The 288,358-nt window shown below is 44.1% G+C and overlaps 1 protein-coding gene, 1 non-coding gene and 1 pseudogene across 3 annotated transcripts; 1 reads left to right on the forward strand and 2 right to left on the reverse strand.

Moving 5' to 3' along the window:
- Positions 1-23,700: 23,700 nt before the first annotated feature.
- On the forward strand, positions 23,701-84,861 carry LOC144729309 (ubiquitin-conjugating enzyme E2 E1-like). Its single transcript, XM_078609475.1, has 6 exons — positions 23,701-23,939; positions 58,221-58,395; positions 61,021-61,071; positions 77,188-77,320; positions 79,575-79,722; positions 83,427-84,861. Exons 2-6 carry the CDS (start codon positions 58,223-58,225, stop codon positions 83,522-83,524), a joined length of 603 nt encoding a protein of 200 aa, XP_078465601.1. The 5' UTR covers positions 23,701-23,939; positions 58,221-58,222; the 3' UTR covers positions 83,525-84,861.
- Positions 84,862-96,373: 11,512 nt separating this feature from the next.
- On the reverse strand, positions 96,374-96,445 carry TRNAA-CGC (transfer RNA alanine (anticodon CGC)). The gene has a single exon. It is a non-coding gene; the product is annotated as a tRNA-Ala (tRNA).
- Positions 96,446-102,052: 5,607 nt separating this feature from the next.
- Positions 102,053-180,044, reverse strand: LOC144729314 (retinoic acid receptor alpha-A-like; annotated as a pseudogene). The gene is made up of 8 exons (XR_013587689.1): positions 178,933-180,044; positions 155,951-156,099; positions 145,853-145,994; positions 134,339-134,499; positions 112,646-112,822; positions 107,698-107,902; positions 106,683-106,841; positions 102,053-104,737 (listed from the first exon to the last, which is right to left on the reverse strand). The product of XR_013587689.1 is annotated as a retinoic acid receptor alpha-A-like (transcript).
- Between the last annotated feature and the right edge of the window lie 108,314 nt (positions 180,045-288,358).

The raw sequence follows: 288,358 nt of genomic DNA on the forward strand, positions 1-288,358 counted from the left end.
CAACACGTGCGTTCTCTGTCTGGAGATCACTGGTCAAATCACCTGATGATGCCTTTGAGTGAACCACATTCCTTCCGATATTAAGATGACACTGGAGCTGTGCACTTTCAAATCATCTAGATTGAAAACTCATTTCTTTAGAACTGTTGTTTGTGTTTCGTTTGTTTTCCTTCCCCCGCACATCCGATTAGCGCGGTTGGCTACGTACGGTGCGCAAGAAGTTCAACACACATTCAAATTATCTTGTTTTAGACTCAAAGCACCAACGTGTGTAACGGTTAGAGACATCAACTAGCCTGTAAAGGGAAATCCATAACTGTAGTTTCATTAAATTTCGATTTAAAGCTTTCGTGACTGCAGGGATTCATCTTCTTGCTTCTTTCGGTAAAGTCACGTAGAAGGGAAATAATAAAATAATAAATATAAAACATTTATTCCCCACACACACCACTATTTGTATTATTTTATTTATTTTTATAATTTTATTTAGTTGTAATTTTATTATTTCCCTTCTACGTGACTTTACCGAATGAACCAAGAAGATGTAGTTTCATTATGGAGAATTATCGGTGGTGAACATCCTCACTTTCTCTGGACCCACACACACACGTATTCACCAAATAACGATGTGGTCATTTATTGAAATGGCATGGTGGGTGGTTGAGTGGTTCAGCGTGTCCTGATGTGGCACACCCTACAATTCCTGCCGAGGCAGTGGCTGTGGGTGGGTGTGTGTGTGGGGGGAATTTCCCCTGACCAAGGCTGTCAGGTTCCCCAGCAACGGCGATGGCACGCAGCGAAGGCTGCCCGGCAGCAAAGATTCCGCTGCCTCTGACCAGCTGCACGTACGTGCAAACAAAGGTAGAGGGGTGACCCGTGAGAGGGCTTAGCTGATTCTAGATTTGAAGCTTTCGTGACTGCAAGGATTCATACTCTTAGTTTTTTCGGTAAAATTAAAATTAATTAAAAAAAATATAATAATTTTTATTAATTTTAATTTAATACAATTTATTTTTATTAATTTCATTTTTTTACCTACGTGACTTTACCGAAAAAACTAAGAGTATAGGGCTTAGCTGACTTTTCGGGGCAAGTGAGTAGCACCTATGAAGGCCGGCAACGGAGCACGGGCGGATGGGTTGGTCAGCACCACGCCCGCCCGCCTGCCCCCCTGTGGCGATGTTTAGACACCGCACCAGGCGCTCATTATTTGAGGCTGAGTCGACCTAGGGGAGGCAAGCGGACCGGTTCAGGTTAATAGTCACCGGTGCTGGCCGTGAGTGGGAATCGAAAAGCAGGTCGCTGGGTTCCGCAACGCACGTACGTCCACAACAAAGACAAAGGTCCCCCGTATAGCCTTAACAGACGAATGGGGCAAGTGCTGTTAGAGAACACCTCCGAAGGTCGACGCGGCTCACGAGCAGGATGGGTGCCCGGCACAACGCCCGGCCGCCTTTGTCTCCCCTGTTGGCGATGTTTAGACACCGCACCAGGCACTCATTAGAGGCTGAGTCGAACACACACACACACGTGTGCTTTCAGGGCTCACCCCTTGGCTTGGCCTTGTGTTGAATCTCACCTCGCCTGATGCTTCCTCTGGGCTGGCCTCAGAGGCTTTGCAACCAACGTTTTCCATTGACGGTGGAAATTCGCTGAGGAGTACATTTGTATTGAGCATAGCAAGCTGCTGTAAATGTGTCACAGTTTTTTTTCAGTTTTTCATTTATTTTGGTATAGCCCTGTGAGCCATTCGGCTCTTGAATCGGGCGCAACCGCGACAAACAAAAAACTAAAACATGAATAAGAAAACATCTTAAAGTGACTATGCGCAAACAGAAAAATCCAGAAAAAAACTGCAAAGTCTTCCAGAAAAAAAGCACCGTACACCAACGCTGTGTGCAAAAATCCCAGTGGGATGCAAGTCAAACAACAACAACAACCACAAGACAACTTAGATTACACACTGACCATGGAGCCATGGGCGGAGTTAGTTGGGGGGGAGGAAATTCCCCCCTCCCTCCCCAAAACTGAACACCTTTATTAATTTAGTTTCAGTAGTTTACAATTGAGATGACAAATTAACTATATGCACCCGCTATTCCTAATGTAAGGGTCAAAGCGAACCCCTGACCCCCCAAATATAAAAGTCAAACACCGCCTATGCATGGAGCCCATTGTGGTACGTTATATTGCGTGTTGTGAATGTGAAGGGCCGTTGCCTGAAACATCGCCTCTTGTACACCATTTCTTGTTTCAAGTGTATTGACGAATGTTTTGCGGGTTTTTTGTTGTTTTGATATTTGCATTCGGGTGTAGAGAAATTGTGTTTTCCCAAAGGAATTCGAAAAGGGAAAGATTAGGAGGCTCTGCACAATCCTGCACTCTGCTTGCCATGCGATTATGAAAATTGTTAACGAGCGCAAATTTAACACGTAGAATTTCTCGACCAATATCATCCATAATATAGTTATTTTTGGGTTAGATCGTATAAATATAAAAACGTGTCGTTAAATCCGCCCTCACCCGACACAGCCAATTAGTAAGGTTTGTCACGTCAACAAAACATGCCAATTCGTTACTAGTACAGCACTAACCGGTGTGTTGGAGAGAGCCAAGCCGCAACATTTACAATCTGAGTACGACGTTTCGCCAGTAATTACAACTGGCATCGTCAGGCAGACAGCCAAATCTGGCGTCCTCTGGTCTAACACCGTTTGAGACGAAGCTCAAAAGAAAGCTGTCTCTGGTGTGGACCAATCAGTTTCAAAGACAATGCATATATTATCAGAGTATGTTTTTTTTCATTCTGACCACAAGTGTTGTGGTTAATGCAGACATGATTTATTGTAAAAGGTTTCAGTTTGGTGTTTTAACATCTAAACACCAGTTTTGTTGCCAGAAAAAAGGGGAAAACCTATTCTCAAATTTTGGTTCTGGCAAAGGAGGTCCCATGATGACACATTTATATTTACGTGATCTAACCCAAATAATCCTATATTATGAGCTCAAGTTCAGAGCACCACTGTGATTTTGCGAGGAGCGGTAATTGAATGTATTGGTCATTTAAAGCCACTGTAAGTGCACAGTCGAGTAATAATGAGACAAAATAGTAAAACAAATAAAGCGATACTGTAATGGCCATTATGTTGACAGCAAGGCGAACATTAAGCTTAATTGCCATATATAACATCATACTAAACGTTTAGTACTTTAACAATATTGCAATATAATAGCGTTACTTGATATTTACGTAGAGTGTCATTAATGTAGCTAATAAAAGGAGACGTATCACCAAAGGCCAAGATAAAGACAAACACATGAAACCAGGTGAGGACAAACGTAAAATGAACTAAAAGGGCATGAGCGGGTGATGATACTCCATTCACAGGTCGCAGGAGAGAGAGAGAGAGACAGAGGAGTGGGTAGTGGTGCCGTTGCTTCACCCTGTCCTCATCGCTGAGATGCCCTGATAGTGAGGCTTGCAAACGCAGGGTGAGTAGCCTGCGTTCAGCTGGTGTTCTGCATGTGCAACGGTCTTCAGGGTTTACTGTCCCCGCTCTAATTTCACTCGCGTGGATACTGGGCTTTCCACTACAGTACCCCCACCTCTTCTTGGTTCTTTCGGTAAAGTCACGTAGAATGGAAATAATAAAATAATAAAAATTAAATATAATAAAATCATTCTCACGACGTTTCGGCCACAACGCAAGCAGCCGTCCTCAGGTGGAGAACAGGTCTGTCGAAAAGACAGAGTCATTCATACTCTCGACAGACCTGTTCTCCACCTGAGGACGGCTGTTTGCGTTGTGGCCGAAACGTCGTGAGAATTATTTTATTATGTTTTATTTTTATTATTTTATTATTTCCATTCTACGTGACTTTACCGAAAGAACCAAGAAGATGAATCCCTGCAGTCACGAAAGCTTTAAATCGAAAAGTACCACCACCATCACCTAGTCCAATCCTCATTATCACCACATCGGCTGTGAACGCAAAAGCTATCTCATGAAAGTTAGACGTTCCTAGGGCACTCATGCACTTTTCAGTCGGAATATATCTATCACTTCTGACATCATAGCCTGGATAACTGCTTGCTCAATTACACTTATTCCCCTGCACAAACTTCGAAGTATATTAATGGAGTTTTGTCCCAGCTCCTCTACTCTGCCGAGTTTCACATCCATGGTCTTGACCTATCCCACTCCAGCCATGACTTGCCCTAAGATCACTGACACTTCTGAAAGACTGGCCGAAATCACCTTTTTCTCTTCAACTTTCCCAGTTTTTGTATTATTTAAGTTCACCTTCAGGGTTTATATGACTCCAGGATGTACGTGACTTTAGTGTGAATCCAGTGTGTTTTGTGTTTTCAATGCGGTGTTAGTGATTTGATTGTATGATCACGGTAGTTGGGTTATGCTGATCTCTGTTTATTTTCCCATCTTTGAGTCACGTTTATGTTTCCTTTTACTTGTTTTCACACCATTAACGTTTGCCTTTTACAACTTTATCACGTTGCAGTTAGGTTTTAGCATTGTGGTCACAGATCCCGTCTCGTATCTCTCATTAATTGAGTCATTCTTGAGTGCACTCTGAGGATGCTGTAATTTTTCACACCCTCACCACCGGCTTTTTCGCCACGAGCTCACACTTTCGGCCTGACCACCAATTGTCCCCAGAGTTCCTTTGGTGCCCCCTTTAGGATAGTTGGGGTAGGCCCCTAGGGAAGTGGGTGAGATTTAGAAAGCTTCATGATGGAGTGTTCTTTTGCTTCCGGACGTTTCTGGGGGTTGGGGAGGGGTGCTTCACATTGACCAGCGAGCTCTGCTATTGCTCCCCTTGAGGGCAAGCGTGAGGGAGGGGTCAGAAGGGGTTTGTTTGAGGTTTTTCGGGTGGGTGATCAGAATGGGCTGCCTCGTGTCTTTTAGATTGTGGATTGTGTGAATGGGGTTTCATTGAGTTCTAAACATGAGATGATAAATGTAGGAAAACATAAGAAATATATATTTTTAAAACTGTATCGCTGTGTTTTAAATACTGGCCACCTCCGTGCAACTACATTATTTGTCGGTGCGCATCTAAAATAGGATGCTTTTGCCAACACTTATGAATCACTCGTATAAATGTAGTTCCAGCAACAAGAACAGGACTACATTAATGAACACATAATCGCGTGCAACGCTCATGTATGGGGAATAACAATGATTTGGTATACTTTTAAGAAGTACTTTTTGGAAAATATCTTTAGGATAAGTACATTTCAGGTTTCAGGTGCCATACACCACCCATAAGCAAAATAATAAAGTAATTCACTCCTGCGTCCTCAGATCACTTTGTTGTTGTCTGTGTAGAGCACAATGCGTTATTTAGAATGCTTATGCAATGCCGCATATGCTGTACAGCAAGACATTAGACGAGTTTAACACGGAGGCTTTCGCGACCAATATTATTCATAATAAAAGTTGTTGAGATAGATCGCATAAAAAAAAAACGTGTCGTTAACCCACTATCACCAGCCAGTTAGTAAGGGTTGTCACGTGAATAAAAGTGCCAATTAGTTACTACTTAAGCACGCCGGTGTGTTGGAGAGTAAATCCACGACATTTTGCTTATTGTTAATGTTGTGGGTTTAGTTGTGGTGGGTTAATGACCTTAGACCAGTAAGGCTGAAAATCAAGAATTTTTCTTTTTCACTGGGTACACTATTGCTCAAGAGTACGTTTGTTTGAAATGTGCATGAAGTTATCAATAATGCACATCTACTCATGCATTACCATTGAAATTGAATAAGCTAGTGAGAAGGCTGGGTGATCCACAACTGGACAATGGATACATCTGTATCAAACCGTCTCCTCTCTCTAGATCCACCCATCTTCCATCCCCCCTCAAATTCCCTCAACATATACAGTGTATAGTGAAAGACCCAACCCAGAATATACCTGGGTTTTATCCTCCACGAAGCTCATGGACCACCCTTAATTGCATCCACAAAAAAACCGTGGCAGATGCGGATACCTGATGATGCACAAATGGGAAATTAAAAACTCTCCAATGTGCGACTGTGGTCATCTAGAACAGACCGTGCAACATATAACGACGCAATGCTCGATCCACAAATACGAATGAGACATCACAGCAATACACTCTGGTGCGCCTGACACTGTTATCTGGCTTGACCACCCGAATGTGAAATTGTAGTTGTTGCTCTGCATCAACATCAGCCACACGGAAGAAGAAGACTGGATATGAAAGCCTTGTAAAACTGTACTGCCATGTACAACTGTACATAAGTGGGATGCATGATAAAATGTAACGTACATTTTAGTGCGTAGATTATACGTAACATTGGACCACGTGCAGGACTTTGATGTAAAGCGCAACTTATATGTAGATATTAAATAATCCAGATAACCGGAAAGGCTGAATTGAAAGGATGTTTGAATCAAGGCTGCGTTATGGACCGGGCCAGTGGGGTCAGTGCCCCGGGACCTCGGACTGCCAGGGGGCATCCAAGCCTCTGGCGTGGCCCAAGGCCTCCGAATGAAGTTGAACGCCAGGGCCCTCAGTGCGCACAGCGCAAGCTGACCACGAGGCCCCTGGGTGCTTAGAGCGTGAGCTCGCCACCAGGGCCCGCCACACCCCTCAGCGCTTACAATGTGAGGGCCCCCAGACCCCTTGGCGTTTAAAGAGTGAGCTGACCACTAGGGCTCCGGGCCCCTGGGTGCATTCAGTGTGAGCTGACCACTCGGGCCCCCAGACCCCTCGGTGCATACATCGAGCGTAACACCTGGGCCTCTTGGTACATACAGTGCATGCTTAAAACGAGAGCCTCTTGCTTGGCACACCACAGTAATATAGTATTATATTCAGATAATTTTTTCATCTTTTCTAAACCAACAGCCTTTTTAAAGGCTATATCAACAATCCCTCCTAAGGGCTATATTCTAACAGCCTTTTTTAAGGGTTAGGGTTATTTTATTTTATGTGCTTTTTTCTTTTTTTCTTTTATCTACTCAAAGCTGCCTTTAGGTACAAGTAGACTATAAAATACTACCACTTGATTGTATTTTCCAACAACAGTATTTGAAGGGTGTTGTCATTATTAATATATATTAATTCAATTATTATGTAATAAGTATTGAGATATGCTATAAATATATTCATATAAATAGCAAACTCGTTCTGAAATATGGACCACAAACGTTGGAATTGTGGTGCTTCCAAAAGGATTGCCAAAAAAGAAAAGGAGGCAAGAGGGGCAGTTTTGCTTCAAAGTGTTCCACTCATTGCCAATTTCTTTCAAAAACCCTCTCATAGAGTATGTGCCTTACGCAGCGCGTTCACTTAACTTAGTTACCTTAGATGGCAGTAGCCCAGATGCTGACGAGTTTTTTCACATGTTGCAGTCACTGTATACATTTTGCTCTTCATCCACACACAGGTGGAGGAAAGTCTTTCGGAAGACAGATACCAGACTGACATTAAAATCGCTGTCCAGTACTCAATGGAGTGTTCGGGCAGAGTCAACCAAGGCACTGTGGAGAAATTACACCCTCATTAGAGAGGCCTTCAGTGTTATGTGCAATGATGATAATGAGAAAAGAGATACTCAAATTGAGGCCGCTGGACTATGTGTTAAATTGGACACCTGAGAGATGGTGTTCATGACACATTTCTGGGACATCACACTTGACCGGTTCCACGCAACAAGCATGCACCTACAGAAAAGTGACATTTACATCTCTGTAGCAGCACAGCGTTTTTCTTCGTTGAGGGTTTTTGTGGCAGGACAGCGAGACCAGTTTGAGGCTTTTGAAAGGGCAGCCTTAAATGTGACAGGTTTCTCTCAGTCATATAAGCACGATCTTCAGCGAAAGAGGAAGCGCAAAACATTTGCAGATGAGAACTCAGAGCCAGGTGTGACACTTGAGGGGAGGGAGAAGTTCAAAATATAAACATTTTATGTCCGCGAGCACAAGTCAGATCTGAAACACGGCAGAACTGATTCTTCTGCCGTGGCCGATCATTGCTACAACTCGGTGGGCTCTCATGAAATTGTCTTTTCCGAGACCAAGGTTCTATGCAAACCTCCCGGCTACCATCAAAGGTTTGTACACGAAGCCATACAAATATACAAACACAGACATAATTTCAACCGTGATGATGGGTACAAACTTAGTAATCATTGGAAAGATGTTATCAACCACGCAAAAAAGACTTAATCACAAATTTTTTGGACCATCTTATCTGACAGGCACTATTTTACTGTACTTTACCGAGTGTTAACATCCCCAGTTATTTTAACAGTACTCTCTTCATTGTTCAGCCAGCATTGGTATAAACATGGGCATTTTCGTTCTTTTGTCTATCATGTGTATCAGACCCCCCTCCCCCTCTCTCTCCATTGTGTTGGCGTGTGCAGTAATTGGCCGCTTGCGCACAAGCGCTTCCACGTCCGTCGCCCACCCTTTTGGCCTCGCCCCCCCCGCCCCCCCCCCTCCCTCCCGATACGTTCCATTCATTGGCTACCATAGTCTGATGAGCTCCCCCTAAGTTTGTACCCATCATCATTTTCGTTCTTTTGTCTATCATGTGTATTAGACCTCCCCTCCTCCTCTCTGCCCATTGTGTTGGCGGGTGCAGTGGCTGGCCGCTTGCGCACAATCGCTCCATTGTGTTGGCGTGTGCAGTAATTGGCCGCTTGCGCACAAGCGCTTCCACGTCCATCGCCCACCCTTTTGGCCTCGCCCCCCCCCTCCCTCCCGATACGTTCCTTTCATTGGCTACCATAGTCTGATGAGCTCCCCCCTCCCTCTCCCTCCCCCCTCAACTCGCTTTTAAGGGATTACATCTTGAATCATTGCCTCACTTGATACAGCTAATCTGGCTGTGACGGTCCCACCTGATGACGGAGACTTGTGTTGCCTCCGAAACGTCGTGATTTTTGTTTTTATTTTATTTTACTTTCTACGTGACTTTACCGAAAAAAAACCTAAGAAGATGATTCCTTGCAGTCACGAAAGCTTCAAATCTAGAGTCATTGATAAGTTAGTGGCATGCCTTGAACATCGCTTGGATGTTTACAAGCGTTTGAGCAGTCTCTTTGGAGTTCTATTTCTGTCAGATCAGGTGTCTAACAGTGATGTCATAATGGAAAAGGTAAATGCACTCTCCGCTGCATATCCATCAGACCTGGACATGGATTTTGCCAACGAATTCATCCAATTCAAGACTATCATGTCTGACTCTGAGGATGAGAAGTTCCCAACTAAATTGCTTGAGACGTTGCAGGCACTTAATCTCCAGTCAGTGTTCCCCAATGTTTTCGTGGCATTTCGGATTTTTCTAACTTTACCAGTGACAAACTGCCAGGGTGAGCGGACATTCCCCTTTTAGGCAAAATAAAAAATTAGCTGCGGAGTAGCATGTGCCAAACACGTCTCAGCTCATTGTCACTTATGTCAACAGAGTCAGACCTTGTCAGACAGCTAGATTTTTTCGGTCTAGTGAACGATTTTGCGAGGAGGAAGGCAAGAAAGACACCCATATAGGAAAGCGGAGGGGGGGGGGCTCCAAACGACATGTGCTCAGGGGCCTAACGGGACCGTGATCCGGCCCTGGACTTTGAAGGTTTGCTCACAAGATATGCTTTAGAGTGGGGGAAATGCCTTGACAAAAATAAACATTCTTCACAACCTGATCTATATACACTACAATCCCTTTGATAATATATATTTTAATGGCCTCGTAGCTTTGGGGACGCCATCAGGAAGCCCCCCACTGGGCTCAACCCAATATTGCTGCGTGGGGACACGGAGTGTATATACTTACAGTATGTACGATGAAAAAAAACGTATTCATAGACACAATGGGACGATGCATACACACACACATTCAGACACTGACTCTATCTTCACCGTGTAATGTGAGCAATACCCATCCCTGCGTTTTCCATATCAAGAGTTCAACAATAGTCATGTAAATGAGATTCCTCAAGAGCGCCATGGATATTGAATAACCAATCCCACAACCAAGTGATTCTCCCTCTGTTACAATTTAAGGACTGGGAATTGTGTGCATAATATACATGGTAAAAGGAGTGGATATGTTTAAGTAACTCATTGGAAAGACAGATACAGTAATAAAGAGTGAAATGGAATTTTTTTTTTATGAACCCAGACAATTTGTATTAGTGGCTGGAAAACCAAAGCGGCCAATCTCTCCTCAAACAACGCAAGGTGACTGCTCACATATGTTGGGGGACCTTGGGGCAACGGTGGAAATGTCAGAATTGACGATCATCACCTCACGCTTGCTTAAACTTTTATAAATTTGAATTTACCAGCCTCCGTTCTTCCCAACCAATCAACGTGGGTAATTTTTTTTTTACGAGAGTTTATTTAGTGTTATCTCGGCCTCGCTGTGCGCTGCGTTGCACTGCTAGTCGAGTAGATAACCATGTGTTCAATAAACCCTCGGAGCCAGGATGACCGTCCAACTCCGATCGTCATTTATTGATTGTAACAGATAAAACTGGTGAGAAAACACAGATACAGCATCTGTTATAATTCGGAAACACCCACACAATGAACACCACAGCATCAGAACATTGTCTCAGATAACAATAGATCCTGGAAGGACCAGGCCCCCACATTACCCCTGAACAACTAGACAAAGGCACAAGCTGGTGCGTTGCATACAGGCACATAGTGTATTCATCCCACTGCACCCCAAATGTACAGCATTACACTTAACACTAAACTGTGGATGAGATACTTCGTCATCACTCTCAGGATCGCAACATAGGCACAAGTCTGACTCGACCTACTAAATCACAAGTAACATCCACAATAAGGAAAGTCACAGGCTTCGTTACTAACTAGGCCTCGTATTTACTACAACAACTTAACGGCACCATAAAGGCATTTACATTGCTATAACGGTCATTCCAACATTACAACAGCATTTCCAATATTATAGGAATATAAACAACTTACAGATAATGCTTCTTAAGCTCCCACAATGGACAAGTGCGGCTGTGGTTTCACTGAGATGCGATGCGTGCCGCCATCTTGACTTATCTGTGCAATGGCTGACGCCCGCGTGGTACAGTGGAAATCTAACATCGTCACTTCCTGGTCACGTGACCAACATTAGCATAAAAAAACAGGAACTTCCTGTGAACGCACGCTCCACATCTGCCGTGAGGCAAGACACTCCCCGTCTGGTATCTAGGAGATACCACCATTTATTTCCTATCTCATAAACAAGTGTATAACAACTTCAACAGGTCGACTTATTTGTCCATATCTTTGCGAGAGAGAAGTAGTACTATCTAGACTATGGGCCTGATGAAAGTTCTTGCGACACCTTGCTTCGCAATCATAACCTCGACCTTTCGAACTTTTCCATCGGCACTTGGAATCGACTTGAGGATGCGGCCCATTGGCCACTCATTCCGTTTGGCTTGGTTGTCCTTCAGTAGGACGAGGTCGCCTTCTTGGATGTCTGGTCTATTAGACTGCCACTTGTTGCGCACTTGGAGTGTCGTAAGGTACTCGTTTTTCCAGCGACGCCAGAACGTGTTCGCGAAGCTCTGCACTTGTCTTCATTGACGTCTGTAGAGGTCTGCAGTGCTGGCCTCCTCGGTAGGTGCTGTGAGCACATCTGTCTTCTGGGTAAGAAGTGTAGCAGGAGTCAAGATGAATGGTGACTCCGGGTCGGTTGAGACGGGGATCAGGGGTCTTCAGTTAATTATGGCTGAGACCTCGGCCATGAGAGTGGTCAAGACCTCGTGAGAGAGCCGTGTGGACCCGACATCACATAGCATGGAGTCGAGAATGCGTCGAGCAATCCCGATCATGCGTTCCCAGGCTCCACCCATGTGCGAAGAGTGGGGAGGATTGAAGATCCATGTGCAGCCTTAGTCACTAAGCTATTTCCTGACAGAATAATCTTCGACATTCTCCGTATTGATCTTAAGCTCTTTACATGCTCCTATGAAATTGGTTCCACAATCAGAACGGAGTTGCTTGGCTGGCCCTCTGATGGCGAAGAACCTCCGGAGTGCATTTATAAAGCTCGAAGAGTCCATTGACTCGATGACTTCGATGTGCACTGCTCGTGTACTCATACAGGTGAACAGCACTGCCCAACGTTTGCTGTTCGCGAGCCCTCCTCTGGTGCGGCGGGAGATGACTGTCCACGGTCCGAACACGTCAATCCCTACAGAGGTGAAGGGAGGTTCCACACTGAGTCGATCGACTGGGAGGTCTGCCATTTTCTGTTCTTCCTGTTTCCACGTAGGTTGCGACACCGGATACAGTTGTGGATTGTGCTGGCGATGCACCTCTTTGCTCCATCGATCCACAGCCCTGCAGATCGGATTGCTCCTTCTGTGAAGTGCCGACCTTGGTGCTTGACCTTCTCGTGGTAGTGGCGCACGAGTAAGATTGCGATGTGGCTCTGGCTTGGGATTATGAGGGGGTTTCGTTCATTCTCATCTAATTTTGCATTCCCTAGCCGACCACCGATCCTGAGCAAGTCGTCTTTGTCCATCCCGGGGTTTAGCGTCCTGAGGGTGCTGACCCTAGGAAGGTCTTCTCCCTTGTTAATGGCCTTGATCTCACTTGCATAAGCTGCCTGTTGCACACAGCGGAAGATTGATTTCCTTGCTCTGGAAAGCTCGTCTTCAGTGCGTGGCACTGTGCAGTAATGCCATCCATTGCAGCTACCAGTGGTGCCTCTCATCGGGCGATGGAAGCAGTCTGCGATATGCGTTAAATGTGCTATCGCTCGCACGAGCGTCGTCCATTTCGAGAAATGTTCAAAATGGTGTGGACTCAGTGGACTTCTTGGTCGCACATTTGTTACGAAAGTTGTCACTAGAGGACGAATCTCTTTGTCGGACTCGGGCTCTAAGAGTCCAAAGGTCTCCTTGGTAGTACATGGGCCAACGTCACGTCGTAACAGGAAGCTGGACCCGTCAGCCAGATGGTTTGATTCAGCAGAGATGCAGGGACGGACCTAGTTGCGAGATCTGCTGGATTCTGGTCAGTTGGAACGTAATTCCATTGCTCCGGCTGCATTGATCTCCTGATGCGCTCCACCCGGTTGCTGATGTAGGTGTATAACCTTCTGGTTTGGTTGTTTATGTAGCCTAGTACGACCTTACTATCCGTGTAGAACTTGACCGCGTCCAGTTTGACGTCAAATTCGTCTAAGATCAGTTCCGCCACCTCTGTAGCAAGAACCGCTCCACACAGCTCAAGCCTTGGGATGGTATGGTCCGGTTGTGGGGCCTTGCCATGGAACTCCTTCCAGGATTCCCACTCGGACGACAGCTCCGGGTCTAGGAACGAAGAGGTCACGGCCGCAGCAACCACCGCCACGACCACCAGCAGAGCGACGAGCAGCGGCTTCGTCTTTGGCTTCCTCTTGTCAGTGAGGACTGGCTTGGAGAAACGTGGAGGAACAAAATCCAGCAAAGATGGTGGATGTACGTGCAAAGTTGTGGTGGTTTCTTTGTAAGTCTGCACGGTACAGCCTTGACTTCTCTCTTTGAGTTTCTCTTCCAGCGTGAAGTGGTTGGGGCACGGTTTGAAGAGTGACGTGCGTCCATTCGTGAGCACACTCGTTCTGAATGTGCTAATGTGGTCTTGTTTGTGGGTCCCATCGAGACAAACGTCACCCACGATGACCCATCCTAGATCGCGTCTCTGGGCGTAGGGAGCGTCGTGAGGTCCATTGCGTTGGTCGCGAACCTTGTGGACTCTCAGCATGTCCCTGCCGAGCAGAAGTAAAATCTGTGCCGCGTGATCCAATGGCGGGATGAACTCTACTATGGGTTTCAGGTGTGGGTGGTGACGTGCAACTTCGGGCGTGGGAATCTCACTCCTGTCGTCCGGTATCTCGTTGCACTCTGTCACCGTAGGAAGGGCTAGCTTCATGGTGCTATCTATGGTTTCCACCATGAGGCCGCTCGCTCTTCTTCCCGCTGTCTCCATCAGTCCTGAGCATGTTCTGAGCGTGTATGGAAAGGAATTCCCACCTACACTTAGCTGATCAAAGAACTCTGACCTTGCCAAAGACCTGTTGCTCTGGTCGTCCATTATAGCGTACATCCTTACTGCCCTTTCAGGATGTCCTTTGGGATAGACTCGGACGAGGCATATCTTTGAGCAAGATCTTCCTTTGAAGCCTTCTCCACAGACTTCCGTGCATTTGGTTGTGATTGACGAAGTGAGTGCGGCGGTCTCGCCTTGCTCCCCGCCGTGCTCTGCTTCGAGATCGGAAGCCTTAGTGCTACTGGGTTTCGAGTAAAATGTGTGCAGAGCAGTTGCGTGTTTGTCGCTGCCACATTCCTCGCACTTGATATCTGCCTTGCAATTCCTTGCAAGGTGGTTAGTAGAAGCACAGCATTTGAAGCACACTCCAAATTATTTCAGCATGTTCTACCGCTCTTCCAATGGCTTCCTCCTGAACTCACGGCATTTCTGGAGGGAGTGAGGTTTATCATGCAATGGGCATTTCTTCTCTGGATCCTCTATCTTTTTCTTTGTGGTGGTTGCCTGGACGGAGTTTGCAAATGCCGCAGGAGAGACCTCAGTCTTGTGTAAGGAAATTGGCACTCTCGCTGTTCCTCGTTTCGCCGTTGTCCTTTCCATTTTTGGGAGATCTGGACTGGAAATCCCCGTGGTGCCAAACATGAAACTCGGGTCATTTCTAGTCTTAGCCAGGTTGCGGATAAACTTTGAGAAAAAAGAGAATGGGAGGAATGCAACCTGATGCTCTGACTTGTATCTTGAACCCGCTGTTCTCCATTTTTCCTGCACGTCAAATGGCAATTTCTCTACGATGGGGTTCACGCCATGGTAGGTATTCAAGAAAATGAGACCTGGTAAGTAGGGATCAGCCTGGGCTGATTCAAGCTCCATCAAAAGATCTCCAAGCTCCCGTAACCTTTTATTGTCTCGACCAGAGATTTTTGGAAAGTTCTGCAACTTCTTGAAGAGAGCCTTCTCAATGGTTTCTGGGCTACCATAGCACTCCTCGAGCCTCTCCCACACCGCATGCAGGCTTGAGGCGGGGTCGTGAATGTTTGCTGACCGGATCCTCTTTGCGTACTCTGCAGATTCATTTCCTAACCATTTCACCAACAGGTCGAGTTCTTCACTTGCAGAGATGTCTGCATTTCGGATTGCATTCCTGAAGGTAGATCTCCAAGCTCGATAGTTCTCAGAGTGGTCATCAAACTTAACGAGTCCTGTGTTGATTAGTTCGCGGTGAGCCAGGTACCTAGCAAAGTCTCCTAGTCCTGCTGATCCAGGGTGTGTCCATACTGGCGCTTGTGAGGCGGCATTATTGGCTGTATTGCCTAGCATGCCGTCATTTGCGATGGCGTTGGACTGTGGGCCCAAAGGGTTTCGATCACGTTGGTTGGATCCCCTTATGTGACTGTCTGGAATGTGGGTCTGACTTGGTACATCCACGTCTGACCCCACGTGCGCGACGCTGAGTTGGCGACTAACTGCCAGAGCGGGATATGCATTTCCACCATTCCTGTAGACAGCATTCATGTTCATTCGGAGTGGAGATGGCAATGCCTGAACGTCCACCCTTTCTTCAGTATGGTTTGGTGGAGGAGCATTGATGCATTGTTCCGACCAGTCCAAAATATTTTTTCTGGTGAGTTGATCACGGTCCTTGACAGGTATCTGAGTGCCAAACTCACTCCAATTCTCTTCCTTATCCATGTTGGCTGCTGCCTCGAGCACCTCTGCCTGGGCCCTTGCAGCAGCTGCTTCTTTTTTGAGTTGTAGGGTGCTTAACTTAGCATCCAGCTCAATTTTCTTCCGTGTGGCGGTAGCCACTAATGTACTCTCTGCTATGCTTGCTTCTTCTTGTATGTGAGCCTTTTCATTTAGCATGGCTTCCTCTTCAGCCATGTAGGCGATACGGGCGTTTGCTGCTTCTGCTGCGGCGCGTGCCTGAGCTGCTGCCATACCAGTAGATTATATATGTTAGTGTGCGGTGGCTTTAGATCTTGTGGTGGACCTGGATGAGACAGAGTGCTGAGATCGTGTCTCTCTTAAGCCCTCCACACGGTCCATTGCATCTTGTATCACTGCCTGCACATTATCATCGAGCAGTTCGAGGAAGTGCTCTTGTCTGCGCACTCCCTCAATGCCCTCATCTGTTTTCACCTTCATCAGGAGGGAGATGTATCTATTTGCCAGGAGCTTGTAGCTTGAGCTGCTCACATTCACTCGCTGGATGGCCCGCTGAATTGAGGCCACTGTGTCTGAGGCATTTGAAGCTTCAGATAAATCTGCTTCAACTCGGTTCCATGCCCGTTGTATCCTGGCATCAAGGTCCTGTTTCTCAGCCTCATAGCTTTCCAAGACCCGTTGCGTCAACCTGACCTCCCTCTGGGGCCTTGAACTCCCTTGGTCCTCTTGAGGCAGGATGGGAGATCCTGGATTGCTTGGTTCACCTTCTTCAGCATCTCTCCCTGCTGAACTGTGGCTTTCCATGCTGCGATGCTTGCAGCACGATTTTAATGTAGACTCGTTGCAGGGCTCCTTGCTTGTTGCAGGCTGACTGCAGGGCTGGCTGCAGGGCTGGCTGCAGAGCTGGCTGCAGGGCTGGCTGCAGAGCTGGCTGCAGGGCTGGCTGCAGAGCTGACTGCAGAGCTGGCTGCAGAGCTGGCTGCAGAGCTGGCTGCAGGACTTCTTGGGAGCTTTAAGAAGAGTATCTTTTTACTATCTCGGCCTCGCTGTGCGCTGCGTTGCACCGCTAGTCGAGTAGATAACCATGTGTTCAATAAACCCTCAGAGCCAGGATGACCGTCCAACTCCGATCGCCATTTATTGATTGTAACAGGTAAAACTGGTGAGAAAACACAGATACAGCATCTGTTATAATTCGGAAACACCCACACAATGAACACCACAGCATCAGAACATTGTCTCAGATAACAATAGATCCTGGAAGGACCAGGCCCCCACATTACCCCTGAACAACTAGACAAAGGCACAAGCTGGTGCGTTGCATACAGGCACATAGTGTATTCATCCCACTGCACCCCAAATGTACAGCATTACACTTAACACTCAACTGTGGATGAGATACTTCGTCATCACTCTCAGGATCGCAACATAGGCACAAGGCTGACTCGACCTACTAAATCACAAGTAACATCCACAATAAGGAAAGTCACAGGCTTCGTTACTAACTAGGCCTCGTATTTACTACAACAACTTAACGGCACCATAAAGGCATTTACATTGCTATAACGGTCATTCCAACATTACAACAGCATTTCAAATATTATAGGAATATAAACAACTTACAGATAATGCTTCTTAAGCTCCCACAATGGACAAGTGCGGCTGTGGTCTCACTGAGATGCGATGCGTGCCGCCATCTTGACTTATCTGTGTAATGGCTGACGCCCGCGTGGTACAGTGGAAATCTAACATCGTCACTTCCTGGTCACGTGACCAACATTAGCATAAAAAACAGGAACTTCCTGTGAACGCACGCTCCACATCTGCCGTGAGGCAAGACAAGTGTCTATAAGCAGGGTTTTCCAAAACTGCAGTCTTCGCGACCCACCACGCTACTACGTCTTTCCGCATTTACCAATTTACTTCCCAATTGTAAATGTTGTGGATTTACTCTCCAACACACCGGTGGGCAGAAGTAGCAACTAATTTGAAGGGTTTGTTTATCGTGACAAATCTTACCGGCTGTGTCGGGTGGTGGAGGGTTAGGCCACATTTATACTTGTGACTGTAGGTGTGCACATATCAACAACTCGTCATATGATTTTTAGGTGAGGAGGAATGTAACAAAGGCACATGAGTAAACGTGGGTTATTCTCGAAATAAGTGCACGATACTGTCAAAGCACAAAGCACGCGATAAAGCACTGCGTGGGTGTGGACTTCTGGCACGTGGTCGAGGTGGAAAGCACCTCGTGGGTATGGACTGCTGGCACGTGGTCTAGGTGGCAGCACGAGGCTTTGTGTAATTGTTTAACAATTCAGCTGGTATCGACCCAGCTCAATGAAAAATTCGGTTGGCTGGGGTTTTAACTCTGTTGAAATATATTTTTTAGACACAGAGTATCAGCATTTCCAGTGCTCGTTGCTTTTATGGCCAGCAAATCCTGGAATCCAAGGCAAAAAAGCAATACCCAAAATCGTATTGTGACACCGTTGTAACAACATTTTCACACGTTTATAATGATCTCATTGAAATACAATTATATATTTTTCTTCCCCCCCCGTCAATTTATTTTCCAGAACTTTAATTGTTCATGTAACATGCAAATTGAATATTATCGTGCAGTTCATTTCCTGTATATACATGGTGCTGTACGTGTGCAATATAACGGAATGGATAAATGATGCAATTATAAATGATGCAATTATCCATTCATTTGTATATCCAAATATACTTGTCCGGCATTTCCTACTCGCTATACTAAGTACATTTTATGACTGAATACGTGAGGAGTTGTACGTAATGTTTTTACAAAATAATGTAAGCTGATTATGATTACTTTTCTGATCGTTTTTTTTTCTAAATCAACATCGTTTAGATTGATTTTTATATTGATTTAACCTCGACCAACAGTACTGTGATTGTAGGCTATATACAAATTAACGATATTAATTTCCTACCATATGGTCCTTGCATTGTTCTGAGCTTCTGCCATGATCTTTTGTCCTGTTGCAGTTACTTTTGAACAACAATAATAATGTATCGTGCTGCTATAAACAAAACAAAAACACCATTGATATGTGCTTAAGTCACGATTGTCTGAATACACATATCAAAAAGTATGAACATATAAGAAAAAAAATAGTGGTATCTTTTTGTAGTAATTACAGTACAGTCAAGCTAGTGCAAAACAGTACACGTTCATTAAACGTGTTTTTTAACATTTTAATAAAATAGCGTACGATTATTATTTCCGTTGAGGTTATTCGATTTGCTCCCCCCCCCCACATCCCTTTTTCTTCCTAGTTGCCTGTAACCTCTGTTACATTTCCTGTTATTTTTTTAGATTTTCTTCCACAATGTCTCCTTTTGATATCATAACACATTCCCACTGCTCTGTGGTTGACACACACGAGCAGGGGAAAGGGAAGAAGCTTATCTTGCAACTAAAATGGGCTGAGCAATCCATGTTCCGGATTTGCTGCACAGTTCAGCATTGACTACACAATGGTCCAGGACTGCTTACTGCAAAATATTGTTGGCAATTACACGTACGAAATAAGTCTAGCGAAAATTGAACAACTCGTGCCTTCTAATGTTTGATACTTTGATATATACTGTACTGTAATCACGTGATGCTACATCAGTCATCCATGCCTCAGTCATTCACTGGCTATTACATTTGTAATGGATTAACTACTGGCAACCGAAATAAAAACTTTAAAACAAATTAATTACAGAACACGGCACCAATGGTGACAATTAAGGAGACAGAATCCGTTATTTGAATGAGGCAGGTACTCAAGATATTCAAACTTGTACGGTATTTTAATAAGCTGGGTTATTGCTCCTTCCTACTGGAAACTCAGTGAGAATTTCTGATCCTTCTCATAGCTGTTAGTGGGCAGTTCCACATTATAGACAAACCTCGGTCATAATTTCAATCACCATAATGATCGATCTGTAGAATCCGAATCTGGATTGATACCGGAGGAATCCGATGAGCCATAAAGCTCTTTTTCACAGGTGTCCAGTAGGGGCGGATCAGAAAGTTTTACCAGGCCTTAACTGGTAAAATAACTTACCAGGCTTTACCTGTTAAAATAAAATTTTTTTTTGAGTTTTTAGCTTAGTTTATCACAAATGCAATCACCATTTTTCTCATCAAATGTGGGAAGTTCATTTACATCTGAATTAGTCCCAAATAATTAATATACAGTACTCTGCCTCGGTAAAAAATAATAATGAATGATTATGCTGAAAACGATTATCCACATCTTGAATGCGTTGGAATTTACTCCTGAAATCGTTGAACTGCCCTAATATGCAACGAGAACGTCTTTCACAGTCAGCAATGGTTTAAAGACTGAGTCATCCCATTCTGCACGCTGTGTTTTTGGCTCCAGACCGCATTGCTCACGCTGATTATGAAGGGGCGAGTACCATTTATCAGAGGGCACCTGCCCAGGCTGAAAGTATTGGTTCCAAAGCTTACCAATACAAAGACAAAGTTGCCCCTCATAGCCTTGAAAGGCTGTTGGGGAAAGCGCTGTTTCTGAGCACCGATGAAGGCCGGCACGGTAAACGACGGGGTGGGTGGCCGACACCACGCCCGACCGCCTTTGTCTCCCCAGTGGAGATGTTTTTACACACCGCAACAGGTACTCATTTGAGGCTGAGTTGACTTAGGGGAGGCCCCGGACCGGTTCAGATAATCGTCACTAGTGTTGGCCGTGAGCAGGAATTGAACTAGGGTTCGTAGCGCAGCAATACAAAGATCCTCCATATAGCTTGAACAGACTGTAGGGGCAAGTGCTGTTAGCGAGCACCTATGAAGACAATACATTACACATATACACGCACAGTACAGCCCTTTTGTCAACGCTTTTCTGGATGAGGGCCATGCCACGCCATGCGGGCTGTGGTCTATTTCTGGCCATACTTCACCACACTGGCCAGTGTGAGTTGGTGAAGGCGAGAGCACAGACCTTGCGGCATAGTTCAGTACAACGATGTGTTTTTCTGGCAACGTGGCCCCTATCAACCTCTGCCACACATGGTCCCTCACCCAAGCAATATCCAGGCTGAACTTGCTTAGCTTCAGAGCTCTGACAAGTCCGGGTGCATCCCAGGTGATTTGGCTCATGAGATCCACAAATACCAAGCACACTCATGCAAGTCAATCCCCTAACTCTCCACAAACAGCCAGAGTTGTTGCTGCAGAGGTTCACGGTTCAAATCCAGTGGCTGCCCAGGTTATGGGGAGGGGGGGTGTCACGGTGGCAATGTTAACTACCTCGCCTGATATACAGGAGGTCGTGGGTTCGATCCCAACCCCGACGCCTGCTGTATATTTGGAGTTTGAATGTCTCTCTCCCCGTGGTCACGTGGATTTTTCTCCAGGGCCTCCGGTTTTTCCTTCCACATTCAGAGTATTTGGCTGTTATACTTTTCCACATAAGCCACTTCGTTGAGCTATCATTTGTGGCCAGGTCACTTCTGAAAAAGAACTATATAGCTCAGCGGGTCTTTCCCGGTAACATAAGGAATACAGATAGTTACTGCCGATGTATTAGCCGTAAGTATACTGTCCGTGCCGTCCGCTCATGTGGACATTTAGGATACCGTGACGTCGTTTTTAAGAGTAGGTCATTGTGTGCTGGGCTCATGTCATGGTGCAAATTTGAAAAAAATAATAATTTCAAATATATAGCATTTATTGTACCCAGTGGCGTCACTAGGGGGGTGCGGGGGGTGCGGACCGCACCGGGTGACACCATCAGAAGGGGTGACACCAAAACGACTGTCTATAGCATTTTTTGTGCAGTGTTTCAGCAGAAATGTATTATTTTTAATTAAAAAAAAATCCCCGTAGTTAGTTATAACAACAAAAACCTTTTTCGTAAGCCCAGCTTACATGGACTGTATCACTATACCTACAAGGCTAACACTCTATGCTAATTTACTTTTTGAACCTTCTAATGTGCTCCGGTCAGAGCTGTCATTGTTACCCAACTACAGTGACGATTCCAGTCACGTGGTTTCGTCTGCCACGCGCTATAAGCGCGCGCTGTTGTTTTCGTCGGTGCTCGTGAATTTTCGTCGCTGATTTTGTCAAATTTTCTGCTGTTTTAGCTACAATATGGTGGTAATTCGTATTGGTGAATAGGTCTGTCAGACGCTGTCTTTCCGACAGACCTGTTCTTCACCTGAGGACGGCTGCTTGCGTTGTGGCCGAAACGTCGTGAGAATTGTATTTTATTATGTTGTATTTTTATTATTTTATTATTTCCCTTCTACGTGACTTTACCGAAAGAACCAAGAAGATGAATCCCTGCAGTCACGAAAGATTTAAATCGGAACCGCTATCAATAACTTTTTTGAGAATGAAGTAGTAATTAATGGAAATATTGCAATTGAAAGGTGTAATTTTAATGTTGCTAGTTGTTTACGTCACTACTATTGCCATTACATTCGGTGATATACGAGAATTACGATTTACGAGTAACATTAGTACAACAAAAACATTACTAAAGGATTCTGTACGGTCTGGTACAGGCGGAGGTCCATGAGGGGTGACACCACGAGTCACCGCACTGGGTGACACCAACCAAAGTGACGCCACAGGGTACACCCGATTGCGAAAGTCTGACAGGACCCTGCTGAATAAGAATCTTAAGACCCAGTGAGGCTTTCCTGGGTAAAATACGAGTTTTTCTTCTTTTTAACACATTCCTGCGGAGGGAGCTGGTAGGAACGTTGGGTTGCTCGGTCAATGGCCAGGGTCAACGGCGGCGTGGTGTATTCCGCAAATATGGCCGACTGTGAGGGCGGGCACAAGCCGGCGTGAGTAGGTTAAACGTTGAGTTTTATAAGGGCACCACGGGGTGACCAGCCCCTCCCCACCCAGCCCCACCCTCCCCACCCAGCCCCTCCCCACCCAGCCCCTCCCCACCCAGCCCCTCCCCACCCAGCCCCTCCCTCCCCACCCAGCCCCACCCCACCCAGCCCCACCCTCCCCACCCAGCCCCACCCTCCCCACCCAGCCCCACCCCTCACATTTTTGGATGTACGACGGACGGACACAATAATCCCCTGTGGGCTGGTGTAACCAGGAGGTTCCTACCAGTACCAATATAATTGCTTCATAGCTATACTCTTTCTTCGTTTTGTTTTTGTGACATTGATGACCCAGGTTATTCTTGTAAATTAGGGGCCGTCCATAAATGACGTCACGCACCTGGGAGGAGGGGGGGGGTCAGACATTTGTGACGATGTGTGACGATGGGGGGGTTGAGAAATGTGACGTCACATGAAAATGCACAACTTTAAATAAATATAAACAACACGTTCTACTTAATTAAATAGACTTTTTAATAAATGTTTTCTCCTACAACATCAGAGTTCAGCGCCACATTAAATACGCAATACAATGACAATAGTTTAAAGCGATTTGAAGCATTTTTTTTCTTGGGGAGGGGGGGGGGCAGAGCTTTGTGACGTCATATTTGAGGGGGGTCTGACTTTATGTGACGCCGTGTGACAAGGGGGGGGGGGGGTAAAAAATCGTCCAAAATCGCGTGACGTCATTTATGGACGGCCCCTAAAGACGATCCTGGCATCGTGTGTTCCTCACCTGGTTAAACAAAATACACTTGCAACTCCGGTCTACACATGCCACACGGACTAAAACACAAATAAATGAGTTATCGGTGTCGATTTAAAGCGTGCAAACATGGAACGTTGACACCAACGTTGGGTCAACGTTGGCATGTTGACTGGGCAGGGCCCCTCCCTGCATGCTCCCTCTCCCCCACCCCCACAACGGCGTGCTGGTGGTGGTGATGGTATGACGTCATGTCACCACGGCACTGCGTGACGTCACGCCGTGGTGGGTGGGTGGGGTGGGGGCTTGGAGGGGATGACGTAAACTGTCCGCACGAGCACGAGGGAAGGCGGGGGGAGAGACACACACACAGTGGAGAGTCATAGGCAGGCGGACACACACACACACGGACCCACACACACACACGAGGGAGACATCGTCGGTACGGCAGAGCGGACAGGGAGGCACGAGGCTCCCGGTTACGTCCATTAGAGAGTCGCCCTTCGCCTCGGCGCATCGCCTCCCCGAGCCATCTCGGTGGGTCCCTTCCTCCTCCTCCATCTCCTCGTCCTCACCGACTGCAGCGTAGCTCGACTCAGCAGGTGAGCGGCCGCGTGTCTGGTTCGACTCCGGCCCGGGTCCCACGGTATTTCGTGGGGTGGTGGTGGCGAGAGAGAGGGAGACGGGGGTTTAGTGGCGGTGATGGTGGTGATGGTGGTGGTGATGGTGGGCGCTACGGGAGGGTGCTGCTGTGCTTGAGGGGGGGGGGGTTGGAGTGTGTGCCGCTGGGTGCCTTTGTTTGCCTCTGCCATTAGGAGCCTTAACCCGTGCCTGTGCGTGGCTTTGGCAGGACGAGCCCTGGGCTCTCTCTGTTCACTCATCGGAGATTTCAACCCCTAACCCACCCACCCCTCCACCTCCATTCCTTCTCGTGGCTCCCGTGAAATCGTCCATCACCTCGCTCCCTCTCGCACTCGAGTACTTGGCATGCGATGGGAAATCCATCCGTCCATGGGCATCATCATCCTCATCACGACGCTCCACCTCGCGCGAGCCACCGAATACTCAAAGCCAGCCATGATCGTTCCCCCTTAAACCCACCACATACGTCCCAACGTCCATCGAATACTTTCCTTGAGCACTAACTCCATCCGTACCTATCGATATCTGTCAATCGAGATATCATTCACACAGCCAGCCACTCAGCGGGTGACAGATCTGAGCAAATGTCTCTCAACCGTCCGTCCCCAATTCACTGCTGAAATGATGAACCCATTTGCATCGCTACGTTTGTATTGAAAACCATCAATGCCACTATCACGAAATGCCTCCTAACGCTCATTGCAACTACCCCTATTCCCTATTTCGCGCCTTAAACCCGACTATCCCTTTACATTAATTAAATCCCATGAATAAAACTTGGATCTAGACCAAAATCCGTACATTTATCTGTCGTACTTATATCTGTTCACCCCTCTTATGATTAATTCAAACCTTAGACCATCCTTACCCCCCCGCTCCTACATCTCGTTGTTCCAATGCATTCATCCAATCCCACAAGTACTGTACTGTCAAAATCCATACTGGAATCAGTCCATCCCCTCTTGTCACACTGCACATGTACTCAACAGCTATCTCACTACCATATTACCAAGTCCATAAACTCCATCATCAACCCTTCTACCATTCTCTCTGGCTCATAAACATCATGCAACCTTCCTTATCTCCTTAAATCCAGTCCTCGTAACCACAACATATTTTGACCAATTTTTATACAGCCATGAAAACAGGCATTTATCTATTCATCAAGTACTTTCATTCTTTGCGAAATCCACCCTTTCCTCTTATCACTCTATCCATGCACCAAGTCATGACACAATCACTAAAATCGATAACACAGCCAATTCTGCTATCATTATAAATACTTCAATACCTCAAGTAGCCTATACCTATATATCCAGTACAGTCACTCTATGTACACAAAACCCAGACAGCCGTTTGTTGGTCGATACATACATCATTCAATTCCTCTATCATTAAACACAGGCTTTTCTGTAACTATCTCCACATTTTTCAGCGATCCCTCAAGCACTACGCATGACCAAACTCTACATTTCTCATTAATCTGATCCATCATTGCTGGGCTATTCCTAAAGCCACTCTTATTATTATGGGCACAAAAACAGCCATCGTCTGATTGAAGGTGGTCTATGGGTCTATCACACATCCCTAAACAAAGCCATCTCTCTTTAAATCCCTAAACCAATCCAACCCTCCGCTCCTTAAAAAATTCCATCCCTCTCGTACCTTTTTCATTCACCCATTATCATAATTCCAAAAGTACATTTATCCAACCATCCACCCCTCCACCATCCTTTAACATGTCAATATTTATTCTATTCCGTCCATAAACCATGTCGACCCTACATAACACCCTTTTTCAATCTATCCATGCATATTTAAATCCACAGCTGGATTAAAGCCACCTCCATGCCGTGTCAGCAATGGGGGTTGCTTGAATCTACTTAACCATACTAATGAAGGGTGTGGTGGTGGTGGGAAAGCAGGCAGGGTCAGTTCAGATATCACCTGCCACTGATCTTAGCCATCAATGTACATCCATCCTGAACCCGTCGTGACAAAAGCCACCCATTCTAAGTATACATATCCCCAAACACATACTTGCATCCATTCTTCCATTCTCTGTCAGCGACACATGTATCCATCCATAAGTCTGCCGCCTCATTCATTAAACCCTAAGTCATACATGTCAACTCCATTCCTTGCAAAATCTTCCTTCTGAGCTAATACATTAATGCAACTCTCTCCCATCCATCCATAAAATCAAGTATCCAAGCATCCCACCGTGTAACTGTCTCTCACAAATTCCATGTCTCTTTACGTGTTTGTCCCTCGCCAAATAAATCAATGGCATTCTCCATCCTTTACCACGATTCATCAGCAACAACACCTCCACGCATATTATCATTCTCGATATGAAACTCCATGACAACAAAATCACATTTGCATACGTGGGCTGTAAGATTCATTACGTATGAATACATACAATTGCAAATCAACTAGCGTTAAACGTCCGGTCGTTGGTTAAATGTGCATGCAGAGGATGTTGGGAATTTTATGGCACAAAAAGGTTAAGCATCTTGGATGTTTGGAAAGGATCATGGTAAGAAAGTGTTTTCGATGTAATCAAGAATATTTAGTTGTGGTGGGTAGGTCCTATGCACAGCATGGAGAAAGCAATGGACCACCGTAAATCGTATCTGAACTGGCCACTGCAGTTGTAATTACCTTTTCCACAAATGGAAGAGGTAATAGCATCGTTGAAATATGACTGCAGTGCATAGCAACAACAAACAGTGGAACATCGTTGAGCCTGGAAGCCATCGGCTGCATTTACAAATTAAACAAGGTCGTGCAGTTGCCACTCAATACATATCTATACATATCCAAACAAAAGGAGGAGACGGCATTGAGAAGAGACACGCTACTGAGACAAGCATTGCACTGGTAATCCAGAGTTTGGCAACCAATGGGGAATATTTGAAGCCAAATGGTGGAATAATGTATGAGTAGCCAACTGCGACAGGATGTGGTCAAGAAACTCTGGTTGCAGCCATATCATTTTTCATTATGTGCTACTAAATGTCACGGTATGGTGATTATTGCAATATCAGTTTACCGTACCTTTAACTGTATTTCACACTCTATATTCTTGTTGTCCTTCGATGTTCTTCACATGTGACTAAAGATGACCTCGCCGTTATTCAACCGCATTTCGCTCAACGCAAGCATTTTTTATTTACTGACGCTAATAAAAAATAATGCACAAGCTTTCATAAAATGGTGACGTTTTAGAATCGAAGTATCGGTTACCCCCCCCCCCCCCCCGAAATTTTACAAAGCGCCAATTTACCAGATAATAGCAATGTCATAATTCGAATTTTTGTCGTTAACTTTAACCACCGTTACGTCAAAAATACATTCTTTTTTGTCGGCAAATGAAATATTTAAAGGACAAATTTAAACCAGCGACCATAATCTCCATTTCATGATGATTTTCAAAACGGGGACGGTAAGGTTATTGTGTGTAAGGTTATTGTACCGTATTGCCATATCGCAGCAACCTTAACAGGAACTGGGCGATTGTGGGTCTGATGTGGCATCGGTTGGATCAGCAGTGGCATTGGCCGTGGTGCCGTTTGGAGCTTCAATGCCTTCCAAAAGCCACCGTGATGAGCTGTGGTGCGGCGGAATGAGTGTGGGTGGAAATTGGGCGCTTACACAAAAGGCTTTCCTCCTCCACCACCCCCAGCCCATGCCATCGAATCGTCATCGCCTCGACACCAGGCTTGCCATGTTGTGTCATCGGTGTCATCAGGAGGACAAAACAAAAAGCTGGGGAATTTAAAAGGGCTCTGATTGCCTTTTCACGTGTGGGAGTGAGAGAGAGGGGGAAGGGCATTTAGCCGAGTAGGGGGGGGGGTGGGCAGCTGTTGGGCTAAGTGTTAGTGAGGTTGTGCACATTACCACCGCTTCCCATCTCGCTGTCTCTGGGCTGCCCGTCGCCAGCCAATCCGTAATGTCATACACCCCTACCTATGTGTATATGTCTGATGAGGAAATGGAAGAGCTGCGCCTATATATGCTGTGTTTACAAATACAAACGTCAATGGATTGCCCAAAGGAGAGATTAGCCCCCCCCCTCCTCGACTTTTCAAATGTAGACTTATTCACCATTGTCTCAATCGCCAATAGGGATGCGTTACCCTCCCTATGATCAAGTCAGTAGTGGGGAGACACTGGTGTGTGTGTATATACACTGCTTAGCTTTCCAAAGTAAGACTAACCCATTGGTTGTCATCTGTACGAATGCAATTACTGTCATTGTTTATATGCGCAGTGTGTGTGTGTTTTATATAAATATGACATACAGCATCACACAAATTAGCATTCGCCTTAGAGAACACCAATGTAGAGGCATCTGCTCATATTTTAAAGTCTAATTCACACGGTTGTGGAGAGGAAGTATGATAAAAAAATAGTAAGAATTTAATGTAGATTCAATAACGGCTAAAACACGATGACTGTTTTTAAAACATCAGTTTAGGGAAGGTCCAAACTAAATCAAACATGTGGAATGGGAAGAAGAGGTTCACTGTAGGTGTTCACTTTGCATTGAAATTTAGTGAGAGCCTTTGAGCACAGACGGCAAAGAAGATTGGTTCAGACTGGGGGTGGGGGGGTGACATCAGAGGGCTCCCCCACCACCTCCCATTACACAGAGATGAACCCAGAGACCTGCAGAAGGAGATAGTGGGTGGAAGGGAGCACAGGTAGCTGGAATTGGGTTACAAAGGTAAGTAGGAGGCAAGGCCATGAATGAATGTCACGACACGTTAAGCTCTGTAAAGGCACACACTCTAATCGATTATACAAATTTGTCTTGCAACGCATTTTTAAAGCCTCTTAATAGCCCCTTTTTGTACCATGTGTCCCTACGTACAACGTATTCACAGGTGATAAATGTATATATGATATGCACTGTTGATGTGTGTGTGTGATTAAAGTAGAACTGATGATTTAAAGTAAGTATCTTGCTGTCCGGATTGATGTAATTATTCATTTCACTTTACTCTCCCAACCCGGATGCTGATGTCAGCAAGAATGGGGTAAAGACACTGTCTCTGATGCTTGCATAAATCTTCAAGATAAATAGGTCCTGCTGTGCGTGACGAGCATGGTTCACCAAACCCATCTTAACAAGGTTATATTTAAAGATATTTGCTTTGAAAATCCTCCTTTAATGTGTTTATATTTAGCGGTAAATGTTTGTATTCGCATGAAATGAGCTATTAACCTTCGTCATATATGTTTGGTTAGGATAAAAACACGCGGTATCCACTACCGTTGTTGGCTCGGGGTTGGATTTATTGATATATTTATTGGTTAGAGGCAAGCATCATTAATGATTTGTGTCAGGCAAGTGAATAAAACCATGAGTCGGTTTAGACAAAGACAAATACAAAGATCCCCCGTATAGCCTGAACAGACTATTGGGGCAAGTGCTGTTAGTGAGTCACTTTACACACACACACGCCACTAAATGCCATTATACTTGAGTGTGCACTTAGTGAAACGGAGCCGTCCAGAGAAGATGGGCGCTTCATGCGGAAATATATCAGAGGAGAAGATTTATTTTAATGAGCGTCAGCGTTACTACCCTAGCTGCACCGTTTCCTGCCAAGCGGCACTTGGACGCCACAATTACAAAGGGTAGCGTCCGGGGCTGATCATTGCATCTCAGAGGTCGCAAACGGGTTTTGATTCCTTACCCGTACCCGGCCGCACCAGGGTCGCAAACGGCTACCCGTACCCGGCCGGGTACGGGTAGCCGTACGGGTACGGGTATTGGGTACCCGGTTGCGACCTCTGTTGCATCTTAAAACTCGTCGCTGAAGTAACGTTTTAAATTATCGCGTCATGGATCTCCCCCCCCCCCACGATATGTAGAACATGCAGAGAAACAATGATTACTGCGGGAATACACATCTGCACATGTGGGTTCGTTCTACATGTACAAAAAAAACGTAATTTGGCTGAAAATTAAAACCCAATGCAGGAGCCTCCTGAAATTGAGTCTTTGATTTCAGTGTGGCTTTCCTGGATAAGTAATGATTTGTTGTTGTTGTGTGTTGTTGTGCATTTGTGGTCATACTTGAACATATAGTTTATATTTTTTCACTGTTATGCTTTTATGTGTTCCTAGTTTACGCGTGTAAATGCAAACAACCCCCTATTTATGATGCCATAACACGAAGGCTTTGGGGCCATCAATGAGGTGTTGTTTTAAGCTTTGGCCGTTACATATCACGTTGTTTAGTACTGCACAGACTGATTTCCTAAATTGATGTTCATGAGCAGGAGATTGATTCCTCGTTAGGGTCCCTTATGATCAGATGTCGTTAAGCTGCAGCATAAATAACGTAAGCGTGCGTCTCACCTTGTCGTGTGACGCTGTTTGTTGGAATTAAACAAACGCACGTTGCTTTAATTTTGCTGTGGAAATTTGTTTTCAGTATGCAGCGTTTTTGGGAAATAGAGTGCTGATTTACGGATTGACTCTGGTGGGTGGTTAAGCTGACAACAATATAAGTAATGCAATAAGCAGTTGTCTCAAATGGTGATGTGGGCTCTTCACAAGCAAGTGTATGGTTTGACCACTACTACCCCACTTCACATACCATACATCGGATTTCGGTACGGGCTACCTTGACATTTAATTCGGTTGGCATTCCAGGTCAAATTCTTTAATTGAATTGCCAATTATTTGACTGTAGTGGTGTCATGCGCATGCCTTGCTGCGGCATTGTTCAACAACTGAATAGAGTGGTTCAGGAACCCGTGTCAGAAGGGCGATCCCTCTCAAAGGAGCCGTTTACTTAGCTGCAAGACAATGTCTGCATGCCGTCTTTGTTCGTGGCATAGATAATGAATGTGCATCTGTGGTCTTTGGCTCGTGTTCTCAGTGTATTTAAAATGGGCCGCGATTCAATTGATTATTCTGTGTTGTTAGCACAGTAGTAGAATTTGTACCGTCACATTTGCACATTGTCTTGTGTACGTTGCCTTGACAAAACGTAATTTGGCTGGAATTTAATAATCTGTCTGTGATAGTGGAGCATATGCATTGACTTACTCGCGCAGCGTCAGTGCTCATGGCAGATTTCCATTTTATAATTTTTTTCATGCCTCGGCCGAATGTTGGGGTTACTCAATGGCGATATGGTACAATTTCAAAATTACATCCTTCAATAATCCGCAAACCCTAAAGTTCGAGGTGCCTCTGCTATTTACCACAACTCACTTGCCCCGTACATAATCCACCTGTGCAAATTTCCTAAAACCTGTGAGTTTTGTCGATTTTTTTAAAAATCTTTGTGGAGCCGTTGAGTAACCTCAACATTCGGCCGAGGCAGTATACTGTGGAGGAGTCCCATGGCGAAAAATACATAAAACCTGTGAAAAAAAACAAATTTTTTTCGTACAAATGTCTTGATTAATATCGCAGTGCATCGCGGATTACAGGGGCCATGAAACCCTCTCCCCATGTCACCACGGACGAATGGGGTTTCACTGCTGTGAAAATGTGGCTTGGTTTTAATGGCTTCAAGCTCGTGGGGCGGCGTTACGTTAGACAACCCCATAACTGAAAAGCATGGTGGGGGGGCGGGGGGTGGGACTATAATCCAGCAGTGGATTGACAAAGGGGTCTGTGTGTGGAACCGTATTATGAAAAGTATAAAGAGCTACCTGCGAGTCAAAACTATGGCACGAAACAGGCTTAGTTTTGCCAATTACATCTCTTAACCACAACACTCATGAACTGCTGATATATGCGTTCAGCAGAGGTGAGTGTATTTGCCACATGTCTATATTGAACAGTATATGAAGATTGAATGTGCCTTCATGTCGCCACTGTTGAATTTTTATTTATAAATTGCAGGCCACAATTTCTCTTATTTGCAATGTCTGCCTTGCATGCTAATAGCCTCTTGAATTCTGATTTGCTACCATATTAATGTGAACTCCCAACATCCTTTTGTCCTAAACCCAGTCTCCCACAGAGTACTTCACTTCCTGCAGGTGACTGTGGTGAGGAAATCGATACAAACAAAGGCCACAGTGATATAAGTTCGTTTGCAAGCAAAGTGCAAGCCGATTAAAAATTCATGCTGGAAAAAGAGTTTCCCCAATGTGGTTTTGGATCCGAAATTGATTGGCATAAACACCAGTGTGAACTTTGAGCGATATTGCTCGTTCGTTTTGTATGCCTCTGACATTCAATAAATGATACAACAAATTATACGTCATAGGTACACGTCTGTGCACATTTTGGAATCTTAGTCGGTTCCTCTGATGCGTTGTTGCATTATCATAAAATAATAGGATGTTTGGCATTCACAACGTTTTCTGTCAGTTTAAATAGTTTACACTAGCTATAGGCTCACCCCTTAGTGAGTTGTTACATGTGATTCCCAATGGGTGAATGCATTAGTCTTCAAAGGGTTACACAATAAATACACACTCGTTATTGTTAAAATGCTTTGTTATTATGAACGAGGTTATTACAGCATTGCACCAATATCACATTGTGATGTCTGCAATGTACATGACAACCGTGATACCTGTGGCTTGCCAAATGTTTCTTGCTGCATTTCATGAAGTTGCACAGGTGCACTTTGGAATGGAGATAAAATGTGTCCATAATTTCCATGCTGAGCTTGCGATGGAGAAAGTGATTTCCAGTGCACTCTCGATTATCCGCGCTAATGACAGGGAGGACGCCCGCGGATAATCCAAAAATATCCGTTTTCTGCGGATCTCTGTGTCAAAAAACACTAATATAGGCATAAATTAAAACTCACAAAATAAAGAATCGGATAAATCACTCAAAATAAAGCACAACGGACGATTTTAATTGTTACTATTTCGATTTAATACTAATCCTAATGATCGACTGATCGATGCGTGTGCTCAGTAATAACACTTTATTGCTCCCGCGCGGAAGACTCCACGCAACGAGTGGATATAAAATCCACTCCAATCAAAATCAATCAAATTCTACCCACTGTTGTAAAGATAGGCAACTACTGTACTGTAGAGGCAATCATGTGGATTTCGGATTAACCGGAGCACATATTTGTTCGGTTTAAGCACGTGACTTTTAATAAACATTTCCAATAATAACAGTCTATAACTGTTTTTAGATGATTAATTTGGGCTTTAAAAAAATCCATGAGTTATTTATGTCAATCTGGATAAACCGCACACAGATAATCGAGAGTACTGTGTATATAAAGTACGGTGGCACATATCTGTAATCCAACACTTTGGAGGATTATTCAGAGCTCGACATGCACTCTGTGACAATTAACCTCAGTCGACTGGGTGGCTTGGAGATATCGGTACAGCAGTTGGATTTTAGCCATATCTCTATTAATTGTTGAGCATTCAACAGCCAGTCCAGTTGCCGCCTAATGGCAAATATGTAAATGTTACAAATGAACTGGTCACGTGTGTCTAAGAAGGACTATCCTTTGAAACAGTCTTGAGGCTTTGCAAGACTTTCCTGAATGATGACATTATTGTTGTGATTTATTGCTTTTCATGTGAAGTCGAATCGTTGACCTGGGGTTTGGTGAGCACATGACATACAAGAGGAGGAGGAATTCACTTAAAGCCTTTGCTGTATGAGGGCTAATGCTGTTGTAATCTAAAGTTGTGGCTGTAGAATCCTTACTGAAAGTACCCTTCTTAAAATGAAGGCTTCTTTTCTGCGCTATAATCATTTCTTCATACTGTATAGGTTTCAAAATAAGAACCTCAATGCCATTGATTGCATCTGCTGTTTGTTGAGCCTTGATATTGCTTACTTATCTTTGAGGTTTAAAACGTGTGGTTGTGTATCCTTTAATGTTTGTTAAATACATGATAAAACTCAACGTGTTTGTCAAGGAATAAAAAATATATTATAGGTGATATCTTTAGCAATGGCACTTCTGAATGGCACCACTGCCAATGCAGTATCACATGAAAAGAATACCAATTGTTGATAGTTATTTGCTGATGTGTTTGTGCCTGGATCGACAAGTCATGTTGTCTTGATTAGAGTTCGAAATTTCTTAGGATTCCTGTTCTGGAAATGCAATTTTGATTCTTACAATCGAATATGATTCCTCATGACATGCAGGCAAGAAGGGGGAGGGCCCATGGGGCTTTGGACGAATTGCCAATTAAAATGACGGGTCCACGCTTAGGTGTAAATATGTTTTAATGGAGATTCTGGGTGTTTTTCTTACTAGGTAAGGCCCACTGACCTTATATATACACAGCTTTTTTTTCAGAAGCGACCTCGCCACAAATGATAGCTCAACAAAGTGGCTCATCACGTGGAAATATATTGCAGCCAAATACTATAATCGCATGTTGATTAGAAACGTGGAGGGAAAAACTGGAGTACACAGAAAAATCCAAGCGAACACGGCGAGAACATGCCAACTCCAAATATACAGGTGTGAGGGATGGGAGCAAACCCACGACCTCTTGTATATCAGGCGATGTAATTAATATCTTGCCACCATGGCATGCTAGAATCCACCATAATACCAGCTGGTTGATACAGACCAGATTTGCCATTGGATGGCAAATGCTCAGTAATTGAAATGTTGCATTAAAAGTGAAGAGTTGTGAATGTGAACCCATATACTGTATTGTAGTGGGAAATGTGCAACATAGGTCCCTTTTTAGGGGTAAATTATTCAAGATTCAATCTGTATCAAAGTAGGTTATGCTTGTTAGATAATTAATCTACGTGTAAACATGCAAATAATGTTATCAATTGCCTTACTTGTCTTGAATATTTTAATGGCTCACAAAGCATATATTTCTTATTGTGCAGTGTGATTACTTTTAGAATAATTATCCTAATGTTGCACACTTCCACAGGATGGCCAGAAATGATTAAACTGGGAAAATAAGTATTTTTTTCCTCGGCTTACACGGCATATCAGATTTCCTGGGTACATCTGGGGAGCATAGCCGTAAACGCAGGGGTCACTGGCGACCTCCTGTGTAGAATCCCATCCGTAATGGAGCCAATCGGGTACTTGCTCTATCCGGGAAATAGTGACGTTAAGACGTTATGCCGTATACCGACACAATTAGTGTCTGCGTTAGGAATGCGCATGAGAGGTTGTAAGCTCGTGCATCTCACATTCCTGCGGAGGGAGCTGGTAGGAACGTTGGGTCAATGGCGGCGTGGTGTATTCCGCAAATATGCCCGACTGTGAGGGCGGGCACAAGCCGGCGTGAGTAGGTTAAACGTTGACTATAGCCCCACCCTCCCCACCCAGCCCCTCCGCACCAACCCCCTCCACCCTCCTCTCCCCACCCAGCCCCTCCCCACCCTCTCCTCCCCACCCAGCCCCTCCTTCCCCACCCAGCCCCTCCCTGCACGACGGACGGACACAATGATCCCCTGTGGGCTGGTGTAACCAGGAGGGTTCCTACCAGTAATACGTGTGTGTCTGATCGTTTGTGTGTACCTTTTCCTGTTTTCCTACAGTACTTGGCATTGCAAAATAATTTTGCGATAACTTCACTTGCAATTACATTTGATATCTACCCTTGTCTGTTTGAATATTAGTTACTCTAATCACCCTAAATCTTTTCAATGGTTATGTAAATTAATTTGTAATTGTGCTGTGATCAGTCTAACAATAATCTGCTGAGCTGACTTTGCGCTACAGGGAATTTATTATTTAACATTGGTTTGTCTTTTGTGTGATATATTTGGATTTTCTCATTTGATATCGTTGTGTTAGCAGTGTTATCTATGTGCTTCATTTGCTATACTTTTCATTTTTTTGCTTTTATCATTTTGGGTGTCCCAAATTCGGCTATATCCTGATCTCCTGAGTTCTTACCTGGTGGAACATAATACACCTGAAATTTGAGCTCCGCAAATTGACCGTCTTTCCAGGCTTGTTTCCTCTAGCCACTCACCGTGTCCGCTTGCAGTGATTTATGCTAGCAGGTAATTTGCTGGGGTGCATGATGCATGTGCTATTAAAGCACATCTATTCTGAGCAAGTCATCCATCGCAACACTAGACTTTGGATTTACAGAGCGTCTGAATACACATGTATCTCAACGTGCTGCATGACAAACGAAGGGAAAGAAAATGGGTCAAGGAAAACTATCCGCTTTTTAAAACCAGCAAAAGAGGCAGCCACTCGTCTTTGGCAAGCTTTGAGCCAGTCACGGAAATTCCTTGTTTCCAAAACCATGGTCATGCTATATATGTAGGGTGATCACGGTTGAGAAGAGAGCACGTACATAAGTAAAATGCACAACAAATACGTTATGGACAAGGGTAATTTCACGAGGATGAGAGTATGCAATGCATTGAAGAATAAGGATTTGACCATGAGTAATGGGGATTTGGTAACTTTTACGTTTGGAATGAAAGCTGAATTACAGTTAGAGGTGAAGGGCTTTGAGGCTTATCATAGCAGAGGAAAGAGTGACCATCACGAGAGGTTGAAATTAAGGGTAACTGTTTTAGTGTTTGGTTAAAATGTACATATTATTGGTTCTTTCGGTAAAGTCACGTAGAAGGGAAATAATATATTTGTATTTTATTATTTCCCTTTTACGTGACTTTACCGAAAGAACCAAGAATATGAATCCCTGCAGTCACGAAAGCTTTAAATAAAATTTTTAAATGTACATGTTTACAGTCGATCGACATTTATATCAACAATATAACTGTAATGCACAGCAGAATTCTAGTTATAACATCTAGGCATATAGCGTGTATGACGTCTGGACAAATATACATTTGCAATGTCTAAATGCCACATTTAAGTGGACGTATGAATGGCATCAACTCGGCAATGCTGCTCAACACGAGTAAATTAAACATGTTTCGATACAATTGTAGCCGTGAGGTTGACCGCTTAACTTTTGTTATGATAGTTAGCTAATCCATTTTTTATTTTACAGCAATGCGTGTCATCCTTAATGCAAATTATAACTCAAGATCATTCTAATTAAGCAAGTGATATACTGCAGTCACACGATTCTAAGTTTTCTAAACTCTCATGGTTTGCCATTAATCCTGTGATCACATTGAATTGTCTATCTTTTTATTATTAAGTAACAAACTAGAATAACTAGCTTTTTGTTGTTAAATTCTACAGCATTTACTTTTCTTCGAAGTTGACTGGAAAAGTTGGAGCTGTTTATGTTAATCACCCCTGTGGTCTTCCAGGAAGAAAATAGTTTAACAAGAATAATTGTATATAATTTATTTACTACGTGAACTGTAGATGAGCCTACAATTCCAAATTAGGATTTCTTAATTGAACATTGGGACATCTGATCCAACCTTGGTTTTTCCCCCCATCCCAAAATGAAAAAAAATGTATTTATATATATGCAAGCATTAAGAAATAAAAACAATTTCGATGAATATTCATGAAACCTTAAACGCTCATGGAGATAGTTAAGTGACCCTTATCCGTGGTACAAATGCATTTAGGATTTATACATTCTCTAAATTAGACCACATCTCAAGATACTCTACAGACACGGTGTGCATATTTATTTTAGAGGGAGGAATTCGGTCATAGGCAGAGGAAAAAGGGAAAGTCTTGAGCCTGGACTCGAACAAGAGCACGGATGTTGATGAAGGATCTGCCTACAAAATATTGAAACTATTTTTTTTATTTAACCAGGCAAGGCCCACTGAGCTATATAGCTCTTTTTCAGAAGCGATTTGGCCACAAAAGGTACCTCAACGAAGTGGCTTATCACGTGGAAATGTATTGCAGCCAAATACTCTTAAACGCATGTTTCGAAATGTGGAGGGAAAAACCAGAGGACCTGGACAAAAATCCACTTGACCACAGGAGAAACATGCAAACTTCAAATATGCAGACGTCAGATTGGGGATCGAACCCACGACCTCCTGTATACCAGGCGAGGCAGTTAACATTTCGCGCACTGCGGTTCTCCACACAAACATGTATCTGTATTTGGCTCCATATTTGACTACAATTCTGTTGAACCAACTGCATCTTTCTCAATTTATCTCTGTCAATTACAAAATGTGCGTTTGTATAAAAAAAAAAAATCAACAAGTAAATCAATTATGATCAGTTTGCCACAAGAATGAATATGGAAGGAAAAGTAGCTGGAAAGGAAAATCTGGGGACCAACACCTTGGGTGGCTGGCAATATCATCAGGACACTTGCCGAGCACCGCTTTGGCAAACGCACCAAGAATAGCACGAGATTGGGATTCCTGGCAAAAAAAACTGTCAATGGCTTGAAAGATCAGTATTGATTTTAGGACGAATAGGATATATTACGGCACATAAAGGGACTGGTGTCGACAGCGTCGTCACTGCTGGTTTCCCCAGTGCCGATGTTCGCATTACACAGCAGATTCCCTCGGGGGCGAGTCGAGGCCGGTGTATACAGACGCCACTTGTCACTGCTTTCCATTGCCAGGAATCGAACCCACCACGTGATTGGGGTTCATAGTGCAGTGCACACACACACGCGCAAGACAAATAAACCCCATAAAACACGTTTGGTGCAAGAGCACTTGTGAAGAAAGGCCGGCACAGCACATGAGGGGGTGGAGGTGTCCAGCACCACGCCCTACTGCCTTTGTGACCCCAGTGGCGTTGTTTACACATCGCACCAGGTACTCATTTGAGGCTGGGTCGACCTAGGGGACACACAAATGTGCACACTCACATGGTGCATTGCGTTGCTGCTCTCAATCTCCTCCACCACTGCTGTCTCCCCCACACTGCCATTGTATGTCTGCACTGTGCTCTCTCCTACGCCGTGTGCTGCTCAGTCCTCGCTTCACTAACCCAACACTCCTTCCCCTCCACCCCCAATGCCGCACTCCCCTACCCCTCTGTGCTGCCCCCCTTCGCCCCTGTCTCAATGTCCCTCCGCTTCTTCACCCCCACTCATCGTTTTTTTTAAAGCACGGAATGAGAGTTGGTTAAACGGCGTTCGTTTATTTAAGTGCAAAATGGCATTCCCAATTACATACGCGGGATCGCAATCGGCTGATCTCAATGAACTCGGACTCGTATCTTACAGAGATTTGGTGCTTGTTGCGTGTGACATTTGGCAGTTCACCATCAAGCCTGACCGCTTGATGATGCACTGTGTCGACACCAGTCCACAGTTTTGCTTGTACTGAATCGATGCTGCGGAAATGATGCGCTCCCAGAAGGTTGGGTGGCTTGATGGGTTGGCTTCAAAAAAATACTTAAATCTTTTACGTGGAGAGACCAGTGGTGTCTTATTATCTACTCAATGTTCCATGCTCAACTCTATTATTAATCGTGTTCGTTTATTGAATGAAGTTTCTAACGACTGTACAATTAAGTACAATGCAACTCGAAGGGCTCTTGTATACTTGTATTTACTGTACTTTTGCTAACTTACATGAATATCCATATTTACCTTGTGTAAAACAGCATTGCTGCGATGCCACAATTTTCTGGGAATATCTACCATTACCGCTGCTCGTATGCTGGAATCTACTTGTAATTGCCATCCGCGTGTGGCCCTGCATAACAACATAAACTGTACAACAGCGGTGGCTAGCTCGATGCAATTCACTGAGGTCATTTTAAAATACATTTATAGATGTGAGGTTTGTAGTCTAAACGTCCTGACTTTGCAGCCGGGCGATTGTGAGCGTGTTGTGATTAATGCAGTTGTTGCAGATTTAACACACAGATGCTTCTGCGCAGTTCATGCATGGCAGGCGCAATAATAAGCCCCTAGCATATACTCATTCTAGCAGCTGGCTGTGTTCTCACTAGATGCGTGCAGGCACATACATTCGAAGACAAAGATTCCCCGTATAGCATTAACAGGCTTTGGGGGAAAGTGCTGTTCGCATCTAGCACCTATTGAGGCCGGCACGAGCAGTGGGTGGCCAGCATCACGCCCGATCGCCTTTGTCTGTCCTGTGGCGATGTGTTTACACACCACACACGTTACTCATTTGAGGCCGAGCGACCTAGGGGAGGCCCAGGACCGGTTCAGATAATCTTCACTGGTGTTGGCCATGAGTGGGACTTGATCTTGGCTTGCAGCATTCGTGGCGCAGCGCCTTAACCATTGCACTACCGCTCCCTGCTACATACATCGTACACACACAAAATATGGTAATTGTATTTCCTTTGTGTCGTCTCACATGACCAGGTTCCAAAGTCCTGCCCTGAAAACGTGTAAGCCTATAGCGTTGCAGTCATCTGCATAGGCTTGCACTCTTAAAAGGCAGCAGGTGCAATTGTGTGTTCAAATTCATCGTACAAACATGATGGAGCAGAACATTATTTTTACTGCGAGGTTTAATCACGTGACTTCTGCCTTAATCCTGCTCCTCCCTGAATGCTCTTAACTCGCCTCTTTGGCTTGTTGCCAAAATTCTACTCATTTGCCTTGAACTCTTCACATTGCATGCAGTGGGGATGGGCAATTGGCACGTGAATTAACGCTACGAAAATTATTGGGATTTTTTGAAAACGGAAACAACGTTGCCGTAAATAATCGCACTGCTTTTTCTTTAATCTCCATTGGCAGCCATGAGACCAATAGTGGGAATTCCTTATTTTATCGCCCCCAGACGGGTGTTGGGCAGGACAGTCTGTTCTCATGTCACGTTTATTTTAATAACGCGATTTGGATATAACGCGATGGATGTATTTGGGAACACATTTTTTATGGCGCCGATGCGAATTGGCTATAATGCGATTGAGTGAACAGAAGTACGTCACAGCGCGAGTAGGGAATACGCGGTTGTACGTCTGCCTCGGCGTAGCATCACACGAGGCGGGATGCTACTGGATGCTTCTAGATGCTACCCACACGCCACAGTCTTTGTTCAGCCTGCATACGCATCTCACGTCTTATTGCGGACTGTATTTTAGCCTATATTTTTTCATAACGCTGTGTTGTTCAGGAACGCAACTACCGCAATATAGCGGAACAGACTACTTTACAGTGATGTCAAATTAGCTACAATGAAAAACGTATTTTTTACAATAATTGGTTTGAAATCCAAATATGATGAAGAACAACGTATACAGTTACAAAGGAATGCCAGATATCCATGCCCATCTTGTCCCCAACTTGTATTATCGATTAACCAGGGCTGATTTGTGAAACCTATTATCTACAATAAGATGTATCCTTTCCTCCAGTTTGCTGTTCGCAGTCGACGACACGCTCCACTCTTGACTGACGAACCCCGTGTCCGTGTACCGGCACTGTCGTAAAAATGCGCTAAAATGTGAGCGCTTTGATTTGATCGCACCTTCCTTTGCGAGGTTTCTTTCACAGCCTTTTCCCATCCCGTGTCCATCCACCAAAGTAAAACGTCCTTTCGGTGGCTTAGAGCACATCCCCAGCGTGCGCAGCTTTCTTGCTGCAAGGTTTATGCGTAGTGCAGTGGGGGGGCCCTCCCCTCCCCTCCCTTGAGCAGTGGGCAGAGCCAGAGGCGTCACATTGTTGGCCTCTCACCACAGCAGCCTCTGATTGTGTGGAGCTCCGCCATGTGGCTCGGATGACCCTTGACCTGCCGACTCGGGTACGAACCCTGTTGGGAGCTGTCCACGTGGTCCACCGCGCTATTGCTCCCGTGGGGAGCTGTCCGCTCGTCTCGTCGCCCATTGCTGATCTCGGCACCAAGGCGTCCCACATCGCTCCCGCCACATCTCACCGCGTTGTCGCAGGTGTGGGGAGCGGTGGTGCAGCGGTTAGCGCGCTGCTCTAAGAACCCGGCGACCCGAGTTCGATTCCCGCTCACGGCCAACACCAGTGATGATTATCTCAACCGGTGCTGAGCTTCCCCTAGGTCGCCTCAACCTCAAATGATACCTGGTGTGGTGTGTAAATATCACCACTTGGGAGACAAAGGCGGCCGGGCGTGGTGTTGGCCACCCCCCCTCGTGTGCGTGCCGACCTTGATAGGTGCTCGCTAACAGCACTTGCCCCAACAGTCTGTTCAGGCTATACGTGTGATCTTTGTCTTTGGCGTTTAGTGCCTGTGTTGTTGTGAGGAAGCTCCTACGTGTCTTGAGGCGTTTGACTGCAGCAGTGCGGTTGTACAGTAACGATAACATTTACCTCCTACACTTTCACGCTTCTTGCAGATGTTGCTCCAACGTGCGATTACATATTCATAACAATCTTTCCTTTTCCCCCTCCCCATTTTGCTAAACGTTTGTTGTTTTCATTTGTGTGCATGTTTAAGTTGGCGTTGAAAATTAAAATGACACCCAGTAAGTGTCACGGATTATTTTCATTCTAAACTCAATAGGTAGTTAGTACTACTCAGTACGAGCTCAATAGCGTGGTGCTCCAGCCATACGCATGGGGTGGGTTAGGAACAGAGATTCACGATAGACCAACAGCCCCAAGGGCGTCCTTCATCTCTTGTGATAATGGTGGGGGGGGGGGGTTTGAGTCTGATGAAGATTATACAATCACCTTAATTCTTGAGCAAGAAAGGTTAGCTTCCCACAACTTTCTATTAATCATACAAGTGTAGTATTATGGTAGCCATTTTCTAGCTAGGATTGGTTTAAATGCAGTCACTGCTGTGCGAGAGTCAGTTCATGTAATTTTCTTCAGGTTATTGCCAATAATTAAAGCTCAAGGTTACGCGAACAATTTTTGATGCAGCAGGAATTGTGCTTCACTTGGTTTTTCTGTAAACCATTTGCATGAAGACTGAAACGGCTTACACAATAGCGGTGCTGAGATCACCACTGTATTATTCACAGTGTATATTGGCCTGGCGAATGAATATTCAAGTGGACAACTGTGAGATTTCATTATAAAAGAAACTAATTGCAAAATGTTCAAATGTATGATGGTCACAAAAGTGCCAAGTTGTGTAAAATTGAAAGGCTGTAAATGGCTTTGTAAAGATGGCTAAGTTAAACAAGACACAGTTGGGTAAAACGCAGTCCTGTTGATGAATAAAGATGTACATTTCTGGATAAGTAGGGTACACAGGAATTGTTCATTGCAGTAAGGGATAATATGTGATGCATCGCTGAACATGAGGTGACGTGCTCTTTACAAAGCTCAGTCAAGCACTACTGTTGTTGATAGAGACACTGGTTGAAGTAACTCCAAAAGCATTATATTGGTGTTTTCCTCCAAGGCCATTTTCGTACATGACGTGATGCTTTTCTAAGAGATCAAGAATCCCGTGTTTGCATCCTGACATGACCACAGTCATCGAAATAAGAATGTAACAGTTGATGCTAGACATGCATTAGTGGCATTGAGAGGCGATCAAGAGGGAAGAGGGTTGGATATGTTACTTTGCAACAATTTTGGAATGCAGCAGAAGGAATTAAGTGATGGTGACGTACGTTCCCAGCAGTGGCATTGTCCATGATTATCTCTTGATCTAATCTACAATATGAAAGCAACGTGATGTTTTATTTGAGCAGGGTGTACAGAGTTAAGACAACTGATGAACAAAACGAATGGCAACCGTATAACGAAACCAAGGTGATTACATAACACTGTGTAACACATTTTTTTTGTTCCTGGGTAGTAAGTGTTATTTTCTAATGGCTTATGCCTCAAAAGTACAGAAAATGGCTATTACTCCCCACAAACTTCGTTTTTGTGACCAGGACAGTGACATTTAGAAAGTTACATTTTCCAGAACAATGCAGATAGATTCAGTGCTGAGTAAACTTGGAGTAACTTCTAGAACATTCTAGAACTTTCCAGTAATATAAATAGTATGAATACAGGGGCCTTAAGTCCACCAGTTTTTTTGAGATGGCATCAAGAGGCTGCGAGCATCCGGCAGACACATTTTGCTATGTCTGCGGCCAATTTATCAAGACGAGCGAAAAAGTACTCTGTGGAAGCATCTGCTAAGATGCGTGAGGCCTACAAGGCATATTTCAGCATGCCTGTCGGAGATCAAGACAAACCCTCGGCACCTAATTTCACCTGCAATCAATGCAAAAAAACTGTGGAACGTAGGATTGACAATTGTTGCTCGGAATTTAATGTTATAAAATTTGTTTTAAAAAATGTAATTGTGAAAGTTTTAAATTTTAATGTTTTACAATGTTATTGAAAAAATATATCACGTATGAAAAATGTTGCGAGAATCTCTTACACATTAGTCATGGGTGAAATAAATGTATTTTTGTAGAATGGTACAGAGGGGAAAAGAGAACATGAAGTTCGCTATCCCAAGAATTTGGCGGGAACACACTGACCACTCAAGCAACTGCTACCTCTGTATGGTGGACCCTTCCAAATGTCGGACTGGCAAGAATGCACTTGCTGTCACATATCCGGACCTTCCTTCATCCATCGCCCCGGTGCCACACTGCCATGAGCTCCCACATACCCACTCCTCCGGAGAGAACAGCCGTCTTTAGAAGAGAGCAGCAAGTCAGAGAGCGAGGAAGACGTTGTAGATCCAGATGACAATTTCAGAGGTGGAGCTGAGGAGAGAAACCCATACTACCCCAACCAAAAAGACCTCAACGACTTGATCAGAGATCTTGGTCTCACCAAGTCCAATGCCGAGCTTTTGACGTCTAAGTGGAACTTGTTGGATAAAAGTGTGCAAGTCGCAGATCAGAGGAAGTGTCACCAACCTTTTTGCAGCTTCTTCACCCGTCAACATGGGCTCTGCTTCTGCCACAATGTGACCAGTTTGTTTCGAGGCAATCGGAATCGCCTGTAACCAGAATAAGTGGCGCCTCTTCATTGACAGCTCATCCAGGAGCCTCAAAGCCGTGCTGCTCCATAATGGTAATAAGTACCCGTCTCTTCCCCTGGCACTCGGTGCACCTCAAAGAGGATTACAACAGCATCAAGACCTTGCTGTGGACACCCTTGAAGTATGATGAGTGTGACTGGGAGGTCATTGGAGACTTCAAAATGGTGTCATTCCTGATGGGTCTCCAAGGCGGTTTTACCAAGTTTCCCTGCTATCTTTGCCTTTGGGACAGCAGGGACACCAAGGCGTACTACCACAGGCAGGACTGCCCACAGCGGACCGAGTTCTCTGTGGGGAGGAACAACGTCAAGTGGGAGCCACTGGTGGACCCCCGGAAGATGCTGATGCCACCACTGCACATCAAATTGGGCCTCATGAAACAATTTGTCAGAGCTGTAGATAAGGAGTCAGCAGCCTTCAAGTACCTTCAAGACTTCTTCCCTAAGCTGTCTGAGGCAAAGGTCAAAGCCGGTGTCTTCGTCGGACCACAGATAAAGAAGATCCTGGAGTGCAATGAATTCCCAAATAAAGTGGCTTGGAACAGCTTTGTCGCAGTGGTTCGTGGCTTCCTGGGCAATCACAAGGTCGAAAACTATGTGGAGCTGGTTGCGACTCTGGTGAAGAACTACGGCACAATGGGCTGTAGGATGTCCTTCAAAGTCCATATCCTTGATGCTCATCTTGATAAATTCAAGGAGAACATGGGAGTGTACTCGGATGAGCAAAGCGTGCACTTCCAGCAGGATATACTGGACTTTGAACGCTGCTATCAAGGACAGTATAACGATAACATGATGGGAGACTACATTTGGGGGCTGATTCGTGAAAGAAATTTGCAGTTTAATCGTAAATCTCGAAAACCTACTCCTATATCTTTTGTAGTAATTTTTTTATTACTTTAGTATAAATACATGTTAATTTTGATTAGTATGTTTTTTTCTGACTTTATGTGAACGTAAATACTCAAATTTGCCCGTGTTTTTCATAGAAAATGGGTAACTTTAAAAATATTGCTGTCTTGGTCACAAAAGCAAAGTTTTTGTGGAATAATAGCCATTTTATATATTTTTTAGGCATAGGCAATTTCGAAATAACACTTAATACCTGGGAACAAAATTTGTGTCACAGTGTAATCGAATAATGCATAAGCAATGCTCGAATAATTGACAGTTGTATGAAATGGTGGCGATGAAGTACTCTAAATGCTCTGGCTACATAGATTAAATTAGTGTCCAATGTTCACTCTCTTTTACAATTATGGCGTTGAAACGTTCTAGTTGGTGGCGTATCGCCGCTTGTGCAAGCTGGTCGCAGTTCGAATCTAGACGCCTCCCCGGGTTAACGCTGCGGGTGTGCTAACCGCGAATATACGTGCAGTCTGCCTCACGGTCGATGTTAAGAGATCCCATGACGTCATTCGCAAGAGTAGCCATCGTATGTCAGCAGCATCCAAATTGACCAAATTTGAAAGATTACCTGCAAATTACGCGATTGGAATATGCAAAGCAGTCATCGCCCCCCCCTCCCATTTCAATCAGTGTAATAAATCAATCTTAAAATATACATGTAAATACTTGTAAAATAATGATGAAATTAATAAATTAATGCAATGCAGGGAGCTTCAAACGATATTTCTCTTGTCCGTTTGCCAACATAACAAGAAAATGGAGTGCTCGATTTAAAGCTTTCGTGACTGCAGGGATTCATCTTCTTGGTTCTTTCGGTAAAGTCACGTCGAATAGAAATAATAAAATAATAAAAATAAAACATAATAAAATACAATTCTCACGACGTTTCGGCCACAACGCAAGCAACCAAGAAGAAAAATGGAGTGCTTTTTGTAATTGTAAATGTTCTTGGGTAATTCACTGATAAATTACAAGAAACATTACATTGCTTGGAAATTATCTACCAATGCATTTCAAAGTTGTGACATCCTTCCACTTCTGCCAATATAGCAATTCTATTCTATGGGTCTTTCGGTAAAGCCACGGTAATAGAAGAGTTATATAAAGATCACGACGTTTCAATCGCACCACAAGCAATTGTCTACGTGGCTTTACCGAAAGACCCATAGAATATGTATTCCTGCAGTCACGAAAGCTTTAAGTCAATGTAGCAATGTTATAGACACATGTCCATAACCCTTGCGTGTAATAACACTCCTAAGAATACGGTAATTTCATTGGATTTTTACAGCTTCATTTAATAATTTACCCACTTAACAAAAGCATTAATTCATTAAGCCTTTTTTTCCCAGTAACATTCACGGAATCAAAGCAATATACTCGGTGCATCTCCATGTTGCGGTTTCGTGTATAAGTAGTTTTGATGAATTATACATTCATCACATTTGGACCTTGGTTTGAGAGCTTGTACGTCTGCTTCATTTTTTTGCTGAATCAAATGCCTTTTTATAGTCTATGTAAGCCAAGCATAATGACATTTGTGATCTCATTGATAGCTAGTACATAGACGGTCAGTGGTAAAAATAAACTATTCGTGAAAAAGCACAGTGTAGAAATCAAAAGAGTAAGTCAAGGGCATGTGCTCTCACCAAGGCTATTGACGGAGCAAAATTAGATAATATATCCTTTGGGGAAATAGAGGCATGAACGCAAATGGAGAAAGATTTAACCTACTCTTAGTTCTGACTTTACCGAAAGAACTAAGAGTATGAATCTTTGCAGTCACGAAAGCTTCAAATCTAGAAAGATTTAACCATCTCAGTTTTGCATGATGGCCTGTGAATATGACCTGCAGGAAATTGTTGAAGAGTTTAAGAAAGAAAGTGGAAAAGTTGAGCTTGTGATAAATGTGGGCAAAACAAAAGTGACAATCCTACAAGTTTGTTGAACAGAAGGAAATAATTCTTAAGCGGAACACTTGTGAAAAATACAAAAGGATATTTATACCTAGATCAATTACACTGGTCAACAAAAAAAACATTTTTTTCTGGCCTGGACTTTTGCAGCTGTTTTAGACTAATTTCAGGGTGCTGATTCCAAATCTGATCTCAGATTTACTCTATCACATCTCATTTTTATGCTATCGGCATACCCCATTTTCATTGATTTTACCTGAAATTAACTCTGTCACTTATGATTGCAAGTTGTTGCGAGTCAGTGACTGCTTTAGTGTTAAAATATGGTGCTGTATTTTTAGGATAGTGTGTTTATAATATCATTTTATGTAGATATCCACATTTATTTAATATTTTTCTTCTGCAGTTTTTTATTGAAAATGCAATATTTGATATCTCAAACAGCTGATGTGATAGACAAAAACTGATGTCAGATTTGGAATCAACACCCCAAAATTACATTAAAACCGTTGGAATACCTTATGCCAGCGATAGTGTGTTGACCAGTGTTATTTAAGGCAGATTGTGGCGAAAATTCTGAAATAAAGAGGTGAACGAGAGCGTGATGGAGACATTTTGGGAAGTTGAATTTGATGATGAGAAGTGACAAACTATATTGTGCCTGAATAGCTCGTTTCTATCAGTGCTCATTTGCTGTGTGGCATGTTGGTAATTCCCATTGTTCTTTATGAAGACCGTCTCATCAGAGCTGGTTAACACTATCACCACTTACCTTTACGCAATAATTTCACCAATTCTAAATGTTGTCAAACTTCTAGAACACTATGAATAGCCATGATGAGAGCACATCATCTTGCCTGACTCCTTTTGATTGTATGACTTTATTCAGTCTCAATGTAATTGTTCCATCTCGATAAATGGTTTTGACAATGTCTATATATTTGTTGTAAGGCCTTGGTTCATGAGGGCTTTGGTGAATGCATCGGATGCCACTAAATCAAATGCCTTTTCATCGTACAATATACAAGAGCCAGACCTAACGGTATTTGCTTTGGTTTAGTCTTTGCTAGACTGACACTGACAGTATCTAATATAGTTAATAGTAGGAAAACTTTTAGAAAACTCCCTCATGCTTGTGGTTGATTGGCCTTTAAATTGACCATTATCCAGCTCTGTGGTCTTCGTAAAAGAACAGTTTATATGCGTGTAATAAGAAGATGATTTGTGTATTATTCTTAAAATGTTCGATTTGGATATGAATGTTTTGTATTTTCTCTTGTGGGCTTTTTCATTGTGTTGTGTTTCTATGGCCTGACTTGTATCACGTGTAGGCAACACTTTTCCTCATTTTGTGTTGTGTGGGTTTAACACTCTTCATGAGTTATGGTTCATTAGTTGTGGAGATATTCCGAGGCTAATCTCATGCATGCACTATGTAGAATTACCGACACTCACCAGTATCATTTCTGGGTCTCGTAAAAATTTCTGAATTTTATTTTGTAAAGGTCAGGGAAAGACGCAGCATGTTAGCCGTGTTTTTGTCGTTTGGTATTTCTCTCGCACTGAAATTTTAAAAATACATTAAATTATAATGCAATAAGTTGTAATAGTAGTGCTAAGCCATGCGTGTGGTGGTGTATTTCTTACAAAGGACTTTTTTACGTATGTGATACTGTATATTGCTTTACTTTGATACATTATTTTAAATATTGCATTGTGCATTATTTATATGAATAATAACATGGCATATTTGACATATGCGTTTCAGTGTTACAATAAACAATGGCAATCAGTTTATAGATATTCAGAACAGGTGTGCTGTTGTCAGAGAAGAAGAATCGCTATCATTCCCAAGGATGTGAATTAAAATCACGGTTTGAGAGTGACTCGTCCCATCGTCCCTGCAGTGTTTATAAAAATGTGTATCGCTTTTGGGAAGACAATAGTGATTGTCCTTGGCCCAAGACTTGCCACCACCCTAAGAATGTGGAATTTCCAGCACGACTTCTGGAGAGCAAACGTGTCATGAGCGCCTCCCCAAACTGCTTGGAAATCACTTTAATATGAAATCACTTTTATTTGAATTTAGACACAAGTGCAACTGTTGCAGTAAAGGTGATCAATTATACAGTATCAATAAACCATTTGGCAGTACTCCGCATGTTAATGAGAAATGACGACAAATATCAATATCCATTCCTATAGGACTGTAAAATAATTTTCTTAATTAATAATCAATAGTCAATTTTATACGCTCAATGGAGAGATCCTCCTTCAGACTTGCCTTTAAACAAGTGCAAGTGCTTTTAGTCAAGTAACTGGGCGTACATTTGACCGATTTCATCGGGCAGCACATGCATGGTTCGCAGTATTTGTCGACACAAAGCACCGTAAATAAAGCTCCTTGTGAGCTGCTTTGGCATTAGAAGTTTCACGAAAAAAAACATGAAGCCAAGCCTCCTTGCCAGACCTAATATTGCATAGATCGTAATCTTCAACTTAATGCATGACCTAACTGGCAAGGTGCCCATTTGTTTGAATGCGAAACTACAAAGGAATCTTTTTAAAAAGCAATCTCGTACCCAGTCGAGCTTTGACGGGGACTTGAGGGGCATCAAGGCTCAGTGAACTCTCTATACTTGGCGGCAAAGGCGTTGAACCCATAGTCGTCATATGATGTCAGATCATTGATCAGCGCACTCACACCAGCATTCGTAGTCTGCAGATCTAGGTTTGATATTCGCAGTATTTTTGCAACAACAACAAAACGCACAACACATTGATGCACACGATCATTGTGTACATTCAATTTCGATTTAAAGCTTTCGTGACTGCAGGGCTTCATCTTCTTGGTTCTTTCGGTAAAGTCACGTAGAAGGGAAACAATAAAATAATAAAAATAAAACATAATAAAATACAATTCTCACAACGTTTTGGCCACAATGCAAGCAGCCGTCCTCAGGTGACGAACAGGTCTGTCGGAAAGACTCATTTAGACGCTGTCTTTCCGACAGACCTGTTCGTCACCTGAGGACGGCTGCTTGCGTTGTGGCCGAAACGTCGTGAGGATTCTATTTTATTATTTTGTGTACATTATTACATATATGCATGGTCCGTTTAGGAACACTCCACCAGTCACATGACCAAGAAAATAACACATTCTCACGTTCTTCGGTTTGTGGGACCCTGTTCAGATACGCTTTCTACTAGCTGTCATGCATGACACTATTGCATTGGTGATATAAGTGTAGCTTGGCTAACAGCGGTGCAATTAAAATTTTATTCAAGAATTCATAGATAATTGTATGGGAATTGAACTTGCAGCCTGCCAACTGTCAGTCGATAACTCTAACCACAGCACCACCCAGCTGGATACATACGAAACGGTTTAATATATTGCCTGCAGGTGTTCGTGGATACAAGGTATGGCATTCATGTATGTCATAAACAGATTTTTTTTTGATAGGCCGATTAGACTGGTCAGAGCACACTTACTGCAGGGCACAAGGGGAGATGTTGGGACTTGAATTGCACCTGGCCATCTGGGATCCACCAGCTACGGTGTGGCTACATCAAGTACTCCTATCAGGGCAACATTGATGTAGAGACATTCCGATCGTGGATGGAGAGATACAATTTCCCTCCCTTGCATTTGCCATTTAAGAAAATGAATAGCTTAAGTGCCAATATTCTCAGCAGAGCATTTGTATACAATGAGATTGCGCAACCGATGTCTAAACGTGTATGGCAAAATGGGCGGCTGCAAGGAAGTAATTCCTTTCTCTGAAACGTCTCGTAAGGCAAACAGTCTTGGTTGGTTTCATTTTTTCTCCACGCAATAAAATGGTATCCTGTTGTGTACATTCGGAATGAGTTTATCATGTTTTGTTAATCTACTGCTGGATAAAGGCCTCCCAAGCCATGTCGGTCATAGCGTTTTGTGCCACCATACTTTACCATGCTGGTTGGTGTGCATTTTTGAAAGGGAGTGGGTGGGAAAACCCAGAAACTTGCACATGCACCGGACACAACTCACTCGCCACTCCCTCTCATCACACACCTGACTCAAACCACCACTCAGACACCCACCAAACTCTCCAAACACCCCTCGCTCACGTTGACCGCTCGGCAGACACCGCTCACCAACGCATGCGTCCCTCGCGCCTGACACGAGACACTCAACCAGCGCCACTTGCACTCAACCACCCACCAGATGCACTCGCCACACACTCCTCATCCGGCACTCACTGCTCAGACAATTACCACTCGCGCACGGCAAACGCAGCAGACACTCATTGTGTACTTACTCCTGAAAACCCAAGTATCTGTTGAACAGGCTGCGCCATAGCCCTGTATAGGCAGCGTTAGTGCAGAGTAACAGCGCGCTTATGCAGCGGGGTGCACACATCTTTGTGATTAGGAGGCAGACACTGTTTTTTTACCTAGACCAAAGATCATACATTTTACATAGGCCAGTTCCATCCCCATCGGTGTCTGGGTATTGACGGTCAGAATGAGCCCATGTTGGTTGCTGTATGAACTTATTTACAGAAGTAACTGCTGTGGCCAAATGTCAGACCTGCAACATATTAACCGTGAGGAGTAAGGCTTTAGCTGTAGCACTGCCGGTACGTATGTTTTCCTTGTATTTTGAATACCAAAAGCAATACATTGCACTCAGAGTGTGCTGTTTACACCATCTGGACACTTATGAGGGGTTAAGCAATCTCGGGTACAATGTTCACTTTTTTCTTCTAAATTATTAAAGCCGTTATTAAAATGTTGGTGTGAGCATTACGACGTTGACATGTAGCATCGTGCCTTGATCGAAACAGCAGAGTGCTTGTGCGCCGCTCAGTATTGGAACAGATGGAATTGTTTAACACCATCCGCTGGGGATACTGAGCCAGAAATAACATAATTGAGGGGATTGTTTTTTTAGGTTTTGGAAAGGCGGTCACAGTGCCCGAGATGGCGACACTGGAGGCTGATATACATTTTTGGGCAGTGGCAGTGAAGGGATGATGGGGGGGGGCAAGTCGGAGGGGGGTGTGGGTTTGGAAGTAGATTCATATGCACTGCATCACGTGGATCAGAACCGTGGACGATAGTAAGGACATTTGGAACAAAAGCTGAACAATGTGCAGGGAAGGGTGGAGAGGTGCGCACCTGGAATTACACTGAGGCAGGAACACATTCCTGCGGAGGGAGCTGGTAGGAACGTTGGGTTGCTCGGTCAATGGCCAGGGTCAACGGGGGCCGTGGTGTATTCCGCAAATATGCCCGACTGTGAGGGCGGGCACAAGCCGGCGTGAGTAGGTTAAACGTTGAGTTTTATAAGGGCACCACTGGGTGATCAGCCCCACCCCTCCCACCCCCCATCCAGCCCCTCCTCACCCTCCCCACCCAGCCCCTCCCAGCCCTTCCCCACCCTCCCCTCCCCACCTAGCCCCACCCTTCCCACCCTCCCCTCCCCACCCAGCCCCTCCCACCCTCCCCACCCAGCCCCTCCCCACCCAGCCCCTCCCCACCCTCCCCTCCCCACCCAGCCCCTCCCTGCACGACGGACACAATAATCTCCTGTGGGCTGGTGTAACCAGGAGGTGCCTACCAGTAAAAGGAAACAACGTGGATTGAGATCACATTCAGGTTATAGGCATCACATTGACCGCAAAGGAAAGTAAGTTGTTTTGGTCTGGGTGAACCCAAACTCAAAGAACCTATTTGGAACAGGCAAGGGTTATGGTAAAGAAATAGGTTTTAGAAATAAAATAAAAACGTGAAGGTATCGATTCATCCAGTTTTTTTTTATCTGCACACCTTCACTCGTGAACACGTTTTGACATGTTCATCTTTTCCAATCCCATGCGACCTCCGAAAGCAATAACCATATAATGTTGCATGTGTTACAGACAACACAATAAAATGTGTAAATAGTACTTGGCCTCTATCAGCAGTTCTTGAAGCTGTGCATTGTGGTCCTCTCGTCTTGGGTCATTGTGCAAATAAATTCGACCAAATGTAACCGAATGGGAGCAGCACTGATAGAGAGACACAACTAGACCGGGTTCGTTCTTATTAAGACTCATCAGTCGAGTAATAGTCACCAATGCTCACTGCTGCTGCAAAGTTTACCTCTGGGAGCCATTGATGTCGAGTCCCCACCTTCATGCTACGGTTCCCCGAGGCAGGTTTTATTGCTGTTGTATGTGCCACGTGAAATAATTAAATGTTATTTTGAATTCAACTTTATTTCCCCAGTGTTGCATTTCATAGCAAATGCAGCAACATGGCATACATGTTATTGCAGAAGTGCCGCACCATTTAACCTCAACTTTACACATTGCTCCGTCTCATTGTCCGACATAATAGGCCAAATATACCATTCATTATAATTTAGAATCTGTGTGGAGAGCCGGTCATGTTTAAAAACCATACTCTACAAGCAATTCATTGATGTGAACATAATCCAGAAGTTGCATTCCATGTATAACACACTACGCGACTTGAATCTGTGTAAGCGTGACCCTTGACTTATATTAATATAATATGTAAACAATAACGTGGACTGAAACATGAACAAAATAGGGTGTGTACCAGCTAAGTCAACAAAGAGAATATATCGGAACTGTGCGAGTAAAAGGTTTAATGCTTGGGACGATTGACAAAAGCGGTATCAATAACCGGCTAGGTGGCAATGTGGTTAGGGCACCGTATTCTCAGATCGGAACATTTGAGAGTTAAAATGCCAGCTTGAAGGCTTGACTCATCCCCTCATCTCGCCAGCACTGGGACACTGAGCATTGTCCACTTGGTGGGGAGTCCACAGTAGTTGTCTCTTGGAGGCGCACTGAGAATTTAATTTGGACTGCTCGCCCAGGGCCATGAACAGATAAGAGCTCCTCTCTCCTCCGTGCTTCCTTGAGCAGGCAAATACAGTTTATGAATATTTACAATTGTTTTGTAGTTGATGGTTAATAATTGATGCATTTCTCACATGAATTCCTCAAAAGGTCCTGGGGCCTGGTGTGCATTTATACTTCTAAATTTGGCAAAGACGGTAAACAGGACATGAGCGCATGTGATGCAGCGTGGCATTTTTGTATCGCGTGTTGTTGCTTTTGATGCTGGAATTAATATCTGGTTGAAATCTGAAAGAAAAAGGTGCAAGAGACTGAGCACTTCCAAAATTTAAAATATCTGGAATAACTGTGCTGTTGTTTTTTTACTATGTTTTTGAGTTATTGCATTTCTATAGTTTAACTTATGAAGTGACTTCACACTTGGCTTATGAACACTGTGTCTCTGTTAGCCTTTAGAAATAAATCATCAATACATCTGCTTTAAATCTGTTCCTGAGCACATTTTTTCGTCATTTAAAACGGTCCATTCTCATTTCAGGGACACGCCTGTCCACAGTGCAACCTCGTAGAATATTCGTGTCAGTCAAATTGCATTCCTGATTGCACAAGCTTGCAAGCAGTGCTCACCCTCCACTGGCTATCTGAAGGACAACTGTTAAGATCTGCATAAAGAGATGCGGAATGTATTCATTCCTGTGGGAGGACGAGTTTAGGGTGACCTCCGTCCAGGATTTGAACTCTCAAGCCCATCTGAGATTGTAAGGTGTGTGCTTTGCCATACCCACCACACATCCACGTATTTACAACTGTCCAAAAGCCAGGAAAGGGCCGACTAACTCTGATTCCAGGTGTGCATTATTCATGCCCTCTCCGACATGCAATCCATTGGGGAATCTTGCAGAGCAGCAGTGCATGACCGTGTCGGAGAAGAACCTTTGGAAGACGATGTCAGAACTACTTCTTTAAAGTGACATCTGTATATATGTGCAATATATCACTCTGTATGTGATACCAATTTACCAATACTTTTAGAATGATTCAGACAGATGATAAAATCCAGTCTTGTCGTTTTATATTTCATTTTAAAATGTACACTGGATATTTCTAACGCTAAATTACACAATCGAGTCAGGTGCTTGACATCACATTGGAAGGTTGCAAGTTCAAATTCCAGGTTCATGTCACGTCAGCCCATCATTTCTCGAGTATCTGTGAAATGAGGACAACTCCCTGGGAAGTCAATATTTGTTATTGTTGTTTTATGTGAATGACCCAAAACAGCACGGTAAAACATGACTGCATCCAAGACCACTGTCGTCTTTACTTGATCGATTCAGCACATCCACTCAACATTGGAATGTCATTGGCAAAGGCATAACAGAGGGATGATACAAACATTGAATCTTGCCTATAAAGTTATTCCAGCAACCACCATAAACTAATAAACGGTTCCTTATAAAACATCACTTTGGCGGTTGACCGCTGTAGAATTTAGACAACGTGTGTTAAGTTTACAATATAGTAAAGCATGAGGCATCGGGTCAATACCGTGCTCGAGGTCAATGATGTTTGCTCGCCTGCGTTTACTGTCATCCACCGAGGTCTGTTGTTATATGATGGCTTCAGGAAGGCTTGAATTTTGTGCCGTGATTTGATGCGACACATGAGCCCTGGCTGCTAAGGAGAAGCACTCCTCTTTTTGGAAATGGCAAGTTACTCAACTTCGAGGAATGCGTTTTTACTCAAACTAAGCCTTTTATTTCTCCCCACTTCTTTGTGCCAACTCAGTGCGTGATGGAGCTTACTGTCCTTAATGGGTTAACTTTCCTGACTCAATAATTATGGATGACCTACAACAGGACAGAGGTCGCAATCGGGTACCCGATACCCCTACCCTACCCGATACCCGGCTACCCGTACCCGGCCGGGTACGGGTACCCGTTTGCGACCCTGGTGCGGCCGGGTACGGGTAAGGAATCAAAACCCGTTTGCGACCTCTGCAACAGGATGATATTTGATGGGATGATATTTGATGATCATTTTCGACTCGAAATACTTTTGAGATGACTGACATAATGCATAACCATGGCCTACGTCAAGTAACACGAATTGTTGGTGCTGCTCATGGGTAATTTGCCGGAAAGGCGTGAACAATATCCGGAGATTAAAAACAAATGGATGATGCACATTATCTCGTGTAACGCAGAAACCGTGCAGATGACGGTGTAGATGTATAGCAGGTAAGCAATGGAAGGTCAATCCGTGTGCATTTTCACGTGACCATTACATGGTTGCTGATCTATCAGCAACTACGATCTATCGGCAACCCCGTGAGGCAATGATAAAATGTCCACATTCCTATGGAAGATAACACATTCCTGCGGAGGGAGCTGGTAGGAACGTTGGGTTGCTCGGTCAATGGCTACGGCCAACGGCGGCGTGGTGTATTAAGCAAATATGCCCGACTGTGAGGGCGGGCACAAGCCGGTGTGAGTAGGTTAAACGTTGAGTTTAATAAGGGCACCACGGGGTGACCAGCCCCTCCCCACCCCACCCAGCCCCTCCCCACCCAGCCCCTCCCTGCGCGACGGACACAATAATCCCCTGTGGGCTGGTGTAACCAGGAGATTCCTACCAGTATCAGTCTCTCCGTAGGTCTATCACCGTTGATCCATCAGTCAGGATGTGAACTCACAAGCCTGACTGTGAGCTGGGCCACTCTGCTACTGTGCCTCCCAGGGAGAAAATAAATAGTTGCTACATCAATATATTCTGCGCCTGTAATTGGCTTGTCAACATCAGAGGGGCGTTTATTGCTAAATCCCTATTTGCCAGTTGCATATAGATTTTTCCTTTAAGTTTTACATCTATAAAATAACACATTAAATGAAATTACCATGTGTGGCGTTTTTTTTACGTGCAACAAGTGACTGTTTTGTGACTTAACCCTTTCCCGTTCCGAGAAATCTGCAAGTTGCAGGGTCGGTGTCCCGTTCACTGCTGAATCTCGGAACGCGCAAGCGGTTAGCTCAAATTTTATTTAAGGAGGCATTAGCATAATTGTTTTTAAAGACATTGTATTCACCGCAGAGAACTGTAGCGACACAACCACACTCTATATGATAGCTGGCACCAAACTGCCACACACCCTCCCACATGGCATTGTGGGAGCCTCGTTATGTCTTCCGATGTATTTTGATTTGGTGTGCTGATCTTAAAGGTGCATTGAAAAATTATAATACTCCGATTGATGCTCCTGCTGTTGTGGAGTGACTCATGCAGCCAGCTATGGCTGCAGGGTTTTGGTAGTACATGTTGTTTATGTCATTTATTGTGAAAATTCCGTCACATTTCCTATTATCACTGTTTCATTGAGTTCATGGCTTTATTTTGGTGATTTCGAAAAGTGTATTGGTTTAGCCATGTTTGTTTGTTGTAGTACAGAGTTAATCTAAGTTGTCTTGTTGTTGTTGTTGTTTGACTTGCATCCCACTGGGATTTTTGCACGCAGTGTTGGTGTACTGTGTTTTTTCTGCAATATTTTGCTGTCTTTTCTTGGATTTTCTGTTTGCACTCAGTCACATATTCACTTTAAGATGTTTTTTAGTTCATGTTTTTTGTTTGTTGCGGTTGCACCCGATTCAAGAGCCGAATGGCTCACAGGGCTATACCTAATAAATGAACTTGAACTTGAACCTCATTGGATGGGAAAGGAATAACAAGCAAGCGGAAAACTCCTCGAAACGCTGGAAAGTAACCGCCGAAGCGTCTTGTTTTTGCCGTGCAATGTGTGCAGCCATGTCGAGTGGGCGCGAGCCTCGCAGCGCAGACAGCCCCAGCACCAGCAGCGGCAGCTCGGACGCTGACCAACTGGACGCCCCCCCACCAGAGACCGAGACCCCCCAGCCCAAGAAGAAAGAGGCCAAGATCTCGGGCAAAACAGCTGCCAAGCTGTCTACCAGCGCCAAGCGGTACGAGATGATGAAGCCGTGCGCTCCCTTGGGAATGCACCGAGCTTGGCGTCGCAGTTGCGTACAAACGTGCGCTTGTACCGCTGTTGAAATGTGTAAAGTGTTTTTTCATGCGAGCACATCAACACAGTCAAAGGGGTCTTCTCCCGGCTCAAGTGAGTGTGGGGCAGTGTTATTCTCCTTTGGCGGCCGCGAGCCGAGGTGGAAATGACACAATCCTATTTTAACATCTAATCTCTTGGTAGCATAACGCTTGTCGACTCCACAAAGTGGGGATTGCTGTGTGGACCCCAGTGCAATGATGGAGGCCCGAGTTATCACCGATCGCGGTTTAAACTCGCTCCCCTCCAACTGCGAGTCAAGCGCTCTGCCATATCGCCACCCAACCGGTTTATATAAAGCGTCGGCATTAAATTAACTTTTTACTCTTTGAAGGTGTGATTGCTGTTGACGTTTTGTTTGTACGTGTACAGCTATTTATGTCAATCAACTTCTGCATTTGAGATGCTATGCGGGTCATGGGAGTTACTTGACCACATGTTTCCACGTCTGGTCAGCGCAGATATGGTGAAGGCATGGAGCATACCATGAGATTATAGTGCAGAAAAACAGTAGCCTTGACTGTCCTCCCCTTTGTTGCCCAGAACGTAGCCCCCCCGCACCCTTTGCGTTTGGCATTCACCTAACCAAGCACTTTCCAGGTTAAAATCTGCTTGGATTTCAAGATCTGCCAAGATCTGGGCGTTTTGTTAGTTTTTTTTTTCTAAACTGTGGACCCAAAACAAACTCGTAGATGCCAATGTTTATGGTGTGGTGTCAGACTAATGAAATAATCCCATGCAGCCTTCCCCCACCCTCTATCTTTTCATTACCAGCGACATGAATGCATGCTGCTGACCCTGCCATCCTAATGAAAGCCACACTGGTCTCCCAACATTCCTGAAAATGTCCATCGGATTTCAAATCTCTCTTCTTGGAAAGTCCTAGAAATGGGTCATCTCTTCCACCATTACCAAATGCCTATCCCAGTACAGGCTGGTTTCCACCAAGGTCATTCCACAGAGACCACTGTATGGGGTCAATGAACCTCCTCGTCACATTTCGATTTAAAGCTTTCGTGACTGCAGGGATTCATCTTCTTAGTTCTTTCGGTAAAGTCACGTAGAAGGGAAATAATAAAATAATAAAAATAAAACATAATAAAATAATTCTCACGACGTTTCGGCCACAACGCAAGCAGCCGTCCTCAGGCGAAGAACAGGTCTGTCGGAAAGACAGCGTCTGAACACCACCAGGCTTGGCAGCGTATATTTAAGCTGGGTTGGAGGCGGAAGAGCGCCTTGACAAAAGAATTTGCATATCAAGAGGACGGCTGCTTGCGTTGTGGCTGAAACGTCGTGAGAATTATTGTATTATGTTTTATTTGTATTATTTGATTATTTCCCTTCTACGTGACTTTACCGAAAGAACCAAGAAGATGAACTCCTCGTCAAAGTTGAATCTATCGCCTAGTTCTCCGAGACCTCACTGCTGCTTGCAACACCACTGGCCGCTCCATGCTCATTGAGCATCTCCATAACTATGTCATTGTCTCTGGCACGCCTCTTTCCCTGGTACTGTTGTTGCCTCTCAAAATACTCCCTTTGTTTCCACACGAGGCCAATATCTGTCCGAAAATTCCCATGTTCATGTGCCACGGGCTCCATCGCTGACCCCCACAAAGTCTTCCCGTGTCGCTTGTCAATTTTGCCAAAGTGCTGGTGATGCCCAGCTCTACGTTGTCATTGACTCCACAAGAGCACACCTCTTGTGTGTCCTGCCTTGTTGCCGTCTCATCGTGGGATTTTTTCAAACTCCTTCTCAAGCGGAACGATGCCAAAACCAATGTCCACCTCACCAGCAACAAAACAGTCCACCGTCAGCACACCACTCCAGTTCGAGCATGCACCTCTGAAAACTCCCAACATTATGCTGGCAAAGAGCATGCATGATCTTGCTTCTGTTCCTGTTGATCCCAAGCTGCTTTGTATATTATTTCGTTATTTTAAATAAAGTGTACGTAACAAAATGTTTTTTTCAGGCAAGATTTACTATGCGAAATCTGACATCGTCTTCAATGGGTGTACCCACTAGTGCTTTGACCATTCCAATCGCTTATGACATTAATGCATTTACATCTGATGGAAAGTTATATGGTTCATACATTACCATTTATATCATTCACTTAACTATGGATATCAGATTCGTCTTCATCCAACTACGCAAGGATTGGTCTTATCAATGTTCTATTTAATCAGCTAACGAACGTGTGTGCAGGAGCGATAGTGGAGCGGTTAACGCTCTGCGCTACGAACCCGGCGACCCGGGTTCGATTCCCGCTCACAGTCAACTCCAGTGACGATTATCTGAACTGGTCCTGGGTCTCTCCTAGGCTGACTCGGCCTCAAATGAGTACTTGGTGCGGTGTCTAAACATTGCAGCTAGGGAGACAAAGGCAACAGTGCATGGTGCTGGCCTGGCCACCCACCCCCTCGTGTGCCGTCTCGGCCTTCATCAGTGCACCTGGCTAACAGCACTTGCCCCAAAAGTCTGTTAAGGCTATACTGGCGATTTTTGTCTTTGCAGGATTCAGAAGGAGCTTGCGGAGATAACACTGGACCCCCCTCCTAACTGCAGGTAAGCCCCCCCCCCCAGCCCCCTACCCCCTTCCCCTGCTCCCCCCACAGGGAGTCTCAGCAGAACACCTCAATGCCAGTTCCATTTGCCGCCAAGCACAATGTTGCAACAGCGCGCTCTGGTAGCGACGCAGCCATTGTGGACGTGTGCGTCTGTTGTGTCTATTTAATTAAAGCCAAGACCACTGCAATACACAGGCAGTAGATGGTGATAAGATATATTTTTTAAATGGTAGTCCCGCACAGCACTGTCACGCAAATGCTATACCCCCTGTCCCCGAGCAGCAGCAGGGAGATGCGAGCCGGAGAAAGCAAGCGATAGTACGTTTACATGAGGATCCTTAGATTTATTGTAATTAAAAAGTAAATGTTCTCGTTCAGATGGCCAAGTGGAAATTCACACTGGCTTGACCTAAATGACTACTTCTCCTCTAGCTTCAATAGCCTTCTTACCTTTACAAGTTTCACGTTTTTGTTTAGCCAGGTGCAAACTTGAGAGATACCAGGATTATCTAATTTGCAAGAGAGAGAGCACTTTGATGCACACCTTTTGATCAATGTCCTGCACTTATCATTTGTCACTTGGCAACCCAATCAGTAAGAGCTTGAATGTTATAATGGCAAATCACATTTAATATGACCTCTTATGTGTGGTCATTGGCGGCCAAGTTAAGCCATCACTGACGTGTTTTCTGAGACCCCATTAATAGACTTGTAGCTGCCAGATTTTGAATGTGTAATCTCACAGATCGTTGTTCTTGCTAAGTCCATCATCTAACAATGGAGACACTGACCCTTTGACCTGCTTTGAAAAAGAACACGAAGAAAAAAAACTTCACTGGTGCCCATAAACTCAATCCCGCTGTTTTGCGGAAACTTTAAATAGTACTCCCTACTGCTAATGAGGTCGGCAAGAAATTCAACGGCAGATTTTCTGAAGTCCAGAATACCCTGCGAGTTGCACTGCAGTACGGCATCACCCCTTTCCACCCCACCACGTACCGCGGTTATCAAACTTGACCGTGAAAGTGGGCACTGGAAGGCCATATCTCCAACCAAAGTAAATATTCTTCACACCATCTGTACTTGGCTCTCTTAGCTAATGAGCCATTACATCCTTTCTATTGGACTCCAGTGAACTACACGTAAAGGACTAAACATTTAATTGCATTGTGTAGTGTAAATTTCACACCCGTGATGAATTGGCGAAGAATGAGGAGTGGAAAGCAGAGCTTTCCGCTGCTATTCCCTGTCGGCTTGCCATCCGGGTCTCGCTTGAGTGTATTGGCAGCTATCTCTGTTGTATTTTACTGCAACTTCCATCCCTACCATCTCCGTACACTACACTAACCACGTCTCGACATTATTCGAAGGCATCCATGCTGACAAATGAATCCCTATGAACAATCGTTACATTAACAATTCGGTTGTCACATATTCTTAGGTTTTTTCGGTAAAGTCACGTAGGTAAAAATAAATAAATAATAAAAGTACCATTTTTATAAAATAAAAAATCACGACGTTTCAGTTGTCACAGTTTGGGGTTGCAAATCAGTTTTATTTATTTTTGCTCTCCTCTTTGTTTGATTTGTAAATAAGCCACTTGTACGTGCATGATTTGATGCACACATCGGGAGTGTACCAGTTTATTTTAATTAATCAATTGAGGTTTTTAATGCTTTAAATGTCAACCAAGGTTGGCTCGGCCCCACCACCCCTCCTGAATTGCTAAATAAAATAGCAGCAACTGAAAAACACATTGGTAGACAATCTACGGAAAACTCAATTCACTAGAAATGTGGATTTCGTCTCCACGTTAGCACTTGAGTCCAAACGCGATCGTTTTCTGTCTGCAGATCTCAACATGGGACTGGCTGCTCATCTTGTTTTGGCAGCTTTGAGCCATTGGTAGAAAATACGTATTTTAATAGCAGAGATGAGTATCTCTTTAGAACGATGAATGTTGACGAACCGACAAAGCGGTACTTATTTTGGTGACCCCAGAAAGAGACGAATGTACTGTCAGCCGCCGACTACGATTTGAACTTTTGCAGCCATTCGATTGTGGTCCAAGAGCTCTCATCATAGCACCGCCTGCTTGGAGATAGAGCCCACAATTAATCCCAATTGAACATGTGCCTTCTAAGCTCTTTATCTATTAAGAATGGTCATTTACTGTGCCTATTCAGCGAATCCTACACTCTTGTTTATGGAAAACAAGCGCATGAGAAAAATATATTTGCACTCAAGAGGCAGTAAACAATCCCAGATGTACATCTGCTGTGCATATCATTGCATCCGTCGACGAGGCAGCGTTCCAAAAGCGATATTCAAAGCGCACGGAACCAGAGGTGGTGCACCATGTACAAGCAAGGCTGTGAAAGTGGTGGCACAGAGCGCCTTGTCACTTTTTTTTTGTATTCAAACACAACACTCCTTGTTGGCTGCAGAATAAAAAAACAAATCATTAGCTAAGTGTGGAGGCTTCTGACCTTTTCCACCAGTGCCCCGTGAATAGTTTCCACTCGGTTGTGTTGCACTCCGAGCCTCGGGGAGAAAGCGTTATTTTTAGGCCCTGCTGGTGGGATTAGTCCTTATATGACATAGATTGTAAAGCAAAACTCTTAAGATGGTGGATTAGGTAAAACATGTTTAGCAGCGATTTATCAAATGGGTGACATAAGGTCGGCATGATTATATAATTGATTGGGGCGCTACGGTGGCGAGATGTTAACGACCTCGCCTAATATACAGGAGGGTGTGGGTTCAATCCTGACATTTGCTGTATACTTGGTGTTTGCTCGTCTCTCTCCCCGTGGTCGCGTTGATTTTTCTCCGGGTCCTATTTTCCCCTCCACATTTAGAAACATGCATTTCGAGTATTTGGCTGCTATAAATGTCCACACGATAAACCACTTCCTTAAGCTATCATTTGTGGCCAGGTCGCTTCTGAAAAAGTGCTGTATAGCTCAGTGGGCTTAACCTGGTAAAATAAAAAGTAAAGTGTCAGTTACACGCGAGTGTAAGAAATGCATCTTGCGTGAAGAGAGTGCGGTTATTAGTGATATTGGCAAATGTGACGCGTGTTGTGCGGGGTGCGGGGGAGTGTTGCGGTGATGTGGTTTGGTGAGTTATGACGGGTGTGTCTAGAATTAGGTAGTCAGATGAGCGGGAAGGGGGTGGCGTGGTAGTGGGGGGGGTGATGTAGAAAGGGGGGGTGGAAAGTCTGGGAGAAGGTGAATTGCATTGTAGGAGAGAGCAGATGTTCTCAGGGAGGCGGATTTAAATATTTGTTGCCGGTCCCAAGCTCTTAGAGTTTTTACGCGATCTTTAAAACGGTTTCAAATGTTACAGTCGCGTCTCCGATTAGCACGGTTGGCTACGTACGGTGCGAAAGAAGTTCAACACACACACACACTTGCGTACATGCGTTAGTGGTTGTGCGGTAACTGTGAGGTGTAGGGTGTGTTGAAGTATTGCGAGTCCTAGGTGTGACGCGAGGCGGAGAGGGCCAGCCTCTAGGGAGAGCGAGAGCGCTGTGGTGGTGGGGCAGACTCAGGGGGGGTGTCGTGTTGCGGAGCGGTCGGAGACGGCTACCCCAGTATATCAGGGCATGTCCAGAGAGAGCGCGTCGGCTTGCTTGGGGAAGGGGGTGAGTTCACCTGGCCACAAAGGTTGATTGAGTGCAATTTGGCGCAATACCAGCTTGTTGTTGTGATAGATGCATTTGGCAAATCTGCTGGCTGATTGAGCCTTTCTGTGTTTGAACCAAGCTACAGCCTATTTTGTCAAATATGAATCCATTTAAACAGTTAACATGATCCAGGCGGTTTCGAGAGAAATGGCATTCCTTGACCAACGGTACAAAGTTCAACCTTATCACGCTGTCAGCAACTGCTTTATCAATCTATGGTTCTCAGTCAAATGTATTTTTATCGCACCAAGCTCAGCCCCAAGCCACCATCAGCAAGTCCCGTCGGAAATTTCACCAACCATTTGAAATTACACACAATAGAATGATGACCTTCATTAAAATCGTCATGCTGACAGAAACTCTATTATTCTTTCTGTTATCACTGCACCCACCTGAAAGTAATCGACTCGGGGTCAATTGGTGGCTCCACAGTCTATTTATGGCACCCCCGTGGCAAAATGTGAACTCCCTCGCCTGGCATTCAGGAAATCGTGGGTTCAATCCCGACCCTGACAACGACATTTGGAGTTTGTATTTACTCGCTGTGGTCGTGTGCATTTTTCTCCGGGTCCTCCGGGTTTTCCTTCCCAAATTCGAATCATGTGTTTTAGAGTATTTGGCTGCTATAAATGTCTACGTGATAAGCCACTTTGTTGAGCTGTCATTTGCGGCCGGGTCACTTCTGAAACAAAGCTATGTAGCTCAGTGTCGGCCTTACCGGGTAAAAAAAAAATATTTGTATTGAGTTGCAGGGCTAAGGAAAATGCAATGCAGTGCCTATCTTCACACTTTCCTGGGTTGTGCTAATTGATGTCTGGCGACTTGTATGTATGTGCGTACTTAGCCAACCATGCAAAATCGGTGGTGCGGTGGGGAATGACAACAAACTAAACAGAAAAAGTAGTTGCTGAATGGCCCAATGCCCATTATACTCGTACTGTACCTGGGAATCCAAATAAACCGGTGTACTCAAGAAATCTGCCTCGAGCCTGCGCATTAGCAAAAATTTACACCGACACTATCCATCAGCCTCATTAGCAACGTTCCCTTGCCGCCAGCACCATACCAAGGGAACGGTTGCTCCGAGGTTGAAGAACAGCGAATAATACAATTACGTCAATGGGATGCATTGCCACAGCCACTCCTTGTGCCACGTGTTTATTCTTCTCTCATTGGTGTCCTTGAGGCTTCGAGGTGACATTCCCCTGTGCAAGTCCTCAGCAGTGAGCAACCATGCCGAGACCCTGGGCAGGGTTGTGCTTTTCCGTTTTATGAATTAAGTGTTACAGGTTTGAATCATTGTTTTCGTTATTTTGCGTTTGGATATACAACACACGTTAATTGGTTTCTGATTTACAAACATTTTTTATACAATACAGGAACTCCATTTGGATATACGGCCAAAGCTCATTATGGGAAAGCAAGGTGAAATGAAAAGCACTAAACGAATAATGTACGCACGAAATACTTTTTTTCAACCGGGCATTGCAGCCGGGCTTCAGTGACGTATAAATGTTTTAATAAAAAATAAAATAACCCTATTAGGTTTTCTTTGTGTGTGCTCAGCAGGGAGTTGGCAAGCAAATACGTGGAGTGAATGTCGAGAATTCCTAACCCTTGGATACATTTCAAAGAGGAGATGCAAGAGCATACGCGAGCCGCTTGCGATTTATTTGGCGATTAACACATCTATGTAATTAACGCTTATATATTCTTGGTTCTTTAGGTAAAGTCACGTAGAAGGGAAATAATAAAATAATATTAATATTAAACAATAAAAATTCTCACGACGTTTCGACTGCAACACAAGCAATCATCATCAGGTGTGAAATCCACAGAAAGAAAATTAGAAAAAAGTGGCGGTTTGTCCTAACGTCAGCACCACAGACAGCGATTTGGCAGTTTACAGTCGAAACGTCGTGAGAATTTGTATTGTTTTATATTTATATTATTTTATTATTTCCCTTCTACGTGACTTTTACGGAAAGAACCAAGAATATGAATCCCCGCAGTCACGAAAGCTTTAAATAAAAATTTAACGCTTATATAGTTTGAAGATTATATACGTTTTTTGGGGGGGTTTTCTAGGTTTCGTTCAGAATCCTTTCTGAACATGTTTTTGAAACGTGGCACAAGGGTAATGTTTTGCTGTGTTTAAGACGTGGTATCATCCAGCTGACAACTAACATGATACATTTGGGCAAGCTGTGTGGACAAATGTTTATGTACTTTTATCTTGCGCGTACCGATGAACACCGAGTACGCTGGATTACAAACTCCGCTCACATTCGTGTCGTGGTGGATTGTTGGTCACCATCGTGGAGACGACTGATTGATATCTCTAAATGAACGAAATTAACAGGATGGCAACAGCATCATTAATACATTAAAATCACATTGTACTTAGCAGCAATAAAAAAAAACCATGGGGACAAGGAAACGTTTTAACACAGAATATATATCCCTAGAGCTTCAACCTCGGATTTCACAGGTACGGAATCATTGCCAAATCATGTCGCACAGACCAACGAGATGGACAGGACCAAGCACTTGGGTGTTCATGCTGCAATGAGTCCTGTAAGCCACCTGTCCAACAATAGGTGTGGTAGCTTTTGTTGGCAAAACAGCTTGATGGGTAGAGCCAGGAGTACAGGTTGGAGCATCGAAGGCAATGCAGACCACCATTGAAGTGTACACCGAGTGGATAGGGATCAAGGGAAGACGAAGCCAAATGTTGGGAAACTTTGAGGGCAAACCTTGGAGGTTGGGTGTCTGCTGTTCAACGCTTGTGGGATCTGGCAGTCAGCTGACATGTTGGCTGAGACGACATTTTACAAAATGCTAGTCCCTTGTATGCTTCTTCCTCAGATAACAGTGCCAATGTTAATGTCGGTGAGTTGGTTTTGGTATACACGTATACAACACAGCCAAAGCTAATCCTATATTGTAAATGTTCCTAATTCAAACTAAAAAAATACAATACCGTCATTGTGCCCGGGGGGGGGGGGTGAACACAGAAGTACGGTACAGCAATGGATTTGGCTGCACTGCCCTCTGCTGCCCACCACGTTGTTCCACTGCAGCCCTACAACAACCCCTTAGTAGTGCAAGGGGCTCACATATCCAAACGCCATCCATTGCTCAAGCCGGCCAATCTTCCCGAGTTCGAAAGAGATGGGGTGCAGTCAAACGCGATCTGATAGGTGTTCATTACGGTGAATTAGGGTATCACTGCGTTGAGTGCAATAATTGCTATGCACGCTGCAAAGCGACTGATTACAACCAAATGGAAGCCTTTGTGAATTTGCAAGGGTTATCCGGTGCACTTGGGTATTAAAGTGTTGTGCTCTAGAGAGTTAAGTGCAAGTTGGAAAGTCCCATAAATAATGCAGGAACATCATTTGTTATTATTTTAAAAAATAAATGTAATTAAAGCCTCGTTTCATTGCGCTGTGGTGCGGTGGTTACTCTCGGCGCACGCAAACTCGCACTGAATGCAATGAGAACGCCGCAGCCCATCGTGCCTGTGGTGTGTGCCACAGCAAGGCTGAGCCATTGTCATGGATTGTGCTCTCTTATGCTCTATCTGTTACGTGTAATTAACCTTTTCATTCGTGTCTGTTGCCCATATCTTCATTCAATTATTCCATGAAAGCAAGTTAGATGCCATTTGAATTGCAGTGTAGCGTAGAGATCCGTGTTTAAGCCTCGCTGGAGGAATGCGAGGCAAAGCGAGACACGCACGCACACATAATAACGATCACCTTCACACGGTTATCACTCATGCATTACTCCATTCACTAGAAATGCTCGTGATTAGTGCATTGTTTATAACGTTTTTAAGGTATTGGCAAATCAATGTATCACCCGCAATGTGTCCGTGCGAAACGTTGTGTTTGTAAGGATTGATTCACATATAGTTACACTTTAATACTACTACTACTTATTATATATTCATACCGTTATAAATTCAACTTGCCCACCAGGGATACGAATAATGGATTCTCGAATTGAACCGTGACCCCCAAACCGTGAAAGATGTTCTAATCGTAGCGTGGATAAATCGTTATATCCCTTCTTAAAAACTAGCACAAGACCTCTGAAGAAAACAGCAGTTGTTTTACGGTTTACATGAGCTCTGATAGCCTGCATGGCGGCAATATGGGAAGTTATAACATAATTTGCGTGAAAGCCTCATACTTGAAGCGTGGATTGTGTGTGCTTTCAAGAATATATAAGACAATGTTATTGCCAGCTTCCAATTACCTCGAAATTTGTTGTAGGTAGTTTTGTGTGATGTGTATACATGTCATGCAATTTCCCGCATTTGAATTATCCTCGAATTAGATTGTCCATGAGTCAAATTAATCTGAAAAGAACCTGCCTTCTACTGAAACCTCTTATTGGTGTAACTGACATTGGTACATAAAGTACTTGGAGGATATCAGTGATTGTTAATGACCCAGATGATGTTTGACGCTTCCTCTACCAGACCGACGCATATCCATGTACTCATGAGTGTGCGTGCACTCACAATCGGGTGTTCTGGGTGGCCTAATCGGGACGCATGGGGTTTAATTTATTTCAACACTGGCATTAAAAAAAGTGTATTCTTCGAGGTTTCGGAGGCAACACAAGTCTCCGGAGACTTGTGTTGCCTCCGAAACGTCGTGATTTTTGTTTTTATTTTATTTTATTTTCATTAATTTTGATGTTTTACCTACGTGACTTTACGGAAAGAACCTAAGAATATGATTCCTTGCAGTCACGAAAGCTTCAAATCTAGAATTATATCTATTATCATTATGAACATCATCTTCTTGGTTCTTTCGGTAAAGTCACGTGGAAGGGAAATAATCAAAATAAAACATAATAAAATACAATTCTCACGACGTTTCGGCCACAACGCAAGCAGCCGTCCTCAGGTGAAGAACAGGTCTGTCGGAAAGACAGCGTCTGAATGACAGACCTGTTCTTCACCTGAGGATAGGTGCTTGCGTTGTGGCCGAAACGTCGTGAGAATTGTATTTTATTATGTTTTATTTATATTATTTATTATTTCCCTTCTACGTGACTTTACCAAAAGAACCAAGAAGATGAATCCCTGCAGTCACGAAAGCTTTAAATCGAAAATTATGAACATACATTTTTTTTCCTGTGGGGGTCACCTCAAATCTGTTGTATACAAAACTCGATTAAGAGCCCTGAATGAATTGGGATGAAATATAATTGATACATTTTCAAAGATTACATTAGTAATCTTAAAAAATATTCTCAAATTCGTACAATAAAAAATTATGCGCACATGAATGTTAATGGGAGTCAATTTGAACATTTGTTAAAATAAAATAAATTACCCTATGCGATTTGTTCATAGAAGTATAATAATAACCTTATGCGGGCTGACTGTTGGGCCCACTTTAAAATACTCATCAAGGCACGTAATTGTAAGAATAAAACTAATGTCCAGTTATTACATACTTAAACGCAATTGTTATATACCAACCAAAATTGCTACAATCATGAACCCTTTCCCATTCTAAGACATCTGCAACTGCAGGGTGGGTGTCCCGTTCACCCCTGAATCTCAGAACGCATCAGCGGCTCGGCGTTTATTTGATCTCGAGAGGCGTAGCGCCGTTGTTTTTAATCACAGTGTACTGTACTCACCTCGGAGAACTGCAGCGACACGACCGCACTCGATGATAGCTGGTGCCAAACTGTGACGCCCTCCCGCATGGCCTTTTCCTTCCGATATATTTTTCTTTTGCATGTGGTAATGTCGGAACTGTAGCAATGGCTTATAACGCAACAGCAAAGATCCACTCTTGGTCGATTCATTTAGATTATATAACGGTGTGTGTTAGCGTTGTCGTCAATTTGGCTCTCGTCCCTTTCGCGCTTTGCAAAAGCGGTCTCTCAACAATTTCTGCAAGACTCCCATTTCCACGAACCGCTGGTGACTGCTGTTGCAGTTTATGCAAAGTGATTGCGGTAATGCTTTCAACATCGTTTGCTCATTATTTCAACTCCTTGACTTGACGCATCGGTGCTACCTGCAATTATGGCCTTGCCACGTTTGTAGTAATAGAGTGGGAAATGGAAAAAGGCCATAAACTCACATAGGCCCGTTTCGCAATAAAATATAATCGTCATTGTCACATTTGCCATTGACAGTTGGGCCCAGACTAAAACACATGTTGTGCATGCAATGAATTGAGCCACAGGCCAGACAATATGATTGTTCACGATAGCCACTTACTTGGTTTATGGTTGCTGTATACACAAGCTTAGTGGCTGAATTTCAGTGGTTCAGTGGAATGGGATGTTGTGCAGCATGGCCATTTCAAATTGGTTGCCAGTCGTTTTAAGTGGCTGGGTGAGTGCTCTCGGCAGGAGTTGTGAGCCCCTTCGGGGACGTATTTACCCGATGGTGGACAAAATTATCACTCTTCTCTTGGCATTGTTTGCGTGACAACATGTGCTAAAGAATGCGGGGAGTCATTTGAACGCGATAGCTTTTTAAACGTATATTGTGTATTTGGAAGCGTAATGTGACCTCCTCCGAAGGTCTTAGATATTACATGAAAATGTCTCCCTACCTATTCTGCCACATGGTCGTTTAGATCTAAGGGGTCTTTTAATAGAAAGTCTTCCAAGGACTGAATGTCTCCCTACCTATTCTGCCACATGGTCGTTTAGATCTAAGGGGTCTTTTAATAGACAGTCTTCCAAGGACTCATCGTGTCCCAGAAACACATTTTCAAAGCAATGGACTTGGTGGGTCTTGTTCATTCATCGCTGCTTCCCAAGGCTGTGAACTGTCTGCGCGGTTACTTGTGGTGTGAACGTAACCCTGTTCAAGCGGCGCGAGAGTGTGTTCGTTCCTGGAACATTGTATTTTATTTAAACCGATGTATGTATTGGACCAGTACAAACATGTCCAACAATATAGTGCTGTATGCAAAGAGGAAACCTTCAGGATTTAGTCATTGCTAAATACCTGTCTGGTTTCTGGTGAATCAGACCTCGTAGAAAATAGAATGGAGAAAACTACATTAATTGGGACTTCGTTGACTCAGGTGAGGAAACCAGGAGAGAACTCCACTTATTTAAACAGTGGCAACCTTTATGTGTTTTTTTATCAGAGGGAGAAGTGCCTATAATCACTTAAGAGTGAGTTTATTAGTCCCTAGGGAATCGAATTGTAGAGTGTTAGGATTCGAAAGAACATTGAATAGAGTTGTCCAGATAACCATAAGGCTCTTGAACCACTACTAAGCTCAAGGTAATTAATACTTAAAAACAGCAAGACATGCGGAGATAAAAGTAAACCCAGTGTGTAAATGGAATTGAACGACTTAAAAAAAATTGTATAAAGAAACAAATGAACGGATGATTGATGAACATTGGATTGAGCTTGGGTGAACTTTACTCAAGTTAAGCCGTGATATTGTATGCTTAAAAATGACGCCTAGAGAATGGATACGGAGAGTCCCATACATGGCAATTTAATCATGAAATATATGTAATTCTTACAGACAAACCTCAGATCTAAGAATAGGTTTTTCCCCTTTTTTCTGGCAGCAAAACTGAAACCTTTTTACAAGGAATCATGTCTGCATTAACCACAATACTTGTGGTCAGAATGCAAACAAAAAACGTACTCTGATAATATATGCATTGTGCTTGATACGGATTGGTCCACACCAGAGACAGCTTTCTTTTGAGCCTCGTCTCAAACGGTGTTAGACCAGAGGACGCCAAAAGGTGCAGAGATGGGTGTCAGATGTACTTCAGCATTGCCCAAGAGATGACAAACTATTGCCTGACAGCCCTGAACACGATGATTGCAAACTTGGATACATGCTGGTACGCTGCTTATCTTTACAATCGCTGGGTGTAGGTGCACGAGGAAAATGTTAAGAATTTCACAGCAGCATAGAGTTAAGTAACTTACCAATGTTATTGCAGATAAGAGCAAGGTTGAGATTGCAAGTTTCTTCTTCAAGGGGGAGACCTATGTTACAATACAGAATCCAAGAGGAGTTTGCGATGAGCGGGGAGAGAGTTGTCTGCAAAATGTAAGAGGCGCCAGGTTCTTATTACAGGCAGTGAGCGCCCAGTGCTCTTGACACGGATCAGAGAGGAGCCGCCCAGCACACGAACCACTCGCAGGCGCCTCGCGCACTCTTCTGAACAGACTGTTGGTAGAAGGTGCACACGCACACCCCAACAAATACACTTCGTATATAACACACATGAATACGAATGTCAATACATGTTCTGTTATATTCTTGGTTCTTTCGGTAAAGTCACGTAGAAGGGAAATAATAAAATAATAAAAACATAAACAATAAGAATTCTCACGACGTTTCGACTGCAACACAAGTAATCATCATCAGGTGTGAAATCCACAGCAAGAAAATTTGACGTCGTGAGAATTTTTATTGTTTTATATTTTTATTATTTTATTACTTCCCTTCTACGCGACTTTACCGAAAGAACCAAGAATATGGATCCCTGCAGTCACGAAAGCTTCAAATCAAAACATGTTTTGTTGTCCAAATATTGAATTCAGATACCAACGTACAAATTAATCAGAATATGTATTTATACCAATCATGCTCCTTGGTTCTTTCGGGGAAGTCGCGTAGTTGGAGATAAAATATTTTGTTTTTTTTTGTTTCTGGCTGCGTGGCTTTGCCGAGAGAACCAAGGACTATGGATTCCTGCAGTCACAAAAGCTTCCAATCAAGATTACCAATACATCACTCACAAAACCACCTGCCCACCCTCTCAAGCTCTCGCACACACAATAAATCATTCGCCAAGCCGTGCTGGCCTTCACAGGTCCTCGCTAACAGCACCTGCCCCAACAGTCTGTTAAGGCTGTCGGGGCAGGTGCTGCGGGATATTTGTCTTTGCGTGAGCGTGTAAATGTGGGAAGCGGTAGTGTCGTGATGAACACACTTCGCCACGAAGTCGGCCAACCAGTTAGATTCCCGCTCACGGCAAAGACCAGGTGACTATTGTCTGAATTGGTTATGGCCTCGCCTCAGTCGATCACTGTTTTTATAGCTTTATTTGGTGATTTTGAAAAGTTTTTTGTTTAGCCATGTTAGTTTGTTGTAGTGCAGAGTTAGCCTGATAACTTTAATCTGCATTGTCTTATGGTTGTTATTGCTTGACTTGAATCCCACTGGGATTTTTGCACATAACGTTGAAATACGGTGTTTTTTCTGGAAGACTTTGCAGTTTTTTCCTGGATTTTTCTGTTACGTGTAGTCACTTTAAGATGTTTCTGGTTCATGTTTTTGTTTGTTGCGGTTGCACCCGAGTCAAAAGCCGCATGGCTCACAGGGTTATATTTACCTAATAAATTAAACTGAAAACTGAAACTGAAAAGACAATGGAGGGGAAAACCTGAAACCAGATGATGGATGGGCTTTTAGAGCAGACCTTCGAGGACTGCAATCATTTGTGGATCTGGCAGAAGGAAAGAAGCAATGGCTGGATGTGGAAGCATCCCCATTAACCTTCATGCTGCACTGCAGTATGCGGTGAATCTACAATGGGGTGCTCGCACGAGCACACAATTAAAGTGGACCTTGAAACTCGGCAATATATATGATTTGCAGACACATTGAGGCACATCGTTCCATCATCAATGGGGGGCAGAGATATATTCACCATAAAATCACCGAATGTACACACTGGAACAATTCACGGAATGGAAACGCCGATGCAACACGCACAGATGACTCAAGGGCAAGCGTTGACAACACAGCCATGCATGTTAGCGGGCCCACATTGACAGGAAACGCCATTCAGCGCCATGAGCCGCATCTGTGTTTAGATGCTGTATGAATCCAAATTGTATTGTACATTGTATTCACACACAGAGGTGTAGTACATAAACAGTAGTACGCACAGACGTGTGGCACTCAGCCTTGGCCCTATGACCTGCGTGCAAGAGCAACCGGCGCCTTAAAGAGCTTGAGCGTAGAAATTGAAGGTTTTCCCACCATGCATTATCTTCCCGTGACTCTTCCACGTTGTGGAATGTATTATACGCCAGATTCTCCAGATATGTTATGTCAATCGAGAGACATTTTAGGAATGTATTAAGCTCAAATTTTTTTTTCAGTTAACACAAACAAGGTGATGTCAGTAAATTATTTGCCATGACATTTGGTGGGATGGATCGGTGGAACAGTGTTCTGCACACTACGCTATTAACGCAGCGGCTTGAGTTTGATCTCATCAGAGCTGGCACAATTTGTAAGCGATATCTGAACTGATCCTGGGCCCCCCTTAACCAACCCACAATAAACAGTGTGGTGAAGTATCGTCTTAAAAACACTCTCAACGAGACGTGAAATGGGGAGGCCTTCATCCAGCAGCAGATTGAATAAGGGCTGACATTTATTGGCTGTCCCTTCTTAAAGTGGGCATTAATCCAAACTTTCACCCTCTGTTATAGCACTACTCCGATGTCAGCCAGACATCTAGATCTTTTGTTACGTCATCATTTAGAAAGATAACATACATAGGGTGTTCAGAGGCTGTGCTGTGCGAGGCAAGACAGGAATGAAAAAAAATGCTGTTTTGCCATCAGTCTGTTGCATGGACGGCAGGAGTCGGTCAAGCAAATAGAACAAATTCTAGAAATTGTAGGCAGAATCGTGGCTTGAATCTCTTGAGAGAAATGGCCATGATGGTAGCAGTAGGAGAGAACAAGGAGGCAATCGACTTATGTACGGCACGTGGTAATTACTAACCTGCGAGTGCAAATCGGCAATATGGACCCGCCGATCAAACACTGCTTTGTCTATGCCTTCAGGAGCATTGTGGTAAAAACACCGTCAAAAAGGTCACTTTCATTGCCACACCTATTAACATCATGGGGGTGGGGGGGGGGAGTGCCAATCCCATCATATCTAGCCTGCTTGGGTCTGCAGAATTGCAGAATATTTTATATGAGGTCTTGAGGAAGGGGGTTGGGGGGCTCTTAAGTGAACATGTTGTAAACTAAACAGTTTTTTTTATTTACCAGGCAAGACCCACTCTGAGCTGGAAATCTCTTTTGCAGAAGCGACCTGTCCACGTATGATAGCTCAGCGAAGTGGCTTATTGTGTGGAAATTTATAGCAGCCAAATAATCTAAACGCATGTTTCTCAATGTGGAGGGAAAAACCGAGGGCCCGGAAAAAAATTCAGGCGACCACGGGGAGAGAGACATGTAAACTCCAAATATACAGGCGTCCAGGGTCGGGATCGAACCAACGACCTAAAAACCAGGCAAGGTAGTGAACATTTCGTCACCGTGGGCCCCCCCCCATGTTGTGGTTGTATAGATGATGGATGTGGCTTCTGCTGAAGTCAACTGATTGCTTCGCATTGGTTAACCATGTCGTGTATGCGATTTACCTGGTGAATGCTGGCTATTCCGAAGAGTTAAAAACCTTAATGTGTCACCTGGAGTTTGCTGTAAAGATTAAGTTTAGCCCCATTAAAAACGAAGCACCTGCCGGCGCACTTTGCATCGTCAAGCAATCCTCTTGTTAGCGACACATTGCAGGCTAGATGAGTTCAGGGAAGGTTAGAGAGAAGGGTCGATCTTGTGCAGGAGAAGCTGGTGCCGAGCGGACTTGCATATGGCTGGTGCCAGCAGTGTTAAGATAATGGGCCTTTGTGGAGGAGGCTTGTGAAAGATGATACTGGTTGGCTGGCGACAGCGCCGTTCCACAGCGAAGGCAGGTAGAGGTCCAATGCTCATTGAAGAAAGGACAAGGTGGCTGAAACACAATGAGCTGACCTAGTGGGCGAGGTGACGAGCTGTCATCATGGTGCATCTTCCAGTCTCCCTGGTCTCGTAACTCATAAGAATAATGTTTTAGTTTTATATTGCGTCGTTGGTGCAAATGACATCTCATAATCGCCGTGGAACCATGGAAATTCTGGAAGGCAGCCAGGTAGTGAGCAGGTGCCATCTACTGCCAATGGCTTTGCAGTCCTTTAAGTATTAAGACATTTTCATCCATTAATGAGCGTTTATACACAATGATTGTGCCTGTCCTCTGACTTGTGGCCAGCATGTTGTTTTTCCACGCAAGATATGGTACACACTGGCGTGCAATGACTGCCACTGAGTTGCAAATGGCAGCTTGTTGTGTCTGTGTGTGCGTGCAGTGTTAGATAATGGCAGAGGGGGGGGGTGTGGTAATGGTGGTTAGCACACTTCCGTGACCCTGCTAGTCCTGGGATACGCAGTGGCAGCCGACCATGATACCAACCACACTACCTGCTCGTGTGCCTTGCCTCCTTTGTGAGTTCTCGCTCGTAGCGATTGCTCCCTGCTGTCCGCAATTCTAATTGGGGAGCTATTTGTCTTGTACCTGGTGTGTGTGCCACGTGCAGTGCTGGCCCGAAGGGAGACAACATCTACGAGTGGAGGTCCACCATCCTGGGGCCGCCAGGCTCGGTGTACGAGGGGGGCGTCTTCTTTCTGGACATCACCTTCACCCCCGAGTACCCCTTTAAGCCCCCCAAGGTATGTACGTATATTCTTAGGTTTTTTCGGTAAAGTTACATAGGTAAAATGTTTTAATTAAAATTAATAAAAGTTAAATAAAAATAAAATAAAAATCACGACGTTTCGGAGGCAACACAAGCCTCCGTCTTCAGGTGGAACCGTCACAGCACGATAGCTGTATCAAGTACTTGATACAGCTATCGTGCCTCCAAAACATCGTGATTTTAATTTTATTTTTATTTTACTTTTATTAATTTAAATTTTTTACCTACGTGACTTTACCGAAAAAACCTAAGAATATGAATCCTTGCAGTCACGAAAGCTTCAAATCTAGAGGTATGTACGTATGTACATATGCATGTTGAACTTCTTTGGCACCGTACATAACAACCCGTGCTCATCGGAGGTACAGGGGAAGGACAACAAACTAGACTCACAAAGGTATTGTACCTTTGTCACACGCACACACACTTTACTGCTGGGATTTCTGGAGACTATACATGACCCTGTATTTAAAATACACATGTATCCAAGGTAATCCTTTGATACACGCCAGACATGTTTGCACTGGCTCAAGCATACATGGTCGTGGGCATTTAGAAATGTGGAACAAGACAAACAAAATATGGAAGATATTATAGTTTTTCTAATTTAAACACATAGATTAATACATTAAATACCCACTTGACATTTTAATATCTATCTTAAGTTTCATGGTAAAATTACAAAACATGCCCATACATGGTGTCTGTGTCAGGTGAGTGATTTCTGGTGAATGTCTGGTGAGGAGTGCTGAGTGAGTATCTGGTGAGTGTGAGTTGTGAGTGTTTGCAGAATGATGTCTGAAAAGTGTTGGATGTCTGATGTCTGTCAGGTGAGGGTGGTGAGTGTCTATGAGGAGTGTTGAGTGTCTGGTGAGTGCGAGTTGTGAGTTTTTGCGGAATGATGTCTGGCGAGTGTCAAACGATATGGTGAGGATGAGCTGCCCCCTAGTAATGTGCATTAAAAAATATACACGTGATACATTTATACCGTAGACATTCACAATGATTAATTACGTACAATTATTAACATTTTATCATGTGCTAGTAAAATTGATACGCAAAATTACTCATTAACAGCAGAAAGGCTGTCATAATGCCACATTATTTGTACAATTCTCAAATACAAAACATTGACACACAGACCGCAAAGAAGCTCACTGGTGTCCTAAAGCTAACTATTCTTGAATGGACATGTATTAACCTTCAGGCTCTGAATTGTTGGAATATTAAACAACCTCGGTGTACGCCCCACTTAATGGTAATATAATACAATTAATCTCAGAGATTAATAACTCCATGATACTGCGTCGCATTTTATAAGATGTATAAATGTAACTAATTTGCTTGAAGTGTTTGCAAAGGGGTAAGGGGACACTGGCTCATATTACATGAGCAGTCTATAAACTATCATCACATTTCTCAGATATTTGAAGGAACTTTTTGAAAATGTTCAATATATAGAGCAGCTTTCTCTCTGAAGGTCATTTGAGTTTACATTCAAATGCATTCCTACGTCACACGTGTCGTGAGCAACATGCTGTACACGTTTATATCAATGAGTTATTTTGGTCATATTTGAACAGGGACAACTTCATCTTCTTGGTTCATTCGGTAAAGTCACATAAAAGGGAAATAATGAAAATAAAACATAATAAAATACAATTCTCACGACGTTTCGGCCACAACGCAAGCAGCCGTCCTCAGGTGAAGAACAGGTCTGTCAGAAAGACAGCGTCTGAATGAACACCACCAAGCTTGGCAGCTCATATTTCATTATTTATTATGGGTTTACTTATTTATTATGTTTAATTTTATTTGTATTATTTTATTATTTCCCTTCTACGTGACTTTACTGAAAGAACCAAGAAGATGAATCCCTGCAGTCACGAAAGCTTTAAATCGAAAGGGACAACTTCTTTAAGCCAGACTAATTGGGAGAAGAGCCTTTCCAATGTTAGGGGATGGCCGGCATTCTGCCTTATAATCCCGAGTCAAGGGCGCTAAACATAATGCCCCACCCAGCTTAGAAGTGGTCTTCAACTTACTGTCACTGCCAGACACCCTTCCATGCCAGGCCCCTCGGCATTGCTCAACCTCCAGGTAAAAACGAGGCCTTGTTCATATCAAGCAAATATGGGTCCTGTCTGAGAATCCGAAAGGACATTACAGACGCTGCGGGACTTGTCGTAACGAGCTGTGACTCTTGTCTGCATACCCTTCTTCTGCAGGTGACTTTCCGTACACGGATTTACCACTGCAACATCAACAGCCAGGGTGTCATCTGTTTGGACATCCTGAAAGACAACTGGAGCCCGGCACTCACCATCTCCAAGGTGCTGCTTTCCATCTGCTCCCTGCTCACCGACTGCAACCCTGGTGAGTTAAGGGCACTGCAGCGTGTCCGTGGTGCCTGCTGGACCCAACCTTGCCCCATGGTTGCTGACCTTTGGTAGTTTTGCTGAGTCACTGTAGCAGTTGTTGCTGTAGTGTTGGGTGAATCCAGTGAGGTGGCAGGGTGGGCTTGGGAGAGGCCGTCACGTGGGAGCCAGGCTGGGCAGGAGGGAGATTGTGGAACCACCAGGGGCCTTAGTGGATGGGATGAGATTTCTGGTATGATTTTATTTTTCCTCCCATAGCTGTAATTTCGTGATAAGTGCAGAGCCAAATGTGATGGGGTTTGCAAAAATAAAAAAATCACGTTTGCCGAGCACAGGGTTCGAGGCTCAAAAACGCCAAGTGATGAGTATCGCACGTCCGATAGGCACGTTTGGCTACACACGGTGTGAAAGACGTTCCGCATGCATACATGCATAGGTATTGAACAGCACTACAAGTTTCTATTAATTTATAGCCAATGCAACAAAAAATATAGGTCATTATTTAATAACTTAATTTGCCAGAGGCTGCAAAATTGGGCTCAATATAAATGTGAAAAAAATGTCACGTCTAGCAAGTTTGTGTGTTGGAGGGACACAACTGCAACACACGTGACCAAAGTTTAAGACGGTTATTATGGTGGACTGGGAGCAAAATGATGACATGAAGAAGTGAACGAGGGTGGGTAGAAGCACTTTTTGAAAATCTGAACTTGGTGGTGAAAGCAGGCGGAGCGATGAAATCCCTTTGCGAGCAGGCCCTGGGGCAGTGGTTGCATCGTGAGACCGCGAGGGTTTTGGGAGGCCTTCATCCTGCAGTAGATAGGTCATGGTAGCTAGTGATGTGTCATAGATATATCATTTACCTGATCTCTGCATTCGGTGGAGGCATTAAATGAACCTCATGGCGGTATCCCGGGGTACCATAGCACCCTGGCTGTCGCACAATGTCCGTGATGCAGTCGTTTTTAGTCTGTTGATGGTCGGCGATGCGGCAATAGACTCGTCTCGACGAGCTGTACTCACGATGCACCACCACGGTGCGTACGCGAGCGTTCAGGGTTTCAGCGCAATCGTTCTGGCTGCGTTTCGACATTGCGGAGTAGCACTGATGTGGATTGATTGGTGTACCCCAGTCGCGGAGTTAAGTACACCCCTGGAAAAATATCGTGTCCCAGAAATACAAATATTTAATTGCCTCGGCCCATTTAGTATTATTTGGTATCCCGGGGTACCGCCATAAGGATCAAATCAACCCCACTGATTGTAAATAATTAACTTGAATCAAATCGTGATTACAAATTGCGACAATTTGAGGTGGATGACATAAGAAAAACTTAATAATTAGTCAGTATATTGTGGTACCAGTCTGTCATTGGATGCAGCAAAAACTAATTCCTTATGCATTTCTTAGTATCTTGATGTTTTTAAATGGAATTTTCTTTTGTTTTTTTTAGTAATGTGCTCCAGCTAAGCTAACTAATTAAAGCGCGCCTGCTCCGTTTTGCCAAACAAAGGATGCACTCCTAATCATCGCCCGCGGTCGCGTAGCACAAAAGTAGTTTTCTGCAGCGACCACCTCGTGGCACGACAGGTGTTGTCACGTATTCAGAACATCCCACTGGGCGATCCTTGGAGATGAAAGTCTAATTGCATTGAGCCCCCAAAGAATCTTACAATTTACATTAATTGTCTGTCGGCATCCTAGGGATTATCCCTAGAATGACGTTCACGTGCACTATGCGAATGTGGAGCGTTTGTTTTTCTACGTTTGTTGCTTTGCTCTGAACCCAGCGGCAAACGTGTGCAGACCCTGTTTGTCCCGAGTAGATGTCTTGTGCTGCACAAGCCACTTTGACAGCGGCACTGTGATTTGCACAAACTATTGAAGACATTCATTGTCACACACTTAGCAGGGTGCAGCTTGGAATATTTGACCAGTGTCCTATTAAATACAGTTACAATAGGTCGGACAAAGGAGTACCTGATCATCTACATAATAAAAAAATCATTCATTATTAACATAGTTTAACATTGCAAACAAATTAACGGTATCAGCTAATGAAGTATAACAATGTTATGCAGGAGGTCGTTGTCGGTTCCATCCTGACCCTGACAATACCTTGATATTTGTAGATGGCGTGTTCTCTCCTCTCCCCTTGGTCGCGTGGCTTTCTCTTCGGGTCCTCCGGGTTTTCCCTCCACATTTATAAACATGCGTTCACATTATTTGGATGAATTCCTACATTGTGATAAGAAGACACTTTGACCTATCATTTGTGGCCAGGTCACCTCTGCAAAAGATAGCGAATAGCTCACTGGGCTTTACCTGGCAAATAAAATAGTAGGATATTTCGATTTAAAGCTTTCGTGACTGCAGGGATTCATCTTCTTGGTTTTTTATTACTTCCCTTCTACGTGACTTTACCGAAAAAACCAAGAAGATAGTAGGATATTGTTAAGAAATGCACAATTTCAAGACAAAATAGCATTTCATGTCGTGATACATTGGAATTGAGAGCTTCACCACAAATGGCACGGAGGGGGGGGGGTTCAATCTGAGCACGCTGCTGCTGCTTCTGCTGCTGCGTCCAACAGCCTGGCCCTGCGGCCCCCACCACTCCAGCACAGCACGTGCGTGTGCACAGCGAGCGTGTGGGCAGTGCGTGCGTGTGCACAGCGCGTGCGTGTGCACAGCGCGTGCGTGTGCACAGCGCGTGCGTGTGCACAGCGCGTGCGTGTGCACAGCGCGTGCGTGTGCACAGCGCGTGGGGGAGGAAGTCCACCGTGTCATGTGCTGGGCAGGCACAGGTCTTGCTCATAGGTGCTCATCCGGCTGCTGCTGCTGCTGTACCAAGCCCGTGTGCACGGGCACGGTGTGTTCCAAAACTGGGCAGATATCGGTCTGTCAACCACACACGTCCCATGATTTCTTACCCAAGCGGTACAATTCACACGGCATAAACAGTCTAACTGCACAGTAGAATAGATGCTCACCTGTTTTCTGGAATGTTTACCTTTTACCCCATCATCAATAAGCTTGGATAATCTGCAAGTATTCTGTTTTCCTACATATTTCCAAAATCATCATTAAAGACCTGGACTAATATCCTAATCAATGAATCTACTGAAAAGGTCCTGTGACCCAGTAAAGCATGTAGATAATGGATGGGAAACTCAAAAAACACTTGGTGCATTAATCATTATCGCTGCCTTTTAACGGGAAAAAATATCGAGTAGGCTTGACACTTTGGCCGGCAGCCCTTCAGAGCAGCAGAGAAGGCAGGAAAATTGCCGTATAGGTGGAGATTGCATTTTACACTGTGGAGCTTGAGAGCTGGGAAATATTCGTTGAGTTGACAAATGACAGTCAGGTGGTTTACTCTGAGTGGACATTAAGTGGTCAAACCTTTTAAATCAACGAGTCTTGAACGGCGTGTTTTTTTTGCAAATGTATTTCTCGCTTGTAAGGTACTGCATTCATCAAATGATTGGAAACAGAAATGTGTTGATAATATATTTTATGGTCTATGTTTGTAAGTTGAATCATTCAGAATTGTAAATGGAGATGAGTATGCACCGTGCTTGGTCATATACAGTATGATTTGACTTTTTTTGACTCGATCAAGATGCACTTCCCTCCCCAAATGTTATCTCTCTGTCTGCCCCCCTCCCCACCACCAAAATCCCAACCCCCTTCTCCAGCTGATCCGTTGGTGGGAAGCATCGCCACACAGTACCTGACAAACAGGGCCGAGCATGATCGGATGGCTCGCCAGTGGACCATGCGCTACGCCACGTAAGCTGGTTGCTGCCAAAAAGAGTATTTTCTACGAGGGGTGATCGAAAAGTTTATGGCCCGATGTAGAACTTTCATCGTACTCACCTTGATGAAACTGTGCTATTGCCCGACCTGGCCCCCCCATGCAGTTCAAAGTGCTTAGTTCCATTGATTTTCCAACCCTTCGACTATGCTCATGAAATATCCATTATCTTCTTACGACTCAAACCACTCAATTACACCATTTTTTGTTGTCATCGGTCAAAAAATATCTTTCTCTGAAGGAGATCTTTTTTACTTTGGAAACATGCAGGAGTCACTAGAAGGCCCAGATCTGATGATTGTGTGGAATGAGCGACCAATTCAAATGCGACATCACAAGTGGCAGCCGTGGCAACTTGGAACTTGTGAGCTGGATCATTGTTCTGTTAAAACAGCACAATGTATCGTGACGTTTAGAATCTTTTTGATAATTTGTAATGTTTTTCTTTTCAATTGGGATCTTTGCAATGCTGCCGTTTGAAGGTGGCTTAAAATAAGAATGTTGTGACTTGATCTGCCTCCCATAAAACCAACACTTTGCCTCGCCTTCAAGGCTACACTTTAGTGATAGTGATTCTGTTTCCAATTAATTATCTGAGCTTTGGTCTCTGAATCAAAGTGACGGATGCATGTTTTATCTTTAGTCCCTTGTCTTTTAGGTAACTTTTTTTAATGGAATTTGATTTATGGTCCAGGTGAACATGACTGCCTGAGTCTAGTTCGCTTTTACTGGACGTTCAACATTTCTGAGGCCCCATGTCGTAGACACTTGCTTGTCCATATATTGTTGGTCAATCTCTGCCTTTTGCGATACTATGTGATAAGCCACAAGTCTGAAAAATATCTATTACGATCAGACAGCGGTGGTGTTGATTAGCTCATGAAATGTTTATTATTTTCAATGTTAGTAGTTGGGCGGACATACCCATGGCACATCAGGGTCACAAGTCCTCTTCCACATTAAATCCCTGCACACTGCTCACCATGAGATATGATGAGGCAGTCTGCTTTGTCAGTGTTGGGTCGTTACTGTGTGACTGTTCTCAGCTCGGATTTCATTATTTCTCAACTAACACAGACAATTCAAACTCCTATTCTGCATGAAAGCACGGTAATCATTATGAAATCAATTGAATCTGTTAATGGAACATTTACACTTTGCGTTGTAGCACTAATAGTTCTGTGTTGGGCCGTGGGTCATTGATCACCCCTTGTCAAACCTTTCATGGAAAAAAAGGGGGAACCGAGATGTATATGGTGTAAAGTCACTCAAACTGTAAAGTGATTTTCTATTATAAAAAGGAAAAAAAACAAAAAGCAACTAATGATTTCTAGAGCCTTTGCAGGTGAGCTTTGAGGTAGCAACGTAGGCCAATTTTGTCTCGTTTCCATTAGGGACGTAGTGCGCGTTTTGAATATAACCTCCAAGAGTTCCTAGATTAACGTGGGCAGTGCCAGATTTTTGCATGTGTCAGTGCGTGTGGTCCAGTTGGTTCCTGATTGCAGTGTTACATTGTATTTTCAGTATCTTGACATGTTGGAGTAGTGTTTCAGCAGTAAACTATTATTCAGGAAATGCAGTCTTTCAAAGGTGGAAATCTGTGTGCGTGTGTGGTGTAGAAGAGGGCAAATGTCTCCCTGAATGTCCTTATCAGTTTCTCTTTCGTTACAGTCTCCAAAGGGCGCAGCAGGTTGAATGTTTCCCCCTTTGCTCTTGTACAAGCTTGTCCATATGTATCATCATCCAGTAAATGAATGGTGTAGTTCAGTTAATTGTTTAATGCTTTTAGATTAATGTTTTTATTGAAATGCCTGATAACTAATTTTTAGGTTGTTGCAACCACAACATATTTCAATGTATGTTGAACTTCTTTCGCATCGTTCGTAGCCAGCCGTGCTAATTGGAGGTGCGGGGGGAGGGCAACCAACTAAACGCAAAAAGCAGTTCTAAAGAAAAGAGTTTTCAATCTAGCTGATTTAAAAGTGCATAGCTCCAGTGGCTTCCTAATATCGGAATGAAGAGCGTTCCAGACGGCCACAGAAGCGCATCTGAAAGCGCCGCGCGATGCGGTGACCGTCTTTGTTTGACGGTGCACACAAGCACGGATTAAGTGGCTCGGCAAATGTTAAAGGATAATATTATAAGAAACAGCCTTTGTCAGAAAGGGAAAAATATGTTACTTTGACCAGTCAAGCCTTCTTGAGCTTAATAAAGTAGGGATATGCATGAGTTGTTGGATGTTTAAAAGCTTGTGCAATCTCTTGTTATTGTAAATGTACATAATGTTTACATTTTATTGGAATTTTCCCAACACTAAATTCGGGGGTTTCAGCCATTTCCAAAACATGTGATTAAGACCCTAATTCCTAATCCTTGGCAACTGTGCACTGTTAGATTTCCCAGGAAATGTTAGGCCTGGCAAATGTTACAAATTCATAGCCATGGTTTTCTCTCACCGTTACCAGTAATACATTTGAAATTTAAATCTTTAACCTGTACATTTTGCTGACGTAAGGCATAATGAATGCAATAAGACGATTTACTGTAACTGTTTAACACGTAGTAGGCTTTCGCGACCAATATCATCCATAATAGAGTTTTTTTTGGATTAGATCACGTAAATATATAAATGTGTCGTTAAAACCCACCACCACCCGACACAGCCAACTAGTAAGGGTTGTCACGTAAACAGAACATGCCAATTCGTCACTAGTACAGCACACCGGTGTGTTGGAGAGCCAAGCCACAACATTTACAATCTGAGTACGACGTTTCGTCAGTAATTACAACTAGCTTCATCAGGCGATAGCCAGATTTGTGGAGAAGTCTAACTGTTTCGTTCTTTATATAGAGGCGTAGATGTGGTGATCACGCTTCTATGCTCTTGCACCACGTGGGGGGGGGGGGGGATTCTAAAGGAAATGTACATTATGCATTAACCTGATGTTCCATTAAGACCCATAGTTAGTACAATAGGCTCTGCCATGTACAAATTAGCACAATAAGTAACGAAACAAATACAGCCCGACATCGGTAGGACCTCTTCGTTCATCAAAAACTCTGAACATCTCGGAAAAATATAATCAAGGATAATAAGCTTCACCCTAATGATATTCTCGTAAGTTTTGATGTGACCTCTCTGTTCACGAGGGTTCCAGTCAACGAGTCAATTAAATTACTCGACACTCTGGTAACGAACAAAGGTTTAGCCAAAGATATCCCAAGACTAGCTGAACACTGTCTAAAGAACACCGACTTCTTGTGGCAAGGTGACTTCTATAAACAAAGGAAGTAGCAGCAATGGGCTCTCATTTGTCTCCTGTGATAGCGAATTTGTACGTGGAAGATTTTGAAACAAAAGCAATAGCTTCAAGCACTCTAAAACCATCTGCTTGGTTTAGATATGTGGATGACACATGGTGGTCTGGCCACACGGCAAATATACACTAAACGCATTTCTAAATCATCTCAACTTGCAAAACCCATCCATCCAGTTCACCATGGAAGTGGAAGCTGACAGAACTCTACCATTTCTGGATATTCTGCTCGGACGGGGCCGGAGTGGTAAAATAACAACACAGTGTTTACCGAAAGAAAACGCATACTGACGCCTATCTAAAAGCAGTCACACCATCATCCCACGCAGAAATCTGCTCTTATCAAGACGCTCATTCATCGAGCTAAGAAAGTGTCTGATGGTGACAGTCTGAGAAGTTAAATTCAACATGTTAAAGAAGCTCCGCAAATGAACGGTTACAATGGTGCACAAATCAACAGGGCAAATAATGCCAAAACCAAATCAAATAACACGACCATTGAAATTGCCCAAGTAATTAAAACGCTCAAATACCGTACATTGCGGGAGTAACTCATAAACTAGCCAGATGTTTGGAAAAACAAACATCCAAGTCAGATTTGGCACAGTACATAAAATACAGAAATTAATATCTGGTACAAAGATGTATTACCGATGATGAAGCTAGTTGTAATTACTGGCGAAACGTCGTACTCAGATTGTAAATATGGCTTGGCTCTCCAACACGCCGGTGTGCTATACTAGTGACGAATTGGCCACGTTCTGTTTACGCGACAACCCTTACTAGTTGGCTGTGTCGGGTGGTGGTGGATTTTAACGACACATTTATATATTTACGCGATCTAACCCAAAACAACTCTTATGGATTACTGTAACTGTTTTATTTGTGTGCTGAAGCTGTACCGTGTACTGTCCAGTTCCCCCTGAACATGACTGTAGTTTATACGATTTACAAATTACATTTATTATGCAAACTACTCATTGGGTTTTTGTTTATTTTATTTGACTGCACCAGCAAGGAAACTCAAGGCCTCGTGTACCATTTAGTGCAATGGAAATGCCCCGTTGTTGCCCGAAAACTCTGCCCCGCAGAGCAAATAGGCACTTGACTTGCGTTATACTTAACATTGGTTTCAGTGACTGAAATGGCAGTGCCACGAGTTCTTTTGTGTACACGTTAGTGGGCAAGCCTGAAAGGTGAACCAGTGTTTGAGATGATTACGAGGCCATGTCAGCGCACCACTTAAGAGAAGAAAAAACACACCACCTCCGTCCAATTTAAACAATTCTGTACCTGCACAAAGGCACAAAGAGATGGCAGCAATTGCGTGTCGAAGAAGGTTAGCCACTGGGCGAAGAGTCACATTTAGTGTTGGGGGGGGGGTATAGTGTCCGATGTGGTCGGCATCATTCATGGCATCGCACTGGTCAGAACTGCAGTACAACAAGCAGACAACGGAAGATGTCTGGCTCTTGAATGCAGATTACGAGCAGCATAAGTTCCTCGCATGATGAGGTGCTCAACTTGAAAGTTTTTTTTTATTAAAACTTCACAAATACAAGAGAGTAGATATCATCATGAAGAGGGAGAGACACATGCCAGTACAGATGGGTTTGAGGCTTGTCAGTAAACAGAGCTCCTGTTTTCTGTGCAATGTTCATCAGCAGATGTTGTTCTCAAAACAAACTGGATCCTTTCTCAGTTCTGCAATGCGACACTCTGTTTCACTCGTGCACAGGACCATTTCATCACTTCATCCTCCTTTAGGTCACTTCTAATTAATTGGGTCACAATCTGCTTTCGAGATGCTCCCCCGGATAGAGTAATCTGCTGCATTAATGACATTACTCTGAAAACACGACTTGTTTTGCCCACGTTACCTTTCGTAAAACGTTGCAGCCATTCTCCATTCTTGCCATGCACGGCAACCTTTGGGGGAGGATATTCGTGATTGTGTGTATTTAAGGGAGCGCAATAAATATGCAACGTGAGTAATTAGAAGAAAAAAAAGCCCTGTTGTACTCACGTGACGCATTTCTTCACTGCTTCGTACATGAGGCCCCTTGTCTGTCCGAAACTTTATCTGTATTTCTGTCCAACACAACATGGTTCAGGAAAGCCTAAAAACGCGTACCAAAGGAATATTTTTTACAAACCACATACAGATTTCTGCTGCTATGCGAAAATACAGGTCAAATTGTAAGAACCTATAAATTATGAAGTATTGCCATCATGGATTCACGATCAGTGGATTGGGTTCAGTTGATCCATTGAGCCATAGCATTATCAAGCTGCTTTTATGTTGCCATATTTTGGGTTTTAATTGAAACCAAATCAATTATTGGGTACTTTTCGCTCATGGCATTCGGAAACATTGTGTTCTGCCATCTTCATTGGACTTGCTGGTCATGTATCCTCACTGTTTCAGGGCAGATAGCCACAAATATATGTACATGAAGTATTAGCAGCGCAGTAAATGAGTATTCATGAACAGCATTGTTCTCTATTTTAAGAGGTTAGGTTTTTTTTTCCTTTCATAAATCTAAATGTGTGTACTATGTGGTTAAGATTATTTGGATGGTAGCAAGTAGGGTCAGGTACAAGCTATATTAGGTTTTGGGAACAGTATACGTATGTGTATGTACAATGAAAGACTGTTGAATTGAAGACTGCTCTGTATCGATGTCATTAAAGGCACTGTTTTTCTCATCTGTAAAACATGTCATGCTTTCTTTCTGTAATTGGTCTCTTTGCAGGCTGAGAGATGTGCCCATTGAATGATGTAAATGAGAATATTTTTGCCCATTATGTTCCAAGAAACTTCCACAAAGATGTATTGCTTGAGGGGTACAATGTCAAACTGAGATTTTATTTCACGGCCGATCCATTATAACTTTCCACAGGTTGCATCTGCTTTTGAGTTTTCACATTTTGAAGGCTGACTGCTTCTATATGTGTGCGGGCCTGCTATTTCTCTGAAAAATATTTAAATCTGGGGTCCTTACCATAATGCATGTGGGGTTCAGGCACATGCAAGTATTATAGAGCAGTGAGAAGACCGGACGTTCTCCAAGCTGCGATTTCAATGTGAAGCCTGGCGATTTCTTTAAGAACAAGTTCAAGTATTAGGTATAGCCCTGTGTGAGCCATTCGGCTCTTGAATCGGGTGCAACCGCAACAAACAAAAACATGAACAAGAAAACATCTTAAAGAGGATATGTGACTAAGTGCAAACAGAAAATCCAAGAAAAGACAGCAAAAAATTGCAGAAAAAAACACCGTACACCAACGCTGTGTGCATAAATCCCAGTGGGATGCACATTTATCGACACTAATTAATACCACTGTAAAAGTGTGAAATATTATTGACAATTGATTGACAATTTCTCTTAATTATTCGTTTTTATATTTCACTGTGAAAACTTCGATCTGCTGATCCTGGTCTACTTATTCCATGGACCAGACTGTGTTCTATGGGAGACTGAGATTCTGTACCTCGGCTGCACAATTGTGGAATTCCCTTTGTCCTACAGGGAATTCGGAGTCTGTTACACTTTAAATCGCGTGGTAGTATCTGTTTTTTTACAACAGGCTTGCTTCATAACCTAAGGTTCATGTCAAGTGCTTTGAGGCATTGTGCGAATTACGCAGCAGATAAACGAATATAGTATTTTGCATATTCTTGGTTCTTTCGGTAAAGTTAAGTAGATAGAAAATAAAATAATGAAATTAAACATTTTAATAATAAAAGCCAAAAACCCACGACGTGACTGGGGCAAGATTGAGAATTGTCAGCAATATAAGCGTGAGCTGGTTGCGTTACACATCCACGTCCCCCGTACTGTGAAACTTATTTTGCCTCCCAATTGAAATGTGGAAAGTTCAATCCCAGATCGACGTTATCAGGTAATACTGTACATACCAATAATAGAGTTCTTTGCATCGGCAGCTTTTGACCGGAGTATCCTCTTCTAGCCACCCACTTCTTCCCACAGAAATATCAGAAGAGAATCGTGTGTGGGGTGTGTGTGTGTGGGGAGGTGGATCCAGTGCTTTGGCGACCTAGAATATTGCTCTGGTTATACTGGTAGGAACCTCCTGGTTACACTATCCCGCAGGGGATTATTGTGTCCGTCCGTCGTGCATCCAAAAATGGGAGGGGTGGGGCTGGGTGGAGAGGGGAGGGTGGGGAGGGGCTGGGTGGGGCTGGGTGGGGAGGGGTGGGGCTGGGTGGGGAGGGGCTGGTCACCCCGTGGTGCCCTTATAAAACTCAACGTTTAACCTACTCACGCCGGCTTGTGCCCGCCCTCACAGTCGGGCATATTTGCGGAATACACCACGCCGCCGTTGACCCTGGCCATTGACCGAGCAACCCAACGTTCCTACCAGCTCCCTCCTTAGGAATGTGTTGGATTGATTCCTGGTGATTTCAGGGTGAAATTCTGGTCGGTAATGGCCAGAGGTGGGACAAAGTCATTGTTATGCAAGTCCAAGTCGAGTCGCAAGTCATCAAATTCATGATTCGAGTCTGACTCGAGTCCAAGTCACATGACTCGAGTCCACATCTCATAGGTGGGACAAAGTCATTGTTATGCAAGTCCAAGTCGAGTCGCAAGTCATCAAATTCATGACTCGAGTCTGACTCGAGTCCAAGTCACATGACTCGAGTCCACACCTCTGGTAATGGCAGCCTGTGTTGGCTGGCGTTGCGTTTCACCGCAACTGGGTGGGGACCCAGAAATAATTTGTGGCACTCACAGCCCTTGGGGATCTTGAGTTTCCGTTAGGTATAGATTGTTATGGCTCTTGTGTGTAGTATATACACGGAGCTGGAGCATGTTGACGGCTGCATACACAACATTAAATCTTGTTTTAATGCTCCATACAACTGATACTATTTGCTTTTTTCCCCTGCTCTGAAAACAAGCGCTGTGGATTCTCGCAAGGGAACGTCAAATATGCATTGGTTGTTTATCTTGCAAACATTCAGTAAACATAACCCTGCTCAATTGGCAATTACTATTTTTGTAACCAGTTAAAGCTCACTGAGCTGTTTGTTACTTTTTCAGAGGCGACCTGGCCATACGTGATGACAGCCCATTGAAGTCGCTTTTATCATTATAGCTGTACTACCTGGCTAAGCCCGGGACTTGGATTCACCGCACCCGGCCGCCTTTGTCTCCCCAGTGGCGATGTTCACACACCACACCAGTTACTCGTTTGAGGCTGAGTCGACCTAGGGGAGGCCCAAGACCGGTTCAAATAATCGTCACCGGTGGTGGCCGTGAACAGGAATCGAACTCGGGTCGCCGGGTTCGTAGCGCGGCGTGCTACCCGCTACATTACAATGCGTTACGCTTCCACGTGCCCGGGTCACGTGACAGATTTGACGTCACAGCTCACTTGGCGTGCAAAACACGTTCCTTCGGAGTGGGCAGGTAGGAACTTGGTTGGACAGCGCGGCGTTCAGGGTGGGGGGCAGTTGGATGAGTGGGCGTGTTGACCCCCCCACCCTCCCCGACATCGTCAACCAATCGCGGCGTAGCTCGGTGTTCGGTGGGGAGGTGCATGGGTGGGCGGAATTCCGGACATGCACGACAGACAGACACATAATCCCTGGTGGGCAGTGTGGAACCTGTTGTTCCTACCTGTATAACACTCTAGGTAACTAAGACGCACACACATACACGCACACTCTGAGACTCACACTCACCCTCACACTCTCAGACTCACACACACATACACTCACCCTCAGACTCGCACACACTCACTCTCACACTCAGACTCACACACACATACACTCACTCTCACACTCTCAGACACACACACACTCTCAGACTCATACACACACTCACACCTCACACTCTCAGACTCACACACATACACTCACTCTCACACTCTCAGACTAACACACTCACACTCTCAGACTCACACACACACTCACATCTCACACTCTCAGACACACACACACATACACTCACTCTCACACTGAGACTCACACACACAAACTCACCCTCACACTCTCAGACACACACACACACTCACTATCAGACTCACACTCACACTCACACTCTCAGACTCACACACACACTCACTCTCAGACTCACACACACATACACTCACTCTCACTCTCAGACTCACATACACTCACTCTCACACTCTCAGACTCACACACACACACTCACTCTCACACACTCACACTCAAACATACACACACTCACTCTGTGTCTTACCAGAATTTTTTAGCAATTAGTAGCACCATCACCACCACAATTGCATCACCGCTACGATCAGCAATAGCATCACCGATGCCACCGCAACCACTGCCACCACCAACTTGGCAACACGTCAGCGGCACCACGTTTGCCATTCCCTGAAGGGGTTTGTCTTTTTTAACACCGTAGCCAACCTGGACATCAGAAGTTTTTCGGTGGTCACATTGCACAACAATTTGTCATTTGACTTGCTTGCGGGTTCCCGTTAACGTTCATCTTCCGTGGTGACGGAGAGGCAACCACCAACCATCGCTGGACTCCTCACAAGGTGATCACCGGCACGCTTCAGCTCCGATACATTTGAACTACCGTACTGCATCCATGTACCGGGCACCAGGAGAGTTAACAATCACTTCATTGATAATTGGTTTTTTACCCTTCTATCTGGCAATAAAACTGACACCTTTTTTACAATTAGTCATGTTTGCATAGACCACAATACCTACAGCCATAATGCAAACAAAAAACATAACTCTGATAATATATGCACTGTTTGCATTATTGTTTGCATTATGGCTGCAGGTATTGTGGTCTATGCAAACATGACTCCTTGTAAAAAAAAGTGTCAGTTTTATTGCCAGATAGAAGGGTAAAAAACCAATTCTCATATTTTTTACTGGCAAATGAGGTTCCAATGGTGTAAATCACTTCATTATTATTATGAACTCAAACCGCTCCACCTCCGCCACCATCTCCTCGGTGTTAAAAGTGTCTGACCACTGAGATTAGGACGGGCGTTATCGTTTGCGCCTGTCCTCTTCAAGGCTTCCAGCACGTGCCGATGAAATCCGTGCGTAGTGTAGTGGTAAATAGGGTTACAATTACTGTATAGGTTTATTATGCCCCTTGCACCAAGCCGTGGACCGACTGTAATAGGTTTGTCATCGCCATCACTGCACCGCCAACAGCGACAAGACCGAGTGGGAGAGCGTTTCACGGTTCGACTCCAGTGGCCGCCCTGGTCAATATCGTGTTGGCCAAACATAAATGTGCACTGTCTGCTTCGTTTAAACAAACATTCCTGTGACATCTCAACTAAGCTTTAGATTGTTTCACAAGGTAAGGCTCACGGAGCTGTATAGCTTATTTTTTAGAAGCGACCTGGCCATAAATGATAGCTCAACGAAGTGGCTTATCACGTGGAAAATGTATATCGGAAGCCACATCGATTTGACGTCCACAAATTTGCGAAGGTTGAAGAATCGCCTACAAAGGGCTCCTTTGTAATCATCGCCCCCTACTGCGAAAACTTTGAACAGGACCCTCCTGAAAAGGAGTAGGGAGACATCGGGTTTCCCCGAGTGAACAAACGCACAAACCATCAACTATCTCATTACCTTTCAATTTAAAGCTTTCGTGACTGCAGGGATTCATCTTCTTGGTTCTTTCGGTAAAGTCACGTAGAAGGGAAGTAATAAAATAATAAAAATAAAACATAATAAAACAATTCTCACGACGTTTCGGCCACAACGCAAGCAGCCGTCCTCCTCAGGTGAATCACCATCGCAGCCACGGCCATCACGACCGTCATTATACATCACCGTGAAACGCCCTGTGCATTTCATATCCAAATCGCCTCCAGTGCTGTTGCTGCTGGCGGCAATAAAAGTTGTTTAAAAGTCAAAATCTTCTTGGTTCTTTCGGTAAAGTCACGTAGAATGGAAATAATAAAATAATAAAAATAAAACATAATAAAAATAATTATTTTTATTATGTTTTATTTGTATTATTTTGTACTAAAAATAATTATTTTTTTATGTTTTATTTTTATTATTTTATTATTTCCATTCTACGTGACTTTACCGAAAGAACCAAGAAGATAAACGTAGAATGGAAATAATAAAATAATAGAAATAAACAGAATAAAAGTAATTATTTTGATTATGTTTTATTTGTATTATTTTATAATAAAAATAATTATGTTTTATGTTTTATTTGTATTTTATTATTATTTCCATTCTACGTGACTTTACCGAATGCACCAAGAAGATAAATCCCTGCAGTCACGAAAGCTTTAAATCGAAATTTAAAAGTCAAAAGTCGATATATCTTCATCCATAATACTTTGCTTAGAGACTTCTCTGTGTACATTCGGTCGGCAATGCGGACGGAGTTGATCAACTCACACAAGGTCGGTGTCGTCTCAGCCCGGGACAAACTCCTATCTTGTGTTAAACGCAATCTTGTGAGCTTCACCCACAGCTTGTGAAAAAAAAAACAACCAACGCCGTTGACTTCCTCTTAATGAAAATTGTCATCCTCTTGAGTGAGATATCATGATTTGAAGCTTTCGTGACTGCAGGAATCCATACTCTTTGGTTCTTTCGGTAAAGTCACGTGGGTAGAAGAACAATAGATCACGACGTTTCGATCGCAACGCAAGCAATCGTCATCAGGTGGGACAACCACAGCAAAAAACAAACTGCTGAAGTAGGCGTTTTTTCTTGCTGTGGTTGTCCCACGTGATGACGATTGGTCGTGTTGCGATCGAAACGTCGTGATCTATTCTTTTACCCACGTGACTTTACTGAAAGAACCAAAGAGTATGAGTTAGATATGTTCACTTTGCGCCACTGCTCCCACCTGCAAAGACATGGGCATCAATAATTGTTGTCATTAAATAACACGTTCCTTCGGAGTGGGCAGGTAGGAACTTGGTTGTACATCACATTCGTGCACGACAGAAAGCTCGCGGTCACGTGATGCACTTCAACCAATCCCGGAGCGTACGTGTTTGGGAGGGGCAATGCACGACAGACAAATAATCCCTGGTGGGCAGTGTGAAACGGTTGTTCCTACCTGTATAATTCCACTCGTTGAATTATACTTCAGCGATGAGGACTCCAGACTGATTTTCTTGTCACCCACTCCGTTCGACCACCACTCGGCAAGTCACAACACTTTTCTCTCGGCTTCCTCCACGCACTGCTCAAATTTGGAAGTCCATCCTACGGTTTCAATTCTAATAATCTTGATAATTTCCATAAATATTTTGATCTCACACTTGATGATGATTGCTTGTGTTGCAGTCGAAACGTCGTGAGAATTGTATTGTTTTATGTTTTTTTTATTATTTCCCTTCTACGTGACTTTACCGAAAGAACCAACTTTGATTGTAGTGCTGTTCATTGTTGACATGTTGGTCTTCTGGATCTGTGCTCAGCAACCATAAGGAATGAAAACAAGCCACGTATATTCCTTCGAGTAAAATTGTCCACTGGCAACATATCACCTCGTGGAGATGCCGGGGATTGAACCCGGGGCCTCACACATGCGAAGCGTGCGCTCTACCACTGAGTTACATCCCCATGGTGGTTCTACCTGGGCGCAGTTCCACCTCGATACGGGGTGAAACTTCGTCATCAGCTTCCTAAATTAGGAATAGCAATGTTGCTTGGTCAAGTTGTCATCTTATATGTGCGTTATTATAATACTGCATTTTTTCGCTACAAACTATCAAGGGCAGAACGTTGCCTATTAGCTCTGATCGCAGTGGTTTATAGGCTGCTAGGCTATTTTGGAGAGACATGAACACCTCCAAAGTTATTGGGGCACATTTATACTTTCCACCAAGCTTGGAGTTAAATCAACATTCCAGCAACTTCCGTGAATCAATTTTAAAAAAATTGCATCGCCACACTTAAAGAAGGTGCAAAAACATGTATTTAGTCATTTTATGAGTCAATAAAACAATGTTTTATTTATTATTATTTTATTATTTCCCTTCTACGTGACTTTACCGAAAGAACCAAGAATATGAATCCTCGCAGTCACGAAAGCTTTAAATCGAAATTTGGTAGCCTTGTTATGAGTTTCCAGCAAAGAAGCATTATCCAAATCTGTTAGGTCTGGAGAACAATTTATTCACCTTCATCGAGTTATACAGACTTTAGACATTTAATGGAGGCTTCGAACAACCGCTTGTCTTTCGATTTAAAGCTTTCGTGACTGCAGGGATTCATCTTCTTGGTTCTTTCGGTAAAGTCACGTAGAATGAAAATAATAAAATAATAATAAAAAACATTATAAAATAATTCTCACGACGTTTCGGCCACAACGCAAGCAGCCGTCCTCAGGTGGAGAACAGGTCTGTCGAGAAGACAGACTTTACCGAAAGAACCAAGAAGATGAACCGCTTGTCTCTGAATGAATGGCCCATTCCGAGTGTGCGATCGATCATTGCACGGGGGGGCTGACATGTTCGAACCAGTTGAACAGCACCCACCACCTGCCTCTCCCACCGCGCCACCTTGCCGTGAGCCATTCGTTGCGTGAGCCACAACTGAGTGAAGAGGACTGGGGGCTTGCGGTCCGACCCACAAGGCAATTGGGCTAATCCCATATCTGCATTTCCCATAAACATGCTAAATTCCTCTGTTGATATGCAAATTCCGTTGTCAAGGCGCCCTTCCTCCCCTAACCCAGCTTAAATATACGCTGCCAAGCTTGGTGGTGCCCATTCAGACGCTGTCTTTCCGGCAGACCTGTTCTTCACCTGAGGACGGCTGCTTGCGTTGTGGCCGAAACGTCGTGAGAATTATTTTATTATGTTTTATTTTTATTATTTCCCTTCTACGTGACTTTACCGAAAGAACCAAGAAGATGAATTGGGCAACAGTCAAGGGCTACGTCTCCCAAGACCCGCATGCGATAACCACCTACATATACCATCAGAAGACTGCGCAGGATACTCGTTTTTTTTGTTGATACATATTATTCGCAAGCCTTTTTGGCTGTAGTTAGCAGGCAGCACGGATCAGTTACATTCACAATGGGGAAATTATATTCTGCCATACACAATATATATAGGGCATTGCAGCAAAATAATAAATTATTGTACTATACTTCTGTGCTCTCTCATATGGCTCTCATCTTCACCAACTCGCACTGATCAGCGTGTGGTCCAATAATACTCGCGACCAGCACGGCATGAGGGTGGCCCTTATCAATAACTGTCGTGGCAACAAGTAGAACATGGGGCGATGTACATTCAGTCACACCGGCGGAACACGTTGACACATTTGCAGTGGCGCTATCTCAGCCGCGTGCTGCGGAGGGAGATGTTATACACGACCTCGCGGAGCGAAGAGCTCCACCACGATATCTGTCACCCGCAACGAGGCGAGATCTCCATCGCGTTCGCATGCAAACAGCTTTGGGTCTCAACCTGCACGAGCGGACCTGGCCTGCTACTCATCACTCTCACTGCACCCCCCACCACCCTTCTCCCAGTGTCGGATTCTCCTCGTAGCAAAAGTCGCTCCATATGTAGCTACGTGTCCCACACTTTCAAGGGCCCCCAGCTAAATGCTTTCAAGCTATCAAGAACTATCAATTCCGGTTCAGTAATTCTGCACTTGCTCTATTACTATAGTACTATACCGCCTTCGACTTTTATGAACGACTGGGCGTTTAAGGTTAGCGATTTGTCGTATTATCTGGCTGTATAGCTAATGAAAAAATACAATTACTATGCAAGTTAAAATGTTGTGTTTTAATATATATATTTTAGGGCCCCTTGATAACAGATACCACGCGGCCCAGCACTAGTTGAATCCGTCACTGCTCTCCCTACCCCAGCACGCCTCTGCAGCTCTTTGAAAATCAGTGAATTTGTTGCAGAGGAACACCGCCCTCACTCAGCTCGCACTGCCGTGCCCACGCAATGAGAGACCGTCCTGTGTCCCAGCAGCTCCCTGTAGCCCCCCGGGGCCACAGACCGGTTATGCGAGACATGCCCGTTCACAACCCACATGCCGTGGGTTATTGATGGTGGGGGGGGGGCATCGCCTATGCCCGACAAAAGCCAGTCTGTCCAATTTGACGTTGCTTCCAAATGTGGTGGTGGTGGTAAAGCGCACTGCGCTACAAACCCGGTTGACCCTCGTTCGATTCGCTCTCACGACCTATAACTGTCTTCTTGGTTCTTTCGGTAAATATTCTTAGGTTTTTTTCGGTAAAGTCACGTAGGTAAAAATTTGAAATTAATAAAAGTAAATATTTAATATATTTTTTATTTTACTTTTTTTTTATTTATTTTTTACCTACGTGACTTTACCGAAAAAACCTAAGAATATGAATCCTTGCAGTCACGAAAGCTTCAAATCTATCTTTCGGTAAAGTCACGTAGAAGGGAAATAATAAAAAAATAAAACATAATAAAATAATTCTCACGACGTTTCGGCCACAACGCAAGCAGCCGTCCTCAGGTGAAGAACAGGTCTGTCGGAAAGACAGCGTCATTCAAACGTCGTGAGAATTATTTTATTGTTTATTTTATTATTTTATTATTTCCCTTCTACGTGACTTTACCGAAAGAACCAAGAAGATGAATCCCTGCAGTCACGAAAGCTTTAAATCGAGACCTATAACTGGTGAAAAAAAAATGTGAACCGGTCCTGGGCCTCCGCTAGGTTGACTCAGCCTTAAATGAGTAGCTGGAGTGGTGGACAAGCATCAGGCGGCCGGGCGTCGGTGCTGGCCACCCATCTCCTCCCGTGTGCCATGCCAGCCCTTCGTAGGTGCTCGCGAACAGCACTTGCCCCAAACAGTCTGTTAAGGCTATACGGAGGGAGGGGCGGAATATTTACCAAATTTGTTCAGGGTATGTGTTAAACAAATTAAAATGCATAAGGAATATGGGATTCTGTCGGGGAGAACCCAACGGCTCTCCCCTCCCACTTCGTGTGGCTCAATGGGGTTTTATTTTTCGGTACGCGACGTTGTTAACACGACGTCCTGCCAAAGGAACAGCTGCTACGGACACAAACACCCACGCTACTTTAACACGTACCAGGCTTTCGCGACCAATATAATTCATAATAAACGTTTTTGGGGTGAGATCGCGTTATTTATAAATGTGTCGTAACCCTCCACCACCCGACACGGCCAAACAGTAAAACATGTGTCACGTTTACAAAAGTTCACTACTTTAGCCCACCGGTGTGTTGAAGAGTGATTCAACATCATTTACAATTTTGATTTAAAGCTTTCGTGACTGCAGGGATTCATATTCTTGGTTCTTTCAGTAAAGTCCCTTCTACGTGACTTTACCGAAATAACCAAGAAAATAATTTACAATTTTTGAGTACGACGTGTCGCTGGTAATTACATGATGATGCTGGATGTAATTACCAGCGAAACGTCGTACTACTCAAAAATTGTAAATGATGTTGCACCACTCTTCAACACACCGGTAGCCGTGTCGGGTGGTGGAGGGTTACGACACATTTAACACGTTTCTTCGGAGTGGGCAGGTAGGAACTTGGTTGGACAGCGCATTCGTGCACGACAAACAGACAAATAATCCCTGGTGGGCAGTGTGGAACCTGTTGTTCCTACCTCTATAAGTGTAGTGTGTAGGTTAAACGTTGAGTTTTATAAAGGCACCACGGGGTGACCAACCCCTCCCCACCCAGCCTCACTCCTCCCACCCCCAACCCAGCCCCACCCTCCCTACGCAGCCCCTCCCCACCCTGCCCCTCCCCACCTAGCCCCACCCAGCCCCCACCCTCCCCTCCCCATATGCACGACAGACAGACAAATCAGTCCCTCCAGAAAAACGTGGAGTTTTTTGGTGATTGTTGCGGGCAAAAATCGTTGATTATGCGGCACGTTTTCTTAAAAAATGCGATGGAATATGCGGGATATTTATGCAATTTTATGCGATTAAATTGCGGGAACTTGCAAAAATTGCGGGAACTTGCAAAAATTGCGGGAACTTGCAAAAACTGCGGTTTGATGAAAAAGAGAAAAAAAAGTGATTCCCCCAACACCCTATTCACTAGGCTACTACTTTAATGTAAAGAGTCATTTCTTATTACTTCCTATAAGCAAGCATACTACATCACAGAAAGTGCTGGGAATATTTAAGTTCTCATCTTGTTTTATTTCAGACCTTAACAAACAGATGGCTCAAACTTACAAAACATTGAGTCGAACAAGTTCTGTAGCTTTACAAAATGAATATGCTACAACTTCTGTAAAAATGAATAAATAAAATATGAAAAAATAAAATGTGTGCTTCCTGTTTTACAGAGGTAGCTATGCAAAATAATTTGCCCCCACTGTCATGTAACACACTGGGGAACTGCTTTGCGTGGTCTTTTGCGCTTATGTTTGTTGGCAAATGAGAAAGATTTGCGGGCTTCATCATGGTTTCATTGGCATCGCGGGGTTTGCAGCTTTTCAATGATGTCGCGTAATGAGTGACGTCACTTCATAACGTTCCCATGGCAACAGGGGAAATGGCTGCACTTGTGTGAAGTAAACGCAACATTTTTCAACTTTCTGCTAAGATATGTGACTTTTTGCAACAAAAATGCGGGGATTATGAAATCATGCAAGCCCGCATATTTTGCGCGCGGAAATCTGCAATTTATGCGGCGAAAGTGCGGCGTATTTGAAAAAACGCGCCCCCCGCATAAATATGCGGACTTTGGCTGATTTTGCGTGAAATCTTGCGATCGCATAATCGCGTTTTTCTGGAGGGACTGACAAATAATCCCTGGTGGGCAGTGTGGAACCTGTTGTTCCTACCTGTATAAGTGTAGTGTATCGTGTCGTGTAGGTTAAACGTTGAGTTTTATAAGGGCACCACGGGGTAACCAGCCCCTCTCCACCCAGCCCCACTCCTCCCCACCCTGCCCCTCCCCACCCTGCCCCTCCTCACCCAGCCCCTCCCCACCCAGCCCCTCCCCACCCTACCCAGCCCCTCCCTACCCCTCCCTCCCCTCCCCATATGCACGACAGACAGACAAATAATCCCTGGTGGGCAGTGTGGAACCTGTTGTTCCTACCTGTATAAATAACGCGATCTAACCCAAAAACGTTTATAATGGACCCACGCTACTGTATGAAACATATCACTTAAAAGGCATGTACATGGTCCCACAAACAAATGCGTAAAAATGTAGTTTTGTGTTGAAAGCATTTTATTAACATAACCTACAGGGTAATTCCAACATAAAAGTTATTTCTAAAAAAAAAACATTTTTTTTTTTAAGAGAATTTTGTTTAAGAACATCTGAATGACCCATTATAATCTCATTCAGCAAAGTCGAGGGTCTCCACGTTTACACATTTGGCACATTCACTTCCCCCACCCCCCCCAAAAAGCGTTCCGCTGGATTGTCTCACATAAGCGTGCTGTATGCGGCATCGCAACAGGCAAAGCTTACATGATGGTGCTGTTCAACTTGACCGCAGTGGCTATGCAGGCAGCAACCCCAGAGAACTACTACATATTTGGCTCAAATTCTTTGCTCGCCGCGCCCGATTGATGCAAAAGCTTTGTATTATCGGACTGTTTTGGTGCCACGCAAAGAATGACAGTACTCCGTGTGTCTCACGTGATCAGTTAAAGCCCAAGCCCCCAATCACAGTAACAGAAAAGGAATAACATGAAAAACATTGCTTTAAAAAAAATTCCATAACAAAGAGAAATATATTCATTACTGTCACGTGCGGAGTGATCGAAAGGTATGCTGCCTGACACGAGAGCGGCGCTGCAAGGGTGACGAGTCACATTAAAGTGCAATACTTTATTTGAATGGATGACCGACTTCATTGCAATTGTTTAACTATACATTTAAAATGTGTCCGACTTGATCTTGTCTGCGTGTAAACTGTATATTGGAGAACTGAATAGAGCAATCTGGATGACAATCACAGAAAAGATAGGTCACAGTGAATGAGACGGATAAATAGTTATTTAATTTGTACAAAATCGTGTCATTTGACCTCATTTTAACTGGAAACTGCATTTCCAGACCATTGACTTTTGGATCACTCCTTGTACGCTGCTCTGGCTGTAACGGACTGTGCTCATTTACAAGGTTGAACTGCACCACCATCCACTACAAGTACACGTACCCTACGTCACCCCCCCCCCCCCCCCACTGAAATATAACCGCAAAATGCATACAAAATACAAGTCACTTAGCCTTGTACTGCACTAAAATAACATAAATACAGTACATTATAGGATGTGATATATTTATAAGGCAATATAATAGATGCATCACAGCAACAGCGTACTGCGTGATGAGGCACTGTCTATATGAGCAACAGTTATGAGCTCCGATTAAAAAAAAAAACACATTGCATGATTTTATTCCATAGCACACACCAACCGGTTTCAACATGACATTTGAAAGGGTAAAACAATCAGGACAAAATAAGGTCGCTCTCAAGTTCATGTCATCCGCTGGTGCAGTCTACTTAATGCATTGGCTCCATCGTGGAGTCATGTGACTATCTAATGATGTTGCTGCCATTCGTTATTCTCCGCCATTGTCAGTTTAATATCATTTAAGAGCTGCTGATGCATGGATGTCAACCGACAGTCATAGAACCCTGATAGCGTGCTAATGAGCCTAGGGCTGTGTAACCCGGTGTGCTTTCACATCGAGAGCCAAAAGCGAGAATTTGCAACGTGGCAAAGAGAAAAAAAATCAGGTTTTGTATAAAAATTAGCCTCTTAAAAATGTTCATTTCTCAACAATATTCGATTCGTGTTTGCAATCCAAATAAAAAAAAGCCCAATATAAATTGGAGACATTTGATGATGTTGCTTGGATTTTGAGTGCGAGTAAGCTGGTGGAGTATCACCTCCATGCGGCAAGAAGTTTCTCCGTGATCACATGTCCACAGAAGACAAAGCCTTTATATGTCCTGTTGTTGAAAAGTACAGATGTTCCATTGTTGAACAGCTATATTCCTCAAAAGGTTACAATAAGAGCGGTCCGATAACTAGCTTCCGCTGAAGCAGGTGAGCCTTCCAAGTCCGAGCTGTAATCATTTGATTCCCCTTTAGTGCGCCGCGTTCAGAACCACATCATAGTCTTGGGAGGAATCATCGGTAGGTTTGACTATCTGAACACATGCCGAATAAATATACAGGTCCTTCAGCATTAACAACTGTCCGATCAATTTCACTTCGGGCAGCCGACTTGAACAGCCATTATGACCATCTTCATTTGCAGGTTTTCCTTGTGTTGAAAACATTACACGACCGTCAATTTTCATCAACAAGCGCCATTTACTTCCCGCATTTTTGCTGTGAAGAATTAAAAAATATACGACTTCCTTTCAGAGTAGGCCTTTTTTTTATACATATATAAGGGACGAAAATAAACAATCTTTTTAGTGCATCTGCAGTCGGCAGGAGGCGGCGGCGGGGGGGGGGGTCACTTCTTGACGTGCGGCTGAAGCGGCTGCGGTGGCTGAGGCCCAGTTGAACACCTTGCAAGAGCGCCCTTGCTTGACGGAGGCGCCAGGTCACGTGCTGCTGCTGCTGCCGCCGTCACAGCAGTAGCGGCGGTCGAGCTGCTGGCCCTGCAGTCCTCACTGCCCCCCCCCTTTGCTCTGGTACACTTGGTGCCGCCCCCCCCCCCCGGACGCTCCGGCCCCGCCGGTCTTGCCTGCGGAGGGCTCTGACACGGGGGCCTTGTTTCCGGCCGCGGGTTCGCTTTGCGGCGGCGGCGGCGGTGGGGTCGTGCAGCCTCCCTCGGGCCCGTCGGGGTTCTCCAGCATCTCCTGGATGAGCGGTGGCATGGAGCCTGGGATCTCCATCTTGAGCGTGATCACGCGGTCCGAGCCTGGGCAGAGGAGGAGGAGGTGTGGTGTGTGGGTGTGAGTGCTCGTACACACGGTTCTGGGGAGGTGCAGTGCACTGAATGTTTTTTTCTTTTCTTTTAAAGCTGCAGTTACTTTCCTTGGCATCTCCAATTGTCACCTATCCTCCCTGGTCCATACTGGAATGGATTTTCGATTATGCCAGTGGGGGGGCTTGGATTATGGGAACCAATGTGATATGGTGACATTAGCATTGCAGTGCTTTGTTTTCACTCCAATAGCTTAAAACTGCTGTTGACTTCCCACACGTTGATACTCGTTTAGAGGGTTCACGTGGTGAGTCAGCCACCAACATGGGTTTAAACTCACAACCGATGCATTACGTAACTGGAAGACAACAAACAAATAACAACAATATTCGTTATTTACCCGTGAAAGCCTAACATTGTATCCGAACTTTTACAAGAGGGATCCCTGCTGAAGATGTTCGACCAACATCCCATTAAAATATTGTTCTATGGAGGGATAAAGCCCGAGTAACCACAGAAAACCAAACGTGCAAACGTATAAACACTGAAAAATATGCACATCGGTCAGTAACCTTCTTGCCGTTTTGCTATCTCCTGACCACCTTGGAGGCCATCAGGGTGACTGCCATGATGAGATGCAATCCCTCAATCCCTCAATCCCCCATCAAAAGCCCCGGATTACAGGCGTGCACCATTACATTTCCTTTCTGTATAAATTATATAGACTTGGATTACTTTAGACATTAAGGTCATGGGTTTTACAAAAACATGACTGCACGTGTAAGTCTCCATTCTATCGGGCGCATCACATTTGTCTCCCCAATTTGGACGCATTAAATCTGTCCGCTCGTTTGAAATAAAGTTGGCGAAGGCCGGTATATTTCGGGAGTGAATTCCCCCCATATTCCACATTGCTGGCATGCGATGCGATACGATATCGCATGCAAAGCATTGACCATGTCAAATTTAGTTCCACGCATAAATAAGGTCAATAAAATGCTACATTTATCCTACTTTACAAGTTGTGTTTTTCTTTTTAACCACCGTGGATTTGATATTTTGCAAACATATAAGCAAATAACGTTATGGATTGCTATGAAAGCACACTTTCAAATTGAACTGCGTGCGCTTATCTTGAATTCCAACGTGTAATCAAGATACAGAAGGTGACATTGAAGGACACTCTATAGCAAGCTTCCAATGAAGCAATTAACCAAATTTACTTGTGTGCTCAACTCCCAAAAGCAATTCAAGTTCAACTGCAAATTCCCACTCGGGTCAGGATTTAACTTAGATCATCATCCCTCCCGGAATGATACAATGAGTTTCTCTTTTTTTGGGAAATCAACAGTGGTTGTCCCGTGGAAAGGCCTCGTCTCCCCGCCATCGGCATATGGCATCTTCATAATTGGCCGCCGAGGGCCATGAACGGAGATGAGGGCCCCAACGCCCTCAATCCTTCGAGCACGGAGACAGACGCGTTGTCATTTGGTGCATTTGTAAAGCCAAGAAGTGGTCGGAAACTGGTGCCACGTGTTTCCATTGGTGCTGACAACCACAGATCAAGTTATATCTATTTTATTTGACCAGGTAAGGCCCACTGAGCTATACAGCAGCTCTTTTTCAGAAGCGACCTGGCCACAAACGATAGCCCAAATGAAAGTGGCTCATCACTTGGAAATGTATAGCAGCCAAATACTCTTAAACACATGTTTCTAAATGCGGATTGGTTAAACCAGAAGATCCGGAAAAAAATCCACGTGACCACAGAGAGAGAAATATGCAACCTCCAAATATACAACAGGCGTCAGAGTCGGGATCGAACCCAAGACCTGTACGCCAGGTGCCACGGTGTATCTTGCTTCTGCGGTTAGCCTCGCTGAAACAAGGCTTCCCCAAGGGCCCGCGGATTGCCGGTCTCGCGACACGACGGACGCACCCTTGGAGCTGATGCCACGGAGGTCGGTGATCTTCATGAGAATCTTGGGGAACATGTGGGGCTTGGTGGGCCGCCGCTTGCGCACGTAGTACTTGAGCGCCTCCAGCAGCGGCTCCTGGAGCCGGTCCACTCGCTCCGGGTGCTCCAGCTCGGGACGGTCTGCGTACAAATAGAGGCAAAGGTTCTCCAGTTAGCCTCTGCGTCAGTAGTGGGTGGGTGGGTGGGGGGGGGGGGCACTTTCGCCGATAAGACATCATCGGCGCGAGGGCCGCCACACGTTTGAAACAATTGGGGGTTTGACAGCAGCACGGTGATGTGGGGGTGTTGTCACTGTTTGTGTATTGTTGGGGGCCGCACATCAGGGGCCGCACTAAAGGCCACCAGGGGCCGCCAGTGGCCCTTGCAATGAAGAGCACTGCTCGATGTCATTGGGCGCGGTTTTATTTGATGTAATTTCCAGTGGCTGGAACGGCATGTGGAGGTGTGGTGTGTTGATGTTTACACACCGTGCCAGGTGCGAATTTAAGCACTGAAGGTGCAAATTACCCTATTGTGATCCCATCCATGCTTGGTATTGCAGAAGTGACAAGATTACACTTGTACATGTGTATGTTGAACGTATTTTGTGTCGTACGTAGCCAACCGTGATAATCAGAGGTGCGGGAATAGTGATTGACATTGTAGAGGTACTGTAATACACAATATCATATTGTTAATATGTTCAAAGTAATTTCATCCGATTACCTGACCAACAACGTTTCCAATTATTCATAATATAGGTTTTTGGGTCAAAAACCTATATTATGAATAATATTGGTCGCGAAAGCCTACGTGTTAAACTTTTCAAATTACTATAAACTGGGATTAAAAACAGGAGCTTAGTCACGCGATTACATGTAGAGAGACATTGGAAGAGGGAGAGAGAGGCAGACGGACAAGAGGGCGCGAGGATGGAGGTGGCAGTGAAACGTGGCCACGTGCCCGGTTCCAAGCTTCCACCCGGCGGTCAACGTACCGCCCGTGATGAGGCAGATGGACGAGAGCAGGCCGGCCTCCGTGTCGTCCATCTCGAGCGGCAGCAGCTGTGCGGCGAACGCGAACACCAGGTCGGTGAGCGGCCCGAATCCCGCGTTGTGCATCTGCGTGCGGTTGAGCGTCAGCCCGTCCGAGAACGTCATCGTGTCGTGCTCGGGCGTGTAGCGAGTGCAGATCCGCAGGATCTGGAGGCGGGGGGCGGAGGGACAGCGGAGCGATCGCGGGATTATAGCACACGCGCAACCGCAGGCTGCAGTTAGAGCAGAGGTCGCAAACGGGTTTTGATTCCTTATCCATACCCGTACCCGGCCGCACCAGGGTCGCAAACGGGTACCCGTACCCGGCCGCACCAGGGTCGCAAATGGGTACCCGTACCCAGCCGGGTACGGGTAGCCGGGTATCGGGTAGGGTACGGGTATCCGGTTGCGACCTCTGAGTTAGAGCCACGGTGACGCACTTTGCACGTGCTGATCGCGCCTCCGATTAGCGCTCGGTTGGCTAGGTACGGAGCGGAAAAAGTTCAACATTCACACATACACGTTGAACTTCTCTCGCACCACGCGTAGCCAAGCGCGTGCTAATCGGGAGGTGCGGGTGGTAAATGAGTAAAAAAAAAGTAAATGACTTACTAAATAAATGTAATGACGGATTCAGACTATAGTAAAATATCAAACATTAATTTGGTATTGTTAAAGTACATTCATGTGATATGGGGGGGGGGGGGGCGGTTGGGTTATATGCAAAAAACATGTTAATAGGTTGAATATAGTTCCCACCACGATTACTCGCGAGTGACACCTGTTCATCCGTGAAAAAGGTGGATAATAGGAAGAATAAATCTGTGTACATAAGGAGTCTCTCTGTAGCTTGATTCAGAGCCCGGAATTACATGTGCTGATACGAGAGGTGTTGCTCTACGTTGATGAATAGTATCCCTCTGCTTAGACTGGCCCCCACCATAGTGATGGGGAATTTCCACCACTGGCTCAGTGTAGCCCACTGATATAAGCACCGCCTCATCCTCATATGAGCAGGACAAACCTTGATTTTTTTTTCATGAATACTCAAAAACACAAGAGTTAAGCGGAGACCCTGGACCATAAATACCCAAAAGCAGCTTGTGAAATGTGCCTCCGTTGTAGAATTATAAACGGTTTAACAGTCGGTTAAAATCTGGAGGGGGGGGGGGCTCCAGATGTTTTTTTCCCACCCATGGCAATGCAATAAGGCAGCTTTTCCTGATCGTGTCCCTACTGGAGCTTGGCTGAGCCGCTCGTGCTGGGCAATTGAGCACTGGCACCATGCGGTTACCATTCAGTGATATTTTTGACAGAGAAAAGAACAGCCTCACGCTATTGCAGGGCTCAAGTTTCCTGGCACTGTAGAGACTCAGCCTCCACTAAACGCGATGAAAAGGCCAAGGGAAATTCAGTTATCGTTGTTGCTTTATAATATTTAATAATACGTACAATTTGCCCCCGAGGGAACTAATTATGGTCCCCAGTCCGACTGCTACTGGAGCTGTGTGACAAGTGGAGTGTCACCTTCCCTGGCACGTAGTGTTGCAAAAGGAATCGCAACATTGCTTGAAGGATCCCTCCAAAAAAGGTAAAGAAACCGAGTTAGTTTGGTGATACATTGGAAGAAACCCAAGCAACCCAATCGAGTGAGGGAAGCCACGCAAATGGCCGATCATCTCAACATGGAAGCAGGGCTCCAATGGCGGCGAGTCATCCCACCCAGCTTGTGGTCACCACGTTGCATCTGGGCACCCTGCCCTGCGCGTGTTTGACGGCTCCCTCCCCAGAAGCTCCCCTCGATTTGCCCGCAGCACGCGGCTTCCCCACCAATCCAGGTTCTTCCCTCGCCAGCAAAATGTCTGCCCCGAGTCTTCAATGATGGACCCAACAATACGTACTCTGGTGGTGTGGAGGGAGCGGTGGGACAGTGGTTAGCGCGCTGCGCTACTACGAACGCGGCAGAGACCCGGAGTTCGATTCCCGCTCACGGCCACCAACACCAGTGATGATTATCTGAACCGGTCATGGGTCTCCCCTAGGTCGACTCAGCCTTACACGAGTACCTCGTGCAATGTGTAAACGTCACCACTAGGGAGACAAAGGTGGCCGGGCGTGGTGTTGGCCACCCACCCCCTCGTGTGCTGTGCCGGCCTTAATAGGTGCTCGCTAACAGCGCTTGCCCTAACAGTCTGTTAATAGGATATACGGGGTGGACTGTCTTTTTGTAGTGGTGTGTGCACTTACAAAGGTGACAGTTCCATGAATCTGACTGTAGGTGGCACTCTTTGCCCAAGGAATAAGAACGCCCCCACTACTCTCCCTCAACAGCATTGCTTCTGTTTCATTAATAAAATAAGGATGTCGGCGAATGGTGTTTATTGATGCATGTCAACAGTGATGAAGAGTAATGCATTTGCTGTCATCACATTACTGGAGGCGGCAACTGATGATCACATTATTGGAGTACAATATATTGTCTTTCAGCATGTCGGTTGTACATTGCAGTGTTTTTTTTATCATTAAAAAAACGTTATATTCTAAAAGTATACCGAAGCCTCATGAAAAGGGTGAATAGATCTTGGACAAAGGCTTAGGTTAACCTGCGAACATCAGCAGCCAATACATAACAGATCATTCAAAGCCCCACATTACACTAGAGTGCTTGTTATATCCGAGCTGAAATGACAATATATTAAAGACATAATAAATAAACAAAAATTAGCTTACGATCATTTTAAAAGACCAAATACACGTGTGATACGTTCCTCATAAAACCTCGAGTATTTCGTGATTAATTTTTGAAAGTACCCTTCATAACACGGCCTGGCTCAACACAGCCCCAGCATTATTTCACTGGTACAGTGTGGAATGTGTACATGCAATTACGTTTGCGTAAGTGTGAAACACGTTCGGAAAATATTACCCAGGAACTGCAAGGCGTGCGGGGACAGCCCAAGTCACTGATGAAAGCAGATATGAACACGATTCATCAAGTGCTGCCCTCCCAGTGTACGATTCGTAGCACTGTGCATCTGGGGAGGCTATGTATCGTGTTATCTCGGACATGCAGGGATCACTGGATATACACACCTGCCAAGCAGCTTTGATACGCACAATAAATATTTATTCAGTGGAAGCAAACCAGATTCAATTCACGTGAATAACGCAGTGGATGTATGCATCCCTATGGCATGAATGCTTTAAAATAATGTATTGATTAAACGTTCATTTAATTTTACTTTAGCTGTAAAAAGTTATGTAAATGCAAATGTTAACCTGGCAATAACATTGTGCAAGAACGTAGGGGATTTGTTGTCAAAATATTAAGCGTTGAATATGTCCACAAAATTGCCAATCGTTGAGCAGGGGTTTATGATATTCATGTGATGTACCCATGCACCCCCTCCCCATGTGTTCACAAATGCATTATCCCTCCCCTCATTATAGGTCACAGAGCGTAGGAGCACAATACGTTGATACGCTAATCTAATTCTAAACTGGTTGGATGCGAGCCACATTTTATTAATCGATCTCTGGGTAGAAAAATGAGATCTTAATAGTATATCCCTCTACCCAAGTCCCGATCATCCGTGCACCCCAAGCTACCTGCACAGCTTCCCATTGTCCTTGTGCTACATTTTCTCCTATTGGCCAAACTTTCGCTCAAACGAGTGAAAGTTCTTCTCCGCTGCCAGTCTCCGAGCCATTCGTGGAAATTCCACATTCCCAAGTCGGGGGCCGGTTCTCACGAAACAATAACCGCCGTCGGCTCCCCACCGAGTGGTATGCGCCACCCTTCCCCTTACAGCGATTGCTGCCACCACCCAGCAGCTGCCTGCCCTTGCCATTCTTACTTTTAATTAATTCCCGATGCTAAATCGATCTCCGACAGACTGACTATTTATATTATGTTTATTCCACAATGCATCCGTCTTGCTTGGCGCTGGCTAAACGTTATTATAAACAAGGGAGTGCGAAGGTCACACGTGTGTGTGACAACGCTGGCTCTGGCAGGAGTCTGACACAAGAGGCTCACAGCACGTCCCGTGTTTACGATTCTTCGCAAGCGAGTGCCAGGATAGTACAGATCTATTTAAAATCCGACATTAGCGTACCCCTCCGGTAGCATTGCTGCCGTTTTCTCCGCACAAAAGAGAGCGGGGAAAGGAAAAAAAAGCACCTAAATGTCTGCTTCCAATGAAGGTGAACATGTGCCACCTTCACGAAGCGTTCAAGCAATGCAAAAAAAGCACTATAACCCTTTCCTGTTCCGAGAGGTCTGCAAGTTGCAGGGCGGGTCCCATTCACCGCTGATTCTCGGAACGCGTAAGCGGCTCACCATTTATTTTATTTAGCACCGTCGGCTTTAAACACACTGCACTCACCGCAAAAAACTGTGGCTACACGACCGCACTCTAGGACTGCCGATGCCAAAATGTGCTACGCCGTCCCGCATGACATACGTGTACTTTGTCAGAACAGAATCGGAAGAAAAACTGAAACAAAATAACTATGCTGGAATAAAAACGGATGACATACGTCATCAGTTTTTTTTTGAAAAAGCGGAAAAAGGTGAAAAACAAACTCCAACTTCAAGTCAGTGTCCATGTCAAGCACCTCCCCCTGCTCAAATGAACAATGGGTGTCGGCGGTTACCTTTGGCCAGTGGTGGAAATTCACCGTTACCAGGCTTACTCGGTCTCTTCAGTGCACAGCCACTGTTGATTTATCCCCAATGGGAGGATTGAATAAACCGAGCCTAATCACATTTGCCACGCAACCAAATGTGCCGTGTGAGATTTGGGCGCCGAACGATAACTCGATTTGTATTGCCAGTGTTACCATCACAGTTCCCTTGCTCGATTACGACGATGTATCAGTGAAAGCCTTGTCAATGCCAATGCTCACCAAGATGTCGAGGCAGGCTGCCTTGAGCAAAGTGATCTGGTCGTCGATGCCCAGGGTGGAGAAGCCCGGAATGCGCTTGGCGAACTCCACCGTCTTCACGATACACTTGGTGGACAGCTCGCTGAACTTATCCCACAGGTTTGCGTCGAGCGTCACGCGCTGCCCCGATCCATTGGACTGCGGAAAGCACAACAGGAGCATTCAGAACGGTCCATGTTAAAACAAGAGCGTTTCAAACAATCAAAGTTTATTTCCATTCTCTTTGGTTCTTTCGGTAAAGTCACGTAGATAGAAAATGAATAGATCATTTGTTTTCATTGCGTTGGGGCGATGCTCATCTTCCACAGGAGGCCGCGTGCCAGTTGTTCAAATTTCACATTTCTACGGTCTACCCTCAAGACAAGTATTAATTTCGTACAAAGTGGTAACAGCTGCGTTTAAACTCGGAGAGATGATGTGCGAACTCAACTGTCGATGGAGATTTGGGCCACAATTCACGCGCGCGTTTTCTACGGCAGCGCTTTCGCGCCCTTCGGTGGCAGATTATTTCGTCCAATCCCACCCACCATTTACAATCCAACAGCGGCTATATCCGCCACTGGGACCGCATCCTGCCCTGAAAGGTGGAGCGAGTGTGGCCAGGTGCGTCCTGAGCGTGGTGGCCCACGCGAGTGTTGGGCGAGTGGGCGTAGCGATCTATCCGGTGAGGTCTTGCCACATCCTCCTTGCCACTGTGGCAGGGGCTTGCTGGCAGGAGGTCACGTGGCAGACCCAGATGTTAGGTGTTCACATTTACACACACACTAACAAACTGTGGAGGCAAGTGGTGTTAGCGAGCACCTATGAAGGCCGGCACGGCACACGAGGGGCGAGTGGCCAGCACCACGCCTAGCCGGCTTTGTCTCCCCAGTGGTGATGGTTATACACCGCAACAGGTACTCATTTGAGGCCAAGTAGACAATATTGCACGTGTACTATACATTATACCCGCAAACACACACACACACGCGCGCGTATACAGTACAGAACATCTGATGGAGATGGTCGTGCCTGAGCGACTACTGTAATTTCTGCAAAATCCTACTGAAAGAAGGCAAATCCTACTACTGGTTACTTGTACGTATACATAAAGATAGCAGCATCAACAGGAGTGTCATCATCAGCATCACCTGCATCTTCACGTCTATTGTCCATCAGCATTGGCGAGAGAAAACCAGGGAACTTGGAGAAAACCAGTTTCTATAAGGGATTGCCACTCGCGCTTATCCGACATACAAAACACCAAGTGTAAAGTCTTTCCTCTTAGACCGGCAATGGATCGGCACTCATTTGAAGAGCAAAGGCCATCCTCTTCATAGGATCATCAATGTTAACCTTCCACAAAGTAGTATGTTTCATGAAACCTCCTTTGCCAGTATTAAATTATGTTCGTAGGGTTTTCCTCCTTTCTGCATGTTCACCACAAGTATATGTGGTTAATGCAGACATGATTCCTCGCAAAAATTTCAGTTTGGTGTTTTAACATCTTAACACCTGTTTTATTGCCAGAAAGGGGGAAACCCTATTAACAAAGTAGTATGTATTTTACACACCCTGAAAAAATGATAGACTAACAACCACTGACGAGAATTGTAACCCAAACATCCTTATTTTAAATCTGGCAAATGACACATAACACCACCTGGCAGGGCCACACTTATTGCAATTTGCCTTTTTTTTTTTAAACACACAACCAACTCGTACATGATTACTGTGGTGGAAAATAAATGCCTTTACAACATTCAAGCACGTAAGAATAATTTACTACAAAGTGCTCCCCTCTGACAAGCGGCAGGGCCAGCCGTGTTCCAGTCCCGTCTCAGGATCCGCAGCCCCGCGGGTGCTACCCTAAATGCTGGGCGTCCCGCATGAGAGGCACGCCCAACAAACCTACAGACTGCTTTGTGCAGGGCGACCACAAGCACGTCGAGCCAATCGCCAGGATGTGTACAGGCAGTGCACCGAAGGCAGCTTCTCCTCCATGAGACACGCCAAGGACAAAGATGCCACGTATAGCCTTAAAAAGGGTGTCGGGGCAAGTGCTGTTAGCGAACACGTATGTTGAACTTCTCTCGCACTCTACGTAGCCAACCGTGCTAATCGGAGGTGCGGGGGGGGAAGGTCAGCACGGCACACGAGGGAGGTGGATGGCCAGGACCACACCCAATCACCTTTGTCTCCCCAGTTGCGACATTTACACACCGCACAAGGTACTCATTTGAGGCCGAGTCGACCTACGGGAGGCCCAGGACCAGTTCACAAAATCGTCACCAGTGTTGACCGAGCAGGAATCGAACCCGAATCGCCGGGTTCGTAGCGCAGCGTGCTAACCACGCCGCCACCGCTCCCCACGTGAGACACACCACAGTCGGCGAGTCCCAGAGTGCAGTGACAAAAGTTATTTGCTAAAACCGGAATGCCTTCTCTTACATGCTGTGGTTATACACGTAGGGGCACACCAATGGGCATTACAGTGTGAATTGTACAGGTGACTGGAGGACTTTAAATCCAAGCATCCGCATATGTTAGGCCTACGACAGCCACTTCCATGAATTCTCAAAGTGCTCCAACCCTCGATACCAGAGCAGTTGGGAGAACATTCCTCAATGGAGTCTCCTGGAACATTGCTGAGGAAAGCATTTTCCAAACTCCAACCCCTTGTGCCATCCCTCCTGCTCCAACAGTAATCAGCAGGCTGCAATGTTTAACAGCTTCTTTTACATTTGAATGAAGAAGACTTGTGAACAGTAGAAGACGTACCGCAATGTGACGTTAAATGGCATTTTGGGAACTAGCTGAGAGGAACAGAAGTTGGCTACGTACGGTGCGAAAGAAGTTCAAAATGGATATATACAATGGTACAAATGTTATCTTTAAGTGTCAATGTTGTAGCAATACAGGTTATGTTTTTCTGTGCCGTTAAGTCACGTGCGAAACACGTGAAATGTCCAAGCAAGTGTAATTTATTTAAGATTTCCAAGCAAGTAGGATTCGGCTGTGTGAATTGAACACAGCAGTACAAGTCAGTTCATCTCTGCTCAAAATTGGCAATGGGCTTGTGCTCATTTCCAGTGATGGACCCAAGCCTGCTGGAAATTCCATATTCTCTCCAGACAGAAGCCAGTCCTCTATGGGAAGACCTCCAATGACATCCCACAATGTAGTATATATTTTATCGACCTCAAGAGAAAATAAGCAAAGGTTGCCCACGACTAGGAATTTAATTCACCACCTTCAAATAATAAGTCAAATAATCTAATCACAGAGTTCCCCATAAACAACTTAATTTCCGCTCTCAATGCAATGCTTCAGCACAACCTGAATTAAATCTTTCATGTATTATAATAAACATTCCCAAAAATTACAGGTCTCTTCATAGAACGTTTCACTTAAGTTTGTCCCCAATGACAGAAAAAATCTGCATTAGTAACTACATTCCTGCATCAACCTGGGAAATGTATATATGGTGTACTTTTGCGAGTTGTGACTTGTGAATATAAACAATAACATTTCACAAACTGATCAAGGGCACAAGTGTCTTTGTATCAGTTGCATAAATTCAATGCATACAGGGAATCACTATCAAGATGAATGTTACTCTGGTAAGGCCCAGGGTTACTGAAAATTAAATCCTGGCTTCCCAGGAATTATGAAATATTCAATATATATGGAGCTTCCTGTGACTGAATGATTGGACTGAGTTGGTGATGTAAAGTCTCACAATGTTGTAGAATGCCTAGAAAGCTGACATTAGATAAACATTTTTCTATACTTATATTTATACCTAGAAACGAAAAACAACAATTTGCAATTAGTGGGGAGAAAAAAAAAACGTTGTAAAAAAAAACGTTGTAAACGTTTTTTTTTTAATCAACGACTCCACTAAAGTTTGTATCTTGAAGTGTTCAAAACTTTAAATAACCTAACATTTCAACAGCTGGCACTGCTGAGAATTTTTGGACCGACACTTGTAATCTTTGATTTTTTTATTAAATTAAGATTTGTAAAAAAAAAAAGTCGTATAATCAGTCTTGATTTGAAGCTTTCGTGACTGCAGGAATCCACTCTTTGGTTCTTTCAGTAAAGTCACGTAGGTAGAAAATACTTTTTTTATTTTATTTAAGAGTTATACTTATAATCAGGCTTCGGAAGGATAGTTTCCGTAGCACAACTAGATTTCCCTCCTGAAGCCAATATATTAATGTTTTAAAATACAACCAAAACTATGAGATGAGATAACCAAAATGGCACCTACACTTTATCAAAACACCACGCCGTACGATTCACTCGTTTCTCAACGCCAACCAACTTGAGGACTCTTTTGGTGGTTTTTTTCGAAGCTGTCAAGAAGCCAAACGTAAACCACAGAGGCTGAGGAATGAAACGCCGTGATTATTTTTTTTTATTTTTTTCTAACAAGAGACTGGGTGGATAATGAGACGGGGTTCTTACTGACGGGACTAAGGCCCCTGGGGCATTTGCGCTAACGTTTGAGACGAGGTGAAATTTTAGCAGTGCTATTATAACCCAGTGGAAACCAAGTCTGGCATTGAGACTGTATGTTTTTAAGCAAACTTAATAACTTACCTGTTTTGTGAATTAGAAAGACTACAATTTAAAAATATATAATTGACAACCTTTCATCACAGTATTATTTTGTATACATTTTTTTTATAAGAGTACATTTTACACAAATGTTACGTAAACCAATTTGGCTTGGCAGAACAGATGAAGCGATTGTTCATGAAAGTTCTGTAACATTCTAGTTGCATACCCTCGTCTTGACTGTCATTTGTTATGCCGTGCGTGTGCAGCAACTAAAGTTACTGCAAGGAATGCCCATGCCGTGTATATGGCTAAGCTTACAGTACAGCAGCGCACTTACTTATGAGATAATGGACCAACCTCGCGAACTGAGGGGTTTCCCAGCTTTCTGGAACGTTCTTCTGACAGAAGCCTGCAAGGGCAACTTCTGCTCAATTCAAGAGCGATATCGCGGCCAATTTCCAAAACCAGGGACAGAGCGAGGATCTTTTTGCTAAAATGGGGTGAACATCACCGCACAATCCCCAAGCCACAGTTATGGCTGAACCAATACAGCTGTAATGTGTCTTACACAAACATGTACCATAAGAGCCGGGCGATTCCCATGATTATTGTCCTGAATTTACTATTCCATGTTTAGACTCGAATATGATTTATGATGGGGATGATGGGATCGGTTTGAATCGAGGAATAATGGGGAGCTGGCCTGTACTCAGCCTGGTGAGGCATTCAGACAAGGGAGGACCCGTGGGCCCTGTCCATCCTGGCGGAATCACAATTTACACGTAGGGCCTCAATGCCAAGGTAATGTTGCAAAAGCGACTCTGGTTGATACCAGGCAGCTGGTATCAACCAGAATCACTGTTTAGATAGAAAGGCACTTTCTAGCACATGTCTGTGGAATCCATATGTTGGGACATCCCAGGAATCGTGAGAAATGCACCGCACCTATATTTACTTGTCATTGGCCACAATCTAGGATGAAAGATGTACGCATATGGAATCACGCCCCACGGTTTAGGTGGTAATTCTGCAATTTAGTGGTGTTTTTCTTCTGCCGAACCCAGCCCACTTTGGTACATTCCACCATGGTGACCGAGGCAGTCAATGGATACATTGAAAGCATCTGAATTTACCGCAAGATTGGCCATCATTTTGCCAAGAGGGATGGAGTGATTTCAATCTCTATCAAAGTCAACTCGGCCCATGCTTGCCTCCAAGATTAGTACAAAGAACATCCCCTGCTGTGACTCGGTGAGATTTAAACGTAAGTTGTTCTCTACACTGGTATCTATACTCATTTGAAAATTGGATATTTTTACTTAATATTTGACACAACGCTTCAAAAAGTAAATAATAAACAGTAGAACTCCTTTTTATCTGTGCCCTGCAAGATGGTACTAATTATTACTATAATTAACCAAGAATGGGTGTCCCGCGCGTGACGTCACTCCACATAAGGCTCACCCTCCGCGTGACGTCACTCCACATGAGGTTCACCCTCCTCATTAATATTCATGAGTGGGTGGATTTTGAGACTAACGCAGAGGAAGGTCGAGCTGAATTAATTTATTGTTTACGCAAATATGACGTTTCTTTACAGAAAGTGACGGTAAAAATAAATATACGCAGCACAGTGCTACATCCGTGCGTGACGTCACTGAAAGAGCCCCCCCCCCCTTCATTAATATTCATGCCCACGTGGAAATTTACACGAACGCACAAGGTCGCTCACTCCACATGCCGCACCCCTCTGCTCGTTAATAATCATGAGCGGGTGACGTCACTACACATGCCGCACCCCTCCCCAATAACCGTGAGGTGGTGACGTCACTACACATGCCGCACCCCTCCCCAATAACCGTGAGGTGGTGACGTCACTCCACATGGGGCAAACCCCCCCCACATTGATAACACTGGTCAACAACAAAAAATTCTGGCCTGGACTTTTGCAGATGTTTTAGACTAATTTCAGGGTGCTGATTCCAAATCTGATCTCAGATTTGCTCTATCACATCATTTTTATTCTATCGGCATACCCCATTTTCATTGATTTTACCCGAAATTAACTCTGTCACTTATGATTGCAAGTTGTTGCGAGTCAGTGACTGCTTTAGTGTTAAAATATGGTGCTGTATTTTTAGGATAGTGCGTTTATAATATCATTTTATGTAGACATCCACATTTATTTAATATTTTTCTCTGCAGTTTTTATTGAAAATGCAACATTTTATATCTCAAAAAACCTGATGTGATAGACAAAAACTGATGCCAGATTTGGAATCAGCAACCCAAAATTACCTTAAACCCGTTGGAATACCTTGTGCCAGAAAAAGTGTGTTGACCAGTGTAATCATGAGCTGAACAATTTTTCTATTGAATATTTCAGATATACTGCAATATACACCCGTCCTTGGACGGGCGAACAAGCCAGTTTAATTAACAATGGCCAAGTTGGACCCCTGATTCATTCTTTTAACGTGAAAAAATCCAATTGTGTGTACTGTGAAGAGCTCTGCTGGCGGTGTCAATAGGCATAATGGCAACGCCGCTCTCGTGTGGAGTCACGCAGGTCAATAAAACACACAGTTTAGTGGATACCCGCCCGGCGAGCTTGGGGATCCCATTTAGGAGGCAGTAAAGCAAGTAGATCGCAGATGTTTGAGTGGAGCGTTAACCTGTTAAATGCTTTGGGGATTCTCCAGCCACTCTTATTTCATCCCATATGAAAACATACCCAATTGTAATTGACAATTCAAAGAGAATAATCAACCAACAAAGATTTTTTTTTTTAGAAAATAAAAAATTATTATATCATCCGAGAAGGGCAACTTCACTTCCAATGCTGCACTTCCAACAGCTTTCCTTACTAACTGAAGCTTGTTCGAAGACAATATGTACTTTATTGTTGCATATCACAAAAGGAGCAAAGGCATTGTGGTGACATACGTGATTGTTGTGGTGCTGAAATCGGAGCTCTCCGATTAGATAAATCTTTTAATGTCCTCTATATTCTTCCCAATTCTTGTTGCCACACTCTACGTAATCTATTCACAACAACAATTGTGAAGAACACATATCCATATCCATACAGAGCTATTTCTTGGCCAAACGATAAAAAGCAGAACCACATTGTACGGGAAATGGTGCCATGGCAGATTTCCCATGCCCAGCACGCCAGTGTGAGCCCCAGCTCATTTTCAGTTTTGTCGTGCACCATACAACGACGCTAAAAGTGACATACTTGAGGAATGTTTCCAAGATAAGCTCATTTAGCAACACATTATACTCTTTTTGTTGTTGTTGTTGTTGCATAAGTAAACATTTTATGCCAGCTCAGAAAAATATAAACAATATTAAGTTATTAGCCATGTTCAGGTTAAACAAAATTCCAGATTAGCATTCCTCTTTGGTCGTAGAATACAGAGAAATTACTTTCACTGAAACACACAGCAAGGCCCGGGGGCTGTGGGAGGCAGTTACAGCATGTTAAGCATTTGTCGCTCTGGGATGTAGAATTTTTCAGCAAACATCCAAGCAAAACACGGTGCCAGTTGACCTTGCAATAAAATACAAGCTCTGCTGAGTGGCAGACTGGGAGTGCTTTGGACAGAAACCCAAAACCTGCCCAGATGGAGACTTCATTAACCATGGTACACGTGGCCTAAGGCTGACGAGAAAATAAAGTATATTTTTTAAGGGCCAGCCACACCATACCCCACCTCCCCACACGTGACAAGAAGGAGCAGAGATAACCAAAGAAGCCCAAATCACGAAACACTGCTTCATCCACACGTGTGGTCTCTGACAAACATCCTCGTGCCAGGTAATAAATTAACCCGTAAAAACAAAGTTTTTCACTCTAAATCCTTTATATGCGTGGCGGCTAGAGTCCTCTCGTCCTCTGGCTTGAGATGGCTGCCACCTATGGGTCAGATGATTGTCTGCCAGCATTAAGCAATTGGTAATTAAATATTTAAGAAAATTTCCTTAAACAGTGTAAAATTTAGGAATTTTTTTTCACGAACATTAATTGTCTCGCACAACAAGTCTGTGTGGAAAATGTCAGCTCGATTGGATTACGGGAAGTGGGTTAAAAAACGACCGAAAGATTTGCACGGTCGTAAGCAAGCAAGCACGCAAGCACGCAAGCACGCAAGCAAGCAAGCAAGCGAACTTAATATAAAGGATTTAAAAATAGAACCGAGGCAGTGTTTCCAAAAGAAAATGGTTGTATATTGTACATGAATCGAACTTGATAATCGAGCTTTCAAATGTAAAAAAACGAAATGTTACTTGAAACAGCATAAAAAGTCAGTGTCTCCACCCCCTACTAAGTAAATGCTGCAAATTTTCGGTTTCCTAAACAAAAATGTTAACCAGGCCTAGAAATAAATATTCAAGATGATCTCACTTTGCTTTGCTGCAGATTGTTCTGGAAAATCGAAAGTGATACATCACTAATCTTCGCGTTTTCCCACCAAACGTGGTGGCACATGGCAGCGGGTGACGTCCCTATTCTTAGCAGAAACACATTTTTATTCGTACATAAAATGACAGACTGATGAACTAAACCATCAACAGTTTTTTTTTACTTCACCGAGCTATATATAGCTGCTTTTCAGAAGCGACCTGGACACAAATTAAAGCTCAGCTAAGTGGTTTATCACGTGGAAATGTACAGCAGCCAAATATTCCAAACGCATGTTTATGAATGTGGAGGGAAAAACCGGAGGACCTGGAGAAAAATCCTCACGACCATGAGGAGAATATTCAAACTCCAAATATACAGCAGGCGTCAGGGTTGAGATCTAAACCACGACATCCTGTATACCAGGTGAGGTAGTTAACATCTTGCCAACGCAGCCCAGGTGCTATAAATAGCATTGTACCCACCAGGGACAGTTGCCACTGGGAAAGCCCTTTCAAATGTTTAAGATGAGATTAAATGTGAGCTCATTGTATTGTAAAGCACTCTAAGAAGCTTCGGCGTAAAGGGCGCTATAAACAAATCTAATCATTATCGTTATACATTACCACACTGATCAGTCTGTTTTGGTGTAGGGACTGCTGAGGACTGGTTGAGATATCACTTGCCATTGATGTTAGTCATGGCCGGGAATCAAACTAAAGTCACTGGGTTCAGACAGCATTGGGCTGTCCACTGCATCAACCACCACACCCCCAGATAACTTAACGATTTTAAACTTTGACCTCTATAGTCTTAAGTGGAAACCATCAAGAGTTATAAAACAGGCAACGCTTTGGCCAGAAGTTCATCTAAACAATAACCATTCCCTTCGAGAATATACTGGATTAGGATTTTCCTGAAAATGTCTAATTGTGGTACGAAAACAAAGATAAAAATGTGCACTCCACGTATCGTATCCACCATATGGATTTGTCCCATTGTTTCCAGCGCGTAACTGGAAGTAAACACTGCTGCTGCTGGATGTGGGATGCTTGCAGCCAGTGTCAAGGATATGAAAAAAAATAGTCGCAGATAACAGATGATTTGCAGCTCTGCTCTCAACCACCACTATCAGTCAGTGGGTTCTTTCTCCTCCTCAGGGGGTAGAGGAGGAGGGGGGGGCAGAGGGAAAACTGTTTGTGTTGCCAATGTGATTTTACCATCATGTTCACAAGCCATTCTATTACAAATAACAGGAGCAAACGTATTGCACAGATTTCATGCATTTAGCATGACATTAAGCACGTACTGCATTCACTATCCTGCCGAGTGGCAGTTTGGCGACGTGTCCTGGCGTAACCCACTTTCTTTTCACAACGGCCAAGAGGGGACGTCTCTGGGTTGTGTTTGTTCTCCCATCCGTAGCTTGGTTCCTCTATCTGTCTCTCCTTAGAATTCCCAGCATGCGTGCCTCCATGCTTCTCTTCGTGTCCATTTTTTCAGTACTGCTCCATTTTCCGTGCCATATTTCACAATTCCGTTCCATATGTCACAGCAGCCAATATACACAATTGAAAACGTTCCGCGTCAGGCCCACTGCTTTCAAATATGAATTCAATTTTCCAAAAGCACTCCAAGCCTGCCCTCGCTCACCTTTATTTCATTACTTTAATCCTAATCCACTTTCAAAATCACTCCCCTGAAAATATGCATACTCGGTTGTGCTTTCCAGTTTTAACCAAACAACAACCATGTTCTTTTGTATTTGTTTCGCTCATACCTATGGAAAAATCACTCAGGTCGGGGCGCGTATGACTCTGAGCATTTGTATTACACTTCGGTAAGGTGCTGCAAGTTGATTTGCAAATGCACGAGCTGAGCGAGCTTCGTTTTAATGCATGCGGTGTGCTCAACAGCGGCAGGAGGATGTGAGACAGGGAGCAATTGCAGCTCCTCGTTTATCAAGATCACCGCGTCGCTTCCCACTCTCGCAACCAAACGCATTTACGTTCGGTTGAGGGATTCATAAAGAGGCCACAATGAATGCGATACATACAAACAAATAAGCGCACTCGGAAAACACTTTAGATGGGAAGAGAATGGCAACGTTTGTGTTAGGATACTTGCTAACAGCACTTGCTCTTACAGTCTGTTTAGGCTATACGGGTATCTTTGTATGTCTGTTAGCGGTAAGAAAGATTTAAATAAAGACCATTCAGTGAGGTCCAATTAAGTAATAATCCAGAGATAAGCTGCGCACTATGGGCTATTAATAATTCAGTGGAGAAATGCATGCATGCACGCAATTGATGAGGGTGTGCACATGCATTATGTATGTGAAGGATATATTATTACGTGAAGCATCGTAATGAAGAATGCACAGGAAGGATGCACGTGAAGGCTGCAAATTAAAACTGCACCACGGACTTGGGTAGGAGGAATGTGCATCGAGGAAGAAGGTCGGGTTATTTGTGGGGCTATTCTTCTTATAAATTCAGGGCTGCCAGCAAAGAATGGCATTGTTATCTCAAAATGGCAACAATCTTGATATTATAATAACGGTACTTTTTATATATATATATCTCCATAAAAAAAACATCGGTGAGTTTCAAGAAAATGTTCTGTTCAGAAGGGTTCCGCATGGGATATTTTGCCAATTTCTAATTTGAGAAATGTGCATGCAGGGGTAACGACAGTGCTTTGTGGAAAACTTATGCATCTCTCTATCGCTTTAGTTCAGCAGGGAGACCACTTATAATCGTGACTTTGAACTCTAATATTGTGTCCGATATACCTCACGAAAGCTTTCAGCAACCAAATCCCCGCGCTGACATGTATTAGCCAACTCAATGCCTTGAGATCATGGAATGCAGTGCATGCGTGCGATTTCTGAATTGTAAACCTGCCTCGAAGGTGCTTAACCCCTTCCCGTTCCGATGACGTACGTGTATACGTCAACAGTTTTTCTTCCGATTACGTTCCGATTACGTACGTTTACGTCGTCGGAACGAAATCGATTTAGAATAGAATCAAATCGATTCCACAAGAATCGGAAGTAAAAGGCCATGCAGGAGGGCATGAGGCACAGTTTGGCTTTATCGTTACTGAGACTCCCACAAGGCCATGCGGGAGGGCATGTGGCACAGTTTGGCTTTATCGTGACCAACACTCCCACAAGGCCATGCGGGAGGGCATGTGGCACAGTTTGGCTTTATCGTTATCGACACTCCCACAAGGCCATGCGGGAGGGCATGTGGCACAGTTTGGCTTTATCGTGACCGACACTCCCACAAGGCCATGCGGGAGGGTATGTGGCACAGTTTGGCACAAGCTATCATAGAGTGCGGTCGTGTCGCTACAGTTCTCCGAGGTGAGTACAGTACAATGTCTTTAAAAACAACGGCGCTACGCCTCTCTGAATAAAATTAACGCTAACCACGTGGTTCAGGGGTGAATGGGACCCCACCCTGCAACTTGCAAATGTCTCGGAATGGAAAGGGTAAACTGCAGGCATACATCACCGCACCTGGCAGAATGTGAGCAGATGGGTGTGAGAATTAAATTAGCAAACATTTTTATGCATGCACCACACTGAACAAAAGCTGATCTTTAAACGTTTGAGAAAACTCCGTGTTAATAATGAGTTATATGTCACAAATAAAGGCTTTGTACAGGTATGAGATGGGTTTCCAAACAATATTAAAAGCAAATATAGTGGCTTCACAAGCAGTAGGTCATCAGATGAACATTCATTTTTCCCTTTTGCCGTTGCAGTTTTCTTCAAAGACATCGAGGTTAAGCGACAATTTGGTAATATCAAAGTCACATTTTATTACTTTCCCATTAAATTCGCAAACATTCAATGCAGGTACGAGAAGCCAAGTCAAGTGCCTTCCGGCTCAAGTGAACAAGGAGCTCCACGCGTCACGAAGCTCCCTGCATGACAGAGGTTTTTTTTACAAGAATTTAAATAGAAAAAAAAGAAATTTATCGTGAAAGCCTATAATTTCTTGTAATTTATCCACCGTTTATTTTAAACACCTACATGACTGCGAAGTTGCACCTAACGAGTGACGTGACGGTACACGCACCTGGCTTTTGTGGTGGCACCATGGGTGTCACGTGCTGGGCTCTTAAGCATGCAGCAGAAGTGAAACCAATGAGCCCATGGGGCTGGGTTCTTGAGCCCACAAGCGATTGGTCTGGCCTTGTGGGCACTGCCAGAGGGACACAGCCTCTTTGGCCCAGCGAGGTGCGAGAACCAGGGGCAGCCACAGCTCCTACTGGGCTTGGAAACGTGGTAAAGGTTCTGGAGGCCCTTTCAAGGAGGTGAAGTAAACAGTCAAGGTTTGAATATAATTGCCATTCTTTTCCCCCACGAATGTATTCCACAGTCACGAGTTTGAGCTTTGAAATCCTGGTCACGGTTCAACTCGGCCTCAAATTCCTTAAGGGTTGGCAAAACGCGTACCCATGTGAAAAATCCACGGTGGTCGTCCTGCGAAAAGAGAAGGGACCCCCCCCTCTCCACCACCAAGGGAATGTGAAATTTGCCCTTGCAGGCTCTGGGGTTCACCCAATGAAGATGCCCCCCCCCCTCGCTCGAGTCAGCGGGGACACTTTGAGTGTTGACTTTTAACTCGAATGTTATACCCGATATAGCTCACAATGACTGACATGCATCTGACACAAAGCACTATAAACCAGAGGCTATCACTTGTTCAAGCCTTGGCAGGCATGCTACTGCTGAACCCATTGACACATATTGTACGGTCACGTTTTTATTAAACGTAACACGTGCATATTTAAAAGGCCGAATTAAAATGTGTATGTATTAAATCTTGATTTGCACAGTAATTATGTGTGTGTGTACACCTGTATATGTGTGTATACATGCTTTGTATAGTGTAGGGGGAGCAGTAGTGCAGCAGATAGCGCGCTGCGCTATGAACCCGGCGATTCCCGCTCATGGCCAACATCACTGACGATTATCCAAACCAGTCCTGGGCCTCCCCTAGGTCGACTCAGGCTCAGATGAGTACCTGGTGCGATGTGTAAACATTACCACGAGGGAGACAAAAGTGGTCGGGCGTGTTGTCGGCAACCAACCCCCTCGTGTGCTGTGCAGGCTTTTTTAGGTGCTCGCTAAGAGAACTTGCCCAAGAAATCTGTTAAGGCTATAGGGGGATCTTTGTCTTTTATACATGCTTTGTGGTGTGGGTTAGTTTACGTGCTTGCATTGCCAAAAATATATACTGCCATGTGCACGACTGAGCAGCGAGAAACATGTTACTGCATGCTCGTTTTCAGATTGTGTGTATGCCTGTTCACAAGTTTATAAATGATGTATTAGCAGGCACACACTGCACGATGGTGGATTTGACATGCACGTGTAACATTTCGTTTTATAGCTTTCGTGACTGCAGGGATTCATATTCTTGGTTCTTTCCCTTCTACGTGACTTTACCGAAAGAACCAAGAATATGCACATGTAAGTTTGTGCATATTTCTGTGCACAATGCACACCTTTGTTAATGCTTGAAATAAAGCAGTATGTGCCAGAATTTATCATTTTGTATCTATGACTGCAGGGCTACACGTGTATCCCTAGAAAATGTGGGAAAGATTTATAGAGTTTAATATCACTGCAGTGAATTTAAACTTGTGACATTGCGTATGGGAGTCGAGTGCTCCACAACATGACGGGTGGTACAAATACATAAATGTTGACGATGGATGGCCAGTGATTGCATACAGCTTTGGTGTTAACATCCGAGTAACACTTCATTTATAATGCTATTCAGACACAAGTGATGCTGTGGTCCAAACTCGTAACTCAGAATAAGGAAGTTGCAAGCACAAAGTTCAGTTGAAGGTTGACTTGGCTCATGATCCCTCCGGGGTCAATATTGGAACACCAATTTTGTGGGAAGGCACAAATTAGTTTTTTGTCATGAAAGAATGAGACAACATAAACTGTTATGTTAACTTTGGGATAGTCACAGTCCAAAGTTATGGACCCGGCAAGCAATCCTATCTACTCTAACACTGATAAGACTGCATATTATTTTCGTTCTGCATTTAAAACTCAAGTGGAAAGCATCACAAAGCCACAGTATGACTGAATATGTTCTTTTACTTCACTCACTCCCGACCCGTCACCGATTCTTGAAAAGAACCACAATGACTCTCATGATGTAAAATACTTCAAAGCCAGTTTTAAAAAATTACACATTCACTCACCGTCAATTCTGTTCCTCTTCAACTACATTTTGGCACCCTTTACACTCAAACGATCTTGAAATCTGAAAATGATTTCCATCATGAAAGGGCACCTCTTAAAAAAGTATTCCTTAATGTGCAAAATATGCCGAGCAAGTAGTAACTCCTATCTACAAATCACAGTTTTTCCTCAGGATTGAACTGCTGCTTTCACATATGGGCAGTGCATCAAAGATGGCACTAAAACGGTTTGACAGACTCCACTCACGAGTTGTTATTCTTATTTACGATCCAGCCAGGTCCACTTTTTTCCCCTCCCAATTTCATCGTTTGCTCCGTTGCCTTCTTCTACTGTTACGCCCGTGACCAGCGAGCGCTCTTCTGAAGTCTGCCCGCGTTATTCCCCGTCTGGTTAACCTGCTCGTGTTACTCTCCCTCCCTTCGCCTCGCCCTGCGGGTCGTGATTTCTTGCCAGACTGTGCCACGAAGTCCTCCTCCTCCTCATATGCCTCAAACCCCGTGCCGAAAACTCTCAAATGCTTCATCTACCTATGTTTTTCGTACCTCATTCAAATTTTTGGAAAAACACAATATACAATTTCATACCGAGCGCAAACAGAGTGTTAACCTCTGGGATTGACAACGTTGATAGTGTTTAGTCTAATGATCACATTTAATGAGTGTAGACAATACTTATGGGAAAATGACTATATTTTTTTTATTTAAGCTTGTGCCTCAATGAAGCATTGTATGTTTGTTTTTATTGGAAATGATATCATGACATCAGTGAGTATATTCATATAATAGTGTGCCTCTTATTGTAAAATAACCTTCAAGCAAACAATACGATTATAAAGTACAAATTAACCTCTTAGCTCAGTTACATTCATTCTTAAGTGCTTTTTCAAACCAACAAATTCATCGTTAATTCCATATATAAGGGGTTATTCTTCACACCCACAACTACATAGATGCATATATTGTGTATGTGACATCAGCATTACAAAATATTTCTAGAGCCAAATTATGAATTCATATACCCTATAACAATATAAAACATTTCCTTCCACAACAAAGTGATGGATTAAGTGATCAAAAGGAAATTTAATATTTTACTTGACTCCATGACCATCTTTCATCACATTCCAGATGGTTTTCAAACTGCTGTTTCAGAAAACCAAGCGCCAGGAATGCGTATCATTTGGAAGGGTTTTTATACTACTTTCTAAGGCTCGCCATCATACATATTGTTTTATACGGCCATACTTTGTGGCCTGTATTATAATTCACCAATACACATATATATATTTTTGCCAATAGTCCAATGTATTCGTAGAGCATTTGCAAACTTTGGTCACATTCTTTTGGCGAATTGTACAGCAGCCAAGGAACACTATTTGATACGCTCTGAGAAACCAACAGTGCATTCCAAAGTGAAACAAACACCAGGCATTAAAACAAAGCAGGCCCTCTAAAAGCTCTGCAGCTGCCTGGGAGAACTCTTCACTAAAAACCACAGAGGGAGTTTTTGATCGCAAACCGGCGGCGGGGGGGGCACAAACCTGTAGTAATAACACAAAAAAATGAAAATTCCGCTCACACCCACAATGTGAGCCACACATCAGACGGCGCGGCAGTCGCAGGGAATAAAATGCCCAAATGCAAACATGTCACGGCCTGCGCTGGCTGTAAAGGAAGAGGGGCTTTTGCCAACAGATGGTCCAATGAAGGATGATAGCAGGTTGATTTTGCTTCTATGCTGCAAAGCCACGATCACATATCAAAGGTTTGCTTGAGTACTGGTAGGCTTTTAAAGCAGGAAATGTACAGTAAACATTGAGGCGATTATTTTTCTAAGTGCTGCATTAAAGGAGAAGGGGATTTATGGGTGTGGATGTTTTTGAGGTGACATTCACAGCCAGAACAACATGTTTCAGCCGTCAAATCCAATGTCCATTTTCATCACAAAATTTCCCCAGACTGCAGGGACATATCTCGTGGAGTTACACTGTATAAATGGGTTACAACCAACTTCAAACTGAACATATCTACCGTGACATATTTCAGAACAATGTCTCACAAGCATGAGGTGGCTTCTGCCGTGATGTGGCAAAACCATTTTCTGTTACAGAGCCACACCAAATCACAGCATTCAAAGAGTGACTGCTACATCAACACAAACTAATCCACGTGCAGTATGGCCAAATCTCCATGACTGCGAGGGCATCATCCAGCAGTGGAGTGACAAAGGGCTGTATTATCAACACGAATATCGAAGCGGCATAAATCAAAGCAATTTTTCCAAATCGCCAAAATAATGCACGTAAATAATATTCTGTACTCGACAATATGGTACAATTTCTTAATGCAGATCAGGTGGCGGTATTAATCAAGTGAGGACGTAGTTGTGTAACTACATTAAAAGGGTGAGACGTAACTGTACTCATAAGAGAAGAAATTATGGTCATCTCTGATGTCCTCAACGGCGGAGAGAATGAGCGTGAGAGAGGAGCGGGGATAAACTCTTGCCGATAGCATCGGAAAAAAGCGATGTCTTCTACGAGGGGGAGGATATTCCGGATGCCAGCTATCTGTTACATCAGCCCCCTCTCAGGACTTATGGGTAAACAGAGCACTCGTGCTCTTACACATACATTCAGACTCACTCAAGTGTTGAGATCACCACGACAAATGTCCTGGGGGAATTAAGACTAACTTAAGTACTACGCTAACATCCCATGCACGATAAAGGAACGTAATCCTGTGCTAGCCTGTCCCGGTTTTAAGAATTAAATACGTATTCTTTAGCCGACTTCCATAGAAGACAGTTTGAAATCTTTCACCTTTCATGAAAGGCTAAATTAGAGGCTGGATAATGAATGGAATGGTTAATTGCAAATACAAGTAAAAGCCAGAAATGTAGCTGGGATTCCAAATTAGGCTCGCTCTGAACCTCCGGACATTTCCAATGGCAGGTCAAACCTGATTAATATGCTCTACATCATGTGGACATTCACCATAATGTAAAACAGCTGGGTTATATGATCATGCAAGGCAGTCATTTTTCAAAGGGTTAACACTGCATTTGTAATAGCACAGCTTACTTAATTACAAAATTGAATCAAACACAGGAATAACAGATGCACATAAGTGCTGAAAGAAAATATCTTAATGAGTTCTTGGCCAGACAGTCTGTCTCCCAAAAACGCACCAATCATTTCAGGGCACGGGCTTTTCACAAATACTTAAGCATCGCCCCGACACCGGCGTTCCTCTTTTTGGTCTGCGGACCAGCCAGCCCCCCTCCCTCCCTGGTGACAAAACACAATCACTTCTCTCTCTCTAAATTCCACTCGTATAAAAATGATTCAAACTGCCGGATTATAAAAAAAACTTTTTTTTTAACACAGGTATAAGGTTTTTGGTTAGATCTTAGGGTTAGGGTTCTTTAAATCAGGGTAGTTTACCTAACTTAAATTTTTTTGTCAAAATTAAATATCATGATTAAAAGGATGAATTCATGCCCGAAACAAAAGGTGTAAACATTGTCATTATTATTGTCCGGATAAACCTGCATTTGCATCGCAGCCGCCGCTGACCATCGCAGACCACATTCTGGGAACCACTGCTCCAACACGTTTGCTTAAATCTTCATGTTTTTTTCATTATTCCACGTGTTTACCCAGGAAAGCCTCACTGAATCTCAACACTCATTCTCAGCAGGGACCTGCCAAGTTTTTGCAGTGGGGGGGGGGGAGAGGCGACGTCGCTATGCATAATTCCAATTGAGTAATTTGTGCAGGTGGGGTCTTTCTCCATTGAAATGTATTATTCATACCATTAGCATTGTAAGATAGTTGTTTTAGCTGATCTATATAACACATACATTTGTTACACTGGCTAGTAAGATTCTCATAAATCAGTGGGTTGCTTTGCGACCACGATGTCCTGAACGGGGTTGCACCTTCAAGCGTGCGCGCAGTGTGCCGTGATGGATTAGGGGTCTGGCAAGCAAAAAAAAAGTCTCGCCTAACTTGCCGAGGGTTATGTTCCGCGTGTCATAATGAAGTGAGCTTACATGTACTTGTGGAAAACATAGTACATCTTGTACGTATATTATTTTCACATCTACATAATTGAACATTTCAGCAATTGTTCAATCGTCACGCGCTCTGTCCGTAGAGAATTGCGAGGCACAGTTCTAGACCTCCACGTTCCTCTGCCTTCCACTGCTCTGTTCATCTGCCTCCGCGCCCTTCATCGTATAACAACGCCGTTGTTCACCCCTCCCTCTTGGTCTTTTCCCAAAGAAATCTTCCCTCAATCACTTCCTTCAGCAAGCCCCTTTTTCCCTCTCGCTATGTGCCCAGTACAGATGTGCTTGCTCTTCCTAACAACAGATCGAATGAGTTCACTTTCTTCTCCCGACAGACGGAGCAGCAACATTGTTTGTTTTTCTCTCCGTCCCAGCTTATTTTCATAACTCTGCTCCGAATTCACATTAAAAACCTTCCAAACTCTCCCGAGTGTTCCCTTTTAGAAAGTCAACCTTAATATATTTTAATATGTAATGTACAGTGTCCTGGTTATATTAATGTTTAAGAATAAATCTTGCTCCCTGGTATGTGTGTGTGGAGGTGGCTTTTGGTGGATAATCCAGATTTTCATTCCGTCCTGCGACACTACGGGGCACTACCGTTGGGGCTGTGAAGGTCGCCAGGAAATGGCAGTGAAGACAAATAAAGAAACTGGGCTGTGGACCCATTTGTAATGGCCACGCCAGTGCTATCCCCTCATGCGCGTGGGTTTTTTTTGTTACAGCTACTTTGGTGTACTCCCACATATGGCATCATAAAGGGGCTCTAATCAGGCTTGATAATTAAAGGGCATAATGACCAAAACAATTGCCAGATTGAGCAACGGTCTCTTTTTACCTTTCAGATGTTTTTTTCGGGGCAATCCAAATCTTTTTGCCGCTTGTTCGTACAGCAAAAGTTGCTGGAGGTCAGATGTGCAGATATGCACAGGTGCACGTGTGTTTGAAGCTTCGTTTCCGCAAGATTCACACAGCAACCGTTGAGAGAGACCGGGATAATTTTTTCTTCTTCCAAACTCCGGTGCTAATGACCTCGAACGGCACGTAGCTTTACGTAATTGCTAATCTTTTCCATCAATATGTAAATTAAGCCGCGACACATTGCGCACACATGGTGTGGTTGGTAATTAAGGAAGGCTGCACCGTGGGGTGTAGTGAGCACTGGAGTTGAGTGACAATGAGACAGACTGCTGGACAGACCTGTATAGCAAAGGGACATGTGTGCTGGTGGAGCGTACCTATTAAAGCCAACACAGAACGTGATGCCAATGGGTCAAAGGGGTTTGGTCAATGCCACCTGGGTTTGTAAAATGATATCAATGGGCAGTGCTCACAACGGGCAGAAACTTAGCAGAAATATCGTCTGTTTTATACACACACTTCCTATTTATAGTCATATTCCGAGATTTTTTGGATCACATTGTGTTTTTCAAATTTACATTTTCAAGCAAATACAACGGGGTATCCGTATATAACGACATATTTCTCATTAAAAAAAAGGTACCCTGTTCCTCTTGTTATTATGCATGTTTGCGATGAAGAGTTCATACATTCAACCCCGAATGTATTTTCATTGCCAGTGCTGAAATGTACACATCATGCCAGATGCTCACGTTAGGGTGGGTGACCTAGGGCAGACCCATGCTAGAACCGTGGACATGCAAGGGCATGATGAAGGATATAAGTTGTATTCATTCATTACCTGGAGTGGTGTCGCGAATTCTGCGGCAAACTTGCTGCTGCTGCTTGAGAATTATTGCCGACTGGTGTTACACTTTTATTTTAAAGTAACATTCTCAATATAGTATTAATCACTATGACACCAGCTCTTTGACCAAAACATACCACTGAATAGTGTATCGCAGTGCAAGAATATAATTCACAGTTGAGTTTAAAAGGTCATGGCATTCTCAGCCTCTCTTACCCCTTGGGTTGATAAACGCAGGATTGCGATGTGGTCATCCATCAGTGGTTCTTGCTAAGAGACAGAGCCCTGCCACAGCAATGTGGAATTCATACCACTGGCTCAGCCCCACTTGTTTGTATAAATCAGGGAGATCGCTTGACTTTTGACTCAAAAAATATAACGTAACGATCCTCGAAACGTTATTTAAGAAAATAAGATCAGCCAACCAGGACTGCAATTGTCCAACTGAGCAAAAGTTCAAAGTTCATTTATTAGGTATAGCCCTGTGAGCCATTCGGCTCTTGAATCGGGTGCAACCGCAACAAACAAAAAGTGACTATGTGCAAACAGAAAATCCAAGAAAAGACAGCAAAATATTGCAGAAAAATCACCGTACACCAACCCTGTGCAAATATCCCAGTGGGATGCAAGTCAATGGAAGGTTTCAGTGACAGGGGCGCCAAGTCCACCTACCGTCGTGTACTTGCCGAGCTGACACAGCGATGGGAAAGTCTCCTGGTGGGCACGGCGCACGCGGTCAATGAGGTCCTCGATCTCGGGACACGGCGGAGGAATTTCCAGCAACTCCGGTCGCACCACCTCCTTCTTCTTTTTGCTCCGGTCATTCCTCACCGCTGCTCGCAACGAAACATCGACAAAAAACGCGCGCACACCAACGGGCAGGTTAGCCCTTTCCCATTCCAAGACGTCTTGTGAAGCCACGATATTTGCTTTTAATGTCGTTTGGAAAGATATCTCATGCTTGTACAGAGGCTTTTTCGTGACGTAACTTGTTCTTAACACTGAGTTTTCGCAAACATTTAAAGCTTGGCTTTTGTTCATTGTGATGCGTGCGTTAAAATGATTTCTAATTCAATTAGCAGACCCATCCCCGCACATTCTGCGAGGTCTGGTGATGTATGCCTGCAGTTAACCCTTTCCGTTCAGAGACGTCTGCAAGTTGCAGGGTGGGTCCCGTTCACCTGCGAATCTCTGAATCTCGGAGCGCGCAAGTGGTTAGCGTTAATTTTATTTGAAGAGGCACAGCGCTGTTCTTTTTACAGACATTGTACTGTACTCACCTCAAAGAACTGTAGTGTCACGACCGCACTCTATGAAAGCTCGTGCCAAACTGTGGCACGCCCTCCCGCATGGCCTTGTGGGAGTGTCGGTAACGATGAAGCTATTTTATTTTAGTTTTTCTTCCCGTTTCGTTTTGACGATGTACACGTACGTCATCGGAACGGGAAAGGGCTAAATACCTCACTAACGGTCAAGCGGTCATCTTGACCAAGACCATTCATGCCCAAACAAACACACAAAGATCCCTATTTTGGCCTTACCAGACTTTTGGGGCAAGTTCTGAGAGCGAGCACCAATGAAGGCTGGCACGGCAAACGGGGCGGAGAGGTGGCCAGCATGCCTGGCCCTCTGTCTCCCAAGTGGTGATGTTTACACACCGTAACAGGTTCTCATTTGATGCTGAGTCTACCTAGGGGAGGCCCAGGACCAGTTCAGACATACGTCACTGTTGTTGGTCGCGAACAGGAATCGAACTCGGGTCGCCGGGTTCGTCGTGCAGCACGCCAACCACTGCGCCACCGCACCCCATATACCATTGATGCCCACACATCACCGCGCTAACACTTCCCTCTGGTAGACGTTGAAGCTGATGCACAGTGGACACACGACCCCATGTCTGCCCTCCCGAGTATTCCGCTTTCAGACTGCAGGCCTTCCCCCACTTGGTAACTGACCCCTGGACACCACCCCAGAGCTTGTAAACCTGGCTTCCCTCGATCCTTCACACGTACTCAACGAAAACACAGCCTCCTTTACAGATTGCACGTACAAAGTTAACTTTTTATTGTGCCACTGAGTAAATATTAAGGATAGCCATGCTCTTGCAAAGAGGCTCTCATCCTTGATCTGCACCTACCGAAGCAAGCTTAAGTACGAGTTAAACGTCAAAGCGTCGTGATAATTTTTATTTTATGTTTTATTTTTATTATTTCCCTTCTACGTGACTTTACCGAAAGAACCAAGAAGATTAATCCCTGCAGTCACAAAAGCTTTAAATCGAAATTTAGCGCCTACCAGGTTAAATAAGCAAGACGGAGTGCTGATCACAGTATATGGCCATAGGCCAATGGTAGACATTCCATATTCCGATATTGTTTCTCTAAAGAGCAATCACTGATTGCTTACTTCAACCTCAGAAGAATGAGCGGCTCAGTCAACCTCCCATACAAAGATATCAACTTAAAATCCTACAAATGTGACTTAAGCACTCTCAAAACCACAGCCGACCATTCCAGATACAATTTGAGTCCACAAATTGCCTTGCACATGTGTATCCATCACCCAAACATTGACATTTTTGGGTGAAATCCAGTTGCGTTGTGACCACAAATATGCTGGCCTGATTCTTCGGAAGTCCTGATTTAGCCATTGCCCTGCCTTGTCTTCAAAACGCCAACTCCCCTGGCCACTTCCTTAGCTCTCTCTCCCAGCCACTGCAGACTCCCACCCACCCACCACTCTTTCTTTGTGTGCTCTGGGGTACGTACGAAACATCTGGACCCCAGGCTTGCAACAAAAAAAAGCCCTCTTTTTTTTTCCAACCATATGGAATAATCAAGTTATTATGGCCATGCCTCCTCATTATGATTATGGTATGAAAGGGTTGTGACCTTATGGAGAGTTGAGAAAAAACGGATATTAATTTATGGCAGACCAAAAAAACTGGCAGCATAAAATATGAAACTGCTCTGTCCATTAAATTTGTATCCAGCCTGGTGTCACAGCAATTACAGCCATTGGCTCACAATCAGAAAGTTAGGAATACAAATCACGATCATGAGCAATCTCAGTAGTTATCCCTCTGGGATCGTCTCTTTGTGGGAAGTTAACAGCTGCCGTGGCCTGGAGAGACTGGCCACCGTCACGTGAATGTGGATTTTCCACCATCGCCTCAGGGAAACTGATGGAGATTAATACTTCCCATGGCGTTTTTGAAGGTCCACTTTGGACTTTTTTGACTGGCGGTGCAGTGGATATGAAACATTTCCATACATTTTGGAAGAGTAAAATGAGTAAAGAGGAAACAACATGATGACAGTAGTTTATGTGTGCATTCAATTCAATATCAGGGTCTCTACAAGCAAGGGTACAGTAGCAGAGGCTGAATTATGGGTCCATCACCCCACCATCAAGTCAAAGAATGGTCGCTGGAAGGACACATCACAGAACTGCTTCTGAAGGAGTAGGTGGTGAGATGTTAACTCCCTTGCCTGGTATGTAAGGAGGTTGTGTGTTCGATCCCAACCCTGACGCCTGTATGCATGGAGTTCACATGATGACCCCGTGGTCGCGGATTTTTTCTCTGGTTCCCGCATTTAGAATATTCGGCTGCTATAATTCCCCACATGATAAGCCACTTTGTCGAGCTATCATTTGTGGCCAGGTCGCTTCTGAAACCAAAAAACTAGTGAGTTAAATAGTAGATGGGGTTTGAGAGTGGGGGCATGCCCCTCTTCCTCCTGCCCCCTCCTCCCCCCTGCACTCTTGCCCGCCAGCACGCTAGGAGCGCATGCCACTCCTCAGCCCCCTTCCGGCACACAACCCCCCCCCCACCGCCCACTCTGCGCAGGTGCTGCTCCGTCTCCTCCACACACGTGCCATTTGCGTGCGTCATCCATACTCTCTTTTGCCCCCCCCCACCGCCCATTCTTTGCTCCCTGCCCCCCACCATGTACAGGCAGCACCATGAAGTTGTTTTGCTTGTTTTGGAGCCAATGTGTCCCAGGGCATTAGCGTTGCTGGTAAGCTGTGGTAAACTTTTGTGTGGCGATTGGTTTAGGGGTTTTGTAGTTATCGTGGAAATATCGGTGTCGTCTATGGCCAGACCAATGGACAAAACATCCCCCCCCTCCCCGTGTTTGCAATAATTACCCTAACGGCTCCCTTAAAAAAGGTAACATTTTTGGAACAAACGGAATAACTTTATGCCCAATTACGTTTTGTATGTTTCGATATATTTGTTAGTTGTTTTGAGATGCTGCTGCATTTCAGCAATAAATACATACAAATTCTTATCCTCAGACACATCATTTTTGTACAGAAGGATAAGAGAACAAATTAGATACAAGGTGCAGTATAAATGGATGGAAAACTATCATGCGGTTGGAGGCAATGGGTGTGCGAAATACTGCCGCTCTGAGAAAATGCTGCAGCCATTCAGTAATCCTACCTCTGTCCCTAACCCTAACCATCTCCTGTTTCCCATAAATGTTTATGGTGCATCCATTAACACATCCATTACCATGCCCCATGGGGCACCGAAACTAGTTGTGATTGGCGACGGCAATATTCTTCAGAGCATTCGTAGTTTTTACTACAGCACGAGATTAGTGCTGCCTGGAAGTTGCCCAAAAGGCCTTTTGCATTTAACTGGATTGGATCCTTATCCTCACCCCTGCAGCACTAAATTACGGCCCGAATAATTATCCTGGCCTCGGTGGATGGGCGTGTGCCAAAGTAAAGCACAATTTGGTAAAAAAAAACAGATGGCAATGTACTGACTGCAGGCTTTGAATATTTCATACATACCAACTTCGAACGGGAACTTGTCGTTAAGGCATGGCTAGCGCATTGGGCTTACAATCTGGAACCGTCATCGGTTCTAACCCATTTCCCGGCGCGGGAGTTGAAACATCCCAGTCGCCTGTCTACACGGCACGATAAATAGGCATGTCACAATTAGTTGTTCCACTTTACAAACACCGTACCATTAAGTAGCTTCAATGGGCACATGATAAAATGCGTATTTCATGTATATACATATGTACACGGTAGAAATAAACCTATGACGTAACAATTGGTTAAATTGCCACAATATATTGTTTCCAGCTTAACAGTTAGCATTAGTTCTAAGTTTATGTAAACAGTACTTCTGCTAGCACAGCCCTAAGTCTTTACATATAATTGTACATTTTAAATATACATATTATTCCCTTCACGTGACTTTACCAAAAGAACCAAGAAGATTAATCCCTGCAGTCACGAAAGCTTTAAATCGAAATATACATATTATAATCGGTACGCCTTGAAAATATATTGGGGGTATTATGGGTTCTGTTCATCTGGGCTTGCCTTTAATTGTTATTTATATTCTTAATGAAATGGCACACATGCTTCCGATTACAGATACTGATTCATGTTGAAGTACAGAGGGCAGTGCATTAAAGTGCACAATAAATCAAACAACTACCTGCTGATTGCAGTCTCTTATGTTCTCCGGTATGATTATAGTTTTTGGGGGTAAATTAGGTGTAGAGCATTATGCCTGCACAGTTCACCCAGAGGGTAGTGTTCATTGCACAGGAAGCTATTTCTATCCCCAGGTCGACACATGTGTTTGGTATTACCTGGCCCCCCCGCTCCGCCAGATGTGGGATAGTGCTACAAAAAAGCCTACGGTAAAATATTACGCTTGCGTGATTAATAGCTGAAATTCCAAATTGTTTTCCTTAAAGAGAACCATTTTGTTCAAGGGAATTCGAAATCAAAGTACTTTCATGATCACATGGAGCAATGGGGTGGCACTCATCTCTGTTAGCACTCTTGAGAGGAATTGGCAGATTTCCCACAAATCTATGGCATGGCCAAGTGCCCCCATGACCAGTGTCGATTTTACACAAAGTGGAAACCACTTGTCCGACTTGGGAGGAAATAGAGGCTGATTAGGCCCACTGACTGGGATTAGATGTACACCAAACATAAGAGAGTATTGTATAAGATTAATGATTAGGTACTGCTGTTAATATTCTTGGTTCTTTTGGTAAAGTCACATAGAAGGGAAATAATAAAATAAAAATATTATTGTTTTATATTTAATGTTATTGTTTTATATATGTATTATTTTATTATTTCCCTTCTACGTGACTTTACCGAAAGAACCAAGAATATGAATCCCTGCAGTCACGAAAGCTTTAAATCGAAATTTACTGCTGTTTAGCTGGGAGGTGGGGGGAGCAGTGACACAAAGGGGTCCATGCCCTGCGGTCTGAAACCAGTAACCTGGGTTCCCGACCATGGCGCAAAAATCAGTGGCGAGTGATATTCTGAACAGGTCTCTGGCTTCCCCCTTCACGAACCTGAACTCCGCACGCGCGTACATGTGATGCAAAACGCTCAGTTGCTCGTTTTCAGGTCCCTCCTGAAAAGGAACAATGAGACTCACATCGCTTCAATGCTTTCTCGCTTGCACATGAATGGCCTGGGAAAGGGTTTGGCTCTTCCACATGCAACGCCGGGGGGGGGGTGGGGAGAGCACCTACGTCCCCCTACGCCCAATGTGCATATGGGAGGCTCTGTGCATATGGGAGGCTCTGTCTCCACATCTCCTTCCCTTTCCAAGACGTCCGGTCTCTCCTCCCTCTCAAGAGACCGAGCCAGGGGAGCAGGGGCGGGGGGGGGTATACAACTTCACCGGACAGAAACATCGGTGGATGTCGCGCGGGGAGAAGGTCGTCGGCAAGCGATGTTTAAGAAATATATATTTTTACACAAAGTTTAACCGTGTCACATTGTTCGCTTAAACTACGTGGAATTGAAATGCGCATTGTTGTAATGGCTGGGTGGGCAGTGCAAGGCCAGTGATGTCATGGAGGAGCGAGCGTCTCACAGGCCTGGTGACCTCAAGATGGCATAACAGTCTCGATGGTCGGCCGCACTCTAAGGTGGTATTGGTTCAACGCGGGGGCTTCCTCAACACAGCTCGGGCCTACCTGTTAAATAACAGGCTCGTACTCTTTGGTTCTTTCAGGAAAGTCACGTGGGTATAAAATAAACTAAATTAAATCACCACGTTTTGGGCGCAGCACAAGCGTCCGTCATCAGGTGGGACAACCACAGCAAGAAACAATTACTGGGGTCCTGACACCATACCTAATGTCGTACCTATCACTTCAGAAATTGTTTCTTGCTGTGGTTGTCCCACCTGATGACGGACGCTTGTGTTGCGCCCGAAACGTCATGATTTAATTTAGTTTATACTCTACGTGACTTTACCGAAAGAACCAAAGAGTATGGATCCCTGCAGTCACGAAAACTTCAACTCTCGATCTAACAGGCTCAGTTTGATCATTATATACAGCTCAGGCCCCAGTCTGGTTCCAGTACACTTTTTGAATGGTCGTGGAAATTAGGCAATGGTGAGGTTTTCCTGGATAAGCAAAGGGCAATTATTTATGCCAAAAAGTCAGTGGCTTCAAGTTCAATCCAAGCAAGGGGAGGCACTAGTCTGCTATTTTAGCCACTACTCAACTTCTCACCCACTTACTAGCCGACAGTCCAGGCTCACGTAATTATATTAAATGTGCTACTTATTATTATTGTGAAATGACCTAATTTACATTTCGACGCAGAATGTTTGACTTGTGTATAAAGATAGAAAATCTAACTTTTTAAGTTTGAGAACTGTGATAATTTTATTGCTTTAGAAATATGTTCAGTAAAATATAAATGAATTACTACAGCAAACAACAATGCCACTCACATTAGGCATATATAATAATTCATTTCCACAGCATACTAACCCACTGCACCATTATCACAAAAATCTAGTCTATAAACTAAACACGAGGGAAAAAAATGTGTTTACCCTGGTGACTTCAGCACTATTTATAAACATAGCTGGCAAGCACATGCACACACAAATAAGACATGTACTCAGGTAGTGTACTAACAAGCACTTGTGCAAAAGACAAAGATCCCCCCTATAGCCTTAACAGACTGTTGAGGCAAGTGCTGTTAGCGATAAACTATGAAAGCCAGGACGGCACACAATGGGGTGGGTGGCCAGCACCACGCCCGACTACTGCCTTTGTCTCTCGAGTGGCGACGTTTACACATCGCACCAGGTACTCATTTGAGGCCGAGTCGAAGCTCGGGGAGGCTCATGACCAGTTCAGATAATCGTCACCAGTGTTGGCCGTGCGAGGGAATCGAACTCGGATCGTAGGGTTCTTAGCGCAGCGCGCTAACCACTCCGCCACTGCTCCCCACTTGTACAAATACAAACACATGGTAGCACGCGCACACATCTCTGAAGTTTATGCTATCCTCTCTTGCACACACACGCATAGTGGTATTCAAACAGCTTATGCAAACACCCCCTAAAGTAAGTCCATGTGCCTACATAAATATAAAGGTCATAGATCCCCTATTTAAGCTTTATATACTGCAATAGCACGGATTGTTAATCAGCACCAAATAAAGTTGAAATGGGACACGAGAGAGTTGCTCCAAGCATTCGTCTCTGCAATGCTTACATTAACACACTTTGCCGAGAAAAAAAAAACTTTAAGCCGAGTCAACCTAGGGGGAGTCCCAAAGCAGGTTTTGGATATTATTCGCCACCGATGTAATCCATGGCCGAGAACCTAACCTAGGTCACTGGGTTCACGGCGAAGTGCACTAACCACGGCGCCACCGCTCTCATCGCACACAAATATACATTAGCAGCGTGGCAGAAAGCCAGAAAATAAGCCCAGCTCCCATCCGCCCTTCTAGATTGTGTGATCTCAAAGGCAGTCCCCCAAGGAGGGCAATAGAAACTTATCTGTTCAGTCTCATCTTTCCCAGTGAAGCAAGCGCTACGTGTGGCTCGGCGAGCGGCTTCCTGATTGCGTGCAGCCCGCTCGCGTCACAACATTCCCCGAACCAGCGAAGGGGACGTGGGGGCCATTCCCAGGACACAATGGTGCTTATGCATTGACACTGCCCCTGTGTATTTCACTGGCGTCACTGCCCTTCTCCCAATGCCCAAAGGAAATCTATCCGCCGTGCCACTCGTTGACAGTTCTGTTGTACGTGCGGGACGGGGCGTCCTTTTGCTCGCGCTAAATGCGTTCTCTCCCAGGGCTCCGCGTCAGGGTTTAGGAAGGGACACTGTGCAGTGTTTGTTTTGTTTTGTGCACTAGTTGTAAATTTCATACTGCAAAATTAAATTGTTTGTTATTGTTCTTTGCAAAGTTTAAAATATATATAAACTTGAGATACCTCACTGACCATGTACTTAAAACATTGTATAAATGCTCATGCTATAATTTAAAAATAAGTGGTCATACAGTATATATTAAGGAACCCTGGGGGAACTAAATTATTTCGACCATGCTGCGGTGCTAAAATGTATGACTCATGATCAAGCGATTGTCATCATGAGCCACGATCTATCCACTGCTTGATGTAGGCCTCCCCAAGTTCACTAGCTCTCAAGGCCACATGATGATACTATCCATCTAGCTCCCGTCCACAAGCCGATCTCATTGCTCAATCTCCGCTGTGGACGCGCTTTCAGGCGAAAAACCCCTCTTTGGCTGCAACTCCGCCATGAGTCTCCACCACAGGCTTTCATCCATCCCAAGGACGACGTGTCATGCCGAAGGACAACTTCCTTTTCACAAGTCAACACTGTGTCGCTCACATGTGTACGCTCTCTAATCCACGTGCTTCTCTGCCTCCCAGTGTAATTCAAAGCCTGCACCTTTCCACACTTCTCTCTGCAGGTTTCATCTTTTGTTTAAATGTTCCTTGCCAATGTGCATATTTCACGAGAGGTAATATACAACTGATGTAAAGCATTGTTCTTTAGGCACATGGGTACCGTGTGTAGCTTTTCACCATCAAGTTTTCCAAAAGCCCTCCACAGCCTGGTCTCACCCACCTCTTTATTTCACTATTTTCTTCCTGTTCGCCTTCAGTGACCACCCCGGGATACACAGGCGCTCCGATGTTTTCCAGCCGTGTCCCTCCAATGGATACGTTCAAATGTTCGGCGAACTTGGTGGATGTAGACGTTTGTTTTGCTCTTATTTATATTTTGCAAACCTTTAAGCCCTTGTTCAGGTCCCCCAATTTGTTCTTCAGCAGCGATGATTTTTCTCCGTCACCATCTTTAACAGCATGCAAATGCTCCGATGACCTTCGTGATTTTACGTGAAAATGTTGGGCACTCTTCAACTCAAAACCTTGGGTTTTTTCCCCATGTGCACCAACTGGACATGATGTGCTTGTTTCATGAAATATTTTAACTCTTCGTTGCTGGGTTAAGGATTTGAAAAGTAATACAACTATTAAGGGTGACCAAAATTTTTGTAAACAAGGTAATGCGATCCCATATTTTGTATATTACAAGTAATGCAATTACTTGATACGCTTTTATGATTCATTTCCTCAAATTAAATTACACTGAATGTATTTAAGCTTAAATATTACTGCACGATGCTGAGACTGTAGGTCATGTCATATAATCCCTACGCTATTATTCCCGTATTAACCCAAAGCTGCTCACATGAACATTTCTCCTTTGTTCTTGAAATGATTTTACAAATGAAATAAAATTGTTAAATGTAATCAACTGGTACATGCTACATAACATGAAAATCATTATGATAATTGTTTTTTTACCCTTTTATCTGGCAACAAAACTGACACATTTTTTAGTCAGTTTTGTTGCCAGATAAAAGGGTAAAAAAACAATTATCATATTTTGCTACTGGCAAAGGAGGTTCCAATGATGAAAATCATTACACACTAAAATTAATAACATTACGGAATTACCACACCCTTTAACATTTTTCGACTCTGGCTGACATTGGGAAAGCTCTCTCTTAGCTATTGCTCTTTAGCAACTACGTACAAGGTTTTCCACATTGACTTAAACTAAACAGCGCCTATACTCAATGCCCCATTTATCACTTACTTAACATCTCGCTCTGTTTTACTTGGTGCATAGCCTGAAAACATTAGCACCCCTCTCTTCAAACATTAGTGCTCCTGAATACTAAAGGGAGGAGACAAACGGTTTGGGCCTTTGGAGCAATGTCTCTTTGCCATGGTCAGTGGGACATTATCCTCGGTGCGATACTTGTTGGGCCCAAAAGTAGTCATTACCACAGCAACCCGAAACCCTCGAGTTTCAGAACCGAGGCACCGAAATCCTCGTCTCAAACCAAACCAAACCACACAGGCCGGGCCCGGCATCAGTTGCAATGTCACAGCGGCAAGGCAGTAATGAGACACACTTGTCGTCACTTACTTACATTTACGCGCTGCGCTGCTGTTAAAAGCACAGTGGCAAACATTTTCGTCATCGGCCACAATCAATGCACTGTGAAGAACATAAGGCCCCCCCCCCCTGCCAAGCCACCTCCAGATTGTGCAAGGGAGGTCGGAGAGAAGGTGAAAAGCGATGGGGCATACAGGCACCATGAGGGGTGCCGCGGTGGCGAGATGTTAACCACCTCGCCAGGTATACAGGAGGCTGTGGGTTTGATCCCGACTCTGATGCCTGTATATCTGGAGTTTGCATGTCTCTCTCCCCGTGGTCACGTGGATTTTTCTCCGGGTCCTCCGGTTTTTCACTCCACATTTAAAAAGATGTGTTAATGAGTATTTGGCTACTATACATTTCCACATGAGAAGCCATTTCTTTTAGCGGTAATTTGTGGCCAGGTCGCTTCTGAAAAAAATTGCTATAGAGCTCAGAGAGTCTTCCCTGGTCAAATAGAAATTGTTTCAATAGTTATAGTTTACTCATGGAGCATGAGACAAGAAACCCAGGCCTTGGTGCTGTTCCCCAATGGAAATGTGGCAATAATGGACTCTTACCTGGTCGATAGAAGACATTGCAATGAATGAAACAGTATATTCTTGGTTCTTTCGGTAAAGTCACGTAGAAGTGAAACAATAAAATAATAAAAATATAAAACAATACAATTCTCCACAGGTTTTCACACCTGAGGTTTTCACACCTGATGATGATTGCTTGTGTTGCAATCTAAACGTCCTGATAATTTTATTGTTTATATTTTTATTATTTTATTGTTTCCCTTCTACGTGACTTTACCGAAAGAACCAAGAATATGAATCCCCGCAGTCACGAAAGATTTAAATCACAATGAAACAGTATCGAGTACTTACATTCCTTGGACATGCCAACTTCAAGGCAGCGTTGCAGGCGGCAGTACTGGCAGCGGTTCCGCGTTATCTTGTTGATGATGCACTTCTTGTCACGGTGGCAGGTGTACACCATGTTCTTCTGAATACTCCGGCGGAAGAAGCCCTGCCGACAGAAGCCAGTTGTTACGCATGAGATCAGGAGGTGCTGCTCACTAACGGCACTTACCCCAACAGTTTGTTCAAGGCTATATGGGGGGGAAGGGGGGGGGAGTCTTTGAAAGCTCAAGACGGCCGTTGCAAGTCACACGTAGCAATTGTAAATAATACTTTCATTAGTATTCATCGATATTTAATTTTCGAAAATGTTTTTCCATCTTGGAATTTTTGGTGTTTTTTTGCAGGGTGTGTTTGCTCGTAACAAAGTGTGTTATTTATCCTTGCAAAGAGACCAGTCGGTAATCAAGGCTGATGCTGTTTACATGCCACACAACACCTGACCACCACTTCTCCATAAACTTGAGCAGCAATCAATCAACACCCAAACTTGACGCTCTGCTCTTACAGATCTCTTCCCCCCCCTCCCCGCACCCTTGTTGCCAACCTCTTAGGTGCACATTCCTAAGCTCGTCTGGGTGACCTCCCTCTTCCGCTGCGCTGCACGTGTGCCTCCCAACACAAACTCCTTTTGCTAGTTATACGCTTTGCTACCATCGTTTTTTTTTCTAAACTCATAAGTTTATTGTCCTAAACTACCACAAATTCCGAGCATTCATTGCACGCAGCTTATAATGTGCATTGAAATACGAGTGTATGCTGTGCAATGTGGTCATGGCATTGCATATTGTACTGTAAATTCATACAAAAGGTAACATGGTGCTTATTATTATTTATATTTTAGTTTTTATTATACAATGTGACTCATACAAATGATCAACTTTTCTCCTTTCTTTCACCATCTCATTGACAGTGGCTCTCTCCCTGTGTGGCTAAACCCATTGAACTCTCCGGACTTTTCCATGTGCAAAGAATGGTCGTCACGAGTTATCGTCCACGAGTCTCCGAAGACCATTTGTTCCTCACAGACAGCGAGTTATTCGTAGCATCGTGAACCCTTGGTACCGCTCCCATGTTCATAGTGTTCTAGGGGGGTTTCACCGAGTACAAAAGTACACAGCCACCACTAACAGCCAGATTCCACCAGCAGAGCAACGGCAAAGTCTAAGTGTCCGGACCTGTTGCAAGCAATCACAGGCAATTGCACGTGAGGAAGAGAGGCTTAGATTACGAGATACTAGTTTGATCATTTACAGGAAAGGTTCACAACGGACATGGCCAAGAGCTATTTTTCAAGTTTCTTTATTTTAAATCAAACTATTTGTTCGTAGGGGACAATGACAATATAAGTGGGGTAAACGTGACAGAGGGTGCAGCAGCAGCACTGTGAATCAACAATACTTTACTACGGAGTAGTGGTGCTTTCATATGAAACATATTTAACCATGAGGATTTTAATTAAAATGTCGCAATATCTTCAAACATGTTGACACATTAACTCGATACATATAGAACACTAGCTTTACTACCCGGCTTCGCCCGGGACTTGGATTCTTGTCTTAGATGAATACACGGCCTACGCCAGAGGGTGGGGGGGGGTGCGTGACGTCAGCAGGCACACTACGAGACGCTGCCGCATGCGGGTGACATCACAGATATGACGTCACCGCTCACTTGGCGTGCAAAATATATCCCTTATTGCGCCCCCCCCCCCCCCCAAAATACAAAAGTCTATTTTTATACTTTTTGCTTTGTGTACAGTCTGGAAGCTACCCACATGCCAAATTTCAAGTTTGTTGCATGTCGGGAAGTACGCTAAACATTTTGAACAGACACACATTCACAAATTTCCCTTTTATATATAGATGTATAAACAAAGGCACTGATTATCATGTTTGTTAACAAGGAGTGAACATAATTGCCAGGAGAGGTACATTTAAGTGAAGCACAACTGGTCACATTCCAAACCCGTGTAAATCTAAACCTCGTCTTATTCCCGATGATGCACCGCATGATGTGAAGTGTCGCAGTCATTTAAAATGCAGAACAAATCTACAACTCTAGTTGGTAAATCATGCGTTTGTTAAATTTAAAAAAATAACAATCGGCATGGTGCTTTTTTAATATAAAATATAGGCTCACCAGGACTAGAATCTGAATATCACTGCCAAAACAAACCCAATGCACCTTCTTAAGGGAGCACACATACAGAAAATAAAATGACCCCTGGGGTCCTCTCTGAGAACAATGCTTTTTTTGCATTCTAACTTTAAGTTTGAAAAACAAAAAGGATGCCTTTGGATACTTTTCTCAAGAAAACTTTTTTTTTACACGCAAAAAAACTGTTCTGGGTTAGGAAGTCTCATTTGCGATTTAAAGAGCCATTGAGCTCTTCCAATGGAAACATGCGTTAAGATTCATTTGGCTGCTATACATTTCCACGTTGATAAGCCACTTCGTTGGGCTATCATTTGTGATAGCCAAGTTGCTTCTGAAAAAAAAGAGCTATATCGCTCAGTGGGCCCCACCTGGCAAAATAAAAAATAGTTTAGTTTTAGTTTAGGGTGCACCTGAACAGCTCGTTCTGTTTTACAAGCAGTGCCAATCAATGCGTGTTTTGATTGACACGTTTAACAAGAGCATGGCAGTTTCATTTTAAGACGTATTGAGGTATCGCTCAGAGGAAACTGCGCAACTCATTGCCTTGTGATGAACGGGAAATATTCACAAGACAAAGTTATACATTTTGAATAACTTTTACATTCAGTCAGCTAGATGGGAACAGTGGCAGTGATACCACACCTCCGTCAGAGGTCAACACAAACCGATGATCCTTCTGGACTATATTGTGACAAGACAGGAGTGTTTCTCTTTGTGCTTCTGAATATCTAATACCCCTTTTCCACTTGCACATCCAAGCCAAGCTCTCAAGACGAAGTTATACCAGGGGCATAACTCCCTTTATTGAAAGTGCAAGGCAGCCTGTCTTGTTATACAGATCACAGCAATCAACACAATGATTCTCATTTAAAAGTAAGTGTAAAGCTCAATGGAAAACGTGGACCAGACTACCCGAGGAACGTTTCAACATCGCAATGCCACAACATACGGACGCTGTCTTTCCGACAGGCCTGTTCTTCGCCTGAGGACGGCTGCTTGCGTTGTGGCCGAAACGTCGTGAGAATTGTATTTTATTATGTTTTATTTTTATTATATTATTATTTCCCTTCTACGTGACTTTACCGAAAGAACCAAGAAAATGCCACAACGATTGTCGTGAAGGTGGACGCAACACGTTTGTAAATAAATATACATCTTATTGTCAATACATCACTGAATGAAGGCATCCCCATGCCGTGTCAGCCGTTGCGGTTGACTGGTCATACTTTACCACGCTGGTCAGCATGAGCTGGCAAAGGAGAGGGATTAGGACTAGTTCAGATGACCACTCCCTATTAGCATAAGCCATGGCCGGGAATCACACTCAGGCAGCCGAGTTCATAGTGCAGGAAAGCAAATCAGTGCACCGCGACTCCATTCCACCAAGTTGACATTGAAATGTTAAGGAGAAACATAATTTATTTCCGTAACAGAACAATATTTTGCGTTTTAATTTCCCCTGTGAGGTTTTGTATGTATGTGCCAAAGTTTACCAGAGAAGCAAACCAAATGCCAATGTAATATATTTTTCTATTTGTGACACTTCTAGATTGAGATTCATCCAACAGATACGCATTTTCTTTGGCTACATTTAACAAAGCCCTTTAAAGATATATAATAAGATTCCAAAGAACATTCATGGAATCCAGTCGTAAACAATTTGATAGACTTATTCAATGAACAGGGCCATTAATGCACTCAGATACTTTTATTTGGGGATGACCATGCTTAGAAAAGTGATCTAAATGCGATAGAACAATTAAACCTAATTGTAAGCTATCACAGAGGACATGGAGACTCAACCTCTATGGCTTAAGCCCTGCACGATTCAATTAGACCCTCTCCCTGCGGCTTATCTTCGTTTAATCTCTTTATTAAATAGCTCCTTAATCTCTGTGTGGAGCTGTGGAGCTTGGCTTAATTTCCAAGCAGATAATTGCCTTTGCTGAGCACCAGCTGATGTGAAAACAGTTGCTGATTATAATCCCTGCCAGTGGCTTTTCCTGGCACCGGTGCCATCCCACCCCCCTCCTCGTCCCCCCCATCGACTTGAGCCCCACCCTGTCCCTCCAACAATCACTCCCCACCTCAACTCCACAGGGCCTCACTGACCACACAGCAGCAGCAGCAGTCGCCATTCAAAGCTACAGCTGTGACTTTATTATTGAAATGTCTATTGGTTGAGACGTGGGGCAAGTCTTCATCAACGCCTCTTTCTCTCGAGTTGAAAAATGTGCAATCTTCATCGTGCCAAATGGCGGCGGGAGTTTAATGGGATGTTTTATGATTAGCCGCTGCAAGTTTGCACGGTAGGCTACGTACGGTATGCGAAAGTTCAAGATACATACATAACATGTAAGTATGTAAAATTATCTCTGAGAACACAATGGTCCTTAACCCTATATATCATTAACATATCTGGATAGTCGCAAGTTGAAATCTCAATTGAAATCTCAATTTGGGGTGCTGCGGTGGCGAGATGTTAACTACCTCGCCTGATATGCAGGAGGTCGTGGGTTCGATAAGACCTTGACGCCTGTATATTTGAGGCTTGCATGTTCTCCTTGTGGTCACGTGGATTTTTCTCTGGGTCCTCCGATTTTTCCCTCCACATTTAGAAACATGCGTTTAGATTATTTGCCTGCAATACATTTCCACATGACAAGCCACTATGTAAACTATCATCTGCAGCCAGGTCGCTTCTGAAAAAGAGATATATACAGTGGGCCTCACCTGGTAAAATGAAATTGTTTAGTTTTGTTTTAATTGGATATTTACTCAGCATTGTTATGTATGTGTCTGCACCTGCATATATACACCCATACATATACAGTAATTATATCGGCATACACTCTCTCTAACATATATTGTATACACACGCATATGTATACACTTACACAAAGACAAATACACTCATGCAATTACCCTTAAATACACACACATGTACATATCCCCTAAATCTCCTAAACGCCAGACCTTCTCCCTCCTCCACCCCCTCCCCTTCGCAGGAGGTAGGCACCATCACGAGGAGTCCTCTAAAATGTGGCTAAAATGTCCCTAGTCTCGATAAGTACACAGCGATCCATTTACAGGTACCCCACATTTCTAATGACCCCCCCCTCTGACTTCCTGCTCAACAGGTACGTGGTTGAATATCGTGGAAGTGGAGGAGCGTGTTGTAAAATATGTAATCAAGTCGTATTCAGAATAGTGGGAGAAATGCAGAGGCTTTAAAACATATTAATCTTGTTTTCTCTGAAATTTCTCCCTATCATTTTTGAGGGGTATCCAAAAAAAATGGACCACCACCCTGTGTTTAACTACCAGAAGGACGCAAAAACCTCTACTAGCAGGCCAATTGCAATGCACAGGATGACAGTGGTGCCCTGGGTAATAATAAATATTGTCAGTCATGTGAGCCTTAAGTAGCCTGCTGCTGTGCATTGCTCAACGTACCACCACCACAAACTAAACTACAGTATTTTTATTTTACCAGGTAAGGCCCAATGAGCTATATAGCGCTTCAACAGAAGCAACCTAGCTATCACAAATGAAAGCTCAACGAAGTGGCTTATCACGTGGAAATGTATAGTGGCCAAATAACAATTCTCAAAACGCATGTCTGTAAATGTGGAGGGGGAAAAACCCGAAGTACGCGGAGACTATCCACACGACCAAATATACAGCATGCGTCAGGGTTGGGATCGAACCCATGACCTTCTTGCATACCGGGCGAGGGAATTCACATCTCGGCCCACCGCGGCGCCCCACAAGCTCCAACGAAAGGCAAGAAAGTGGAGGAGAAGACTTGGAATCTGTTTAAAATACTGTGATAAATTGCCACGTGAATTACTATTTTGTTGATGGGAGTCATAGGGTGGAGGAGGGAGACACGTGGACATGGGGGTCTACTCTGCATTGGTCGAGGGCTCTTCAGCCTGCGTGGTTTATCGCCATACAAAGGGCAAAATCCCTGCAAAGATACTCTGCTCTGCAATAGGAGGACTTGTATGAGGAAACAATGGGATTTAATCCTGGCAGGGGCATATGGGGTTTCACACAGTGGCATGTGGGAAACCCGAGAAGGGCTTAAGCGTAAACAAACAAGAGGAAGAAGCTGCTTGAGCGTGCTGTGTTAACCCTCCCAGCTGGGCTTGTCTTTCCATCCCAACACTCCAGGGCTGGAGATTAAGACCTTTTCTGTGTACATAGTATTCAGGGCATATAAAGGATCTGATAACCCCTTAAAGATGTGATACTTGGATTTCACAATTTAAGGGAATGGCTGTTCACGTGATGTTCTTTTTTTAAGTATGTATAATCGCATTTATTTCAACCATTCACGTTACGTAGATGCTTTACTTACACGACTGTATGTTAAACATTTTGGACAGATATTATTTATTTAAAACCAGTTGGAGACTACTGAGACTAAAAGTAATTTTTTTGAGTAAAATAGTCAAACAAATACTCAATCAATACAACACATTAACCAACAGCAGTACACGTCCATCTGTTAACGTGATATTTTATGTAAGATACACTATATTATGACATATGATTCAGAAACAAACGCGTTTATATTGTCCAAACAACAAGTCTAAGTGCGCTAAAAAGAGGCAACATTGTTCCCCATTGCAAGGGTTGTCACGGGGCTGCAACACTGGAGAAATAAAGTCGCACGGTGGGTCTTCAACGCAAAACTTTGTTAAGCGCGTTTTTTAAGATATTCTTGTCAGGCTTAAAAGGGCTCTCCGATTGGCCGGTCATCATGGCAGCAAAGTTACAGGACAACATCGCATAGATCCCTGACCTTCACGTATCTGCTCCTCCGGACACATTAACTGAGTTGGCACAAAAGTACACAAAGTAAAAAAAAACTCCTCCCCTCTTCTTGGTTCTTTCGGTAAAGTCACGTAGAATGGAAATAATAAAATAATAAAAATAAAACATAATAAAATAATTCTCACGACGTTTCGGCCACAACGCAAGCAGCCGTCCTCAGGTGGAGAGCAGGCCTGTCGAGTAGACAGAGTCTGTTGTGGCCGAAACGTCGTGAGAATTATTTTATTATGTTTTATTTTTATTATTTTATTATTTCCATTCTACGTGACTTTACCGAAAGAACCAAGAAGATGAATCCCTGCAGTCACGAAAGCTTTAAATCGAAACTCCTCCCCTCTTTATACGCCACATACATTGAACAGAGGGCTTTGCCCACTGCGGTTGATTCAATGTAACTTACAGCACTTTGCCCATTCTAAATGTGAAACGCAAACCAAAGCCGTGGGTAACGCAAACCAGCATAGCGCACGTGGAGTTTGGTTGGTGTAAATTGCAGCGGATATGGCATACGGTTTTGTTAATTAATTTGCGAAATTGTACCCAAAGCTCATGATGTTAAAATAATGATCACTGCCCAATATTATGCAAATTCATGATCAGGCCCAACTAAATCACGATTATTCATTTGTAAAAGAAATACTTCTGTCTATGAAACTTGGTATTTGTTTCAATGGACTATGATTTTAACAGGTAATAATATTTAATAAAGGATCAACACCATCTCAATCTGTATTGCGTGAGGAATAGCCACTTTGAAGAAGCCCGTCAAATCGTAAAATGGTTCAGATTAGTGACGTCTGTATTTATTAACTAAAATGAGTGGACTTGGAATTCTATGAAATTCAATCTGGGCGAGTAAAAAATAACAATCCATTCTTGGCAGGATTAAAGTATTAATACAGTGCATTATGAATCAACGTTTTTTTCATCCTAATTCCACTAAACATAGTCCATTGTCATCAAATAACTAGGCCTGAGAAACGAACACTGCCAAAAGCACCTGAGCAAATGCACAACACTCTTGTTGCCACTGTTCTGGAACTGGCACACGTGCAAAAAATATTGGCTTCATATTTTTGTTGCAGACCAACCGTGACTGTTAGAAAAAGCTCACGCAGAATGGCGGAGACAATATCAAGTCAGCCAAATGCAAGGCTGTGTTTTCAATGACCAAAACAGCAATTGTATCAGAACAAAATGTTGTGTATTAAGTCTCCTCTACCTTATATTACTTCTTTTTTTGCAGCCCCCAACCTTCAGGCCATGGCTAATCACTGCCTTCTGTTTTGGAAAAGAACATGAAAGCAATACAAAAAAAAATCCCTTCCCATCCCACAAAGGCACCCCAATTAGGTTAAACGCTTCCAAACCTCTGCATGCCTATGCAGTTATGTGGTGAAGGAAAACTTTACAGCCAGAAGGACAAAGGACCAAGTTCTCTACATATTCTCACATTGAACTCTGCTGCTAGTGCATGATCCTGCGCTTTATTATCATAACCATCAGATTGTCAAGTAGCTCAACAATGCAGTGTACACAAGTCCACAATGCAGTGTTAGCTGTGACGTGTTGACTGCAGTGTGCTTTGGGCTGACGTGTAAGATTGATAAGGTTTTGTTCTTTGGCAATGACTTTGTTAACCAGCATGAACTTTATCATCTGTTTGGCTTCTTACTCCTCTTATCAATGAGATGGACACCGTGCTGGTACAAATGGGCTCACAAATGTGTTTACAAAGCGTCCGCAAAAATCTCACCACTACCACAATTACTAAATTAAGTCATGTGTAACTGACGGCATGTGCGTCACAAGCAGTGCAGATTGTAAAGTTGTAGTCAGTGGCTATAGGAGGGATTGTCTTGAGTGAACTGGCAACTGAACAACTTTTAAGAAAAATTTGTGTAATGGAAGTACATAAAAGCACTAAAACAATACAATTAGAATGTGAAATACAATCACAGTTATGGGAAACCAATATAATGAGACGTACTCCAAATGTGTGTATTGTCGCATCGTGAAATTAAATCAAGGCCACCGTAATCATTCTCAATATGACAAAAAGCCCCTAACAACGTACTGCATCGGCTGCAGTGTGCGGTTGCTGAGGAGCAATGGCTATTTGACAATGATCTTGCCAACTTAGGTCTGATACCTGGCCAAGAACATCACTGGCACTTGGTATGTGAACCTGATCTGGATCACCCCAAGATCAACTCAGCCTAAAATAAGACAAAGGCCACCAGGCGTACTGTTGACCACACAACCATCGGCGTTAATGATTGACCTTTCCCCAGCAGCCTGCGCATGGTAAACAACAGCTTTGTCGTTATGTAACATCTATTATGCAATGCGAGTGGGTGAACTTGGCATCTATTAAAAGAAACAAAATTCGAATGTGTCCCCAAACTCAAGCGCATTGGGTGGTGCTCCTCATGGTCACCGACATTGCTGCAAGCACAATTCTATCGTGTGGACCAGTGTCATCTAAAAACAATCCTTGACATCCCAAAATTGCTCCTCGTACGTAATATTTCATTCGGATTAAGAGATTAGGTGGCAAAACTTACGCAAGCTAACTCTTGCGCTCACTTATTTACTTGAGTACTTTCCATTTTAATTCGCTCTTTGGCATAGAGCAACGGAACACCATCAGGCACGTGACAGAATGCACAGTCCTCTCGCTGACAATCTGCTACACCCTGCATAGATATGGCTGTGGCAAGCAGGCCGTGGAGAGATGTGAACTCCCTCGCCTAGTATGCAGGAGGTCATGGGTCCCGATCCCACCCCGATGCCCGTACATGTGGAGGTTGCATGTTCTCCTTGTGGTTGCGTGTATTTTTCTCCGTGTCCTCCGGTTTTCCCCTCCACATATAAAAAACACGCCTTAAGGAGTATTTGGCCACTATACATTTCCACATGAGAAGCCATTGCTTTGAGCGGTAATTTGTGGCCAGAACACTTCTGAAAAAGAGCTACATAGCTAAGTGTGGCCTTACCTGGAATACTAAAAAACAAAAAAGTTAGAATTGCCAGAGTTAGTTTAGACCCCAAGCTCACCTTGCATCCCTCGCAAGAGCTGACACCATAGTGGTACCCCGATGACTTGTCCTGGCACACGAAGCAGGGCTTGTAGGCACGAGGCGGTGGCGGCGGCGACGCTGGGCTTGGCGAGTGCTCTTCTGAGCTCGTGCTCTGCGACTCTGCCGCTAAGAAACAACACGAGGCGCCACCACACGCTGCATGTCAATAATAAAGATACACAACGCAGGCACTAGATTTGGTCGAAGTCACCGCGCATGGCACACACGGTTTACTGCCGTGTGCCTCGACGGGATGCGTAACCCAGAAGCTCCGTTGTTTTCTTGGGCCACCCCTATGGCGACTCAGCCTGAAATAAATATCCAGTGAGTGTGTAAACATCAGCACTTGGGGAGCCAAAGGCAGCCAAGGTCTAGTATTGTCCACACCGCACGCTCATGTGCTATGCTGGCCACAATAGGTGCTTGCTAACAGCATTTGCTGAAATATTTTATACAGTGCTATGGTGGGGTAGGGGATCACCCTATGTGTGTCTCTTTTTGTGTGTGTTTTAAAGACAAAGAACCACTTATTGCCATACAGGCTGTTGGGGAAAGTTCTGTAGTTGCGAGAATGATACTCTGGAAATTAATGCAAGATAGGCGAGATTTGTGTAACCCTCCCACAAACGAGTACTGGAAATGGAGGAACAGAATGAGTTCTTGTGGGTAATAACTGACATTTTATAGGCAGTGAATAAAATTATTTGGAAGCAGTACAACACTTTGCAAATAATCATCTTCACATGCTGGAGTTTCAGAATTTTATGGAGGCTTCAAATTTCTATTTCAGTATAAACAAATTAAATGCATGAAACCTTAGCACGAAATAAAATAGATTCCTGTGCCATTGTTTTAATCTAGTTATCGTAAAATCCACGCGTACAAAAGCTAAACTATGAAAAACTAAACGAGGTTTTATTTTAGCAGGTAAGGGCTCACTGAGCTATACAGCTCTTTTTCAGAAGCGATCTGGCCACAAATGATAGCTCAACGAAGTGAATTATCACGTGGACATTTATAGCAGCCTAATACTCTAAACACATGTGTCTAAATGCGGAGGGAAAAACCGGAATAAAATCCACACGACCACGGGGAGAACATGCAAACTCCAAATATACAGGCGTCAGGGTAGGGATCAAACCCACAACATCTTATATACCAAGCGAGATGGTTAACATCTCGCCACAGTGGTGGAACTCAGTCGTCTAATGCGAAGTTAGAACATCAGGTTGTTACATGTCAGCACATTGTTTGTCAATGGTTCTGCATGTATAAATGTCAAGAGGCTCTCAACTGTATCTCTGTAATCATTGGAGCCAAGTCAATAAGACTAGATGTCATGAAATGATATCTTGTTACACGAGCATCATGAACATTTAGTTGTTGGTTTACACGGCTTGTTCTGTGCTTTCCAGAATGCCATAATAGCTTGGCAATTTGAATCATTAATCTCAACAAAAATTTCACAATGCATAGCAGACAGGCAATTTAAATAAACATGCAATTTGATACATTAATAGCTTTGGTTAATTATTCATGTATTGTGATTGTTCTTATGCTCGTTAAACCAGCAAACCCTCAATGAGTATGACGACTCTTCAGGAGATTCTTGCCAAGTTTTCACAGCAGGGGAGTTGATTGCTATGTACTGTACAGTACATGCCAATCGAAAATGTAATGATCACCGATGATTTTCAGCCTTTTGCCAATCAACCTCTGGATGAAGGGTCTCTTCATGCCATCTCATGTATGGGGGTAGTTTAACCAAACTTTACCACGTGGGTCTTTGCGGGAATAGCGTCAGCTGTGGCCAGGAGCCAAAACTCAGATCACCGAGTTGCTCACACAGTGCACTTACCACACCGTGCCACCACTTTCCCACACATTTGGGGTCTACGAAAGGCTCAGGAGCTTGCACTGATGTCATGTGAATGGGAACCATGTTCCTGAAAAGGTCTGCATGAGAAACTCGCACAAGTCAAGGGTCCAATTTGTATTGATTATTAGAGTCTGAGCATCATTACTGGTGACTTTAATATGCCCCATAAACCCCACCGGTGATGCTCCTAAAGCAAAAATAAAAAAAACCCCTCAAGTTAAAGTATTTCATTGCTCAATTGACCACGGAATGGTGGTAATTTCCATTCACAGCCCTGAAACCAATGGTGGACATTCCGTAAAATGTAATGAAAGGTTACCATCCATCGTGAATGGATATTCTATGCTCATGTTCAGTATCTCACAGGGAACCACGCATTAGCCGGTCCAAGACTATACAGCTAGCCAGGTTTATTTGATATGTTGTGCAGGTTTTGGACACTGTTATAACATCTTGTGACTGGCAAAATACCGACGCTATTCTTAACCTCAATAAAGCTCATGCCCTTGGCCCTGGGCATACCCAAGAAGCAAGAAATGAAACTGCCCCGTCAGCAAGCTAATTGGCGTTGACAAATGCCTCTAAAAGAGTGTGAGTTTGCACTGAATGAGCTTCATCTGCAACGCAAGCACGATCCTCATCATCAGTGCTGCACTGCGGCTTGACTTTCTATCAGAGTACAAGGTGTAAAGCTGGTTTGTCCTCTTTGTCTTCTTTGAATAGCAAGTATAAATGTATCAAAAGTTACTTTGTTAATAATACAATGTCGATATACTAACCATTCTTTGGCCCATGTCAGCATCAAATGAATAGGTATTATACAAGCGGATGAAGTAACGTATGCATGTGTGAATGAGATTTAGTAATTATTGGATTTTTTTAAATGATTAAGATATCATCGGCTTTGCAAAAAAATATTGTGCGTACCGATTTTAATTATTTTATAATCGTTTTATAGTTATTGTACTTCACTTAGATAAGCCTCACCAAGTCAACACTTTTTCCAGAAATATCCTGCCTAGCTAATCCCTTATTAAATGTTTTCTATTTGTGTAAAATCTGAGACCAAAAGAAATCCATGCATACTGGGGGATGTTTAAAATGTATATAGATAGGGCAGCAACTTACATGACTTGCATTAATCAAACGTACTGACTACCTCACTCCCCTAGAAGTTGAAAGTATTACAGCATATGTGTGATCCATTCATCCCAATTACAGAGCACTAAAATATAGGCATGCACCGCATAACGGCGGTGGACATTGCCTAGCGGTACTCTGTTTGCCACTGCTGGGCAGTTCAACTCCAGCGGACACCCTAATTAATACTGTTTGACACGTAGGCTTTCGCTACCAATAATATTCCAAATTTTTTTTTTGTGTTAGATCGCGTAAGTAAAAATGCGTTGTTAACCCACCACCACCCGACACAACCAATTAATAAAGTTTGTCACGTAAACAAAACCAATTAGTTACTACTTCAACACCACTGGTGTGTTGGAGAATAAATCCACAACATTGATGGTGATCAGGCGATCATCATCAATGCTGCACTGCAATTCTGGCAAAATTTGCCTGATGAAGCTGGATGCAATTACCAGCGAAACAGCACAGTACTAAAATTATAAATGTTGTGGATTTACTCTCCAACACATGGGTGGGCTTAAGTAGTAACTAATTGGCACATTTTACGTGACAAACCTTAGTAATTGGCTGTCGGGTGGTGGAGGCTAACGACTAGTTAACACTGCAGGTGTATTATCCGTAAAAAAAACATGTGTCGTCTGCTTCACTGTGGATGTTAAGGATCCCATGCCGCAATTCGTTAACAGTAGGCCATTGTGTGCCGGTGTCATGGGACAAAATTGGAAAAATCACCCGCAAATTACTCAATTGGAATCTACGTGGCAATTATCGCCTACTCCTGCTGCTGCTAAAACTTGGAAGAAACCCAACTGGAAACGAGTCATGAGACTCAGCGAAGCGTTCCTGGGTAAACGGGCAAATAACACCCCGAAGAAATATACAAAGATGCAAAATCACGATACAATGTGACACAATATATTTACTGCGTTCAAAAGCAAAGGTTGCCCAATTAATTGGCTTATGCTCTTGTTATCTGCCACTTGACCATCTGGAATGCTCTGTTAACCGGCATCTGTCATCTACGGCAATGCGGATCTTCCTTCACGTATCCAGGAAAATTCAGACAGCCATCCCATCATAGATCTGTTGTTTACAGAAGCTTCAGGACGCTGCCGAGTGGTGGCGCTAGCGGCAGTGCGTACGTGCCAGTATTGTGCTGCTGGAAACTGTACTCTAATATATTTATGTTGAAATGAATTTATGTTCGTGCTGCACGTAGCCAACCGTGCTAACCACCTTAGAATGCTCTACAACTGACTGCCGAGTACGTCTGTAAAATAGTAGAGTATTTATTATATCAGTCAATACGAAGGCGAAGTTTCTTTCGTGAAAAGTTGTATGTACTTGGAAAATGTTGGTGAACCATAAGTCCAACTCTCAGACAACCGGCATATTTGATAAACACGGCACTCTCCATTCCCCATGAATGCGGGATAGCAGAGCTTTGCTCTACCTTGTTTTTAGGCCTTGTAGTTATCAGCTTCAGCCACAGTCTGATTAGTTATAAAAGGCAAAAAAAAGACCCTGAAATTAAATCATCAGTACCAACAAGAGGCAGTGAAGAGGCCAAGGTATTTTATGATGGCACGGGGTCCACTCATTAGCAGCTCTGCTCAGTGATTCTGGACAAAAAAACATTATTTCAATGACTCGGACAGACACCCGTGAAATGCAGATCCCATTGCGATGACATTGTTTCTACTTCAAAAAAACTGCCGCATGGTAAAATATCTCCAAAATAACTCAATCGACCCCCTTGAAATACACTTACAAAAAATGAATCATTCGTGTACAAACATATTGCTTATGTCCAACATATAAAGTTTCAAACTTTTTCTTTACATTCAAAACACAGATTGTTGAAATTCATTACTTTTCTTTTATATTGGCAAAAACTAGAGAGAATTTTTTTTATTACAGATTTTACTTGAATACAAATTTATTTTGCGTTATTGCTAAAACGCTACAATAAAACTATTTAAAATCTAGTTTGTAGCAGGACAAACCCTTCTAAAAATTATGACACCTTGTTACTCTGAAACAATACCCTATAGTCAGGTTATGAACAATTAATTATTTGGCTAATACCATTAAAAATGCTCATCAATCAAACCCGCAAACAAAATACATATACACAGAATGAAACATACATCACGAAAGAAATACGCCATGAGTCTGCCGTTTATTTTTATTTTTTGTTAAACAGTGTGGTGTCTTTGTAGTCTCACTGTGCAACTTCAAATAAACATTTTGATGTTAACGGTGTGAATATTGGCAGCCCAGCTCGGCTTGATGGGCCCAGCTGTATGGCAAATCATAGTCCATCCAGCCAGAGTCCCTGTGGTGCAATGCTATTCCACAAAGGGCCAGCATTTGAGGGCTCCCACTGGGACGCTACTAAGTTAGGCAATGTGGCAAACTCTGGGCCAAGTGGAGGCAGCCAGCACACACACACAGGCACACACGCCCCACTGCAAGCCTACACACAATTCCTGCTTTTGAACACGCATTCTAACCAGAGCCAGCTGCTGGCAAAAACAGCTCCGTGCTCTCTTGCAACCCCAGAAGATCCATTACAGGTGTTGCCTCATGCCATATTTTGAGACATAAAAGCAGCACTCTGTTCTACAGTAATGATACACTAAAGTTCAAATTCTAGGCACCCCCGAATTCGTTTCCTCCCGTTGCAGTATATGACAAAAGCACGTCTTTACATTGCTGGTGTAAATAAGGTAGAAAAGGCACTTTTATTGGTATTATTTTTGACTGCAGATGTGCCAATAAATGAATACGTTACGAGCAAATCAGCAGATTCCCACTGCATTTTTGTAAAATGAGAGGATTCGTTAAAAAAATTTGAATGTTGCGACGTAGTAAAAAAACACAAGGCATACTGCCTGGATTTGTAATGTTTATGCTGATGACATGATTACAATACCTTTTCATACAGTTAACCTATTTAAACATGGATATTAATAACGTGACATTTTTGTTCAGCTTTATTCAAGTTTCCACCATTGCGTGCATGTGCACTGTGATTTGTCTACATAAATGCATAGATTCATGTGTGCGAGTTATGTCTAAACACTAGTTGTCAAGCTTCTGTTCGTAACAGTTTGCAGTGTTCCATATTTTTAACACATTGTTGATAAAGATAACCTTAGTAGTAGTAATACGTTTTTACCCTTTTATCTGGTACAAAAACTGACACATTTATATAAGGGATCATGTTTGCAATAACCACAACACAAGCAGTCAAAATGCAAACAAAAAGAAACAACTCTGATAATGATAATGTATGCACTGTCCTTGAAGTTGATTAGTCCACACCCGAGACAGCTTCTCTGGTGTTGGACCAGATGACGCCAAAAGGCGTACAACTCAAAAAACAGCGCACTATCAGAGTATTGAGAGCTCGGGGTAAGCATTTACACTATGAGACCTCCTTCACCAGTAGCAAAATATAGTAATAGGTTTTTACCCTTTTATCTGGTCCAACACCAATGGAGATTAGGCTCTAAGAAAAGCTGTCTCGGGTGTGGACCAATCAACTTCAAGGACAGTGCATACATTATCATTATCAGAGTTGTTTCTTTTTGTTTGAATTTTAACTGCTTGTGTTGTGGTTATTGCAAACATGATCCCCTGTATAAAGGTGTCATTTTTTTACCAGATAAAAGGGTAAAAACCTATTACTATATTTTGCTACTGGTAAAAGAGGTCTCATAGTGTAAAAGATAACCTTGTTGTGTCCATACGTTAAATTATCATTATATTCCTGTGCATATATATTCATTGTCAGACCCATTCAAGCAAGAATGCTTCCCTTCATTTTGATTTTTGGCGAGATCTATTTTCAGGTGTGTTACCAACTAAATTGTTTTGTCAACTTGTGCAAACTGTCAAGTGCTTCCAAATATTGGCAATGTAAACCTTGCTACAACATTTTCCAGCTCTCATAACCCTAAACATTTTAAAAACAAATGTGTTAAATTTCCATTCTTTTTTGGTTGAGAACATTTTCCACAAGTCTGCTCTGTTCAGTGCACAAAAATTACAACCACATGTGGTAATATTGCAGCAGTAGTCCTTTATTTATGTAGGAAAGTTTTAACCGAGTATTGTGATTTTTTTCAGAAGGGTACTTGCTTTGGATTTTTCGCCAATTTCTCATTCAGTGCTTTACGTGTGGGAGAACACCAAAATGTCTGATGAAATTTACACTGAATTTGAGATCATTTACTTGACGTCATGCCTCCTTGAAGGAAGCTCACAGATGCGTCTCTCATGCACATAGTGATGTATACATGATCCATAAATCATGCCCCTTAAGGATTGCATTACAAGCGTGCACCGCCATTGGTCGCATGTCGCAATAATTCCTGCATTGTGAAATAAATATAATCGAGCAAGAAATATGTCAATGAAATTACCACCACAGTAGTTAGAAAGGACATCATACTAGAAATAATAAACGTGAACGCTCATGCAAACTAGTTAATAGTTTTACCAAAGTGTAAGGTTATTTTTATATTAATAATTTAAGAAAATCTATCTTACATCTGACAATCAAACGTTCATTAAGCTATTGTTACTATACAGCATTCAATAAAATCTAAGATTTAACAAAACTATGTAGGGCAAATATGATATGACTGGGCAGAAATATACATCTTCATCTTGAAGTGTTTTTGTTTAATATTCCATTACTGAAATGTAAAACTAATATCCGTTTCATCTTAACAACACTGGCATTAGAGCAAAAAGCGCATTTGCTAAAGTGCCTACACATCACATGTGACGAGTCAGCCACAACACAAGAATGGCTGCCCTTGGAACTACCCAGGTGCATACTTGGACATAGCACACTTCAGCCAATGAGTGCTTGTCATAAAATAATAACCCATTTATAAGCTAAGTTAAAAGTGCACAAATTGAACTTTAGGAGTGTAATCAATCTGAGCTTATTCAAAATATTATGCAACGCGTGACCTTTTTGATGGGTTATTTTAATATTGTAATTCAAAGAAGTCAAGATGTATGAACAACTATAACCTTTCTAATTCGGGTTTTATTACAGCATCGTGAAAATATAGTACACTTACATCTTGTTTTCAATACAACATTTTTTTTTGAGAGCCTTCAAAGTCAACGTTGCATCTCTGCATGCGACTGCCTTGGCGAACGCGATGCGTAAATCATTAGTGCCACGTTCTTCATGACCACTGGGGAGCGTGCTGGCCCAGCGTGTGTCTGTGTGTTCCCACTGGAGCCCGACCAGGCCAATCGGACACCGAATTGGCTCACGAGCACGCTTTTCACTCTCTCATTTACTGCGCACTTTCACCCGAGTCTGCATCGGAATCAGTTTGGACAACAAGGAGCATACGCATAGGATGAAAAATAAGAATAGGTTTTACCATACTCTAAGGTTCTTTCGGCAAAGTCACGTAGGTGAAAATAAAATAAAAACAAAAATAATAAATCACGACGTTTCGGAGGCAACACAAGCTTCCGTCATCAGGTGGGACAACCAACAGCAAAAATGTTTTATTGTAGTGGGCAGAGAGAGCTGTATGTGCCAAGTTTTACCATTTCTGGCAATTAAACAGGCGTGTTAAGATGTTCAAACACCACACATTTTGCAAGGCATCAAGTCTGTATTAACCACACGTATTTTCAGAAAAAACATGGAAACAAACGTGCTCTGATAATAAAAGCATTATTTTTTGGTTCTTTCGGTTAAGTCACGTCTAAAGATAAAATAATAAATTAAATAATAGCATATTACGACGTTTCGATTGCAACACAAGCAATCATCATCAGGCTTAAAAGAAATAGCAACAATAAAGGTATTGTCTTTGAATGCAGTGATGAGACAATGCCATAAAAGAAGGCTGATTCGGGTGTAGGTTAAAAAGGTCCCATAGATATAGAGGCACGAGTGTTTAAGCAGTGCAGGTATTGCCTGCTACGACATACGGATCAGAAACAAGGTCAGTGACGAAGAGGGTGGAAACAAAGATCCAAAGTTTACAAATTAGGATGCGAAGATGCTTGCTCGGAATCGAGACGATAAGAGAGGAGCAAATATTAATAGAAGATATGCCCCCAATTCCAAACGTACACATTTACTGTTAATTAATTGCTAGGACACGTTGCTAGAAGGGATGGATGGCCAGTTAGGCAAGAATAACTCATGAGTGGCCGCCAAAGGATGGAAAGGGCCCAGGAGGGAAAGCGCCCACGAGGGCGTCCACCGTGGAGATGCAGTGATGAGACCGGCTTGAGTGCTTGTGCTGAGTACGACGTTGTTGGGTCAAGAGGGATGGCGGCAACTTCGAGAGAAACTTCTTCGTCCGTGGATTGATCATGGCTGATGTTGATGATATCAGTGTGCGATAGAGTGAAGGTGAAGCCAATAAACGGGATTAGGTCATCATCAGAGGGCATTGTCACCAGTTATTAGTGCCAAAGTTGATGCCTTGTTGTTAGTCCATCGTAATCGATGGGGACCATGACATCAGACCACGGTTAGGGGTTGGTTGTGGTGAGTCCAGAGATGGCTGATGAGTCAAATCTGGACACGAAAGGACCGGCTGCTGTACAATGGGACACAATAATTTGAGCCCATAGGAGGACAAGTCTGGCAATTCTTGATTTGCAAACTTCTATCCTCCTGTGTGTGAGCTGCACCAGGTGGAGTGGCCCTGTGCAATGCTGTCCCATGTCCCGGGATCTATGTCGTAACACTTGAGGGTGTTCTTGAAGCGTTCCTCAGCACAGCACGAATACATGGCAAGTCTGCCAGGGCGAGGAATTGTGTCCTGCCATCTGATCTTGAGTAGTCTCCGCAAGCACATCATGTATAAACGATTCAGCCTCTTGGCATGGCGGTTGTAGGCTGTCCCACATTTCAGAGGCATACGGCAGGGTGGGTAGGACGACAGCTTTGTAATCTTTGAACTTAGTTCAAAGGCTAATGCCTCTTTGTTCCCACTTGGCCGCAGTCTGCCAAAGGCTACACCAGCCTTGGTAATTCCGTCATTGACCTCGTCAACATGAATGGCTTCGGAGAGGGTGCTGCCCAAACAAGTAAACCTATCAGCAACAACAAGCTTCTGTACCTTGACAACGATGGTTGGTTCCAGCAAACTGCTTCCCTAGGGGTAGGCTGGTGCATGACCTCAGTCTTTTTGATGCTGATTATTGCATGTGTAGTGCTCTTAACGAAGACACACACTACGTGGTTGGAGACAATCCGTTTATTAACGCTTCCTTTAATCAGGACTTTGTCGGAGCTGGTTCTATAATTGGTGTAGACGTCCTTGTCACTACGTAACCCCCGATACACAAGGCAATTGCAGCTCCACGACCCGACGACGTGACCCGACCCACCGAACTTTACTCGCTCAATCGACCCTCGATCATCTCCGCGCCCCTCTTTTATCCTGATGCGAGCTCTAATCCCCTAGTGGCGGATATACCGTCATTATACTCGACCCTGGATCATCTCCGCGCCTTTCCTTCACCCTGTTCAGCGCTCTATCTCCCTATTGGCGGATATACTGTACCATCACTACACTTGCAGTGGAGAAATGAAGCCACACTGTGCTGCATTTACAATTCGGAAAGTATTTAGCACACTTGTTACCTAACAACCACCTCCTGCACTTTGGCTCTGGCTTGGGAGTCTCCACACGTCGAAGAGTTTGCCATCAGTAGGGAACCCGATGCTTACGCTGGCATCATTACACTATGTAACACAAATTTTGTTTCTGGGTAGTAAGTGTTATTTCGTAATTGCGTATGCCTAAAAAGTATAGAAAATGGCTGACCATAATAGTGATATTTTGAAATTTACCTATTTTCAATGAGAAAACGAGCTATTTGTTTCTTTTCGTTCACATAAATTCGGAAAAAAATAACACATGAATAAACATTTACGTGTATTTATACTAAAGAAATACCAAAATTTACTATAAAAGATTTATAAGCGAGTAGTTTTTCAAGATTTGCGATTATACTGTAAATCACTTTCACGAATCAGCCCCCTAATGTAGTCTCCCATCATGTTCTCGTTATACTGTCCTTGGTAGCGGCGTTCAAAGTCCAGTAAATCCTGGTGGAAGCGCTCGCCTTGCGCCTCCGAGTACACTCCCATGTTCTCCTTGAATTTATCAAGATGAGCATCAAGGATATGGACTTTGAAGGAAATCCTACAGCCCATTGTGCCATAGTTCTTCGCCAGAGTCGCAACCAGCTCCACATAGTTTTCGACCTTGTGATTGCCCAGGAAGCCACGAACTACTGCGACAAAGCTATTCCAAGCCGCTTTCTCCGTACTAGTGAGCTTCTTGGGGAATTCATTGCACTCCAGGATCTTCTTTGTGGTCTGACGAAAACACCGGCTTTGACCTTTGCCTCAGACAGCTTAGGGAAGAAGTCTTGAAGTTACTTGAAGGCTGCAAACTCCTTATTTACAGCTCTGACAAATTGTTTCATAAGGCCTAATTTGATGTGCAGTGGTGGCATCAGCACCTTCCGGGGGTCCACCAGTGGCTCCTACTTGACGTTGTTCCTCCCCACAGAGAACTCGGTCCGCTGTGGCCACTCCCACCTGTGGTAGTGCGCCTTGGTGTCCCTGTCATCCCATAGGCAAAGATGGCAGGGAAACTTGGTAAAACCTCCTTGGAGATCCATCAGGAATGACACCATTTTGAAGTCTCCGATGATCTCCCAGCCGTACTCATCATACTTCAAGGCGTCCAGCAAGGTCTTGATGCTGTTGTAATCCTCTTTGAGGTGCACAGAGTGAGCCAGGGGAAGAAACGGGTACTTGTTACCATTATGGAGCAGCACGGCTTTGAGGCTCCTGGATGAGCGGTCAATGAAGAGGCGCCACTCATTCTGGTTACAGGCGATTCCGATTGCCTCGAACAGACTGGTCACATTGTGGCAGAAGCAAAGCCCATCTTGACGGGTGAAGAAGCTGCAAAAAGGTTGGCGACGCTTCCTCTGATCTGCGACTTGCACACTTTCATCCAACAAGTTCCACTGCTTGAGCCTAGACGTCCAAAGCTCGGCATTGGACTTGGTGAGACCAAGATATCTGATCAAGTCGTTGAGGTCTTTTTAGGTGGGATAGTATGGGTTTCTCTCCTCAGCTCCACCTCTGAAATTGTCATCTGGATCTACAACATCTTCCTCGCTCTCTGACTTCCTGCTCTCTTCTAAAGACGGCTGCTCTCTCTCCGGAGGAATGGGTACGGGGGAGCTCGTGGCAGTGTGGCACCGGAGCGATGGATGAAGGAAGGTCCAAAGGAGGAGGCATCAGGAAGCATGTCGGAAAACATTGTTCTGAAGTGGGTTGGGCACTAGCAGGTAGCCTTTGCTGGACTCCATTTGGCGACTGGGAAGGGGTCTGGAGGCTCATTAAAAGCTCGGGCAAGCATGCCGTCACAGAATTGCCTCACCGTTTTTATAAAATTTTCTGGACAGACAAAATTTGGCCATCATTTTCCACAGGCCCTCATGACACACCGTGTCGAAGGCCTCAGTCGATCTGGTCAGGATGACAAATATGGAGTATATATATCCCGGTTTAGCTCCGAACGTTGTTCCTGGAGTTAACGGGCAGAAAAGCTTATTTCGGCAGTTCCCAAATCTGCTATTAAGCCACACTGGCTCTCCGGTAGGAGCTCATGATCTATATGCATATCAAGTGATTGAGCAGGATTTTTCCGATGACTGAGAGTTGTGAGATGCCCCGGTTGTTGTCATAGGCTTGACAATTCCTTTCCTTTTATAGAGGTGAACAACTGAAGTGTCCTTACACTCCTGGGGAATAAACTCCTTGACTCCACATGCTTGAAAAAGTTCTGTGAGCTTCTCAACTAAGCATGGCCCACCTACGTTGTGTATTTCTGATGGAATTGCGCCCCGACCCTGGTGCCTTCACGCTTGCCAAGGCAAGGGATAGATTACTTATCTCTTCGTTTTGATATCTTAGCCTGGCAATGAAAGGACGAAAGGAACTGACAATAGCACAATTTGGAGTTGATCAAATAACTCTGACACGGAATAATCATGAGCAGTGTGTAGAATATAAGCAATGAAATAAAATCAGACAAAATGCCCCGTTTCCATATTAGAATTTCCACATAAGGAAATTCGAGTACTTTGACACCACCCAAAGGCCACATGGTTCATGAGACATAAAATATCCATACCGGTCAAGAATTTGTATTAAGCCAAGGCTTTAAAACACCAACAAATACAGAAAGAAAGCTGTGACGCCAATGGGACTTTTAAAAAAGTACATTTAGTTTCTAATGTGGATCCAACGAAACGGGAAGGAGGCATATTGTCTGCTTATTTGTAAGGCACTTTAACAGCGTTGATCTCGCTGTTAAAGTAAATGTACAGCGTTGATCTCGTGCTCTTCAAGAGGAGAGGCCAGATTCCTGTTTTATAGGTCTACTCCTAGATCCTGTTGCCCAAAAATACCGATCATGCCAATACACCGATCATGATAGGTGCAATGTGAAAGAAACTGCAGAATTCCTTGCTTTATTTAATTAAATAAACCACCCCTTTACCAAATAACCATGACGACTCCTGCCAATAAACAAACAGATGTCAATCACACCAACAAAACAACTGCGATGTCACAATCTGACAAGTCGAATGTCAGGACAACAACCGGCAACTCGGCTAGAGCACCCAGCAGAGGATGTGACATCCCCTGTGTGACGGCGTTAGCGTAGAAGATTATCCACATGTTCCACAACCAATACACTGGAAACTTCCATTGTGCCATATGAAAGACCTCGTTTAAATGTGGAATAGTTTAACATCGCAGGGGGCAGTCTCTCTATTAGGAAACCCATTATTTAATTCACATTCAGTGGCATTATCACAAAAAGTGAGCCACGAATTTAGAAAGTGAGCCACGCATTTAGGACGTGTTTTTGTAAATCAAAATTTGGGAGCCACTTTAAGAGCATTCTGGGTACTTGCCACAACACATTCCGTCCTATCTATGAAGCAAAGTTTGACCAGTATTCTGCAAACGTTGCAGAAAGTGAGCCACAAATTTAGAACGTGTTTGTTTTGTTCATGGAATAAGGTGTATATCGTGGTAAAATGTACAAACACACATATGATGATGTTAAAACAACTATGTTAACGTAGTTAATGAACTTGATGAAGATATAATATTTTTTAAAAATGCCTCTCCGAGTATCAAGGCAATCATGACTGTACGATGAAACTGTACATCAGGAATGCCTCTCAGTGTGAACACTTCAGAAACGCCTGCAATGGAATGTTTGGTCAAAGGAGGCAGAGTTAAATGATGGCCAAGCAAGCCCCTCACAGGCACCTGTGAGATGCCGACCTTAACAGGTGTTCAATTCATATCATCTACTTTTTCTCGAGTCTGTAAAGCTATATGGTAGATGCGTGTGTGTGCATATGTATGCTTTGTCAAGGTCAACTGCATCAACATCTTTATCTCTATCCATCATCATAGTCGTTCTCACATTTGCAAAGCCATCTGTGATTTTTAGGAGGATATTTTTTTTATTCTGTAAACATACACCATTGCGAATCTCTTATCAAGTGCCATGCTTGGTATCACAATGTTAACGATGCCTGTGGAGAGAAAAAAATAACTTACCTGCTCCACTATTAGCATTATCAATGTGCGAATCTGCCGGAAATGGAACCACCGGCACACATTTGTAGGTGTGTTTGTGCAAGTGTGTAACCGACACTCCGGAGCAAGATTGGTCAGCTCTGTCTATAAGTGGAGCTGGCACGACATCCGTGGGCAGAATGTCATTGCCTCTCCCCGAGCAAATGATTATTGGCTGCTATGCGAAGTGCAGAATGGTGCCAACGACTCCAGATTTATTTGGAGGAATAAGTCATCTTTCCTGGAAAATTCTGCCGGAGAAATGTTTCCACCAAGTGACATCTGTGTGAAAAACAAAGTGATCTCTTTCCATATATTGTCGAGTATTCATCATTTATATATGAATATTACTTTGGCATTTGACTTTTAACTAAATTTTGTAACCACAGTGATGCACATTGCAAAATATACTCACAGTACACACTGTAAAAATGAAAAAAGAATATAACAGCCGGCAGAGCCATTGGAAGGTGTGAAGTTTGCTGTGTCACACGTGTTAACATAATATTGAGAGGAACACGCATACTAGCTCATGAACATAATGATTAGCTCATTGTGGCTCAATACAAAGATCTGCAGGATTCCATAAAGAGTTGACGATTAGATTGTTGAATCGAGTCTGGGTTTTTTCAGTTATAGTCAATGAAAAAAATGTTTTTTTATTTAATTATGATACTATTCATCACCAATGATTCAAAATAACAGAATTCTCCTTGAATCCAGTTGCAAAATAAATATATAAAATCACCATTAAAAGATTATCTCACTGCAGATAATCCTCCAGAATTCCCTACCGTCTCCTTCCCACCATATCGTCCGAATTGAGGTCAGTTCAGCCTTCATTTCTACCTATAATGTGCCATTCTATAACCGATGTGTACCTTATTATTTTTGTCTGATAATGTATTGTTCCATTTTTGTACTGTTTTTCTTTTTCATCGATATTGAAATTTTCGTTGGTCTACGCAGTCATTTTTGTTCCATCCAAATTTGCCATAACGCACATCACATTGACCTGCGCATGGACATACAATTAAACAAAACTCACCAAACTATTTTTTATATTACCAGGTAAGGCCCACTGAGCTATATAGCTCTTTTTTAGAAGCAACCTGCCCACAAATAATAGCTCAACAAAGTGGCTTATCATGTTTAAATTTACAGCAGCCAAATACTCGAAATGCATGTTTATGAATATGGAGGGAAAAACCGGACGACCCAGAGAAAAATCCAAATGACCAGTGTCGGGATCGAACCCACGACACCCTGCATACCAGGTGAGGTAGTTAACATCTCGCCACGGCGCATGTCATCAATACGCAATCAGCATAATCTAAAATAATATATTCATGAGCAAGAGATTATTTGCATGGGCTTGAGTCAAGAATTTATTTTCATGAATGCATCATTTAATCATTGCATCACCCTGGTCCTATTAAGGCCAACAGGGCATGCTGATATGTGGCCAAAATTCCAGCCAGCTGCCTTTACCTCCACAGTGCCGATGCTTATGCAACATTTTGTCCAGTACTCATTTTAGGCCTAGTCCACCTAAGGGATGGCAAAAACAGGTTTCGATAGCAGTTGTCACTTGTGTTGTGCACACCTTTCGAATCAAAACCTAATTTATATGCAATAATAAATTTTAGCACATAATACAAATCCAAATGCCACTATTCTCTAATGTGTACACAAGACTGTATACCGCATAAAACAACATTCTTTATTAATACAGTACATTACTATTCAATTGGATATTACCGTAGAAATAAAATTGTAGCCACAAGAGCTTATGCACGAAATGGAGAACCAACCCCGAGTACAAGTGGCTGTCCAAAATATCCACGTTTGAGTGAGGCACAACCACATTTCTTTCCAGCACATCAACATCAGCTCATTATGAAACCGTTTCACCCCAGGTCATCATAGACCTAGCTGGTGTTTGCGAGCAGGAAGCCTGTAAGTTGATAATTACAGACAGAAAGGACTGGTTACACTTCTTTGCGTGTAATACCGTAGTGTGGCATTCAAACTACTTCCAGTATGGGTCACAAAGACACGCACACATCAGATATATACTCTAACAGGAGGAAATCGAACCGAACCCCAAGAGAAATACTGGCATTAGCCGCTATTTTTGCACAGCAAAAATCATAAACCGAAAACAACATTATTTCGTGTTCGAGAATGAAACCTCCTCCCCACCCCCCAAAAAATTATGGGGTTACCGGTTTCGAACCGGTTGAAAATTAAACAAGTATTACGCTTGGATGATACAAAGTTAAAAAGGCTTCAAACGCAAAGTCGTGAACACTTTCAGGGGACATTGACCATGGTCTCATTCACAGAGCCACACTTGTCAACGCAAGGGCTGAGGGTGGGAAGGTTTATTACACTCACTCAAGAATCGTCGGAATAATTGAACAGCCACAAAGATGTACACAAAGATAAACATTACGGGTAGACATTTTCGATGATATTCCACTTTTATGTTAATGGCGTTAACTAAGGCAGTTAATTAGAAGCAACTGCACCAACGTTAGTCCTTGAATTATATTTGAGAATTTCTGGCCAATGTTTATTGCCGTGTGTTATTGCTTATTGTGTTTGTGGTATTGCACGTACTTTAGTGCCTGCAATAAAATAAACACAAGCAATAAAACGGTGCAAATAAACATTGCCCAGCAATCCTCACGTATACTTTAACCACAATTTTATTAACATGCAAGAAACATTGCACTTTACCACTTAAAATAAACTGTTACTGTTAAATATGGCTACAGGATTCGTTTCATATCATCTACAAAATCGCCTGGGAATTGCAATAAATAAAGTCTTTGTTAATTGCATTTCCCGATTAAATGAAATACAATTTATTTCCATATTTAGCAGTACATTTTTACATTAAGGGGTGAACGGCAATGTATCCTACATGTTAATAACATTCTAATTGAAGTATACTTTACTTTCAAATTTCTATTACGCATAGAAAGTAAACAATCGACATGTACACAGATTAGTATACCTTAGTGCATATTTAAATATGCTGCTAAGAAGATAATCATAATCATACATACCCACAGTTAACTCGGTGAACTGCTGTAAAGCCAGCGGAAGCAAGGCAATATTTAAATACGCAGCACAATTTAAAGTTCACAGTACTGTATTGAAATACAGAAATTTAATACTACGAAACTGTAACTAAAATCATGTACAACCCTTTAATCCACTTCTGGATGAAAGCCTGCCCACGGCGTATCGTCATGGGGGTTATTTCACCATACTTCACCATGCTGATCAGTGCACTTTGATGAAGGGGGGACCCCCCCATCATATGTTTCAAATATTACTTGCCACTGATGTTAGCCGTGGCTGGGAATCCAACTCAGGACCACGGGGTTCAGAGCACAGTAAGTTCAACATTTGATAATTGGTTTCTTACCCTTTTATCTGGCAACAAAACTGACACCTTTTTTACAAGGAGTCATATTTGCATTGACCACAATACCGCCTTTTGGCGTCATCTGGTCCAACACCATGTGAGACTAGGCTCTAAGAAAAGCTGTCTCGGGTGTGGACCAATCAATTTCAAGGGCAGTGTATACATTATCATAGTTGTGTTTTTTTTGCATTTCGACCGCAGGTATTGTGGTCAATGCAAACATGACTCCTTGTAAAAAAGGTGTCAGTTTTGTTGCCAGATAAAAGGGTAAAAAAACAATGATCATATTTTGCTACTGGCAAAGGAGGTTCCAATGGTGAAGTTCAACATTGTTTAAGAGTATTTAGCTTCGATAAATTTCCACATGATAAGCCACTTTGTTGAGATATCACTCGTGGGGGGCCAGGTCGCTTCTGAAAAAGAAAGCTATATATAGCTCAGTGGGCCTTACCTGGTCAAATTAAAAATAGTTAAATAGTTGAGTTTATTGTTCCACTGCTCCATCCTAGTACTGTCGAACAGTGCCTTCTTAAAATACTCTCTGGTTCTTTGGGTAAAGTCACGTTGATAAAAAACAACAATAAAATAAAACACTGGCGTTTCGGTCGCAACACAAGCGTCCGTCTTCCGGCGAGGTTGTGTTGCGACCAAAACGTCGTGTTTTCTCTTGTTAGTTTTTCTACCTACGTGACGTTACCGAAAGAACCAGAGAATATGGATTGCTGCAGTCACGAAAGCTTCAAATCAAGATAACTCTACTTTCTTTTCGGGGATGTTAGGTGTGGATCGGTCACTGAACGGCATGGAGAGTCCATTAACCTAGCTGGTGAACAGTGAGGTTCCTTCCTATAATCGCCCCACGGAAATACCAAGGGACACCTTGGGACTTTGCGAAACACTGTGTTGTGTAGCAGTTTTCATAGTTTATTTGTCGACAGGGGTAGTGGCCCGTTTGTGTTTATTCTGCTGCTGTTCAGCAGAACAATGCTCGACTCCAGTGTCACTTGGGGATCTCTCTCTGTAAGTACAGTACGATGTTGAATATTGGCGTGCGACAGTGGTTTCCCACACTGCACTATTAACGTGATGAGCCGAGTTTAACGTCCAGGCACGGCGACCATCAGTGGCGAGTGATATTTGAACAGGCCCTGAGAACAACACCACTGTCACCCACCCCGGTCACCTATACGCACTGACCCAGGGTGGCGAAGAAGTTCAGTACGCTCAAAAGAATCCCCATAACTTACACGGCATGCGGCAGAGGTCGCAAACGGGTTTTGATTCCTTACCCGTACCCGGCCGCACCAGGGTCGCAAACGGCTACCCGTACCTGTACCCGGCCGGGTACGGGTAGCCGGGTATCGGGCAGGGTACGGGTATCGGGTACCCGGTTGCGACCTCTGGCATGCGGACTGACAAAGGACCGTAGATTCTAATTATTATAAATATTGTACAGCCAAACAGCAGCAACCTTGAGAGCACGTTCTCGTCTTGTTGTACCAGTGGCGGGTACACACCCACCCCCCATCATCAGCATCATCACAACTTGGCAATGTGTTGTGTGGCTGGGTATGCGTGCGTGCGTGCATTGACCGGCCCACCAATTAGCGTTCGCACAACAACAACAACAACCACCAGCAGAAGCAGAATGTTTCCAACAGGTTTGGCCGGGGCGGTGCCCGTGCGGCACACACAACAACCCAGGCCAATAGGACAGACCACACTTGAAATGAAGGCGCAGCAATGGTAAACTATTGTTAAGTGCTTCTCCCCCCCCTCCCCTTCCCTTAGCTAACAGCAGTCAGGGAGCGGCTCTTATCTGCATGTCATGGATGAGGACTTCAGGTGCTGCACGCAGTCGCCATCCATCTATCTATCAAGTCCTCGGCACACAAAGCCGCCGCATGGTGGCTAATCTTCTTGATTACAAAGAAGCGTTCCCCCATGAGCATTGCGAATTCTAGCACGCGTAATGGTTGTGTGATTGCTACAGATAATTACATTTCAAAGTAATCATTGCTTAGTTCATATGACGGTACTGTGTACCCCATATGCGGTGTTATACTACAATGTGCATGCATTTTATAAGCTACAAATGCCGTGCTGGATGTAATCTGTTGATATGAAATCCGATAAAGGTATGATTAATTTTTAAAAAATGCACATCGACACTTCATAATTTACAAATAATCAGTAACATTAAATAATTATCATATTGCAACAATCTTTCTAAATAAGAGAGCATTAAAAAACAGCCTCATTTTTTGTCACACACCTCTCTGTCTGGTTCTCTCCAATACAATACTGTATCGATAACCTTCGATTAATCATAACCTCCATGCAGTACATAAGGTAACAATCAACATTGCATTCCTTCCTCACCACCAACCAGCAAGGTGAAGTATGATCAATTAACCACCACAACGGGATGGGGGGGGGGTAAGCCCTCATCCAGCAATGGATTGACAACTAGGGCTGTGCACATCGTCAATTCCATTATTGGCGTTTTCATGAAGAAGAAAACCGATTGCACTTACGTAGCGGATAGAGACTTTAGGCACACCGAGTTTGTCACCATTAGTCGCAATCCTGTTTTAATTGGTTCATTTTTATAATCTGTCCAGTTGACTTCTCTGCATCGCTTGCTTGCCCCGGGAGCAGTAACACACACTTTGTATTTATCACAGCTTTGCTTTGCTTGCCATTCTGCGGCGGTTCTACTCATTAAAGACCCCTGGCTGGGATAATTCCATGAAAGCAACATCTTTGTCAGGGAATAGCGCAAACTGATTAACGCTTTTTAACTAAACGTTTCATTTTTTTAAGAAATTACTTTTGCTAGTTGAGTTTTAATTTACTAAAAAAAATATCCCAATGCTTCTCTGGAATTAGTATTCAAACTCTTACTTAAATCACTTGTAAAGTACATTACATTTGGACGCGACAAAAATGTAAAAACGTTAATTCCTTGGGTCTGCGTTACCAGCGGTCGTGAAACATAAATGTGGGTTGTCTGGTATACGGTGTAAGTTGTTATCCTGACACTTTCGTAGGATAATTAATATAAATTAGAGAAAATACAAAGTGCAAATAAAAAAAAAGGCGTCAAGTGTCTACTGTGGAAGTTTACTTTCATAAAATAACGATTGTAAATGTTGTGGGTTTGCTCTCCAGGTTAGTGCTGTACTAGTAACGAATTGGCATGTTTAGTTTACGTGATAATCATAACTAGTTGGCTGTAGCGGGTTTAACGACACAATTTTACGCGATCTAACCCCCCAAAAATATATATTTTGGATGATATTGGTCGCGAAAGCCGACATGTTAAACTGAAGTACACTTTCTACGTATATACTGATTAAGACCACATGCATTATAAGATCCCTAATGACACACATGTAATTAAGGGCAGTTAAAAGTTCATTTGTGTACACTGTATAACCTTTGTACAGGAAACCCTAATTAACGCGACATTGGATCAATTGAATTTGGTTATTCTAAAAAAACATCCCGCTTGCAGATTGCCGACAGATATCACAAGGATAGCTGTAATAAATAAAGGGGTTTTCGTGGTAATAAAACAATTAGTGAACGGTAACAAAACTCGACAAATTGGAAAACACCACATCAGAGGCATCCCGTCCTAAGATATGTTCTCTTGACGTTTAAGACGGTGCTTGACAATGCTCTCCCCCGTACCATGTCGGGTGTAATCCTTCCATAGATACCCCCACTTAACTCATACGAAGACCCTTTGTTTTAGAGAAAACTATTGTTTTTCTTCCCAAGCCTCTCCACGTCCCCCACTAATCTCAATGCACACTTATCACTGCATGTGTGGACACTCCTCTCAACACCAGAAGGGCCATTATTCTCTAGAACGTCACCTATTAAATATTATATTTCCATTTAAGGCCAAAGCGTTATTGACGAATGTTGAGGTTTTTTTGTTGTTAATTGTGCACCACTGCCAACGCAGTATAAAAAAAATGTAAGTGAACAATATTTTATCAAATATATGGGCCGCATTTTAATGTAATACATTATTTTTTACAATAAGACTCCTTGGTACCGCTGCATATTATATACAAACTGCATTTTCTCGCTCTGGGAATGTTTACAATCTTCTATATTACTTTACAGCATGTTCCAATTTTTTCCTCGCTACAAGGGTATTTATAGAGCAATGCGTGTATTTCCAAACCATAGTTAAGTTCACGTGGAAAACTTCCACGATGCGTCATTTTTCCAGTTTCTATTCGTCACTCAAGCTGCCAAAGAAAACGTTACTGTTTCTGTAAAAGAACTGCATTGTTCATTCCTTGAAAATGCCAATTCTCAATTTCGTAACAGTTGAGACCAAAGATGCCATCAAGAGTCCACTGTATTGGTCTAACACAGTTACAAGGAACTTCCCACTCACCTGACATGTATTCAGTTTTATACATTGAATGTCCCAATTCATACTGCACTTGCAGATGCATGAAGAGTAAATGTCAAAGGTATCAAGTTTTGGCTGGGCGGTGTTGCGATCAGAATACCGAACTCAAATCGTGGTCAGGGATTGGGGAATCCGCTTATCCCTTCATCCTGCCGACTCAAAACATGAGTGGGGTAGTCCTATAGGTAAGAAAGAAACAACCACCCGGTCCCCAACATACGAACGTGGAATTTCCACCGCTGGCCAAGTGCCACCAACAGAGATACGCGCCACCCCAATACTTGTCTGGCTCAAGAGAAAATTGCCACCCAGCAAGTCGCTTGACCAAATGCCCCAAAAAAGGTACTCACAGGGACTGCTGAGAGGTTGACGATGGTGCGGGTGGTGGTGGTGATGGTGGTGGTGCTGCTGCTGCAGCGAATGCGGCTGACCAGGCGGCAGTGGTGGCAGAGGTGGAGGTGGCCCCAGGGGCGGCTGGACCCAGTCCCAATTGTGAGCGAGGCTGGGCACGGGAGAAAATGCGGCCGCGTGTCCCTGGAGCATGCAGGCAGGGGGCCCACCCCGGGGAACATCACGGCCCGTACGCGGGCTGATGGCCAGCGACTCCAGCATGCAGTCGTACATGGCAAGCACCCACCAACACACACCTGGCCGGAATGTGCTGGGGGTCGCGCAATGACCGAGAAAGAAACCTTCTTTTTGGCAACTTCTTTAACAAACGTGCGGTCGAAAAAGAACGCCGAGATCGGGAGTCGTCTTCGGCGACTAATCGTGGTGAAAGCCGCCTCTTGCGTCCGTCCGCCTTCGCAAAGTTTGTCGAAGTGTGCACTTGGCGTGGGAGCGGAGCGTGGGCCCTCGTTGTGCGGTGGCAGGCGGATTGGCAGGAAAAGACTCCGAACAAGATGCGTAGGCGATTCCCCAAGGAACCGCACTCATTCAAGTCCGGGCAGCACAGTTCTCCGCTTTCATCTGCTGTAGTTGTTTTCTCTTGATTCTTAATATCTTGGTTTGTTTGAAGATACTTTTAATTAAAAAAAAAAAATATTTATGCAACACAAATTATGTTTTTTAGAAAAAATATCCACGTTTAGTGGTCTTCAACGAAAACAATTTCGCGTCGAATGTATTCGTTCGCTCTGAGAATATCCTCTGGGTGTTAAACGACAGATCCTCCCGGTCTCAGCTCACTCTCATCTACACCAGGCAAAACTAGCAGCCTCCCTCCACCCACGCGGTTCAAGAGTTATGGTAGAAAACAGAGCTAAGAGCCTGTAACTGAGCCAGATTGCCCTCTGGCTACTAAACCATGCTTCGCTCCACCCCATCAGGGAACGGGGGGGGGGTGTTAGTGTTGGGATTTATAAACGCGTCTTCCTCCTCGTTCAATTCCACCCGATTTTGTCTACAGCCGTGGCTGTAAATCCAATTAAATCACACCCGTGCAACAAAACAAACCTTTTAGAATTCACTTTAAAGCGTTTAATGACGATGTGCTTCGGAAACGTGGTCGAATGCATCCCCTGCTTTAGAATGGAATAGTCCGCTGGGTTGGGCTCAGCCCACTTCCTGCCTATTGGCCGGAGTGCTGCCAAGTCCCTCGGCAGCACATTCCTCAAGCCGCACTACTTTTCTGGCTGTGCACGCATACAGTACCCGCACTCTTTTTTTTCTGTGTATCATTTTTTTATTTCCCCCATTAAAAAATGTAATATATATACCGCAGTTATGATCTAAATCAACTCATAAACCGCCCGATTATTGTGATAGCATATAACCAGCAAGTTCACTGACACCACTGTAGGCAAAAGTGGCATTTGTACGTGAGATGTTACACACACACACAAAAAAGGACCAACATGTGCCAGCTCTTGGGCCACAATAGCATTGGCTTTGAGAAATAAATAAAAAGCTTGGAATCTGCTCTTATGTAACGTTGCAGATAATTAACAACTGCTCTTGTAAAGCTTGCTGTCACTCTTGCGACTTTAATGATGTCATTTTTCACCATCGCAGAGTCCACACAACTCAGTCTTTAATTCCCCCGTGGTGTTGTGTTTAAATTCCAGGCATACTAAAAAATGAAAATCAACAAACCGACCAAATCCAAAATGTTTTTTTTTGTTCCAACCATCAGTATTATACCGTACAACAGAAGTTTCTAGCACCCTCCCTGGCCGACAAGAAACAAAAACAAGAACGAACTTTCAGACTTCGCTGTGTGCACACACTCCGCCGGTTATGCACCCTCCCATGGGATATTTTAGCAGTGTTGGATATTTGGCAGAGCACGTCACACAATGGCAGGGTTGGGTCCGCCCCTGGAGAACACTGCTGAACTCTGGGTGAACCTCGACGGGCCTAGGGAACCTTGGGCTGACCCCGTACTAACGTGACATCACAACTCCCACCCTGCCTCCTTGCACTCTCCACTTGACTTTCCATTTTACTATAGCCCCCTTTATTTTTGTAACACGAATAATAATGATTTGTAAAAAAAAAAACACATCTCACTACTTTCTTGGTTTCAAATGGTTTTGCTGAATTGTTTTTCCGACGTGAAATTTTTCACTTTTTTTATCAGGCCCTATATCTGTGTGTAAATATTTATTTTTAACTTGTTTTTATAAAAACACGTCTTTCCTCTGCACATTCTGCAGACAGCTTTATTTTCATGTTTTCTTCTCCATGATAGATTGCAATTCTTTAAATTAAAACAAAAATCAAGGCCAGATCGATTTAACTATGGCTCTTTGATTAACAAAGTCAAAAATAACATTTGCAATGTCAGCGTACAACTAAGTGAAATTTTGTGAATTATTGTTGTTTTTTTTAAAATTCATGACATAACGACTGATGGTTACGGGCTGAAGCTGCCGAGCTAATTTTACCGCACACTGCAGCGTTAACCCCTTGATGGCGACCCAAGCAATGGGTGATTCATGTGGGAAAAAAGCATTACGGGAGGCCCCCGGTGGCGTAGCTGTCTGTCCAGCGCTAACGGCGTGTTGGCAGGGACGTGGGGGCCATGCCATGCCAATCACCCATACTGCCACGCACCAACATGAAAGGGACTCTTCGGCTTTAAATCAGGGCCAGACCCCCTGCCCTGTCATTCATCGACACTGCTTGCTCTCCCCCACCCCACCACCACCTTCCCCCCCAATCCTGGAGACATGTCAATCAGCTAAAGATCCCTCTGGCTGGGGGTGGAGGAGAGCAGGAGATGCTGGTGGTGAGTAGGGGGTGGAGAGGTTGAGATGCCAGCCATTTATCAGTCTGAGGGGAAGACGGCTGCTCAGCTGTGAGGAGAGAGGGGTTAATGCTCCTCCTCTCGTTCCTTACCACTCTGACTCAAAGTGCACTTTTTCAACCCTCTGTCACACAGTATCAACCTGGTATACCATACTTATGTACAAGTATTCTCCGTTGAATAAGGAAAACAGTAAACAGTGCTAATGCAAATGCATGTGTTGACAGTTCTGATCTGTGTATTTTGGCTAAGATTTTGTGCAAACACTGTATCAGTAACTAATATTTAAACAACTTTCAATGCGGATTTTTGTACTTTTGTAAACCAGGATAACCTCTTTACATAAATACAGAGCTTATCTCATCTGCTTTTTGGTTTGTAGTTTTGCACATTTTCTAAATATTGTGATCACAATAACAGCTGACAAACACTTCGTGCAAAAGCTCAATGTGTGTCTGGGATAATCATAGGTGATAAAATAATAAAAAGTCAAGAGTCTATATCTACATTATATTTATTTCTTTTAGTCCATCAGCCCATTGGCCTTGTGGAGCAGTGTTTTACAGCAGCGTTTGTTTGATGGAGGCAACCTACGGACCCTTTAAGTCTGATCAGCAGTCAGGCCTGTTAAACAAATGTTACTAGATTTACAGATGTTTGAGGCAAGAGCTGTGCAACAACATTGTATTTTTTTTTCTTCAAAAGAAGTGTTTAAAATAATGTTGACAGTACATATACCGAGAGGTGAATTGTTAGGTTTGGAGAAAAGTGAGGTACGGTGCAGATCAAAGACACGCATATAAACAATGTGCAGGAGCACATAACCAGCATTATAACGTACTGTAGTCTAAATGGCCCTGCAAGAAATGCATAAGTCTTTACGCAAGAGAAAGATTAAAATGACGTATGCTTCTTGCCCTTACTTTGTGCTGTACAGCCAGGCTAAAGAGTGGTCTTTATTGCTATCGCTATCTTTAGCCTCATCATTATGATCACCTTCATCATTATGATCACTATCAAGCATTGTCTATCCACTCCTGGATGACGAACTGCCCATGCTCTCGGTTCTGAACATTAAACATTTATCTCAGTTGTGCTTGCAACGTGGCTTTTTAAAGTAGGTGTTCTTCACAATCGTTGCAGGTACCTTAATGTTTCTTATGGACTATTTTCCGTAGTTTCCTTTCTGACTTTTGACTCCACTCGTTTAGAGTTTGAAATCCAAGCTAAGTTTGCTTCAAAGGTTACATTTAGTTTTCCTCGACTTATTTAAAACGTCATAATTTCTTCCTGTAGCAATCAATTATTATGGAAATCAATTCTTCTTGCTGTAATCTTCTCTTCTGGCAGTAATTGATTATATTCCATATTTAACTCAACTACTGTTCTTTTTCTCATTACATTTTTTGTCGGCTTACTTGTGGACTTCCCCATTAGTCTTTGAACTTATAATTACTTCCATTGCTTTACAGTTTTAGTTTCCTCTATAACCTTTGAGGGTATTTATTCTCCTGGCATCACGTTTGAGGCTCACGATATACACAATATCCTGGGCAGGTGTGCCTCTCGTGTTAAATGTAAATAGGGTTCCCACGTGCACCAAGCCACGCACGTCCTGACATCATTACAGCGATGTTATCTACTGACGTCACTCACTCCTGCCACACTATCAATACAATCCATCGGCCCAATGGCCTTGTGGGAGTGCATCATTTCAGCACATTGCAAGGAATCTCTGGACCGGTTTTAAAAGTTTCTCATCAGCAGTCAGGCTTGCTTTTATCACTGCTGGTGAACTGCCAGATTTCGATTTAAAGCTTTCGTGACTGCAGGGATTCATCTTCTTGGTTCTTTCGGTAAAGTCACGTAGAAGGGAAATAATAAAATAAAATAAACATAATAAAATACAATTATCACGACGCTGTCTTTCCGACAGCCCTGTTCTTCACCTGAGGACGGCTGCTTGCGTTGTGGCCGAAACGTGAGAATTTTATTTTATTATGTTTCATTATTATTTTATTCTTTCCCTTCTACGTGACTTTACCGAAAGAACCAAGACGATGAACTGCCAGATGTTATAGGCAATGGCGCTCTTTAAGATACGGGTCCCAGTTCATCAGCATTGATTCAAGCAAGTCAGACTCTCCCGATGAGAGTTTGTACTGAATCAATGCTGCTGGAATTATATACTCCAAGGTCATTGGGCTGATGGGTTGTGAAATAAATACTTTACATTTTTACGTGCAGATATATGAAGGAGCTATCTTGCCCGCTTGCCTTTTTTGTTATTTATATTCTCCACGACAACGCTCATGATTATTTTATGTTTTTTTATCAATAGAGATGGGTATGATTATAGGCCTATAAAGCAAAGGGAGTGGGTGGAACTTAATGTTGATGTTTAAAAGGCAATGATTGTTCGTAAACAGCTAAGTCTCCAATATTCAGCATATTAATGTAGCTTTTAAAAATGTTCAGAATGTTTACTATTTCCTTAGTGCCAAACTACAGCATTGGTGCAAACTATTTTGAACATTATTCCAACTAATGAATCATTTGTAAATCCTATCAGATTAGTTCCTATGCAGCTCTGGCCGCTTAATAATTTGTGGAATGCCACACACTACCTAATTACATATTTAATATGTATTTTGTAATGCATTTCCATTTTTATCCCTCCCACAGTATGGATTCATGATTTGACTAGAGTCTGGAGGTAAACTGCCATTACAAAGGACCCGCCAGTCGGTAAATTACTAGTATTTAAGATATATTAATTCCAGATGCTTCTCAGGTGGTTACGTCTTTTAACATAGCCTATGAAATGTATCAACTTAGTGGTTTGACTTGTGTATAAAACGATCTAGATTATACTATGCAACCATTTTGTGTAACATGCCTTTCGTTATTATTGAATTAAAATTACAAATTAGCACTGTGCTTTTGAACAAAAACAGATACACTGTAACAAGTGGAAAACTTTCTTTAAACATAAAAACAGGAAGAAATATGTTCTTACAATATTCTTCTCAAACATATTTTTTCACTTTGGATTCCTATAATTTGTAGGCAAAACACATTTCATTTATACACCTTCCGATGATAAATAGCCAACACATATTATTGCTATCTTATATAGTTCATTATCTGCTATCAATCATGTGTTTTGTCATATATGCTGTACAGTAGCTGACCAAACCTGTGTTAATGCCTTATTTACGCTCTCAGGTCTCAAAGGTATCTAGTGAGATTTTAGCGTTATGGCGGTACCCCGGCTCTAGCATAATGTCCCTGATGCAGTCATTTTTAGTCTGTTGATGGTCAGCGATGCGGCAATCGACTCATCTCGACGAGCTGTACACGATGCACTGTGGTGCGTACGAGCGTTCAGGGTTTCAGCGCAATCTTCCTTGCTGCGTTTCGACATTGCGGAGTAGCACCGATTTCGGATAGATTGGTACCCCAGTCGCGGCGTTAAGTACACCCCTGGAAAAAATATAGTGTCCCAGAAATAAAATATTTATTTGCCTCGGCCCATTTTGTATTATTTGGTACCCCGGGGTACTGCCATAAGGATCATTCTACAAATCCCTGCCTAGACCAGCGAAGGATCATACCATGACTGGCACAAGTCACAACTACCCAAGGACACGTCCACTGGCAATTCCCATTAAAATATGCTTGAATGGAAACAATAAAATGAGAAAACAGTTGACACTAAAATGATAAACTTCCACAATGGGTTAAATTTTGTTTATAATACAAATAAAATCTCTCGAAGCAGGACTTGAGTATGCTAGAATTTGGAGTAATCCAGAATGGCTACCAAAAATAAATTATTTTGAAATAAAAAACTAACTGGAACACTAATAGAGGGTTGATTTAAGTTACAATAGAAGCATAATCCTCCAAGCTCGGCCCCTCACCTCCATCAGACACATTTGGAAACGGGCAAAAAAATATTCTCTCAACTCTTCTTGTACCATCCAATCAGTCGTTTACATCACACCGATAAATCAGTAATCGATCACTGAAATCATGGAGTGGCAGATGGCAGCCTTCACGCGGCCCACCCTGTTAAGTGAAAAATCACGACGAATCCCATCATCAACGCAGCGACGAACATCAATCATCGATCTCCCGGTCTCCAAGAACAACAGCACGCCAACGGCCATTTTCAGAGCCAAACAACCACGCCAGTTACCGACGCATTCGTCTGGCTTGACCACCTGAATGTGAAATTGTAGCCGTGGCTCTGCATCTACATTGGCAGCCGTACCGAAAGAAGAAGACTGAAATCGTCGGAGAGCCCAGCTCTAGGGTAAACAGTGCCCCCGTGCCTGGCTAGCCTGCATAACACGGACTCCATTTTGTTTCACATAAAAGTAATGCGTTTTTTTATTTCTGACAAGTTTGGCAGTCACAGTGGCAAGCTGTAAAATGCTTGTCTGCCAGAAAAACAGTGTGACACTAGGCAATAGCATGTGATGGATGACAGGAACTTCCAACAATGGGGCAAGTGGCCAGAATGTAGGAAGCCAATGGCACCCTCGCCGATGAGTTTTAGATGGTAACACCCTAAACTTTTATTAGTGTGCATACTTGCATCATGCACTAATATAACAAGATACAACTGCACATTGAGCATTCATCTAAACTGTGTACTATATATGTAATAATGTGTATAATTCGGTGTAATCCTATATATTTAACATAGCAATATATTAAAACTAAAAGCGTGTTAAAAGTAATATCACCCATGTGACCATGACATTACCTCCTGTCCCATGTGTCACATGGCAACACCGTGTGACTTGGCAGACCTTGTATGTAATGACAGTGTAACGAGATGTATCAAAGACTCAATTCTCTTAGTCCATGAACAATTTCATAAAGTCACATTAGGGTTACTAAGAATACAGTCTGTGACTTTTTAGCTCAGATTTTTCAGGCTGGTAAAGCAAACTTTCCCAGGTTATCATACGCACCAAGATGATCTTGAATGAATTAATGGGAACTCTTGTCAAACATCGATGCAAAAAGGCAATGTAATTTTCTTTTTAAACTTTATGTGTTAAAATTAATAATTGCCATTATTTTCCAAAAGCAAAGACAAATGTATCACTTAATTACAATATGTAAACATTAACTGCGATAAAATTTTTTCATAGAGTAGATTTCAAACTACTGTATTGCGATATTTAATTTAAATAATCTCCAAAACAAGAAGAGATTTACAATTACCCTTTGTCATAAGGAATGTATATTAGCGACATAAACTTTTAAAGAAATGCGCAACATTCAGAGCATTACAACAATTGTATATGTTATCTAAAAGTAAGTATCTGAGAATAGAGCATAACACTGTTATTGCACATCAGTATTGATCATTGTAGTGAAATGCTTTTACATGCCATCACGATAAATATACTGCTTATATGTAAGCAATGCTTAAAAGTGTAACAAAAATGGTGAAATATTTTGACATTCGTTAATATACCTTCATGTAATCTCTGGACTAATTATGGTTATAGATGAGTGCAAGTGACCACACTCAAGGTGAATGATCGATACAATGTCCTGTGTGTATTATACCGAATCTGCCAAGACACTATCTAAGTGGAACACAATGAACCGCAACTTCAACTTGGCCCACACGTGTTTAATGTCTTCTTGGTTCTTTCGGTAAAGTCACGTAGAAGGGAAATAATAAAAAATTAAACATAATAAAAAACAGGTCCGACAGACCTGTTCTTCACCTGAGGACGGCTGCTTGCGTTGTGGCCGAAACGTCGTGAGAATTATTTTATTATGTATTATTTTTATTATTGTATTATTTCCATTCTACGTGACTTTACCGAAAGAACCAAGAAGATGAATCCCTGCAGTCACGAAAGCTTTAAATCGAAGGTGTATAATGTTCGCAAAAAATTGCTTTAATGTGAGATGATTAAAAACACTTACACACACCGTGTGCTTCACAGATGTATTAAAAACACTGACACACACCGTGTGCTTCACATTGGACGTTAAAGATCCCGTGAGGTAATTCAAAACAAGTCGGCCATTGTGTGCCAGCGTCATGGTCCGAATTTTTCTCATTTGTATGTATGTTGAACTTCTTTCTCGCCGTACGTAGCCAACTGTGCTAATCAAAGGGGAAAAATTACCCACAAATTGCTTAGTTGGGTATACACAGCAACACTACTTCCCCGCTATAAAACTCTTGCAGACCATCTTTGTCAAACACAGCGCCCTTCGTGATAGCCGCGCACGAGAAGAATGGTGCCAACACGAAATGTACTAAATTATGACTCTATTACCCTGCAATAAAAACCCAAGGAAATGGGGGGGAGCGGTATGCATTCAGACATGCTCTGACCACACACAACCCCATTAAACTGGGCTGTTTAACAAGTACTAGCACTTACTTTCATGTGCCTTCAGGACTATGAGGAATTAAGTGAAAAATGATAATGGTAGCATTTGGTGAAAAATGCCATGCCGCATTTCAGACGTTCACCACAGCTATGCGTTGCATTTTGGAACGGCATAAATTGCATTTCCAGAAGTGCCTCTGGTAATGTTGCAGTGTTTTTTTGAGTTATTTATTGCAGTGTAATTACAGAACAGAGATGGGTTATAAACCCAAGAAAAAGAAAAGGATCCTTTATGTTTTGAACAGTTGCTTTGGAGGCTGCTGGGCAGGCCTCGAAGAGACTCCATTAAAACCTTTAGCTGCCCCGTACAATCGCTAACTCAACAGAGGATTAACAACACGCATCTTACAAAAATGTCCAATGATGATAATCTTAAGTAAAACAAAACAAGCAGAAATATGCATTACAAATGTACTGTCCTGCGTGATGTACATGTTTGTGTCACGAGAAATGTTTTGTGTGATTTTACAGTACACGTCGTTACGGCTCCAGTTTTTCATCCTTTTAATTCCAGCCGACAGGGCTCAACTTATTCAAGTTTAAACTTGTGGTGTCTGAAAGCAGTGAAACCTCCCAATCGAGAGAGAGAGAAACTCGGCCAAGTACCAGTGATTATCTGTGGTTCAGCAGCTCCCAAGCGCTGGGCCAGGAAAAACACATTCGGTGAAGTGCCCATCACGCAATTTGTCTTGTTTTTTTGCCATTAAAACACACACAAAGCACACTCTTTTAAGTGTGGTCTGGAGGAATCCGATGAGCTATGAAGCTCTTTTTTGCCCCGCATACGTCCAATAAGGAGGGGCAGGTCAGCAAGTTATGACAGAACTCATACTCTTAGGTTTTTCGGTAAAGTCACGTAGGTAAAAAATAAAAGAAAATAAATAATAATAAATGAAAATAACTCTATTGAATCACGACGTTTCGGAGGCAACACAAGTCTCCGTCTTCAGGTGGGACCGTCACAGCTAAATTTACTGTATCATCTTTTTTTTAGCTGTGACTGTCCCACCTGAAGACGGAGACTTGTGTTGCCTCCAAAACGTCGTGATTTAATTGAGTTATTTTCACTTATTATTTTATTTTATTATTATTTTACCTACGTGACTTTACCGAAAGAACCTAAGAGTATGAATCCTTGCAGTCACGAAAGCTTCAAATCTAGAATTTTGACAAAATTCGGCCACATGAGTTCGATTCCGGCTGACGGCCAACATCAGTGGCAAATATCTGAACCAACCGAGGGCCTGGTGTGTACACATCCAGCACTGGGGGCACAAAGGCAGCCCAGGTGTGGTGTGCTGGCACGCATCATCACCCTCGTGTGCCATGCCGACCTCAATAGTCTGTTAAACCGGGGAGGATGACGTGGAGTGGTGGTGAAGTGTTTTGTGCACCGCGCTCATGGACCCAGAAACCTAAGCTCGATTCCCACCCATGGCTAAAATCGGTGGCAGGTGGTATGACAACAGTATTTTCACAAACCTCCAATGCTGCTGACCAACATCTTCTGGTTTCAAGCAAATAGGCTTAGTACTCCAGCGTGAAGATATACGGGCCAGCGTTCACAGGAGACACTTGCAAAGAGTGCTCTATAGACACGAGGATGTGTGTCTATCGAGTTATTGGAAGATATCTGGCATACTGCAACTAACGAATCAATTTAGTTATTATTCACGTTAAGCTACGTTTGCACAAAATGAACACCTAAGACAATTAAGCAACATGCAATACGTTATTATAATAACACAAACACATGCGGCTTTACTGTTGTTTAACGTGGCCTCTTGTTCGCTATAATACAATGTACAGTGAAAATCTGGGGAAATATTTCAGACGCTTCCAAGAGGGAATGCAATCTATATCAAACATGCTCTGTATGAAAAATAAGAATAGGTTTTACCCTTTGTGGCAATAAAACATGTGTTGAGATGTTCAAACACCAAATAGAAACCTTTTGCAAGGAATCAAGTCTGCATTAACCACACGTAGTTGTGCTGAACATGCAAACAAACATGCTCTGATAATTTCTGCAAAAATATGCTCTGACAGTCTTCTTTGTGGCCTAGTCTCACCAGTGTCAGACCAGAGAACGCCTAAAGGCGAACAATACAAAGACAATGCCACTATCAGGGCATTTATAACTCGGGGTGAGCAGCTATATCATGGGACCTTTTTGCCAGTATCAAAGTATTAAAAATAAGAATAGGTTTTACCCTTTGTGCCAATAAAACAGGTGATAAGATTTTGATTTAAAGCTGTCGTGACTGCAGGGATTCATATTCTTGGTTCTTTCGGTAAAGTCACGTAGAATGGAAATAATAAAATAATAAAAATATAAAACAATTAAAATTCTCACGATGTTTCGACTGCAACACAAGCAATCATCATCATCAGGTGATAAAATGTTCAAGCACCAACTATTAACCTTTTGCAATAATATTCTCTGAATATGCAGTATTATTGCACACACGCATGGCAGGTGCACTTTGAGGATTTATATTCACGTGGATTTAGTTTACACAATGTCATTTTTCACACCCTTTTAGGGTTATGAGATTGAATTCACGTGAATGTGCACAAAAAGTCATACGTGTGCATTAATATCGCTAAATATTAACCTCGGAGCCAGTTCCAACAATCGCATTCTCTTTACGAATGGAAAGTAATACTAAGTCGACAACAGGGGGTAAAGATCTTGATTTGAAGCTTTCGTGACTGCAGGAATCCATACTCTTTGGTTTGTTCGGTAGAGTCACGTGGGTAGAAAAGAAAAGAAATCACGACGTTTCGATCGCAACACAAGCGGTCGTCATCAGGCGGAAAAAATATAATCCAGCAGTGGAACTGCTGAACCAGCGAGAGAGCAGCTACAACAAGGCTACTATATATGTGGCGATGGGCAAGCAAGGACGACCGCTTGTGTTGCGATCGAAACGTCGTGATTTATTTGATTTTCTACCTGCGTGACTTTACCGAAGACGCTGCTTCTTCACCTGAGGACGGCTGCTTTACGTTGCGGCCGAAACGTCGTGAGAATTTTATTGTTTTATTTTTATCATTTTATTATTTCCCTCCTACGTGACTTTACCGAAAGAACCAAGAATATGAATCCCTGCAGTCACGAAAGCTTTAAATCGAAATTTTACTGAAAGAACCAAAAAGAACAGGGGGTAGCTTCGTCTTTAACATCACGAACGCGATTTTGACGTCAAGCACTTTCCATACCTGTGACATTAACCGTAACGAACCGCATTTTTTAAATCAATATGCAAAGGGGGGGCCCCGCCAACCTATTAGCAGATGGCTTATCAGTGAGCCGAGGACACGCGGGCGCCTTCAGTGGCCCATGCCGTGCACTCACCAGCCTAAGAGCCCTGGGAAGCTCCTCCTCATAGCTGTCTGTCACCGGCTCAGTGCTGGGGGCAGCAACTTGAGACGGGGTGGGGGGGAAGCAGGGAGGCCAGGGTGCTGAGAGGGTTGAAGGGAGGTGGGTGGTGGTGGTGGTGGGGGGTGCAGTTGACGGGGCTCAGGAAAGGGGGGCGGGAGAAGCAAAGTTGCAAAGGGGTGGCAGATTGGGGGGGGGTGCATGTCCCAGGGTTGAACTGAGAAGAGGTAAACCCGAGGTAAAGCTGAGGACACGCTCGCCTTGAAGCCGCACACGTTAAAAACATGCGTGTGAAACCGTAGAGCTGAATCTCTACGGTTTGCATGTTAGGTGGTAAAATGTGTTCAATTCAAATCAGTTATAAAAAATAAATGTAAACGGAGTTATTTTAACAAAGTTCGCTTGGGGACGGGCACCGGTTTTGAGTTATGCTACGGGCATATTTAAGTGTGATGGTAATTGATAGCTTCAAGTAGAATGCTTTGTTTAAAAAAAAAATCTCAAACGGATATTGTTGTCACTGTTTAAAACTGATTGCCTTTACAAGCAGGGCTAAGGCTCTCAAACATTTACTTTCATCTCCTTCATATACTTTTAGTTCTCAAACCAATTATCAATTTATTTGTGTTATTCTTTGTTTGATATTATGATTATGATCATCATCATGTGCGATGCCCTGCAGGAATTCATGACAGGTGCTACTTTGTTAAGAGTTTGAATCTTTTCATAGCATTATAGTAAAATATCCCTTGTGGTGAACTTCACCCAGCAATGAAAATGCCACATTATACCAGTCTCTCCATAACACGACCAATACTTTACTTCTAGATTTGAAGCTTTCGTGACTGCAAGGATTCATACTCTTTGTTTTTTTCGGTAAAGTCACGTAGGTAAAAAGAGTATGAATACTTAACCAATCAGCGTTGTGCTCGTAAAAAATCGTAAAAATCCAGTAACAAAGAAATGCACCTTTGATAGAGTGAACTTAAATGACTTTTTGCAAACTTGAGGTGACCAGGTGGCCCAACAATCAGAGCAATGATCCGGCGCTGCTGAGATCCTGGTGTCGAATCTCGGCACCCACTCCATTATTAAACCGCGGGGTTCGCAAGCGCAACGAGTTGATTGTTTCAGCCTGGGGCAACGATGACTAAACAAAAGAAAATCCATCTTCTTGGTGCTTTCGGTAAAGTCACGTAGAAGGGAAATAATAACATAATAAAACATAATAAAATATTGTATTATATTATTTTATTATATTATTATAATATAATAAAAAAATTATGTTTTATTATTATTTTCCCTTCTACGTGACTTTACCGAAAGAACCAAGAAGATGAATCCCTGCAGTCACGAAAGCTTTAAATCGAAAAAGAAAATCCGTCATTAATTGTAATCTTTTACTTCGTTTAACCAAAAATTCCAGCGATGAGAATGCAAATATTTTAACGTGACTTTCATGAACATCTCTTTTATAGCAGGATTTGTGGACGGTACAGATAAGAGGTAACTTGAAGGAATCTCAGAATAGCTTCTGTAATCTCACCATTTGCGGGCTCTTTTTTTTTTACAAAATCATAATACAAATATTTATTCATACTGGAGGAATCCGATGAGCTAAAAGGTATTTTTCACAGTACAAAAACGAGATGATAGTGCAAAGTACAAGAAAGGTAAACGAATCACTCAATATACATAGAAATACAACTACACCATCCCCATCCACTTATTTTTTACTTATTTTTCAACTAAATTTGTACAAATTTTTCAGAAGTGACCTGGCCACAAATGATAGCTCAACAAAGTGGCTTATCATTTGAACATTCATATTGTGATTCACTGCTGTGCTAGAATTATGAAACTAAATGTCTTCTTTAAGAAAATTTAGCACAACTTTGAATAATATTGGGGGGAAAATGTATTTTTGAAAATACCTTTGCAAGCAAATATCCGAAATTCATCACTGTCAATGCATTACTAACAAGGAGTTCCTATACAAAATGCAGAATTAATTTCTCGTAACTGGTGAATGTGCAGGAGGAAAATGTTGAATCATGATATTATTTTTGTTCACTAAAGGTCGCTTCTCACCATGCCATCGCATTACAATATAATTATATTTTAGCTAAACAACAATTTCAAAATATTTTAACACATTCCTGCGGAGGGAGCTGGTAGGAACGTTGGGTTGCTCGGTCAATGGCCAGAGTCAATGGCGGCGTGGTGTATTCCGCAAATATGCCCGACTGTGAGGGCGGGCACAAGCCGGCGTGAGTCGGTTAAACGTTGAGTTTTATAAGGGCACCACGGGGTGACCAGCCCCTCCCCACCCAGCCCCTCGCTGCACGATGGACGGACGGACACAATAATCCCCTGTGGGCTGGTGGAACCAGGTGGTTCCTGCCAGTAAGAAGTGATATTGCTTTGCGAGAAGTATACAAAAAATGTTGACGTTACAAAGCTTCATCTATCAAGAGGTACATGAAGTGCCATGTGATCATAGCACTCCCCATTGCCATCTTGAATTAAAAACGTTACATTCACATCAAGACAAGCAATGTCGCGTTATGCAGTCCTGTATCTCAGCAACAAAGAAATCAAATATTCCCCGCAAAAGTACACATCCACTGCAAAACTATTCAGTCAGCACTGCTGCAAAAAGTTCAGTCGCTCGTAACTTTTACTGCACAAACACCTGGTTGCTTGAGGTTTAACATCAAAGGGACTTTTCAGATGCGGATTAACACTGCTCCCTTTGGATTAACATTCCAGGAACATTTAGGGAACATTTACAGGAAAAGGCAAAATAGCTACGTTGGAAGGGCAACGCCAAAGCGACCAAGAGGATGGTTGATACGAGGTCGTGCTGTAGCTCATGGTGTCTCGTTACCGGTCTGAAATACACGCGAAAGTGTGTGCCAGGTTCCACTCCAGGAAGCGTGAAGTATGCTCCTCTCCGATTTCTTCCCTCTTGCTGGTTTTTTTTCCGACTGGTACTAATTAAAAAAGAATGTGAGGCTCAACCAAGAGTACGTACAAAAATATCTGATTCATCACCTTTTTTTTCCTTTTTACTGGCAAAGATGTGTGTGGCATGGGTCCGAGTCACACACATGTAAAAAAATAAACCCAAGGTTGTGCATTGCTTTAATAAGGGAAATATAAGGAACAGAGTGCCATTACGGGGTAGTGGTGGTTGTTAATTTGCATGTGTAAATGTCACGAGAAACGGGTGTATTTTCACAGCACTGCTATTGGTGGCATGCACGAAAAGTCAGGTGTGCGACCTCTTGCGCAGAGAGCTTATCGCTAATGTCTGTGTCACACGCAATACCCCTACTGGGCAGCAGTGAAAATAAAGAGCTTCATAGCTCATCGGATTCCTCCAGGATAAGTAAATATTCACATTCTGAACGTGTCCCATTGTGCATTGAATAGCACGCAGGCAGAAACAAGTAACGTAGCGGAGCATAAGTCATGAGCGTATACTTTGTGGCATCACACTATCACATGAGAGATATGAATACATATAATAATAATCACTTACAGCCCTATGGCAGTCTGCTGGTGGATGAAAGCCACCCCATTCCATTTGGTCAGTGTGGGTTTTCGAATAGGGAGGGGGCGCTCAGTAAATGTTCAGACACCCACACAACCGGCTGGGTAATCGAGCTAAGATCGCTGGCTACAGAGTGCAGTGTGCTTTACACCACCGCTTCACCCTCAAAGATACGACCATCAGCCCAGCTCTATTCGCTGCTGGATGAAAGCCTCGTGCCAACATCATACCCCGTGGTCTCGTGATGCCCACAATCGATCGAGCTACTGCACATGATCTGATCTTATCGCTCCATCTCAATGGCGATCGACCTCTGCCATGCGAACCAGCAGTCTTATCTATCGGCCATAATTGCTTCAAGCCACGATGTACCCCGTCCACGTCCCCTTACATTCCTTGAGGGTCAATATTATGCATTTGATTTGCGTTTGTTCGCTGGCCCAAGTGTTCCGCTCTCCGTGTCTCCTCAGTGTAATTCCAAGCATACGTCTCACCCCGCTTCTAACGGAGACTAAGTGCATCTCAATCGGGGGTCATCTCAGCCTATCATATCTCTGCGGTCAATAAAAGGCATAGCACTTTGGGGATAGGATCTCTTGAAATTTCTCATTTACTTGATACAGCAAGCGTGCTGTGACGGTTTCACCTGAAGACGGAAGCTTGTGTTGCCTCTGAAACGTCGTGATTTTTATTTTATTTTTTATTTTATTTTACTTTTATTAATTTTATTTTTTTACCTACGTGACTTTACCGAAAAAAACCCAAGAATACTTTGGGGAGAGTCAGCAATGCTCGATTTACGAGACTGCCATTCATGATACGGAATTTAGACAACACAAGCTGAGAGCCACAAATAGAGATTTGTACTTCCTCGTGCTCATTACAGCACTGGGAAACGTTCGACTAGACAATATGAATTGTGTGACTGCTGTAAATGAATTATGTAAATAGAATTAGATTTATAGTGTGACAATAGCAAGAACATTAGTTTGAAGATGATTACCGAGGGCAAAAACACAACCGATTGTAAAATAGGAATTATTTTTCCTGTAATATTTGATCAAAGATTGCTTGCCAACGTTTCATGGCTCTGAATGTCACCATCTCTTTAAATCACCGAAACCGAGTCGGCGAAAGGCAATTCCAGTGTCAGCCTTATCCGTTTCACAATCTGCGCGCGCGCACGGGATTTGTTTAAATGTTTGGGTTTGGTTCACGCGGTTCGCATAAGTAGCACCGCTTCCAACATTTCCAGCAGTCTCCTATCCGACGATCAGTTATGTGGCAAGTACATTTTGCATGCTATTTTCGACTCTGGCACTCTTACCAAATATGTATTGTGCAATTGATCACGTAAAAATTTGTGAAAGGAAAAGGGAGTGTTTTTGATTACAAACAACGCCTAAGCACGTGGGATATTTATGTAACACCACGTTTATGAAACACGTTTACATAACCGTGGCACTCTTGCATATTGAATTGGCCTAGATGATCAAACAAAAACATGTTAATTTTCAGCTGCAATGTAATTTGTAACCACTGCAAAATGATACCGGTTTTCCTCCATTACCAACACGCATGGATTGACAGATGGATTAAAATTATCATTATATTTACTTGAACGCAATGCTAATGTTGGGCAGAACCTGTTCCAAAATAACGTCATTTATGTTTACAAGGTCATGATAAGGGTATGAGCTTTATTTTACAACGGGTGCTGTTTACGGTTTATTGACAGTTTGTTAAGTTTTAATGAGCGACATTCTCTTGAATGCGATGATCAATTCACTGTGTGGGTATGCTTCGTACAGATAACCAGCGATGCATTCAGCACGAGTGGACTGCGTTCCATTATTCATGCCGTATGTTTGTTCATTTATTTCTCTACCGTGCTAACGTAACAACCTAGCACCATCATTACAACACAGCACGGGATCCCAACACCTACGCACCTTGACCATTTGTTAAATATTACACAAGCGCTGATACGTATTGATGTATGTATGATCATCGGATACTTTGATGTTCAACAGTTGTGCATTTTAAAAACCCAGAAGAATATGCATAAGAATGGCAATTATTGACAGCTGATGTGGATCGAAATTAATAATACAGAGTTGAACAAAAGCAGCATGCGAGTACGTGACATTTAAACTCGTTGATGAAACGCAGAATGCTGAGGCTCCTGGAAAATAAAGTTTCAATCAGTGAAATACTGCTAGCCATGTCATATGGAGCAGAAGCAGAGACTCTGACAAATGAAATAGAACAAATTGTGAAAAGCGTATGAAAAATATCAAGAGAGCGCACGTACGATTCTGGCAATAAACAGATACAATCAGAGGCATCAAATCGACCGTTAGGCAAAGTGCGTTCAGGCAGGGCAAAGGGAATCCCGAGAATGGAAGCGTGCCTTCAGAACACTACATGTCAGCCACTCAATCACAAGAAAGAACTGGTGATGGAATGGCAGCTGTGGAGAGAACACCTCCGACGGAGCGATGAGATCGGTTCACGTACTCGGTGAGATTGTAGCATCACAGCAGTCGAGTTATAATAATGGCGTGTGGATGCCTTTATCCCGAAGTTGATAGAGCACGGATAACGACGATCATGCTGAGTGGGTTTATACAAGTACGCCGAGTGTTTAAGCACCACAACCATGGATGCGTTCAATAAAGCTAACCTCGAAATCACAATGGGTCATTTGCAAGAGGGCCTAGAGAATGCATACGATGCGGTTTTGTTAGCTAGGACATTTGACTCTGAGACTGAACACCGGGGCCTTAAGGTGAGGTTTCAGGTGACCGAGCCAGGCACAGAGGTGAGCCCCCCCCCCCCCCACAGGTAAGCAAACAAGGGGGATACCTCAAAGGCAGATGGTGGGATACTGTTAGAAAACATCTCGGATTGTTAGGCGATGACTCTGCAACAGCTTTGGAATCCAGCGGAAGCAAGTTAGTGATGGCCACGTGGTGGAAGCATCCCCATCACTATTGGTTGTGCTGAGCTCTCGATCCCCGATTTATAATCACAAAAAAATCTACGATGTATGTACGCAGTATCCACAACCATTAACATTCATGACTGCTGGCTTCATGCGAAGCGTTAATGTCAAAAACTGTAAAACGTAAAAAAAAAATCCGAGATTACATAAAATAAACAAACCGATGCAGCTTGTGGTGTTTCGGCAGCCACATCACTCAATTAGCAACCGGAACTTTGCGAGTTCAAAACTATGTTAGGGTCAACTCCGCCTCTGGGTTGTGAAGAAAGTCCCTTGTGGAGATAAAAATGTGGGATTTTTCACCACTGGCTGAGGGGGTCACCCATTGGCTGAGCCAGTGGGGAGGTGGGGTGGCACGTGCCTCCCCCTAATGATCCGAACGAAATCCCTAATTTCGATCGGATCCTTGGGGTTTATTAGTAATAAATCGGCACTTTGCGACCTCCACTGCCACTGTGCAGCATATTATTACGTGCCAGGGACTATGAGATGATAGGACAATAGTCTGAGTCCATAATTGGCAATAAGTAACGGCAAAGCGGTTATAAGTGACTCACAGAATTGTGCGCAGTTGCCTTTTCAGTCCACGACTTCGCTGAAGGCATCAACACCTTCAGCGAGCGCGATGCCGATCACACAACGCGGTTCGAATTCGACCCTCGATCGATGGCTGCGACATCGCCGCACACGCGTCAAATAAAAAGCAAGGGGCAAGTCCTTACTTACTAACAACTCCTCTATCATGTTTCATTGCTGGAGGGGTTGCCCCCCCCTACCTGAAAACCCTGGCTCCGCCATTGGGGTCACCAGTGAAGATGAGTTGGACCCAACGTTTTTTTTTTTTGAGAGGCTGCTGCTAGGCACAATAAAGTCACAAATACAGCAGAGAAATAGTTTACACCGACGTACATTCATATGCTTCTGAAATGTTTCAAAATTCTGTCTTAAATTGTAAAAAAAAGTAAGCATTTTCAGACCTATACATTAATCACGGGATTATTTATAGGAGATTAGGGCAAGCACTTAGGGTTTAACAACTGTACACAGATAAGCTTGCTTCCCATCCAGTACTATACAAATCTAATCAAAGTTAGATATATTCACGAAGTCATTTTAAATTTGTCTTGGTCGAATGATCTAGATATGCATGTGCATTTTGCTTAAAGCCAGAACATCACCCCTCACCCGCAAGGTACAGCCGAACAAACGAGAATCCCGTTGGTGCATTTTCCATCAAAGCATGTTATAAACAACTATTGAACGAAGCTTCACTCTGAATGTTAAATCCTGCGTGACGAATGCTAAGCATGTGAATTCGGTTAACCACTTTTACAATGCTCATATAATTGCAAGTGTTTGAAGTAAGTGTGGTTTTTACCCTTTTATCTGTGTGGAATCAGAAATATCAGGTTTATGCCGTATTTGTCATGAAAAGATGAACACAACAGGTACATCATAGTCTCCATATCAATGTTTTAAGATTCATTTTGCCAACGATGATTATTACCAGCTCCACGTATAACGATGAAATCGCGACTGCCAACATTTGAACCCAATGAAGCGTTCCCCGGGAAGTTTTACTGCCAATTGATATTTTGTTCAAACCTAAAGTCGTGTAGTGCGCGTGGCCTCTCCCTTGTTATGAATACTAAATATAAAACACTCAATTCTCGGCACGAGAATAAATGCGTATCTTTCGACTTGCTCCACGCCACTCTGTTCTGTGTTATGAAATATCCCCGCTGCTGCTGCTGCTTTGAGCAGGGCTGCTCAAGCCCAGAGTCGCACAAAGGGCGCAGTATGCGCGCCGCGGCTCCCCGCGCAACAGTAACAAGGCACGGAGCCGAAATCGGAGCGGGGCAGCGTTGAAAAATGAGATCAAGCAATGCGGGGGCCACCGGGTGCGAACGTGGGGCCAACAGTCTCGGACACGGGCCAGGCAAGGCCCCCCCCCACCCCCCCCCACCTCTGTAGGAACTGCGGGCCTGCTTACATTGGCCCGCCCACGCAGCACCCACAGCACGCATCTGAAGCCACACATAGAAAGCCCTCTCTTGCCCTCCTGCACAATCCCTTTGCTTGTTTTCGTTCCATTTGTTTAAATGGGCAGCAGAGGTATATGCAGCTGCGGGTTTCACAAGCACACTGGGACCCGATACGGAAAACCCTACTAAGCGCCATTTCACTTCGGGTACAACGTTGCTGGAATCACAGAGCCCAGGTGAAGTCGAGGTATCTTTGACACTCAACAAGCATCTCCGCTGGTGGTCCTGAGTCAGTGGTGGAAATTCCACGTTACTTTGGTGGGAGCCAGAATCTGAAGGAGAACAACCACTACTTACTTCCCAGAACATTATATTATTGCATGGCAACATATCATCTTGAGAATGTATTTTAGAGATCATATTGTATTGTCAAACGTGTATCATTCAACGAAAATACTGTAATGTATATTGGGAAGCTGCATTGTGTCACTGAGCCCCCAAGGCACTGCAATGAAAACTAATATTATACTGCAAATAACGGCAATAATATTGAACCATTATAGAGTTATACGAGTGCAGCATCGGCGCTGTACGTGCAGGGACAGGTTAGTCTGTGACAGCGTTTTACTGCAGTCAATATTTAGTGACGTGGTTATCTCTGGTGATAGCCCTCAGAAAGCGGTGGAAGTTCCACATTCTTATGTTAGGGTGCAGTTTAATCCCATTAAATTCAATAGTGATTGTCCAAAAAGCAACGTTCATTTTCACCGACTCGAGAGACAGATATTGTGCCAAGTCAAACCCCGATTGCGAGTCGATCGTTGTGACCACTGCGTTCACCCAACAGGACACACCACTAAACAATCCACGCACAAAAGTGAAGCATTGTCAACATGCGTGGCTACGTAAGGACTGCGTGAGGATGCACGGGCAGGTGTGAGGAGTAACGGCACAGCCATCATTTTGTGCACGGGGTTATTGAGCAGTTGACTCTCCTCACCCCTGTCCCATTGCTGCTGCTTGCTGACAGACATCCAAGAAGCTAGGCTGGAAGGTTTTGAGTACTCACCACACTACTTATTTTATCGATGCCAGAGAGACGAAGGGCTGAGCCATTTCTACCCCCCACCTCCCCATCAACCAGGATTTGAAACCTCATCGTTCCGATGGTGAGCCGAGTGTTCTGCCCCTGAAGCCACCGTCTCTCAAAGCGCGTGTTGACAGATGCACGTGTACACGTCAAGGGGAAGATTTCGTATATTTTGGCTGTTGCTTGAGGTTTTATTTGGATGAAGCGTGTGTTTGGGGCACGCGGACACTTAAAGTCGCGGTTCGCCACTAAGTGGCGGTGACGTCCCCATGGTGCCTGTGCCAGGCTAGGTGCACTTTGAGGCTATCACGTGAAGTGTTGAAGGGTCGCTGCTGGCAGGAGGTCATGATACAAACCCAGGTGCTATGGGTTGACCGACTCAGATGATTGGCAGATGCACCAGCTGTGCCCCCTGCTGTGCCAACTTGCTGTATTTTAGCCACCCGGGGCTCTGCTCGTTATTGTGATCATCACTCCTCTGCCCTCCGTTGCTGATGGAAGAACAAGCCGAGACTTTTGGGCGGGTGGTGGGGGGGTGCACGTGCGTGTTGGTATCTATATTTTACAGTGTGGGGAGCGGTGGTGTCGAGCTTAGTCGGCTGCGCTGTGAACCCAGCGCCCCAAGTTCGATTCCTGCTCACGGCCAACACCACCAGTGACGATGATCTGAACCGGTCCTGGGCCTCCCATCGGTCATCTCAGTGTCAAATGAGTCAGAGGTCGCAATCGGGGACCCGATACCCGTACCCTACCCGATACCCGGCTACCCATACCCGGCCGGGTACGGGTAACCGTTTGCGAACCTGGTGCGGCCAGGTACGGGTACGGGTAGGCCGTGAGTAACTGGTGAGTAACCGTTTGTCACTCATTTCCCAACGTATTGTCTCTTCTCACAATTCAAGTTCCTAGAATCAACCCACCCGCGCCTGCAACATGGCTTCATCCCAGAGGTCGCAATCGGGTACCCGTACCCGTACCCTACCCGATACCCGGCCAGGTACGGGTAGCCGGGTATCGGGTAGGGTACGGGTACGAGTACCCGTTTGCGACCCTGGTGCGGCCGGGTACGGGTAAGGAATCAAAACCCGTTTGCGACCTCTGGTACCTTGGTGCGGTACGTAAAAACACATCGCTACTGGGGGAGACAAAGGCGGTCGGGCGTGGTGTTGGCCACCCCACCCCCTCGTGTGCCACAGTGCCGGCCTTCATTAGGTACTCGTCGCTAACAGCACTTGCCCCAACAGTCTGTTAAAGGCTATACGGGGGATCTTTGTTTTTTGTAGCGTGGTATGAACGTGACTAGGCCCGCGGGGGTCACCACAACCTGTTCATGTTTGGCTTCACTTTAGATACTTGTTGGGCCAGATTTACGGATAAAAAAAAATTTGCTCATAATAAAAATGTCAGTGAGCACAAGTTTTCCCCACAGAGAGAAAACTGTGAATTGCTCTTCAGGGAAGCAGAGCTGTGTGTTGTTATATACCATCTGGTTCGCTCGACTCGGGGATCGGCATTTGTTTTTCGTCTGAAGCACACGCTAATAGTGTTTCCAAAAACCCTACGAAGAGAATTATACAGGGTGTCAAGGTTTTGAGAGGTAGGCTTTTAAATCAAGTGGTGTAATTTCCATGGGTACACTTGAACAGTGACATTTTTATACTTTGGGGAAACTAGATAAAGCTGTAAAATTCGTGTATGAAGTAGTCCAAGCAGTTAAAACATGTATTTTCCTAATTCATGTTTCCCGATCCGGTGATAAATTGCATCAAGGTATATATATAGCAATCTATAAAGGATTCCCGTTAAAACGTGTACAGGACAATGCATATCTCCATCGGTAGCCATGAGCAAAGAGTGGAAACTCCACATTACGATGGTGAAGATCTGTCTCTCTTCAGACACCCACTGTTGACTTCCCACAAAGTGATATGCATTTTAATTGTTTTTTTACCCTTTTATCTGGCAACAAAACTGACACCTTTTTTTACAAAGAGTCATGTTTGCATTTACCACAATACCTGCAGTCGGAATGCAAACCGAGACAGCTTTCCTTAGAGCCTAGTCTCACATGGTGTTGGACCAGATGACGCCAAAAGGCGCACAACTCAAAGACAATGCACCATCAGAGTATGAGAGCTCGGGGTAAGCATTTACACCATTGGAACCTCCTTTGTCAGTAGCAAAAGATGATAATTGTTTTTTTACCCTTTTATCTGGCAACAAAACTGACACCTTTTATTTTACAAGGAGTCATGTTTGCATTGACCACAGTACCTGCAGTCGGAATGCAAACAAAAACACAACTCTGATCATGTATGTGTCAGTTTTGTTTCCAGATAAAAGGGTAAAAACCCAATGATCATATTTTGCTACTGGCAAAGGAGGTTCCAATGGTGATATGTATTTCATTAACCCTGAAGGTATAATGGGCTGAATGAATGCTTACACTCATGTAAACAAAATATATTTGTCATTGAACAAAATTCCACATTCTCATGGCAGGATCCAGTCGACATAGCGCAACCACTGCTTACTTCCCACAAAATGACTCTCGTTTATGTTATTGATGCTAATGGGATCATTAAAATGGATCACTGACGAGGAATGGAACTTGAAACATTTTTATTGTGAGTCGTGTGCTCTTTCTACCTTCGTATAATGTCAGTTAATAATGTTAATGTCTCGAGTACATTTTTAGTCCCCAGAATCCAAGAAAGGTTTCTTAAAGTACGTCTTTAAACACGGTGACATCTACAGTTGCTTTCAATACAAATGAACACGATGTGAAGCTAGAAAGGGGAAAAAGTATCTTAGCTTCCAACATTTTTTAAAAAGTGTGCCAAAGCAGAATGTTTTAAGCACCACAGCATTCAAAATATTGCACGAGGAAATTGGCCCCATTTTCTTCAAATATTGGAAAGAGAGAATACATTCATAGCAACCTCACACTCTCTAAATACAATTTTAAAAAATAACAGTTTCTATTCATTGTGGCTTGTACAAATTCAACTAGAACTCCACCCATCAATAACACTGGTCAACAAAAAATAAAGTTTTTTTTCTGGCCTGGACTTTTGCAGCTGTTCTAGACTAATTTCAGGGTGCTGATTCCAAATCTGATCTCAGATTTGCTTGATCACATCTCATTTTTATGCTATCGGCATACCCCCATTTTCATTGATTTTACCCGAAATTAACTCTGTCACTTATGATTGCAAGTTGTTGCGAGTCAGTGACTGCTTTAGTGTTAAAATATGGTGCTGTATTTTTAGGATAGTGTGTTTATAATATCATTTTATGTATATATCCACGTTTATTTAATATTTATCTTCTGCGGTTTTTATTGGAAATGCAATATTTGATATCTCAAAAACCTGATGTGATAGACAAAAACTGATGCCAGATTTGGAATCAGCACCCCGAAATTACCTTAAACCCGTTGGAATACCTTATGCCAGAAAAAGTGTGTTGACCAGTGTAATTAATCCTTACTCCGGAATATAGGAATAAAGTGGTAATAGGCTGGGCTTCGTAGTCAAAACACCAAGCTGGCAATGGTGAGGACTTGCAACCAGATCAAGCGGATTATCTCAGGCAGATGAGTTAGCAGTCTCAGCCTCATCACCAACACACAAGGTACTGTCATGTTAACTTTGGATTTTCGGCCATGTGACGTAACTTCCAAAGTCAACCTTTCACCTGTCGGTTATCCAACAAGTATTTTGAGAAATTATTGCATAATTCAGATTATCTACATGTTTTTGCGGAAAAGCGGGGTTATTCAGCAAATTAATCGTATTATCTCCAGCTACAGCTGATTTTTTTTCCCCCACAAATAAGTCGAGTTCATTCTTGGATAACCCCACAGGTAACAGAATCCGCAATGTTCTTCTCCCACATAACCATGGAGAAGAAGAGTTCGACTGTAGTTCTGCAAGATGTCCCCTGCATTGCACTATCAATATTAATGAAATTAGGGGGGGGCCATAGAACTATAATACTACATCATATTAAATAGTATAGTCAATGTGTAGTGACATCGTGGATGTCACTGTATGGTGCCGGCCCGGGAGGGCCGTGGCGTGCGATGTTCCTACATCGCGGACAGCACCGGGTGGGTTGCTGTGTGATGCCGGATCTAGCACAGCATGGCGTGCGATGCACTGTCATCGCATACACCCCCTAGACGGGTGTAGTACCAGCCCTAGTGTTGGGGTAGCGCTGGGATAGCACGGGCACCACACATAGCGTGCGGTGGGGGCTCCCACAAGGGGAAGTGGGAGAGTGTCAGCCCAGGGAGCGGGTTGCCCCGGGTCATGGCACTCTGCTTGACCCCGTAGACACGTGATCTGGAGTGTCCACAGAGAGGCCCCCAGGTGGGGGAGGGCTAGGGGGTGATCACGTGTCCAGGGAGAGCTCTCAAGGGGGGTCGAGAGGGAGCTAGAACGCCTGAGAAGGCGGGCGGGGCCTAGGGCGGAGCCAGCCCCGACCCGGGAGGATATAAGGTGGGTCCCTGAGAGGGACCGGGGTCGCTTCGTTCTACAAACTGGAAGCTCTACGTCTACAAGCTGGAAGCTCCACGTCTACAAGCTGGAAGCTCTCCGTCTACAAGCTGGAAGCTCTCCGTTCTACAAGCTGGAAGCTCCACGTCTACAAGCTGGAAGCTCCACGTCTACAAGCTGGAAGCTCTACGTCTACAAGCTGGAAGCTCCACGTCTACAAGCTGGAAGCTCTACGTCTACAAGCTGGAAGCTCCACGTCTACAAGCTGGAAGCTCTACGTCTACAAGCTGGGAGCTCAAGATCTACAAGCTGGAAGCTCTACGTCTACAAGCTGGAAGCTCTCCGTTCTACAAGCTGGGAGCTCTCCGTCTACAAGCTGGAAGCTCTACGTCTACAAGCTGGAAGCTCCACGTCTACAAGCTGGAAGCTCAAGATCTACAAGCTGGAAGCTCTACGTCTACAAACTGGAAGCTCTCCGTTCTACAAGCTGGGAGCTCTCCGTCTACAAGCTGGAAGCTCTACGTCTACAAGCTGGAAGCTCCACGTCTACAAGCTGGAAGCTCAAGATCTACAAGCTGGAAGCTCTACGTCTAAAAGCTGGAAGCTCCCCGTCTACAAGCTGGAAGCTCTACGTCTACAAGCTGGAAGCTCTACGTCTACAAGCTGGAAGCTCCACGTCTACAAGCTGGAAGCTCAACATCTACACGCTGGAAGCTCTACGTCTACAAGCTGGAAGCTCCCAGTCTACAAGCTGGAAGCTCCACGTCTACAAGCTGGAAGCTCCACGTCTACAAGCTGGAAGCTCCACGTCTACAAGCTGGAAGCTCCACGTCTACAAGCTGGAAGCTCCACGTCTACAAGCTGGAAGCTCAACATCTACAAGCTGGAAGCTCCACGTCTACAAGCTGGAAGCTCTACGTCTACAAGCTGGAAGCTCTACGTCTACAAGCTGGTAGCTCTACGTCTACAAGCTGGAAGCTCAACATCTACAAGCTGGAAGCTCCACGTCTACAAGCTGGAAGCTCCACGTCTATAAGCTGGAAGCTCTACGTCTATAAGCTGGAAGCTCCACGTCTGCAAGCTGGAAGCTCCACGTCTACAAGCTGGAAGCTCAACATCTACAAGCTGGAAGCTCCACATCTACAAGCTGGAAGCTCCACATCTACAAGCTGGAAGCTTCACGTCTACAAGCTGGGAGCTCTCCGTCTACAAGCTGGAAGCTCTATGTCTACAAGCTGGAAGCTCTACGTCTAAAAGCTGGAAGCTCCCCGTCTACAAGCTGGAAGCTCTACGTCTACAAGCTGGAAGCTCTACGTCTACAAGCTGGAAGCTCCACGTCTACAAGCTGGAAGCTCAACATCTACAAGCTGGAAGCTCTACGTCTACAAGCTGGAAGCTCCCAGTCTACAAGCTGGAAGCTCCACGTCTACAAGCTGGAAGCTCCACGTCTACAAGCTGGAAGCTCCACGTCTACAAGCTGGAAGCTCCACGTCTACAAGCTGGAAGCTCCACGTCTACAAGCTGGAAGCTCAACATCTACAAGCTGGAAGCTCCACGTCTACAAGCTGGAAGCTCTACGTCTACAAGCTGGAAGCTCTACGTCTACAAGCTGGTAGCTCTACGTCTACAAGCTGGAAGCTCAACATCTACAAGCTGGAAGCTCCACGTCTACAAGCTGGAAGCTCCACGTCTATAAGCTGGAAGCTCTACGTCTATAAGCTGGAAGCTCCACGTCTGCAAGCTGGAAGCTCCACGTCTACAAGCTGGAAGCTCAACATCTACAAGCTGGAAGCTCCACATCTACAAGCTGGAAGCTCCACATCTACAAGCTGGAAGCTTCACGTCTACAAGCTGGAAGCTCCACATCTACAAGCTGGAAGCTCCACGTTTACAAGCTGGAAGCTCTACGTCTACAAGCTGGAAGATCCACGTCTACAAGCTGGAAGATCCACGTCTACAAGCTGGAAGATCCACGTCTACAAGCTGGAAGCTCCACGTCTACAAGTCGGAAGCTCTACGTCTACAAGCTGGAAGCTCCACGTCTACAAGTTGGAAGCTCTACGTCTACAAGTTGGAAGCTCCACGTCTACAAGCTGGAAGCTCTACGTCTACAAGCTGCAAGCTCCACGTCTACAAGCTGGAAGCTCTACGTCTACAAGCTGGAAGCTCTACATCTACAAGCTGGAAGCTCTACGTCTACAAGCTGGAAGCTCCCCGTCTACAAGCTGGAAGCTCAACACCTACAAGCTGGAAGCTCTACGTCTACAAGCTGGAAGCTCTACGTCTACAAGCTGGAAGCTCAACATCTACAAGCTGGAAGCTCCACGTCTACAAGCTGGAAGCTCTACGTCTACAAGCTGGAAGCTCCACGTCTACAAGCTGGAAGCTCAACATCTACAAGCTGGAAGCTCTACGTCTACAAGCTGGAAGCTCCACGTTTACAAGCTGGAAGCTCAACACCTACAAGCTGGAAGCTCTACGTCTACAAGCTGGAAGCTCTACGTCTACAAGCTGGAAGCTCTACGTCTACAAGCTGGAAGCTCAACATCTACAAGCTGGAAGCTCCACGTCTACAAGCTGGAAGCTCAACATCTACAAGCTGGAAGCTCCACGTCTACAAGCTGGAAGCTCTACGTCTACAAGCTGGAAGCTCCACGTCTACAAGCTGGAAGCTCAACATCTACAAGCTGGAAGCTCTACGTCTACAAGCTGGAAGCTCCACGTTTACAAGCTGGAAGCTCAACACCTACAAGCTGGAAGCTCTACGTCTACAAGCTGGAAGCTCTACGTCTACAAGCTGGAAGCTCTACGTCTACAAGCTGGAAGCTCAACATCTACAAGCTGGAAGCTCCACGTCTACAAGCTGGAAGCTCAACATCTACAAGCTGGAAGCTCCACGTCTACAAGCTGGAAGCTCAACATCTACAAGCTGGAAGCTCCACGTCTACAAGCTGGAAGCTCCACGTCTACAAGCTGGAAGCTCAACATCTACAAGCTGGAAGCTCTACGTCTACAAGCTGGAAGCTCCACGTCTACAAGCTGGAAGCTCCACGTCTACAAGCTGGAAGCTCAACATCTACAAGCTGGAAGCTCTACGTCTACAAGCTGGAAGCTCCACGTCTACAAGCTGGAAGCTCTACGTCTACAAGCTGGAAGCTCAACATCTACAAGCTGGAAGCTCTACGTCTACAAGCTGGAAGCTCTACGTCTACAAGCTGGAAGCTCCACGTCTACAAGCTGGAAGCTCTACATCTACAAGCTGGAAGCTCTACATCTACAAGCTGGAAGCTCTACGTCTACAAGCTGGAAGCTCCACGTCTACAAGCTGGAAGCTCTACATCTACAAGCTGGAAGCTCCACGTCTACAAGCTGGAAGCTCTACATCTACAAGCTGGAAGCTCTACATCTACAAGCTGGAAGCTCTACGTCTACAAGCTGGAAGCTCTACATCTACAAGCTGGAAGCTCCACGTCTACAAGCTGGAAGCTCTACATCTACAAGCTGGAAGCTCTACGTCTACAAGCTGGAAGCTCTACGTCTACAAGCTGGAAGCTCTACGTCTACAAGCTGGAAGCTCTACGTCTACAAGCTGGAAGCTCTACGTCTACAAGCTGGAAGCTCTACGTCTACAAGCTGGAAGCTCTACGTCTACAAGCTGGAAGCTCTACGTCTACAAGTTGGAAGCTCTACATCTACAAGCTGGAAGCTCCACGTCTACAAGCTGGAAGCTCTACGTCCTACGAGGCATCAACATGTGGCCGGGGACCCGAGTGAGGGTCCGAGCCTTCGTAGCTGTAACTCCTACGTACAGTGTAGTTAGCTGGGTGGCCACCACCCCAGGCTGTATCTGGCAGTGACCCCTTTGTATATACGTGTTACAATAAATGTGTTGCCTCTGAAGAATAACGTCTACGACTCAGTTGGACTCACTACAAATGCAATAGGTATTTTAAAAATAAATACAGCATATGTACAAAAGGTATACGTTTGAAATGTATACCACCTAAAATGAACTATTGAATAATATTTTAAAACAAGCACATTTTTATAGCTTTGCTTTATACAAGGTTTGCTGGCCTTGAACTGCAATTATACAACACATTTAATTTGCGTCAGAATGTGGCCCAGACATTTTCTGCCAGTTGTTCTACGTTCTAACGAATCGATTAGGGGGCCCTGGATCTCGTGGGCGAGCGGTAGGCGAGTTACGGCTATGACGCCGAACAGTTTGGAGATTAGCGGTGCACCAGTGCGGGCCTACGATCACGTGGGTGCCCACGATCACGTGGGTGCCCACGATCACGGTGACGTCACAAACATTGGCACTCACCTCCATCGAAGGCACAGCTGTGTTGGTTCATAAGTAAAACGATTCAAATGTTCACAAATACATTTTAACATCCCGCAGCTTCATGTTAACCAACCCTTCATTATAAAAAAAAATCATAATCCATAATTCGACCCACTCCCTCCAGCCCCGCCTAGATTCCTGCCTGGCAAAGGCGTACCTTAGCGGGGTGGGATACGAGGCAATGTTGCAGCGGGTGGAGAGAGAGAGGGGTGGTGAGGCACGGGAGTGTGGTGAGCGAGGGCTGGGTACAGAGGTCGAACGAGAGGGCATGAAACCACATGATGGATGGGCACACGGCCCGACTTGCACAGCCTGCGTCTGGAGTGCGACTCTGGCCCATTTTGCAACTGCTCTTGTAAATGTGGGATTAGTGCGATAGTATCCGGTGACAATATGCAATGGGTGCTGTTTTGCGACAATTGTTACTTACTTGTCCAAATGCTTGTCAAGTGTCAACTCAACCCACCATACATCCAGGGTCAATCAAATATCTATCATGTATGGGGCATGAAGCGATATTTTCCTATATAGGCCGGCCTCCACCATAGCAATGTGGAATTTCCCTTCCTACTTTTTTGTAGCAACTTATAGAGACACTGCCTCTTTCAGTGTGGTAGGGAAAGGTGAAAAAAGGCAGAGTGACCCATAACACATGACAGTCCATGATTGGGAGTCAAGGGAAAGGACAGGCTAAGGTGTGTGAATATAGGCGAGTGTGACGGCCGGGGGGGGCACGTGGTGCGGGGCCACGTGGTGCAGGGCCACGTGGTGCGGAGGCCACGTGGTACGGCATGAAGCACACAGGTTACGACGGATCAAAGTAAGGGGTGCAGCATTACAGGAGAGGGCACAATGCAGCATGTTTGGGTCAGCCACACAAGGTGTGGGGTGAAGCAGGGCACAGTGGAACAGGATGCGTGGAGGGGTGTGGAGGGGGGTGGAGGGGGGGCAGGGTGGGGCGAGGTGGCTTTGCCTGCGCCGTGCGGTGTCTGTGTGTGGCAGCTGACCCAGAAACTCCCAGGCAGGATGGGGGAGGGGACAGGGATCGCCGATGAAAGGCCACGTCCCAGGACAGCGGAGACACAATGGGACCTGTCGGCAAGTACCACCACATTTGTCATCAACACACTGCCCTCGTGCAAGCGACAGAGCGGCTTTTCTGCACAGGCGCACCCGAAACAGACGCTCCTTGCCTATTGATGGTCTCCTTGGAAGTGCGTATTGTCGCGCACCCCATACGTGCCCCCTATTAAATAAAAGTACAAAGAGATGTTTGGATTGACTCTGACTGTTGCAGTAACATTGCACAAACTTGATTTGATTAGTTAGCCATTGGCATTCAACATTGGGCAAATGAAGAATTAATGTCACAAATTCCACGAGCCATTCTCTCTTTGAGCAATACTGGATATGCACAATATATACGGGGTGTCCTATCTATTTTATTTAACTATTTATGGTATGTATGTGTGTGTGTATATATGTCTCTTTTCAGAACCCTATGAATATGAATGTACAAGAAAGTGTTGATGGTCTCAATAAGATGGGGCTCCTTGTCATTACGCAAACATCGTTTTGGGAGTACCGTAAAGAACGTTTTCCCAGATCGCTGGACTGTACGTGGAGGCAACAGGCTCAGAACGGCTCCATCTCCACTTGTAACGCCTTTAGATTTTTTTTTTGCATGGCGCTTTATCAAGTCAGAGGTATTATCGAACAATAGTTGCAGATCTACAAGATTTACGAGATTGTATTGTGGGTGGCAATTACAAAAATAACTTGACAGATGCTGCAAAATGTGTCACGCGGGGTTGCAAGAATACAATGCTTAAAGTGTTATTTATAAATATACCTCCGATTATATTATAGCGTAATTTACCGTAACTTGCTTTGATTTCAATACAATAGATAGGGATTTTATGGACACCTTATATACATTGAAGGAATTTGCTATAGTGAATTTACACATCATAGGGACTTGGAATCATATTTATACTGGAGGAATCCGATGAGCTATAAAGCTCTTTTTCACAGATGTCCAGTCGTTTCACAGATGTATTGGTTCTTTCGGTAAAGTCACGTAGAAGGGAGATAATAAAATAATAAAAATAAAACATAATAAAATAATACAAAAGAAAATAATAAAAATAAAACATAATAAAATAATAAAAAATAATTGTATTATTTTATTATGTTTTATATTTATAATTTTTATAATTGTATTATCTCCCTTCTACGTGACTTTACCGAAAGAACCAAGAAGATGAATCCCTGCAGTCACGAAAGCTTTAAATCGAAGAGTATACTATGTATACCACTGGTTTTTAACCTGGGGTGCATGTACCCTCTGTGGGTGCGAGATGCCCTTTCTAGGGGTGAGAGACATGCCGGATTTTCTTTAGAATCTAAATCAAAACACAAATTAAGCACGGACCTGTAAGTACAACTACTTTACGGGACCTCCTTTGCCAGTACCAAAATATGAGAATAGGATTTTCGCCTTTTTTCTGCCAGAAAAAAGGGAAAACTACTTAGTTTCATCAAACCTATGCATTTATTAACATCATACATTGTTGTACGATTGAGAACCAAAGGGGTGCAAGGCTGCAGCAAAGGTTAAGAACCAGAGTATACATTATTATTTAAATCTTTTATACTTTTATTATTTTATTGTTTCCCTTCTACGTGACTTTACCGAAAGAACCAAGAATATGAACCAGAGTATACGATGTTATATTCGACGATGTCGCATTCTATCCTCGGCCACCTTATTCGCAGGCCGTGCTGTGGTTAGAGGCGACTGCGTACGTTAACCCTTCTGTGTCGTCCACAATGAGGATCATTCTGTTACTCAAGATTCGGAGTAAATCACTCGGTCGTGCAAGTCCAAGGTCAACATGTTTACATGCTCGAATGAGCCTGGAGAGATGCTCGTTTCCTTTGGTGGAGCTGATCTCGAGTGAAAATTCCACATTACTTCTATGCTTTGTGAGTGTCTTCATGTATTTCACTGGCATTAAATCCATGCCAAACACAATCATGGCTAAGATGCTGAAAATCATCTTTGTAGGGTAAATAACTATCATCGATTTTTGTCCAAGAGTCATTGCGATTTTTTTTATTTGTGTTATCTTCAATACACCAAGAATAAGAAGAATAAGAAGAGCGCTGTTCTATGGCAGCTGAAATTATACATTATTATAATAATTATTCAGCTTGCTTACCCACGACTCGTTTTTTCCCTAGAAGGATGTTGCCAAGTTTTCGCATTCGGGGCGACGATCGCCGCGTACGTTCAAACCCGAGTCATTTTGCGGGTAATAAAAAAATTGGCACATTTGGACCATTTGGCAAGCTCCATCGATGGCGCTCCCTTGTGCACAATGGCCAACCTTGGCATCGTGTGCAGCTGACACAGTGTGCAATTGCAATGGTTATCAATGCAAGCAGTGTGAACGACTGACTGCTTTGCTCACACACCCCACGTCCACCACTATTCGGTGAACAAATACCTCTGGCAACATGTGCTTTGCGCTGTGCACTTTATGAAAATTACATGCGGTAGATATATATATCACAGACGTCCCTGGATAAGATGTGGGGGCAAATAATGATAACTGGATCGTTATACTACGTTCATGTTTGTATTTTCTCCCAATCAAGGAATTAAATTGGCCTAGGCTATTGCGATGATGCTCATCTTTCAATGGAGCACTTGTTTGTTCGTACGGTAACATAGTCATGACAATAACATCAATTGCAGCCCTTTGTGATCACACTACGGGATGAAAACCTCAAGTGCTGTGTCGCTCATGGGGGTCTGTTTGACCTCAAGTCACCATGGTGGGCACTGAGTGTATTAGTGGATTGCAGAGCCGGGACTGCTCGGGATGTCACTCGCCCCTGACGTTTCGCTGTGGCAAGGAAACACATTCCTGCGGAGGGAGCTGGTAGGAACGTTGGGTTGCTCGGTCAATGGCCAGGGTCAACGGCGGCGTGGTTTATTCCGCAAATATGGCCGACTGTGAGGGCGGGTACAAGCCGGCGTGAGTAGGTTAAACGTTGAGTTTTATAAGGGCACCACGGGGTGACCAGCCCCTCCCCACCCAGTCCCAGCCCTCCCACCCACCTACCCAGCCCCACCCTCCCCACCCAGCCCCTCCCCACCCAGCCCCTCCCCACCCTCCCCTTTCCACCCAGCCCTACCCCTCCCATTTTTGGATGCACGACGGACGGACACAATAATCTCCTGTGGGCTGGTGTAACCAGGAGGTTGCTACCAGTATAAAACACAGCTCGCTAGGTTAATAGTGCAGCGCATTTACCATTGCACCCTCTCCACCACGGTAGTTAGTAATGTTATTGTTAATAATAACAAAACAATTTATATCTAGATGTAGTTACAAAAACGTGTAGTATTCTTTAGCTGCCACTGTAGATAAAAGGCATGGTTTTATTTATTGGCCCACAATGCCCTTTGTCTGCAAATAGCACAAATAACAAAAAGGCCAAGATCTCCTTGTACCTGCAAAGTTATAGAACACATAATCGAACTTTCGATTTAAAGCTTTCGTTACTGCAGGGATTCATCTTCTTGGTTCTTTCGGTAAAGTCACGTAGAAGGAAAGTAATAAAATAATAAAAATAAAACATAATAAAATAATTCTCACGACGTTTCGGCCACAACGCAAGCAGCCGTCCTCAGGTGGAGAACAGGTCCGTCAAGTAGACAGAGTCTGAATGTCACGCTCCAGGCTTTATTACTTCCCTTCTACGTGACTTTACCGAAAGAACCAAGAAGACATAATCGAACGTTAAAATGCATCTATTCTACAATACATAACATATATATAGAGAGAGACAGAACAAACACAAAGGTCATCAATATATCCGCATAATTAGTTTGGGCAAATGTAGCTCGCGAGCAAATGTTAAGGCTGTTATGGCGGAGACGGGGTGCGGTGGGCACAGGATCTTAATAAACAATTTCCAATGGGGGTTACACGTGAGCGGGCAAATTGCATCTGGGTCTCCGAACGTGTCACAGCAGTGGCTCCGATCGCTCTGCACCACTGCACGGTGTGTACACCGACGGCGAATTAACTCCCGTGGGGTGCCCCACCCCGTGTTATTGGCGCAGCTTTGGGTCTCGCTTCACTGGCCACACCTGGCAGACTGGCGTATGGGGCCAGTAAAATGTGAATTCGAAACGGGTTGGGGGTGGGTCTTGGGGGGGGATGATCGCACCATTTCCACTGCCGCCCAGCCTCTGGGTGCGATGGGGTTGCGGCACGGAGCGGTCCGTGCGTGACAACACAACGGCACATTCCGGGCAAGGAGGGCTCCATTTTCAGTGACACCGTACTCTTTAACCACTGCCAATACTTATGCATTGAGGCATCAACTTTCCTACAATCTGTACAAACAAAGTTCCATTTATTTTCAGCTGAAACAATGGCGCTGTTTATAGTAACTTTTTTTTATTCATATGCTTTAACACTTTATGGAATGTTGTTACATTCGTGAGTTTTTAAAGATTAAAAAAACTAACACGTCGAAACAAATAATACATATATCTCTGAATGGAATGGAACGGCAGCACGCCGCGCTATAAAGCCAGCGATCACGGGTAACATTACTAGCGAGTTGGAGCTAAACTGGTCCTGGGCACACCCCCCCCCCCCAATCTCCCCACCCCCCCCTCCCCCTTTCACTAAATCTGCCCCAGCATGGTGAAGTATGGTTTAAAACACATTCCTGCGAAGGGAGCTGGTAGGAACGTTGGGTTGCTCGGTCAATGGCCAGGGTCAATGGCGGCGTGGTGTATTCCGCAAATATGCCCGACTGTGAGGGCGGGCACAAGCCGGCGTGAGTAGGTTAAACGTTGAGTTTTATAAGGGCACCACGGGGTGACCAGCCCCTCCACACCCAGCCCCACCCCTCCCATCCCCCACCCAGCCCCACCCCACCCTCCTCCCCACCCAGCCCCACCCCTCCCACCCCCCACCCAGCCCCTCCCCACCCTCCCCACCCAGCCCCTCCCCACCCTCCCCACCCAGCTCCACCCAGCCCCTCCCCACCCTCCCCACCCAGCCCCTCCCCACCCTCCCCTCCCCACCCAGCCCCTCCCTGCACGACGGACACAATAATCCCGTGTGGGCTGGTGTAACGAGGAGGTTCCTACCAGGACAACTCACGTGCTCGATACTTGTGTGGGGAGGCCTTCGTGCAGTCGTGCGTGGACAAAGGGCCGCACACTTTATTTTAAACGCACATATATAGAGAGAGCTCTTAATACATTTACTAATCAACACCAAACACCGGTGTGTGTGTTTTATTTTATTCTATTGACCTCAAATGTGAAGCCCATGCACAATCTAACTACCGCACGTCCCCAGATAAGTGAACGCATTTGACGACGCGGCTACGGACTGTGGCAGAGTGCACGACTCACAATCGGAAAAGTTGTGAGTTCAACTCCCAGTTGGGGGGCCAGCTCAGCCCAACCACTCCCCCCTCCCCCAGCCGTTGTTATAAAAAAAATATTTCTTGGTAAGGAAATTATTTCTTCTGGCATCCATCATGGGAATGTGGAATTTCTACCTCTGTCTCAGCACGGCCCATGTGAAAATCAGTGGCACGACACTGCTCGACCGAGCGTGGAGACATCGATGCGATTTCTTTTTTTCTATTTGTCAGCGTAAAACCTCGCGTACAGAATGGAAATTACACATCTTGTTAAAATACTGGGATGTGTCTTTTTTTACAATCACGATTTTTACTAACAATACACAGATTAAAACATACCGATTTTATCATTTCACTCTGAAGGTTTACACCGGTGGATACAGGATTTCTGGGCAGCAGCGCAAAGGCGAGGTGGTTCGTCACACCATACAGCGCATGGTCTACGTAATCACCACACTGATTGCACCATCACCCTTATAACATTATGTAACGATAACCTTGTTGTAGCAGGGCTGGCAGTGATGATGGTTGTGGTAACAGTAATTATGATGATGGTGGTGGTTATCGTAGCAGTGCTGGTGGTGTTTGTGGTGTTATTTGATGTTGAGTTGGTATCATTATTTGTGGTGTTGGCAGTGATTGTGGTGGTGTTAATGTTGGTGGTTTTGGTGGCGTCAGTGATAATGGTGCTGGTGATGGTAGTGATAGTAGTGGTTATGGTGGTGATGACATTAGTCATGGTGGTGCTGGTTGTATTGATGGTGTGGGTGGTTTTGAGGGTGATGATGTTTATAGTTGTGCTGGCAATGATGGTGCTACAGGGTAGTTTGTGCATTATGATAGGTCACTATAACATACCAAAGACTGATTGCAAAATATATCATACGACTGCATGATGCTAAACATTTTAATGCTTTTACATTTTGTAAATTTGTGGGGAATGACTGCCCATAGCCCTACTTAGGTCTGTGAATAATGGTGTGTGTAAAGTCACTCTTAGGGGAATGTTATTTTTTTTTTAAAGAAGACATCAGCTATATTAAAATGGGATTCAAAGAGTTCCGTTCTCCAATTCCTGAACTACATATTACAATATTGATTTGAAGCTTTCGTGACTGCAGGGATCCATACTCGTTGGTTCTTTCGGTAAAGTCACGTAGGTAGAACATTTATTAACAGCAGTTCAGCTCAGCAGTTCTCCTGCTGTGTTTGTCTCACCTGATGACGGTTGCTTGTGTTGCGATCGAAACGTCGTGATCTATAAATTTTCTATCTACGTGACTTTACCGAAAGAACCAAAGAGTATACATATTACAATGTACAAACTGACCAATGCCAATTGATGCTCATGCAACTGCCATGCATAGTGAGATAGACTTGGTGGGAAGTCAACACCGCATAACCCACAAATAACTGATCTCTGACATGGGAACGTGGAATTTCCACCAATCTCTCTGGGCCCATGCTGTTTAACGGCCCACTCGTCAGCGCTGCCTCGTTTTGCGCACGTGAGCAAATGCGCGTGCTTTAATGGTAGCATAAACATGGCAATCATACACACAATGCACAAGAAACGCGAGTATTCCAAGTGACTACTGAAAACTGCCAAATTAATTACACTTTAATTATGAGCGGTGCGTGACGCACGGACATGGCTATTGAGAGGAAGAACGCTGTGAAATCACGAAGTTCACAGCTGATGCTGGCGTCACAAGACACAGGGCTGAGGAGAACAGAGAGGCCAGCTGTGGGCTTCATGGAATGTTCTGCATCAGCTGTGCTAAGTGGCCCTTGAATTAGAAAGGCCTAACCGTGGCTGTATTCAGAATGCATTCTTACCCACACCTGGCATGGTGAGGAAAGTCTAAATGCTGGGTGGGAGTGGTTCGATTTGCCTCGTGACGCCTCTTCGACAGTTGAGAGATCCCAAAAGATTTGCAGTTGAATGGCGGGTACAGTATTCGGCAGGCTGAGCTGTTTGCCGTTGCCCGAAAGTTGTTGACAAACATCTCATTCACTTTGTGGGGAAATCATTTCGTGTGCGCACCAAAGAGGTGTGTTTGTGCAAACGGTGCCCAGCAACAACTACGCCATTCATGAGCCAAGGAATAAATACATCAGCAGATGTTGATATTTTCAGTGGTTATAACACACTGGGACACTTTTCCCAGCACACACCAATGGACCTTTAGCTGTTCACGTGCATGTTACTCCGCTAGCCATGTGATGCTATGGTTTGGGCACTGGACTCAAAAACAGAAGGTTGCGAGTTAAATTTCCAGTCTGTCATCACCGGCCGTCCTTCTATGGTGAATAAATGGAGTACCAGTGTTCATCCTAGAGAGATAATGACCACTGCAATGCGAATGTGGAATGTCCACTATTGCCGAAGGGACAGGAATGGCAGGCGCACCATCACACTGAATAGGGAAAAAATGTGACTCTGACACAAGCGATTTAGTCAACCTGATGTGTCCTCACATATAACACACTTGCTCAACATGCACGTTTAGATCTTGACTTGTAGCTTTCGTGGCTGCAGGAATTCATTTGGGTCTTTCGGTAAAGTCACGTAGATAGGTTGAAAGAAAATAACAAAAAACTACGACGTTTCGATCGCGACACAAGCGATCGTCATCAGGAGGAGAAAAAGAGGAAAGCTGCCGAGGCAGACTGTTTTAAAGGTTTAAAATGGGTGTAGCCTAAGGGTCATAAACAAAGTGGGCGGGGCTAGAGATGTTAATGTGAGAAATTAGCATGTTAATGTGAGAGATGAGCATGTTAATATATGAGATTAGCATGTTAATGTGAGATATTAGCATGTTAATGTGAGAGATTAGCATGTTAATGTGAGAGATGAGCATGTTAATGTAAGAGATTAGCATGTTAATGTGAGAGATTAGCATGTTAATGTGAGAGATTAGCATGTTAATGTGAGAAATTAGCATGTTAACATGAGAGATTAGCATGTTAATGTGAGAGATTAGCATATTCGTGTGAGAGATTAGCATGTTCATGTGAGAGATTAGCATGTTCATGTGAGAGATCAGCATGTTAATGTGAGAGATTAGCATGTTAATGTGAGAGGTTAACATGTTAATGTGACAAATTAGCATGTTAATGTGAGAAATTAGCATGTTCATGTGAGAAATTAGCACGTTCATGGGAGATCGCAGAGCCGCTGCCGTGTCGGCGTGCGAGGTGGCTGTGTTAGTGTGAGAAATGAAGCCATCCGTATTATAGACACAGACACAATTTCAACGGAGAAGATGGGTACAAACTGAGCAGACGTTGGAAGGACGTTATTAACCAGTTTAAGTCATAACTGGCTGTGATGTTTCCACCCTACCACCTTCCGATGTTAGTTGTTATTTCGGCTCTTTGATTTTACAATAACAAGTTACGTTTCTCACACAGGTTACAAACACCTTCCTTTATCCAAGAAACACCATGGGCGCCACGATGGCAAGAGGGAGGGCATGGGTTCAACCACAGACACCTGTATATTTGGAGTTTGCATGTTCTCCCAGTAGTCGCGTGGATTTTTCTCCAGGTCCTCTGGTTTTTCCCTCCACATTTAGAAACATGCATTTAGAGTATTTGGCTGCTATAAATTACCACAAATGCCACTTTGTTAAGCAATCATTTGTGGCCAGATCGCTTCTGGCCTTACTTGGTAAAATAAAAAAAATAGTTTTTTTTATCTTAATTTAGACGACCCTCGCACAAAATGGTATCTATTTTATCGACCTTCCCAGAGGGATATTGGACTACATAATTCCCAACCAAGATTAAAACATGCAATATTCTGTGAGTTATGCACTACAAATAAAGTGTCATCCAAGTAGAACCACTAAGCGGTGTTGTGAATATAAACATTGCCTCAATGAACATTAGGAAAAATAGCCACACTATGCTATTAAACATATACAGGGTTACAATATCAACAGTGTTTGTAATGCCCTCTCATATATTTCCTGCTACTATCCCAAGGTTTGCTTATTGTATTGTGGAGCACATATCCCAGGAATACAAAAAAATAATGCTTATTGAGATCCCCCTTCATGTTGACCCATTCTGAGGAAACATTTTGCTGTGCTCATTGAATAGCACACCGAATACAAGTTCTGCAAACAACAGAGGACACATGAAGTGCCTATATACTGTGCGTCCAAATGAGCACTCGGGTGGTGTTCATCGGAGCCGGTGGTTACTGAAGCCACAAGAACAAAAATAAATATCACTGCGACTGTTAACGAAATGCTATAAACAAAAAATAAACATTGCATTTGCGTGAAAACACAGAGAGAGCCATCAGTGTTCATATCCGGCTGAAACCCATATTCGGTACACATATATATAGCTAAACTACATTTCTCGTCAGCTATCACTATTCACAGTGAGTAGACATCGCCGTTACAGAGTGGCTGTTCAAATAAACAGAGTACACAGGGCCTGTTCAAGTGCGCGCCAACTGGGAGGGATGTTTTTCCTGCTACCAATTCCACCCCACCCGCTCCCCCCCCCCCAACTTTTAAAATGCCATCTCTCAACCCTATCAGCATGCCAACGTGTGCTGGGAGTGCAAGTGAACGCGTGTTTGACCGTTTAAAGTTTAAACTTACACGCTACATTTGGGCCAGTGCGCGTGTAGGCGGTGCGTAGCTGGATATATAAATGCGCGCGCGTGTTTGACAGCACGACGATGGGGTGTTTTCGCATTTGTGTATTCATCTTCTTGGTTCTTTCGGTAAAGTCACGTAGAATGGAAATAATAAAATAATAAAAATAAAACATAATAAAAATAATTCTCACGACGTTTCGGCCACAACGCAAGCAGCCGTCCTCTCGACAGACCTGTTCTCCACCTGAGGACGGCTGCTTGTGTTGTGGCCAAAACGTCGTGATAATTATTTTATTATGTTTTATTTTTATTATTTTATTATTTCCCTTCTACGTGACTTTACCGAAAGAACCAAGAAGATGAATACACAAATGCGAAAACACCCCATCGTCGTGCTGTCAAACACCAACGGTTTCAAATGTGTGGCAGCCCTCGCACTGAGGTCTTATCGGCCAAAGTACGTACCCCCCCCACCCACCCCCTGTGAACAGGAGTGAAGAACACTGACCTCGAGTAATCGGTGTCAAATGAGTTCCCCGGCGCGTTGTGTGCGTGCGCGCACACACCGGTGCTGAGGAGACGAAAGCGACCTGCGGTGAAGAGATGTCAACTACCTCGCCTGGTCTACGGGAGGACGGGGGTTCGATCCCGATCCTGACGCCTGCTGCTGTATATTTGGAGTTTGTGTGTGTCTCTCTCTCATAATCATCATCACTGTGGCTGGGAGATGTCAACTACCTCGCCTGGTATACAGGAGGTCGGGGGTTCGATCCCGACCCTGACGCCTGCTGCTGTATATTTAGAGTTTGTGTGTGTCTCTCTCTCATCATCATCACGGTGGCTAGGAGATGTCAACTACCTCGCCTGGTCTACAGAAGGTCGGGGGTTCGATCCCGACCCTGACGCCTGCTGCTGTATATTTAGAGTTTGCACGTTTCTCTCCGTGGCTGCGTGGATTTTTATCCGGGTCTTCCATTTTTTCCCCTCCGCATTAAAAAAAAAAACATGCTGTATATTTCTGCGTGATAAGCCACTTTCTTGAGCTATCATTTGTGATCGCCAAATCGCTTGTGAAAAGGAGCTATATAGCTCAGTGGTCCTTACCTGCTAAAATAAATTGTTTAGTTGAGTGTAGAGAGAGACACATGCCTGTTTGTCGATTCACATCTCTGCCCGGCGCAGAGGAGCAAGAGAGGAAGCACTTCCAGCTCTCCGTAACATCCTCCTGTCTACCAAATCCATCATTGCCTCCTGCCGGTGTGTTTTTCACGGGAGGGGCTGAAGCCCATTACATATTCTTGGTTCTTTCGGTAAAGTCACGTAGAAGGGAAATAATAAAATAATGAAAGTAAAACGTAATAAAATATTTTTATTATTTTATTATTTTCCTTCTACGTGACTTTACCGAAATGACCAAGAAGATGAATCCCTGCAGTCACGAAAGCTTTAAATCGAAATCTATTACATATGTTGAACTTCTTTTGGCACCGTACGTCGCCGATCGTGTGCATCGGGTAGGTGTGGGGAAGGTCAACAAACTGAACCCAAAAAGCATACATACTGTGCTCGCCCCCCACAAGCCTCTCGGTGGTTTTGGGGGGGGGCTATTGCCCGTCTCGTCCACCTAGCGGCGCAGCTCAAATAGCCGCACCTCGTGCGCCATAGAAAAAGAGCGTGCAAAGGTGCTCGCCATATCGCCTTTGGCTCTCGGTCCCCTACGAAGTTTAAAACGAGGAGGAGGAGGAGGTGGAGGCCTGAGTCTTTGTCTTGTACGCTCGTGCAACGCGGACGAACGGGACAGAGGGAGCTGCGAGCTGGGACTCCCATCATCACTCAGCACTAGCCGCTGCTTTACCCGGGCTGGCCGGGGGTCAGCGAAAGGACAGCCGTCCAAAAAATTGACACCACCCCCCTCTCCCCCTCCTCCTCCTCCCCAAACTCCACAAGCAAAGCCCCATTTCCCCAGCCTCGTGCCGTTGGGGCCTCACTGCTGCCGACCAGTGTACCGTACGCGGCAGGAATGGGGTCCACACACTGGCTAATGCAGAAAAGGCATCATCCCGCTCGCACACAAGGAAACATTGATACAGATATTATGGGGTTTTTTTGTTCTATTCCATAGGGGGGGGGGGGGGTTGCACACATAATTAAAAAAACATGCATACTGGAAGGCTTGTTGAATAGAAATGTGTAACAATGAAGGTTTTTGTGGCAAGCTCATGCATTTATAAACATGCACGGTGTTATTAAAGTGTTCGATTGCATTAAACGAGGCGCGTGAACCTCTAGGCGTGGCTAAAGTCTGAGCCTGCAACAGGCACCAGCCGAGACGTGAATGCAATGTGAAAGAATAGAAGCAAACACGCTCGTCAATAACAGTGGAAATATGTAATAGGCGACGTTTCAGGCAATGGCCCTTCTTCATAGGGCTTTTCTGTCAAGAAGGGAGATTGCCCGAAACGTCGGCCATTATTTATTTTTCCTGTCAAGGCCACGGTGTTATTGACGATTGTGTTTTTTGTGTTATTTGTGCGCCACTGCCAACGCAGAATCCCCCAATGATGGCCATCGTTCCCCCGGTACAGCCACCTCTCTGCAGCTTGTATTGTACGCAGGGCCGGATTAAGATTGTGTAGCCCCACCTGGGCTACCGGTAATGTGAGGCCCTCCAGTAATATTTTCAAAAGGAAAACAAAGTAAAAAAAAATTAAAATTACATTTTTTACAAGGGTAACAACAAATAAAATTCAGCATTCACAAATAAAATAACTTTTCACTTCATCTCTGGAGGCCCCTGGGCTGCAGCTCCTAAAGCCCCCCGTGCCTTAATCCGGCCCTGATTGTACGTGACCTGGACCGACGTTGGTACGTAAGTGGCTCACGTGTAGGTCGAAGTAGCCATAATGCGCATTACGTTGCACGAACTCTCCTCGAAACAAATGCCTTGAAGTCCATTTGGTCGGCCACAGTCATCATCAGTCTACCACCTCGTATACAAAACCACGATTGTTATGTAACGCTGCTGTTAACAAAAAGTATCTCGTTTCTCTTGCCATTTTAGCTTCTAACGTTGAAATGTGCGTGCATTAGTTTGGCAATTTTATGTTTTGTGATTTGCTTACCTTTCCAATATTTTGACACCGACCGTGTTTTCGTACTGTTTGGTTGTAAATTTGACCCCGTGCCCTTACTGGACATCTGTAAAAAAGAGCTTTATCGCCCATCGGATTCCTTCTGCAGTATAAATAAAGATTTGATTCTGACTTCGGAATACGAGGCGTTTGTGAACACTGAAAACCCGCGAAATAGAGCCGAACAACTTATTGGGGCCTTTCCCGCTGAAATAAACAACATCCAGATAATCCCAAACACTCGGTAAACTCGCTTAAACTTTAACTCCAAGGCGACTTCAGTGAAGTGACCGGGAATGTGCAGTCAACGGCATTCCGATTTATATTTACAGAAGTATCATTGTATCTGTTTGGTGTTTCCGCTCATTGTCAAAGCTCAAACCTTGTTTTGTCAAAACTTTGCCGGATGTTTCCTGGAATGTGTGCCCAGAAAGAGTCAGTATATCTTCGCTGAAAATCCAGTGCTCTAGCAATGCATTTCAAACACCGTCCTTGGCCACATCTAACACCTTGAATAAGTTTGTTATCGCAATCGTTGACTAAGGAGGGTTAAAAATATACTTATCTGTTCTGATTAGCGGGTCCTCAAAAGTGTTGCTCATTCATATGTATATTTCGCACCGTACGTAGCCAACCGTGCTAATCGGAGGTGAGGAATTTTGTAAAGGATATGAAAGTCTAAAGTTGTTTCTTGCTAAAATGTCTATTGGAGCAGTGCTCATCTCCTGTTTACAGCAGTGAGCCAGTGGTAGAAATTCTACATTCATATGGCAGGACAAACACGATTCACTTCACCACTAAACGGTATTGATTTTATCACCCCGGAGGGATGATGGGCTGTGTAAACCCCCAACGAAGATTCGAACTGCTGAGCCACGGCATGTGTTGGGGCTCAAATCCTTGCCGGAGTCAACTCAACACATCATTCCTCCTGGGTTGATAAAATAGGTATCACTTCCTGCAAAATCAAAAGTGGTTGTGCTTGAAAAGATTAGCCTCTGCCACAGTAATATGGAACTTCCAACCACCGAAGTAGAGTAGATGAGAATTCCCCTCCGCTGTCTGTACGTGGAGGCACTATCATTGTTGTCGTAAATTATAACTTGGTTAATTAAAATGCGTCGGTCTTTATTTTACTTTTATTAATTTTAATTTAAAATTTTTACCTACGTGACTTTACCGAAAAAAACCTAAGAATATAAAGTAGGAAACCTCACATTATTATTTGGCTGATAATTGGTTCTTTACCCTTCTATCTGGCAACAAAACTGACACCTTTTTACAAGGAGTCATGTTTGCATAGACCGCAATACCTGCAGTCATAATACAAACAAAAGAACATAACTCTGATAATGTGCACTGTCCTTAAAGTTGATTGATCCACACCCGAGACAGCTTTCCTTAAAGGAAAGCTGTCTCGGGTGTGGATCAATCAACTTTCAATCAACTTTAACTTTAAGGACAGTGCACATTATCAGAGTTATGTTCTTTTGTTTGTATTATGACTGCAGGTATTGCGGTCTATGCAAACATGACTCCTTGTAAAAAGGTGTCAGTTTTGTTGCCAGATAGAAGGGTAAAGAACCAATTATCATATTTTTACTGGCAAATGAGGTTCCCATAGTATTATTTGGCTGTTAAGCAAGTAGCCCTATATTGTACTGTAAGACGAGTTGGTGGATCCCGCACCTCCAATTAGCACGGTTGGCCACGTACGGTGCGAAATAAGTTCAAACATAACATACATACTGTACACACGGGTTTTTCTTAGAAGCCAATCCTCTGTGTAAGAGATGTACACTAGTACCGAAGTCTCCACCAGATTTTAAATAATCTGTCGGATGCCCTCTCTGACAAAACAAGCCAGCTGAAAATAAAATGTAGGTGCGTACACCCTCTTAAGCAAACAGAGACGCACTTGAAAATCCCACAAGGGAGCAGAAACGCAAACACACAAAGAACTGTATCCATCAATGTCGAGCCCTCCAACACCGCAACATTGGCACCGGGAATCCTCACCAGCAACCCTTTACTTACATCAAGCTCTTGCCGTACCCGATCTTGAATGTTTATCGCACCGCACTAACCAACCGTGCTAATCGAAGGTGTGGGGTGCGGGGGAGATCAGAAATGCTGGAGGAATCCGATGAGCTATAAAATATATTTTTCACAGATGTCCAGTCGGGGCGGGTAAGAATGTTACAACAAACAATACAATAACATGACAGCAGTGCACAGTACAACAAAACGTGAACAAATCACCCAAACAGATACAAATAAAACTCAACCCTCCCCGTCCTACCAGACAAAGCCCACCGAGGTGTGAACTTATTGTTCAAAAGCGACTTGGCCACAGATGATAGCTCAACAAAGTGGCTTATCCTTTGGACATTTATAGAGCAAATGATGTAACGCTGCTCTTCTCAAGCTCCATCTCAGTTGAGGCCCCTTCCACCAGCAGTGGTGTGAGCGAGCCGTTGCAGGGCCTGCACCTTTGCCTTCACCGAGCAGATTAACTCCGCGGAGAACGTCATTGAATACAAGGCGGAAAATCGGGTTTCTACAAAATGTAGATTGACTGCAAAATATTGGAGTGCTTTATAATTAGCGAGATGTGACATTAAACAGATGTCAAATTCAACGTGAAAAAATGTATTGTAAGAAATGTTGGTGGAAATGCTTGGACATGATGTGCGGAATTCAGTGCAATATTATTGTATTGGTCACACGTCTTTGAAACTCGACAAAAGGCTCGTCTCGAATGATCATTAGTGACCGTGTTCAATTTGTTTATCTTATAAGTAAACCTCTACCTGTCAACAAGCCAGTTAAAGACGTACAGCTGGTAGCATTTGGCTGTGCGATAGAGCACAGAAGCTTTCCTCTGTGCGCTCTTACAAGGGGTCGGCCCATATTTTTTCCCAGGACGGGTAACATTGGCTTTTGCTACGGCACAACAAAGCAGACAAGTGTCTGGGCCAGCTCCGTGGTTACTGGGCCAATGGAAAGGCGACAAATCTTCATTCCCATTAGGGACAGGAAAGGCACCCCGTAGTCCTCGCAGCAGTGCCGCATTGTGGCCATTGTGCGCTCGCTGCCTTCATCCATCTTCATTCCACGCTCCAACCGTTGTGCTTCACTCTGCTGCGTCGCAAATCTGCCCCCCCACCCCAAGCCCTTTCCCCTCCCCGCCGCCCCCCCTCCAACTCCCAGCCCTTAATAGAAAAAAAGAGCTTGGCCCATCCTTGGCTGCTTGTAAACAAACGTGAATGCTCACTTGCTTGCCACCTCGCCAGCCAGCAGGCCGGCTAATGAGCCGCTCACGACTGGCTGCAATACGGCCAGGCAGCCAGTCAGCCAGTCAGCCAGGGAGCCAGTCAACCAGGCAGCCAATCAGACAGGCAGCCAGTCAGCCAGTCAGCCAGGCAGCCAGGCAGCCAGTCGGCCAGGGAGCCAGTCAACCAGGCAGCCAGTCAGCCAGGGAGCCAGGCAGCCAGTCAGCCAGGCAGCCAGTCAGCCAGGCAGCCAGGGAGCCATTCAGCCAGTCAGCCAGGCAGCCAGTCAGCCAGTCAGCCAGGCAACCAGTCAGCCAGTCAGCCAGGGAGCCAGTCAACCAGACAGCCAGGCAGCCAGGGAGCCAGGGAGCCAGTCAGCCAGTCAGCCAGGGAGCCAGTCAGCCAGTCAGCCAGTCAGCCAGGGAGCCAGTCAGCCAGTCAGCCAGTCAGCCAGTCAGCCAGGGAGCCAGTCAGCCAGTCAGCCAGGCAGCCAGTCAGCCAATCAGCCAGGCAGCCAGACAGCCAGACAAACAAGTCAGCCAGGGAGCCAGTCAGCCAGTCAGCCAGTCAGCCAGGGAGCCAGTCAGCCAGTCAGCCAGGGAGACAGTCAGCCAGGCAGCCAGTCAGCCAGTCAGCCAGGCAGCCAGACAGCCAGTCAGCCAGGCAGCCAGTCAGCCAGTCAGCCAGGGAGCCAGTCAGCCAGTCAGCCAGGGAGCCAGTCAGCCAGTCAGCCAGTCAGCCAGTCAGCCAGTCAGCCAGGGAGCCAGACAGCCAGGGAGACAGTCACCCAGGGAGCCAGTCAGCCAGGGAGACAGTCAGCCAGTCAGCCAGTCAGCCAGTCAGCCAGGTGGCAAGTGAATGCAATAAGCAGCTAGCCTGGCAGGCAGCCAGCCAACCAGATAGGTCGGTCACCAAAACACCAGCCAGGCAGCAGGTCAAACAGGCAGGCATCTCGTTTGGCTAGCTGGCAGCAGACTGCCAATAAGCCTGAGAAGCTCGTCATTCACGGAAACCTGCCAGCCAGCCAGTTCGTCAGACAGCCATCCAATTCGGGCAGACAGTCTGCAAACCAACGAAACGAACTAACAACCAAACTGCGAGAGAGCCAGCCGGTCAGCCAGCCTCCCAATCATGGCAGCCACACAGCCGGCCCGTCAACCCACCAACCAGACGAGTCAATTACCCAGAACGCGTCATCAATCCAGTCAGCCAGTCAGGCAGGTAGTTGTCGATTCATCCATCCAGCGACGCGGCCAACCTGCTCACCCCCCCCCCCCCACACTTCCCTGACCGCATGCCCCCGCGCCAGATTACCTGCCACAATTCACCGTCGGCTGCCACTGGGACCTAGTTCATCAAATGTAAATCACGGCTCTTCCAGGAAAAGTAGGCAAGCGAGATAACGCAAGTGATTATTTCAGGACGCAGGCAAGTCCTCGTTTAACGTGGTCGATGCGTTCCTGAAAAAGTGCCGCGTTTACAATTCGAGTACGACGTTTCGCCAGTAATTGCAACCAACATCATCAGGCGACAGCCAGATTTGTGGAGAAATCCTCCTGTTTCGTCCTCGAATTGTAAATGTTGTGGTGGGTTTACTGTCCAACACAACCAGTGTGCTGCACTAATAATGCATTGGCATGTTTTGCTTACGTGACAAATCTTACTAATTGGTCGCGAAAGCATATGTGTTTTCATGAACTGTTAATGTTCACAACTCAATAAGCAAACATTCGAAAACAAATCGCGGAATTATGCCGTACGACTAACAAGTTGGTAAATGGCCATGCGAGCCTAGCACAGTGCTCTATTTGGCGTGGGGCTGATGGAAAGACGCTTCTACGCAGCGTTCTGCCAGGCTCAGACATTAATCGTCCATCGACGTGCTGGTGGTGTTTTGCAACGCTTGAATTACGAACTAAAATGTACGAGCTCAGCTATGACAATTGATCACAATGCAATTCCTAAATATATTAAAACACGTAAATATACGAGACCAACTGTGTAGGATCGCAACGTGCAGAACGACTGGGGCCCCCACCACCACCACCACCACACAAACGTAAGGCCCCGGGGCTGACGGTGAAGATGAGCAGAGGGCCTCATGCTCACTTGAGCAGGGAGCTTCTCTTGATTTACGACTTTGACGGATTACACTTGGATTCAGGCAGAGTTGCAATAATAATAAGCAGTACAAGCTGAAAATGTTTGACCACTGTCACCATTACCAAACACTGCTCGCCAAAGTGAAAACACATGGTGGTGCTTCGGTGGCGAGATGTTAATTACCTCGCCTGGCATATAGGAGGTTGTGGGTTCGATCCTGATCCCGATGCCTTCGACATATTTGGAGTTTGCATGTCTCTCTCCTCGTGGTAGTTGTGATTTGTCTCCACGTCCTCCGGGTTTTCCCTCCCCACTAAGGAACATGCGTTGAGAGTATTTGGCTGCCATACATTTGCACATAATAAGCCACTTTGTTGGGCTATCATTTGTGACCAGGTCGCTTTTAAAAAGAGCTGTATAGCTTATTGGGCCTTACCTAGTACAATAAAAAAAAAATAGTGAGTAATTAGTTACATTTGTCAACGTTGTAAGTCATTACCAGGCTTAATTTCAGCCGAGGCCGTCCCGATTGCCAACCTGGAGAGTATTCCCAAATCCTGCGCACGACATCCAGTATGCACCTCTCTCTGCACTCTATTGCAACGAGTCACATATGCCTGCTACGGGCTGCTTTACATTCAAGCATTGCTGCAGCACGAGTTTAAACGAACATAACGCCGAGGTTAAATGGTGTAACTTTTCAACGGTAATTATGCTTCAAAAAAATGCGAGCAAAATCACGTTGCTCCATTTCACTTCAGCTCCAGTATTGGGAAATAAAAAAAAATGCATTTGGGTCGCCAAAACGCAACTCCGTTCAAATCCTTTTTAAATGTTTGCCACGCGTCATAAAATTTTCACATCTTCAGGCATGACCGCGCTGAAAACTCCAAGTTATAATTGCACCCGTGTTACGAATTCCTGTACGAGGCAACGCGTTTTTTTAACGGAGTCATCATCGCAACACAGTGCGCGCGAGAGATACTTCAACGTGATAGAGCGTTATATAATTGTCTCGTCGTTATCAAAAGTCAAGATCAAAATGGTGGCAATTGTTTCGCGTCGAGATGTTCTCGAACAAAACCGTTGACTTCTCACAAAGGTGTGACCGAGAGTAATGGAGCATAGATGCTGTACAGTCTTGTTGCACAACCGTTGAGCATTTTAGAATTTGTATTTACACAACCCATTGCAGGTGAATACGGTACGTTGGGTTTTAAATTTCCATAAAGTAGAGTAGTTAAAATTTTGACTTCAAACTTTCGTGACTGCAGGAATTCATATTCTTTGGTTCTTTCGGTAAAGTCACGAAGATAGAAAAATAAAAAAATAATGAAGTTAATAAAACATTTTTTTTATTAAAACAAAAACCACGACGTTTCGGTCGCAACACAAGCGGTTTCTTCACTTTATTTTTTTATTAAAAATGTTCTATCTACGTGACTTTACCGAAAGAACCAAAGAATAGAGTAGTTTACCCAACATATCAGCCTTGGCAATATTTTACTACTAACCCCATGACAGAACACAATTGTCAAACGGATACACTCCAGAAGGATCTGGCTGCTCAATGTGACGAGGTGCACATTTTGAAGGGAGAGATCCCAACGCCGTCAGAACCGGACTGTTCAGGGCGCATGATCATCGAGTCGGTGAGAACGCCAACCAGCGGAACGAGGGTCAAGCGTCCGGCTCTGGCACGAGTGACCACGTGGCTGGCCAACAACGTAAAACTAAACCAGTGAGCACGTACACCAGGCTCTCAAGGCGAATGGATATTCTGACAACACAATCCGCAAAGCCATCACCCCAACCGTGAGGAAGGAGCCATCTGAAGATCCAATCAAAACCATCACCACCTTACCATACATAGCAGGGATAACCAAAAATATTTCCAAAATCTTGAACAAACATAAGATCCAGGTCCGATTTAACACAGTGCATAAAATTCATGACCTGATCTCATCTGTGAAGGACAAGATTCCTGACGTGCAATATCCCGGCGTCTACAAACTAAGCTGTATCTGCGGCAGCAGTTACATTAGGGAAACCAAACGACATGTCTCGGACCGTGTTCGTGAACATAAGGCAGATCTGAAACACGGCAGGACCAATACTTCTGCCGTGGCTGATCATTACTTTAATGCGGCTGGCTCACGTGAAATTGATTTCTCTACGATGATGGTACTTTGCAAGCCGACTGGCTATCAACAAAGATTAGTTCACGAAGCCATCCATATATACAGACACAAACACAATTTTAAACTCAGCAATCATTGGACAGATGTCATCAACCACTTTGGGTCTTGACTTGATTTGTCTTTTCTTGTCCACCTCCACCGTCAGCAGTGTGGGTGTGTGGAGCGAGGTGCAATGCTTTGATTGGTGTAGACCTACTGCCGGTGTCGGAGACCTCTCCTACATTAACATTAGCTGCCCCGCCCATCTCTAAACCTTTATAAACAGCTCGCCCTCAGAGGCTAATCTCCCTGTTCCTGATGACGACCGCTTGTGTTGCGATCGAAACGTTGTGATATTTTTTTATTCACTTTATTTTTATTATTTAATTGGTATAATTTTTTCTATCTACGTGACTTTACCGAAAGAACCATAGAATATGAATCCCTGCAGTCACGAAAGTTTTAAGTCAAAATTTTACTCTAAAATGCTAGGAGATTTTAAAAAATGCGGAGACAATGCTAAGAAACAAAAACGCACAGGCTAATACTCAATACACTTCACCAGCCTGAGGGAAGAGAGCCAAACTCAAAGTGAAGATTCTGTATTTAAAAGACGGGGGTCCATTTACACCACAGCGCGGTTTTTGATGTTCACAAATCGCTCCTAATTTTCGATTTAAAGCTTTCGTGACTGCAGGGATTCATCTTCTTGGTTCTTTCGGTAAAATCACGTAGAAGGAAAATAATAAAAGAATAAAAATAAAACATAATAAAATAATTCTCACGACGTTTCGGCCACAACGCAAGCAGCCGTCCTCAGGTGAGAAAGAACCAAGAAGGTCCTAATTTTCTTAACCCTTTCGTTAAAATGGAGCTGAGACGTACCCTGGCTGGGTTTGAACTCACAATCGTCTGATTGTGGCTGGTGTCAAGAACCAGTGCCTGAGGAAGCAGACATTGTCCTTGACTTTAACCACAGAGTAGGTTTTCGCAGCCATTAATATTGTCCGTAAAATATCTCGGCTACGGAAGGATCCGGAGGATCTCGCGACAGAAATTTGGACCTCTCATTGTAGAAAGGAGCACCATAATATGATCAGCTACGTTCCATTTCAGGCATCCCACAGTCCACATACCAACTCCACAGGAGTTAATGACTACACTGCTCTTTCTTTAGTAACACTAATATATTTGTGAATAAAAAAACAGTAACGTGCTTTAACAGAATAGAAACGTATTAGCCACAGTTATGGTTAAATTAAGCTTGCGTTACAATACTATGCTCCCTCTATATTCTGTTTTCACGGTAAGATTAATCCTTCTTCGTAAAAAAAGAAATATTTCCAGAAGCTGACACATCCTTCTTGAAAGCATGTTATGGGAAACTCGATTGACCCGCCGATACAAATTTCTTCCAACTGAAAGAATATTAAAAATGCATTAAATATTATTACACTCACATTCTTGCCAAGGTGTCTGCATGCTCAGATATTGTCACTTATCCACAGAATCTCCGGCATCACTAAACACGATTGTACTATCGTGATACCAACTTGAAAGTGCCATCCCGGTAGACTCTTGTTTACTCCTGCAGAAGGGTCACCTTGAGGCCATCCGTCAACATTTCAGGCACCGACTGTGTACTTACCAAATCACGGTCTTCCAATTGAGACGGCACTCTCTGCACGGCATCTGTCCATTTGTTGGGGCCGCTGTCAGGGTCATTGCCACCGCTATGTTTACAAGCCAAGTCTGTGCTAGCATCCTTACATTTCTTGACCCACTTACTTACTTCACTCTTTGTTTTTTTTGGGTTAAGTCACGTAGGTAAAAAATATAAAATAAATTAAAATGAAAACAAATACAATTATCATTTTCATTTTTTCCTTTTTTGTATTTTTTAACCGACGTCACTTAACCGAAAAAAACAAAGAGTATGGATCCTTGCAGTCACGAAAACTTCAAATCTAGACTTTCTGACTTTACTTTCACACGTGTAAGTGTTCTTGTATACACCACGAAGTCTGCCCATGAATCAAGGTAGCTATAGCACCTTTACGAGAGTTTAGATTACAGATTTATGTTTGAACTTCACATGCACTTCAGCCGTAATGTGAATTACTGCAGCACCTGTGGCATTATAGTGACATGCTGGACTAAGACAACTGTGGCCGACATATATGCTTTGGGGCATAAGGGACTTCGTTTAAAACGCTTTTAGCATGTACATACTATTAAAATATGAAACTGTAGACGTGAGAAAGTGCTGGAGGTATCAACGTAAAAGTGTAACCATCTCAAATCCACAGTGGGCCGGCAATTGTCTCCGATGATGGCACCAAGCCAGTAATTGAAATTCCACATTGCCATAGCAGAGGCCAGTCTTCATAGGACAACCGTTGTTGACTTATCACAAAGTGGTACCTATTTTATGGAAATAACATGCTAACCAATGTTTTAATTCGCAATGTCCTGACTGTTAATCTTGTGCTGTAACTAACACGCCATCCGGTTGGATAGAGAAATTGACTGTTTGCATTCTGACCACAAGCAGTGGGTAATGCAGACATGATTCCTCGTAAAAGGTTTCAGTTTGGTGTTTTAACACCTGTTTTGTTGCCAGAAAAAAGGGGGCAAACCTATTATCATAAATGCAAAATAATTAACGCAAAAAAGTACAGCCCTGTACGGTGAATTGTTGACACGTATGGCTTTACAAGGACTGAGAATGCATGTTTCAGGTGTGAGAAGTAATGCCACGACAATTAATCTCATACAGGGTTATTTAGCATTTCACCCTCATCGCTGCTGCGTGACATCCCAGCAGCCAGGCTGCATGTGCCAAGAATAGCGAGTTGTTTTTATGCCAAGCGAGCAAATCACAGCACACTTACCCTGTGCCATGGGACATTAAGTTCTCAAATGAGCACAAACATAACTTTTGGGCGCAGATGGCTGCCCGGCCATTATGTCCTGAAAATGTATGGAGACTTCTTCTTGGTTCTTTCGGTAAAGTCACGTAGAAGGGAAGTAATAAAATAATAAAAATAAAACATAATAAAATAATTCTCACGACGTTTCGGCCACAACGCAAGCAGCCGTCCTCAGGTGAAAACCAGGTCTGTCGGGGAGATAGCGTCTGAGACTGACCGGAGATTGTGTTTTTAAAGCTGGAGAAATGTATTCGAACACAAAAATATAACTGTCAGAAATAACGTGTCAAAAAACAACCAGGATTTGATGAAAGGGCATGGTAGTGGTAGCAATGTACGCCTGGAACAAGCAAGATCGTGGCATTCTGAAGTCTCCACGACTCCATGGGCTTTCATTCCATTCCACACAATTATCTGCGGCAAATCAGCATCACCAACTGAATCGGTAACATTAGAGGATGACTCATGTTTGCCTTTGACATTAAATATACCCGATAATATTATTGCGGACCGTATTTGTTGTGGTTGCGAATGTTTCCTAAACGTTTTCTGCCATCGTTATAAAAGATAACGAGCCAACAAGCCAGTCCGTTAATTTCAGATAATAATTCCATGCTGTTACTAATGACTGGTATTGATATCAGCCTTGTAATTATTGGCACCGGTTACCATATAAATTACACTCATACACATGCACAGAATGTCAAGTATGATTATACGAACCATCAAGTTTGTTCGGTGGTACGTGAATATGAAAAAAAACAGGTGATATGGTGTGCTTTTCTAGGACTACTGCTGATATAAATCAAGGAACTAGAATACTATCATGGATAATTTTTGCACACTTTTTTATAATGAAAACACTAATGTTTTTTATATGAAATATTTTGAAACATCCCTGCAAAATAAGCACAATTGCACATCGTAGTTGCTGTTTTTCCAACATATATTATTGCTTATTTTGTAATTTTATTCAGTCAGCTGGATATTTATGTTGACATTCAGTTTCAATAGAAACTGTTGATTCATATCTTAAAGATTATGTTTGAGATAATTTCAAACATATTGATTTTATTTCTACATTATTCCAAATCTAATCAATAATTTCCTAAAAAAGGACATTCATTGCCATATTTTTTTCATATGTTTATACAGTATTTGTTGTCCTATGCCTATTTAGCCTCGGCAACGACAGATGGCCACTCGCACTACCCACTGAAATCACGACGGATGATCAGTCGGTCAAATCCAGAATCTGCGTGTGTCCGCCTGCCTGGTATCAGTTGCTTTGGCAGAGATGATGAGTGTTTGCCATGGTTTTCATAACTTGTTTGCTACCCACTGGCATAGACATAACCACTTCCCTTGATGTGTATCCAGTATACAGATATCTTCTGCAGTGATATACTGGGGTTCCACATCATGCAAAACTACAGTACCGTTTTGTTATGTTTGTCGTTAGCAGCAATAGTTTTGCTCGGTTTAGAAACACGTGAATCTGCTTCATCGTGCTCTCGAGTGCGTATGTAGCACACACAGATGGGATTGTCTGTGCGGCTGAACAAAACGTACACTTGATGAGATCACTCGATTATTTTCACATTTTAGTTCATTTAAATCAATTTAGTTCAACCAATCTGAGACATAATAGCCCTAAACTATAACGTAGACTGTAAGTGAAGAATCTAGAAACATCTTCTTGGTTCTTTCGGTAAAGTAACGTAGAAGGGAAATAATAAAATAATAAAAATAAAACATAATAACATTCTCACGACGTTTCGGCCACAACGCAAGCAGCCGTCCTCAGGTGAAGAACATGTCTGTCTGAAAGACAGCGTCTGAAACGTCGTGAGAATTGTATTGTTTTATTTTTATTATTTTATTGTTTCCCTTCTACGTGACTTTACCAACAAACTCTAAAAAAACATGATGGGAGTGCCAAGTGCATGCAAGGTTAATAAATCACCCAAACAGATACAAATACAACACTTAACCATCCCCATCCTCTTCTTGGTTCTTTCGGTAAAGTCGCGTAGAAGGGAAATAATAATAATAAATAAATACATAATAATAAAACAGAATAATTATTGTATTATGTTTTTTTATTTTTTAGTATTTCCCTTCTACGTGACTTTACCGAAAGAACCAAGAAGATGAATCCCTGCAGTCACAAAAGCTTTAAATCGAAACATCCCCATCCTACCAGACAAATCCCACTGAAGTATTAACTTATTCTTTCTCAAGTAACCTGGCCACAGATGATAGCTCAACAAAGTGGCTTATCATTTGGACATTTATAGCAGCAAAGTAATCTAAACAGTCTAAACGCGTGTTTCTAAATGTGGAGGGAAAAACTGGAGGACCCGGAGGAAAAAAATCCACACGACCGCAGGGAGAACACGCAAACTCCAAATATACAGTCGTCAGGTTCGGGATCGAACCCAAGACCTCCTGCGTACCAGGCGAGGAAGACAACATCTAACCACCGTGGTGCCCCTTAAATAAACAAATAAGTTTGAATTGCATCATCAATTCCCAAGCTTCGGAAAGGCAATAAAACAACAGCAAAAACAGTCCAAGACCACACCAAGACAACGCACAGTTCCTTAATAAAAAATTGTACGTTAAAATGTAACTCTCAATACGCTGATCAGCCTAGTTTGGTGAATGGGGGGAGGGCCCAGAACAGGCTCAGATAACCTCACGAATGCTCGCTCTGACTGGAAATTGAATGCAGGCGACCAGGTTTACGGTCCAGTGTACTAACTAACGACCGTGCCACTGCTCCCCACACAGTAATAGAACCGCAGTAATGCATTATTTGCTGACAATGGCTTTTAATAAATCAAACCATCCCAGCAAAACAAAATAAGATGAAACAGCAGCAAACTTTGAAGGGACATTGTGAGAAAAAAATAGGAGGGGAAGTTATTTTTTTTTTCTGCGCGCGTGTGCGCTTACAAAATAGAACATGGATATTTGCATATGATTTTATCGGGAGCAATTTTTCATGGCGTGGGCTTTGGCGTCGTGACGGCCATGCATTCCATCCGTTGTGCACCAGAGCTGATGGATGAGCGCACGAGACACGGGGCGTCCTGGGAATTACCTCCCGCTCGTTCCCGGCCAGCTCGTCAGTGCACAGCGTGAGCAAGCGGCCTTCTCGGCAGCTCATGAGAAATGGGCCGTGATTTATCACGTGCTCAAGGTCAAGAGGTCATCAACACCAATGGCGTTGATGCCACCGCACCCTCGCTGCGACTCCCCTTCCCCTCTGCTGGAGGCCATAGGCGTCGTCCAAGGTCTGCTCTCGCTCGTACTGTAACCCACCATGCATGTGTGTCGAACTTCTTTTGCATCATACGTAGCCAGCAATGCTAATCGGAGGTGTGGATGCATATCTCCCTCTTGGTCTCTGACCTCTGGGTGCCCAATCAAATGTCTTGTCGTAAAGGCCTCTCCTCTATCCTGCAAATATGCACCACCTTTCATCATCATCATCATCATCGCCTCTTCTTGGTTACACACACAGCGCTTTGTATCGCGTTCTATTCCTAACCTCCAACGTGCTTACCCTAAACTGCCATCAAGTTCCCAGCAAGCTGTGAAGAGGGTCACAGGGGGTCATCATGGCCAATGCCACCGAGGCTGCCACGCATTGCCATGGCTCCCTTCTACGAGATCAAGCAGCCGTTGCAAGGTCGACCGGAGACCTCCGTGCTCAGCTCTTTCAGTAGCATCCCACGATCCAGCAGCATCCCACGATCCAGCAGCATCCCACGATCCGCACTCAGAGATGGCTCTCGGCAGAGGTCGCAATCGGGTACCCAATACCCGTACCCTACCCGATACCCGGCTACCCTTACCCGGCCGGGTACGGGTACGGGTACCCGTTTGTGACCCTGGTGCGGCCGGGTACGGGTAGCCCGTGAATCACTGGTGAGTAGCCACTTGTCACTCATTTCGGGTAGGGTACGGGTACGGGTAGGGAACGGGTACCCGTACCCGGCCGGGTACGGGTACGGGTACCCATTTGCGACCCTGGTGCGGCCGGGTACGGGTACGGGTAAGGAATCAAAACCCGTTTGCGACCTCTGGCTCTCGGTTGTCGAACTCTTGGCTCGCAACGTTTGCGTTGATCGCGAGCCCTCATCTACAATCTCAAGCATCGCAATCTCTACCTCCTCTTTAGATGTGCAGCACGTTTATACCAAAGTCTAAACTGAACTTCCAAGTTATTTTTATCCTGAGATTACCACGGTTAGCTGCGCTTGGTGTGTCTTGTAGTTGTTGTTGTTGTTTGACTTGCATCCCACTGGGATTTTTGCACACTGCGTTGGTGTACGGTGCTTTCTGTGGAATATTTTGCTGTCTTTTCCTGGATTTTCTGTTTGCACATAGTCACATAGTCACTTTAAGATGTTTTCTTGTTTTTGTTTCATGTTTTAGTTTTTTGTTTGTTGCGGTTGCACCCGATTCAAGAGCAGAATGGCTCACAGGGCTATACCTAATAAATGAAACTGAAACTGCAAGAAGTTCAACATAATACTTGTTACAAGCACAGGTATTCAAAGACAAAAGGCTCTTTCCGAGTTGTTTTGCTAATTTATCCAAGTTCCGGCTATCTCACTTTGACAGTGACATGTACATTATTGCTGCCTCCAACAGTTGTCTTTTAGCACTGAAGCTGCCCTCTAATTTGACAAAATGGTTGATGTAATTCATCAGAACTCTCCCTGATAATGCAAGAGAACTGTTTTTGCCTTTTGCCCCCCCACTACCCCCTGTAGTAGATAAATCACAACACAACAAAGCAACCTCCTCCAGCACCTCCACAGTGTTGCTACGTACTGACACCTGTGATAAATGTGCCAGGGATAGAGGGCCTCCCTCTATCCACCGTGGTAAATGTTGTTTCTTGAAATATTAATGGTGTATTTTGTGTACGGACAAAAATACATTCTCGTTATCTCTTTTCCCCCTCAATCTCACTTAAAGCCCTTCTTTTTTTTAATAAAACTCAACTTAAGACGCTCGTTAACAGCCTTGGCAACTATCCGACTCGAGCAAAGAAGGCTGATAATTTTGTAAGACATAACTTTTCTTGAGAACAGTTTTTTTGTTTTTCTTTACGTATAGTTTGCTGTCCTTCCCCCCGCACCTTTGATTAGCACGGTTGGCGACGTACGGTGCGAAAGAAGTTCAACATACCTACAACAACTTTCCCTCATATAACACACACACAAACACACTCTCTCTCTCTCTCATGAAAACGCAGATTGTTACAACAAGACGCGTCAAAGCCAGCATCTCCACGTTGAAATGAATGCGGGGAAATGCTCCACCTCCTTTGGCATCCTTAAGCGAGCGTCAACACATTCCACGTTTCTATGGCGTGGGCCAGTCTCTCCGTAGCGGACAACCGCTGCTGGGCTTCCACAAAGGAGGTGCTAATTTAGTCGTCCCACGAGGATAGTTGGTTGACTTGACCGCCCCCCTCTCCCCCCAACTTGTAATTGAACAAACGACCCTCGGATTCATATTCTTGGGAAACAATAAAATATAAAAAATATAAAACAATAAAATTCTCACGACGTTTCGACTGCAACACAAGCAATCATCATCACAGCAAAAAAAACTAATTCTTGCTGTGTTTTTTCACACCTGATACTGGATTGTTTTATTGCATTTCCTGTAAAGCCTTCAAAATATTTAGTTTTCATATTCATGCTATTCACTCGTGCTATTTTAAATTATACGGTGTCCCTTTCAAAAGGCTTCCTCGCTGAAATATAAAAGGGACCAGCTTGTAAGCTCACCACATTGTCTAGAACATGTGCAGTGCATTCACACCTCAGCGGTGAAAAATGTGAAGGTTCAGCCCTGCAATTCCTAGCGCAATGCCCCTGCTGTAAGAAGGGCCTCCACTCGAGGGAGCTAGAGAGAGAGCCCCTCTAGAGGGTAATTAGCATTGGCCAGACATCTCGAAAGAGGTGAGATTACCCACAGTTCACTCCACCATCCACGACCTATTGATGGACTCGCTGCGGTGAGCCCATTCACACCGCTGCTGGGTGGACAGAGTTCCGAGGGGATTAAAATAAACTCGCGCCATTGTTGCAACTGCTGCACTGGGAAGATCGAGCTGATGGCCTCTGGCTTGCAAGTTCAGTTGCTAACTGTTGCACTATGGCAGCGCTAACTCTAAATGGTCATTCGGTCTCTATAAATAAACGTAAAAAAAACACTGGAAGGAAAGGTACTCCATATCCGGATGAATCGCAATTTAACTGACAGGCAAAATATTTTATTTTAGGGATGAAAAGTGCACTCCGGTTTTAGAATGCGAGCACAAACCTGGGTGTGATTTAAAACAGGATCTTGTATGGCAAGAGGAAGCTGCTGCATGATGGAATTTTTCACAAGAATGCCTTTTTGCTTGGAACTGATTCAGCAGCGCACACTGCTGCAGCATAGGGGCCACTCGCAATCCGAGGCAAAAGCAGCCACCGCACACACCGTAGATGCCAGGAGGAAAGAGTTAAATGCTCCTCCTCCGATCCCGTGTCAATGCGGAAGGCGCAAGGTCCTCGACTTATATCATCCAGGGGAAAACCATTCATCAAAAGCAGGCGTTTTGGCAGATTGCATGACTTTATCACTGTCTGGCCACGCAGGCTGGAAGCAATGTGATGCGTCAAGACAAAAAAAGTCAGGGTTTCTTCACCGCCATCACCCAGTGTGTGCGACCACAGACAGAACATGTGCACAGGAAAAAGGGGGCTTATTAAGGCACTTAAGGGGCCCTGTCTCGACAGATGACTGAAAAATCACCGTAATTACTATAAAGCTGTCTTTTAAAGCGTGCATGTCGGTATGTGGGATTTTTCAAATGTTTTGATGAGTTTGATGTTAAAGGCCTCAAGCTGACCATACCATGAATACAGGTTTTATAAAACAGACTGTCTTTCCTTTGTCCATCAAATTAAACCAGCAAGTTGAGCAGTGCAATTGACACACACACACTGTTAAATCTTGTACACTTTAAAAGAGCTTGAAAAACCGACAAACAATCTAACGTCATGAACCACCACAGCTTATCCCCGGTACCGTTGAGCACAAACCGCGGCATTGAAAGTGCATTTGTTAATGTGAGTGCATGAGACACTTACTAGCGGGAGAAGGGGTGCTGTAACCGCTGATGGGTCTCTGCGGGTGAAGCATTGACAGCCCCTGGGTTGAGAAGCCAAAGGTCTTGGGGGAAAGTCTGCTCACAGCCAGAGGGCCGGGAAATGTGTACGGCGGGTACATGATCCCAGGAAAGCCATTGGTCAGCCCACTCGATCCCCTGGGGACGCGAGAATTGTCCCTGGATGCCATGACTTTTAAGTCCAGTGTCTTCTCTCTTCTTTTTGTTTGGAAGCCTAGCCAGGTAGGTTCCCGGTTTGTTGAAATTCACGGTGCGAATGGGGTTGTTTTTTTTTATTCGACAGCTGGCCACGTGGAAAGGTGCCAACTGATGAGGAAAACGACAAGCAACATCTTCAGCATCCGTCGCTGGGACCTAAATATTTCCGGGGTGCTTCATGATATTTTGTTTGCATCTGTTAATAGAAGTCACGGTTTTAACATGAATCCAAAGAACGCTTGTTTGGCATCAGATTTCTGCGTCAAGACAACAATGATCTGACCGGATCAAGCGTCCACTGTTGTTCTTACTCGTATCCATCCAAGGCAGCGCCGAGTGATCCAGTTGTAGATTTCGCCAGTGATAATCACTCGTGGTCCAGTATCGTCAATGCCTGCTGGGTTTTTTTTCTTCCACAGAGGCAGATACAGCCCAGAGCCAGGAATAAAATTTAAAAAAATATCCTTCAGCCAAACTTAAACTTGGAGATCGATGCCGACTCCCAGGGACAGGATTCTTGTAAACCCAGAATCACGGTGCAACCATGTCCGTATTTGGGGGGGCAGTTGTTGTTGCTTCTTCGGCACGTGGCATGCCACTAGCACCAGTGGTTATCTGTAAAATAACAGACACAACAAATGGTCGAGAGCCAATGGAAACAAACATGAGCAAAAAAATATCGAATGCAATTCAGGGAAATGGCTTTAAATTGAATCTTGTGGAACAGGCATGAAGGGCATCTCAATCTGCAGAAATTGAAGAGATTAACCACGACCCTCTCTCTGCTAAAAACAATAAATAAACCCACGTAAACGAACAAACAAAATTATACCTAAATAATACGTCAATTGACCGAAATAAGCTCGTTTTTAATTTGATACAAAATATGTTCGTGTACATGACCATGCATTCTGCTTCATGAGAGTACCACAGATATAATGAGTGAATGTCATTTAAAATCAATTATTAACCGAAACATCTGGGCGACTGTTACGCGAGAGGCAGGCGATCAGGGGCAGCTCCCCACGGTGCAAATGCTGCTCGGTGCACCGATGACACAGAACTGTATAGTTGTAACCCAGTTTTACAGAGACATAAAGTGAGCATGTAATATGTAACACACACGAGTGGCAATCCAGATAACAAATGACAACAGATGATAGCAGTGTGACAGGGTTATTACAACAGAAATGCTTTCAAGGGGCACTAAATTGTTTTCTTGCCTGGGGCAAGAATTTTGGTTAATGCAGGGCCGGCTATTATGATGTCACTCGCTGTACAAAGTAAGCAAAGGCAATTCAGGAACTGAAAACAACTTGAACAATATTATGGAAAGTGTCTCATAATACGTTTCTCCGTGCTCAAACAAGCACGAAGTTGGCCCTCATTTCCAGTGATGGCCTTGAGTTAATGTTGACTATTGAATTTGCAGATGGGAGGCCATTCTTGTCCATAAGATGACCACTATTGACTTGACACAAACCAGTGTTCATGTTAATCAGTCAGCACCAAACCTACAAGAACAGTGCCCTCAGTCTCATCACACCAGCGTGGTCCTTCTTGACTAAACTAAAACTAGTTCTAATTTTACGAGGCAAGGCCCAATGATCTATATAGCTCTTTTTCAGAAGCGACTTGGCTAATATTGATAGCCCAATGAAGTGGCTTATCGTGTGGAAATGTACAACAGCCAAATAATCGAAGCGCATGTTTCTAAATGTGGAGGGGAAACCGCAGGACCCGGGAGAAAAATCCACGTGACCACGGGAAGAACATGCAAAGTCCAAATATACAGCAGCAGGCGTCAGGGTCTGAATCGAACCCACAACCTCCTGTATACCAGGCGAGGTCATTAACATCTCGACACCAGTGCAGATGCGAAACCTTGGCATTCGCACTGAGAGGCAATGCCAGTGGGGGCGACCCATTGCGTGCCATTCACGTGGCACTTAAATGCACTGCAGAGATCTCCGACACAACATCTGTGCACTCCACAATAGCAGTCTGCCCACTCCAAAACTCCCAGAATCAGAGGTCATGCAAGTATGGGTACACGCACGCACGCACGACGATGTTGCTGAAAACTAATGCGGATCGCGTCGACTGTGGAGTTCACATCACTGGTTGTCGCTGTAGTTGGAAGCCATTGACTCAGAATCAGATGACAAGTTCAATCAAGACTACAAATTCTAAATCTCTTAAAAGTGAATTAATTGAAGGAATATTTCCAAAAAATTGTCATATTTCGAGAAATATTTCTTAATCCCATCCCCGCCAATAATTTCTGACCCAACCATATTGTCACTTCAAGTCGTGTTATAGTCATTAACATGCAACCATGGCAAACGTCGTTAAAGATAATTGTCCACGTGCAAACACATTCAACACGTAACGTATCCAAAACATGTCATGTACATATGCAAACTATTCCACACGACCGCAAAAAGAGCGGCAGCTTTCTCATGGCAACAATACCATATGCCGGGTACAGTGCCAGGCTTGTGGAATGCTCCGAGCTCAAGGAATTGAGATAAATTCTAGATTTGAAGCTTTCGTGACTGCAAGGATTCATATTCTTAGGTTTTTTCCGGTAAAGTCACGTCGGTAAAAAATATAAATTAATAAAAGTAAAATAAAAATATAATAATTTTTATTTTTTATTTTTTTTATTACTTTTATTAATTTTAATTTTTTACCTACGTGACTTTACCGAAAAAACCTAAGAAAATTTGGGAGAAAGCTCAACGATACGCAATCCCCGAAGAGCCCAGAAACGCCGGCTTTTACCATCACACTGATGGCCATGAAAACAAAATAACGTCGATTGCGTTGCAGAGCTTCTGCGCGCGCATCTTCAATCCAGTGCAACAGGATTGGGAATTCACTGCATCCCCCTTTCTTGCGGGCCGAGTGCAAGCAGCTGTATGTACAGGAAGCCCCCTCGGCAAACCACGCACGAGCACAATGACGGGAAGGAAGGCTTGTTGCAGTTTGCTCGGGGACACTGCTGCCAAGAGGCGGTCAGCTTTCTCTCTTCAGAATCAGAAGCTTTTTTGACGCTGGGGGAGGAATCCGATGAGCTGGAAAGCTCTTCATTGTTTTTTTTTCCCAACAGACCTCCAGTCGGCGTGCGGGTCAGAACGTTTCACAACAAAACAATGTAAACGCACGATAGGAGTGCAAAGTATAAAGGTAATTAAATCGAACAAAAATAACGAGTTTACCAGATAAAGCTCACTGAGCTATTAGTTTTCTTTTTCAGAAGCGACCTACCCACAAGCGATAGCTCAACGAAGTGGCTTATCGCGTGTAGATTTATAGCAGGCATATAATCTAAATCATCTGAGCCAAAGATACAAGTTTAATTACAAGTGATTTCAATGTTACGTTACATCTCAGCCGTGATTGATACACGACAACTGGCTTCATCTTCTTGGTTCTTTCGGTAAAGTCACGTAGAAGGGAAATAATAAAATAATAAAAATAAAACATAATAAAATAATTCTCACGACGTTTCGGCCACAACGCAAGCAGCCGTCCTCAGGTGAATAACAGGTCTGAACAGGTCTGTCGGAAAGACAGCGTCTGAAGGACAACTGGCTTATTGAGGGTACGTGTACTGGAGTGGTGTCAATGTACGGTGCACTATTATAAGGGGCCGAATGCAGTGTCAACGCATTTCTCAACACCACTGAAAACGTGGCCACAAATCACGATTAAGACGCGTTTAATTCGAAGCTATTTTGAGAAAGAATCCGGACGAGACTCCTTCCCCCTCCCGAGACTTCAAATCAATTCTTAAACTTCGTCTCTTTTTGTCATTTGTCAGCAATGTCCTGGAAAAGTGTATAATCAGCAGACTGTGCGGCCGATGGGTCGGGTAAAAATTATTTTTCGGTTTTTCACGTGGAGAAACGGATATATGAAGGAGATATATTGTCTGCTTACAGTACTTATTTTAATAAATATGCAGTTTACACATGCACAGGGCAGGGCTACTGCACCTGGAATGCAGGAGGTCGTGGGTTTGATCCAAACCCTGACGCCTGCTGCTTTATATTTGGAGTTTGCGTGTCTCTCTCTCTCTCATCATCATCACGGTGGCTAGGCGATGTTAACTACCTCGTCTGGTATACAGGAGGTCGTAGGTTTGATCCCAACCCTGATGCCTGCTGCTGTATATTTGTAGTTTGTGTATCTCTCTCTCTCTCCCTGTGGCCGCGTGGATTTTTCTCCAGGTCCTCCGGTTTTTCCCTCCACATTTAGAATCAACATCACGCGCTTCAAGTATTCGGCTGCTATAAATATGCACGTGATAAGCCACTTTGTTGAGCTATAGTCTGTGGCCAGGTCGCTTCTGAACAAAAGCTCAATGCGCCTTACCTGGTAAAAAAAGTAAACGCGACTCTTTTTCTGGATATCGCATTTTTAAAAGTAGATTTTTTGGTTATTTGTTTATTTTATTTTTCAAATCTTACTTTTTTACGTAAAAATAATAACAGTTTCCACTGTTATACACTGTTGGTTACGTACGGTGCAAACGAAGTTCAACATACACAAACGTTTCTTCTTCATCAACGATTTCTCTGGGTTTTTTTTTCCGATCGATGTGTTCATTTTTATGTCCTCAATATTGGGGTGCCGCAGTGGCGAGATGTTAACTCCCTTGTCTGGTATGCAGGAGCTCGTGGGTTCGATCCCAATCCCGACACCTGTATATTTGGAGTTTGCATGTTCTCCCCGTAGTCGCGTGGACTTATCTCCAGGTCTCCCGGTATTTCCCTCCACATTTAGACACGTGTGCTTGGATTCTTTTGGCTACTATACATTTCCACGTGATAAGCCGCTTCGTTGAGCTATCAGTTATGGCCAGGTCGCTTCATCATAAGAGACAATAGCTCAGTGGGCTTTACCTGGTGAAATAAAAAAAATAGTTTAACAGTTTAGTAATCTACCCGTAGGACAACCCTCTTAACTGACCTCCAAAGTGGTACTTTGTGGTACTTTGAAGGTAAGTTAAGCGAGATGATGGGCTGAGTCAACCCACAACCAGAAGTTGAACTGGAAACATTCAAATTGCGAGCCCCAAACTCCCCCACTGAGTCACTAGGCCGGTTCTGCACCACACGACAATGGTAAATACCTGCGTTCTGATGAATCGGCGTGTGTACTGTGTACAAAGAGATAACGATGATGCCCTGCACATAGTCAACGTGTCATCTCCAAAATAAACACAAACATTTAAACAACCGAACTCAAATGTAATCTATAATCATCATGGAGGCAATGATGCAACTTTGTGACATTTAAGTCTTACATAATGCGTTCATGATTATTCAACTACATATTTAATCCATTCGTTGGTTGGTTGGTTAAAATGACCATTATAACCTCCGTACGGTTGTCACGCTGACCAAATAACGGAGCAAAAGTAAAGCAGTACGCAAGGAAGCATGGAGGGGGGGGGGATGCATGCTTGGAATTACACTCAGCAAAAAGACATCTATGGATCAGAGGACATACACAAGTCAGAGACATGTTAACAAATGTAAGTGGGCTTGTGTAGGACAGGTGGCGACAAGAGACGGATGGCCAGCGGTCAAGTGTAACAAGGAGTGATGATGGTCAATCAAAGAGCTGCATGCTCGAGAGGGGATGTCGATTGCAAGGTGCATCGCTGGAATCAGCACACGTGCAGGAGCTCGACTGATTGTTGCATCACGAGGGTGGTGATGGTTTGGGGAGGCCCTTCATCTGGCAATGGATGGCTCATGGCCGATGAGGTTGCTGATGTTTAATCCAAATTTTACATGTTTCAAACACGGTCTCTTCATACATGAACGTGTAAATGCTTGGCTAATAGAAAAAAAGGAGATATTTTGTTTTACTCAATTTTAAATCGAAAGACTGCACGAGAGGTGTACAGAGTACATTATATTTTAAATTACTGACGTGTTGTGATAAACACAACTCAGAGAGTCTCTAAAGCCCATAAGCAATTACGCGTTTCGCACATTTACACTGCCCGTCACCTGTAAGCCATTGCCACTGCAGCTATCAATCAGCGCCGTGTGTGCTATCTGTGGCGTGTTTAGACTCAGAGATGTTCTCACCCTGTGCTTTCCTGTATCAGGAAGGAGGCAAAAAATAGCTCTGCTTGACAAGCTGTACCACAGTAAGGCTGGATTACGGACCGGGCCAGTGGGGCCAGTGCCTCGGGGCCTCGGACTGCCAGGGGGCCTCCAAGCCTCAGGCGTGGCCCAAGACCTCCGAATGAAGTTGAGCGCCAGGGCCCTCAGTGCGCACAGCGCGAGCTGACCACGAGGCCCCTGGGTGCTTAGAGCGTGAGCTCGCCACCAGGGCCCCCAGACCCCTTGGTGTTTAAAGAGTGAGCTGACCACGTGGGCTCCTAGGCCCCTTCGCGCTTAAAGCGTGAGCTGACCACGTGGGCCCCAGGGCTCCTCGGTGCATACATCGATCGTAACGCCTGGGCCCCTTGGTACACACAGTGCATGCTTAAAACGAGAGCCTCTCGGAGAGTACAGTGCTGCTGGACAACTGAGCCACTGGTTGACACGCTAAAATAAGCTGTGACATGATAACAGGACCCTGCGGGGTGGGCTGGTAGGAATAATACTAATACCGGTACAGGGATATCGACCGCACGCACACGCGCACACACGCGCATAAACGTACACACGCACACACACACGCACACACACCGCACGCACACACACATACATGCACGCACGCACACGCACACGTAATGAAGTTGTGTTGCTACGCTTCCAGTTCGCCGTGAATAACGATCCGAAGCCCAATAGCGCCCATTCATCACGCCGCTCGAGTGGGCCGGACACGCACACACGCACGCACACACACGCACACAGTCACACATATACACACACGCACGCACACACGCACACACACACACGCATACACACGCACACAGTCACACATATACACACACGCACGCACACACAGACACGCACACACGCACACACACGCGCATACACACGCACACACACGCACGCACGCAAACACACACGCACACACACACACGCGCAGGGGGAGCGGGCGGCCATCTTGTCGGACGGACGGACGGACAAACGGACGCGGACGGACGGACGGACAAACGGACGCGGACGGACGGACGGACGGACAAACGGTCGGACGATATAATCTATTGGTGGTCTGGTCCACTTCGTTCCTACCAGTATAATATTCATTCTGCATAACAGGACAGTTTGAAGGGCGTCATATTATGGGAAGCCGTTCGTTATTTGCCTTTAGGTACAAGTAGACTGTAAAATACTGCCAGTTGATTGTATTTTCCAACAACAGTATTTGAAGGGTGTTGTCATTATTAATGTATATTAATTCAATATGTTTTTTAAATATGTATTGAGATATGCTATAAATATATTCAAATAAATAGTATACTAATTCTGAAATATGGACCACAAACGGTGGAATAGTGGTGCTCCCAAAAGGAAAGCCAAAAAAGAAAAGGAGGCAGGAGAGTCAGTTTTGCTTCGAAGTCTTCCCCTCATTGCCAACTTCTATCAGAAACCCTCTGATAGTAATAATGATTAAACACGTAGGCTTTCGCGACCAGTATTATTCATAATAAAGGTTTTTGGGTGAAATCGCGTTATTATAAATGTGTCGCAACCCTCCACCACACGACACGGCAAATCAGTAAAAAATGCGTCACGTTAACAAAACGCCAATGAGTTACTTCTGCAGCCCACCGGTGTGTTTGCAGAGTGAATGTTGTGAATTTACTGGGTGGTGAAGGGTTGCAACACATTTATCCTTACGCGATCTAACCCAAAAACCTTTATTGAGTAATAATGATGACAGCAGCACTATTGTCAGCTGTGAGGAAGGAACTAGCACTAGTTCAGTTTCCAGTAATGTTGTCATGCCCCCAGAGTCATCCTTTGAAGGCAAACCCTCAACAGCTAATGGTATAGAAGAACCATCATGTCCACCTCAGGAGCGTTGGGCAGTTCACAATAATCAAATCAGAAACCAAGCCATTCTCGGTGCTATGGATCACCGACCCTGCATTATGGCAAAGCACTTACAGTGACATTGTTAAGTCAGTGCTTATTGAAAGAGCAGTCCCCTTCCAAAACCGCAGTGAAAAATAAAATAAAAAAAGCTTCAGTCCAAGATAGAGCGCTTGGTGGAAATACTAGAAGTTTCAACAATGAACTTCTCAACTATATTCTTGGTTCTTTCGGTAAAGTCACGTAGAAGGGAAATAATAAAATAATAAAAAGTAAACATAACAAAATAAAATTCTCACGACGTTTCGGCCACAACGCAAGCAGCCGTCCTCAGGTGAAGAAACAGACGCTGTCTTTACAGCTGCTTGCGTTGTGGCCGAAACGTCGTGAGAATTGTATTTTATTATGTTTTATTTTTATTCTTTCATTATTTCCCTTCTACGTGACTTTACCGAAAGAACCAAGAAGATGAATCCCTGCAGTCACGAAAGCTTTAAATCGAAATTTTACTTCTGAACTGTATATTGCCAAATGGGCGGAAAGGTTCTAGACAGTAGCTACTGTACTCACCCTCAACAGATTGTGTGTACTGTTTTGCATGCAAACTGTTCTTCAGCAAGGTCGGTGGCTTTAGTCAGGGGTTGGAAGCACTCTGAAAGAATCGGGGAACACGAAAAGAGTGCAAAACACAGATGATGCATGCTTGCCTTGCACCAGCGGACAAAGGGCAGTTCTATAGATGCAGATCTCATGGAGCAACTTGATGGGGAACGTGAATACTGGAGAGACATTTTGAAAAGAGTTGTAGCAGTGATCAAGTTCTTGGGTGAAAGAGGACTTGCGTTTAGGGAAGATGATGAACGGTTTTGGTCAACCCATAACGGTAATTTCCTTGGCATCCTAGAATTGCTATCACAATTTGACCCATTCTTAGCTGAACATGTTTAAAAGTTTGGTGGAAAAGGAAGAGGCACAGTGTCCTATTTGTTATCGACAATATGTGAACAACTCATTGAGCTAATGGGTCAGAAAACTCACCAAACAATAGCAGATGAGATTCTGGATGCCAAATATTTTTCAATAATTGTTGACTCCACCCCTGACCTGTCACATGTGGACCAATTGACGTTCATGTTCCGGGTTGTTAACAGCAGCGGGAATGTGGTGGAGCGATTCCTGGGCTTTGAGCCAATTGAGAGCCCCACTGGTAAAAGTTTAGCAGACTGTGTGACTTTGATGGTGGCGAGCCATGGGTTGGACCTCTCAAACTGTAGAGGTCAGTCATATGACAATGCAAGTCACATGTCAGGAAAATACAATGGGCTACAGGCCCACCTGAAACAAAACAACTATCTGATAGAATGTGCCTTGCGCAGCGCATTCGCTTAACTTAGTTGGTGTTAACACCTTAGACGGCAGTAGCCCAGAGGCTGACAAGTTTTTTCACATGTTGCAGTCACTGTACACATTTTGCTCTTCATCCACACACAGATGGGGAAAAGTCTTTCGGAAGACAGATGTCAGACTGACATTAAAATCGCTGTCCAGTACTCGGTGGAGTGCTCGGGCAGAGTCAACCAAGGCACTGTGGAGAAATTACACCCTCATTAGAGAGGCCTTCAGTCACACTTGACCAGTTCCACGCAACAAGCATGCACCTACAGAAAAGTGACATTGACATCTCTGTAGCAGCACAGCTTTTGTCTTCGTTGAGGGTTTTTGTGGTGGGACAGCGAGACCAGTTTGAGGCTTTTGAAAGGGCAGCCTTAAATGTGACAGGTTTCTCTCAGTCATATAAGCACGATCTTCAGCGAAAGAGGAAACGCAAAACATTTGCAGATGAGAGCTCAGAGCCAGGTGTGACACTTGAGGGGAGAGAGAAGTTCAAAATATAAAATTTTATGTGGTCATTGATAAGTTAGTGGCATGCCTTGAACATCGCTTGGACGCTTACAAGCGTTTGAGCAGTCTCTTTGGAGTTCTGTTTATGTCAGATCAGGTGTCTAACAGTGATGTCACACTGGAAAAGGTAAATGCACTCTCCGCTGCATATCCATCAGACCTGGACATGAAATTTGCCAACGAACTCATCCAATTCAAGTCTTTCATGTCTGACTCTGAGGGTGAGAAGTGCCCAACTAAATTGCTTGAGACGTTGCAGGCACTTAATCTGCAGTCAGTGTTCCCCAATGTTTTCGTGGCATTTCGGATTTTTCTAACTTTGCCAGTGACAAACTGCCAGGGTGAGCGGACATTTTCCCTTTTAGGCAGAATAAAATGTGAGCTTGCGGAGTAGCATGTGCCAAACACGCCTCAGCTCATTGTCACTTGTGTCAACAGAGTCAGACCTTGTCAGACAGCTAGATTTTGACGATCTAGTGGATGATTTTGCGAGGAGGAAGGCAAGAAAGACACCCATGTAGGAAAGCGGGGGGGGGGAGGGGCTCCAAACGACATGTGCCCAGGGGCCTAACGGGACCGTGATCCGGCCCTGACCACAGCACATGCAAAATATGAATTACGTTCGAACTCTGCATGCCTGCAGCCTAGTGTCATACTTGAGAATTCATGCCACAGTTCGTTCTTTTACTCGGTTACCCACTTTGAACATTCAAAGACAAAACGTCTCCACGATGCAAAAAAAAACGAGCGCAGGGCAGAGAATTTTACCGTCGGGAAAACCTCGAGCCGGTGGCGACAATTCCACATTCCAATGCCCCGCACCTCCGATAATGAGTAAGCTTGGCTACGTACAGTGCGAACTAAAGAACTCCAACGTACATACATACATACAAAGGAGCCTGCATAACGTAAGGATGCTGTTGATTTCCAAACAACGCGGCACTTAATGTATTGACAATGAAGGGAGACGATAGATTGAGTCGATCCCCAATGGGGAATTGAACGCGTCCACCTTCAACGGTGGTCTTCCACAATGCTACGCATCCTGATAATGAATACAACGAGACATTTCAGCATAATGACGAGCGCATTCATCGAAAAATTGCAACACACAGGAAATGACTCAACGCCGTGTATTAGAACTTTACCTGAATTGTTGCTGTTCCCTGGGCACCTCCGATTAGCACAGTTGACTGCGTATGGTGAGAAAGAAGTTCAACTACGGTAAATAAATTAACTTAAAAATAAATTGAAACGCAAAGTACAGGAAAGAAGTTGTCAACAACAATGAGAAAATGAGGCTTTCGATGGAAAAAAACTGATTTTTTTTTATTTCACAAGGTATGGCCCACTGAGTATATACAGCCCTTTTTCAGAAGTTACTTGGCCACAGTGAAGTGGCTTATCGTGTGAAAATGTAGAGCAGCCAAATACTCCTAACGCACGTTTCTAAAGATGTCAAAGGCAAGCGGTCCCCCAGCGTGGTTTGGGCTCATTCCACTCGTGTGCTCAAGACGGAGTCCCTCCGCTTTTCAGAGCCAATTGCTTTCTCGTCCCACCGCCAAGAGTGTGGAACAAAATTACTTTTTTTTAAATATAAAAACGGATGAAGATTGCCAAAAGGTAGTGGCCGACGTCCACGTGACGTAAGATACGTGAATTTGCAATGTTTGAGAGGAAATCAGCACTGTATTTTTGTTTCTATTGGAAATTGAGGAAACCGTGCCAATTTGCAACATCCGTTCAAAACTGTTAGGCCCCACACTTCTTAGAATCCAGGCCCGTGGGATATATGAAGTTAAAAATAGCGACACGTATCAGCGCAAGTGTCTCGTATACGTCCCATTGTTAAATTGCCCACAAGGCTAATGCACGTAATCATTGTATCTGGTAAAGGTGTCACAGTGGTTTTGATTTCTTATCCTGAGTGGGAAGGTGGAAGGTATCTTTTACATACTGCCCAGGGAAGTACCACCGCCTACGACGAGAGTACAGACATCCTGAAGGGGATCTGCCCAGCATGGATGTCTGGCCGAGTGTCATAGAACACAATGACCAGTCTGTTATCTCTTATAGCTGTCGTCAGTGTTCTCTTACGGTAGTTGTACCAGTTATAAGCGTATCAGAGTGAAATCGTTTTCCACAAACGAGCCAGCACTGGACATCCTCCTGGTGGCTGACATTATTTTGTTGGATTTTCTGTTTGCACATAGTCACTTTAAGATGTTTTCTTGTTCATGTTTTAGTTTTTTGTTTGTTGCGGTTGCCCCCGATTCAAGAGCTGAATGGCTCACAGGGCTATACCTAATAAATAAACTTGAACTTGAACTTGATTATCAGCCAGCAGAGGTGGGACAAAGTCATTGTTGTGCAAGTCACAAGTAAGTCTCAAGTCTTTGCTCTCGAGTCCCGAGTCAAGTCGAGTCAAAGATGAGGCAAGTCCAAGTCGAGTCTGAAGTCATCAAAATCATGACTCGAGTCTGACTCGAGTCCAAGTCGCATGACTCGAGTCCACACCTCTGTCAGCCAGTGTACAATATAGGGTCACTTGTTTTGCCCGTTTGTGGCTGATGTGTTGTAGGAGGCACTGGTTAGGCCGCATTGTGAAAGTGAGCGCCCTTCGCTGGAGGTGCATCGATTGTGCTGGACCATCATCGATTGTAAACGAAGGTGCACCTCCTCTCTGAGCTCCGTCTAACGTGAGTGGAATTGCACTGCGGCTCAACTGGATGCTCACACTTTCACTGACCACGTGTTTTTTTGTTCAATTTGTATGTAACAGCGAGACCTTCAACAGACATCAATAGAGCTAAGCCCCCCTATTGTTGGTCTTAAGTGGGGAAACTCAGACGTCACCATTCCTGTTTTTCGTTCAACATTTAGAAACGTGCGTCTAGGTAATGTCGATTATTTTTGCTGCTACAAAATCCCACGCAATGAGCCACTTCGCTGAGCTATGATTTGTGGCCGGGTTGCTTCTGGAAAAATGAGCTAATAGCTCAGTGGGATTTATCTGGTAAGAAAAAAATAGTTTCGTTTTATTTGTCAATTTTTTTTTAAAAGTGATTTGTTTAGCTTCCCTATGCTTTGCCCTCCTGTCGTGTTTGTTGTATTGTTTGTTGTTGTAACGTTCCGAGCTGTCGCTACTGGACATCTGTGAAAAATAACTTCACGGCTCATCAGATTCCTCCAGTATGAATACAGATTCCGATTCTCAATGTGATCAGTCTTAGCATGCAAACAAAAACAGTAGCTGTACCAGCATGCTTTTACTTGTGCATGTTTAAGCGTGCTCTATTGCTTAGGTTTAAAAAAATATTTAATGCACTCATACACAGGAAATTCCAATGATGTCATTAAACCCGTTGTGCAATAATATACCGCCACGTAACGCACGTGCGAACGGTAAGCATTAAATAGACGCCGAGCTGAAAAACACGTAGTTTATGCACGGTAGCAGATTTTTTTCTAATCTTGCATTCATCTGACCAGGATACGCCACATTGGCGACCGATTCACATCCGTGAGGTTGTGACTTAAACGTTCAGTCAGACGTGAACCCAGCAAATCCTTCCGGTCAGTGGCGGCTCCTGCAAAATCTCTCAGGGGGGGCAAATGTCTGGATGATTGATAAGGATAAGGTCCACCCATGCAATGGATAAATTAACAGCTTAAGCATGTAAAGGCAACTTCACTTCTTTAATATTAATGAAAAATAAAGTGACTCTTACAATACATCTTGTTTGTTTCTATACTCACTATTAATACAATCCACTCAAGTTTCTTTTATCAAAGATTCCACTAGGTGGCGACAAATTATATTGTTGGATGAAACGTGCTTACGTATGATGACGTAAGCACGTTAGTGCGAGCCCTCCCGGAAGCCATAGAGAATGCATTGCAGCGCCCCCCGTTCGAAAAAAAACATCTTTGAATGTAAGTCTATGGGGCCACTCGGGGCGATTCTCAGCCGGAGTGAAATCGCCCAAAAAGAGGCGGTACTCCACAGAACGTGACATGACGCTGATTGGACTATATCCAGAGGCACAGTGACGGCTAGCGTGACTCTGTGGTTGAATGACATTGGTGGTGCGTCGCCCAATCGCCCTAATGAAGAAACCGCCCCTGCTTCCGGTGTTGATAACAAAAAAAATGCGTACCACTTCGTGGGGAGTCATAAACGGTTGTATCAGGCGGAAGAGACCAACGGCCGCCATAACAACGTGGAATTTCCACCACCGTCTCAAAGCCACCAAAGAAAATAAGCACGGTCCAATGCCCATCTGATTATGCTACGCTTTTCTCTTTTAACTATCAATCAACTCCTGCTGCTATTTCTCGAGGAATATAATGACATTCCAACGGCAAATTAATTATTGGGATTCATTTTAGAGTTCAGCTGTATTAAAGTGTCCACAACTCCTTTATCGATCTAGGATTCTCAGAAAAAATCATTTTGCAGGACATAACCCTCATCCCTCAAACCACCATTCGACTTTTCATCAGCAGTAGTGAACTTGTGGCAATTGCTTTTAGGTGGGTGCAGTGATAAAAAAAAAGTTTTACGAACAATATTTCCTGTGAGCAAATTAAATAATACTTCTTAAGATCGCAGTTACATTTACCTACAAATCTAATACGCGCCGAACTCAGCAGCATATGGGCAGACAAAAGTCTACATAACTCGCATACAAAATCCGACGGCTATGAGCCATACTTATTGCTGCAGCCGCTGTAAGCTTGCCAATCACGGACACTTACTCCAGAGACAGAACACACGATTCTGACATTCAAGAAGAGATGTCTTCGGAGAATTCCACAAATACCACGCGCGGTTCGCCACAAGCACATAAATCAGCTGTCGCTAAAATTCACACGAACCGCCGTTGACCACGGTGAAGATGAGGAAACGTCGCCTCACCGAGAATGCGAGAATTCAAACGGAGGAGAGAACGACCCAACATCGATGGGATGACAAACGTGAACACGTGGGATGGTCTTTAATAGCCGTAGGCACACACGCTGCCGCGCCTTCCCACTCGTGTGCCTTTGACAGATGTCTCGAGTTGATTAATGATCGAACTTGCCGCACGTGAACTTTTTTCGCTCGTTTATCCAAGTCTTCGCAGTCTTCTCGATGAAGTTCTTCTAGCATATTCAGCACTTCACTACCGTCAGATGTTATAATGGTCATGTCATCCGTCAATGTGGGATGCTTCATGTTTTCTCCGTTGAGATACATTTCAAGACGTCACCTTTTCTGACTCCCTTTTTTAAAATTTATGTTGGTACTTCCCTCATGTAATCTTAGTTCCAGTTTTGTAAGAAGATTTTATTTTAAAACGTGCTTCGGTTATCTTATTGGTTCTTTCGGTAAAGTCACGTAGAAAGGAAGTAATAAAATAATAAAAAATAAAACATAATAAAATAATTCTCACGACGTTTCGGCCACAACACAAGCAGCCGTCCTCGGGTGAAGACCAGGTCTTCATTATTATGTTTTATTTTTATTATTTTATTACTTCCCTTCTACGTGACTTTACCGAAAGAACCAAGACGATGAATCCCTGCAGTCACGAAAGCTTTAAATCGAAACGCTTCGGTTATTTAGGCCTCGGTTTGTGAGAGCTTGGATGGATGCGTCAATTCTAATTAAACAAATGCTTTTTCAGACTCTACCAAGAACAGGCACAATGGTAATCCAAATTAATTGGCCTCTGCTAGAATTTGGTTAATAGTATGATTGCGGTCGATGATGTGAACTCCTCCTCCTCTGCATCTCGTGGTCGTTAATTTTCGGACTTTAAAATAAAATGTCTTCACGCAGTATATTCGTTACTTTGCTGCCTATGTTGCTCAAAATTTAGTCTGGGAATTTGCCTTGATTGGTAAAGCTGCATCGTGAAGTTTGCAAAGTAATCGGCTGAGGGGTTTCGTAGTTATTGTGAAAATACTGGGGGCGTTCCAACAGACGAAAGCGTGGACGGACATTTAAAAAAATGCCCGTGCTTGCAGTCAGTCAGTATTATTCTTTGATGAATACACTTTCGAGTTCACTGCGTACGTTTCTATTGCCAGCTATACAACAACAATGTTCAGGGAACACATGGGATCTGAAGGTCTCTCAGCCCAAACACTCAGCACTGGCTTTCTTTCTCCTTGATCAATTCATTTCCCCTCAGCTATTGAAATGCATTTATTTGCGACTTGCTGAGGTCACCGTTTATTTTACCTCAATACGATTTTGAACAACATGAGTCACGCCACTGGCAAGTTTCAATAAATATATTGAACAAGATAATAATGAAAACATCCAGACTTTTCTGGGCTAAGATTGAGCTAGAATTGTGGTAACAGTTCACATTTAAGTTAAGAAGAACTTGCTGGTTTTCCCCTCCGACTTTGTTCCAATTTTTGTTTTGGAAAAAAAATTGGAACAATATGTAGAAACATATACCATTGAAAGCTTAGAAAAAACCACGACGGAAATAAACGTTGAAGATGCTTTGATATCTGATGGCCACGTCCCATTACAACATTTTTAAAAGCGCAATTGAACAGCCTATAAAATAAAAGTAATTAACGGAAAATGGATATATGAAAAAAAAACATGACAAAAAAAGTATTCTCTGGAAACTAGGCCTCTGCTTGCTTGCCTTGCCCAACCCCAAAGCCCAAAACGGACATGAAGGCAAGACCCCAAAAATAGGATGGGGAGTATTGCAATATGTGCCAAGATCATTAAATAAAGTCTACAATCGAGTGAACGTCTGGCAAAACAACCTTTGAAGTAATTGCCATCTGTCTTCCAGTTGGCTTTACCGTGTATTCGTGAAACTATTTGGGCAGTTTCATTACAAAAATACTACGCACGGCAACCATTTTACGTAAAGACGTGTGCACATTAGGAGGTGCGCCACATTGTACAATTGTAAAGTACTGAATCTATAACGTGTCACATTATGATACGTTTTTTTTATATCTTACTCATGTGAATATTGCTACATTGCTTGTAATATATTTTTTACTGAAAGGATTGATGATGATGATGATGAACAGCTACATTGCATCATTTATTTTCACACACACAAAATAAAGTAACAATACACTGCACTGTGGATAATCTGAGCACGTGGTGCTACCAGAAGAGCATTCGACACAGAACGAGAATGCTGCGAGTTCAAATCTTAATTGTAGGTTGACTAATCCCATCATCCGCTCATGGTCGATACAATGATTATCACTTTGTGGGGATGTGGGAGGGGGGCATCAGCAATGAAGATAAGCACTGCTCCAGTCCACATTTCATAAAGGAGACAATGTAGGTCCGATTCAAATACAGTTTGCTTCCGCCAATGGGAGAATATTTCACAAAAGCCATCACGGAAAATGCAAGTTTTTTTTATTTTTGGGCCGTTTTGGCCCAGTGGGTGGATTTTGCATGAAACCAGAAATCTGTCGGAGTGTTGATTGTGGCTTTCGCTCGTCCCACCGACGAAACCTCGACAAGCAACCAGTCTGCGCCCATCTCACATGCGCTCGTGCCCACGCTAACATGTGAGTGCGTGTGTGGTTTTTCCCACTCTCAAGTTGCAGCACTTGTCCAAATATGACTAGGTGCAAATTAAAAACAATGATTGTGATGATGACGATGTTTAAGACAACAAAGAATAAGATGATGATGAAGACAAAGAAGATGATGATGATGATGATGATCACAATGATGAGGATGATGAATATGGTAATACGGTATGGTGGAAATGGTGATGGTCAGCATGCTGCGCTACAGACCCGGCTACCCAAGTTCGATTCCGGCTCACGGCCAACACCAGTGACGACTATTTGAACCGGTCCTGGGCCTTCCCTAGGTCGACTCAGCCTAAAATGAGTATTTGGGGCAGTGTGGTAAACATCGTCACTAGGGAGACAAAGGCGGCCGGGCGTGGTGCTGGCCACCCACCCCCTCGTGTGCAGTGCAGGCCTTCATTAGCTGCTCGCTAACAGCGCTTGCCCCAACAGTTTGTTAAGGCTATACGGGAGATATCTGTCTTTGTGAAAATGGCAATGCAGATGATAATGATGATGACAGTAATTAATAAAATCATGACCATAATGAAGAGGATGATGTTGATGGATTTAAAAAAAACATAATGTGATTCTAGATTTGAAGCTTTCGTGACTGCAATGATGTTTTACCTACGTGACTTTACCGAAAAAACCTGAGAACATAATGTGAGGCTGCCGATGTATGTATGTTGAACTTCTTTCGCACCATACATAGCCAACCGTGCTAATTGGAGGTGCGGGATGATGATGACGATGATGAGTCCACCGAGGTAATGATCAGGACAGGTGCTGCCAGGGAATCGAACTCAGGACACTGGGTTGATAGTGCAACGATGCGCCACCCCCCCGCCCCGTATCCCCAACGCTAAACTATAAAAAAAAACAATCCACACTCGACATCTTGAGAGCATTTGAGTCGCTCCTCGTGTGTCGTACACATTGCCAGACAAAGTCAACGTGAAGCGGAACCGCAGCCACGCAAGCTCCACCGTCCGCCAAGTGGAAAACTTACAGATGTCACGGCGACACACCCACATGTCCATCAACGCGAGAGCGTGGCTTGCAAAGAGCTTGGACTTAAAATAATACACAGATATCGTGCTGCCCTTGTAAACGCAATGCTGGACGAAAGGTCGCCCTACGTCGTCAGCGATGGACTTGTTTGACCATGCTTCACCATCATGGGACCTTATTTTTAGGTTTTTTCGGTAAAGCCACGTAGGTAAAAAATTGAAATGAAAATTAATAAAAGTAAAATAAAAAATAAAATAAAAATCACGACGTTTCGGAGGCAACACAAGCTTCCGTCTTCAGGTGGAACCGTCACAGCTATCGTGATTTTTATTTTATTTTTATTTTACTTTTATTAATTTAAATTTAAAAAAATTACCTACGTGACTTTACCAAGAAAACCTAAGAATATGAATCCTTGCAGTCACGAAAGCTTTAAATCACCATCATGGGACCTCCTTTGCCAGTACCAAAATATGAGAATACGTTTTTCCCCCTTTTTCTGGCAACAAAACAGCTGTGTTAAGATGTTAAAACACCAAACTGAAACCTTTTACAAGAAATCATGTCTGCATTAACCACAATACTTGTGGTTAGAATGCAAAAAAAAACAATACTCTGATCATGTATGCATTGTCTTTGAAATGAGAGCTCGGGGTGAGCAGCTACCCATGATGTAGATGCTCACCCCGTGCTCTCATTACTCTGATAGTGCGTTGTCTTTGTGCAGTACGCCTTTTGGCGTCCTCTGGTCTAACACCGTTTGAGACGAGGCCCAAAAGAAAGCTGTCTCTAGTGTAGACCAATCAGTTTCAAGGACAATGCATATGTGCATATATTTTTAGTCTTTCCGACAGCCCTGTTCTTCACCTGAGGACGGCTGCTTGCGTTGTGTCCGAAACGTCGTGAGAATTGTATTTTATTATGTTTTATTTTCATTATTTTATTATTTCCCTTCTACGTGACTTTACCGAAAGAACCAAGAAGATGAATCCCTGTAGTCACGAAAGCTTTAAATGGAAATTTAATGCATATATTATCAGAGAATGATTTTTGTTTGGATTCTGACCACAAGTATTGTAGTTAATGCAGACATGATTCCTTGTAAAAAGGTTTCAGTTTGGTGTTTTAACATCTTAACACCTGTTTTGTTGCCAGAAAAAAAGGGGAAAACCTATTCTCATGCTTCAACACGTTGATCAGTGCAGGTTGACGAATCAGAATGAGAACATGTATTTATCCTGGAGAAATCCGATGAGCTATGAAGCTCTTTTCCACAGATGTCCAGTCAGGGCGTGTCAGAAAGTGACGACAACAGATACTATAAAAAAACGATCTGAGTGCAAAGTATAGGAAAGGAAAGTAAATCACTGATAATAAATACGTAAAATAAATCAAGTATACAAGTTCAAATTGGACAAGTTCACCAATTCCCAAGTTTGGGCAAGGCAGCAAAACAACAGCAACAGCAAGAACAGTCCCACCAGGCCCACACCAGGACAACATCAGACAGTCCCGATTTAAAGCTTTCGTGACTGCAGAGATTCATCTTCTTGGTTCTTTTGGTAATGTCACGTAGAAGGGAAATAATTCAATAATAAAAATAAAATATAATAAAATAATTCCCACGACGTTTCGGCCACAACGCAAGCAGCCGTCCTCAGGTGGAGAACAGGTCTGTCGAGAAGACAGGTCTGTCGAGAAGCCTCTGTCTCCCCGACAGACCTGTTCTCCACCTGAGGACGGCTGCTTGCGTTGTGGCCGAAACGTCGTGATGATGATTTTATTATGTTTTATTTTTATTATTTTATTATTTCCCTTCTACGCGACTTTACCGAAAGAACCAAGAAGATCACACAGTCCCGCAATACAATTGCACATTAAAACTGAACTACCGATGAAAGTTACAAGTCACATTTGCAAATGCGGTTGTATCCAGCACGAATCTTCCGCCTGAGCATGTTTGTTGAAGGAAGATTTACGATGTTCAGCGAAGAAACAATGTTGTTCCAAAACGTTGGTGCTGCGCCGGCAAATGCTTCGTCATCCATTCCCATTCTTGGGATCGTTAACAGGCAATTATATGGACGTCTTAGGGTTTTTGGGTTTGACAGTGGGGGTAATGAAATAGCTAAGTATAGCAAAGATTTGCCAATCAGGATTTTATGGATGAACGGGACCCAATGTAGATTTCTTCTTGCACCAAGAGACGTGCGATGTCACGATGGTGGGTCCTGTATCGCACATCCAGTGCGAATCTAGGAATAGAATGGTGAAGCGAGGTTAGTCTGTTTCACGAGAAGCTTAGCTGTCAGCAGCGTCATAGTAGCCAAAAAAGTGGTGGAATAATAGCTTGAACAATTTGCAGGTACAATCGAATGGGGAAACAATGTAAGTTTTTATATAAAACACCCTATTTTTATATTCTATAGTTCTTTCGGTAAAGTCATGTAGATAGAAAATAATAATAATAATAATAAAATAATAATAAAATAAAGTTAATTAAAAAATAATAAAAATATCACGACGTTTCGATCGCAACACAAGCGGTCCTGATGACGAAATATAATAACAATAAAATAATAAAGCTGTCCTGATGACGACCGCTTGTGTTGTGATCGAACTTCGTGATATTTGTATTATTTTTATTAACTTTATTTTCATCTTTATAATTTTATTGTTGCTATTTTTTTCTATCTACGTGACTTTACCAAAAGAACCATAGAATATAAATTCCTGCAGTCACGAAAGTTGAAAGTCAAAAGTTACCCTATTTTTATTCACTTGATTTTCTTTGAGATGTGATCAAGAGGGGGTTGTGAAACGTATGCCTTTGAATGGGTGGGGAGCACAGACACAAGAACACAGAAGTACAGCGCACTGGCCTCAGCTGTTCACAAAATAGCTCTGCGGGCAGGCTCAAGCAGCTGTTTTTATGCATGGTCGTTGGCCATCAAGCACTATCTAGGCTCACATCCTGCTTGCATTTGGCCACAGGCATTAACATCATGAAAACAACACTCCAGCTCTCTTGATGAAGTTATATTTCCGAGCTGGACAGCTTGAGAAGCAGTGCAGTCACACTTAGTGAGACCCTGTCATCACAGAACACTTCACGCATTTGAGCTAAACTGTTTTATTTATAGATAGCATGACTACATTCTATTTCGTTCAGATCAAGGGTACAAATCTGACCAGGAAGAGCATATGCACAATTTGGCATAGTGCAATTTGTCTCCTGAAAATATCAGGATTTTTACATCTGCTCAGTGAGGATGTTGATCAGCTTCAACTTCCAAAACACATTCCTGCGGAGGGAGCTGGTAGGAACGTTGGGTTGCTCGGTCAATGGCCAGGGTCAACGGCGGCGTGGTGTATTCAGCAAATATGCCGACTGTGAGGGCGGGCACAAGCCGGCGTGAGTAGGTTAAACGTTCCTTCGGAGTGGGCAGGTAGGAACTTGGTTGGACAGCGCGGCGTTCAGGGGGGGAGGGGGCAGTTGGATGATTGGGCATTTGCCCCTTCCCTCCCACCCTCCCCGACATCGTCAACCAATCGTGGCCCTGCTCGGCGGTCGGTGGGGGGGGTGCATGGGAGGGCTGCATTCCGATGCACGACAGACAAATAATCCCTGGTGGGCAGTGTGGAACCTGTTGTTCATACCTGTAAAACGTTGAGTTTTATAAGGGCATCACGGCGTGACCAGCCCCTCCTCACCCAGCCCCACCCCTCCCACCCTCCCCACCCAGCCCCTCCCTCCCCACCCAGCCCCTCCCCACCCTCCCCACCCAGCCCCTCCCCACCCTCCCCACCCAGCCCCTCCCCACCCTCCCCACGCAGCCCCTCCCCACCCTCCCCACGCAGCCCCACCCTCCCCACCCTACCCTCCCAACCAAGCCCCACCCAGCCCCACCCCTCCCACCCCACCCAGCCCCTCCCCACCCAGCCCCTCCCCACCCTCCCCACCCTCCCCACGCAGCTCCTCCCCACCCTCCCCACCCAGCCCCTCCCCACCACTGGCCCCTCCCCACCCAGCTCCTCCCCACCCTCCCCTCCCCACCCTCCCCCACCCACCCACCCCCACCCACCCCTCCCATATTTGGAATGCACGACGGACAGAATAATCCCCCGTGGGCTGGTGTAACCAGGAGGTTACTACCAGTATTAAGTCGATCTTATAAACTGCTGTTAATCAACAAAGTCCACGGTGAAGATCACAGACACCTACTCTTGTCAGCGCTCATGCCAGTAATATAATAAACCATTAAAACTATCGTAGAAAAGTCGAATGAATAAAAATGCAAAGTTGTGCTGCTGATCCACCTGCAATACCTTCAATGCCTCTAACCGTTCAATACGTTTGGCCTTTTTCCCAGATGCGTTTCAATCAGGTAATGCATATACACTATTTTTTTTTAAATCCATCTCTCGTATCAAACTGGATTAATTATTATCATCTCCTTTCTATACTGACTTTAGCGTTACAAGTGCCAGACAGGGCAATTCAATCGCAGCTTCTGGCTGAACTTCAAGGCCATGATCTCAAACAAAGCCTTCAATATGGTAGCAAGCAATACCACTGTACACACGCTGCTCTGGCAAGGATTACCGACAATACGCCCATAGACACAGACAAGGGAAATTTTATCATTCTGGTCATGTGAGAAATTTCCGCAGATTTGGACTGCATTGACAACGACACCGTTTTGGCTCGCCTTCTTGTCCCACAGTGTCTGGCACGGTGATGCATAAATGGATATCTCTAGATCTTTCGAACGTATCTCAAAGGGTCCTTGTTGAGAATGCAGCCTCAAAGCCAGTTCAGCTGGTGCATGGTGTGACACAAGGCTCCGGTTTAGGCCCTTTATTCCTCATAATCTATCGTACATTTTCCTTCTGGGGAATTCGACCAGAAAGTTTTGCCTATACCTTTATATTTATGTCAATAATGTATAGCTCTACTACTAAACGCGGTGTATACGTTTAAGAAACAAATGAACGGACTGATTGTGATGCGATCACAAGTGAATTCTTAAAATGGACTAGTTTAGAACAGCTGTCCATGAGGCCTATAACACAACACAGTCAGCAAGAGAGAGCCAGAGTGGGGATGACTGCTGAACGTTTACAAGTTTCGGGTTATATTAGCTTTCAGAAGCAGTTCTGTGCTAGCAAATACAATATGAAGGGCACACGTACGGGTTTCGTGAATGTCAAATGGTCCACGGTCTGATATGGAACACAAAAAACTGATCTTGATAAAAAAAATTTTAATTGACGCTGTTTTTCTTGATATCAAATACATTTGGTCCATCAATATTCCAAGGAATTCAACATTCCCACCCAGAAGAAGCCTTTTTCTGTTACTCTTCAAATCACTCGTTCACATCACACATCTGCCACGAGGGCAAACAATTCATTCCACACAAACGATTCCCTAACTGTGGAAATATGTGGGAGTCACTGAGAGCCAAGGGCTCTGATACGTGTGGAAGGGGGGCCCCTCAACCAATTACAAATCTTGGCAACCGTGAAAGCGAGCAAACGGAAACTCTTAAAAGAGCTGTCAGTTAACCAACAAACTGGACGATTTCAAACACCTGTGCACAAAAAAACCAGACTTTCGTAATAAACGTTGGTGATTGTATTTAACGAGAAAAAGTTTAAATCGTCACTCGTAACATACATTTTTTTTACACGATAGACCACAGACTTTTTCCACTGCTTCTTTTACATCGCTGTGCCAATGCCGGGAGTAGTGCATCTTTTGGCATTCTGGGTCACTGAGAGAGGCCCTATCTCTCGCTAATCTTCTGTGCCACTCAAGTCAAAAGAGGGGGGGGGGTCGGTTTCATCTGGAGCTAGAGAGTACATGGGGAGCTTGGGAGACATGTAGGAAGCCAGGGCCCCCTCACCTCTGTTTGCCCGATAAGTTGTTGCAGCTGCGTCAGCCTTCGACGTGATCACGGCAAAAGAGAGAAAAGCAGCAAACATGGGTTGCATCAACGTGATTGAGGATGCAGGCGATGGATGCAGTCTGGGCCCAACTGCTTAATCCTTATTCTTAGGTTTTTTCGGTAAAGTCACGTAGGTGAGAAATTAAAATTAATAAAAGTAAAATTAAAATAAAATTAAAATCACGGCGTTTCAGAGGCAACACAAGCTTCCGTCTTCAGGTGGAACCGTCACAGCACGATAGCTGTATCAAGTAAGAGAAATTCCAAGAAAACAGTCCTTGTATATATGTATACTGGTTGAGGGTGGGAGGAGCCAAGGTAGGCCCTGGATATTATTATTGTGAGGTTCGGTGCGGCTGAAGCACGCTGTTAGGAATGAGCCTTTATTACGAGTGAAAAACCTAAGAATATGAATCCTTGCAGTCACGAAAGCTTCAAATCTAGAATGCTTAATCCTTGTATGGGGTTCAAGGTGGCCACAATCACTAACGTCTGGTCCTTTACTCGCCAAGGACTGTTACACATTTGCCACATAACAGGGTCAGGAATTCACCGGCGAAAGGCACGTTATTGCGAAATAACATCACGGTTATTCTTCTTGGTTCTTTCGGTAAAGTCACGTAGAATTTAAATAATAAAAGAATACAAATAAAACATAATAAAATAATTCTCACGACGTTTCGGCCACAACGCAAGTAGCCGTCCTCAGGTGGATAACAGGTCTGTCGAGGAGACAGAGTCTGAATGACTGAATGACTCTGTCTCCTCGACAGACCTGTTCTCCACCTGAGGATGGCTGCTTGCGTTGTGGCCGAAACGTCGTGAGAATTATTTTATTATGTTTTATTTTTTTTATTTTATTATTTCAATTCTACGTGACTTTACCGAAAGAAGAAAAGAAGATGAATCCCTGTAGTCACGAAAGCTTTAAAACGAAAAATCACGGTTATTGTGCACGCTGCACAGAAAGTGTCCGATGTGTTTTAGAACCTGACACGAACTAAAACGTCACCTTGTTATCCGTAACGAATTACGTACTGTACATTAATTATTCTCACGAAATGCATTGGCAATGCAATTTTGTGCACCATTTTCTATTGGCAATCGATAATGTTAAACGCTTTACAATGCTTACCACTGTAATGTGGACCTAAACTAGAAAGTGGATGAGTCAAGCTGTACGCATCTACTGTACATGTTACAAAATACAGTTAAGCGAAATAGGTAAATACATCACTTAAATTAACCGCACTATATATGAAGCACAATTAAAATGTAAACCACAATGCTGTGCACTTTCATTCACCAAAGTTCTGTAAGAGAATGTATGATCAGTATGTACGTTGCACTTCTTTCGCACCGTACGCAGGTAGCCAACCGCGCTAAATCGAAGGTGCGGGGGGAGGGTCAACAAACTAAACGCAAAAAGCAGTTCTCGGGAAATGAGTTGTCAATCTGGAAGATTTAAAAGTGCCGTAAGCTCCCAGCGAGCTTCCTAATGTCGAAAGGAAGAGCATTCCAGACGGCCGCAAAAGCGCATCCTGAAGAGGAGAATACCACCACACACACACATGTCACACACACACACATGCCACCACACACACATGTCACACACACGTCACACACACACACATGTCACACACACACGTCACACACACATGTCACACGTCACACACACACATGTCGCACACACACGTCACACACACACGTCACACACACACACGTCACACACACACACACGTCACACACACATGTCACACACACACATGTCACACGTCACACACACACATGTCGCACACACACGTCACACACACACATGTCACACACACACACGTCACACACACACACATGTCACACACACACATGTCACACACACACACACATGTCGCACACACACGTCACACACACACATGTCACACACACACACGTCACACACACACACACGTCACACACACATGTCACACACACACATGTCACACACACACACGTCACATACACACACACACATGTCACACACACACGTCACACACACACACGTCACACACACGTCACACACCCACACGTCACACACACACACACGCACGTGGCTTCATGCGCAATGACTTCACCGCCTGCCCTGGCTGCGTCGCGTGGCTATTCTGGGGTCCCCGTGCCACCTGGCGCATGTTGACACTGCCAGACGACGCGTGGCTGGGGAAGCACGCGGTCCCTGTTCCAGCACTCGGGAGGCCCACTTGATGCATTGCCGAGATTTCAGCACGCTCGTTTGAACAGCGCCAAACTTGCAGGCCTACAAAGCCTTCTCCTTATTGTGGCGTGTAAAGCGGTAGAGTGAGAGCACGTTGCCGCAGCTATTCACACTTTTGTATTTTGTTTTGGACGATCTCCTCGCTCACGTGGAGTTTCTCTCGGCACTCGGATTTCCATGACGCGCCCGCGATAGTGATATTTGCTCAGTTGAACACGGAGGCTTTTCGCGACCAATATCATCCACAAAAGAGTTTTTTTTGGGTTCGATCGCGTAAATATATAAATGTGTCGTTAAAATCCGCCACCACCCGACACAGCCAACTAGCAAGGGTTGTCACGTAAACAGAACGTGGCCAATTCGTCACAAGTACAGCACTAGTGTGTAGTGTAGTGTATAGTGTAGTGTGTAGTGCAGTGTATAGTGTAGTGTGTAGTGTAGTGTATAGTGTAGTGTATAGTAGTGTAGTTTTATAGTAGTGTATAGCGTAGTGTATAGTGTAGTGTATAGTAGTGTAGTGTATAGTGTAGTGTATAGTAGTGTATAGTGTAGTGTATAGTGTAGTGTATAGTGTAGTATACTAGTACAGCACTAACCGGTGTGTTGGAGAGCCAAATCTGGCTGTCGCCTGATGAAGCTAGTTGCAATTACTGGCGAAACGTTGTATTTAGATTGTAAATGTTGTGGCTTGGTTCTCCAACAGACCGGTTAGTGCTGTACTAGTGACGAATTGGCACGTTCTGTTTACGTGACAACCCTTACTAGTTGGCTGTGTCGGGTGGTGGCGGGTTTTAACGACACATTTATATATTTACGCGATCTAACCCAAAAATAACTCTATTACGAGTGATTTTTACGTTTTACATTTTCAAAATAGGAACAAGGGACTTCGTTCGAGATGGCAAAATTTGGCATTAAACAAAAATAAATCACTTCCACTGACCCCATCTCTGAGCATTTTTGTTCATGCCAAAGTCACACTTCACCAAACATGCATGGGAGAATAAAAGTGGACACCCCGCAGATTTTGAAACAAACGACCACAATTTTACAGGAACTCAAGGCAGCCTTGCTGCACAACATCAACCGGATGTCAGAACCCACGTCCGAGTTCTTGACGTTGTACAACCCTCTGCACCCACAAGTGACCACAGTTCTAAGCAGCAGGAATCTGCACGCACTTGTCGGTAAGCTACTTAATGTCGAGCAGGTTGCCGGCGAGGCCCTCGTGAACATACCCGCATAGGCTGTACTCTTAGGTTTTTTCGGTAAAGTCACGTAGGTAAAAAAAGTAAATTAATAAAAGTAAAATAAAATTTTTTAAAAATTCACGACGTTTCGGAAGCAACACAAGCCTTCCGTCTTCACGGAGTGTTGCTTCCGAAACGTCGTGAATTTTTTAATTTGTTTTATTTTACTTTTATTAATTTAAAATTTTTTACCTACGTGACTTTACCGAAAAAACCTAAGAGTATGAATCCTTGCAGTCACGAAAGCTTCATATCTAGAACCGCATAGGCTGCTTACATCAACATCTAAAGTGTACGGCACTACTCGAATGGCACAAGCATAATGCCACCATACGCAAAAAATAAAATAAAATGGCACATTAGGTTTAGAAGAGGGCTTTCTCACCGTGAAGCAAGCATAGAGTTATGCGCCAAGATGCGTTGCACTACGCAAGGCCAAGGTTTTTCTTACACGTCTCCACGGCGTGTCTTGTAGCCATTGTTGTTGCCAAAAACTAGCTCTAACTCACGGTGTTAAATTCAGCATATATCAGCGAAAGTAACATCTAGTGATGAGACGCAGACTTTACTCAGTCTTCCTTGATGTATGCATATATGTTGAACGTCTTTCGCACCTTACGAAACCAACCGTGCTAATCGGAGGTACAGGGGAAGGACAACAAGCTAAACACAAAAATAAGTTCAAAGAAACGAGTTTTCAACCTGGATTTAAAAGTGCACAGCGACCAGTGGCTTCCTAATATCGCTAGGAAGAGCGTTCCAGACGGCCGCAGAAGCGCATCTGAAAGCGCGCGATGCAGTGACCGTCTTTGTTCGATGACCAGCCAAAAGCCGCTGCTGTGAGAATGACCGATGTCGATGCACATGGAGGTAATCTGCACGTGAGCAAGGAGCGCAACAATCTCAGGGCGAGATTGCATAACGTGCATGCTTAATGCACGGCAGTTTCCACAACCGTCGCCACATTGTTCTTCCCCGCACCTCCGATCAGCACGGTTGGCTACGTACGTATGCATGATCGCGCGGTAAGGGGATGGCTGTCCAGCCCGCAGTGTTATAACAAATCCGTTGAAATTGCGCAATTTCATCAACACCCATATACTTCGCTCAATCATACAAATTACAGAAAACCCCGGTCACAAATATTTATACAGGCACAGGTTTTGAAAGTGCACAATTGCCAAATTGTGTGGATAAACATAACGTGTTTTGTTTTAACTGCTAAAACTGTGGGAGTCATTTTCCAAACGCAACTGTGGATTTGGTAACGTTCGATGCCCAGGAAACATCTGGTTTAAGATCGTGTGGAAATAAATTGTGTAACTCTTTTTTTTTAACCCACACATTTTACGAAGCGTCCACACGTAAACACACAATGAGAAGTAGGCAGATGTTTTTTTTGTGCATAATTTAGCAAACTCTTGCAGACCAATTTTTCCTTCATTGTAGCGCGTCACATTTTTTCACAACATTCCCGTGGCGCGCTTTCTCGCTCCGCGCCCCAAATCTGGACAACCGGCGTGGTATCCGAGTGCAGATGCTTCAAGAGAGCGAGCGAGCGAGCTCTGAATTCACGTGAGCTCTTGCACAGAAACACACATTCTCGGATCTCACAACTGTCATGATATAACACCGAGGAGAAAACATTTTCTCACAACCGTCAAAAATGGTACCAGCTCGTACCGAGTAACATATTACTCTTACATGACTAATGAAGTGCATTTTGGGGGGTGGTTTTCCCGGCACAAATGTATATCATCATGAATTTATTTTATATTCCAGGTGCAAAAACAGTCGAGTAAAAGCCAACATTTCCTCCACCCACATCTCCGCCCAGCTGCAGCAACCCACCCGGAGCCGCTGGCAATAACGAGGCAGAAACTCTCCTCCCTTTGACTTCCTCCGCCACCAAAAGCCGCGCGCAAATTGCCTCCGAGTTGAGACACCCATGAGAAAAGCAGCTGCTTCTCCCTCCGAGTGCTGCAAACACTTTTATGACATCGCAGAAATGCGTTTGATCTCGGAGCTCTTTACAACCGCGATCGTCCCCGCTGCCTAACCGACTGCGTGCCAGAAAAAGTAGCAAAGAGTGTGTGATCTGCATAGCTCGATGTCGGAGCATATGTTGTGTTCCGCAATTTTGTCTCGCCAAGCAAAACGTGTAACCACAGAATGGTTCTTAATACATACATGGGGCCAATAAAACCGACGAAGCAGATATTACTTTTTTTTCCTGCCGTGCACATGTTCAATATACAGTCGATGAATTGTGGTCAAATATATGTTATCTTCTTGGTTCTTTCGGTAAAGTCACGTAGAATGGAAATAGTAAAAATAAAAGAAGAATAAAATATTTATTTTATTATTTCCATTCTACGTGACTTTACCGAAAGATCCAAGAAGATGAATATCTGCGGTCATGAAAGATTTAAATAAAAATATATGTTAGTTTTATTTTATTTCCACCAACATGCGCTCACATGTGCCAGTCCTGTTGCAGGCAAATGTGAATACGAATCTGAACTTAAACGATACAACTTTCCTGGAAGATTTATACGAACGGCGCAGAGTGGCAAGAGGCACCGGAAAATGCGCGAGGTTTTGAGAAACGCTTGCAGACTGGGGGAACAGAGAGGCTCAGAGAAACAGAGAGATGCGGATAAACAAACTCCACCACAACCTAATCTCCTCCATACGCTGGCAACCCTCTATTGCAGCGGTTCCCAACCTCTATTTAAAGCTTTCGTGACTGCAGGGATTCATCTTCTTGGTTCTTTCGGTAAAGTCACGTAGAAGGGAAATAATAAAATAATAAAAAATTATAAAAATAAAACATAATAAAATAATTCTCACGACGTTTCGGCCACAACGCAAGCAGCTGTCCTCAGGCGAAGACCAGGTCTGTCGGGGAGACAGCGTCTGAATTTATTTTATTTACCGAAAGAACCAAGAAGATGGTTCCCAACCTATTGTGGGCTACCACCGGTGTCCCCCTGGCCTGACCCACCAGCATGCTTCTGAGAAATAAACGTGTGACGAGTGAATATCAACATTTTAACCAAGTGTCCCATGTTGTGAGGGATTCTAACTCGCTGGCTAGTAACTGCAATCGAACACAAAAGGAATCGACGGACACTGCTCTGCATGCGCGACGTCGTTTGTTCGCGTTCGCTAGATACTCTTGGGAACGACATTGCTTACGATCAATGAGTTTAGAAAGGTTTTTTTTTATATCGTTCTCATAGCTGTCAACCCATACGGTTTACCCCGTATTCTTGTACAGGGAAATTGAGTTTTCTGGTCCATACGGCGTACGGCCGTTTCAATATGGGCAGAAAAAAATGTTTTGTCTATTTGTTTGTGTTTCTCCCTTGCGATGGGACTTTGTAGAATGAACGTTGAGATTTATAAGGGCACGGGGTGACCAATAAGGTCTGAATTGGTCTGTAATAAGGTAAGGCACTTTTAAGGGCTTGACAGGTGTGCGTTCTAGTTTACTGTACGGGTTACCATTTTATATTGGCAGATTCGTAAATGAGTAGTCACCAATTACTCTCACGCATGACATCATTTCACACATTTATAAATCATCTCACGTACCCCCATGGTCCGCGTACCTCCCCGTTGAGAAGCACTGCGCTATCGCATGTACAGCTACACTAGGATTAGCTCGACGAGGTCACATGGGTCATCTATGGATGGGGCAAATATCCTCATCTCACCCCCCCCATCTCCATCAGCCCCACGCCGTTTATCCCCCAACCCCCCCTCCTCATTGGCCACAATCGCAACTCACCACTCACCAGACACACTCACCACTCATCGCGACCACTCACATCTCACATGATACACATACACACTAGATGCTCACCAATCACCAACCAAATACTGAAAAAGAAAAACACCCTATTCTGCCATGGAATTCCAAGAATTCCATGCAATCATATCTGAAGGTAAAACTATTATTTTCTAGTTGGTATGCAGGAGGATATGGGTTCGGTCCTGACCCCCGTGGGAGTGTGGATTTTTCTCCAGATCCTCCTTATTTTCCCTCCACATTTAGAATCAACGTGCGTTTAGAGTATTTGGCTGCTATAGATTTCCACGTGATAAGCCACTTAGTTGAGCTATCATTTGTGGCCAGGTCGCGTCTGAATTTTTTTTTTTAGCTCAATGGGCCTTACCTGGTGAAATAAAAAGTGTTTAGTTTACTTTTAATAATTTTATACAAACACAGAGAGGACTTCAGCCTCAAAAAACAAATCTCTAGACACCAAAGTTTACCTCTCCACTATTCCCAAGTGGTTCAAATAGTCCATCACACACCTGCCCTTCGACCACCTCCAATTTATAATGTTATACCAAACTTGGGATGACGGTTTCGTGAGTCCCATCGCTAACATCCGTGATCAACTTCGTTTTTGAAAAGTGCACGTGAAGACGACCGCGCACCAACACCTGCAGCGCCCCAGCAGAGTTCGTACCTCAAAAGATGTATCACTCCCTTTCAGGGAGGGGCAAACGCCCCATTGAAAGCCGTTAGTGAACTCCACACGAGCCGTTAGTGAACTCCACACGAGCCGTGAGTGAACACACGAACACAAGTGGGTGAGGAAATACACTGCTGTTCTCCTCGAAACCACTCTTTCGACGTCTCCTTCCAACCGCACACAAACCCATTATAGACATTTCTGAAAGCGACTGGCTTGTCCTTCATGGGATTCCAAAGCAATCCAGAAGTTCCCAAACGCGATAATGCCGCTGGGATGTTTCTGTTGTCATCCTTACTGGCTCCATTAAAACACATTCCTCCTGCGGAGGGAGCTGGTAGGAACGTTGGGTTGCTCGGTCAATGGCCAGGGTCAACGGCAGCGTGGTGTATTCCGCAAATATGCCCGACTGTGAGGGCGGGCACAAGCCGGCGTGAGTAGGTTAAACGTTGAGTTTTATAAGGGCACCACGGGGTGACCAGCCCCTCCCCACCTAGCCCCTCCCCACCCAGCCCCTCCCCACCCAGCCCCACCCCTCCCACCCTCCCCACCCAGCCCCTCCCTATACACCCAGCCCCTCCCCACCCTCCCCTCCCCACCCACCCAGCCCTCCCCACCCAGCCCCTCCCTGCACGACGGACGGACGGACACAACAATTCCCTGTGGGCTGGTGGAACCAGTGGGTTCCTACCAGTATTAGTACCACTACAATATGGGACTTCAACTCCAGTAATCGTAAATGACTGCAGTGTCACGGTCATGACCATTGTATGATCATCAAATACTAATACCCCCCCCGCCGCCCCGCCTTTGGGCAATGTCCAAACCTAAACTAACCCTAACCCATCTCCCTTCTTCCCACCCACCCTCCTCCTCCCTCCCCATCTTTGTTTAACCCCGAGGGCTGCCTATACACAATCCCAAGTGAAAACAAGCGTATTGTGCTGGAGTGCAAAGTTGAAGGCAAACCGCTGCGTCTCCTCTTATCTGTATTTTTACAAAGTAAACCCCCTGTGGACTGTGAGTATCTCGGAGGGTAAAGAACAGAATGCAGTCTTTCCAAAACAAAAAATGAGACTGACACTGCGTCAAAGCAGAGAATAGTATGCGTTTGATCATAACTACTCCCTTTTATTGTGCGTGCAACTGAAATTACTCTACCAGGGTAAACGTGAAGTCAGACCCTTCCTGCCCCCACGGTCGTGGGGCAGTGTCTGTTTGGGGTCGGTGAAAGATCCATAATCCCGTGGCAAGGGGTCATGATGGCAACACATTAAGTGGACATTTAGAAATGCGAATGCAACTTGACTTTGTCGTAAACTGTTTTCATGAAAACACAAACGACACGTTGCTGCTTCAAGCGTACCTCAAATTGTATCCCGAGGCTCATTGTCTGCCCGACATGTTCTTCATGATATTCGCTTCTTCACGTATCCCGGAATGCCCCCCACCGAGTCTCAAGACTCCGTTTCAGGAGACTCGTAGCATTGCGATATGCGGCCAATTCGTATTTTTGGTTTTTACTCGGTGCGTTTTTGCACGTAAGAGGAAACTCGAGTTCCTGGAGACGTCCCACACATTTGAGGTACGAGGGGACGACTCTACGAGGCCTCTACGAGGCCTGCACAGACAGTGAGGACCCATCTGCTGTACGGTGAAGGTTCCACCTGAAGACGGAAGCTTGTGTTGCCTCCGAAACGTCGTGATTTTTATTTTACTTTTATTAATTTTAATTTTATTTTTTACCTACGTGACTTTACCGAAAAAACCTAAGAGTATAAATCCTTGCAGTCACGAAAGCTTCAAATCTAGAATTGTCAGAGTCATGCTGCGCACTATGCACTTTGTTTGGATGATTCACCAATCCTGCCCTCCCAAACAACAACAACAACAACAATCCCCCATGTAGCCTGGGGCAATCACCGATCAAGTCCTGCACGCCGCACGAGGAGATGGTGTGGCCAGCATCACGCCTGGCCACTTTTGTCTCCCCATTCCTGATTGTTTGCCGGGTACTCATTGGAAGGCTTCATCGATATAGGGGGCATCCGCGATTCATTCCGATATCATCCGCCACTCGTGCTAGCCATGGCTGGGAACCGAAGCACTGCACCGCTGCAACCCGCAGCGCCTGCCTCTCAAGAAGAGCTGCGTGCACCTCCAAGAACAATGCCAATGAGAATCCCCCCACGGTTTTTGCCGTAGGCTTGATTGTGTGAGAGAGTGGCAGAGCAGCGTGCAGTCCGTTTCCACGAGGAAGGGGTCGTGACGCCACCTGCACGCCGAAAGCCGGCTTCTACAAAAGCGAGGATATCAACAAAACGACAGGGGGGGCTTTGCGGCAGAGACCCAAGTGCACCCGCTGCGATGAGAGGGAATTTTTCTTATTTTTAAAAGAAGGGAAAAATAACACTGGGTGGTTTAATACAGTGGATGCAGATGTGAGCACGGGCAGCAGTAGATTCTCTTTTGTCGGCAAATCCCGTCGATTCAAAAACTGAAACCCATGGCACGCTTCGCCGCACAATGCGAAGGGGTTCGTGGTTCCAAGGATACGTTGCAGCCGAGCACAGGTTCCTCACGCTGGTCAAAAACACCAGCGAATTTACAAGTTAAAAGTGAAAGTTAACTCCCCGTTGTTGAAGCGAGCGTGGCCTATCAGTAGCCTGGCTTGCTGGTCAAGGACTCCGAGCCCTCTGAGGATACCCTGGGACTCGCTGAAGGGCTTCGGCCCTCCGAGAAAGCGGTGGGACGTGGTGGTGCTACCCCGGCTGTCCCTGGGGCTCCTTGTTGCCAGTTCTGGGCCCCAGTTGCTTCGTCCTGCGCTGTACCGTGGCGTTAAATCTCTCTCCCGTGATCTCCTCCCCTGATCATCCTCACCCTCCACCCCCCCCCCCCCCCGAATCTGTTCTACCCTAAGGTAGCTTTATTTCTGTTTTTCGTAACGCGTCTTGAGGCATGGTTACATTCATTAAATGTGTCGTTGTTTGTTATTGACCCAATGGGAGCATTCCACATCGTGTATCTATTGACTCTGAAATATGCTTTGGGCCTATTAGGCCCCGGCTTGGATTTAAATTGAGAGAAAAGCACTTCAGTAACGGTGCCGACACGCCACACCGATGTCAAATCACACGAATACAATCCAATGCAATGTTTGTTTGACATTATTATTATCACGACACGAAAAGTGAATATACAACTCACAAACCGAGAAAATTTGTTCGTGCTTTAAGAGCCAGAACTAAAGATAGAGGCTGCAGACAATATATATGTATAAAACACTTTCGTGGAATCAACAAATTATGGAAAACGCATGTGAATTTCTAGATAAACAAGTACAATAATAATAATCATCATCAAAACTGAAAGTTGACCAGGTTCAATATGGTGAAACAGAGGTTTGCAAGAGCGTGTTGATGTGCTTTTGGAAAACAGAACTTTAGAATGAAAAGCAACAGAGATACTGGCCTCCAAATCAACACTTGACATACGGATCAGACAAATGGACGTCGGCAAATAAAATGGAACAAAAATCTTAACATTGGGCCAAGAAGCATTGAGGCGCACGTGCTTGACATTACACTGTGGCACAGAGAGAGGAACTCGTGGATAAAAGGACGTCGTGTTGGCTTCACAGAAGCAAGAGGCCTCTGGACAGGAGGACCAACGACAGAGCGGCAGCCAAGGGAGGGAAACACGCTCAGGGTTGGGGGTGCAGCGACATGGTCAGATGGTGTGTGCAGGAGTGAGATGGATCGTTACATCGCGCGTCCACGGTGGTGGTGGTGGCCACGGCATTTGAAGGTTTTACTGGTAGGAACCTCCTGGTTACATCAGCTCACAAGGGATTATTGTGTCCGTCGTGCAGGGAGGGGCTGGGTGGGAAGGGAGGGACTGGGTGGGGAGGGGAGGGGTGGGGCTGGGTGGGGAGGGGCTGGTCACCCCGTGGTGCCCTTATAAAACTCAACGTTTAACCTACTCACGCCGGCTTGTGCCCGCCCTCACAGTCGGGCATATTTGCGGAATACACCACGCCGCCGTTGACCCTGGCCATTGACCGAGCAACCCAACGTTCCTACCAGCTCCCTCCGCAGGAATGTATTTACACAGTCGTGAACTGATCATGGCTGACGATATGATGACAATAAATGTGCTTTATTTTTCAGAGCAGGAGGCCCATGTGCCTCTTGCACGTGTAGGTACAGGTGTGTAGAGGGTGACGCCTGTCTCTTGCACTCAGGTATCACACACGAATTCATCCAGCAGTGGACTGGCATAATATTAAAATAAACTATGATTCTTTTAATATTCTGTGTTATAATGTTGTTTTTGGTATTTTTATGTATTAATATTCATCGTTTTGATATTATAAAATACTTTTATGTGTGAAGGGCAACTTTCGATGCTATCGGAACGAATTATCCCTTTGACAAATCTCTTAACGACCGGTTTCATGGAAGCAATCACCGTCGTTTAGAGGGGAGTTTTAATGTATATGATGAAACCACAGCCCTCTCTTTATATATACAGGGCAATAAGGACATGCAAGTTAAAACTACAGCACATATCCTCGATGAGCATCGATGCTTCGCTTGATTTAGTATTTTGTTTGTATTCAGCCTTTATTCTAAGCCAAGTCGAATTCGCTGCGGCTCTTCAAAGCTCACATCAAGAACAACAAAAACTCCGCTGTGTCGGAGCGCCCTTTGAAGTCACCCATTCTCCTTCATGCAGCAGCAACGGGGCAATCGGGCGGCTTCGCGGATCATCGCAATCGTTGGTGGAAATAGCCTTCCCCTTAAATTTCGATTTAAAGCTTTCGTGACTGCAGGGATTCAGCTTCTTGGTTATTTCGGTAAAGTCACGTAGAAGGGAACTAATGAAAGAATAAAAATAAAACATAATAAAATAATATAATAATATTATATTACTTTATTATGTTTTATTTATCTTCTTGGTTCTTTCGGTAAAGTCACGTAGAAGGGAAATAATAAACTAATAAAAAGAAAACATAAGAAAATAATATATTATATTATTTTATTATGCTTTATTTTTCTTATATTACTATATTATTTTATTATGTTGTATTTTTATTACTGTATTATTTCCCTTCTGCGTGACTTTACCGAAAGAACCAAGAAGATGAAGCCTTCCCCTTTATTTGCGAAACGTGCTTCTTTCATGCACAGCAGCATTTGCGGAAGACCGAGCGCTAGGAGGTGGATTTGACGCGTGTCACAGTGCCGCGTTCATCTCCCGTAACAGCCGAAGGTGCCGGGATTGTTCGTGAAGAGGGCTACGCGGGGTGCTGAGTTTCACGACTAAGGCGGTGGCTGGGTGACGCATCACGACATCGTCACATCCATTATCATCATTGTGCTGATTGTCACCGTCATCTCCACTGTTGATTTCATCATCGTCCGTCGACATAGTTTCTTCAGGACTTCTCTTACCCGTCGTTAATAATAATAAGAAGAAGAAATGCCAATTCACAGATTGTGAAGAGAATCGTGCAGAGGGCCAACCCCACACACAGAGCCGTGGATAAAAGGGGCCACAGATAAGAGGAGGCTCACCTGCACAAACCACGTTAACCAAAAGTTGCAATACACAGCCAACACCCATCAGGAAATCCATGCGGTATTTAACACTCAACAGCAAGGGACGGGAGTGCTCTACAAAGGCGTGTGCTGCATTTCTTTAACTCTGCCAAATCTAATGTGCTAATTAAAATAAACCAAATTAATATTTAGTCATTATTAGTTGATTTTCTTTTTTTTAACCGTATGCCATCTAATGCGCATTTGAACGGTACCAACTTTAGCAACGACTGCCTTCCTTCAATTGCATGATTTATTGCCAATTTAGGGGAGGTCATTAATTCATTATGCTGTGAGACTGACAGCGTGGTGGTTCAGTAGGAATGCTATTGTTGGATCCCTGCCATGGAAAAACTTGTCCGGACTAGTCGAAAACTGCGGCAACGCACCTGGGCTGCATGAATACTCCTATGCACCTGCTCTGTTCTCCAAAACCTGTTTCCTGTGCCCGTACACCTGGGCTGTGTGAATGTGTACCCATATATAAATATGACTGGGCGGCTCTGTGGTCGGACCACATACCTTACAGTTAGAAGGCTGCGAGATCAAATCCCATGCAGGGACTGACTCAGTATGTTGGCCCTTGGGGGGGTGGGGGTGTGGGGGGAAGTGGTCTATAAAATAGGTACCACTTTGTGGAAAGACAGGCACAGAGACACTGGTCCCCAAACTGAGAATGTGGAATTTCCACTCCTGACCTGGTGCTCCCTGTGGAGATGAAGACCACCAGATTGCTCGTTTGAGTGCTGAAAGGCTTTGACATTGACCCGACCATGTATGTTGAACTTTCTTCGCACCGTACGTTGCCAACCGTGCTAATACTATACAGGGGCTCCTCTGCTTACGAACGAGTTCGGTTCCAGAGGTCTGTTCGTAAGTCGCTTTGTTTCGCAAGTCCAACTTCACTCCTGTCCATTCCAAATACGTTGTACGGCACGTACACTGAACACGAAGAACGGTTTTAAAAGTTGTATTATCTCCTGTAGATGTAGATGCCACTGCTTCGTCGTGTTTTTCAGATGTAGATGCCACCACCGCCATCTATTGTGCGGCAGTTGAACTTACGACTCTCGATCTGAACAGGCAACTGGATATACGGACAGGTTTGTTCGTATCTCTAAAAGTTCGTAAGTCGAATGTTCGTAAACAGAGGAGTCCATGTACATAGCTGTGTGAACCCTTACACGTGCTCCGTTTGCCTGTGGTCATACAAATATTTAGTCAATATACGTTTATCTTATGATATAAGGGAAGCATGCCTGCAAAAATATACTGAAGCCGATGTACCAATATGCATTCCATATGTTTAAGCCTATGTATGCTACGGAATAAAACAACACCACATTGTAAACGTAGATGGTGCAAACAATCACGCTACTTTCACCAATTTTGGAGCAATTTTAAGCCATAGGAGATATTACCACACATCAAACCACCGTGACACATGTAAGCACACTGTTATTGTTGCTGCCTGGAATCAGCTGGGGCAATTGGAACAAAAGACACAGGCGACTAGCGTTGCCACTTGTCCTGGTTTTCCCGAGGACCGTCCTCTTTTTAAATCCTTTATATTAAGTTCGCTTGCGCGCTTACGACCGTGCAAATCTTTCGGTCGTGTTTTAACCCACTTCCCGTGATCCAATCGAGCTGACATTTTCCACACAGACTCGTTCTGCGTGACAGTTAATTTTCGTCAAAATTTTTCCCAAAATTTTACACTGTTTATGGAAACATAAATAAATATGTAATTACCAATTGCTTAATGCTGGCAGACAATCATCTGACCCATAGGTGGCAGCCATCACAAGCCAGAGGACGAGAGGACTCTCGCCGCCAGGCATATAAAGGATTTAGAGTGAAAAACTTTGTTTTTACGGGTTAATTTTTTTTATTTGCTGTCCTCGGAGATCGAGGCCCACTGAGCTACGGAGCTCTTTTTCAGAAGCGAACTGGCCACAAATGATAGCTCAACAAAGTGGCTTATCATGTCGAAATGTAGAGCAGCCAAATACTCTAAACGCACGTTGATTCCAAATGTAGAGGGAAAAACCGGAGGACCGGGAGAAAAATCCACGCGACCATGGGGACAGAGAAAATGCAAACTACAAATATACATTTCGATTTAAAGCTTCCGTGACTGCAGGGATTCATCTTCTTGGTTCTTTCGAGAATTATTTAATTATGTTTAATTTGCATTATTTTATTATTTCCCTTCTACGTGACTTTACCGAAACAACCAAGAAGATACAAATGTACAGCAGGCGTCAGGGGCCGAGATTGAACCCATGTCCCCTGTATACTAGGCAAGGTAGTGACAATATCCCCACCGTGGCTTCACAGTGGACGCTCAAAATCCCGTGACAACACTCACAGAAGAGTAAAGCCGTTGTGTGTCGGCGTAGTGGTAAACATTTTTTTCAAGTCTATAATAATAATCATTTTGATCTATAAAAATGTGCCAAGATTATATTAATTTTAGTCCATAAGGCGCCGATGGATCTCAAGAGCAGCCATGCAAATAAAAGGAGGAAATAGGTGAGAAGTGACTGGGGAGAGAAAAGACGAAAGAGACAAAAAAGAGAACCGGAGAGAGAAGGCATTTTTCATCGAGAGGAACTGCAGAAATTGATGAAGAACTGACAGAGAAGGACACAAAGTTGGGTTCAAGATGAATGAGTACGTGCAGCTCGGGATATTATCGATGGCTGGACCGGGATAAAAATTACGGGATAAAAAGGTAGGCGAGAGTAGGTCAGAACGATTTTGGAAAACTGAACTTAATAATGAAAATCTAGGCACCCATGTGTCTAAAACATGACCGGCTACGACATATGGTTTGGAGACATAGACACCGACAAAGAAAATGGAACAAAAGGTTTAAAAAGTGTGCAGAGAAGCACAGAGAGATGCACTATGGACCTACACTGCCACAAAAGGGGAACGCATGAATCGGAGAGCAAATGTAACTTTGAGATATCACGTTCATTCGGCGTGCGTGTGCGTAATCACCGGGCCGTGCGATAGCGTCCTCGTTGAGCTTAACCGGTGGACAGCCGTCGTCAATACGCAACATTGTTTGTACAGAGCCACAGCTGCAGTGTGGCTTGTCACGAAGATCTCCCAAACGGTGGAGGTTGGCTGCACAGAGACCTTGCCCTGTGTCCGGAGCCTGTTCAACAAGGCCCACTGACGGCACGGCAGGTTGGAGCCGGGTGGACAGAGCGTTGATAAAGCAAGTGAGCTTGGAGAGGACATGTCTTCTTCCGTCAACTATCGCGGCCAGGAGGGATGCTAGCCGACAGACGAGGCTGGTGAGAGCATGGCAGCCAAAGTGCAGGAACATGTCCGATAGGAAAAGCACAAAGGAGACAGGGCGATGATGAGCTGAGCTCATGTGCAAGAGCGAGATTGATTGTGGCATCGTGGGACCGTGAGGAACGGTGACGGCACGTGGAGAGATTAATCCAGCGATGGGTAGACAATAGCTGATGACGATCTGTTTATGGAAAACTGTTCGTAAACAATTTATAACGAGTCATTCGTCAAATACGTACGTTCAAATTTTTCAAGGGACCACATTATAAGGCGTCTTCTCCAACTATACATCAATCTCTCTGCCATACTTCTGCACTGCGCGAGAGCCATTTCCTTCTGTATATGCTGTAAGGCAGTATTCATTATTGTTTCATCACTCACTATCAGAGCCTTGTAATCGCTGATTTACTGATACAATGGCCACAATACATTGCCAGGGGGGGGGGGCAATATGTGAGTATGCAGACCGAAACCCTGCACTGAAACTGAGATGGGGGAAGGTCATCAAGTGAAACATGTCTATGGCAAAAAGCTGCCAGACGTTATCATACGCCAAATACTGTTGAATTATTGGCCTTGTGGCTCAAAATACAAATTAACAACCGGCACTGGATGAGCCACCGCCATTTACCACTTCAGCCCAGGGTTGTAACCTGCTTGCAAAGGGGATGGCCCTCTGTGAAAACACAATAAAGAAAATCCACAGATAGATTTCCACCGCTAAGCTCAAGGCGACCAACGGTGTCACCCCGCTGCTCGGTTATACAGCCAACACCTTTGACTTTGAATAAACCAAAACATACAACACCTCCTAATCCACCCAACCCTATCCAATGTTTCATCGTCCACAAATCCGCTGCTGCACGAATGCCTCCCCAAACCATCACGATCTCACCAGCCTGCATTGTAACAATCCAGCTGACACCTGCACAGGAGCTGATTTCATCGCTCCTTCTCCTCGTTGGGTACATCTGGCAAGCGTTCTATATTCCTTGGCCGCCACCCCGCCCAGCCTAGCCGAACCAAACACTGCAGAGCCACGATTCTGTTTGAAAGTTGGGCAAGATGACAGCAGATTGAAGCGGACAAAACACGAGCGATGGTTCCGTGTATCGCAATGCGACGTTCAAACTACGTACAGGCGTCTTTCTTTATGAGCAGGAGGCAATTAAGCACCGTCCCATGCAGTGATCTAGAGACCGCGCGTGACACCAGTTCAATACGCATCGCAAATCAGTGAGTAGGGAAGACGCTTGGCCTGCGCAAGTCGTAAAAACGTAACACGGGCAACGAGCACTCTGAACAACGCGCACGAACAGGCAAGACCTTTCACTCCGTTGCTGCAGTCACTCTTCCTAACAATGGGCCCCCCCCCCCGCTGCCATAGACAATGTGAAGGAAAATCTGGATCGGAGGTAGGCACCGCTGGGAAAGAGCGACGCCCAGAGGTCGCAACCGGGTACCCGATACCCGTACCCTACCTGATACCCGGCTACCCGTACCCGGCCGGGTACGGGTAGCCGTTTGCGACCCTGGTGCGGCCGGGTACGGGTAAGGAATCAAAACCCGTTTGCGACCTCTGGCGACGCCCCACGGCTCGTTTGAGCATGAAGCCCACTGACTTTGGTCGTTCCACATTCAATGAGTTTTTTTTCTTTTCCATTCGGCAGAAATTAGTTTTAAGATTCGAACAACGCTTACCGTGCACTTGTGGGCTTAGGGTGCAGGAAACATCATACAGATGCTGAAATGGAATGGAAAAAAAATCGTGCATCAGCTGATATGGGTGATCACGTTGCCACGACCGCAGTAGCTGGCCAACCGACTACATTTCACAGCGGCCGTGGCGCTGAACTCGGCTTTGTAGCCACAGCACATTTTCCAACTTGCGCGAAGAATGGAAAGAGTTTTCAACAACGATGTAACTTTTAACAGTTTCCATTTTTGGAAGTCACATTACATTGGTATAATGAATATTTCACCGCATTCATTGGCTATGCCTACTCATAACCAGATCTTAAGTGTCTTGTTGCATATGATGTTTGTCAATCTCAGACATGATTAGTCATGATGGTGCAACAGCATTATAGACTTCCTCAGTGTCATTAATGCTCGTATACAAAAGCCACATTACAATGCGTACATTCATGAACTAAAATCGAGGCTTATCCTCAACAATACACGATGGAATTACGTGCGTGGCAGCTGCTTTTGAACGATTTGTGTAAATCATACGCTCAGGGTACATTTCGGCCGATGGCTGCGAATGTGGCTTTAAAACGAGTCGGAGCAACCGATTCCTGAGTCGGATCACATCTTCAAGTCCTGACAATTCATCCATTAGCTGGGCGGGTGAATCATTTCCTGCCGAATATACACAACCCCACCGGCAACTCGGGCCGGGCAGATATGATCGCACGAAGCGAGCACGAGCTCACTCAAGCAGGCGGGCAACATTTGCCCTTAACGGGGCATTCTCCAATGGAAGCGAATCACGCGAGGCAACACATCGATACGAGGTGGACATCGCAACGGAGGAAAGCGCCATCGGTAAATGTGCCCCTTGCGGGAGTTCGATGCAACTTCTAGGAAGCGCATCTCAGAGGTGGGACGGGCGTTCGTCAATGACACGGTGCGTGTGCAGCCTTAAAATGAAAAACATATAAAAGGCGACGTCCCTTCTTCATAGCACATGAAGAGAGACAGAGTGGATTAGAGTTGGAGATTGTACTTTTCACCAGGGGGCATGATAATATTTTTTTTATGTTTCCCTGATAACGTTTTAAACTAGAATATTACGATTAGTAGGAATTTAGTAACAACCCTTCAATAATACAAATAACGTACAACAATCTAGACTCAGTTTTATTAAAAGTTAAATTATAAAATGTTCCAGACACGTTGCATTAAGGGTAACCAAATTGCAGTGTAGTATCTTGTCACCTACTCCACAATGAATAATCACGAACATGAACAGGTTAGCAGCCCCTATGGATTACACGTTGGAACTCCGCAATAACTTAAACAAAAATAGAAAAGTATCACTTTTTCAATTACCTCTACGCTGTACAATTATGGAGCCAGAGCGCAAATGAAGGAGTTCGGGGGCAGTGAATGCCCTGGGCTAAGATCAATAGTACAGGCAGTAAATATTTTATAACAGCAGCGGAAGTGTAATTAAGACATCTGTCTTGTTGACAGCTTCCCAATATCCCATCTCATTAAAGAGCCACACACAACCCCGAGCGCCACCATTAATCAAGTGATTAAAAACGCATTTATTGCTGCTCAGTGAATATGTAATTTGAAATAAGTAGCAACGTGCATTTTCATTTTTTTCCTGTCTGCAGCACCCTTCCAGGTGCACGTCACCGACGAAAGGAGGTCATCCAATGCTTTATCCATCATGGGATTTTTTTTTTGTCATTCTTCACCGTGATGGTCAGTGCAGGTTGGTAAATGGATATCACTCGGCACTGATGCGAGCCATGGCAAGAAGTGAGCTCTGGTCACCGGGTCTTAATGTATGTGTGTTGAACTTTTCGCCCCCAACCGTACGAAGCCTAATCGTGCTCATCGGAGGGGCTGGCGAAGGGCAACAATCGAAGCACGAACAGCAGTTCTAAAGAACCGAGTTCAGGGTTTCATAGCTCGGTGGGGGTAACCACTACGCAAGCAGCAGTAATGTTAATTGCCCAAATGACGTGGTGTATGCACCGCATGCAGTCGATTATATTATTACTGATCTTTATTTAACAGGCTTAAGCCGTCTTGCCCCCGAGGCAGAGATGACAGAGACGCTTTAGCTCAAGTAACATTTCCAGAATTAGCGGACATAATCAATTATGCAATATCTAGTAAATAACCATCATCACGTAATGAATATCATCTTGTTCTACAGCAGTGCGTCTCGAACGTTTAGGTTGATGACCCCTGCATGGAAGCCAAAAAAAAGAGCTATTATTAACCCCGATCAAGTAAATTAATTGGGTTCATCTTCTTGGTTCTTTCGGTAAAGTCACCTAGAATGGAAATAATAAAATAATACAAATAAAATATAATAAAATAATTCTCACGACGTTTCGGCCACAACGCAAGCAGCCGTCCTCAAGTGAAGAACAGGTCTATCGGGAAGACAGCGTCTCATTCAGACCTGTTCTTCACCTGAGGACGGCTGCTTGCGTTGTGGCCGAAACGTCGTGAGAATTATTTTATTATGTTTTATTTTTATTATTTTATTATTTCCATTCTACGTGACTTTACCGAAAGAACCAAGAAGATGAATCCCTGCAGTCACGAAAGCTTCACATCGAAATTTAATTGGGTTCAATTGATTCAACTAATATGGGTAAACCCGCGTAATATAATAATGGACATAATGAACGTATATTAATAAAATCTGTGAATGCACTCACACAGCCATATACCCGAACACACACAAACATAAAAATACAAAGTTCCCCCAAATAAGCCACATATCCGACCTATAAACTAAACTATAAACTATTTTTCCCAGGTAGGGCCCACTGAGCTATATCGCTCTTTTTGAGAAGCGACCTAGCCACAAGTGATAGTTCAACAAAGTGGCTTGTCGCGTGGAAATGTAGAGCAGCCAAACACTCTGAACGCACGAGGCGCGTGTCACGTGGCAAAAACACCGACGTATTTACGTTTCAGAGCTTGAATTAGTTAAGTGTTCATTATGATGGAGGGGCGGAGGGGGGG

The sequence above is a fragment of the Lampetra planeri genome, chromosome 2 (assembly GCF_965212315.1).
Source record: "Lampetra planeri chromosome 2, kcLamPlan1.2.h2, whole genome shotgun sequence".
Lineage (NCBI taxonomy): Eukaryota > Metazoa > Chordata > Hyperoartia > Petromyzontiformes > Petromyzontidae > Lampetra > Lampetra planeri.

Excerpts from the sequence above, each read along its gene's own strand:
- LOC144729309 (XM_078609475.1), top strand. The coding sequence starts at position 58,223 with ATGTCGAGTGGGCGCGAGCCTCGCAGCGCAGACAGCCCCAGCACCAGC. Across the intron at positions 61,072-77,187 it reads GACCCCCCTCCTAACTGCAG|TGCTGGCCCGAAGGGAGACA; the intron begins GTAAGCCCCCCC and ends TGCCACGTGCAG. Across the intron at positions 77,321-79,574 it reads ACCCCTTTAAGCCCCCCAAG|GTGACTTTCCGTACACGGAT; the intron begins GTATGTACGTAT and ends CTTCTTCTGCAG.